Genomic DNA, 272,381 nt, shown 5'->3' on the forward strand with positions numbered 1-272,381 from the left:
AACGGACCACGGCTATTCACACAGACAGGCAGAGTTGTGTGGCCAGGAGAACTTTCATGAATCTAACGATTTAGTGTTGTATGAATATACAGAGCGGAATACCTAATGGTCTACTATGCGAAACAGTGTTTCTTGTGGAACTTTTCGAACTCTTTGTTTATCCTAGTCCGCTGGAGCGCCTTAAGCGATCTTTGCTTGCGCCACGTCATTTGCTTGATTGGTCTCAGTATAAATCGAATTAATTATAAAAGAATGAGTTGACCAAGTGAAGAGCTGATATAAGGCACCAGCAGCGAGTCTGCCGATATGCGTTTAGAGTGGGTGGATTGACCCTTTTTCACATATTAATGTACGCCATAACCATTATTTAGTTGACTGGAAGCCCTCAGTGGGATGTTGAGTTGAAGAGTTAGTCTAGTACCTATTCAGTAGCAACCAAGCGGCCCTGAAAACGCTGGTGCAGGAGCGAGAAGGATTTATCCAGTAATAGATGAAGATAATGTACGACTTATCTTTATAATTTCCGCACTTCCTACTTTTCAACGTTCAGAGGTAATCAAGATAGGTTAGTTATCATAGTGCTCACCGTCTATCCTAAAGTAAGTTTGCAATAGGGGTCGAAAGCAATCCGAATCTAATATGCTAAAGGGCACTAAGAATCAAACCCGAGAGAGATGAAGGGGTTTACCCAACAGAGTGCACACAATACCCACGAAACCATACCATAAGATCAAGGCTGCCTTGTGTGTCTCTCGGAGAGTGCTGGCCCTTATACATGTGGACGTATCATTTAACTTTTGGGTTGACTCCCATATTTGCTCCTTTCATGGACTGTGGGAGTTGCTTGGATAGTCATGCAATATTGGTAAAGTCTCGAATTATAAGCGCTCTAAGTTGCTCGTTCATCAATACATAACGGTCTAGAATGGATAGCCTTGGCGGCGGACACAAGAAGCTCAGACTGCAGGATGCTGGCGCTGAATCAATCCCTGGGCAAACTGAACCAAATAGGAGTGAGGCAATGGAAGGCTTCGAGTAGGCGAGACCAGCTGTCGGTTTACAGCCAAGGGCACAGTACCCCGAAGGAAATGTGGGAATGGGTAAAGCCTAAGTAGATGCAAGCGCAAGTCACTTTATAAAATTACCTGCGCTAAATCCACCGTGTGGTAGGATTCCAGATTCGTGGAACATTCCATTGACGTTTCCACTCTCGCTCTGCTCGTGCTTCCTGGACCCGAGAATTTTCTAAAGCTTCGCGTAAGGATTTGTTCGCCTGTAGAACTCGTGCATTTCCCACTGGACTGGTCTCTGGCTCAAAGAGATATTGCAGTGCCAGGCCGTCTGAAACATCAGCGGCAGCTTTAGATAGACTATGAAAGTTATCAAGGCATGAGCGATAAAATTGATTTTCGCTTTCTTGCAGTTCCCATTGGCGGAGCTTTTCCTGCCGTAATTCCGGTAGCGACAGTCTGCGTCTGACCTTAGATTCTTGCAGACGCTTGCGGGTAGTTTCTAAGGCCATAGTAGAGCCACGAGCTAATGCAATTTGATGGTCCAATGAGTTGATTTCCGGAAGGTCGTGTCCGGTCGGGAGGGGAAACGAGTCATCTGGCAAAATACCCTTTGGTGAGTTGGGAGATCGGCTGTAGATGCTGGAAGAAACGCCGCTAGAAAAGCGCTTCTCAGTCGCCTCCAAGGACATGGTGGGAATATGGAGGAAGATAGAACTTTCTTACAAGGGACACGTTTCCATTTAAACCCCGAAATTGCCAACATTCTTGCCGACCATGACGAGGTCGCCCGCCACTCTCAACCCCTCAAAAATACCTCTAGACTTTTGTAATATGTGTCAAAAAAAGGATGACAGGCTTTCCGCAGGATATGACACATCACGAAGTGCGCTCACAAAATATATGGGGGATTTCCCCCAAAGTGCTCACATAAGTGCTGCACCAGCACATGTGGCCTGGCTCATTTTCGGTAACGAAAAATGGGTAAAAAAGAACGACTGCTGCTATTTTCGAGCTCAAACTGATAATCCTTCCGGTACTCAAGCTGAGAGTATACAGGAAGTACCGTCGCGACCGTTATTGCCTTCCATGTCGGTGAACATAGAGTGGCTGCTTCAAACCCTAATCACATGATATGCCAGCCCTGAAATGGTTAGCCTAGTATTTGAAGATCTGTTCCTGCATTGAATGGTATAATACAGAACCTGTAAAAAGCTGATTAAGCAGTGCTTGACGCAATGCAGGTCTACGCCTGCGATTACTGCTGGGACCATAGATGCATTGACAGCCTTTTGCCGCACAGTTCGCGCATGGCGTCGTACCAGAACACTATATTTATTAACACTGTGATAGAATAAGTTCAGAAGTTTCTAACCTTCGTTTTCTTTTGGCGACACTTTGCACAAGCAAGAGAGACGTTCCGTCGCTTTCCACATGGTGGTTTCTGTGGTTTGGTGAAAGAGCCTTGCTCCATTGGTCGTAGTAACTGTAGAGCGGCTTTGCTTGCCATTGCTGGTATCTCACGGTCACTCACGTCGAAGAATATTGTTCAGTGTAAAGGTCTATGGTAAGGAGGTAGGTCGTGCGCCAGATTAAATATCCAATCCGCAGTGAACGTTCTATTTGTTTGCGAGACAAAGAATAAATTAGCTCCGTCAACAGAAAAAGACCGAAAGGCTGCGGCCATTATTGAGACCAGGCCCATGCACATTCCCCAACCGGGCCCAGAGACTGAAAAAATCTCCGTAGGAAACAAAGAAACTCGGCAGCACTACATTTTGATTAGGCCCCCCCCCCCCCACGGCTTGGCAGGGGTCCGTCACTTGATTGGACATAGTTACCCGCAACCCAATCGCATAACCTATTTCTTAAGGGTATCGTATAACAACCAGAATGCCGAATATCTTATGTCCAGGCCAGATGCAAAATAATTTGCGTTGCAAATATGAGCCAATCTTTAGGATATTGAAGGGTAGAGTTCAAGGGAAACTCATCGTTGGAACTTGCGTTTTCCTATCTGCACATGTGAAATGCAATTTCCCGCATTGCAGCCCTCTCACAAGTCGCTACTATGTATATAGATGTTACTCTGACTTAATATGTAGTATTCCGTAATGCGGCCAGTCGAGACCCGTCTCCTACATGAGAGGCCCAATCCATGGTCCTTCGAAATCCAAGGACGAGAGGAACAGTTCATAAAGCGTTTCACCTGCTCCTTTTTCCGAATCACGTCTGTCACTTTTGTGCCTAACAAAAATTGCCAACAATCTCATTTTTGCAGTCCTCGTTTGTGTCTTTCTGCCAGTATGGCCAGAGTGCGATCTCATCAGAACCCATCCCCTAAGGTATCTCTGATATGTATTCAAAGAATATACCACCCCCAAAGAATCAGATGAAAGGGACTTTTGATTTGTGAGGAATACCCAATTATCTACGAGTCCTTGGCTCAGGCGGGCGCTTTGCTATACCCAAGACGAAGCCTTCAAGGACCTCGAGCGATTTCATACCTCGAATATCGAGCAGTTGGATTCAATCCGCAGAATATCCAACATTGTAACACCTTGATGGTTTCTTGGCATTGGATTGAAACTGCTATGGAGAGTTCTATATAGAACAACTGGGCAGTTCAGGTCCTAGTCCCACAAGTTTATTGACAGCGTACTATTGTCGTCAGCGGGATCTGCATAATTTGAACTGCGGCAGTATGACGTATTTAGAGATATCATGTAACAAAACAAGGGGCGCATCACAGAATACTATACTAATCCCAAATGAAGACCCGACAAATTTCAAAACCAAAGACGACAGCGCGATTACATATCTGAAAGCCCATCGAGGATTATATGACGGACAAGCGCGCCAACATTCTGTGGGTTAGATCTACTAAAGGTGGAGGTTGTCTGGCTTGCCTGTATTTCCACGGCTATTCTGGACGCACGTAATAAACTTGCCAGCCGAGAAGCTTTCTCTGGGCCTCTGACAGGAGGGCGCTAAATTTGTATCAGCTTTTCCATGGCTCGCGCCGCTGACCCACCAGGTAAAAGGACCGTTGGGATCATCACCAATGTGATGCTCTACAAGCAGGGGACGAAGCCGGTGTAAGGTTCAGTCACACCGTATTAAAAGCCCTATATTAATTATGAAAAGGTTCTACGTATCGCCAAAAATGAAGTTGAACGTCTGATCTACGGTTGTTTTTATGTTATGAATACACGACCAGCCGGCCATTTTTTCCGGATGAAGTTGTAATATTGATTGGGAAGTACTTCATGAAGTTGGCGTCACCACCTAAAGTATTTCTCTGCCCAATATAACACTAGGCCAAACCCAGCTATAATAAAACCGATTTTAAGTGGCTTTGATCCTAACATATCAAAACATATTGTACCGCGAAGAATGGTACATGGAACCGTGTCAGCCGAGATGGGAGGTCAAGATCTGAATTAATATTAAAAGGGCAAGTGCGCCGTGTATTTTCTCTTGCCTTATCTGCAGGTGCTTGATCCAAAGTGCCTCCAAGTAACGACAGGCAGCCACTCGGCACGAAATTACTTCATAGCCAATTGATAGCTGCCAAGAATCCAGACTCTCAGCTCGCCCCCGTTGCGGGTGATTCCCCGCCGATCTTGTTCCGTTGTATAAATCTGCCTCAGTAAGGCGAATGGCTATGCTTAGTGCTCCGTGGCGGAAGAAACCGAAGAAGAAGTTAGAAGACGATATATCTCATCAAATAGCGATCTGTATCACTATTAGTATATGCCATAAATTCCTAAAACAAAGGCAATTCCTCACGCCACGATTCGTTGCAACTTAAAAGATGCAACAAAATAGCGAGTGTAAAGGTCGTGAAGGTTGTAATTTTCGTGCGCGTATGTCTTGACAGCTCTCAACATCCAAGTTAGTTTGATCATATGTCAATCTCGACTAGGCAATGTACAAAGTACCCCGCCAAGCAATTTCGGAGCACAGCCTGGCCCCTCACTCTGCTGCGACCCAATCATATTGTAGCTCTAAGCGCCCTTCCCAAAGTTCGACGACCTATAAAGATAGATCATATTCTACCTTTGAGCACTAAACTTGTCCGACTTTTCTTCGCTCCCCATGGTTAAAATATCTCTACAGACAGACGTGAATCTTCCATTTCCTGCTGGACTTTCGATCGAATCTTTGACCTAACAAGACAAAATAGAAGACCAAGATGATGGACCTCTACCAAGCAGCGGCTCTAGGAGACACCAAAGTCATATTGGCTGCAGCCGAGCAAGGATATGATATTGAAAAGCCTGATACTGACGGGAAAACGCCTCTCTGGTTTGCTGTCCAACACGACCAGTCAGATGCTTCTAGACTTCTCGTCACCCGAGGAGCAAATGTCGAGACACGAAACTTCAGTATCCTTGAAGTCGCAGTCCAAAGAGGCCATACAGATATTGTCGCCCTGCTGTGGCCGTATTGTAAGGCAGAAAAAGAACTGCGATCTCTAGAAAGCGCAATCTCACTGGGTTTTCATGAAATCGCAGACTTCTTGGTCAGGAGCGGCGAATTCGATTATCAGCACTCTCAAGCCTATGGAACCGATTTGCTCACGGGTAACGGATTTCCCAAACGAGACTGTGCAGCTTTCCAAGAATGGGAGAGCTTTATTTTCGCCCGACATGAAGGGCAGCTACATTTGAACCGTTTGTTTTTTGACTACGCACTCCTCCTCTCTACGAAGGCAGATCACAACGCTGGGCTTCGACTGGCAAAACTATTGCTTAAGGAACCAAATCCTAAGGCCGACGTAAACTGCGGGATAAAGATCAATGGGCGATTTGAGACGCCATTGACTGCAGCGGCCGAGGCAGGCAACTTGGAAATCCTCGCCGCTTTGATTAACTGCCCAACCACAAACTTGTCCATTCGTGGCAAATATAACTGGCCGGCTCTTCTCCACTTTCTAGTCAGTCCTCAGTCTATCACCACGGAGAAAGGTCGGGCGATTGCACAGAGATTGTCTGTCAAGACTCATGATGATGACCATCTTTGGTTTAGTACTTGGGAAACTGGCTCCGAAACTGGCTTCAAAACTGGACTGGAAGCTGCGTTCCAGACTGTGATTCAGTTCGGCGATGACACGCTTATGAAGCAGGTAATCGAGCTTACCAAAGGTGCCACAGGAATTTCTATAGTGCCACTTTTGATCAGAGCAAATGAGTCTAGTGGCCTGAGGTGGATCGTGAACCGCCCTAACATGCATGCGTCTGAGGTGCCACCAATTCTTTAGGCCTCGCTTTGCGATTATTTTCTTAGCGATCCGCATTCGGACGCCCTGATACTATTCATTCAAGTGGCAAAATCCCTAGTAGAGTATGACGTCTGGGACCGGAGCATACTGGAGTACCTTTATGCCCGTGACTTTTCTTTTCTCAAAAGATTTTTTTACTTTTTGCACGACAGGCAATCGACTGAAGAGTCAGTCGAGGAGCTTCCGCAAGCGTTTCTCGATCAATGCCTGCTCGAGAAAGGGGCTGATCAAGGAAAATCCAATCCAGCATCGAGGAGCGCCGTTCACCTTGGTATATGAAGGGTCTTCGCTTTCGAAAACAACCCTTCCTGATCCGGTATTGAGCCGTATTGGTCAGATCCGCATGGAGTGAGCTTAGAAAGGCCAGAACCATCAAGCCTACCCCAGACAGATTGGTGGAGACAAGTCGATTGACTTCCTCAGAAATAATACTTGCCTTGTTCATTCGTATCTGCCATTTCTCTTATAATCAATGTTTTCTTGGATACATATCACATAGTTCCCACTCCACGAGGTTTACTACTCTACTTCCTGTTGACCATTATCCCTGCGTAAACCGACCAATGCATTGTTGAATATTTTGTGTCCTCATTTTTAACACATGTTAAATTGTCATTGCGTATCATGTTTAGCTTCGAAAATTTCTTGCGCTATTCTGCCCCTTAGTTTAGCTAAATATGTCGTAGGCATTGCCATTAAAGCTACACACACACAAAATCTATTAACGCCCGGCGGCTAAGCCGAAAGGGCAACTATTACTGACCTACTATACATGTCATTATATATACAGTACTGTGTCTCCTTAGAGCCCATACATAAACCTTACAATATATGTCAATTCCAGCATGCAGTGCCGCAGCGGATCCTCGTGGGTTAGTAATTTTTTTAGTAGGCTGGCTTGAAGGCGCTTCTCCAAGTGTTCAACATCCTATTTTCGGCAGTTGAAGCGCGTCTACCATCTGTAACACGAGGTGGTTGGTGGGTTAGATCGGCGAAAGGGGGTGATTTATGTTCCTTGGCATGGTTAGGTGGTCTCGAGTCGGCCCGTGGCGATGGCGAATCGTATTGAGGCCCGTACCGCCTCTAAGTTCGGCGTCCACTTCTGATCATCGGAAGGCGACTTTCCTCCTAGGAAGAAGGATATATTTCCTCGGTGGGTGTTGGTACATTTTAGTAGTTCCGTCCGGTGCGCCGTCCATTTTTGACATCGAAATAGGAAATGCTCCACGGTCTCTCTCGCTTGTCCACACGCACACTGGTCCATGTCTGCTACGTTGATTCGATAGAGATATCCATTGGGTCTTGCCATGCCGGTTCGGAGTTGAGTCAGCACGCTCGCTTCTTTCCAAGATAATCGGTCATACAGCTGCCGGGTGTGTTTGCCTGGGAGTGCTGCATCAACTCGTTTTGCGTGTCTCCCTACGTTCACTGACAGCCCCAACAATCACTGAAGTAATTATCCACTGTTTATTTGCCAACTGTGAATCCGACCCTATTGATCAGGGCCATTCCTCTGTTATTATCAGTGTCAGACCCTGCAGCCATGCCCAATTATTCCACTTTTTAACCTTCACCAGTTCCAATTTGACACACTGTCTAAGCCGTGCTGGCCACCTGGAGGTTGGACCATCAGGACATTGGAAATGGATTAGTTTTTCCGCTTGAGTGGGCACCACAGCACTATTCGGGATGATAACAACTGCAAGGCTGCTGGGATATGCATATTAAACCACGCCCAAGATATCTTTCCTTCGCCCATTCAGCGATAATAACTACACAAGTTGCCATGTCACTCAGAACGATAAAAATGGGGCTCCTTCTATGGTCATGGACAGCTTCAGATTATCGACGACATCAAAGAACCCAAAAAAGAGCTTACGTCAACAGAAAGGATGGCGGTATCGTGGCCTTCTCAATATGGCTATCTGAGACCAAATGGCGCAAAGGTGGCTTTGAGGGGAAAATAACTATCGAAATCAACATCAATAAGGTGACGTGGGAGCAGGTTGAAAATTGTCAACCTGGGAGGGAGTGACTTGAACAGATACAGTAGCAGACAGACATTCTTAATCTATCTACCGACTGCGAATGGCCAGCCAAGATAGTAAAAGTCTTCTCAATAAAATGTAGATGCCAGTTAAGGCTACAATGAAATAGAAACTATACTATCAGAAAAACAAGGAAGCACCAAGTAACCGCTTTGATGGCCCAGGATCGGCAATTACATCCTCTGCGCTGTGTGTAGAGCTTGCATTTAGAGCACATACCTGATTCAATAGGGCAAGTAGCTAGCTTAGGATCAAGCATCCGTAACAATCCAATTTGTATAATGGTGCATGACTTCCAAACTCCAGCCAAACGTTGGAAGAGCTTCTCTACCCCCCTCTTGACTCTCCTTGAAACTTTGAGCAGACCCTATTTTTTATATGATCTTTGAGCGCTGTTGTGCGACTAAACCTTGTACCACAAGAAGTGCACACTGCATTGGCGCCTAGGCCTTCTTTTTCACGTCCATGTCGGTAAAGGTTGCTCAAAGTTGAGAAACGTTTGCCATTACACCCATGATCCCAGCACTGGATCTGTGCACCGGTATTGCGAGGCTCATCATTCGATTTCGAGACAGAAAATAGCTCTGCAGGGGTCTGCTCACGGCAGGGTTGGCGATTGAAAAAAATATCGTGTTTGTTGTAGGGATGCGCAACTGTCTTTGAAGAAAATTGGGTGGCAAGATCACCTTCGGAATCGTGAGAGAGCACAAGAGAGATATCCGAGGCAGCCGACGTGGAGTTCAAGGATGAGTAACCTTTTGTGGTCTGTGTAGAGGCTTGTGCGTCCAACGGCCTGGCTGAAGCTTGGTGCTTGGCCTCGGGGCTACATGCCGATTGCAAATAGTATGCCGGACTATCTACCAACAGAGCCGGCGTGCGAGAATCTCCGGACGAAGAGTCGCCCCTGTGGTTTTGTTAGGCAACATTATTCGCATCTGATATGACTCAACTCACGCATCGTATAACTTTCTAGATGATGATTGAGAGAGAGAGAGACAATGGGGCCGTGGACCCAGCCCTTGACAGTAAGCTGCTAACTGAGTTTGCTCGCTGTGACACTGTTCAGCTATATTTTTGTGGTAGCTGACGGATGAGGGACATTGAACTTGAGCCGCCTCGAGTGGAGAATCCCTGGATCCTGGAGGAAGCGACAAGTTCAGGCCTACGGATGTCAGCTGTAAGTCGAAATACTGCGGATAGACTCTTACGGGGCATTGAACTGAGCATTAGATGGGAATGGCTCTGGCTGGCCATCTGGATCCAACCTCCAAGGTTCTCTCGGTCGATCGAGGTGGATTCAAGTCGGCTTTCGGAACTGAAAACCCTAGTCTCACTAGCGACCGGGCAAAGACACGCTGAAAGAAATCCTTTGCATTCTGAACAGCAGCGCGGATCCATGTTGAAACTATAGCTCGCAGATCTCACGCAATGTTTTTCTCTGCCCGTAGAATAAATTACTGGGCCCTGGCAATGTCAGTATAATTCGTAGTATTACTTGATAAAGTCAAACAACGAACACAGAGCAGACGGACTTTCTAGCAGAATCGTGAGGATTGATTGGCCGATATGTGACTCTCAGACATGACAAACGGATGGAAAGGGAATATGAAAATGATTACTCCAAGTAGCGAGGCACTAGGAAGACCGGCTAACTTAACTACTGATCGAGCGTTGCCACTAAGTTAGTGGGATATACCATGACTGGGTCTGATCCACATCGATTTGACACAAGTACGTAAGTAATTTTGGTACTTCTACGGGAATGATACTGTGGAGCATCCTGTAATTATTTGTATGAGACTATACGTTCCTCTTGGAATGGATCTTGATGGGAGCACTGACCCTTCCATTTTTTATTAAAATGATTCGGTGTTGCACCATGTAGTGATGCCTCTGTCAGGTCACAATTTTGCAAAAGCTCTACTGGACCAGCAAGCTCTCTAAAGACCAGGAATCTCCTGTCCGACTCAGGCTCAGTTCTTGATTGATATGACGAGTTTGAGACCGCTACTGTGAGTTTCAACAGCGCCGGTCAAGAAGGAATGATACTAACGAGGTCTCAAAGAGAAAGGAGTTGCCTGGCCTGGATGATTATGCACAATTCCTTTCCGAAATAATCGTGCAATTTGCCGGAGCCGAAGGCAAGCTTACAACCTGTTTGCATGACCTGTGCAGAGGACTTCACGCGCCATGTAAATGGAATAACCCCATGCGGGGATATGAAAACATGGAACTTCGCCTATCCATATGGTGGTGACATCTATATCTTCAGAGCTTTCACCAATGCTCAAAGGAACATCTGCAGGAGATCATGGATCAAAGTAAGGTGGTGCAATCGACCGCGGTCATGACTGCAAAATTATTGATGTCTACAGAGCCAGCGATGAAGCCTCATCTCTACGAGAAAGTCATTACAATCTGGGGTATGGACGCGAAAAATGTTGTCGTTTTGCGAGACGCGCGCGACTGAGTTTGATATTCAGAAAAGGCATGGATGTTGTGATTCAATTTCGTGGGCTTATCGATATAAAAAGAAAGTATCCCTTCAGATACATAGTCTTCTCTCCCAACTCGCAAAATCGTCGGGCACGTTTGACTGATGTACAGCTCTTATTGAATCAGCATCAATCAATTGAGAATGAACTAGTATGGAGGTCCAAAGGATTGTAATAGTGCCCCTCTTATCTTTAGTCATGACTTAAGAATAACATAAGGCTTATATTGAGGTGTCGGTAGAGCGCTGGGGAGGGATTGTTGGGGAAGCGGGATGGTGCTTTCGAGGGGGGAGACGGAGGTATTGGAAGGCCATGACGTATCGCGCGTTCGGTGCTTCAGGTTATTGTGTCTGGACAAATATCTATGTTAAAAGGATGTCAGTTCAAAAGAGTATTAATTTTCCAGGCAGTTGAAGAATGGATGGTGGGAAATAAGATTGTGCCCAAGAATATCAGTGGGACATAGAAGCACGTACAATCATTCTGGATAGGTCATTTCCTTCAGGTCGACTCACTTCGTCCAGTGTGCTGAGTCCTCGAAGCTCCAGTGAGCACTCTCATTAAAGAAGGGATTGAGCGTAGCAGCCCTTGAGTTTCGATGTGGTGTGTCTCCAAGCAAGCAGTGCTTCCCCGATTGAGCCCAGTGACTTGGCAGTACTTTCTGCTGCTGTGTGTATGGTGACGATTCCACATGCCTTGGTCGGGTCGAGGCTTGATGCGAGGCATCAAAAAGCATCGATGGAGTGAGGTCTTCCGGGACGGCCGCTTTGGAGGGTCATTGTGTAATGTGCAAGGTCCATGCTGTGGGAAGGCCGATGCTTTTGTCAGATCCAGGTCTGTAGGGCAGAGAAAAGCTAGCTGAAATGACAAAGGATGAGAGTTAGTTTGGTCCAGACGACGAAAAACAGAGAACCGAGACTTTCCTGGATAAAGAAGATAAAGAGAGCAGTGCCCTTGTAAAGGGCGCTTCTCTTCCCTATAGTTATAGGCTTCAAGAGTTTTGGCCAAGTAGTATGGATTGAGTAGTCCGCGATCTGGTGCTGGAGGGGGCAGCCCGAGGTAGCCGGAACTCCTTTGTCCGTCCCGATCCAGACTTCTACCCGCACAATCAATTGCAGGGGTAGAACATTGACCCTCTTGACGGTGGGCCTGATATTATGGTCAGTGACCACAATACGTCGACAGAGGGACCGCTTTATAAAGTGCGAGAAGTCGTAAGCGATCATCGTTGTGGATGACTTGACCGAACAGATATGAAGTGTACAGCCCCGTCTCATTTTACTAACGCCCAGACGCAAAGCAGTTCGCTCAAAGGTTCTTCTTTTGTTCTCATAGTTTCCCCTTTCCCATCTATCTATAGGTTTAGACGGCGGAGCGAGAGGTGAGAAACAAACACGCCAGAGTCAATCACAACTACATGCAACGAATTTGAGTGAGAAATATCCCTCTTACCACCACAACAGCGTCCAAGCACTCCGCCTGTATAATTCTATGAAGTGTGGCAAATCTGCACCTCCGGTCAGCTGGAGGTAAATGCGGAAGCTGGGCGAGTCCAGCCTGTTTTTCTGATCACGGGAGACAGACGCCGCTCCTCTTTCCATAAGCAGCGGGGACCTGCCTATCATACTCTAACCACTTTTACGCTAGCTTTGGTAATTCTCTTATTAATCCCGCGCGAGACGCTTGTGGCTCTAGGCGCGCCATGACCGCCGGCTTCAATTTAGGAAGAGCGTAGACCAACCCCTGCATTACCGTCCCACTTAGCGCCAATACAAGTCTTCCAAAAAGTCAAACATTTGTTGTCTTGAAAGATAGTGCAATGATTCGCCACATATTGAGGGGGTAGCATGGCCGAAAAAGCGAGCTAATCTTAACTTAGTGATAGTGCTTCTTTTCAGAGCTACATTATAAAAGACGCCATTGACTAAATGCGTAGAATACTCATTTTCATCGCATGCATCATGCCCCAAAGATTACTACCGTCTTCCGCCGCTGCCTTTGCGCCGGGACAACCTCCATTGTGATGCTGGGTGCCAAAGTCCCGTGGCTGATGGCCACTCTGAGGCAATTGAGCCGGCCCAGGGTTTGCCCGAGCAGTATTACAAAGCAAGAACGCCGTCTGGTGGAGATAATGTCACCAGAAAACGCGGTCTGGACGCTATGCTCGGTGATTTTGACTGATGCCCCCGGACTCATGCAGCGGAAGGATGAGAGCCCGCTAGCAGAAGGCCGACTCAATATTCCGCTAATTCATGTCAAGGCATATGTCGTGTATGTTGACATGGTCTGGCAGAATGAGGTGGTATTCAAGTTAACGCCCGAGACGATCGATGCTCTGGTGGATCTCCATATGAAGCTTCAGTCAGCTGATACTGCATTGGACTCGAGTGAAAGGCAAGCTCAACTGGACAACCTACAAAAGGAATTCCTCCGAGCGGCCAATACGTTCATGTACCGGACCAACGCCATAGAGCTGGTGGGATTGAATATGGATGGCACTGGAGAGCTACCATTTGAGAGAAGCGAGGTTGTCAAAGCAGAAATCCTCCGCCTTTACGAGCCATCGATGCCTTCGCCACGCATGACACAAATGTTGAGTCCAGTGCTTCCATCGCCTGGTGTGGCCACACCATGGACGCCCGAACCTGTTTATCCTTCCGGGTTTGCCAACTCATGGAGTACTCAATCAGCCATCCCCACGTCAGGCACATCAAACCACTACAATCCAACACTTGGTGATGCTATGCATGTCGACCCTACCAGATATTTCTCAATGGATTTCGCCAGAAGTCAGGTTCCCATCCCCACACCATATCCGGAATCGGCTACCTACCTATCTTCTCAGTTGCCGATGTATCGTTAGATAAAGACGGTGGGAGCGCTTCTTTCGCCGATCAACTCGTGGGCTCAAGGTGCCGCATAGATACCGCTTCCACGATATGGATTTCATCGAACATCCGCGGTAGTCCCAATATATATCCCACGAGAATGGAAATGCCAATTTCACTATTTGGAGGTAACGGAGGCGAGCGGGAGGAGGTCAATCGGTTCGTGGGTTGTGGTGAGGTGGTATCATGTCTTTCTACAGACCTTTGCAAGTTCCTCGTTGTACTTAATATTTGCTCGCGTCAGAATCGTTCTTTTAATGTCTGTACCATGACAATCGCCTTCCAACCAAACAAATAGAAAACGATGCTCTCACGGAATGCCTTCGAGTTTCTCTGGTTGTGCAAAACAGGAGACGAGGTAGTCATACCGTGTTTGCAGAATATATCAAGTAGCTCGGTCTCTTTGGGCTAAAGTGACGCCGTGAATCACTTAAATGGGAGGCGTGTCAAAGGGCAACGCGCAAAACTGAGATCCTGATGACCATGGAGACAAACTTGTCTCAGAAGCCAATGGAAGCTCCAACAACGGTGGGCAGAAGGTAGGAAAACGAGGATGTTCGTGAGCGCATGGGCTAGAAACGTGAGAAGTAGAGTTAGCACTTGGTCATATTGACTGGGTGGATTCATTTTTCACAAGTTACTGTACCTAGTTCTGTATTATGCCATACCTGATGGCCTTCACATAGGGAATGAGGCCCAGCCGATGGATTCAGACCTAGCCCTCCCTCCCTGACAAGTTGCGCTTGGTTTTCAAGAGGATAGTGGCTAGCATTCGTGTCATTTGCTGTACGCCAATGGCGTTGTTTTGGGATGGAGAAACTTGAAGTGAGCTCAACAGGGATGGTGGTGCGGCTGGTGCGATGGAGGCGGACTGAGGTCAGCACGGGAACAAAATGGCGTTTGGTATCCAAGGAGTGTTTTGTGTCAGCGGAAGAAGTGTGATATTGGGCTTTCGAAGAACATACTTTGGTGATTTGTGCGGATTGATCATATCTTAGTCTTCTTTGGTTGGACTAGGTGTGCTGGGTGGTGGGAGCGAGCCGAATTGGGCTCAGTCTCCTGGCTCTGCTTCGCTTAAGCGCTCTACCACGAAGGGCTGGATTTCGAGTGATTTTCGAGGTCTTTGATACAGCAACACCGCGAATCGGCCGCTCTACTGATATTCTTCGTTTTCTGCATGCCAAAGCACGTAACGTACATTAATATACAATATGTCCGCAGTAGCCTCATTCGCAAAATCCGGCATCATATTTGCTTTCCTATGGTGTCGCGATTTGTGAGTGGAGAAAGGCTGGAACAATGGAAAAGGGCTGCAGGAAATTGATGTACACGCAATAATATTACAATCATTGATTATACCACAAGCATTATCCATTCTCGCCGTGAGGTTCTAAGCTAGGTAAATTGATCCAAATGGATGCGCGAACCCCTGTAAGTATATGATGGATTTCTACTGAGGGACCTTAGGGGCGTCTTATAGCCGAGTGTGCAATGCGACCTGCATAGGCTGAGGAACGCGCTGCAGCTCGGACGCTGGCATAATGGTTGTGAGTGACCCTCCTTGAAACATGGACCAAGGAGTCTAACCTCTACTGAAGTATTTCGCGTTCCTACACAATATGTTTGCTGGCGGTGGGAAGCAGAGTGGTTCGTGCAGATTGGTAGGACAATTGTGGGCACCTTCAATCTACTCCGTCGGTTGAATGAATCATATCTTCTTTAAGGCCCACAATCGGCATGGCACGTTCATGGATGGTAGAAAATGCCAACCGAAGGGCCATGGAGTAATATTACCAAAATTCCGAAGCATATCAGGGTGACAATACCTTGAATTTACTAGGGGTAATTTGCCACACAGAGCGATGACTCGTCTATCCATTCCCCCTCACATTCTGACTTCTTGGACTTCTTCTCAAGTCTCATTTCCCAAGTCATAGGCTTGAGGTTAGTTTTATTCCAGTATATTCACTCGACTTGCCGCTATCTAGCCTTCCATCAAGAAGAACGCCTTTCAAATGACCCTTACCTGGCTTGAAGACGTACCTCAAGGTGCAGAATCACAATGTAATCCTGATTCAACATCGGTGAACGGGGGCATCAAATCGCACACGCCTCAAAGCGCTACGGTATTAACCCAGAAGCCTGAGTACTGATGAGTCTTATTAGTACATGCTAATTCTATGAGGTTCAGCCCACACCTCTCGCAGCTGCTTCCACACAGCCAATATCAAACTTGCAAGAAGGAAACAAATTTATGAGTCAGGTATATCCCATCCAGTAGGGCTGCAGAACTCAGTTGGAACTATTCATATTCAAGTTCGTGTTGCTTATGATTATCCGCCCCCGCGTGACTAGCAGACACAGGACGGAAAAGCGCGATCCAGTCAATCCCCTCAATGTCATCAAAACAGCAAGACTGCAGCACCGGTACCCCATGTGAATCACGGGTCCAAGAATTGCAAGTTTGATGGCTGCCCAAGCATGATAATCAGCGGAACTGCTAGGATGGTCATTCGGAACCCGGACAGTGATCGAGTTATCTTGGCCAGCGGTGATTGGGATAAGGCTTGGTTCTTGGAGAACATGTGCGACAATCGAGAGTAGCTGCGTTGACCATAAATAAAGGATTATATCTGCAGTTCTCTCTATTTTTGCTATCCAAGTATTGTGCTGTTGTCCAAATCCTTGACAATTTGATCTGTAACGAGCTATATACCCGCTTGTTCCGTGCTGTGTCTCATGAGACTTCATGTCATGTTGGTATGTTCAATGCGCTTATTGGGAGACCGTAGTGCCCTCGGGTAGTCCTACGTCTTGTCAGCTGGTGTTCCATAAAATCCAGAGCCGATGGGCACCCACGTAACATTATATTGCCCTTGAAAGCTCTCCGAATACAGAAAGCCCATGATAGAGTCTTTTGTTCTATGTCTTTCATCCTGATGCCTCTCCCGGCGGTGTAGAATTCCCTAAGGGGAGCATAACCGTATTCTCCGTAGAATAGATGGAAGAGAACTACTTTGATCTCTTTGAGTTGTTAGTGAGTGTAATAATCAGGTTTCACGCGCACATACCAGGGCCATACAGCTCGCGAGGACTCGCGTATCTGACGTTCTCCGGCCACCAGATTGGTCTCTCTATATATAGCGATCTTTTAGCATCCCTCAAAATAGCCACCCACTTGTATAGAAGGTCTCGACACGTCCTTGCATTGAGGCCGTTGAAACCAGCTTGATAAAGCTCTTTCAATGTGCGGGGGGAAGGGGTTGAGGGCCCTCGTGTTCGCGAGCGCACTACGCGAAAGAGTGCCAGTATGGCCTGCTTTGCTATAATGACATGCTCCCCCTTGGCGTTGCGGAGTAGCTCTGAAGATACGATATCAGTATTGCTTCTGAGAACGCCTGATCTACATACCAGTTCCACGTTTCCTACCTTCCATAGGCTCTGCAGTATTTGGATCGGAAATTGCGAGGCTTTCGGTGCAATACGCCGCTCCCAAGGTAGTGGTTGAAAATGGATTGAGATTTAGAAGGGTATCAGGAATAAATTGCGAGAAATTGGCTTGAAGTGTAACCGGTGTTTTATCAAGACCAATTGTTGCTCCTGTTATCGAAAACGCCCTTTGCCTTATCAATAAATGCCAAACGTTCTAGAGGATGCAGACTCACACGCAGTTAACACTGGTGATGCCACAGTTAATGGGGATATCTAAAGCAATGGATTGAGGACATACTTGTTGAGGAAAACCACCCTTGGCCACCCAACAGTCGGGTTTTCGGTTAGGCGTTTGGCTACACAGGGCTGTTCCAGCAATCTGTGAATCTCTCCGGATTTTCGATGAAGTGTTTTTTCTGCCAGTTCAACAAGCGCAACGCGTTCCGGATACCATCTGTCTATAAGCAGGGTTCAAAACGGGGTAATCAAAGCCACGTACTTCCATATTCCGTCGACAAAACTGAATTGTTGCCACTCGATATAGAAAGGAAAACCATTCAAGTCCGCCCGGGGTCCGAAGTGTGTCGGGTTTACATCGATAATCGGACAGGGCATATGGTCACAAATACGGGACTGATCCACGGAGCAGGAATCTCCCTCGTTCGTTGTATTGGGGGCGCTGAGGAGTTGTTCGTGCGGGTGTGTGGCCCGTTCTTTATTGGTGGGGGTTTGCAGTCCTGGTGGTCTGGTCTGGTATGGGAGTGGTTTGAGGTTACTATGTTGTTCTTGGTTAGAGACCAATGGTGGGGATTGAGGTTGAGATTCCGAAGCCGAGGTAATAGGAATAGTTTGAGGCATGTAATATTCTTTCTGGGGTCTGCAAGAAAGGATATGTCAGCGGGTATGTATGAAGGAGGGCTGCAGTGAATGACATTTCACTCAGTTCTCTAATCCTGACTTGCCTGTCTCTTGGATTCAAGGCCTGCGAGCACTCGCTGTGTGCCTCTGGATCCTCACGGCATTGTCTCCTATTAATCTCGCTGACATCCGTGGGGGTTTGCTTAGACCTGACCAGGGTTCCTGCAATCGAATCACCGTCAAATTCGGAGGCCAGGTATGACTGCACACGCTGGGCTCGGAAATTGCTGCTGGAGCTCAAATTGCAAGCCTCCATTTGATTCATCCACGAGATTGAGGGATTGCAACTTGTACCTGCTCGAGAACATCGCAGACAAGGGCATTCTCCTGATATTTTAGAGCTGTGGCTCACAGCATTCCCTGTAGTAGTCAGAATAGCCTCAGAGAGTTTTGGTGGGAGGTTTCGAACCGGAGTTTTCTGCCTTATTATCGGATATATGTATTCCTCGAGGACTCACCTTGGCATCAACTAGAGTCCCATTCCTCTCATCATCCGCCAATTGGTTTCCATGGTAGGGAATGGACAATTTCAGACGGAGATCGTAGTTTTGATTATATAGACTTGTGGGAGACAGAGCGTTGATATTTGTGTTATCACTGAGGTCGCGCTGGTTCAAGGGTAGCTCGAAAGAGGTGGGAAGTGTCCAATTTTCTAGGTTATTCTCGAAGGGTCAGCAGTTTTTCTGTAATCGAAACGGAAGACTCATCGTACGCTGTTGGCGCTGGTCAGCCAGGGGGTCTACTAGATCGGGCCTTTGGTAGCTTCGCAGAGGGAGTTCGGTGAAGTTGACTGGCTGTTGAGAGTATAAAAAAGGGTTAGAAAGATGTGTATTTGGCGCATATTGAGAGTCGGCCCCCCCTGAGGTGGCCCGGTAGAGATGATGAGGCGTAGGCATGGTGGAAGTTGATGGGGGACTGTTAGTCTCCATATTTGAGCGGTAGGCCAGCGTGAAAGGTTTCCACACAGGAACGACGGGGTATTGGCCCCACCTTTAATACCAGTCAGAGATCAGTGGCAGGTGAGAATTAATAAGCCCTGAATCAAGAAATGGCTGCATGGTTGAGATACGACTACAGATGGGTTGACGCACAGGCGCTGTTCCCGCGACTACTCAATGCCACAGAAGCACTTGTCATTTGAGGAGGCCTATAGGCTTGCCCTTTTTGGGCATGTCTGCTCCACTTTCCAAGCTAGGAACTAGTTTTCATTCCCCGTTGTTCTTTGTCTATCTTTTCCGCATTAATGTCAGCTCTTACGTTTGTGTCGCGATTTTGCCTCGTTACAAGACAATGAGTTTGACGAAATAGTGTAAAATAACTTTAAATTAGATGGGCGAGTACTTCAGAGCAGGGATAAATAGCTCATGGGGGCTTCCAGCAGGAATAATAAATCGGAATCTTCCTTGCCAGGAGACCTTAAAACAACTTAAAACAACGTAGGAAAAAAAGAGTGTAGACTCGCAAATAAAGTACAATAAAAGCAATATAACTCAACGTCCGAAGCAAGCTGTAACAAAAAAAAAAAAGAATGACGATAGCCCTCAACATTGCGTTGATAGTCTTCAACATTGTAGCGCGCAAACCGACGAATCACCCCCTCTGCGAGCGTGAAATTTCCCCTGACAGCGGCACTGAGTGCAGGATAAAAGAAGTCCATTCCGGGTCTAGTGTTGGCTCGTCGCCGATACCTCTCATAATTATTCTCTGAATAGATGAGGTAGCCAAAGTCTCCCAATGCTTCTGTGTGAAGGCCACTTGCTTTGATGCCCTGGATGATGGCTGTTAGAGAATAATAGTTGCGAACACGATAGAGCTCCTGTAGTTCTGTCAGATTATATATCAATGGGGCATAGCGTCAGAACTACCTTGGCCAAATGATCAATTTTCCGAGGAACATCATCAACATTAGCAACCATACACTCTTCAACCGCAAGGCTGAGGTCGTTCCATCGTGTGTTGAGTATTCGCCGAGCATGATCGTCCTTTTTTACACAGAGGGCATCCTCAATGTACTGCGAAAAGAAAACTTGATCCTTCCTCGACAAAGCGTTGGCAAATTCGGACACGTCAATCCATTGAACTTGTCCAAAGAATGATGTATCGGTATTGAATGGCCCCCAACTGGCTTCAGGGGATCTGTAGAGCTTGTAGAACCGTTTCTCTAAGATCTCTAGTTGTTGTAATATATTCCGAGCGGTGTCGGGGGTCTGGAGCAGTCGCTGCAGTGGCTCGATGATCCATTGGAGTCGTTCGTCTGGCTCCGGCGTGCCATTCTCCAAGTTTTCATCAACTAATGGCACGTGTGGCTTTCTTTGGAGCACAACGCGTTGCAAAGCCTTCTTAATCGCAGCGTACAAAAATGGATCTGCATCTATTTCCTTCAAACTCTACATGTTGTCAGATGAATTATATGAAAAGAAGCTAAGAGACTCGTCGACTTACTTGTTTCAATTCAACCAAAAGCCCGAGATGCTGGAGGTTTCGAGTAAAGGTGCTGTAAATTTTCGACTCGATAGAGTCGTATACCTGAAGGAAACCCTCAATCGCTGGCGAGGGTAGTCCATAGGCCCGTCGAACAAGCTCTGTGAAAGGAATATGCGAGCATTTGTGAGAACTTTGTTCTGCAAGCTTGGCAGCTATAGTGTCAGAGCGTCCGGCAAGTGACTGAGACAAGCCCCAATCCCAGCACATCAACAATCTAGCACTTTCATCGTGAGAAGAAAATGGTTTAAGTCCCTTCGCCTTGGCGTAATCTTCGTCGTAAAGACCGAAGTGACAGAGACGACGGATAGATTCTTGATCCATCTGTCCAACTTCAAGCTGTCGCCAACATTTTGACTCGACCGAGGAATCTGCAACTTGTGTGGTTGCCGCACTCGAGAACGAAGAAATCGAATAGGCGTTTGACAATACTAAAAGCAAATGGTGGTTAACATACCGTCAACAACAAGGTGAAGGAGATAAGCTGCCAGGGAAAAAGCATACTCTTCGCACAGTTGGCGTGCATCCTGTACATATGGTAGATCTGCTTTAAGCAAGAATTGGGTCTCGATCGTTATATACTAGTGCGCAGCCAATTTGTTTCGCGGCAAGAAAGCGAGCATCGCTCGCATCAATCCTTGCACGTGCATCAGCCACAAAGTACTAGGTTCATGATCGGGTGGATCCATAAAAGGCCCAATCCTTTGGCGGATGAATCCCGGTTAAGCCATGCGGAGCATCTCTGGAGGACTTGTAATTAACACTGGGAGTCCGTGTCCTATAGATATCGGTCTAGAATCATAGGTACATGTATTTGTTTTTCCATACCGGCCATGATCGGCACCCCTTGTTTTGTGAAATATCCTTTCAATAGAGGATGTCACAATGCCTTGTGGGGCGGCCCAGGCCATCCAATAGACTCGCTCTGCGCCGCTGCCGGACCAATAGTATACCAGATACATCACCCTCAAACCCAAGCACTGTTCGTTTTGGGAATACGCATAAAAGTATCGCAGCCCTCAAATCCCGCATTGGCCATCAATATCTTCTTCTTCTACTTAGCTTTGTTCCTAGGACTTATTTTTGCTTTGTCAGAATGATGTCTTAGCAATAACAGCAGCGGCAACAGCGGTCTTACGTTTGCAGTAGATTTTACTCAGGGGCGAAGGACGAAACTATGCAGTGGTGCTAGTCCAATTTGTACTACCGTTACGGATGCCCTTATATAAGTTGAATCATTGCTCAAGAAGTCACTCGTTTTTCTCTTCCTCTTACACCATCCCGGCAGAGAAATATGTCTACCAACGGATTAACTGATCCGATGAGCCTTGTTTCGATGTTGAACCCTGATTCTCTCTCTCTGGGTTCCAACTAGCCGAGCAGCGCACGATGTCTCCTTTCGTTGCCGATTCTCACCCTGGAGATAGAGTAACACCGAATGGACCATCCGCTCCCTCTATGCAAGGAATTCCCCAACTGGGTATTAGTGGACATGGAATCTATAGCGCTGGCCGAGCACCCAAACCGAAACACGCTATTCCTCTAGAAGCTAGCATTTCCCAAGCTAACGTGATCATCCTTGTCATTCTAGCAAACTTCGCCGCACGTACCGATGTAACTGGAAAAACTGCACTGGCGTGTTCTCCCAAAAGGGAAGTTTCAATCGTCATAGGGAAAAGAACGAGAAATGGCGAAGCCTATACACCCGCCGAGGGCACAGGCCGGATTACCACCAGAGAGGTGTGGAAGCTCATCGATAACCTCAAGGATATCATCCATCGCCAAACCACGCTCATCGAATCCACCAAAGCCGACCTAGAAGAGGTCAAGCACGACCAGAACGTCCTCCGAGAGCAGAACGACAGGCTCCATGAAGGAGTCAGGGCTCTAAGAGCACAAATCGAAACCAGCCCACAACCAAACCCGCCCAGAACTTGGGCAGCGATAGCAGCCAGCGGTACCGGTGACCCGCAACCAAGCCTCCAACGACCCGAAAAGGACCGGAACTGCGTCCGCATTAGCACACAGAGATTATCGGTAGATCCGAGAGATAATGAGAGTAGAGAAGGGAACAGTTTCGGGCGATACCTCTCTACCGACTCGGCTAACACCTATATCCGTTCAGCGCTGTTAAGCGCACCTCCAACTCAAGATGCACAAGTTGCCGGCATTGGCACCACTAAAACGGGATACTTAGTTCGCTTCAAGGACCCAGGGTCGGCCGAAGCAGCCCGCAACAACACTGAATGGCTGAATGAGCTATGAAACAATACAAAGCTGGTCAAGCCGCGATTCGGCGTCGTAGTGCACCGCACTCCGACTGAAAACTTCGACCTAGAGAATGCGAACTCTCAAGCCATTCAAACAATTATGGAAGAAAACGACCTAGCCGAACAAGGCTTCCAAATCGAAGAGTTAGCATGGCTTAAGCGGAAAGATAAAGTTCTGGGGAAGTTCGCGTCGCTTGGTATCTGGTTTGACCCTGCAGAAGGAGCAGAATACATCCTCAACAATGGTCTCCTTGTTGGACAAAGATATATCGGTAGCGTGGAACGCCGCGAGATCAAGAAAAAGAGGTGCTTCCGGTGCCAACGTTTCGGTCATCTAGCGTGGTCGTGCAAGGAAACACCACGTTGTGGACATTGTGCGGGTCAACACGAGCGGCAACGATGCCCTCCAGGGATCAGGGCCAAATGCCTGGATTGTAGCGGTGAACACCCAACTGGTGACCGACAGTGTGCTACACCCGCAACGTCCAACCCCCATCAATGTTAGAAACGAACCTGCGCATACTACAGTTGAACATCATGAAATCGGGACCCAGGATGGAAGCACTCATCAATGACCACCAAACCCAAAACTTGGATGTACTTCTGATCCAAGAGCCCTCGATCACCACCTACCAAACACATGTCAATCACAGCGCCTGGCGGCTATACCGACCAACCCCCGAGACCGGCGCAGATCGATTCCGGAGTCTAATCTACGTCAACCAGCGAATCTCAACGTCTTCACACCGGCAGATTCTTTGCAACCACCCAGATATCGCCGCCGTCAAAATCTGGACAGCCGACACTCAACTCCTCCTCTTTTCTGTTTATATCCCATCTGTCCCGCTGGGCACGTCAGATAGTGCGTCGCCAGAACCAGCATTCACCGCCATCCAAAACACGATCACAGCTGCTCTACGCGATGGTCGACGGCCCACAAGTATCGTTCTCGCAGGAGACTTTAACCGCCATCACCCAACCTGGGGCGGTAACCACATTCAACCGCGACTTATCGAAGAAGCTAGCGACCTTATCACCTTCTTCCAAGCCAATGGTCTATGCAGCTGCCTCCCCGGGGGACAGCGACATACTGGGCTCTGAATGACCCCGGGAGGAACTCCACCATTGACCAGACGGTGACGAACCGACCAGACCTACTTATCAAATGCCATCTCTACCACGACAACTACGGGTCGGACCACCGTGCCACGTACTCGGAATGGAATCTCCAAGCTCAGTGTAAGCCCGCCACCAAAGCAAGGAAAGCGTACGACCGGGCGGAATGGAACAAGATCGGCGAGGAGGTGTTGCGGCAAATCGGTCCGTGGAAAGAAATCAAAACACGAGCAGCACTAGACGAGATGGTGCAGAAACTCATAGAAACAACAACCGCAGCCGTAGATCGGTATACGCCTGACGTACGACCGACTCCGTATTCCAAGCGATGGTTTACCCCGGACCTCAAGGTTCAACAAAACAAGGCCAACCAGCTTCGCCGAAAATGGCAGGAATCCTGTGCCCAACTTGGACGAGAACATTCTTCATCTTTTTCCCGCAATAGAGGAGATGTCTCGAGGGTTGCGCCGTTGCGATAGTCTTTTGATACTTTCTGTATTGGCCCACCGGTACAGCATGAAGCAGTTCATGGGCCGTGGAACCCTCCCTTTCTGTTCTGTCTCCTTCCGGCGCTCTTCAACCGGCCGTCGCACCCATGTGTCTATATCCAGGATTGGGGTATCGGTCATGTCTAGAGTCCACTTGCTCGGTTGGTCCGTCAGGTCCCAGGGTGTGTCTTGGGGCATATCACCCCACGACAAATCACGCCGTTTTCGAGTAGACCGCTTAGAATTTCCACCACTGGACATCGAGAGGGATTCGGAAGATGAAGTGAAAGATGACGAGATGGTTGGTCCAGGCCTGCTCGTATGATGGATGTCTGTCGGAGTAGACATACAACCCAACCGACTCCCGCAATATCTTGCTATCTGTTTTAGCATGAAGAACTCCAAGATAAAGTGTGTAGCTTCTACCGAGAATTGACTAATACTAGTCGATATTGTAAACAAAGCGAGAAGCAGCGAGACAAACACTATCCGTAACTGTAAAGGTCAGACTCTGTAGCATCAGCCAGAATATTGGGGAAGAAGTCACTGTTGGGTGAAAGTAAGAGATAATAGAAACTGCTCCCGAAAATCAGGGAGAGCAGACTGGGAATAGGAAATCGCATCTGGAATAAGACAGAGCGCACAACGAGGAGTGGTTTGACAATGTTTATGCAAATTCTCGAGTTTGGTTGAACCTGGTTTTGACCCCTGGTCTGCCTCACACTAACCCTTGACGCACAGGCGGTGCCCCGACAGATCGGGCGCCACAGACGGTCGTCGTTTGGAGTGGCTGCCCTTATTTTGGCTTGCTCTTCTCCACCCCCCTCTCTGGTGCAAATCAATAGTTGGTTTAAAATCGAAATTTTGGTTTATCTCTGGTGGCGCTTTTTTCTGTCCAGATGAATTTACTTTATACCAGGGAATATGGCTCCGTATATACATGACACAGAGTGCAACTATTTCCAATCATGCTTATTAACATGGTCGAATATCTAACTCCGACAGTCCGTCTGAATGATGATCCAATAGAGATGCGCGGTGTTTTGACCTTAGGCGCTCAGCAAATAAGATAAAAATGACTGCCATTCTATCCCCGACTCATGGAGTATGACGCCGCTACGCATTGGCGCAAAAAAATCTTTTTTTTTCTAATCCTTTTTTCCAATTTTTTTCCAATTTTTTTAAAACAAAAAATCAAAAAGGTGGAAATACCGACTTTCTGAAAGACAGTGTATGTTAGTAGAAGTGGGGACGGAACTAGTGTTTCTGATTGGTCAAGCAACCTTTTGCTTGTGTGTGATATGATTGAGGGCCTTGAGAGCATCCCAGCACATGAGGGCGACCAGCCCAAGAGCCCCAAAGCCATGCTCTATCGACAAACAATTTCCTCTCGTCATTACAGTGACCACGCTCAGGGCAGTAAAATATCAGAGCATGCAATCGGCTGGGGAAAGACGCCCTTTATGTACCTAAGACCAATAGTGACGACCTACTTAGCCCCGGCAGAAGCTGGTGCGATTGCAATTTCCTACGATTGCAATTTCCTACGTAGGATCGCATAATTGGACGGCAAGCTGTGGGAGTCCCCGCTGATCCCTCTATTAGCGGGAAGAAGTCCTAGTAAAGCCAGGGGAATTCGCAAACTAAACTTACATTATTCATTTACATCAATAATAATGCTTCCCCCCGACTCTGTTATCACGATGTGCCCCAGAAATTTCTCCTAGAGTGGTAAGCTCTAGCCGCAATTTTTGGAGAAGCCATATTTACGATCTTGTACAGATCGGTCCTGCAAATGCGCCTTTGAATGTCCTCACATGTACCAGCAGCGTCCAAGCTCATAATGACGGAGAACAGGGTGGTGGAGTAGTTCCAATCTGCGAAGTCTCGAGGCGCGAACCAGAGTTACGTCTTATGAACAACCCCAGCAAGTTGATACGATATGGAGAGAGGCAAAGCGTGGTTCGTACCCAAGGCTTTGGCTAAGCAGCTGAATGAATTGAGGTATACGTGATCCTCTCTCCATGGCGGCTCCAGAATGAGTTCTTCTGCAACCAGACATTCTTAGCAGTGGGGGAGTTGTTGACACATGTCTGCTCAAAGACCTCTATACCTTCCTTGGTTTGAATCGAACATTACAGCTAGTCCAGGGTCTGGTTCTAAACCATTTTGTCTTCCATACCGGTATTTCAAGCTTCTGGTATTTAATAGCAGGTAAGCTACAAAAAGAATAATTCATGAGCTATAAATTTCAGACGTGTCATGCGGCTGGACCCCATTGGTCGGTAAGCTTTTAGCTTTGCTCCAGGGGTTAGGTCCAAACGCTTCTATAAAAGATAAGCGCTAGCTTTACTGTGGTGATGCTGCAGCAGTATGAGATTTAAATACAGGACGTCAGTTCTTTTCACTCTATAATCCTTCTGTTGTTCTTGCTCATGGAGATCGCCATGACCACCGAAGGGTCATTCTCCCAACAGCCATCAACACTAGGTGACCCGATGAAGATTAGTTCGCTCTTGAACCATCAGACGCTGTCCTGGCACCACCATCCACCACCTAGCTGACATAAAGGGACCCAGGACCCTGGAAGTGCTCTGTTTATGGCAGTCAACCCATCGGCATCATCAGTTCATGATTGCGGCGCCCATACCGAGAGTTTGAATTTGCAATACCAAGAGCAGGTGCCATTCTCAGATATACATGCTCATTCTTCCAATCCTATCAAACGTGGAACAACCAAGAGCCAAAGCCCTTCCCACCGCCGTCCTTCTCGGAAAGTATACAACGAAGAAGAAGTGTACTTCATCTGGTACTACCGCGTCATTCTCAGACATAAATGGCCGGATGTCCTTGAGAGCTTCAATCGTCAATTTACAGGTCGCCCACGCCGCGGCTATCAAGGGCTTCAATGCAAGCTCCAAAGATTTATCCAACAGAAAAAGTCGCCAGCTGGCCCGAAGAAATGTCAGGACCGGGCTTACGGGGAAAAGGCTGGGGATAATCTGCGGTACCCGTGGATGTGGGAAGCTTCGAAGACACCCGGTTCCCAATTCAAAGCTCAAAGTCATCTCCGAAAGAACTGATAGTATATTGGATCATGTTGTTTGCTATGTGAGGAGGCATGCCAAGAACCAAGGATATATAGTCAACAAATCAATATCTATCATACTCATGAACGCACGAAGGTGGTATCTTACGTATATTCCTGTCACCTGCTGGCTGAACATAAAAGCTCTAGGTCAAGAACACGCATGTATTCGCATTTTTGTTCATTCGGACAAATACCCTGATAGTTTAACGCCTTCAATGTCCAACATCCATCTCTGGACCATCTCAGGGGCTTGGCTTTCAAAGACCGAAGGATGCTTCGCCATATAATCCTGCACAATGCTCAACGATTGCAGAACTTGCATCCTTTCAAGATTCTCCGCGAATCGAACGGAAGCTGCTCTCATGGGATCACGATCCTGGCTTAGCTCAAAGAAACGATTCGGCCATGAAACCTGGATATCTGACGGATCAAGAGAGCAGTGCACATTATGGTGATAGGCTGGTCGGTCGGCGAAAAGAGCATCGGAAGCACCGTTAGGCGAAAAAGGCAATCGGACTTCCGGGCCCGCAATGTTGTTCGACGGTGAGAATGGATAAGGTACGACGGAAGGCTCCTGGCTGCTCGAGAACTGGCCGGAATCCGCATATTGGCTGACGGGTACGGAACTGAAATTTTATGGTCCTTGAGTCAGCCTTAGGATTTGTGGAGGTATCAAACGATTTGGCAATTCGAACCTCTCGCTCCTGGTTCTAGCAAAAGAGACCATGTTGGCATCCGCCTCGAGTTGGACTGGCTTTGGCTCCCTATTTCTTCCTTGTGGCCGCCGTTGGCGGTTCTGGCGCGTTTTACCTCCTCGACACCTCGGAGGCTTCAATAGCAGTGTGTCATCGGGCGTTTTGGGATTGATGCCACATCCGCTGAGACGAGGTTGGATCTCGCGATATTTGGGGGGTATGGTTGTCGGAGATGAAGAGAGCGCAAGTGGTGTTGGGGGAGGTTGCTCGTAGACGAAGTCATTGTTTTCAGAGCCAGTCTCAACACATCTGTCGACCACTCCTATAGGATATCTCGAAGAATATTGCGGTAATTTTGTGTGACTCATTTGCTCAGAAGAGAACAGATCTCGTGTGCTCATGTTGATAAGGAGTGAGGCTTCTTTTGATGGACGCTCGAGCTTCAAGAATATCGGTGACAGGGCTGCTTCAAGGGATGCTCAGCATGCAGGGTGTTGATAGCGGGAAAGAACAAAGATGATGGTTGCTCATTGCCGGGGAGGAAAATAGAATAGCGGTGGGGGTTGGCGCTTTCTCGCTCTGGGGGCGTTGTATTAGTGAGGGCTAGCCTTATGCGAGGACTTCTATTCGGAGATAGCGTAGAACTAAAGTTTGACCTTGTCTGAAAGAGGTGGCCCGAGGTAGACGCGACTGGCCTAAGTGCCTTGGACTGGACCTTGACCTAGTTGTCGGTTGAGCAGGTCTTCTCAATGGTTGAACCTCGTTACCCGGGCCCACGTAGCAGGTTTACAGGTCGTTCCGCATTTGTTTCTAGTCTAGCTGCATGGCACGTTTGTGAATGGTAGACACTTTCATACAGGGACCCACGGAGCGTTATTATCGAATTTTAAGCACATAGATTATGAAGCCATACCTAGGCATTATTACTAGAGGAAATTTTCCCATGGCCGTGAGCCGATACATTCCCCCTCACATTCTGTCCTCTCTTCATCATCCCATTTGCCTAGTGATCAGTTCAAGGAGCCCTGTTTCCTAAGCACTTCTGACTTTTCTCTATTCAGTCTCACCTACTTTCAGGATGACCATTAAATGGCTAGAAGGCGGGCCTCAGAATGCGAAATTACAAGCCAACCTCGATCCAGGCAACGCCTCGATGGTGAAGGATCCAGTCACATCCAGAGAAGTTTGCTACGGTATGATACCCTCGTGCTTAGAACTGCTTCCTGAAGTCTACTGTTGCATATTCTTTTGCTAATCAATATACAAGGTCCATTCCAGGTCAACCCTAAGCCAATGTCGACATCAAGGGGAATGTTGGGAGCCAGGTACGTCTGGCCATAAGGTCCCAGCGAGAGCCCTTCCATCTCCAAATAACCTGTGGCTAATACATTACGCGTGACCCGCAGCTCTCACAGCACGAAACCCCATCTGCTTTCCAGTTCCGACGAATTGAGACACCCAGGTACCCATGACGCGCATCCTATATATGTGACTTGGATATTGACTTGCACCAGACACCATCGGCTGTCGCGGAAAGAGAAAGGCTGTCGATCGCAAGCCCCAGGCGACGTATACCTTTAAAGACTGCACATTTGGCGAAACAAGCATGTTGCTCGTCGGAAGTGCAGGTCCTACGAGCGAAACCGTGGTCTACCGTGATTACGGAAGTGGTCGACCATTTTTGGTCAATGGTGATATGGATAAAAATACATTCTTGAGAGATTTCTGTGGAAGGAGAGAGTATGGTTAATGGACAACAAAAATACACGTAGCTGTTTTTGTCTTGCTTTGGTCTACTTTATAATATCCCCAGGCATATAACAGAATGGTGGAATTGCGCCAATATCCTCGTCAACATTTGAAACTACATATTTCTGAATATAATCTTAATGTATACGGCCACGTTTCATTTTGTCAAAACCGTCACTGATAGGTAGCACCCATTCAGCTATACATGGTGAGATACAAATATACAGGAGCTCTCAGTAAAACGTAACTATCAAGCGAGCGCCGTAAAATGGTTACTGGTATAACTCTCTCCAAACTTCAATCTCACGCAGGAGTAAACGCGTTTCAACGTCCACTCTTCTCTTGCCTTCGATACTAACCAAGCGTAGTGTCTCCAGAAGCCGTTTAAAAGGGATTTCCTCTCCAGGGCATCCGCGCAATATATGACAGAGAACCTCTCGTGTATCTTCAATGGTCAGTCCGGGTAAGGGTAATGGGTTTTTGGAAGCACAAACCAGGATACGTCAGTTCCCTCGAATATGTGTGTTGGATCCCAACCAAGGCCTTTGGGCTCAAAGCTCTCATCCATAGATGCAAAATAGCTTCACATGTGTCCGGGTCCAACCCTTCGAAGGCAGATCGATAGAAGCTCTCCAGGAGAGCTGCGTCGCAACGCTTGAGATTTGACAGTATGTTTTCCAGGGCTGGATTGTTTCTAGCCACAAATTGGTCAATCAATGAGAAGTCAGGCTCAACGGGAAAGATTCTTTTGCAATGAGTAGAAGGCAGCGGGCTCTTAGTTGATAAAAGCCCTCGCGCCGTATTGTCGTTCGCGGGGAGGCTGCTGAATTGAAGGCGCACACAACTGTTGGGACCATTATGGTTTTGTGTCCTACACAAACTCATGTATCAGCATAAATATTCATCACGGAAAATAATAATATTTCCTCACTTCAAGCTCTGGTGCACAGCTTGGCTTGGTATGGCCACCCTCTTGTATGACTTCTGCATATTGCTAAATGCTTTCTGGCCATGGAACCCAATGGTATGGTTGATGAGGGCGTATTCGTCTATGTTCTGGGAAATTATTGCTTTGCCATGAGAATGAAAACCGACATGTGCTTCCGCCTGGGGCGAGGCTGGCTGTGGTTCAAAGCAGTTGGCCTGAACATAAGATTGATCAGCCATGCCCCTTCCTTATTGCAAATTAGCATCATTTATATCCTTGTAACTTGGGTTTGAGGAACTTGGACCCAGACAGTGCTGGACATACCTGTCCCGAAGGGATGTTTAATGATACTCCTACTAAGCGGATATGACGGGGGACTTGGTCCAGGGGCAAGGGAGTTGAAAGGTTGTGGATCCAGGCAGGGAAGCCAGTGGCCATTGTTAATCGCCATGGTCCAAAGAATTGAAGTTGAGATGATTCCGAGGCAACTGGGAATATAGAGATTCGGTCTTACCTGGCCGAAGATCGAGGACGCAGCGGCGATGGGGGGTTATATACGATGTAAAGGGGAACCCCCGCTCCCTTGCTTATGAGAGCCTTTCATGCTCCGCGGTGTTGGGCGGGGAAACTTGTGATGCTTGCCTACTGAGGGCTAGCTCGTTCTGGGACATTTATTAATTTGTAAATCCCATGGGAGTAGCTGGTAAAAATCCGCAAAAAAGGCAAGGGGCGTTATTACAAGGATGTTTAGACAAGGAATGGGTAGGATTGGCTGCTAGGACACTTCGCTACGTCGAGTGTGGAGCATTCATGAACTACTAAGTAGGGCACGTCCGTCTCAATACAAGCGCAGTCAAAAAATGAAAATTACCATTTAATTGAAAGGTATTGTAATATTCGCGTCCGTGCGCCGAGGTATATCACACCCACTCCAAAACCCTAATATACATGGGAGATCCCCATGCAAGTGGTTTGTCCCTTCGATTGTGCATACACCTGCCCAGTCCTCCACCGTCTGCCTTTATCACGGAAACTATGGTAAGGGCAAATGCCTTCGTTCTGTTCCCGTACTAAGATTGATTATTAATATAGATTATACAGATTTCCGAAGCCGACCTCAAGATATCAGCCCAAACATCATTAAAAGCGTTGCAAATCTGGTCGCTGGGTACCCCGGACCTGGCAAACGCAGCTGAACGGCAACACAAACTCGATCCTGAGATTGCATCGCTAGTGGTGGCCTGCCAGCATCTCAGGAAGAATGGATACAGGGAGGGACGGAAACGTTTAGCCCAGAACAGCATTTTGAATCGGCTTGTGCAAGCCATGGTGGAAGACCTCGCCGACGACTCTCTGAAAATATTCGCACTTCTCACCTGGCATTTCAATGCAGAATTTAGTGTGCCTCTTCCCCGTCAGCTTCTTCGATTCTTCGACGAGCCTTCGAAAATCTTCGAAGATGTTTGCACTGATATCCATCGCCGATACACGACAATGGCCGAACCGGAGTCTGTAAAGAGCTTCAAGAGAAGGTTTATCAGGCTACTAGGGCTTGTGGAACATTATGTGTTTAAGGGGAAATGGTCGTGTTTATTTAACTCGTCGGATTATGTTATCATCGTTGCAGCAACCTGTCAATAGCTGCTCAATGGAGTGTTTCTTTTCGTTCTTACTAGTATGAATATACACCTAATACTGCTCTACGTTAGCCACGATAGCAAATGTCACCCTGTTACCTCAATAATGTCATTCTCCATTCTCCTTCTCCATTACTTGACCTTGCCCAATCCGAACAAAAACATGCATTAGGATCACTGCTAATACATAACCAAGGCTTAATTCATACCTATCTCTGATCATAAAGACATTAGAATGTTAACTCATCTACTGACACTGACAAATGGAGAAAGCAAGTACACATGGGTGGTGTAGGTGTGCTATTTTAGCTGTCTCCAGAACTTCAAGCATGCAGCTAATAAAAAGATCATGCCTCTATACAAAAGCTCGCATCTATGCTGTGAGCACGCTCAAACCCATGTATATCAATTCTTAAATGTCCTGTCAATCGAGGACAAAATTTAACATAGAGGGCGAAATATCGAACACAAATCCTCAAGTGAACCTATCCGAGAGACTCTCGGCCGGAAGTCGGAAAAAGAGAACTCAATCACCCACGCTCCGATAGCCAGATCAGAGTCGAAGATAGGCTGAAACGTCTCCAGAATGGCTCTTTCGGCGAGGACAGTCCCCTCCACATTCCCGGCTACTGAGGTATAGCCGCGCATGTCATAGAATACATCACACCGAATAAGCACTTCTCTTTTGACCGCTAGAGTAACATGAATGAAACGACCCATATCAGTTTCTTTGAGCCACTCTTCTTGAAGATGATCATACAATAATCGCCGAAAAAGCTGACCCAATTCGCCGTTCATTGTATAGTATGTCGAATTTTCGATCATGACCAGGTAAATGTAGGCAGGTGAGATTGCGTCGGTTTCAAGCTGACCATATCTCTCTCTACATGCTGCCAGGATACTGGGGCAAGGTGTCATAGAATGCCCTCTTGGGTCATTCAAGACTATGACTTCAGGCCTATCAGTATCGAAGTTGTCCGGATGATAAGTTTACTCACTATGAGAAAAATGTTGGAAGAGTGGTCGAAAGTCCATTGCGGGTGACTGAAAGGGATGCAATGTATGCAATGGACGGTGCTGTACGAGGGAGTTGAAGAGCTGGAGTTTGGGGAATGCCCTGGCACAAATAAAACATCCTTTCTAAGCAATGAGCAATGCACTCGGGCACTCCGAGAGCCCCCACATGCAGGGACTAAGTACGAAAGGTCATTTCTTGGTAATTCGAAATGGCGCAAAAAAAATTCAATGGAGATTATCCCTATAAGTGAGATCGGCATGCAGCCATTGTGAGTTCTCGGGCACTCAGTCAGTTATCCAATGAAAGGTGCATGTAATTGGTCTCCACAGTGGCCCTGAACTAGCATCGATCCGCTCCAGGCGAACGCAGATAACACATGTTATGAAGGGCTAGAAGTATTCCGGCTGCGCAATGGCGCTAAGTTTACATTACTTTTCAGTAAAATGGAAATTTCAACTTTTAGAAAGGATCCGTATTTGGGAGTGGGCCAAAATACTTGCTTTTAATAGGTCGGGACAGCCTCCTGTTAGCGTCTGTGGTATGGCGATACTACTATTAGAAGACCAATGTCGCATCCAGGAAATAACCTTTTCTTATTCGTCCGGATTCTGGATCAAGGGACCCGGGAGCATCTCGAGCATAACACAAATACTGGACCAGCCCATCTTACACCGGAACCATGCTCCAGTATTCCAACGGTATCCCGAGCACCTGCTATCATGTCGCTAGTTGAAGACTTCTATGTAAGACAATCAATTCTGGATTATCTGCAGTGCAGTGATATGCTAAACTATGAAGTTTCCTTTCCCAAGGGCCAGTTTCCGAGCCGCCGAAACGACTTTAATTGTTCAACAAGTGTGGTTTCTGGGCTCGAAACACCTCAAGCGCGCAATCAAACGACAGCACAAGCTCAATGACAGGACCACATTCTTGATATCCTCTTGTCAGGCACTCAGAAAGTATCGCTACTTGCCCTGGGGAAAACGCAGAGCCTTGGCCAAGAACAGACTGCTGAGGAACTATGCCCACCGTATGGCAGGTGAACTCGCTGTTCGTGATTTGGCTATGCTTTCCCTCCTCGCCTGGCATTTTAGCTCGAAAATGGTGCCTCTACCCCAGAGGCTTCTTCAATTCTTCGCCAACCCTGACGAGCAATTTGACACAGTGTGCCAATCTATTTACCTCAGCTACACGAAAATGTGTGAACCGGACACGTTGGCAAACTTCAAGGAAAGATTGAGGGGACTATTAGGGCTATCAGAACAGCACGTGATCATAGACGACGGGGTCTTGTATACCTAGTTTTGACCATCTGTTGGCCTATCCGCATCATACTAGTCAATGGGAAATAATAAAGACAGGTATATATACAATTGCCTGTCCAATCCAACTTCAATCATTGAATCTTATACCACGCTTTTAACTGGCTTTTTGCCACTTCCATTTCCTTTGCTCTTCTCCTGATCCCCCCCTGTCAAAGATTGCCGTTGGATGAGCGGGTCAAATTGAAAGCTTTCTGTCAGTACCTTGATTGCGATGTTAGTTTGCCGTCGGTCGACCAGTTTCCTGCAACACACTACCATGACTTTATCTCACTCAGTGGGGTGTTGATTTAGATCTTAATCACGGCCAACCGCATTGCGTCGATTAATTCTCTTTTTGCGACTGTCTTATCGTCAGTCTCAACACATAGGGCTTGCGTTTGGTGAAAAGACTCACCACAATTGTCAAGTACAAACTCAACAGAGAAACATTTGTCGTATGAGCGGCGTCCTGGGCCCTCTCCCAAGGGAAGAACACTTTCTTTTATCTGAAACCCGATAGCAACCCGGTAGCATCGGAGGAATTCCGGAAAGTCTTTCTTCGTGATCAGACCAAGACCTCCGTGGATATCATCCCCTTCATCCCCTTCCTTTCGACAATGACTGTAGCAAGCATTTGAATCTGAAAAGAGCTTAAAACATCGCGGACAAATATATTCCAAGCCCGTTTTTACCAGAGCTTGCATCAAGATTGCGAGCCGCCTTTCCACGTCAGACATCATGAAGCAAAGTGAATAGAAGCTAATAAATGAAGCTAGTTTGTTCCGAACAGGAAACAGAAGGCTGTCAGTTCGACGAAGTCTCAGACTTTATAGGTGAGGATCGGCTTGCCAACGCATTTCCACAGATCCAAAGTCTACTAGATGCAATTGCTGGATAGAAATAGCGGTGGGGACGCAAGTAGAATTTAATCAAGATTATAATACCAAAGCCTTCAACCTCGACCGACGTGGCCCTTGGCTTAATTATCCTACCACCACAGGATCTATTTACAGCCGCTCTGATTCATCGGCCATATAATTCAGATTGTCTGCATGATGGCACTATCTAGGGTATGGAGAAGCTGGGCGAATCAGGAATAATCGAAAGCGTGATCTACAAGCAAGGGCTCGCTAACTCCTTTGGAGGCCTCGGCTTGCAGGAGACTACGTCCAATCGAAGATTTAATTAGCTCTGTATGTGAGGCCCAGTAGTGCTCAAACCACAACACCTGTATCAGATCCTTTGTGCCCGGGATCTCCTCCGTTTTCCTGATTTCGCGCTGCATATGGTAAATATTGGTACTTCTGCTATCTACCAGTTGTTCAAGTATGCGTATGCGCAGATTACCGACATTGAAGTCCCAACTAGATGGTTGTTTCTATTTACTATACGTTAGAGCCATGGATTGGAAGATGACTGAATGCAACAGTTCCGGGACACTCACTGCAAGCTCGTCCAGTTCTTCTGCAGAGATCAATTTGACGGAAGTTCCACGATGCGGTGCCAAACACTGATACGCCACTTCTGGATCAACGGTTATTATGTTGCAGTCTAACTTATCAAAAACGCATCCAAACCTTGAAGGCCTTCCTGTGACTGTTTCCTCGCCCTGCAGCATCCAAAGAGTTCGATAAAACGAGACCAGAAGGTATTTGATATACCCATATTTCGCACAAGTCTCTAGGTATTAAGATGCAAAGATATAGAACTGCGTGGGGAAAAAACACGGCACTGAATTGAAGGATATGCGACCCCGAGACCGTAAAGATATGCAAGATTATATACCATTCGTACCAATGTCACATACACTACGCACTATCGCTGTTCTCATCATTAGCTACGATCGTCCTTCAGGGGCTGGTTGCACCATCTTGTTTGTGGTATGGGGTCAGACTTTCAGAAGAATTTGTTTCTTGGAGGTCAATCAAAATTTCGAGATAGGATTAGCTGATACGTAGAAAGTCTAGACTTTAAAGATTATACTGCCATATTGGCGATCCTTGCGCGATTGTGATTGAATAGATCGGACTAGTGCTGGTCAATATTGTCATTAGCTATATAATTTTTGTTTGGCTACATGGACACAAATCAAGAACAGGTCAAAGCTGATCCTCCAGTCTCAGGTTCATTGCCACCAGATTGACCTTTACAAAGTGCAATTTGCTTGACTTATCCTAGTTGCATCGATTGCATGTGACACGTCATGATGTGCATCAACCGCACGGTGTGTAATTCCAGAGCATGGAGCCAGGAAAATCAGAAGCAGGCCATAATGTGATGATTCACAGCCACGATGACGGCCTATCCACTCCATCCACTCCATCCACTCCATCCACTCCATCCACTCCATCCACTCCATCCACTCCATCCACTCCATCCACTCCATCCACTCCATCCACTCCATCCACTCCATCCACTCCATCCACTCCATCCACTCCATCCACTCCATCCACTCCATCCACCCCTTCCACTCCATCCACTCCATCCACTCCATCCACTCCATCCACTCCATCCACTCCATCCACCCCTTCCACTCCATCCACTTCTCCCACTTCTTCTGCTCGTGCCCTGCAGTTTCCGTGTCGAAAAACTTTGTAGTTGCCGCACTATTAATTGCAATTTCGAGATATTCGTCGGTCCAATTAGGATATGGATCAGAATATGGGGTATGAACTATGGACACCCGTTGTTGACGCTCTATTTTCACATTCGGACCTTACTAGTTCACTTCTGCTACAAACCAATGTCAGGCCTACCTACTGCTAAAGGAAATCTCTCTTCAAGCCGGGGCAGAATTTGTGCAGTACATGTCCTCGGTTATCAATATCACAATCAAACTATGAAAGAGAGCTCATCTGCATTGTTTTGTTGAGGTGATTAGACATCTTGATCATGTCGCAGCAAAGCCTTCGCAGCAAAGACCGGTTTCCTATGAAGGTGGGTCGGAAGATTAGAATTGGCCGCAGTCCTAGGCTCTTGTAATATGACGTGGGGCAACCCCATCGGGCACCAACAGTTGTACCCCTCTGCGCGCCCGCGAAAATTTGCTTCGCGTCCATTTCAACAGCACCGTCAAACTTCGGCCACGAACTGATCCATTTGTATAGGGCTACACCCTGTTATATGGACACGACTGAATCTGTAAGCCTTCAAATCAGTTTTTACGATCAACGGCCCACCCTGGCATCTCGCGCCGACTTATCACCCGCACCAGAAGATTTCTTCAAATAGCCGATTCTTCTTTTTCTCGTCCGGTTTCGTTCAGGTATCCGAAAACTTTTTATCTGGATCGAAGAGTGAGAGGTGTTGAGCAATATTATCTCTCTGTCAGAGGTTGGGTTTTACATGCAACCAGGCTCGGTAACTCAGTACATATATAAGACAAACTGTGACCGTAAACTCACTCTAGACTCAACAGAAGTCAAAGAACCGGATCATGGCAGATGGCAGTATGGCAGATATTGTTGATGGAAAAATGAATCCTAACGAGCCAGTATGTGTTACACCTCCACGGTGGTGTCGCTGAGCTAATATGAACTAAACAGACTATTTACGATGTGTGGAAGACAGCAGATGGAATATTCGAAGGAGAGCCAGTTTCAAAGAAAATTACGTTTAAATTGAAACCCGGAGAAACAGAAGGATGGGTAAAAGTCACTGGTGGCGAGGAAGCATTCGCAACCAACAGCCCGAACACATTTTCTGTTCCCCCGAACCATCGTTGCGAAGTGTTGGGCTGCATAGTCAAGTTCACTCGAGCTTGAGTTTCGTCATGTTGAATTTGTGTATCGAGTGCACTAGTCTGTCACGGTTGACCCTTATGGTGCATGAAGCATCTTGGTGCTGATTTGATGGGATGAATATGGTCACGCAGCCGGTGGTATCGCCTCCCTGTGCTCCTTCTTTGGCCCATTGTTCACTAGTAACGGCTGCCTGTAGCATTTCGTTCATGAATATTTCGATGCTATCACGAGGAACAAGCGAGTAGGCTAATTGAATCTCTGTCATAGGTTAGTGGATATATTCTCCAGAAAGTATTGAGTATGCTCACGCCTGGCATCTGGTGCAGAAAACATGGATTTCATGAAACCCAGGTAACGTCGCTCGGTAGCAAAGCCCTGTTCAGCTGCGGTGGACTCGAAGAATCTTTGTGCTTTCGCGTTGAGCTGAAACTGAAAAGTGACGTAGGTTTCATGGCTCATCAATGAATTTAACACCAACTGGAACGCAGGCGAAATAATGACAGTGGGTGGGACAACCAGTACCACAGCAAGAAAGAGATGGTTGCTTATGTCCTGAATCATATTGTAGATGTATCGAGAACGAGATTGTCGGGACTTTGTTGCGGACGCCGCAGGAATGTTCTCGTGCGGTCGCCAAACGAAGGGTAGACGAGCTCTTAGAAGCTCCTGGTCTTCGAAAGTGAGTCCTTGTAACTGAAATTGCGTGATCTTATTGTTGATTTGTAGGCTGAGTTGCTGGGCCCGGTCCTCAGCATCCAGAGACGGTGGCATTTTGAACGAAGTGGAATGGATGGAATGGATGGAACGGATGGAATGGAGAGGATGGAGGGAATGGAGAAGATGGAGGGAATGGAGAGGATGGAGGGAATGGAGAGGATGGATGGAGGAAAAGGAGGGAAAATTCTTCCCATTGGCTGGCACATACTTTGGTAAGCGGTCCACGTCATAAGCCAAGGGTCCAGGGGACTTACCTTGGCGCTCTGTGTTTACTGGCTGCAAGTGAAGGGCGCATTAGCGTCCTAGTGCGGCGAGAACATTAGCTGAATATATCCCCAATCACGGGCTCGCTTTCTGGAGACACTGGTGCTCTTGTCGCATTAGAGCATGCAATTTCACATGTACTAGTTCACAGACTTTCTCTAGTAATCGCGAACAACTGGTACTTTGGTTTCCTCCGCGGGGCTGATCAAAGCCCTGGACCAATTATATTTGCTTGCGACCAACCTTGGGTGCTCTGATAATAGTACCTACGACTGACTCGTGAGAGACCAACTTATAGTCAAAGCGGACTGTGCACGTTTGGTAAAACATATAAGACGAACATGTTGGAAGGAATCAGGATATGAGAAAATCGCAAACAATCATCCTCCCAGTAGTACTCAATACCGTACGTATCCCTCGCCAGAAAGTTTTAATTATCGGAAAAGGTTGGGCCCCTTTCTATTGAATTTAACGTCCAATACTAACGGCTCTACATGCTGCAGATGTGCAAGTGGAACGAAATGTTGTTCCGATGCGGGCATCTCGATCGATATGCTTTAGTCCAAAGACATACCCCGAACGCGACCTGTCAACCATCTACTCAAAACCCGCGGCAGGAGATCACCCCAGTCATTGGCGAGAGCATCTGCCCTGCGTGTAATTATCCATCTCCAGCTAGTAGTGACATGGTCCCTTAGGTGAGTGATATTGCAGATTCTTCCCATTTGCTCCCCGGATCACGAGCTTACAATGTAGGTGTCTCAGTTGCGGTTATTAGTCCCCTCAGATCTGTGCTGAAGTTCGCCGTTGCCGCTGAAAACTCGATTGAAGATTGATGAGGAGCCAACGGTTCGCAACACCTGCGCATCAGAACTTTGGGAAGCTCAATTAAACAAGATTCCACGAGGAGGCAAGGTGTGTCGGTTATACTCATCTTTCTACTCATTTTCAGTGGGGGCATTATATGCGAGTGGATGTATAGCGGCTGTCGCACGCAGGGGGGTTATCACCGCTTCACGTTCGTTCAATAAACGTCTTTTTATATCTTTAGACTACTGCTGTAAATGTAGTGTACTGTAAATTTTCCCAATTTCCAAAACAAGGACGTTAAATATTTCGCAGATTGATACATCATACCGCTCGTACGGCAGGGTAAGAATTCTTCTAAGCTCAATGCATAAGTTGGTGCGTAAACAACAAACTTGACTAGTCTTCACCGCCTGCGTTGGTCCGTGCACAACGCCCTTCATTATAAATGCTCTTGAGACAGGGCAACACCTGAGACTTTTGTCAACTATTTCTTCCCACACATGATCTATCTGAAAGTGAAAGGCCGCCACTACGCTTCATGGAGAAAGTAAATCAGGCTGTGTCCGACGCTCTTGAAACGCATCGTTCAATCCGAATCCTGGGTGACCTGCCTACCGAAAAGCTGAACCACGAAGATTATCTGGCCTCGACTCGTGAATTAATCGAAAGCTTCGTCGATTCTTGGAAAGGAAAGGCGGATTTGCGGCTTTTGGCGGTGGAGGTTTGGTCACGACACACCTACTTTGCACTCGATTTCAACAATGACGAGTACAACTATGACAACGCCCATACTCAAGTGGTAGTCATACCTGTCTACCTGCTTCGGCTGTCCAGGAAAAGCCATACCTGGGCAATATTTCGGCACCAGCCCCAAGACTCATCGCTCGCCAAAAGAATTGCGGACCTACATGAAGGCAATGGACAGAATCCCATTCCCTTCCTAGAAGACCACATCAAAGGCGTGACGCATTATGCCCCTCGGAATAGCAAAAGCCCTGTCGTTGCATCAGAGAACCCTACGTGAAAAAAGGGCCCACTTCCCCACAATGATTTAGTATCTGAGATCCTCATTATCACTCGTAATGAGCTGATCAAAAGAATTGGATGACTATTATGGAGGGTTGAGAGAAAGACTCGATTATTTATCGCATATACGTGGATGTGTTTGTTTTGCCACTTGGATGGTTAGTTAGTTTTAGAGACTCACAAAGGAACTTGAAGGATTCATATAGATGATCTCATTCAAATGAATATCCAGTACCGAAACCCTGCAGAGATGGACTCAGCAAGTAGCCAGACACTATCGTCAGTCTATACAGATCAATTGAGCCATGTACATACATGTAATAGAGGGGAACATCTGACAAGCAATTAGGGGGTGTCCAAACTTTGGAGATGTCACTGTAGATTCAAACGGACGAGAGCTGCACATACAGTACTGTACCATATAAATAACTATACAATCCCTGCACCAAACGATCGTAGTGTTGACGTCATAGCACTTAAGACTTCTTAATGGCGGATATAATAAAATGATATATGGTAAATCGAGTTAAGCTTGCTATTCACTTACATGAAGCTACATCGATCATGGGGTTTCCAAAACTTCAGCCAATCTTGCAAAGCCTTCTGTTTCCAGGTACATCGTGTGATAGTCTGTTCCCAATCACTTTTTTTTGACGCTGCAGTCAAGGGAGGGTTCAAAGTAAATGCAATAGATATTTGTCGTGATCGCTGCATACGGCTAATGTTTCTATAAGGAAGCTTCTTTATCACAGGTTGATCTATGTACTGCTGGGCTGTGAACTTATAACTGTTCGCCCGTGTTTCAATTTTCCTGCCGTGGTGGTGATAACCCCACGCTCCACCCGATCATCGCACTTGCTACAGCGTCAGAGTTCGCTCTTGTCGCTTCTGAATACTGTGAGACCTATCATTTGTATGATACTCTACATTTGACCTTCGGAACTCGGCTAATGACGTGAATCAACGTGCGATAGTGTGTCGCTGGCTGGCGCCCTATCCTAAGAAGATGTTCCGCAAAATTGAAGCCTCAAGAGCCTCGACAAAGGGTGAGCTTCTCGATATTTGCAAGAAAGAGGCAAGCTACTGCAAACAAATACGTTTCGACTTGTCCTAGCTTCTGTCCAGCTCCACTGCATTGGATGCACCCTTGTTCCTGGCCCAACAACAGAAGTCGTATATCAGACCTCACCCCCTCCTGATACGATTGCCGTTATCGTTGATATATCCGCATCTGGTGGAGCCATGAAAGTTGGAGAAAAATCGGACAATGACCTCGGCGTTGCCGCTGTAGGTAAAGTCGGAACAGAGGACGCGGATGCCTTAGTGATAGTACCGTGGAATGTTGACTGGTGGTTCTATTCGATCGGGACTGTTGGGATACAGTATGTGGTGAGGATGTGATGATCATTCACATGATCTGGCGTCGCCGGGTACTGAAATAAAGTGATATTTCATCCGTAATGGGCATTGATATGAATGAAAATGATGCATTATCGTACGGATCCGTCATCCAAACTTGACCCGATATCTGATTTGAAATAGCGACTGCGCGAACATCTTCATGTGTCAGCGCAAATACGCGCCCATGGAGAGAGCCTGTAGTCGTTAGATTGTGGCCATCTCGTTGAAGGAAATTTAGCCCACTCTGTGCGACCTCCGGAGGTTTCTCTCCACCGGGCGAAAGGGTTTCGTTTTGTTGCTGTGGCTCTGATGCCGGCGACGAACCACTTAGAGGTAAATCAGTACCGGTAGATTGTAGTGGTGTCACCGAGAGCGGAGGTATTTCACTGGAGCTCAGAGGATCGTGATGCATCCGCATTTGTTCTTCTGAAGGAGATACACTGGTTCTTGCTACTTCTAAAATCGTATTACTTAGATTAATTCTTGTCAGGAGATTAAAATAACTGACCTGTCCTGGAGTAGACCGAAGCGAGACTTCCTAGAAATGATGATCCTAAGTCTTTCTTGCGTTGCTTCAATTTGACTGGAACGCGGAGTCTTGGTGCTTCCTTCATATCTCCAATAGCTGTTTGCCCGAGGCCAAGGGCACCAGCGACCACAAGGCCATCATCTTTCATTTGCATTAAGAAATGCCAATATTTATCTCGCCTCTCATCAGCTCTGGATAAAACTGGTTGTCGCGGCCCATGTAGAAGATCAAAGGCGTATTTGATCCGCTTGGCTTCGTGCGGCTTAATGGCCTGCTCGATGGGCAGTTCGTCGCTCACTCGCAACTGGACAGTTTGAATAGTTGACGAAAGTTTTGAAAAGGCTTCGTCAGCAATAGTGAGAGAGTCGGTTCCCCTTTTTCTTTCCGGCATTTTCTTTTTACTTCGGTGTGAGCAATGGAAGCCCGAGATAACAGGAAGAACGAGAGAACAGGCGGAAATGCGTTGGAATAATAATGTGTCTCATGTGGCGCCCCAGTGTTAGGCCACCAAAATGAGCGTCTTTAATCATTGGACACACTTTACTTTTGGGACACCAGATCCTTGCAATTTGAAGGCAGACATGACGAGCGCTGCATGTACATGATGCACAATAAGGTTCTAGGTGATTACAGCGTTTTGGCTGTGGACTCAATGGGTATCTGGTGTGTTTCTCATGTGCACGACTCAGCCATTGCGCTAATGCATGAACTTTCACATCGTTGTTCTGACCGGCGGTTACGTTGCTTGGCGAGGAACCCCAAGCTGCAGCTCTGCTTGGTTTGACCCTGGTCAGCCCAGCCTTTGTCCCTGACACAGCTGAGAGCCAGTAGCTTAGCAGCACGTGTTGCAACTGTGACCGAGAAGGCGGGGTAGCTATAGGTGTGCTGACTGAAAGTCCTATTTAGCAGACAATCTGGCGGGTAATATACTCTTTTCATAGGTGGTATACAGTTTCACTTCTGTTTCGGCCTTGGTATTGGTCAGCAACTAAGATGGTGATTTTGTATTTGTCTCACAGGATGACGACGCTTTTATCCCCCATAAGGCTGGAAAGAGAAATATAAAGCAATGAGCATCCTGGGTTTGACCTAGCAAATCAAAATCATCGTTTGCACACGGCATCTCGTGAAATTATTATCTTCCCGCCTTTAAACAGCCATGGCGGTTTATCTCTCCCTGCCTATCCTCAACGAACTCGTTCGATTTGTTGAAAATGACTCCACCTATGAAGACTCCGTGAAGGCAATGGCTTCTGGGATTCTCAACTACTACTTTCCGGCGGCCAATGGCTACACGGTTGCACCAGAACAAAACCGAAACAACAACTACACCGACTTCATCATTCTTCGTATCCAACGTCGGTTCCCTGGAGACAGAGGTGTCATTGATCATACATTTGCCGAAGCGAAACGCGCAAGTGATAGCCTACAGGCGTCGTTAGAACAACTTGAGAATGCCCTTGAGCATGCCAACACTCAATTTGGAAGATGTTGGGCGATTATGATTCATGGGATCAATTTCAAGTTCTACGAATATCATCGAAACCTACCTGAGCACGCACGTCTTATCCCGTGGGGCCCTCCCAACCAACGCCAACCACGGAACTCATTCCATGCGCGCAATGATAGTGTTGAAGTTGATTGGATGCTGAGACATATGGCACAAAATGATACTCCGCCCGCCCGTTAAAGACGTTTCAATGGATTAAATAGGCATGGTATAAAGGAGGTTGAGGGTTAAAGGGATATATATAATTCAGTTTCATGTCTGGGATGAAGTGGGAACCAAATTTCCGGCCCATTTAATGCAATTGAATTATTAACGACCGCGAGTTACGAACTATCTTCCAAGCCATAAGCCAGTCCAGAGAAGGAGTGGTTAAAAAGGATTGTATACTGTATGAGTGAAGGCGCAACTGAGTCAAGATTCCCCAGAAATTGTAGCTCTGGTCGTAAATGGGAAGGTTTGGAGAGCCGCAATTGAAGTGATTTAACAAGACCTTCGGCTCTAACCTGACATCCTTCCCTAATTTTCCGACGGCTGAACCTATTTATCCCGCCAGGATCAAGTACCATACAGGCTCTTTCCTGGCAGCCCATACAAACGTACCGATAGTCGGAAGAATAATTTTCCAGACCGACACATTCCAAGTGTTGCCAAGCATGGCATTCAGAACAACAAATACCGTGCGTCTCCAGTCCAGTGCGCTTGCCGCAGCAAGGTATAGAGGACTTAAAACTTCGCACGTCAATGTTCTTGAACTGGGATTCTGAAGCGTAGTAGCATTGCTCAGCAGCGAAGGATGCCTGCGAAAATGCTACGGCATCTCGCGGTTCCAGTTTATGAAGAATCATCTGAACAATCTCAGGCGGCACGTTGACAGGCCACTTCTCCCTATGGGCGCGAGGCTTCTTCCAGCAGTTTGATGTTAGAACCCGGGCTAGAGCGCGGAACCCAGATGAACATTGGGTTGCTGAATAGTTGGAAAGCAATACTAGGCTCCTAGAGGCCAGAACGACCTCGCAAGAAAGCTCCACGAAAACGAGATGACGTGGTGAAATGACAATTAAGCGAACGTCGTCATGCCTGAGTTGAGAGTTGCCAATATATGACTTAGCTTTTGAGACGGCTCCGTTTATCATGGCTATGGATTCAAGGTCATCCTGTAAAACAACAAGATATCCATGAAACCAATAGACGTCCGCGTCGGGGTAGCTCCAAAGAGGAATGGACGCGAAAGAGATCGGAAGCTCAACGTTGCAATCGAAAGACACCTCAAAATCCCAGGCTGCAAGACGCAGGAAAGCAAAACATAATACCCTGAATATAGGAGAATTGTATCTCCATGTCGAAGGGTCATCGACATAAAAGCGCCAGATAAAAACGAGGTCGGTAAAGAATCGCCCCTGTAGCTCGTTCATGGGTGTAGGGATGCCAAAGTCCATTTCAAACGTCTCGAATTGCTTTGTTTGTGCCTTGTTGCTCTCACAAATATATTCACTCAACATATATTGAGGTTTCCGCATCATATGATAATTTATGCTAGATATCTCATGGATATTGGCGAGATCCATCCGTACTGCCGAAGGTGCCAATAATCCGTCAAGCTCACTCCATAAAGAGATCGTGAAAGTACCTGCATCTATATCGACAGTGTATATGTAGTCCAGATTCGAGTGAATTGGGCTAGAAAACGGGACTGGTTCCCATCCTTCAAGATTGTCGGGCTTGTCGCATAGATGTTTGATTGTTCGCAATGTCGACTCATCGTCAGGGGGACTTATCCGCCCTCGAGGGCGATAGAAGCGGTACCATTTCCCTAAGAGAGTATGTTAGTGTTTGCAAGTCATATAGTACGGACCATCACCAACCATTGATGTGTAAGTTCCAGAGCCCTCTACACCCCATTCTCATTGATAAAGTCCTGGAGGGGAAATTGTTGTGGGATTTATGGATATGATGAGGTGCAGAGCTGTTATACGCAGTGGACTGCTGTGATCATCGCATGGACGGCAAGGTGAAGTTCCTCTGCGAAAGAAGGAAAGAAGTTCCAAAGGATTTTGTATTTATCTCGAAAAGCTCCTATGCATTTCGACGCGAAGAACGTCAGATTTTTAATGGAGAAATATTTAACCGGCCTTTGCACGGTCAGCTGACTTCATCACCCACTGTATTTGTTAGTGGCTGTTTCAAGCCATGTCTAGTTAGTTAACTAGTTTAGTCCTTCAATTGGCTTCTTATGTCATCATTATAATTATTGGCCACCTAACGTAACCGGTAAACGAGTCGCCATTGTAAACGAGTCGCCATTGTAAACGAGCCGCCACCCCACCTCCATGTATGAAAATTAAATGCATTTATCTCAACCAAAACGCCATTAAATTAAATATACTAAAATCATCTATCTAGCTGGGCATCTATTGAATTTATGCCCTATTGATCTGCACCCACTACACCTCGCTGGCGCCCGTACACGTGGTTCCAAAGCCGGCGAAGGGCTTCTTCGGGGAGGGGAGGGAGGTGTTTCATCAGTTTCCACCGGCTCAGTAATCAATTGAGAAGCTTCTTGAACTGAGAGGCCTTCTTCGGCGGGTATCTGCCTCCGGGATCTAGTACGCTTTTGCTTCTACTTCTCGTTAGCGGCGCGTAATTCCTTATTTTCTTTAGCGAGTAAGATAGCACCTTACATTGTAAGACGGAAGCCTTTTACAAGCTAGTTTAATACACGATCTGACGGGCTAGGCGGGCTCCGAGATCTTATACGAAGTAGAGCTTTGATTGATAAAGCCTATCGACGTAGTTCTTTCTCTATAAAGGGGGTTTTTAGGGTGAAATTCCGGCTCGATTCACTACCCCGGCTAGCTAGGGGGGTCGGGGTTCGAAGACGGATATTAAGCTTTAAAATCACTCGGTCGGGTCCAAATAGTACTAAACCGGCTACTACGAAGCTATTTTTAATAGTCTCCGATTTAAAAGCTTTAATTCGTACCCGGGGGTATACTTCGAGGAAGTCAAGTTTGTTAATATAGTTGATCCTAGTCCGTATTTTTAACTCAACTATCCGACCGTACGTACGTTTTAACACTACGAAATAACTAATATCAAGAGGTTGTAAAAGATAAGATAAATGCGCTAGCATATAGATTGGTATAACTTTATTTTGCTTACAAAGTTTATCAAATTTAGGTATTAAATGACTTCCGTAGCCGTCGAGTATTAAAAGCCGGTATACCCCCTTCGTACGCGTAGTACTAAGAATAAAGAGCTTTTCAAGCTAACGAAGTCCAATTTTATCGGAGGTCTAGCCGTTAGGACTAACTTCGAAGCGCTAATCCTCCGGGAGGCCGTCGAACCATGATTTAATAAAGACTTTGCCTTTAAAAATCATATACGGAGGAAGGGCCTAGCTAGAAGTATTCGTATACTCAATAACAGTTACCCACTCTCGGTTTCTAGGTTGTAAAAGTAAACGCCGACCGTAGTATTTACTCCTCGTAATAACCTTTATAGTTATAGTTAATCCTATCGCGAAACCAGTCTCGTCAAAGTTATAGATATCGTCGGGATCGATTCCAAATTGAAGTATCGTCTTTTGAACTAGATCAAACCACTCTATAATGATTTTAGGATATTCATATTTCGCACGCTCGTAGTTATATCGTTTCGAGAATCGGGAGGGGAGGAGAGGACGCCTTTCAACGAAATTATATACCTATTTTTCGCCGACCGAAAGGACCGGGGTAGTTCTACGCTTTTAAAGAAGAAGATCCGCCATTTCTCGTACCATAGAGGGCCGGGGAGGTGATCCGCGAGAATCCATAGAGAGAATCCATTTTTAAAGAGATTCCTCTTCAGTTTCTGTCAATTTCTACAAATTTGCGCGTATAGTATAACGTTTAGTACGGCCAGAGAGGCGGTCGCGTAAAGTTGTACGCGGGACATTAAAAGTGCGCGTAGCAAGAGCAATAGAGCTGATATCTCCATTTTTAAAAGCCTAGATAGCTAATAAAAGCCTACCCTCTTGCTCCGTTGAATTTTTAGAGGATCGAGGGCGAATTGGTGGCATGGTGGGTGGTTGAACTAACTAAGTGCTAATTCAAAGACGCGTTTTGGGTGGGGTGGCGGCTCGTTTACAATGGCGACTCGTTTACCGGTTACGTTAACCCCCTAGGCGCAATTATATAGCAGGTCCGGGTGGCGGAGCCGGCTGATGGAGCCCTGGGTTTACGGAGCCAAGCAGTGTGTGGGAAATCTGCTGAGCCCAGACTCATACCGAGTCACTCCTGGGGACGGTGGCCTTCCCTACAGACCATAATATACAAGCACGGCAATCAGAGGGGTGGCGGATGGCTATCGGAGGTGGCCCTCTGAACTGCTTGGCGACCAGGCGCAGGAGTGACGTGATCTGAAGTGTTACCGCCGTTGGCCTTTATGTGGATAATTATTATTCGGTCATTGAAAATAGCAGGTGGACGCTTATAAAATGCAGGCCGAGTACCATTCATCTGCTCCTCTAGCCAGACTTACACGGAGATCTCGGAGCCTCCGAACCAGCGGTAGCTAGAAGGGAAAGGATGGGCCTGGATTGAGGGAGCTTGCCAAAAGCTCAGTGCTGTAGATCAAAAATATAATATTCGTATTCGGGCCAAATAACAGGGACATTTTGTACTAGAACTAGTGGAAGGTAAATTTTTGATTGTGTTGGACTTCGACAGCCAGCCAGCCTAATTCAATCCTTCTGTCGATGTACAATATACTATAACGCTAAATGCGGCAGTATTCTCTTATACAGTTCCATATCTGTTCGCGTCGACCGAAATGAGCACATCGCCCCTTCGTCTGAAATTAAAGCAACAGACGTTTTGTAAAATCCGAAGCAATTCTAGCCTCTTCTATACCCCCGGTTAGGGAGGCTAGAGGGAGTACCTGATCATATGCTGCTCTCAGTCTCGGTCCTGAACATTTTCCATGGAGCTAAACTTACATTCGGTGCCAGTGTATAAGATTCCCTCCTGCTTTCCTTTTGAAGAAATGTGTCACCATCGAAGGCAGAAGGCAACAACGACCTCTTCGGTGATCTAGGCTTGGATATGTTCTCTTTCAACGGTTGGGAAGGCGGATGCCCTTCCAGCGCCATTTGTAACCTAAGAGTGAGCCTTTGCGCACGGCATAAGCACTTCTGATTTGCCATGTTCGGGTTGATGAGGTGAGTTTCTTGTGAGATGAAGATTTTAGACAGTGAAAAGATGAACAGAAGAACTGCTCTGAGAGATATGCCCATCTTATATCTTGTGAAAACTCAGACAGCATCATGGGAGATGATGATGCAAATGTAGCTATGAATAGGTATCTAAAGAGGCAGTGTAGGCACATCTCAGCAACCAATTATCTTCACCTCTTCCAATCTTCTTCATTGGCGGTAGCCATGCGAGGATGAGCGAGTATTCCACACCACAATTGACGTTCCCAGGAACGAAGCCTGCAGTCTCTCCTTGGCGAAAGCTGCTGGCTTAGGAAATCGGTCAACAATAAGGTACCCTTTTTGTCCAGGGCAAGAAAGGCAATGGCTCCCGTGATGTAGCACAGTAGAATGTCGAGGCGCTGGTGCTTTTGCGTGGGTCTGGCATAAAACAAACCGACGTTTGACTTTGGTGCAAGCCCACTCCAAACCACATGATAAACAGCCACGGTGGCCGGTCAGACACCAAGAGAGACTCGTAAATTGTACAGAATAGCGAGAGGAATGTTCTCTGCAAGGGCAAATGCCATGTTCTTCTCCAGCCTGGGGTGCGAAGGTGGCGGATAATGGAAGAGCACTGCTCGGAGGTGCCCCCATCTGCAGAGGGGACGAGTCTGGAATAACTGCCGTCAGACGGACTGGAGGAATTCCAGAAGTTGAACACGAACTGAGTGTGGTTTTGAAATGTTTTTTCGCCCCACTAAGGTGCGGACTAAGCTACTGTTTATCAATGTGGAGCTACCATGATCCGTCACCGGAGCTTAGAAGTAACAGGATGCTGAAAAAATGACCGCGGTAATTCCCAAGGAAGAATTAAACAGTCCAACTGACCGCCATTTGCTGGGTTTTTATCCTGTTGTCCCACAGCGCCATTATGTGTCTGGTTATTTGCTGGAATCTGTTACGTTTGATCTCTCTGGTTGTCCTCCACTCTTGAGCCGACCTCATCGATAGGGATAGATCGTTGGTTCGCTCTTACGACCGCGTACAGGAGCCGGATGACGGCCCCTGTCAGATCTGGCGACTCGATCCGCACTTGCTCCGCTTCCACATCCCTATTGACCCAAAGCATGCTTCGGATTGCGCATCTCCCTTCCCTCCAGGTGGAGGGCACCATCTTGGTCCATTTGTGATGTTCCATCGGGGTGGTCAAGAGCCGGCCTTGAATCCTCCTCGCCTGGGGTTCCTAGATCGCCAACGCCACTGCGTTTTGAGTATCTTCGTCGTTCATTAGGCTTTCGTGCACTGCTCCCTGTTTCCTCACATTCAGCTGGATTATCCGAAGTGACCTATTCATGACGTGACGGGTAGAGTTTCCGGCAGTTCTTGCTATACGATTCGTGTGGTCCACCGCATGGAACGCACTTCGGAACCGTGTGATCACAGCGACTGTGGTGATGGCCCTCCGTCGCGCATTTTGCGCACTTCTGGATCTTCTTGCATTGGAATGCCTTGTGACCAACCTCCTCGCAGTTGTAGCATTGCACCGGTCGTGGTCGATACTCAAAAACGCTAGTTGTCCCGGATTCTCCTCCGACATGGAAGTATCCATCTGCCAGGATCCTCCGTGCATCAGTCCCTTTGGTTAGGTACACGACCATCGATCCATAGGGCTTTGCGATTTCCTTGTTGCTCAGCCACGTCATCTTGGCGACAGTAGTTTCGTTCTCCTCACCCATGGCTTCCGGCGGTTCAGGGGTTCGCGTCTCGGCCCGTCCCGACATTTCTGATCTCTTGCGTCGAGTAACAATGGGTCTTCACTCTCCGAATCTGTAGTACTTTTCGAAATCAGCCAACTTAGTTCCGCAAAAAACTCTTCAATTGGATTTAGATCCGGAGAGAACGGAGGCAAATAGACCAGTTTGACCCCTGCATCAGCAGATATCTGCGAAATTCGTTCAGAATGGTGAAACGAGGCATCGTCCATGACCAGGACAGACTTCGGTTCCGGCCATCTTCCACAATGATGGAGGAGCTCGTCGATGAAGTCTTCGAACACAACGGCGTCCGTGGAGCCGCAAAGACGCGACTAAGGAAAAATACCATCTTACTTGGGCATACGCAGGCAAAATTTGATAACGCTCATCACTGTGGAATTGTGACACCTGTCGTGGTGCTACACCCAGTGGTGACCAGCCTGTCCGTCAGAACCCAATTCGTTTATCACACCCAGATTCATCAACATAAACAAGGTGACTCAAACTCGGAGAAGTTATGAAGACAAATTTCCCGCGAATCGGCACTCTGCTCTTTTGCTGTCTGTCGGGCCGTCTTCTTGGACCAGCCTTGGGACACCAGGCCCCTCCTAATGCTGGTCGTTGCTCGCAACTCGAATTCATCCCATAAAAAGACAGCCATCTCCTCAAGAAACATACCTGACTTTTCCAGCAAATGGTCAAGGAGCGCTTCCAGCACCGGTGGTGTTATGCTTCGTCTCCGACCGACACGGTTTGGGGGGGGGGGGGGGAGAAATGGACGTGTCCAAACTAGCCTAAAGAACAATAAACGATTTGCGCAATACAGCTCATTACACACTTGTCTATTCGCAGACATCTTGAGATTGACCGGTATGCACATAAACCCATTCGTAAGAAGCTTTTCTTCTGGTGCTAAATAGGATTTACTCAATCTATTCTGCTTGAAGCCCTCTCTCACTTCGCTCCTTCGTCCCTACCCCCTTCTCAGTTGTTCTAGTTCCAATCGCTGCAGAATGAGCTCAGGGAGCGCAAAGCCGATAGATGTGTCAAAAGCCACATACGGATTTGTTGAGAATTTTCGCAATATTTTCAGGCTGATGGGAGGAAAATATGCGCTTCCAGTAGGCGTTCGGCCCAAGAAGACCATTTGTCTCTACGTATGTCTTCGCTGGTCCACTGTGTAATGTAGTGAATGTGGATGACCGAAAGTGAGATGAGAGGTGGCTACCGACAGTCTCCTGCCGACCATTCTGTTTGTTTTGTTTGCGGGTGTGTTATTCTAGACAGGGTGTCATGATTTAATATCGTACTGAGATACTGTCAAGTGTGTGGGTTAGGGGTAAACCAAAGGCATGGCTTCATGTAAAATGGCGTTCAAGAAAGAATTGAAGAGAGTAAAGAGATGAAACTGATTTCGAGTGCGTCTGTACTTTTCATTCAAATGGCTTTCGCTATGGAATGTTTGAATTGCTAAAGGAGGATATTATCGTCATGATGCACCAAATTGGTTGACAAATGCGAATTGGCTACTGACTTGTGTACCGACCTCATTCTATAAAGCCCCGAGAGCATCAACAATGCTATCTCTGAATTCACCATTTCCCCATCTCAAAACTGCCCAAAGGTAGCGTAAGAGATTCAGAGTGTCGTCTTTCACGGTCGTCCTCCAGGCCCCGATGCAAACCATATAGAAGTCTTCTTCGCTTGGTCTTCGAAAATGAAGCCACAGTTCATGAATCGGGCCCTCCGTGGTAACAGAAAAGACCATGTGAGATATGAGGTCGGGTAAGGTCTCAATTGGCCCAATACTGGCCTGGGAACTTCCCTGACTTTCCCAATCCAAATTTTGAGCAGACTTCAGCTCTGAAAGGTTTCGCAAAATCTGAAGAGCTGTTGAGCCACCCACCGCAGCTTGGTTCTGTGCCTGGTAGAGGTTACCTCCAGTCGAACCAGCCTTTGCCTCGACTATCAAAAATGGGAAACGAAGGCCCAAGGGGGTGACGTGTGGATCGCTGACAAGACTAGTGGTATCTTGCAAGTCTAGTAGAAAGCTTCTGGCCGCACTGCGGCCCTTCTTGGGCTCGAGGTCATTGACCAAGCTCTCATCCGACAACCCAACGCATATATCTGGACGTGGGTTTTTTAATTTGAACACAGGAGTAGCTGGCAATGGGGGCCCTGATCCAGCTGCATGCGAAGAGTGTCTATCGCTGGCGGAGATTTCATGTACGAGGCAATGTGACTGACTTCGTTTCCGTGGGATGGTAGGTTGAGGGTTGTATACTGGTGGTTTCAGGTCTTCGCGCCAGTCTTGCTAAGAAGTTAGCACCAAAATAGTTCAATCCGGGATTCTTCCACCAGAAATATAATAGCTTGCCTCGATTACGCACAGCCTCAAGCCCCTTGAACTTGAACTCGTCAATTGTTGTATGTAAGGCTTCCGTCCATTCAGCTTCACCCGATGGTTTCTTGACAAGTTCCTTGGATTTGCTCCACAGCTTTTCGGCCATCTGGTGCAAATGAGCATCGTCCATCATATCACAAAATATTTTCTCATCTGCATAATCACAGATATCTGTAGGTATATCGTTATCTACGAAAATATTTGCGCGTCGAAGATGGCCGGCGCGATATTGTGCATCACTCGGTCGGGACGGACTGCTCGATCGCGATCGTTGTGAGGAGCGCGTGGAAGGAGGAGGTATGATTGGAACATCTGATAAACTGGCGGTCTGTTGAGGAAACATATCAAAGAGAGCGAATGGAGAAAGGGGCTGAATAGATTCGTCGTGCTCCTGGAGAGCATCAGAGGTAAGGCTAGCGATCGTACGAACGAACTTTTTATGATTCGGGGGCAGAGGGACTGGGGAGCAAGAGCGTGCCCGCTTCATATGGATTGATCGATGATTCCGCAGGCTTGATTGTGATATGAACGTCGAGTGCTCCTCAGTGGTGTGCTAGGGATAACACGAGATGATCTGTCAGATAAACATTGCCAAGACAAACACCACCGAAAATCCCCGCTAAGCAAATGAGTCAGCACAATTTTGCTTACCCCAATCGACGAACTACTAGGGACTATGAGTAAAGTTACTGTACAGAAGGTCTCGTACCAATGGATTGCAGATGAATATTTTTTGAAGGGGACGAAAGCAAAGACAAGGTGTCTCATCAACGGTGATTCGATAAATATACGGAAAAGGCTGACGACCTTAGTGACCCTGAAGACGAAGAAAAAACTGCCATGGCATTCGCCGCCAGCCAGATGCTATACGTCGCCGTAATCAACTCAATCACCGAAATCTCGAGCCGGAATCTAGGCTAGGCAGCATTTGGACCATAGCGCGGGATGCTTCGTCTGCGGATGATACGGATATAGATTTCGCTCGCGCTTGACGATCAGATGACGAACCTTGAATTATAGTAGGCGCCTCGAAACATTACTGAGAGGTGTGCAAGATGTCCGGTGATGTTTGATAGCGACCCGACCCTACTTATTCCGGCGTATTCCTAAAGGTTGGCTCATGAACCACAACACGAAAACACACAAATCACAGCCTCCCATCAGTTCTCGGGCTTGTGTGTTATATCTTACCAAGTTATCCTCTGACAGAGCCGCTTCGATGTCGCTGCATTGCCGGCCAGTTAATGGCTTTACGAATACCAAAATCGGATGGTCAACAGGCGATTAGATATATAATGCGAATCTGTTTCAGCTTCTATTTCTTTTACTCAAATTTCATGCGCAATCTCCCGCCGACCTTTGTATGCTCGACTAGGACTGTAGGATTGCCTTGGTAGCCGGGAACAGCGGTGACCAGGGAGTCGCCGTCACTCAACACACCGGTCTGTGTATTAGAGTTTGCGAGCATCGGAGGGTCACGCCTACGTATCTTTGACGAGGGGGAACGCGAACATGCTATGGATTAGACGAAGTAACATTTCATTATGGCTGGAGGGCGGAAAAGTAAGATTTGCGGAAAAAATAACGCTGGGGGTCGGTAATTAAATAGGTTTATTAACCAGAATGCATTGGCGAGAGAGGGGAGGGTTAGGTAACCTGGTCAAGTAATTTCTATGCAAAATTTATCATTCAAAGTTATTCAACCAGTCTGGCCTCAGAATCTGATTTATTTGGTCATAATGAGAGAGATCTTAGAAACTTGTGATGGTGTGCAAAACGAGTAACTACAAATAACTGTTTACCTCAAACCTCGGCTAAGCAGATTGTTCATTTCATCGAATCTACACCCCACTCTCCCTGCCATCACTTTTTGTCCCATAGTATGTACGCTTCGAGTTCGTGATGTCTTTGCCAAAACCGGAGAATCGCGGGGATTTAACAAGCACCCAATTCTTAGCAGCTATGATACAATGACGAGGCCAATTAATCAACATGATGATCTTTGGATGAGGACATAATTCTCTATGCAACCGCTTGGGCGACGTCACGGCTTAGTACCAACCAAGCCCACATAGGTAGGTCAGACAAAACGTATATTTTCTACGGCCACAAATCGTGCATCGCTTATTCAGTTCACACGTTTGCTACTATGATACTGTGAAGGTTTCAAATTCGCCATAAACTATAAATCGTAAAAATAGCGAAGTATTAAAAAGTGAGGATCTGGTTGTAAGAGTTTAAAGATTGAGGGCCTGGGTCTTCTTCTCACAAACCATGTGATCCAACATCCTTGATATAAAACTTCATTATGGCTGGAGGGCGGAAAAGTAAGATTTGCGGACAGAAAATGCAGGGGCCGGTAATTAAATAGGTTTATTAACCAGATTGCATGGGCGAGAGAGGGGAGGGTTGATTCGACGGGTTAGGTAACATGGCCAACTAATTTCTATGCAAATATGCAAACAATTATTTTTTAAAGTTGTTCAACCGATCTGGCCTCACAATCTGGTTTATTTGGTCATATGACAGATCTTAGAAAATTGTGATGCTGTGCAAAACGAGTAACTACAAACAACTGTTTACTTCAAGCCTCGGCTAAGCAGATTGTTCATTTCATCGAAGATTCGTCTCCCTGCCATCACTTTAATTGCCTGTTTATTACTATAGTTCAGTTCTCTCAACTAGTTGCTCCATGCAATTAAACTTTCAAGTTATGACCAGCTTATTCTGGCCGAACTTTAATCATGAAGAGATCTAAATAATGCGTAAAAAATCGCACATTTTTTTAACTCTCGTCTTACCCGAACTACCAGAAGTGATGCCTTCAATGATCTGTTCGCTTCGATAAGAAAGGGCCGTCAATAAACAAACAATTTGCGGGGCAGATGGCGTCCGGTGGAGTCCAGCCATTGAACAACTACTAACAACTACTGTTGTGATGTTCGAGATAATGTGGAAAGTCATAGGAATTCACGATTTCCACAGTCATTAGTATCTCTCCCTCCAATGGTTTGTGCATCCGCCTACACACGTATTCCTTTAATATTCATACAATATCCTCAGCGTTGGATTGTATTAATATGCAATACCGAACAATATTGCAACCAAAGGGAAATAGCTTGACAGCGGGAGGAATAACCCTCTTTTCTTTCGTTGTGCCCAGCCATTTTCCTTTACCCAGGAACCCAGTATCTGTTTAACTGTAAGAAACCACGGATTGGAGTTTCTCCAGGGCCAAGGATAAGCAGGATGGTCAACTGTTCATCTCGTTGCAGGCTTATTGCATATCTAGCTCAGGACTTGCTAAGGCCGGTGAAGTGAGCATCAGTAAGGCCTCACCAACCAGCTTCTGTGGAAAGAGATTGCAATCTTTCGTTGTTAGATCATGACCAAAATTGGTGTCTAATTGACCAAGCTCCTACCTTAGCATTGAACGCCGGCGAGATTGCCCACGAGTCTGTCAATTAGTTTCCATTAATTCCTAGACCGGTGCTCATAGCCCTTTTCTGTTCGACAATTGTGGGTAAGCTAGTCCAGATGTAGATTAAAGTGGGCCTGGCTACGTGTACACATTTGTATCTGACGAGTCAATACAATGCCAATATCCATTTTCCTGCCAAAAGGCTATAGGCTAGTAACTTGTAGCACAAGTCAAAGTGCGGCAAATAATCGTATATTTTGCCTCGCATCACTGCTGAACTTTCCTCTAGAGATTTTTATTCCAATATTATAAACCTACCTCCGAAGGCGATTTGCTTATACAGAGACTGAAAAACTGCTGGCTCGGTCCTGGCGGGAAACATGAGCTGCCTGAACGACTCAGACTTCCGTCACTTTCCAAGCCTGCCTGTGGAGATACGCCTGATGGTCTAGGAATATACCTGGCCAATACCTCGAGTCATCGAAGCCGTATCCTTCGAGGTCTTTGACGACGATGATTACGAAGAGTTTACGATATTACGCCCGGCGGGTTCCGTATCTAAGTTTTTGAACCACCGATTTGAGTGGAGGATTCTGGAAAGCAAGCCGTTTGCCGTTGAGCTAGTATAAACAAGCTCGGCACCATCTTGGTTTTGAAGTTCCAACAAACGGGCTGAGAGAATGTAGGACCAAGCAAGAGACAAGATCCCGATGTAGTTTGAAGAATTTGGCTTGGCAGTTCCCGTCGTCCGCCATTGACGGAAGGCGTCTCCAGAAAACTGACAGGTGGTTGGCGTCTGGATGCCGATCAGCAAGGTTGCTCTATTTTCTTTTGATTTGCCTCCGACTTCGCATCCCCCTGGCTCAACCACGCGCATTGTTGATGATGCAGCAGCCAAAACTGATTTCGTGGTGGTATCGGAGGAAAGTACCTCATTGACGGCCAGGGGCTGAGTAGGTATAGAAGGGACTCTGCAAAGCAGGTTCTGTAAAACACTTGATCCGAGAAGGACTCCACCTTCATGGTCTGCAATAACCTCCTCGGCAAGCTGATGCCAATAGGTTCGAGCTTGGTTTGTTGCGATATCCAGCTGCACATGGGTAGGCTGAAGCTGCTCGTTGTCTGAGAGCATTGTGTAAAGAGTGTAACTGAGGGAAGAGGAAATGCTCGATGCTGGGAGGGTGAGGTCACAGTTTACATTACGCGGAGTAACATAATGCTGTAAGAAATATTTCCCTGGATATAGTGCACGTGACCTCTTCTTATCCCTTGTGTGCTCCCGAGAGGTTTGCAGGGTTTGCTTACTCTCGGTGCCTGAGGCAGCCACTTGCTGGATGCCTCAGGACAATACTTCTTGGCACTCGGCCAAGTCATTGGTAGCGAGTGCCTATTACCAAGGGGTTTTCTCTGGGCCAAGCCCTTGCTTGGCGCTGATGTAATACATTCTGTATTTAGCTAGTAATTACTACTACCCAATGAAAACCATGCGATCCTAACAGAATCTCATCTGGTAGCATGTCTTGCTAAGGCCTTACCTCCTACGGTAAGCTGGGAGGAGGCAGTGGCATCCACGGAGGAAGCCATGCTTCCTCGCCGGTTCCTGGGACCAACAAGCATACCCAGGAAGCCAGGCAGCAGGTGAGGGCTTCGAACAAGCCCCTGCCGCGAGGAATTTTCGATCCAGGGACCATGAAACAGAGTGCGGTGGACCTCTCACCAAGCCGGTACCAAAGACTTGGTGATAGAGGTACACCAAGAAAAACTCTGCGAGAGGTCAAGGATCCGTATCCTTGGGGGCGAAGTGGGGGCCCCCAAGAAGCAGAAGCAGTTGGGAAAGGAACAGAGCAAGAAGCTCCTAAGACTAAGCACCAACTTGCCGAAACCCCAATTGAAGCCACTTGTTACAATGGAGAACCAACCCTTTGAAGAAGAGCAACAGTTCCAGCAAGCGGAGACGACCCCGCCGACGGACCAGGCCGTGACGCCCGGAATCTTTAGGGCTCACCTGCCAGCGAACATGCAGAGGGCCTTCGACCGCTTGCCGGAGCCGCTGCAAAGGCTGGCAATCTTCCAACAAGTGACCAACAGCCCGGAAATGATGGCCGTGCAATACGAGGCCATCGTTACGATGTCGACAACGTTCGACCCGGGACTGGCTCAGAACCCAAGGGCCATGGAGCCAAAAGTCGGCCCTCACCCAGCGGAGATCGCGGGCCGCCTAAAAGACTTAGGCCAACCGGCCAAGTACCAAGGCAACCAGAAAGGCAACGCTGCTAACCACTGGCTGTACGACGTCGACGACTACTTCCTGCGCCGCCAAATGGTGAGCGGCCGAAGCGACGACGAGACGTACAAACTAGCCTTTGCCTCGGGCTTGCTGGCCGGAGACGCCCATGTGAAATGGAGGACGGCCAACCAGCAAGTAGACGCAGGACTTGGCGAACGGATCACCACATGGGAGAACTTCAAGGCCTGGGTTCGGACCAAGTTCGAACCAAGAACGGCAGAGTCAGATCGCTTGCGCGAGTATACGCACAAGCAACAAGGAAATGACTCTCTATCCGCGTACCACGCCGCCCTGCTGGAACTCTCCCGTAACTTACTAGAGAGCCCCTCGGAAAGAGGATATATTCTGCAACTAGTATCGGGACTGAACCCGACCCTCCGTGCAGAGTGGTTCAGGCAGCAGGGCCGACCCGAGACCAACGTCGAGGAAGCGGTCAACCTCCTGCTGGAGCTTGAACGAAGCGCGCAGGAAGCAACCGCGTATGGCCGCCCAGCACGTTATGTTAGGAATGGGCGTACTGCCCCGCTTCCCGACGCCATGGACCTATCGGCCATGCAGGACACGAGGACTTGCTATAAGTGTGGCAAGCCAGGACACATCAAAAGAAACTGCAAGGTCAAGGGAAAAGGACAGGGTCAGCAAGCTTAGGCGAGCCTGCTGACCCGCTCACCAAGCCACGTCGCCCCGACAAGCAAAATGACGGGCTTAGCCAAAGCCGGAAAGGGCGGGACACCCAACGAGCCGTGATGAGACTAAATGCTCTCGGGGAAGACCTTAACTTCTTCGACGGCTCGCTCCATCGCCCCGCCGCAGCCGGAAACCCCATCGCTTGCCGTATGCTGCTAGATTGCGGAGCAAGCCATACATTTGTATCGTTGAAAACCGCTCGCCGCCTAGGTGGCAAGTGGGACAAGCGCAGATCGTTACCAGTGTCATTACCGAACGGCGAGACCCTGTATACCCAGGGTACGATGGAACTGGTGATTCGCCTGGGCAAGTGGACCGGTACGAAAGTGGTGTGGGCAGTCAACGTGGAAGGATACGATGTAGTACTCGGCAACGACTTCCTATGCGAGCACGACCCCCACGTTAGCTTCCCCACGAAAAGGATGTGGCTCACCGACCATAATGGAGATCACGAAGTGCAGGCAGCGGACGGCCGTGCACTTAGTGGGGAGGAGAAAGGGACGTTGAACTTACTGTCAAAGAGGGAGGTCCGCCGGTCCCTAAAAGATAAGAACACCGAGTACGCAGTCTTTTATGCCACGGCGAGCGAGGACCATGAACCAACGACCAACGACCCTCGCTTGGCCAAGCTGCTCAGGAAGTTCGCCGACGTCTTTCCCGACGACTTGCCGAAGGAGTTACCCCCCGAACGCAACTTCGTCCACCACATTGATACCGGTACCGCCGACCCGGTAAACATGAATGCTTACCCCCTGTCCCACGAGAAGCTCGAGGAGCTTAGGAAGCAAGTGAAGGACTTGCTGGATAGGGGATTGATCCAGGTGTCAGCCAGTCCCTGGGGATTCCCGGTGGTGTTCGTCAAGAAGCCCGAAGGAGCGTGGAGAATGTGTATCGACTACCGCGCCCTTAATGAACTCACCGCTAAGAATGGATACCCCATCCCGAGGATTCAGGACTTGCTGGACATCGTCGGCCAGGCCAAGTACTTGTCGAAGATCGACTTGGCGGCCGGATATTGGCAAGTACGGATGGCCAAGGAGGCAATACCAAAGACAGCCTTCAACACCATTTGGGGGAAGTACGAATGGAGAGCAATGCCATTTGGGCTTTGTAATGCGCCAGCCACCTTCCAGACATTAATGAACGAGACACTTCGCCCTTACCTAGGCAAGTCGGTCGTGGTGTACTTGGACGATATACTGGTATACTCAAGGACACTTGCAGAGCACTACACCCACTTGGAGGAAGTGCTGCAGTGCTTGCGCAAGCAGAAGCTCTATGCCAAACCGAAAAAGTGCGTGTTCGTCACCAAAGAGTTGGAATTCTGCGGCCATATCATCGGGGACGGCAAGATTCAAGCCGTCACGATGAAGCTAGATGTCATCAAGGAGTGGCCCCGGCCAACAAATGTCAATGAAGTTCGCCGCTTCCTAGGCTTGGCCACCTACTACCGACGCTTCGTCAAAGACTTCGCGAAAATAGCGGTGGCCTTGCACAACTTGACCAAGGAAGCCGACGAGAAACTGCGCAAGCAAAAGTTCCGGCCGATCACTTGGACCGAGCAATGCGAAGTGGCTTTCATACGCCTAAAGGAGGCACTTGTCAGCGCCCCAGTGCTTGTTCAACCTGACCGGGCCAAGCCTTTCACGATAGAAACCGATGCCTCCGAATGGGCGATCGGCTTTGTGCTCTGCCAAGTGGGTGACGACGGGAAGACGCACCCAGTCGCCTTCGACGGCCGCAAGCTAAAAGGCGCAGAGTTGAACTACCCAGTACATGAAAAGGAGCTCCTTGCGATCAAGGAAGCCCCCCGTACTTGGGACAGGTACCTGGAGAATGGAACAAGGACCACGGTCATCACGGACCACGAGGGTCTTCAATACCTGGCAACCACGAGAGCGTACAGCAAGCGACTTGCTCGCTGGATTGACGAGTTCCAGGCATATGACCTCGAGCTACGGTACCGGAAAGGAGAGGAAGCAATTATTCCCGACGCTATTAGCCGGCGCCCCGACTTTCTCGGAGAGGGACCAGCTAATATGGCCTGGGAAGCACCTGCTTGGGGAAAACTAAACATGATGACAAAAGTGGGCGGATTCGACGAAGCGGAATGGCTTGCCGCCACCATTCAATATATGTCGGCCGGTAGCTTGCCGGACGACAAGTCGCTTCGCCGAGAAGTCATGCGTTGGGCTGGCAAGCTCGCGATACACGAATCGCCCTTGCCGACAGCTGCAACGCAGGAAGAGAATACGAAGCTTACCTACCTATATGGGGACGGATCCTCCGCCCCATATCTAGAGCCGCCTTTCAGGAAGGACTTCCTGAAGCGGATGCACGAGGAATATGGACACTTGGGCCACCCAGGCCTGCGCGGAGTGCTCCGTACCCGCGCTTGGTGGCCCGGAATACGGCAGGACACCGAGGAAGTAGTGCGCCTTTGTCCGAATTGCCAAGTGTCGAAATCGAGAAATGAGAGTTTCGAGCGAGAAGCGTCCCAGTACTTAGCGAGCGCGGGCATCAAGCCTTTTGAACGATGGGGCATTGACCTTATCGGCTTGCTACCCACGACGCCAAGCGGCAACCGATGGATTATTACGGCGATCGATTACGCCACTGGCTGGCCACTTGCAAAAGCCTTGCCGGAGGCCACAGAGGAAGCTGTCGCCGAATTTCTCCACGACGACATCTTCACGGTGTATGGCGCACCTGCGGAGTTCTTGACGGATAATGGCGCCAACTTGCTCGCGGCCTCGGTACAGTACTTTATCAAGCTGGTAAATGCGAAACACCGGACAACGACGCCATACCACCCACGAACGAATGGGAAGGTAGAGAATCTCAACGGCTTGCTAGGACGAATGCTCACTAAGTATTGTATGGGCAAGCCCACCAGAGTATGGGATCTTTACTTGGCCCAAGCCCTGTTCGCCACAAGGGTTAGGGAACATGCAACGTCAGGCAAAAGTCCCTTTTACTTAGTATACGGGACGCATCCACGCTTGCCAGGGGATACCGAGCCAGTAACCTCGTCCCGGGACCCGGCGGAGCTGGATAGCAAGATCCTCGCTGTTAATCATGCAAGAGCCGAGGCCAATGAGAGATTGTTGCACAAGGCCATCCGGGCCCAGAAAATCCAGGATGAGAAAGTGACCACTTGCTCACTGCAGCCGGGCAAGTGGGTACTGGTTCGGAACGAGGCAAAACAGAAGTTCGAATCACAGTGGTTCGGGCCGTATAAGATCCTGAAAGCCCACCCGCTTGGCACGTATGCACTTGCTGAGCCCAATGGCCGGGTACTGAGGAACTTGGTGAACGGCCGCCGCCTTGTCGACGCCTTTGTCGATAACCCCAACCAGCTGTGGACGTCGTCAGGCGGCAAGCATCGGCTTCGACGGGAAGGTATGGATATTCGGCATCCGCTCGATGGCGGAGAAGTGGTTGATATGGACTCCGACGAACCGCCTAGTTACCACGAATTAGCCACTATTTCTCGAGCCGAGTGGGATGCAATGGAGCGTTCAGGGGTACGCTCACGCTTGGTGGGGAGGGAGGAAGTGCTTAGAAATATCGCAGCGAAAGCGAGGAAGCAACCACTACCCGCCAAGAGAACGAAAAAGACGGTACCTGCGCCGGAAGCAGAGGATATGGCGCACGCGCCGGATGAAACGTTGCCGCAAGCGGCTAGGGTCCCCACTCAGCAAGTGGGGGAGACCCGAAGGAAAGGTCTAGAAAGCACAGTCCCTGCCCAAGGAGAGGTAGAGGAAGTCCAACAAGTGGACTGGACAACCACCCAGGGAGAGGTAGAGGAGTCCCAGCGAATAGACCGGATATCCACCCAGGGAGAGGTGGAGGAGTCCCAACGAGAGGACTGGATACCTACCCGGACAGAGGTAGAAGAGTCCCAACAAGTGGACTGGATACCCGCCCAGGAAGAGGTGGAAGAGGTTCCACGAGAGAACCTAGTTGACGACAACGCCCCTGAAAAGGATGGCCAAGGAGATCAGCACATGGAGGACGCTCCGACGCTGCAGCAAGTATCTCCATACCTTTTCCGCAGGCCACGTCGCTATGCGATGGATTCGCAATAAGAAGGATTCCGCTGCCGCAGCAAGAAAGCGAGCAAGCGAAGACTTACGAAATACTACGAAGAGACAATCTACAAGGGACTACGAGGAAGTCATTGATAGAACCACAGTCTTTGTATTCGGCAAGTACAATTTAAAAGCTTCAACAAGTGCCCAGCAACCTAGATATCGTCAACATGATCAGCCCAAACAGAATCCACTTCTCCACTAACTACAGCTCGCTCCATTGCTTCCTGACCCCGAAGTGACTCCAAACCACGCAAATCCCGACGTACAAGACCAATATTAACCTGCATCTGAGCTATCTCCTCCGTTAAACGACGTTCCATCCGCAACCTAACATCTGGGGAGGCCTCAAAAAGTCCACGGGTAAGCACACTGCGCCACTTGGGGGTAATGGGGGCACCTTCCTCGGACACTTCCTCGCTTGATTCAACATGGGGGGAAGGGGATACATCGGCGGCGGAGGGGGAGATGCGGGGGCGTTTGCGAGACAGGCGGGTAGAAACCGAACTAAGGAAGCGGGAAGCAGCAGAGCGAGGGGGAGTAGAGGGGGTCGGGGGCTGGGTTGGGGGCTGGGTGGGGGACTTGTTAGTGGGAGTGACCGCCGGGAACTGGAACTCGGGGGAGTGCACACGAAGCGCGTCCAGAGCCCAGGCAGGGGCATCAACGCGCAAGGAGCAAGCGCGAGCCACACCTGCGAAGTGACAACACATGCAGGAACCCAGGCTGACCACAGTGCTCTTGACCGAGCTTTCACGGAAAGCTACGACTCGGCAAGAAGCAAAGCAGCCAGCACTGCGTCGGCACCGGGCACACTCCTCCCCGGAGGGAGCAGCGACACCGATGCACTGGCCAATGACGGCCACCTGATGGTTGTGGGACGTGACCGCACGAAGTTGGAAGGTATCATCAACTTGGGGCCAGTCCACATCACCTCCGATCCTCACCCACTCTTCCTGCAACGCAGCCAGCATACCACGCACTTCATCGGGAAGGACTGGTTGCAGGGCATCATCGAGGCCAGTTGGCAACTCGGTGGCATCCTCAGCGTCAAGATTGACGAAGCGAGGGGACGGAGACGGGTCGGCTACATAAGTCAGTCAGCAAGTGGGGGAGCCAATGTGGAGTAGGAAGTAAGACTTACCAGAAAGCTGCGAGGCTCCGACGGAGGAGGTCTCCATGTCAAGTGGGTTTTGCGACACCGACAAGGGAGACGAAGCACCAAGGGACCGGAGGTCAATGGCGTTTCCCTCTGAGTTCTCAACGGGGGCGGCGAGAGGGTCAGACGAGGGCCCGGCAGGAGAGTTTACTGCGGGGAACGACATGGTCACTACAGCAAGTGACGAGTTAGCACCTGGCGAGGTCGACATGGGGATGGATCACTTACCAACAAGTTGATCAATGTCGACAGAAAGTGGAGTGGGAGATGAGACTGAGGAATAAGAAGAGGAGAAGGTTTTCTCTAAGGGGAAAGATGGGGGTATTTATGCTTAGGCAGGCTTGTTTGCCATATTAACCGAGCAGGCAAGAACAAAGAGAACTGCTTGCTGGAGCACAAAGAAAGGGAAGCAATATGCACTTAGCAGTTCTCTCGCCTTCTAATGCCCCCAAACAAAGCACTTGTTGGCCCCTCATCCTACTGGGCCTACTATATTGCCTATTCGGGGAGTCTGTATGGCCTCATTTTTACAGCTTCCGGGGCGGTAAGCTAGATCTGGTGGGGAGGGATGTGCTCCCGAGAGGTTTGCAGGGTTTGCTTACTCTCGGTGCCTGAGGCAGCCACTTGCTGGATGCCTCAGGACAATACTTCTTGGCACTCGGCCAAGTCATTGGTAGCGAGTGCCTATTACCAAGGGGTTTTCTCTGGGCCAAGCCCTTGCTTGGCGCTGATGTAATACATTCTGTATTTAGCTAGTAATTACTACTACCCAATGAAAACCATGCGATCCTAACAGAATCTCACTTGCTAGACATTATGCAATAGTACAACGTCATTGCACAAACAATGCATATGATACATAAGTCAGGATTTATCATAGTAGCTTTGATATCGACGCCGAGACAGGGTGTTGGCCAATGACAGGCGCGCCTAATAGGAATATTGGCCCATCACACTGTCACACGCATAAGCGCCTAGGAGCCACGCTACGTCTTTCCCGTCTGTCCCGTCTGTCCCCTCTACACCTCTCCCCTCTACATCTGTCCCCTCTGTCCCATCCTTGCGGCCTATGAAACTAGTTTTCGTCGCCTTTTCTGCACCGTTCTCGGCTATAATCACACGAAATGCGATCGTCGTCCCCAGATTTCACTCGTATTTACACGAAGTTCAATGATATCAACGTGAGGCAGACTATTCCTGCAGCGGATATCCCAACCCTCGAACAACGCTTGCGACTTAACCATGAAATATTACAGGCAGTCATCTGGTGTTTTATGTCACAATGCATTCTGATCATGTCATACGATCAAGGCTCGTAAGAGCCTTGATCTATCTCTGATATGAGAGGCAATAGCGGTTGGCACCGCCCTATCAAATTGACCCCGGACTGACTCCCAAACAGCACTCGCCTATAGGAATGTAGTAACGCAACTGCGCGATACGGAGAGGGATAGCTGAGAGGATGCCTTTTAAAGATATCTGTCTATATTTGCCCAGTTTGCATCGAATCTTCCAGGCTGCCCAGGTGTCTAGTTCTAGATTGTTGTACCTTTCTTGCTGGTATTTCAAGCTTCTGGTGATGACTTACCTGAAAGATAGCGCGAGATATGAGATACGATGAACACAGGAGATGGCAGAATCATAGAAAACTCCGGGCCCAACTTGCGGGCATTGGCTAGACGAAGCAAACTTCGATAGCTCGCAGAGTTCCGACCTCACCAGACAGTATATAGCGAGGCTTGAGAAAACTATTGGAAAGTTATTGCAGTTTGCGCCTTCGGCAAGGGCATCAGCAAGACAGGTTTGACCCTTGGTTTAATGAGTAAATAGCCCACTACAAGCGGTCATCTTGTCGAGGGTCTGCGCGGGGAACTCGGTTTCAACCGAGACAGTACCTAGGGCCTTTCTGGGACTTCTTCGAACTTCAAGCCTGCGTGTCGAACATGAGCTTTTGCACTCTCTTCTTTTGCTCCGATAATAGCAATACACCACGCGAGGAAGGCATCAAATCCTTGATCAGGATAGCTTCACAGTAGCCCAGTTACGTTTAATGAAAGCTTTCAGCTCAGCGAAAGACTCATCAATCGGGTTCAATTCAGGCGAGTATGGCGGCAAATAAACCAATTTCACCCCGCGTCCGCACACATCTGCGCAATTCGCTCTGAGCGATGGAACAATGCATTGTCCATATCCACAACAGATTTAGGTTCGGGCCATTTGCCACAGTGCTGAAGAAGCTGGGCTATTAAGTCTTCAAACATAGTAGCATCCATTGAACCCCGAAAGACACGCGAAAGCACGATCTACCCGGAGATTTTGGCCTATAATAAAATGGTCAAAACTCTGCACGACCATCATCGCATGCTTTGCCATTTCAACTTTGTTCAGAGCTAAAATATCGTTGATTTGTTTGTGATTGGTTGATTGGTATTCTCCAGAGGCCAATTCATGAGGGGTGTTTAAAACGATATCTAATCGCGGATGACAAGTGGGGATGTTAAGAGGATCCATTCCTGAACTCAATTCCACGCATCTTTTACACCGGCTGTCCAGGGTAGCAATTGACCGGGCGGTGGGATCAAAATAAAAATCATCCAGTTACACACTGCTGTGTTGACCAATATTGTTTTTGTCCATCACCGATCAGAAACTAAATATTTCTAGTTTCATGGAAGCCCCCACAATTGCAAAGATATCATAGCCAGCAGTTGGTTGTGCTAGTATCACAAATTCATCTGTCCCATTCTACATGTTGAGGAAAAAACGCTTTCTAAAGAATCTTCCTGTCCATGTTGTAGACCGACCATGTGAGTTTTTCAATTGCCTTGGCCATTCTGAATTGGGATACCAATGACGTAAAGTGTTGACGGAAAAGCGCCGCCCTTTTCTGCACTGCTTACTGACCTGCGAGGACTTATACCTTCCCATGGTGGGAATCCCTCAAATAAAAATTGGAAAGTCCCAGGGGAGGCTACTTTTATACCCAAAAAGGTGCATAAACCTCAACAGACCCGATCTGTTCAAGTTATTTCTCACAACAGTGATCCCTAACTATACTTACGTAATACTGATTTGAAGAGTTTTACTCTCAAACGCAACTGTAGTGGCTCCTAGGAATTGATGTTTTGTGAGCATCAGGATCCTAGGGGCAGTTAAGTAAGCTCCTAGGAGTACTTGTGAAGTTCTAAAGTTCCCAGGAGCAAGAAGAACAAACTCGCTTGTTCCTAGGATACTCCCATGGGTCCCCAGATAAGTGATATCGACCTCTAAAAAGCCATAGCCCTCAGAAGCAAGGTTTAGTCCAAGACAATTTAATGATTCAGTATTCCTTGATGGAGCGCTTAAACGAAACCCCATGATTCATGAGATATCATAGGCCAAGAGGGTTGTAAGCCGCAACGGCACCATACAATAACAGTATCTTACAGAGTCATACCTGTTTCATGTAACTCTCAGATTACAGGTGATCCAAGTATTGTGGCTTGTCTGTCTTAAAGCGGTGGCTGTGCAGGCTGGATAAAGCCCCTGTAATTACCTTACATCGGTAAATAACAAGCGGCCTGTATCGAATACGGGCCCAGAACATCACCTACTAAGCCGATGACCGAAATGGCCCTGCTATTTATCAATCGAGTCTCAAGGCGTAATTGCACTTTCTGCGAAGTTTGATTTTCTAGGATTTAATGTGTTTCAGAGATAATCCAAGTATATGGGAGTAGGTTGTCGGGCCTTGTCCATGTATCCACCGTAAAGGGATACAAGTTGAAGTCCAACTGGTTTTCAATGAGCTCATTCATTCCTATGGATAGTGCAAAATTAATTTCGATGATATGGCTTGGGTCCTAGTCTGCAAGAGACTCAAGCCACAACATTCTAAACCTGTCATATGTAATCCAAAAGCACCGACCTGGCAAACATAGACAGTATAATAAGATAAACAAAAAAATCGTAGTCCAGATCTGCAATATGAAGCTGGAACGCCGAGGGCATAAGGTAGAATACGGCCTTTTGGTTGCCAAGTCCGAACAGGTTGAAATTGCCAGAGAATTTCGGTGTTAATTTTTTGTTGGTCATTATCAGGTGCGCTTCATGGCAGCGAAAGCAGAGACCAAATGGAGCGGATTGTCGTGAAGAGATTGAGGATCACTTTGTACGCATAAGAATTGAGTGTAGAAAGCTATTCAGTTGACGTTAGCTTTGCAAGATGCGCGTCTGCGCTCCAATAGATTAGCTCTTCCTGTTCTCTCGAATATCATGACTCGACTGAAAGTTCTCAAGTCCTACTGCCGGAGTAAGCATGGTCGAATAAGTAAGGTCCAGAGATGCCTTAAGTCAGAGTAGAATGCTACAGACTGAAGACTGGCAAGTGAGGCTGATTATCGTAGCATGGCCAATAGTCAGATTAGACACGTGCTCATTTGTAATGGAAGGGGCGAGGGCTCATTTTCATGCGTATTCGTGGCATTTTCAAACTTTCTCTTTCAGGTGTAATACTCCACCTGGGGCCTTCTGAGTTTCCGAAGTAGTACTATTGTGCCATATGAATCTCATCTAAATAAGTATCAGTTTAGGTCAATTTTGTCAAACGTTCAGTTGTCTCACTGCCATCGGTCTATGTCGATGTCTGACAAGATTGAGAAGAATGGGCATCATGGATCAAGCTCACTAGTGCGGGAGGGGCTATCGTTGGTCCAGCTCAATCTGGGGAAGCACGCCATACCCGATATACTATTTGCGTCCGGCTAACTGACAAAATGAGCATGCGTAAGTAAAATGGGTTTTAAGTGGTGTAATCAGACCTAGGAATCAAACCAACATCTGTTCTCTATCAGATCTCAGTGGATTCCATGCTCCTAAATTCAGTCAGCCACAGGGCACCCTGCAAATTCATATGCTCCCCCGGGTACAAGAGTGAAAGTTACGTGCATCTTCCAATTTAGGTCTTGACCATATATAACGAACTCAGAGCTTGGGCATATGCAGAAAACTGCTTTCAACTCTCATCGGATGTGAAATATTGGATATCGATCAGGTTGTCGGTTTTCTTTGTGGCATCACACAATCTGCACAATAGTTAGGCTTTTACTCTGGCCGTGGGGTTGAAAAGAGACAGACCTGATTTACTGACAGTTGCTAAACTTATGAGCATATTTCAGGAGGCCTTGAGGAGGGATCGATATTTCTTTATATACTTTGACTCTCAGCATTAGAGGTAACAGTTCTCGCGGTTGGAGTACCAGCGCTTGAGCTCCTAGGATCTATTTCTGTCTCGCCAATCACATTGGTGGCACGAAAGGTCTGAGAGCTCCTAGGAAGTCATATCAGACTTCATAGGACGAGGTATTTTCTGATTGCTAGTTAGAGTATGTTAGGCAAATGAGGGGCCACAATTCACGTCACGGGCGGCTAGATAATCCAATAGTCATGATCAATGAGTTTAGACTATTTTCGTGGACGTGGGATCGTCAGAGCTGAAGTCGTATTCCTAGGAGCAAGCGCAGGCAGCAAGAGCGATAATTCGTTGTTATTCAAGCGCAAAATAATTAAAAAAAGGAAAAGAAAAAGCAATCAATATCAAAAACTACATTGGGTTTGCAAACTATCCAGTTGGGCTTTTTTGAGATATGCTAGATATTGTAGAATCAAAAATTGAGGGTTGGATATTTTCCGCGACTGTGTTGAGACGGCATAGATGCGAGACGCGGCGAGTTGAATAGTGGAATAGCCGCAGAATGGTAAAACAAATGAAAGTGGTCCTACGACAGGTTTCGCCTCCCAGCTGGAGGTGGAACAACCAGGATCGACCACCAAATTGATGACGCCAGCCTTTCGTTGAGGGGACAACGGTCAAGAGTTGTGCTGACCAAGTGGATTTGGATGAGGTTAGCGTGGTGCATTTTATTGAGGTGAGCTGCTGACTTAGCTGCTCCCGCCCTCTGCTCAGGTCGTGCTCAGTGAGGAGGATCATGCTGCTCAGTGAGCAAATCAGAGCGCTCAGGTCATGCTCAGTGAGTGGGATCGCTCAGCTCAGTGAGCAAATCAGAGCGCTCAGGTCACGCTCAGTGAGTGGGATCGGATTGCTCACTGAGCGTGGCATGTGGCTTACATAACGATCAGGTGATACTCAGGGCGTGCTCAGTTCTACTCAGTGAGCAAAAAGCGGCAAGGGGTGAGCACTAAAACGGAAAGGGAAAGCCAAGACTTGTCAGACATTATCCTGTGTATATGCACTTTTATATAACGTATTTCACCCCATAGCTGGACACCCCAAAACACCATAGTAAATGCGATAAATTACAACTTGATATCTCAACAAAGGTACTCTATCTGGAAATTTCCTAATAGCTTAATACTTTTTAGGTGATATCTAGCCTCTTTAAAGACTTTGGAAATCTATACGACTTTATAATTGAGATATATATATTTCTAGCTTTAAACAACGTAATTTTTAATACCATGATAATATAACTTTTCGATTTACTTAGAACTGATATATAGTGTTTAAAAGACTTATCAATAGCTATCAATGAAATCAAATAGTAACGTGGTTGCTAAGATATAAGGTTGTAAAATATCGCATTTACTATGGTGTTTTGGGGTGTCTAGCTACGGGGTGTCCAGCTATGGGGTGAAATACGTTAACTAGTATGCTTAGTACCAAGTGTCAAATGATTCTCTGGGTAAAATACCCTATCCCTACGACATACTCGACTTTGTATTCGGCATTTTTCCTAGCCTCGCTTTAGTGTTGGTTGTGTCGCGCTGTGGACTCGCGAACCTCGTTGAACCTTGGCCCTACATTGACGTAATATTTTGAACTTGTAAACATTATTTAATTGTTCTTGTTGATTTATAGTTGTAACTTTTTGTTACTATAACTCCTGCAATATTTTGTCCGTTGGCTTCCACAGGACTTTGGCGAATGTGGAAGAAATATTTTTTTAAAATATATATCCTCAGGTCGGTACACCATATACATTTCGACCCCATAGTTTGTAATGAACGTAGCCACGCTTTGACTACGATTACACGGGAATTTAACAACCTTTGATTGGTGGCCAAATAGGCCCAAGTCCACAAAGGTTATAGACTCGAATAATAGGACCTGACCCTAAATGTCGTGAGGCTTGATCAACTTCCCCGACCAACTTGTTGATCACCATCACTATAATCAAATGGACTTAATAAACAGTCAAATTCTAGTCAAAATTTGACTTCGTCAATTGGCTGTTGTGGTGATCGTGAAACTGAGTACATAGTCACCTGCATCTGCATAGCCTAATAAGAGACACCAAGGACTGATGGAACCGCATTTCCCAGATCCTTGACATTTTCCTGAGGGCCAAATGGTTCTCTCAACCAGCTCGGAAGTCCAGGAAAAAAGAAGGGAGATCAGCAGCCCAGTGAATTGCTGACTCTTACACGATTGAGTCACACAATATACATTTCCTCCACTACTTCCCCAAGGAAAAACTTCACATATTCGGCTTTCTACAATATTTAACGTTGTATCTCACCCCATTCGCGCTATTTACACTCGATGTTTACCCAACGTAAGAAAGGCTCACGTAGTTACGTAACTATTTATAAGTTTTAACATCCTGGGCAAAAATCAAACTAAACAAGATAATAAAATTTCATGTAACTATCTATCATGTTTGATGGCATAAAGAGACATTTCTAATGCAAGAAATATATCTATAAATCAAGAGCATCACTGCGAGACACACCCTTAGGGTCTAGTGCAGGTGCCTCGCCGACAGCAACCACACGAAGGCAAACCCGAGGCTCATCGTAATCGTAAGTAGCAGTGTGGTAGACAGCACGGTTATCAAACACAGCCAGATCATCGACCTCCCACTTGACACGGGCCTAAAGATAATGAAGTTAGATATTGTCACATTAAGAATGCTGGAGTTGGGGGAATACATACCTGAAGATCATGATTGTCGGTAATCAATTTCATCAAATAACTCTTGATATGCTCGCTTTCATCTGGAGCCAGTCCATTCACAGTTTGCAGATGATGACCAACACCAAAGATGGATTTCCATCCGGTAACCGGGTTCGTTCTCACAATGGGATGCTCAGCAGTCAGCGACTGGTCAACATTCTTGGGATGGCCTCTTTCGACCTGGTAGAGGTGAGTGTGGTCAGGGTTAGGACTGTAGCCGACAGGGGAGAAAGTGCCGGTAAGAGTTTCCAGAAAGGCTCTCCAGGGGGGACTGATACGGTCGTAGACCTCATAGGCGCTGGCGAAAACAGTATCACCACCAGTTGAAGGGCGAACTTTGTTGACTAGAGTGGTGTAATCGGATGTGATGCGCTCAAAGGCGATATCTGAGTGCCAGCCATCGGCAACGCTTTGTTTCTTCAACGTCTTCTTGCCGGTCACCACGCCGCTCTGCTTGGACAGCATATTCTCTGGGTTGCGGGCAATTGTAGACATTTCCAGATCGGGCTTCTCGCCCTCTTTGTGGACGGTGTGGTTGCTGTTGTTGTTAGTTTGTGATATCATGGCTTGAATGGGGGGTAATACATGGGGTGGATATGAACACCAGACTCAGCAGGCTTGCCAGTCAATTGTCCAAGACGATGGGTGAAGAACTTTTGCTGGTCTGCAGTGAGGTTCTTCTGGTTGCGGAAGACGACAAGGCCACGGTGGGAGACTAGAAATAGTGAGTTTCCATTCTTAACTTGGAGCTATAGTTAATGGATGCTCACTGGTAATAGCTAAATCACGAAGGAGCTCGTCCGCATTGGGAGCGTTAAGGACCTCGGCCAAATCAATGTCACTATACACTCTGCCGAGGATTCGAGTGAGGTCCTCGTACTTCCAGTGGTCAATGGAATTACCCAAGGTAAGTGGAGGAGGGAAAGAAGTGATAAAGTCTTCGATAGGCATTTTGAAATAAGATGGAGTATTGAACACTATAGATTCAACGGGAAGATGGTGTGTAGGAGAGAGAGAATATGATGAGATGATCTGAGAGATTGGTGGGCTATCTGGGTGGCTTTATATGTTTTCCGTCGCCCTGTGAATCACTAACCAGTCTCCTTGAAATCCTCCTCTTCCGAAAAAAAGAAAGAAAAAAAAAACAAAAAAAAAACAAACCAAAGGAAATCAATCACCAACTCGAGTTTACCCCACCTCAGGTAATCGGAGGATGGCGATAGAGAGGGGAAGTATGTTTGAATATGACTGGAACTAGACATTGACGTTTCCTACCCGCGAGCCAGTAACCTGGCCGATATCCCTTCCTGCCGAAGGGACGGGATGAGACATTCTGCATGAAATCTGACTGGAAATAGACGTTGACGTTTCCTGCCCGCGGGCCAAGAAATCTGACCGATGTCCCTTCCTGCCGAGTGGACGAGATAAGACATTCTGCATAACATTTTAATATCTGAAGGTGTTGGAGTAGCACTCGAGATGTCCAGATATATTGGATACCCCGTATTCGGTTAGCGTTGGAAATGCGATGTATGTCTCATTACAATACCAATACTGTAACGCCGTTACTGGCGATCGCTCTTATATCCGATATCGGGAGATTACAGATGACGCTGAGATAAATTGCCAGTAAGGAGTACTATCGTGAACCCGTCAACCACAGTGGGTTCCACAGCAGATCATATAAGACTCTTCACCGTGGAGCAACCAAATTGGATGAAGACTGCACCTTTATCTTTTCTTCCAACAATTGACTTTATCCCTTTCTTTCACTTACACCGAACCCAAGGTGTTCTCTTTGATTATGGCCACCAGCACCGCCAAAGGGCCCCCGGTCATTGTGCATGATCAAACTAACCTGCTGCCCCGCACCCAGCTCCTGGTTGTGTTTGGTACTCTCGCCATCGCGTTTCTTATTGCTTATGCAGATCAGAATGGAGTGGCTGTTGCCTTACCCACTATCGCACAGGAGCTAAATGCCCGAGACACAATTAGCTGGGCAGGTACTTCCTCTATGATCGCAAATACAGTGTTTCAGGTACTTTATGGGCGCCTATCTGATATATTTGGCCGCAAGAAAGTGTATCTGTCTGCGGTACTGCTGCTTGCCATTGCGGACATTCTCTGCGCAACTGCGCAGACTGCGTGGGCCTTCTACCTGTTTCGTGGCTTAGCAGGTGTTGCCACCGGTGGAATCAACTCATTGACAATGATGATTGTATCCGATATCGTTACTTTGCAGGAACGTGGCCGATACCAGGGGATCTTGGGCAGTTGTATCGGACTAGGCAATACGATTGGTCCGTTTTTGTCCTCTGCCTTTGCGCAACACGCTACTTGGCGCGGGTTTTTCTATCTGATCAGCCCTCTAATGCTACTCTGTGCTGTGGGTTCATTTTTCCTGCTGCCTTCCACCATGCCCAAAGGGAATGGCCTCGCGAGAGCGAAATTGATCGACGTTTGGGGCTTACTATCTGGATCGATCGCAATCATGTGTATATTGATCCCCATTTCTGGCGGTGGGTCTTACTTCGCCTGGGACTCTGCTTTCGTTATCGCTATGCTTGCCATCGGTGGCGTGGCCACGATTGCATTCATCCTGGTGGAGTGGAAGGTTGCCAAGCTGCCAATGGTACCATGTAAGTTTTACGCCATTCATGCTGCAAACCCCTTTTCGGGTAGCGCGGGAGAACTAATTATAAGTTCAGTATCCATGTTTCGCACCCCTGCCGTGGGGGTCATCTTGCTGCAGAATCTCCTCTTCGGCTACTGCTACTACGCCGAGCTATATTTTCTACCGCTGTATTTTGAGAACGTGCGCGGGGTGACTCCACTGGTATCTGCAGCTCTCCTCGTACCATTGGTAATCGCACAAATGATATTCTCTGTTTGCTCCGGATTCTACATCTCGCATTACTCACGTTACGGGGAAGTGATCTGGTTTGGTTTCATCTGTTGGACAGTGTACGTGGCCTCAATTTCTGTTTCTTTTTTTTTCCCTCTACTTACATGTGATATACAGTGGAGCCAGTGTACTTTGCACCCTGAAGCAAGACACTTCTCTAGGAGTGATCATCGTCGCCCTCATCATTCTCGGTGTTGGCGTTGGCAATGTATTCCAACCCTGCCTAATCGCCATCCAAGCACATTCACCGAAGGATCTGAGAGCTGTGATCATCTCTAATCGCAACTTCTTCCGTGCACTTGGCGGTGCCGTCGGCTTGGCATGTTGCAGTCTTGTACTCCAGACGTCCTTTGCCAAGGCACTCCCAGACGATCTGAGCTATCTCAGTAAGAGCAGTTATGCGCTGCCCTCGCTCAGTGACTTCTCTACAGCGGACCAGAATTCCATCCGGGCCGCGTATGCCTATGCCAGTCGCACTGTGTTTATCTCCATGGCCCCTCTCATGGGCTTCTGTCTGGTCATCTGTGTATTCATTCGAGACCAGGGGTTGCAGCGAAAGGAGGAGACTGCGCCCCCACAGCCTGTACCGACTACGGAAGAGGACACATCTAGTGCGGAAAAGGGTGCCCTGAAGAATTGACCAAATACAAGGGCTTGTGAGGCTGTATAGATGGAGGAATAAAGGAGGGAGTCTCGGAAATGGCTGTATTTCGGAGCGGGTTACCACCGTAAGCCGGTAAATTTGATGAATTACTACTTTGGGCTCGCAACGCCACTATGCGAGAAGTTATTTAACCATATCCCCTTTTAATACAAATTTTAGACCATCAAATAACTTGTATGGGATTGGATATTGCAATCAGGCCTATCTTCGGGTGAAATTCAGGTGGATAAAATGTCAGCTTCACGTGGGAAAAAGAAAAAAATACGCCATTTTGCCACTCGGCCAGATCAAAAACCAGGGTCTCGAATTATGGCCAAGAGGGGTAGATTGATCCTTTATCCCCGGATGAAACGTCATGCACGGGCGGCCCCGCAACCCGTAACCACTAAATTTCATATTCTCCATACCCCCACGCCGAAGGATTTCTTATCGGGGTTGACAAACCGATTAGCGCATATTTTTGGTAACACGTTCATCATCCTTTAGCCTATAGCTTACCCAAGCTATACTATTCCTTGAAACACTATCTTACCAAAAATGAAGTCGAGCCAACTTCTCATTGTTGATATACAAGGATCTAACTGTATTTAGTTCGTATCAAGGTTTTACTGTCGTCTGTTTATCTTGAACTTGTGGAAAGGATCGCAAATATTGGAAACAGACCAAAAAATAAGCCAAAACAAACTAAAGATTTGCAGATAGATGGATAGACAGGGGCCAATCATGACCGTTTGCGCGCTAGGACCAAAGCGCTGCCCCATTCCACATCAACCTCGATGGCCTTCCAATCCACGCTGTTTCGGGATCCTTCTCCGCGTAATGCAGGCTCAGCCTCCCGAATAGCATCCATCATCCGGTCAATCACATCGCCATCACCACTTCCATACTCTTCGCGACGTTTCTGGTCCGGGAACTGCTGCTGCCACTTGTGGAATGAGCTCCACGTACGCATGTACTCCTCCATTGCGCCAAGAGTCATACGCGCACTCATGAAGCGTGTACCCTGGCCACTGCCGAGACCCTGCGTACTAGGTTCATATTCAACGCGCGTAATATCATACCATTCAGCAGCCGGGGGCACCACAGCTCGCAGCTTCTCCTGCACAATGCGTCGTCCAGGCTGCTGCCAGTAGCTTCCCAAGAGGGTTGGATCTTTCTGGTAGGCAAAGTGTTCGATGATATCACTCGCTTTGGGATGCGACACCAAGACGTGATCCTTGTACCCCCAAAATGCCAACGTACCCCCGGGCTGCATAATGCGCGCCAGCTCGGGCCATAGCTTTGGGTAGTGGAACCAATGAGACGCCTGGGCGGCAGTCACGAGGTTGACTTGTCGGTCATACACAAATGGGGAAGACTCTGCCGCGGCTTGATGGAAGCTCACGTTAGGATACGTTGCGGAGGAACCTGTTGAGATTTCACGGGCTTGGGCGATCATCCCCGCTGAAGGATCGGTGCCGATCACGCGGCCAAAGTGAGGGGACAACTCGCGAGCTACCAGACCGTGCCCGGTACCAAGGTCTAGAGCCAGCGAGCGCCCGGCATCTGGAGAGCCCTGGTGGAAAGACAGGACTGCTTTGTACAGTTCGGCTGGGTAGGTGGGCCGAAAAGCTGCGTAGCCTTTGTGCCCAAAGGACTTGCTTCTATTTCGAACTGGTTAGAACTGATACATGTGATATCTCAAAAAACCCAAAGAATTCAACCAGGAGATACACAGGCCAAGCCGAGAATGGCAGACTCACAAGAAAGACGCCATGACTGTGACGCAATCGTTGGCTTTTTTTTTTTTTTTTTTTTTTTCAAGCCAGTAAAGGAGGGCCAATTTAACAGGGAATTATTTGATGGGGGGAGAGCAGATGGCTGAGAAAGTCAGACAGGATGGGATGGGGAAAGACACGTATGAATACGGAGTGCCTCCGAGTTCTCTTCGCCGGCGATCCCGATCCTGATCCTTCGCGCCGTCTGCACGGATACTTGGATTGGACCGGCGGCCGAATCTAGCCCAGGGTTTATCGAGATCGACAACCTGACTCTTCACAGAGAGGTTCGTCTCCGACCCGGTTGCCTTCAACAAGGGGCGATACCGTGTGGGTCCGGGGCACATAACGTTACGTTGAGAACCCTGAAAAGTACTTTTGTCACGGGCTGACCCGTCCCGTCCTGCCCTACGCCGGAACTATCAAGATCTCCGACCACCGAGCCAATGACAGGTACACTTATTTTTAAGCAAGTGGAAGCCAAGAATCAGTCAAATATCCGGTAACGGACTGTATGTAATGAAATGTATGACCCGAAATTCAGAATACTCAGATGTTATAATACAAGGCCTGTGAGATCAGGGACACAATCGCACCATTGAGAAGAATTCCGGTGATTTTTTTAAAAAAAAAAGCCAAGTTGGTTGGAAGCCGACTTGATATTCTCGCTATATATAGCCTTGCATATTTTCTCGATAATACAACAAACTTCCTTTTGATTTACAACAATCTATCCGAATCAAATTGCTGATCGTCTTATTCCAAGGTCAGCTAAGTATACGAGCCCTAGATAATCTTGTATATACTAACCCCGGTTGAATAAAAGTTACGCGCTTGTGCTAGGGCATCTTGGATGTTTAAAATGCAAGTAGTATTTCTGCTTCTTTCAAAACACTCCGCTCATTCTGTAAAGTGCTTCGCCATCACTCGATCATAAAAAGAATCCATGATGGCTACTATGAAACAGCCGATGCCCGGCAAGACCATCTCAGCGGCACCTGGAAGCACGGCCGTCTATGGTATGAATCCAAAAATCATCATATAATGAGTCATGCTAAAGTCTAGCTTCCATATGTAGGCGCATTAGCAGGCATGATGGAGGCGTTAGTCTGTCACCCACTGGGTAATTGAGTGTTCTTGACAAAATAATGTGCTCCGTATCAATTAATGCTGACCAAGATCAGATACTATCAAAGTCAACATGCAAACCAAGAACACGACAGCAACCCTACTCCCACAGAAACCCGGAGGTATGAGACACCACCTTTACATATTTCTAGCGCAGTCAACTCTAACAGAAAATGAGCGGCGTTTCAGACCAAACGTTGGTGAGAACAATACAATCAATATATCATCAGTCTCCAACGGCATTCTATCGCGGCCTTGGAGCAGTTCTTCTAGGGATCGTGCCTAAAATGGCCATTCGATTCGCCAGTTTCGAAACATACAAGACTATCCTCAAAAGACCTGATGAGAAAGCTCTCACCTCGGGAAGGCTAATCCTTGGTAAGTTCAGCACAGGATCTTAAAATGAGAAAAAGTATCCTGATGTCGTTTATCAATTCAGCCGGTTTAGCTTCAGGAATTACAGAAGCAGTTCTTGTTGTAACTCCAACAGAGGTTCTCAAAATTCGCTTACAGACTACAAAGCCACGAGGTGGTGTACCTGGTGCCGTGGCTATGGGATACAGAAATACGCCGGAGGCGCTGTACACCATTGTACGGACAGAGGGTGTCAAGGTTTTATGGACCGGCATAGGATTAACAGCGGCTCGCCAAGGGACAAATCAAGCTGGTAAGTGTCAAATTTTGCCTTCCAAGCCACGTTGTTATAAGGGCTTTTATTCTGATGTTTATGCCTCTAGTGAATTTCTTCGCCTACACGAGAATCCGTCAGGCTCTGGTGGACAGCCAGCCGCAGTACCATTCTTCTGGTCTACCATCCTGGCAGACTGGCTTGAATGGCTTTCTAGCCGGATCCCTCGGTCCTTTGGCCAATGCTCCAATTGACACGTTAAGTATGTTATATCTATAACGTATAGAAAGCATCGCTGATGATTCTTTAGAAACTCGGATTCAGAAAAGTGGCAACAGCGGAAATGAATCGGGGCTGTCTCGTCTCATCCACACGTTCCAGGATATTGTGCGTCATGATGGTTACAGGGCTCTGTATAAAGGGATTCTGCCTCGCGTGTTGCGAGTGGGCATTGGTCAGGCTGTTACCTTTAGCACGTATGAGGCGTTGCGACGATGGTTGTAATAGATACGGGCGTTGAACCGGAATTATCATACAAGTAGCCGATAACGTCTTAACTTTAGGGAATAAGATGGAAGAATTCATGTGATATTAAGTTGTTCCGTAAATCGTATCAATTCCACCAATACACTTCGCCCATAAAGGGCCCTTTGGACGTTCTAAGGCGCGCTCGAACAAGCCGGGCTGATGAAACCCCGTGTTTGAAGAGCAATTTAATCCTCGGATTGCGAACAGTTATTCTATCAGACTTTGCCCATCTGGGAGATACCAGCAGGAGCCACTAGAACCAGGGCGAACGATGATAGGTACGGGCGAGTGAAACTAGCTCACAGAAAGAGGTTCGACGATCGGACAGCCTAAGCTAGGCTTAGGGCTTATTCATGGTGGATACTGACTAAAGTAGCGCAATCTTGGCATCTGGCATCGTAAGCAGGGCCCCGCTCTCAGGGGGGAACAGGAGTCCCTGACGAGTTCTTCACTACAGAGTTTGCGGATCCCTTCCGGTCTAGCTTAAAGCTTAGGATACGTAGACTAGAGTTTGTCCTGTAAGATGCTGTCGCCACCCCCTCCCGTTATAGTATGTGGACACGATAACCAGTTATTTATTTTTATATGTTTTAATACGATACCGAGTTCATTTGTACAATCATACATTCTTTCCCATGTTTGAGTGAGCGTTAATCGGCGTTTGCAATATCCGAGATCGGCAATTTCACTTTCTCCCTAAATGCATTCAACGGGTATTCTAAATAAATATAAGTACTCTGACATGACGCTTCTCATCGACGCTCTGCCCCAGCTCGCGTTACCAGGAGTACTCATTTTCAGAAACACACAAGAACTGGGTCCCGCTTTATCATGGATCTTACATTGCAGCCTGGCGACAGCTTCCCGGACAATGTCGTATTCCAGCAAGATTCCCATCTCCCTATCTCTAATAGTAAAGCTCATGTATGCTAACAACCGCTCCTCAAGCACAGATACATACCCTGGACAGAGGAAACGAGCTCTGTGACCTCGTGTGGGGTTGCGATCCCTTACAATGCTTCGAAGGAATGGTCTGATAAAAAGGTCATTTTGGTTTCTGTTCCTGGTATCCTCTTCTCTCACTTCCAGTTGTTCCTACGCTACATGCATGTAGAAAATTAATTGACCCATCTTCAATAGGCGCCTTTACCCGGACATGCTCCGGTCTTCACCTCCCCAATTACATTGACAACCTTCCCACACTTAAGGAAAAAGGTGTCGACTTGGTGGCGATTATTGCCTTCAACGATGCAAATGTTATGAGTGGCTGGGGGAAAGCAAATAATGTTACGAATAACGATATTGTATGGCTTATGAGACGATGGAAAATGATACGCAGCTAACGCACTTTACTTCAGATATTCCTCTCTGATCCCAATGTCGGGTTCTCAAAGAGTATTAATTGGGCAGACCCATCGGGTCATCGGGGACTTCGTTATGCCATTGTCATCGACCATGGAAAGGTTGTCTATGCACAGAAAGAGACCGAACGGGGCAGTATCCAGGTAATATCTTCCGTGTCATTTCTATCATTACTTCCGGCATGGAGCATAGAGCTAATTCAAGATGCCCTTTGTTTGCGCAGAACTCGGGAGTCGAATCCATTCTTCCGTATTTATAGATTCTGTGGTTGTCTAGTTTGTTGGCCCAGATTGATTTAAAGGAAATGAGAGTATAAGGGCCTGATTTGTGACCCTATTGATCATACTCGAGAGTTGACTTGAATTACCTGCCTAACAGAGAATCAAAGCTTTGAGTATACAAAGTCTAACTTTCGATTCCCATTATTACAAAATAAAGATCTGGCCAAAAAGGAGATAAAAATATACGGCCGCAAGGATATATTATTACCTCTCCAACATTATTACTTTAGGACTTAGGTTAAGACACCTTGCCTGTACAAAAGTCTAGGTACCATACATTGGAGCAGTGACTGAAACTAATATTCTTGAAGTCTAGGCCCAAGCCGGCTCTCTTACAGAAAGCATTTTATCGAATTCCCAGACAATTCATACGTTTGGACTCTGATCTAGATTAATGGGCGAGCTTGAGAGTACTTGCAGGCTTCAAGAAAGCTGGAAGATAGGAAGGGTGCACTTTGGGGCTTTCTATTCTCCTCGGTATCATCTATGCTGCATTCGGCCTGTCGTTTTGACAAGAATCTGGATGCCAGCCAGAGCGGATATGGCAGATTTCGCATATATCTTCATGTTCCTAGTGACTCTATTCATTAACTTACAAAATTCTGGCCATCAACTAGTGTGATCTTATCTATGTTTGTGGCGGCTACAAGCTTGACAGCTGACTATGTTTCATTCTCGTACCCACACAACCCGATATCTAAGTGTTGCCGGAAATTTTGCTATACAACCTCACTGGCAAAACAACTGCACTCGTTAGAACAAGCGGATCCAGCAAGAGTACCGTTATTCGCTTAATTGAGCAATGGTATAATCGATTACTAGGAGCAGTGAAACTTAACTGCTGCCAGTGTATCAGAATGGTCAACCTCGAATGGCCGCGCTAGCAAGTGAGAATTATTCAGCAGAAGTCCATTCTCTTCGCCGGCATAGTAATGGGAAATACTGCCAATAATCTAGTTAATACGCCGTAGGAGAATGAACTCTAGGCTAAGAAGCTAGCCCGGATATACGAAGCCACCAAAGTTGACTTTACTTATAACTTTATCACTAAGCTTCCTAATAGATATAACACCATCATTAGAGAGAGAGGAGGATTACTATCTAGAAGTCAAAAGCAATGTATAGCAATTGCTCGAAGCATTGCCTTATAGCCTCGAGTTCTTCTCCCCGATAAGGCAACCAGTGCCCTTGACCTCTATATCGAAGTCACTCAAAAAGCTCTTTACAACGCTTGCCAAGGGCACACAACCATTACCAAAATATACAAGCTGGCAACTATTCAGGATGCCGATAACATTGTTATTATAGAAAGTGGCCGAATTCTCGACACCAATTACTCTTTACTTAAAGCAAATAGCCGCCCTTATTCGAGATTTATTGGAGGCCAAGACCTATCTGTCGCCGAGGACTTGCCAGACGGCTCTTTAGACAGCAAGGATGAAATAGATAACTAAGCAGTATTATATCGAGCTTACTAACGAATTGCTCGATACTAGACATTTAGGAAACCGGACTTAGAGAGGTCTGGTCAAATCGACTCCGGAGGTCAAATGGATTTTCTTAATTCTGGCCTTGGCATGTCTAGTCTCTAGTAAGTGTTTTATGTATTAAAATCAAACTAGAGAGATTACGACTAACCAAGCACAGCTGCTGCATTCCCTGGACAGTCTATCTTAATGTCGAGATTTATTAATACTTTTGAGCTCACTAGTCTAGCAATATAGAAGAATGAAACTTTGTCGCTCTTAGGTTCTTTATCAAGAGACTCGGAGCACTAGTCGCCTACTTTGTTCTTCGATTATGCTCAAGCGTCGTGGTAAAGGTTCGCATCCTTATAACGCTTCCACCTGAGTATCGAGCTAACTAAACCCTTGAAAGGCAACGAACCACAAATACCGAAAACAAATTGTCAACGACATGCTCGGACAAGACTTGCGGTTCTTTGACAGACCTGAAAACCCCACGAGTGCCCTAACTAGCCGTACAGACTTTTTTCTATAGGCTGTGCTTGAGTTGATGACCTTCAACGTCGCTCTTATTATCATTTCTGGTATTGGTGTGCTGTCTTACTCGATCTGGCATTGGCTTATGCATAAAAATTAGGACTTGTCATTGTTCTAGCGTAATTTTCACCCATGCTTGTTTCCAGCTATTGCAAAATTTATATGGAAGCTGCGGTGGATGTCAAACTCTCTGGTGCTGAAATGCTGCTTTGGGGGCGGCAGCCTCCGGGCCATGGATATTGCCATGATTTTCTGCTAGAGTTATATTGCTAAACTGGAAGACACTGATAGTCTCTCTAGTATCGAATTTAGTCTACACCTGGACCCCTCTGAGACCTTGTTCGTCATTAATCGTAGTGGGAGCATGAAGTATAAAATCCTCACTATACGATCGACTCTGGAGTTGTTCCTCAATTTCTTTCCGTTAGGTGTACCTTTCAATTTTAACGGATCGTATGAAGTTCAAACTTAGAATATCAAATCATAATAGCTATATTAGTATATATTTCAATTCTAAACGAAATCTAACTGGCGGAAATCGAGATATCACGCGAAATATAAAAGTTAATATTTTGATATTAGATAACTATATATTTGGGGATTTGCATAGATGTACTATTACTTTCTAGCTAAACCTCTGTAATTTTCAAATTATCTAAATCAATATATTTTTTCGCGTTTTCAAGCGTAATATAAAAATATAACTAGTAACTGATTCTAGACCATTCAAATTATAAAATATTACCTTATATATAATAGTAAGAAACGGTGCTAGATATAGAGTAATTAAAAAAACTGAATTAGCATCTCGATTTCTCGGCATATTTGTATTGTTTGGGGCCCATTGAGCCCCCACAAAATCCAGGTGGGCCCCAAACCCGACCCCATTTGCGGGTTCGGCCCGGGATGGGCTTTTGGCTTTGTGGGCTCTGTGGAGGTCTAATCGGGCGAACCAAGATCATTCCGCGCCGTTCATAACTAAGAGAGCTGACCAGATAAAAAGCGATGGTGGACGACAAATATTCTCCCTAAGAATGCTGGACAGTTCGACACTGGTACTTGGGGCCTATAGACAGTTATCGCTAAGTCCTAGGTATTGAACTGAAGTTTCCAACCTGACTTGGGGTCAGTAGCAAAGCAGTGTTGGCCACGGTCACTCCCTCTGAGAGATAAAAGAAAGCCGGTGGGGAATAGTTTCGGAAGTGGAAATCCTAAACATCGGCCAGCATGCTCCAAAATGGGCTCTCGAAGAGGAGGAAGGGTCTTCAGGCTTCCATGGACTGAGAGGATCCAGTGTACCAAATCAGGTTCAGGGTAGGCTCATCATAGTGCAAAGGACCTAAGGTCAATTCAGTCCCAGTACTGCTAGCCCCGAGCTACTTGAGATATAAGTTTTTATTAGGCGCCAGGAAGGTCTTCCGACACTAGTATGGGAGCACCTGTGGAAGTATACAGGAAAGCTCATCACCTGGTTTTTCACCGCGTCCAACGATTTAGGATACCGCCCGAGACTAGAATACATAGGCCGGACTTAGTTGGTTACATATCATGGCTGCAGGCATTGATGGATTTAACTGTGCAGATGTAGGTACTGGGTTCTGGCGCTAAACTACTATTAATGTGTTGTGGCTGCTACAGATAGTAGAGGCCAGTGAGAGAGGAGGGAGAGAGTTGATTGCTAAAGAGAGCAATCTACCGACTATCTACCTAGGTGTTGATGTCTGAGGCACCAACCGGCTGTGGGCGTAAGGACATCGACATACAGGAGGATTCATTAATCCTCCATGGTTCTCTTTTGTCTTTGATTCGGGGGTTGACGATCGTATGATGTTTTTGTCGGATTTCTTAGCCTCCATAACCTAGCTTCAACAACAATTCAATCTCTATCTCACATTCCACCATGCACTTCGACGTGCACTATATAGTCCTCTCCTGACAGTTTTCTCGTCAATATTTTCAGATATGATATCTACAACGATGTTTCATACCTGCAGACTCTACTGGTTTTTGGCTGCAACCTCAGTGTAATAAAACTATAGGGAAGTGTAGATAGGTATTGCTACCAACGAAATTCCAACCCACTAGTCTGTCAGATACCTTATTAGATTTCCAACACAACTCTAAGTCAACTCCTAGTAACACTTTAAAATTGGAAGGTGTGCAAGCTGTGGTTCTTAAGCACTGTGGAGCTCCAAAAACAACCCATATTCCTTTATTCCAGTCACTCGGGTCCTTCCTTTCATAACTCACACCCTTATCTCAAAAATCAGGCGACATTTCCCCCGACACAATCAGTGCGACATTGTGAAAACCCGGGTTATCAGTGTTGTCACCCTGATCCCTGTCGACGCATGGCCCCCGGTGACATCATAAGGTGAGTGGGAAACCTTCACCGACTGGTTGGGCTCTTGGCCATCTCAGCCGCTACAATGCGGGGTAAAGAGGGATGACAGAACAAGCTTGATATTGTGTGCCTTATGCCAATGAGAGGCGTTTTTTTTCGATTTGATCTGATGGTCGCGGTCCTGAAATGGTAAATGATCGGTCGATCGGACTGGTTTTGCGAACTTTATGTCGCTATGTTTCTGGTTTCTTTGGATGAGTCCACAACATCGGGGATTACCTTCTAGAATGATGTTTTCTTCGAGATTCCTGTTTTCTGAGTTCTAACATTTGAAGCCTATGAGTTCAGATCATACAAATAATCCATGTAGGATTATGGAGCCATGTGTCCCCCGATGACCACGAGTGACAGCACATAAAAGCCATGCGCCTGTGACCCAACTTGGCCCCCTGGGGCCTGGTGTGACTTATTCTTTATTCTCCCAGCCTATCATCTTGGCAAAACATATATCGGCTAGGGGTAAATTGTCGGTGTCATTTCTGGGCTCCATATTTCCGGGTTATTTTCTTGTCTTGGGGTCGGGCTTTCCACTACTTTTTTTCACCCTTGCATAATGCCCTTTCTAGTTTTCTCTTTTCCCCAAGGTGAAATTTAGTAAAAATGCTAGATCCAAGGGACACCAGGTCATGTTACTAGTCTTTCGAAGTTTTGACCTTGATCAACAACCCTAAGCCCCTAGTCTGAAGTGCCTTGCCGCATCTGGCCCAGCTTGGCGATTTTATCCACATATTCTAGTCTCCGGTCACCCCTAGTCAACCACACATGAAGATTAACTCTGACCCGTGAAAGATCTTCCGGCTTAACATCTCTCTACGTTATGGATTTACAGCACAGCCGAGCTCTGGCTGACTGCAGCGATGGACCTATTACATATTACATGCCACCATACTTGGGACTTTTAATCGTCTAAAACTACGCCCAGCAACGGGGATACACTGGCATTCACCCAGTTATCGTGCAGTTATCTAGGGATACCCGGTCCTTTTGAGAATCAGAAGTCCAGACTCAAACAAAACAATGCCCCAACGCTGACCAAACTTAACATCCTTTGTGCCCTCGGGATCTATTCAGGGTCCTCGATGTTGGGGGATATTTGAAAGAAAGACATATTTCTACGGTTCTTGTTCTAGTCTGAGGTTTCTTCATATTGACTATTTTTGCTTCTTTTGTTTCCTTTCGTTTTTGTGGTCCCCTAGTGATCCAACCCTTCATTCACCTGCAAGCCATTAAAACGCCTTCCAGGTCCCTTTTAGCCTTCAAATACTCTATAACGCAGCCCTATAATTGGGCCCCACTAAAATGAATATACGAAACATAAAAGAAAAAAAGAAAAAAAGAAAAAAAAACACGAAGTGCCAGCACAAACTCGCACATGAGTGGATAGTCCAAATTACTTTTCGCCAAGTCCCGATGCCACCTGATGGACCCCCACATCAGGCGTTGCGGTTGATGCTTTTCTTCACTAACTCTCCTCTCTACTGCTCGGGATAATTATGCCCCTCGGAGCCAAGCAGATACCGGGCATGTGGTCTTACTTTCGTTCTCTTGGTACCCTCACTCCAATGCGGACCCTGTTCCCCTACCTTCAGACAATGGCGGTCAAATCTACATATAAGAAGGGCTTGCCTCCCCTGCCCTGGTTAATTTAGATCTACATAATCAGCGAGTCTATTCTTTCAGACTTTCACCCCCGGATCAATCATCCAATATGCGATCTTCTTTCTTCAAATCTACTTCCATCTGGGCTCTACTAACTCTATCCCTTCTTCCCGGCGTCCTGAGCTCGCCTCTATTCGAAAAGCGAGCAAAGGGGGCCTGGCTGGGCCTAAACACCAATTTCCCAGACCCCAGCTTCATGAGAGCGGCCGACAACAGATGGTACGCATTCGGCACCAACGGTAATGGAAAGCGGGTCCAAGTTGCCGTTTCGGATGACTTCAAAACATGGACACTTCTCGATGTGGAAGCCCTTCCCACATTATCAACATGGGAAACCGAGGATGATCACTGGGCTCCAGATGTTGTGATGAGAGTAAGTTTCCTCGGTTTCCGAAAAAAAAAATTTAGAAGAAAACAAACAACCAAACAAGGCTAGCCCTATCTCCAAAACAAATATCTAATTTCCTCACAGGACGACGGAAAATACGTTATGTATTACTCCGGCGAGGCAAAGTCAAACCTCAGACACCACTGCGTCGGCACGGCTATCGCAGACAAGCCAGCGGGACCCTACGTCCCAAGCAACACGCCCCTATCATGCCGTCTCGATCAAGGCGGGTCAATCGACCCAGCAGGATTCAAAGACAAAGACGGCAGTCGCTACGTCGTCTTCAAAGTCGACGGTAACAGCGTCGGCCACGGCGGCGATTGCAACAACGGCGTCGAGCCGCTGGTTTCCACGCCCATCTTGCTGCAGAAAGTTGGCGCCGATGGTGTCACGCCTATCGGGGATGCGGTGCAGATCCTCGATCGCAGCACTGCTGATGGGGATGGCCCGCTTGTCGAGGCGCCGAATCTGATTCTCCATGGTGATACGTACTTTTTGTTTTATTCTACTCATTGCTTTACCGACCCGGCTTATGATGTACGCTATGCTACGGCGAAGAGTATTACGGGGCCTTATACTAAGACGAATGTTCCTATGATTAATGCGCAGAATACTGGGCTTATTTCGCCTGGTGGGGGGAATGTTTGTGGTTGTGGGGATCGCATGTTATTCCATGGGTTCTGTACTCAGGAGAAGACTAATAGGTGTATGTATGTGGCTGATGTGATTATTGATGGGCAGACGGCATCGATTGCTTGAGGGTTTGGCTATTGTTTTATTTTTTTTATTTTTTTTTTCTTATTTTTTCAGTTGGCTTTTTGTTTGGGCTGCAGCTTTAGCTTTGCGTCCGACTTTCATGAAGTCCGGTCGCTTTGAATGATATATACCCCGGGTTTTGAGGGCTTGAATATTATATGTGATAGCAATAATTTACGCTTTTACAATTTCAAGAATATTAATACTCTTAGAATTGTCTAGAGCATAGTACCATGCTACTCTTTGAATATGTGACCAAAAGACTGTATCAGAAGGTGACACTTGAAAAAGCAAGTGAATACACACTAGGTACAAAGGTTTTGAGTAATCTTCAAACCAATCTTCAAGGAAGTAATATCTGATCTGCACATAAATATGCTCCAATTATATTATTTATAGATGAAATCCCGTATATCGTATCGTTCTAGGCATGCCTGCATGCACCTAAGCTTCATCCTTTCCTTCTCCCTCCGCCTCTCGCTCAGTAGCACGTTTCTTCTCCCGCGTCGTTTGCACCCACTCTGCTACACCCTTAATGGCTAGCTCGGGTGTCTCTTTATGATTGAGAAGATATCCCTGGATCTCCGCAGCAGTAAACTCGCCACTCGGAACAACAGCACCAAACTCAGACGCCAAGTCGGGGAGGCGGGATCGGAGGGATACAAGACGCTGCAGGTTTTCCTCTGTACCATTTTCCACTTTCCCATTACTCTCCTCGGAATTTTGAACACTCTTGCCGTTTGTCTTAACATTACCAACAATGGTAGTTGTGGGCAACTTGACTGAACCATTGGTACCATTGCTGTGGATTGCTGGAGCCCCGCGACGCGCAATATCGTTGTCCTTCGCCCCGTAGATCGAGGTGAAAAGCTCCTTGATATCTGCTTCGCTGGTGTACCCGAAACTGATCTTCATATCCACACGGCCAGGGCGGAGGAGAGCTGGGTCCAGCTTTTCCACGTGGTTGGTAGTCATAATGAGGATGCGGCCCTCACTGGCGGCAACACCATCAATCACATTCAGAAGTCCTGAAAGCGTGATTCCACCTTTCTTCGTATTTTCTTTTGCGCCTGTACTATCCGCTGCCGCGGTGGCATCCTTGGCGGTGGCATCATTCACGGGATTATCCGAAGTAGACGTAGATGCAGCTGCGGCGGTCCGAGCCTTCGTAATACCTGCTGAGTCGATATCTTCGAGTAGGATAATGCATCGGCGTGGTAGCTCCGAGAACAGTAACGACAGAGCCTCCTCGTCCAAGGCCGTGGAATTCAAATCAAGTAAGTAGAGCTTCAATCCAAGGATTCCAGCCGCTGCAAAGCACAGACTTGTCTTTCCAGTTCCCGGAGGACCGTGTAGAAGGTATCCGCGTCGATACGGGATTCCACGGTTGGTGTACCAGCGGCGCGTGCGAGGGTGCAAGTACTCCTTGATATCATCAAGGAAGTCTTGCTTTTGTTCTTGGTCAAGAATAACGGTAGAAAGAGGACGCGGTAAGCGTGCCATACAACGATACCAGTTGAAAGGTTGGCCAGCGCCAATCCGTGAACCGCGGTAGATTACCGTGCGGTTCCTGTCGCGCTCGACATACGCCTGCTGTGCCTCGGCTAGCAATGTTTTCAAAATCGCGGGATTCCGACCGAGACACGAGAGGAAGATCCGCTCGTTGTTCATTACATACCACATCCCCCCGTCCCGGTGTTCGCGTTCGAGCATGAGCGGACGGTTCTTGTACCAGAAGTAATGGGAGCCTTCCGAGGGAGTAAATTGCATCTTCTTATACTTGTCCCGGGTGGTAACCTTGGCCCAGTACGAATCGAAAGAGGCGTTTTTTTCATCGTTAAAGGTCTCTTCGTCGTCGTCCTCGTCTTGTTCGAGGTCCTCCTCGTCTGTTTCATCTTGGCTCCAGTAACTGTTGGTTTTGAGACCTGCGACGAATCGATTTGTATTTTTCATATGCGGCTGGCGGGAGATCCAGAACATTAGATAATGGAATATCTCGTCATCCAGGCGAATCTCGGCTTTTGACACGAAAAACTCATTGAAGTGCGCCCAAATGACAAAGAAAGTGTATCGAGCAGTTGCGCCAAAGACAGCAATGCTGACTAGGATTTGCAGGTAGGCGCTGACATCAAAATCAAGGTAGGACATCAATATGCGTGAGATGAAACCATAGCCGGGGACTAAGACCTCCAACATGGCCGTGTCCGTCGTGGACAGCGGGCCGGTTGAGGTGGGGATGGTTTGGTTGGCATCCATGATCGACAGACCAGAAACCCTCAGGTTTTCGTTCGGATTTTCAGGTAATAAGATTAGAGGGAAAGGGAGGACCCTGAAGATCAAAACCAAAGCACACTCCACTCTTTTATAGGTCCCGGTTAAACCTACCTGAAGAGCCTCATGTGTTGGCCTGTCCCGCTCGGACACAGGACGCACTGAGCTGAGCCTGAGTTGCGCCTGACCCACCTCCTGCGAACTTCGCCTCACAGGATGCAGCGGGGTTTGATTGGATTGGATTGGATTCAGTTGGGCTGCCTAGATTCGTCTGCCTGGACCTGACTCATTGTCGCTGTAGATCGCTGTAGATCGCTGTGGTGCCATTCCTCCCACGTTATGAAGCAACAAAAAATGGGACAACCTCTTGAGTACGGTTAGGCGCTAGATGCGCATCAAATTATAGATAATTAAGAAACATACCAGTAAAAAGTAATTATGAGCAAAAAAAATTCTCTCCCTCGGGGAATCGAACCCCGGTCTCCCGCGCTTATCGGTATTAATGACAAGCGGAAATCATCACCACTAGACCAAGGAAGATGCGATGGTCGAGTTACTGCTCGACCACTTGGCTGGTTGATGGAGATATCTGCGCATTTGGGCTACATAAGGCAAAACCATATAACATCCCAACTTAAAACAACACAACCCTAAGTTGAAGTCCATCTACAACACACAGCCCTCTATAAGTTCATGCAAGCTATATTGATTTATATATTGTCTGCTTTATTCATGTCCATCAATACTTCCACCATATTGTAGCAGCAAGTATGTGTTTACCTATGGTGGCCACAGCAATATATATTTCTCATTTCAAAGTCATGCTCTACGCTTCGACCTCACTTTCTCCGCCGTATACCCCCAGCATCTATCTAGTATTAAGGGAGGAAGTGATATCCAGCATAAATATGAAAAAAACTACCCAAAACGTGAGGGATTATACTAACACGCCAGACAATAGGGGTTTGTTTGCCTATGTTGGTGTTTCAACAGGCACAAATTCATCAAGTATATTTATCAATCTCTCACGTAGTATACTCTTCCCTTCCCTCCTCTTCATCCTCCATCTCCATCTGTTCCTGCTTCCCAAGCCACCCACCTGACCCATCAATCACTCAACTACTGTCTATCTACATCTTCATGTTGTTCATCTACGTCACTTATCCCCTTTATAAAAAAAAAACCAGCCGGAACGGAAATAATGTTAATGATGAAAAAAAGACGGCACAGATTGTCATGAGTCTTAACTATTTCTATTTTTTTTTTTTGGTTCTCCTTTGTAGAATTGCAGTGGTTTGCAATGTTGTTATATACCTTGATTCCCGATTCCCAGTTTGCACCCAACAGCCGCTTATTTAACGGTTCTGTTCACGTCTGATATTTCCGAACTGATTCTGATTCACAGAATCATCGGCGGGGGGCAACGGCAACTGGTGGCTTTTTGTGAAGAACTCGTCTCCAATCTGGACTGTCTCTGACATCCAGTCATACCCTCAGACGAATACAGGCATCGCGCTCCCTTAGGCCGTGACCACGTTCACGAGAGCCAGGGGTTCCTGGGACAAGGAACAGGTGGAAACGGTGTCCGAACTGGGCACCAAATTGAGCATCATTTCTCCTAACCATATGTCTGTGGAAAGAGATTCCAGAAGCAGCCATCTAGAATCTCAGACTTCTCGGATACTTCGTGCTGTATTCACTTCCGCCAGCCGGTATGGGTTTTCCTTTGGCAGGTGGGGAGTGTTGTAGGTGCTTGTGATGTAAAGAATGTCGTCGGTGAGTTCCGGTGTCTGAAGGTCCTGGTCGCCGGTGGGGTTGTATCGATCGTCCGCATACTTCCGCTGGATAGCCTTCAGCTTCGCAATTGCGCCAAAAAGCGGCAAAGGATATGAAAGTTAGCTATGAACCATGAAGCGTTTCCGGGGGTCATTAGCGGGTTGCTCATCGAACCGACCGACTCCTGGGCCTAGTAGAATCCTCAGCTTTGGGTCTAGCCAATAATGGGCATGACAACACCCTGAATATAGGTTTCATACTGGTCCATCTTGAGAGCCGTCGTATCTCTTTGCTGTTTGCTGCTCGAATTAGAGAACGTATATATAATGCTTTGCCAATTGTTACCCATATAGGTATATCTACTAACTTTACAATTGGTAATACGGCATATCTGATTTTACATTGTTAAGACCAGAACAAAGACAGTGTGAAAACAAGAGTTCTGAACATCTAACGTGACGACTATGGAAACTGGTATGCTTGGGGACAGCAGCATTATTGAATGGTCTTTGAATATATGAATCTTGATTTAAAATCTAGCATTCCAGAGCCTGATAGTCTGATCCATAGACCCAGATGCGACCAATCTACCATTGGGTGAGAATGCCACGGAAGTCACCCATCCAGAATGGCCCTCTAGTGTTTTGCGTAGAGCGCCCGTCATAGTATTCCAGAGTTTGACTGTGTTGTCATCAGATCCAGATGCCACCAATTTACCATTGGGTGAGAATGCCACGGAAGTCACCCCTGCAGAATGGCCCTCGAGTGTTTTATGTATAGCACCCGTCATGGTATTCCATAGTTTGACTGTGTTGTCCTGAGACCCAGATACTACCAATGTACCATCAGGTGAAAATGCCACAGAGTTAACATGATCAGAATGGCCTTCAAGCCTTTTATCTCTATGGCCCGTGAAAGTATCCCAAAGTTTAACTGTGTTGTCATCAGATCCAGATACCAACAACATCCCATCGGGTGAGAATGCGACGACATTAAAATAGCCACTAATCGTTCGGTGTATCTCGCCAGTGGTAGTATTCCAGAGTGTGATATCTTCAGCCGCAGATGCTAGAAATACACCATCGGGTGAGAATGCCGTAGAAGTGACCCATTGAGAATCGTTCTCAAGCGTATTGCCCCCACGCGCATTGCCCTCAAGCTTTCTATGGATATCGCCTGCTGAAATGTTCCAGACATTGACTGTAGTGTCACGGGATCCAGATGCCACGAATTTACTATCGGGTGAGAATGCCACAGAAGTCACCCATCTAGAATGGCCCTCGAGTGTTTTGTGTATAGCGCCCGTGATAGTATTCCAGACTTTGACCTTCTCGTCCGTAGATCCAGATGCCACCAATTTACCATCAGGTGAAAATGCCACAGAAGTCACTCGTCCATAGTGACCCTCAAGCGTCTTGGGAAGCATCGCTCGAGCAGTATTGGCACTTTTGCGTCTTTTGTGTTGCAATGGCCGAAAACTTATAGTTTCGGTGGTACCGGTATGGAGAGAAGGTGTTTTCAATTCCTCTGTTTTCGGAGTAAAAGTCTCGAATGCCTCTGGAGTTTGGGTAGCGTTCGACGACGCAAACTTTCCTGTCATTGAGTTAGGTGCTGATGTAGTAGGGGACTCTGGAGACTTGATAGTATTCCATGATGCAAATTGCTCTGTCACTAAGTCGAGCGATGATGTAGAATGTGTCTCTTTGTACGCAAGTGGAGCTGATTTGCGATTATAGGGGGATGGTTGAACAATCCAGCTGTGCTGTAAAGCATCTTTTGCAGATATTCTGCCTGCCGGGGTAGGGTGCATAAGAGACAAGACGAACTCAACCCCCGACTGACTGACCTCGTTGGCCAAAAGTTGATCGGAAGGAAATGTGTTAGGCGTTTGGACGTAGTTGAAGACCAAGCCAGGATGCTTGAATGTAGGTTGCTTGGTCAAAATCTGGAACATAATCTCTCCAGCCGCCCAAATGTCAACGGCATATGGAGTGCCTTTTGGAGCGAATCCGAAGAGTTCAGGAGCAATATATCCAAATGTGCCCTTCATGGTTGTTGATTTTCCAAGGCCATCCTCGATACGTTTGCTGATCCCAAAGTCTGCGATCTTTACCCACCAATCATTTGGTGGACATGATCTCAAAAGGATATTCTAAATATGGTTACTGTTCCCGATCAATTGAGTAGTTGATTTTCATTGTGCAACCGACTCACATTGGGTTTCAAATCACGATGTGCATAGCCATTCTCGTGCATTAAATCAAGGCCCTCGAGAATCTGGGACACGATGAGCTGCGCCTCAAATTCCGGCAGCGGCTGGCTCCGGTCGAGCACATAATCTTGTAGATCCCCCAGCTCAAGATATTCCATCGCAATAAATAAGCTAGCTTCGGTTTGGTACCACCCAAAAGACTTGACAAAACATCGCTCGTACTGCTGATCTGTTAGAAGTGTTCATTGCGCTGAATAGCTGGAAGACAAGCCTTTGTGCGCGAGAATTTCGCAATGGCCTCGAGCTCACGGCCGTAGTCTACCTGGCGGCGCACTTCCATCTGTTTTATTGCACGGACGTCGTGGCCATGACTGTTTCCCTTTGTGCATCTCTCTAGCCACACCTCTCCAAACCCACCATCGCCAATCTTCTTCTCGCGCTGCCAATGTACTGATTTCTTGGTTGGCCGCTGGGAAAGGGATTCCTGCTCATAGTAGGTATGCACTGTCTCGTATTTGCTACCAGGTGGGAAATGTGTCTCAAGCTTAAAATCGAGAACCCAGTCTGGAATTGTCGGCATCGGAAATAACAGAGGAAGGAGCGCGAAAAGAAGCGAAGATATATTGAGAGAATGACGTCGTCGAGGTTTTGTATATATACGTATAAAGTAGTAGATAAGTGAATTTGGAAATCCCTCGAGTCTCAGGGGAGGTTCGGAATGGAGATGGAGGGGTTGCTTTCTAACAGTAAGCGTGCCAAGCTAACACTAACTGGTTCCTAATCGCTAAAATTAGTATGTGAATTCGATACCAAGAGCTACGCGCAGGACCACTAGTGCCACGGAAAGGTGAAAATGTTTTAGACGGTGAGGCTGCAGTTGACAGGATTGTATAACACATCGCGGGTGTGGTATGTTAACTGAGTCAACACCGCAGAGAGTAAAAAGCATTTAAACATTAAATACGTGAGTATGGGTATCTATCGAAATGCAAGGCCAAATGGGACAAAATGGGGCAACATTATCAACTCTCAGACTCCGGGTGCTTGCCCTGAATAGCATCAGCAACTCCACCAGCCCAGTTCTTTAGGTCATCGAATTTGTGCCAAAGTGTGCCCCACCACGTCGAGCCCTTTTCGTCGTCACTTTGATGGTCTGTGGCGGGTGGTGCTTCAGCTGTTGGGGTGGGTTTGTTCGGTGCTGGCTGTGCTGGCTGTGCTGGCTGTAGTGGTTTTGGCTGTGGAGATGATGGCTGCGGTGGCGACGGCTGCGGTGGTGACGACTGCGGTGGTGACGACTGCGATGGCCCTGCTGTTGCTGAAGTTTGAGCTGGGGGATCCGGAGGTGTGTCCAAGACCGGTGTGTTCTCATCCGAGTGGAGCCCAACTGGCTTCAGCGGGAGTCGTAGTGTGCCATTGTTTGGAAGGGGATCGACACCTAAAGAGTCACAGACAATGTTATATACTTCGATGTTTTCTATACAAAGTCGTTAGGTTGAATCTCAATCAATACTTCGGAGTAGGCACTTACGGAAAACTTCGACCCGACTGTTTGGCTTATGCGGGAAGGCTGGGCCGCGCGCAATGAAGATTGCACGCATCAATGGATGCTCATGGTCATATCCGTGGATACCATTAGGATGGTATTGCTTCCCGGTCTTCAGGGCCTCTGAGACGTCGAACTCCGCCCGATTAACGATAGCCCACCCCGTCTTAGGGATGACCCACAACGGCGCAATGCGTTCGTTTTTCGAGAAGTGATACCGTTCAGGCATTGTCTCCAGTGTATAGAATTCAAACGAATGCTCGTAATCCGGAGCTACCTTTTCCAGCTGTTTCCGGAGGGTGTCCAGATCCTCGGGGCGCTTGGGGCGTAGACCTGCAGATGGCCACCCATCAATATGTGCAATCAAATCATAATCAATTAGATCGTCCAACTGGATTAACCTTTCTGTAGAGGTAGTGGCCATGCCGTGGTCTGAGACGACCACGATGTTAACTACCTCGGTAAGATTGCGTCGTTCAAGGCCAGTCATAATGCTGGCGATCATGTTATCCGCTTCGGAAATCGTCTTTCGAATCTCAGTGCTGTTAGGGCCAAATTTATGCCCGTCCTGATCGACGTCAGGAACGTAAGCCACGATAAACTGCGGCCGCTCAGGTGTTATCTGCGATTCATCCTCGAGACCTGGGAGATCCAAAAACTCAAGGACCCGATCCACCTTGCGAGACAAGACTTCGGTCCCGTTGTACTTGTCCAAAAAGGTTGGCTCCTTGTCACCAATGTGCGCCTCAGACCCCGGCCACATATGGATGGCGGTCTTCACACGCTGCTTTTCTGCTGTCACCCAGAGCGGTTCCGCCATCCACCACTTGGGTTGCATGCTCACAGTGGGATGGGTGTAGTAGAATTCCTCCTTCATATTCGGATCCCAAAATGTGTTGCCTACAATCCCATGACTCTCGGGGTAGAGTCCGGTCATAAGCGTGAAGTGATTTGGGAATGTGACGCTCGGGAAGCTGGGGTTCATGTATTGCGGGGAAACGCCATTGGCGACGAGGGAGTTCAGCGCAGGAGTCAGGCCACGGTCGAGAAAGTCGGCTCTGAAACCGTCGAGCGAGATAACGATAGTGGTTGGCGCAAAGAGAGCTGTGCCGTTCGAGAGCAAGGGTGGAGGGTGTGCCCGTGAAGCCCGGAAACCACCCGAGGCTTTATACGCCCCAAGAAGGAGGATGACGAAGAGAATGACGACCAGAGCAATTACAAACAATATTTTTCGCCATGAAGGCCGTGGAGGCTGACCAGCGGACGTGTTAGCAGAAGGCGTAGAAACCGGCCACGGTACGTCTTACCGGCTCATATGTGTATTCGCCTTTGCTGTCCAAATCTAATGATGATCCGCTCAAAAGAGATGCATTATCATCGCCAATCCCCTCTTCCATCTCATACATCAGCTCTCCATCCTCGCTGACTCTCTCACGACGTGACCCCCTCCGCTGTCGCCGCTGCTTTTTCGTCTTCCCAATCTTCACACTGCTACCATTCCCGCTGAAAATTCTCCGCAGACCTTGCCCAGTACCACGGCGTATCAAAAGATTCTCCAGCTCCTCTTCATCTTCTAGCACTGCCCGGTCGTGCTCTGCGATTTCCAGAGTACTGCGGTTCTGGTGGAGGAGGGCGTCATCGTCGGAATCAGAGTCCTGCTCGGAGGGTGACCGCAACGAAGATGCATCGTTGTCGTAATTTGCAGGAGAAAGAAGGGAATGACTAGTGTCTGGGCGGCGCATTGCTAGCCTGATGAAGACATGGAAAAAGAGCTGGGATGGAGAAAAGGGAGATCGCAGGATGCCAAGACCCGGCAATCATTTGCGATAAGCCCGATCTATGAGAATTGCTCGTTATTTCTTTTTTGTTTTTCGCTTCCAATGTTTGTATGGGCTGTTTATTTTGGGTATTTTGTTCATTTTGAAAATTCAATACAATGAGGTTATTTTTAGGAGTATCAAACTCGCCACGTCAAGTTAAAGCTATAATCCTTTGTGAGTTAGTGTGCAGCTTGCTGATTCCGGCTCAACACCTACATAATCGCCTAGGCTCGTTTTAATAGTTTAGAATCCTGCAGCTCTTCCGACGCTTCCATTTTGCCAGGTCGATCCGATTGTGCATTTTCGGTGAGCTAACCATGGATTAATAGCGCATTTTGGTATGAATGTAAGAATAGCTCAGCGGGTAGGACGAGACGGCGAGGAAGCATCTTGACTGTACGCATAACGTAGCCTGCGATGTTATTCCAGTAAGTCTGGTAAGTTCTCGACTTGTTTAGCTGAAATTGAAGTGCATCTCAAATCTCTCTATATCCTAAAGGGGCGATGTAAGCAAAGCCAGGTCCCGAGGTCAGGTGAATAGTGACAGGGGTCTGGGGCTGTTACTTAAAGAGGCCGCCCTCTAACTAATTACTTTCCCTTCAAACATTCATTGCCCTCCCAAACAATTTATGTTCGCTCTTGGGTGTATTCATCTCTACCATGTCCAAGGCTCTTGGACTTACTAGAGGTTTTTTATCAATTAATTTAAAGATTACCACGAAAAATCGTGCCCCGTTGGCCCGCCCTAATGTTCCTAACACCACCGTTGATAATGCCAATGCCGCTCCCGCGCGCGCACCCTCTAGGTCTGGCGAGCAGGCCACGGAGTCTCCTCGTCTGACCAGCGCCAACGTCGCCTGGACTATGATGTCGCTCTGTCTATCCGTGCTCCTCTCTGCCCTCGATTTAACAATCGTGACTCCCGCAATTCCCGCCATAGTCGGCTCGCTCAAGTCTGCTGCCGGTTATACTTGGGTGGGGAGCGCCTATACTCTAGCCTACGCAGCGATAACCCCGGTGTGGGGGTCCGTCTCCGATATCTGGGGCCGGAAGCCGATCATGCTGATCGCGGTAGCCGTTTTTTTGGTCGGAAGTCTTGTCTGCGCACTTGCACCGAGAATGGGCATTTTAATCGTCGGTCGTGCAATTCAGGGTCTAGGGGGCTCGGGTATAGGGATAATGGTCAATATTATTGTCAGTGACATGTTCTCGCTACGGGATCGGGGGCTATATCTCGCCATCACCTCACTTGTTTGGGCGGTTGGAAGTGCAATAGGACCGGTGTTGGGCGGTGTTTTTACAGAGAGGCTGAGGCAGGTGCTGCTTTATTTTGAATAACAACAAGGCTGACCGTTGTTTAGCTGGCGATGGTGTTTTTGGATCAACCGTGGGGCATTCCACTTCATGTGATAGCCCTAAGCTAACTCAACCTACAGTACCGGTCGGGGCTGCCTCCTTTCTCGTCTTACTATTCTTCTTGAGAGTCCAAAGCCCCCGAACCCCAATCGCCGCTGGTTTAAAAGTTATCGACTGGACAGGAAGCGTTCTAATCGTGGGGAGCGCTCTGATGGTCCTTCTAGCCCTCGAGTTTGGCGACGTCGTCTACTCCTGGTCTTCCGCAACAGTGATCTGTCTATTAATTTTCGGAGCAGCAGTGATGGCGCTGTTTGTCGTCAATGAGTGGAAGATTGCCAAGAATCCTATTTTCCCTCTTTACCTATTTTCCTCGCCGGCCAATGCAGCGCCTTACGTTGTCTTCGCGTGCAACTCATACGTCTTCATCGGGCAAGCATTTTACCTACCACTATACGCGCAGTCTGTCCTGAACGCATCATCCCTGATGTCAGGATTATACCTCCTTCCGCTAATCGTCTCATGTGCCCTGGCCGCAGCCGCAGCGGGGGTTTTCATGCAGCAAACGGGGAAATATCTGCCTGTGATGTATATCGCGCAGGGCTTTTTGGTCCTTGGCTCGGGACTGCTAATCAGTCTCAAATTTGAATCCAACATAACCAAACTTATCATCTTCCAGATTCTAGTCGGGATCGGTGTGGGCATGAACATCGAAGCCCCTATCTTGGCGGCTCAAGCTGCTACAAGTGTTCGCGATACGGCTACCGTGACTGCGACAATGGGGTTTGTCCGGTCGCTTTCCACCGCTATCTCAGTTGTTGTCGGTGGCGTGGTCTTTCAGAATGAGATGAATGCGAGGACCGGGGAGTTGGCAAGCCGGCTCGGTTCGAATTCATCTCTAGCCAGCATATTCAATGGCGACAATGCTGCGTCGAGTGTGATGGAAATTAGCACCGTTGGACTGAATGCAGATCAACGAGTCTTAGTAAGGAAGACGTACTTTGAGGCTTTGAGGACGGTGTGGGTCATGGTAGGTCTCAACATTACAACACGTTACATTACCATTTTACAATCCTGTTGAGGTATCTATGCTAATGGAATGCCCTGGTTGCTATTAGTATGTTGCCTTTGCTGGTCTAGCCACCATTCTCAATCTGTTTGTACGGGGTCGTAAGCTCCGAAGTGAGAATGAGGGCGCCGTGCTGGGAGTTGACCGGTCACGGCAAGAAGGGAGCCTTGCCAATGGGGCCGCGGAAATGGAGTTATAGAGTGATTAACATGATTGATGTTGTGCATGTTAACTCGAAAATTGTTTCCTTCTTATTATCACCCGAAGGTGCCGCATCGAAGATCTGTATAAAATTTCTACAACCACATCCCTTTATTAATCACATGAGTTGTAGGAGGAAAAATCGGGTACACATCAATATGTACACCCTACTCTAATCTTTAATATATTCAATCCATCATGTTACAATCCATGCATAGAGAAATTTATGATAATCTTAGGGAAAGAGGTTCAGAGGAGGTTTGCAGTCCTGCACGATAGTGGTAGTTTGGTTGCAAGTTATGCTGTTGTCTCATGCATCTGCACGAACATCACTCCCTATGTTACTCAAACACCAGTATCAACCTTCTTGCTTTTGCCTTCATTCCTACAGATTACATTGGCCTCCATGGCAGCGTGTGAACAAAGCCTCTCAGGGTACCATCAGTTCTGCAGGAACATACATTCCGCAGCTAGTGCGTGGTAGCCACATTCCTCAGGTTGCTCGCTAATGAGAGACCAGAGATTATGGACTTAAGGTGAACGCCGCTGACGTTTTCTCGGGCAGAGAATCGTGAGATTGTAACCGATAGGTGTTTGAGCACACTCAAAGTGAAATCTCTGATGCTCGGTGAGCTTTGTTGATGCAAATTTATTGGAGTTGCTAGGAGATCGACAAAGCGAGCAGCCCTACATGGGGATCAGCCTTAAGGATTTTTGGTGCGCGACTAGCTGTTGAAGGGTCCGATAGAGCTATGAGGGGAAAACCACAAGAGTTAATTCTCAACTAATCTTTTGTGGCCGATTCTAGAACCCAAGAGTGCTCTACCAGATATCAAGTGCGATCCACCTGGCCTACAGCTCGGGGAAGCAGCGATCTTTGCAGCCCAACAGTAATTAAGTAGAGTGCCACCGACGGTTGTCTACTACTCTACCAACTGCCCTCTTTAGATACTTCGCGGATCGAGAGAGCTATCCAGGCTCTCCACCCATTGTCTCCCCCATCCCTTCAGACAACGTATCTTCAGCGTAGGATCCTGAAAACAGGCCACCCCATAAAGACAATCCATTTGAGATTCATTGTGACAGACCTGAAGTGGATTTCTGTGGAATTCCACGGTGATGGAGTGTTCGGCATAGATGTCCGCTTGCGAAGCAGGACCTGCCCAATCGGGACACTGCATCACGTGATCAGGTCCAGCCGAGCCGTGTTCTCCACCGTTCGGACGAACAGCAAGTTTGGGAGATCATGACGAGATGGGCGTCGGGCTAAACCGCTTGTCCCAGGGTTTCAAGGTGGAGTCGAGATCTCAGCAGTGTGACATCCACTCCGGATGCGGAAATCACCAAATCTCACTTCCACTTTACCAAGGGTCCCATCGAGGGCAGAGAGGAACATCGAGGGCCAGAGGAACATCGAGAGGCACATATTCCAAATTGAAAATTTTTTCCTTCTGATTTTTCATGGCATCACCAATTAACCTTAATTATCTATATGCCGGATTTGGACAACTTGTCAGATCTATAAGAATGGCGTTTTCTTCGCTTCAAACTCCCGCTCGTTTTTTATCTCAATCGCATCGGCATTGCCACCCTAGGTAAGTCCTGGAGTAACTAAGTATCTGCTGGTGCTAGTACAAGGAACACATACTAACCCCAATCCCAGCTTCATCGCTCGTTAAGACAGCAAGCCACATCTCGTTTCTTAATCCAATCGTTTTTCATTTCCAATAAAAATGCATTTCACCGCCCCCTCCGTGGCCCTGCTTGCTCTAGCAGCCGGCGTCCAGGCCGGTGGTGCCAAAGAGCAGCATGAGCCTCCCATCCGCGGCGTAAATGGCATTGGCAAGCACCATGCCAGCGGTGCCACTGGCACCGGTGTTGCCCCTACTGGTGTCGTTCCTACCGGTGTTGTTCCTACCGGTACCCAGACTGGCACTCACCCCATTGGGACCGGCCACCACCACCACCACCACAACGGCACCAGTACCCACACTGGCAGTCACCCCATTGGGACCGGCCACCACCACCACAACGGCACCAGTACCCACACTGGCAGTCACCCCATCATGACCGGTACCCACAACAACGGTACCCACGGCGGTGGCAAGAACAGCACTATCATCGGCACTGGCACTATCATCGGCACTGGTACTGCCTCCCACTTCACCCACCACGGTAGCTCGACCATCCCGGTCGAGGTCCCTACCAAGACTCACACTGCCTCTGTCTCTGGTGGTGCTGGCGGCGTTGGCGGTGGCTCTGGCTCTGGATCTGGATCTGGATCTGGATCTGGTTCCGGCTCTGGTTCTGGCAGCAACGGCTCTGGCTCTGGCTCTGGCTCTGGATCCGACTCTGGCTCTGGCACTGGTAGCACCGGCTCTGGCACTGGCACTGGCACTGGCACTGGCTCTGGCACTGGCTCTGGCTCTGGCTCTGGCTCTGGCTCTGGCTCTGGCTCTGGCTCTGGCTCTGGCTCTGGCTCTGGCTCTGGCTCTGGCTCTGGCACTGGCACTGGCTCTGGCACTGGCACTGGCTCTGGCACTGGCTCTGGCACTGGCACTGGCACTGGCACTGGCACTGGCACTGGCTCTGGCTCTGGCTCTGGCTCTGGCTCTGGCTCTGGCTCTGGCTCTGGATCTGGATCTGGATCTGGATCTGGCTCCGGCTCTGGCACTGGATCTGACTCTGGCTCTGGATCTGGCTCTGGCTCTGGATCTGGCTCTGGCTCTGGCACTGGCTCTGACTCTGGCACTGGCTCTGGCTCTGGCTCTGGCTCTGGCTCTGGCTCTGGATCTGGATCTGGCTCCGGCTCTGGCACTGGATCTGACTCTGGCTCTGGCTCTGGTAGCAAGGGCTCTGCCTCCCCCAGCTCGACCGACTACAGCCCCTCCAGCCCCGGCTCCAAGGTCACCGCACCCCAGGTCGGAGTCCTCAGCGCTGTTATTGGCAGCATTGTCTACGGTGCCGTTATGCTTCTATAAACGTCTCGCAGTTACTTAATATTCGCAAGGCTGTCTCTTAATGTGGGTGTTTGTTAGATTGCTTGGTATCTCTTTGTTTCTTTCTGATATCTGATCTTGAAACTAGCTGTCGCTAGGGACTGGATTTGCTTGCAAGATGGGAGTACTGGGATGTCTAGACAGGCGTTGGAGGATATAATGTTTGCTTTTTTTTTTTTTCTTTCGATTTTTTGGAGTTTATTGGTGGGTTATTTGGTAATATATCAGTACTTAATTTAATTCTAATTCAAAGAAAAGAAAAGTGTTTTTAAAATAATATTGTCTCGGTGAATTTGCATATATGAACATACGAAGATGAAGACTAACAGATAGATTCAACAATATCCTCAACCGGGATATAATACTCCTGACAAAGCCAAAACCAACTCCTGCTATGCCTCCAAATACTCTATAGGAATAAAAATCAGACTCATTGACCAAAGTCGAATACCCCCCTAGTGGCAAAATGTAACCCTGCGTATACAGCTAATAATCGAAGCTTGGAACGCAGTCGAGTCGTCCCTGCAGGGTCGAGTGGCGAGCGTCTGCTAGCCGTTTACCACCCCTTGACTTTGCTTTCAGGTTTGTCTGTATAGGTGGACGGGGATTGGCTCGATTAAGGTTTCAGATTGACTTCTGTGTCCTTGATGCAACGTGAGCTCCGCCGTGTAGGGGTTGTGAGAGTCATCCATGGTTGTTACTTTCTTGATATTACGAGATATTAACGAATTCTGCGTGATCGTAGGGTCATGGGTTTGCTAGTTTACAGGATGATGGAGGATTTGGAATTTAAGAGTAACCAGATACATAATTGCTATGCTATAAAAGTGAAATGTATACATACACTCTTTTTCGAGATTCGTCATCATTCACCATTCGCAAGAAAATGAAGCCAAAGAACCACCCCCAAACACCAGAAAAATTACGCAATGCAACGCACATAACAAGAAAATCAAAGAAATACCACCCTTAAAGCAAAAACACCATCCATGAAGCTCAGTCCCCGTCTCGTCTCTACACACTCGATATCCAATTCACCCACTGACACCCACACCCACCATCACCACCATCAACCCCCCCGGCATCTTCAATCGTAGCATTCTTCGTCTCGCCAAGACCCTTAAAAAGCCCCGCAGCAGGATTAATAAGCTCACCACCAACAGCACGATCCTCAAGCTGCAGCTGCACGGCCGTGATATTGTAACGGCCGTCATCTTCGAGCGGGTAGCAGTAGACCATTTTCTTTTTCTCGGCGCCGCCGTGGCGGTCAACCGTTATTGTTACTGGGTATGGGAATGAGCCTGGGAACGTGAAGTCTGTTGCGGAGGATGACGATGTAGGTTCGTTTGTTGATGCTGTTGTTGTAGGCGAGGAGGTTGTGGTGCTTGTTGCTGTGTTGTTTGATTTTGGGAGGAGGTGACGGTTGATTTTGTCTGGTTGCGTCCAGATTTGGATTAGTAGACGGGTTTGGGACCATGTGCATCGGTATTTTGCGTTGGATTTTGAGGTTCCGCCGTTTGTGTCGGCGGTGGATGATTTGGTTTGGGAGGTTAGAAAGATGGATTTGTCAAAGTAGCTGTAGAAACCGTAGTGTTCGGTTGAGAGACCGCGGTTGTAGAGGCGGATTGGTTGGGATGAGGGGAGGGGGTAGAGCACTGCTGCGGATGGGGTTCCATCTGCGTTTTCTTCTGGCGCTGGGATTATGGATGAAATGTTGGGGTATGCGGTGCCGTTGGAGGTGTCAGAGCGGCGGTAAATGCTTGCCGAGGAGAGTGAGACTGGTGAGAGGAGGGACATATAGAAGGGTGTTTCTTCGCCGGCATACGGTGCAGTGTTGTTGTCTGTGTATTGGCCGAGGAAGCTCTGTTCTGCGTCTGTCGGGGCTGCAGGCGATGGGTTGAAAAGGTCGTCGCTCCTGATACGTAGTTTCGAGCTAGCAGTAGTGCTGTTACCGTACGTACCATTTCGGAAGCTGATGGCTACACGGAAACTGGGCTGGTTCGCGTTGTACGGCTCATTGGCAACCTGTTGGTCCTTGGGCAAAGCACAACTCCACATCGAAGAAGGAGTGATACAGGTTGATTTCTCAAGCTGCGGCTTCGTCCCAACAATTGTCGCGATGCCAGTCGGCATGGGCGGATAGCCTGTTAGGTTCAGCCACTGCGATTGAACCGGGGTATTGTGTCCTTTCCTTGTCAGTGTGATTGCTAGAATGGTGGCTAGCGTCACGATGATGAAGAAGAAAATGCAGATCACGAAATACCATCTTCGTCGAATACGACCCTCGCGTCCTGGTCGTCCGCTCTTCTTGCTGAATAGACCTCGGCCACGCCAGAGATTGCAGACTCTTCGGCCAGTGGCGTCTTCCTTTTCGAGTCTTCGGCGTCGGGCCTCATGAGGACCTATCGCGCCGCTTGGGTTGACACTCGAAACTCCAGCTGCAGGGTCATTATCATAATGTGGCTGGGTATCATAACGAGGTGGGAGAGGAGCTTGTCTAGGGCATTGTGTGTATGCAGGGGCCGGAGCCTGCATATCTGACATTGGGATCGAGCCAGGTCCACCAGCGGCACGGTGGAAACCGGGAGAGATAGGCTCAGAGGGTTGTAAATTCCCCTGAAGAGGCCCAACCTCAGACCTTTGAGGCAGCCCCCGTTCTGTTTGAGACTCCTCAGATCCAGGCTGCCGATCCTGAGTCACGGACACTTGGGATTGATCTTGCTGATGCTGAACCTCCGATTCAGTGGGCTGGGTTTGTGGCAGAGGCGGCACAGGCGGTGCATTTGAGTGAGGATGTGCGGTTAGACCAAATGGCCACCCAGAACCAGATTGCCGTCCCTGGATAACAAGTGGCCCTTGAGGCTGGGCTGCCCGACCATAAGTCACCTGTCGTGTCTGGGGAGCAGCCTGTCCATATGTGATTTGGGATTGTTGAGGTGATGTCTGTGTAACAGGAAGTCCTTGCAGTTGTCCACGTGGTTGTCCATGTGGTTGTCCTTGTGGTTCTTCTTGTTGGGTATAAGCCCACTCAAACCCGGAGAAAGGTCCTTGGGTAGCTGGCTGTTGAACCTTTGGTTGCCCTTGTGGCTGTCCCCATGGCCATTCTGACCTCGGTGTTGCTACTTGAGGGGCTGGTACTGGCTGGACCATCGGCGCTTCCGAGATTTCTCGTGGCAATTCCTGCGGTTGAGGTTGTTGAATTATCGGCTCCATTGGCTGTGCAGCCTGAGGAGCGAAGACTGGCACATATTGCACCGTCGGCTGCGGAGGTTGCATTTGAGGCTGCGGTGGAGGCGTAGTGTAATGGAAATTAGTAACCGGGGGCGAGATATTAGTGATTATCTGCGGAGCGGGAGGGTGAGTTGGCTCAGGCATTGGGATAGGAGCTGGCGCAGGAGCGGGAGCTGGCTCAGTAGCGGGAGCTGGCTCAGGCATTGGAATAGGAGCTGGTGCATGCGCCGACGGTTCCGAAACTTGTCTATCAACCACCTCTGCAGGTGGAGCAACAACAGGAACAGGAACAGGAGCTAGAGGTGGAGGCGAAGCAGCACGCTGAGAACGAGATTCCGAAACACCCCTAGTCCCATGCGTGGCTACCGAACCCTTATCCTTCTCATCCTCATCAACAACAGACGAATCCCACGTATGAGAACTGAACTCCGACGAAGGGGACAGAACCTGCATCTCCTTCGCACGAACTGCATACCCAACCGGAACCGACGACTTGGTTGTCTCAGGACGAGGCGAGTCGATATCAATAAGCAGTCCAGCATTCTTAGTCGACCTCGTTGACGGACCTGGATTCTGGATTTCATTTTCGCGCATCCCTTCAAGACCAGATACCCCAGGCTCCTCAACTCCAACAAGCGCAAGTCCCCGACCACTCTCTGCAGACGGATTTATAGCTCCTGCTGGCACAGCAATGGGATTGACAGGCGTAATCGAGCAGACGTGATTGACACACTCGAAATACGGCGTCTTACTGAATAACTCGTGCGCGCAGGCTTGGTAGTACTCAGCTGCTTCACCCTGGATTGTCTGGTTATTGCTGAACATGAATGACATGGTATTTTGTCTACTTGAGACGTTTGAGACGTATGCCGGTGGTGGGGATTGGTGGCGTTCGGGGCCTTGGTATTGGTCTGCTTCAAATGAGCGGGATATCTCGAATGCCTTTTCGCCGATTGGTGCTGCGGTCTCTGGTGTATCAGGTGAGAAACAGGAGATTTCTTTCTCGTGTGGTATCCATTCTTTTCGCTCAGGCGGGCGGGTTGTGGTTGTTGTTGTTGTTGATAAGGTGGATGGTGATTCTTGTGGGAAGGTTGGGCTTAGGGGGGATTTTATGGATCGGCCGAGCAGTGGGGAGAGGAGGTATGTCCACCAGCCTTGTGAATGGGGTCTGTCTGCGTCTGCCTGGGTGTTGACACTGAGACGGCCCTGTTCCTGACTTTTTGGGGTTGGGCGGACTGTCTCCGGTGACCGAGGTGGACTGTCGTCTTCCCAGATTGAGGCTGTTGAATTGGCGCGAACGTTCCTTTCTACGCCTATGTTCTGGTATCCGGTCTCTGAGGCGGGAGTTTTGGTAGCAGCTGAATGTTGTGCGGGAATGGCTGGCACGGGTGGGATATCTGCTTCATATTGCCAGAGACGGGGTGTTGGCTGCGAGTAGATACTTGACGTTGCTCTTGGACGGAGCATCTCCGTGCTCGAGTTTGAGTGTGCGTTCCATGGTGCCTCGCCTCTTGCTGGGGTGACGATAATTGATGGTGTGAGCGGGGTGCCTGCGCTGTCGAGCTCTTGTGATCTCTCTACTGACTCGCTGCGAGGCACAGTGAGTCCGATCATGACATGGCGGTCTGATGGCGAGAGCGTATTCTCGTGTCTATCGTGGAACGGATTTTCATCTCTCGCGGTTAGAAACGAGGTTCCACTTCCATTTTGGCTGTTTGTCTCGGGTAACCGCTGAAATCCCCGTGAAACCCTCCTCTTGAATGTATCCTTTGATTTCTGAGCAGTGCGTTCCTTCTCTCGCACTTTTGAAAGGAGCTTCAGATCATTCAGATCAACGAACGGCGCAGCTGCACTTGGTTCTGCTGGAATCGACGGTTTCCTCGGCGCTGGCGCTAAGGTGAAATCCGTAACTAGGTTCAGGCCGACTGGTTTCCCGACGCTTTTACGTTTCTTGGTGATGCGGATATTCAGTCTCGAGGATTCACGAGTGGAAATAGGCGAGCGATTCCTATCTTTGGTCTTCGCCTCGAGCTGTTGTCGTGTTGCCTTGGATAGAAATGCAAAGGGTCGGTCTCGTTCTTCCTGGTCATCCGAGGAGCATGAGGGACTTGAGATCTCTTCGCTGATAGGTGATGATAAAGGGAAGTTTGGTACTGGGACCTGGAGGTCTTGAGGCTTTCGTTTGAGCATGATGGTTTAGTAGACTTGACTGTCGAGATGTTAGTCTGCAGAGATGACAAGATTCGATAGATATGCATACCATGTGTCAGGAAAGCATGAAAGAAGGAAAAAGCAAGGAAGTGAAACAAAGCGTCGTCTATTAATATTATAGCAAGTAAAACAATGGGAGAAGGCAACAATAGACAACAGCGCTGAATAGAAGTTGATTGAGTCAAATGCAAGACGAGAGACAGAAGACAAGAAGACAGAAGACAGAAGACAAAAGACACAAAGAACTAAGAACTAAGAAAAGCCCCGAGATTTTAAATCAAGCTCTATTTCTGCATTTTCTGCATTTCTGCCGTTTCTGCATCATCACCGTGCAGATGCCAGAGAGTCCAGGCCGGTCACTGTACAGGACACAGCTCGAGCTATAAACAACCTGGCCAATAATCATCGTCGCTGGTGAATTTCTGCAGCGATCCCAGACAGCCCGCTGTAACTAGCTTCATGCTTCTTCTTGAAGGTCCGTTATTGGACGACTGGCAGAGAGATCACCAGGGGAAGCGGAAATGAAGGTGATGGATTGGATGCAAAGGTCAGACTGAGGCCGTTCACTACGCGCCGGACCGGGGGGGCGGGCGCTTCGAGGGGCCAATTAGTGGAGGGACAGAAATAGATCATATTATGATACTTATGATACTTATGATACTTATGATACTTATTATAATACTTATTTAAAGCAGGAATTTTCTTTCTGAAACAAAATGTGTTCGTGCTACTGTTTATATTATTTGAGATATGTCTATTTCCATGGGGAGATGTTGATACTCCACACACTATACTTCCTACTAGAAAGTGATGTTTTCGAATTGAAACATGAATATTCATATAATTCAGCTATTCCAGCTGTTCAATATTCCATATTCCCTCCTGTCGTATTCCATGTAGAGTGGCCCAAAAAAGAAAGAAAAAAAAAGGCAAAGCAATTGCGGGTATGAATAACAAAACATGAGAAAACAGACCACTCCAATAAGATAAAAAAAAAAGAATTTCAGTAGAAACCAATCCCCAAGTCGAAAAAAAATCGAACGGGAATCGTATCTATAAGAGGGATATATGATATCAAGAGAACAAAGTCCAAAACAAAGTCGTCGATGATAGGTTTTGCGTGACTAGTCATATCTCATACACAGCTTGAGCTCACACCAACCCGCTACCGCCGCTCATATTCAATACCCTGCATAGCTGCACTAGACCCATTCATAAGGGGCGGTAACGTGCGCGGCTGCTCCTGAGTCACGCCATTGCCGAACCCACCAAACACAGGGCCCTGGCCATTGACTTGGGTGGAGCTCATTTGGTGGTGCTCAAAGATGGATGGGGGCCGGGAAGCGTTGGCTTGCTGGTTGAGTTGGGCGCGCATCTCATCCATCTCGGACTGCATGACGGCCCGATCGCGCTGGGATTGTGCAACGGTTTTCTCCAACATCGCTATATAATCAATTGCCCGGGTGAGCGTTTCCCATTTGCTGGATTTGTTGGTTTGACCTGGTGGTAGACGCAGTCGGAGCGCTTCGAAACAGTCTTTCATTTCGCTGCGCCGTTTGCGCTCGGCGAGTTTGTGCGTTACGCGTAGTTCGGGCGTGCGGCTGTACGGGGTGCTGCCGGGCGGTCCGTCTTCTTCGCCGATCAACTCTCGCACGGCCTTGTGTTGGAGGGAGTGGTGGTGGTGTACATTTTGGGGTAAGTCTGAGAGATGGTTAGTATTTGCGCGTGCAGGTTGTGTTCCATTGTGGCGGAATCATACCGTGCTGTCCTCGTGGCATCCGTTCCGAGTACATGCTGTTCATAGACTCCGCCATGCTTCCTTTTCGGGAGAACGGAGGATTGGACTCTCCCTTCGAGGAGACGGAGCTTGAGCGCGCCATGTCCGGGTCGGGGAAGGCATATGCCATACCCGCCGTGGGTGCTTCGGCGTTGTAAATCTCCGACCGAGGATTCGAGGAAATGGCCGGAGCGGTGCGACCGGCTGCGAAACTCCGCTGTTGGTCGGTTGCGCGAGGGCCCAACGGAGAAAGTGGCTGGCTGCCTCCTGAGTACCGAGGTCCCCGGTATGAATTCATGTCGGTCGGAATGCCTCGTTCCCTTTGTAGACTTGAGACGATCGACGATTGGGACGCGTTGGTGCTGTGGTAGGGCGAGGCTGGGTTGATGGCGAGAGAACTGATTCCTTGGTTCATGCGACTGTCGACACTGCTGCGCCGGGATTCAGTCGTCTCGGCCACACTCGTTCGTTGGGAGGGGGCTTCGTAGTTCTGGTTGATGGAGGGGAGTGTGGAGTTTGGCTGGCTGAAGTTTGGAGAGGGCTGTTGGGTGCCAGCGGAGGAAGGCGTGGTGGATTGATCGTGGGGGTAAGGAGAGCGATCGATAGCCGGGTGTCCGCGATTCGGGGGAGGGTTGCGACGCGGATATGAAGCTGAGTGAGGGATAATTGTTGCCAGTGCCATTGGTCGCCGTGGAGTAGGTGGACGATCCTACATGGTCAGCACCGCGCCGCTCCCATTCCATACTAGGTGAGGGTCTCCTACTTGTGCTTTGCGGCATTGACCAATTCCCCGAGTCACGCTCGATCGTGTTCAGTGAGCCGTTCCCGGGGGATTTCTCCGCAGAGGCTCCGGTACCAGGCATATTCGCGGTGAGGGTCGAGATGGAAGGGAGGGTTTGCGTTGAGCCTGCAGTAGACTGAGGCCCTGAGACTGCCTCCCATGGGCGATGTGCGACAGAGGGATCCATGGTGGGAGAGTCTGAATCAGGCGGGGGGAACCAGTGAAGAAGAATCGAATATCAACCCGCTCTTTTTTTATCCCCCACACTATCGCATATTCCAAATCGAGAGGGTAGAGATATCAATTCGAGAAACGATTCACCGTGAAACCGTTTCGTTGTGGTTGTAAAGTTTCGAGGTTCGCGCAACTTCGAGGTCAAAAGGAAGGCTAGATCGAACGTTAGACGTAAAGAGGTCAAGGCAACACAGATCAAGCTTACCGAAAGGAACGTGGCACGGAAGTGTAAAAGTATTATATAGAGTATTATGAAGGAAGTAGAAGAGAGTTAAGAGAGAGTGTAGAGAGTGTAGTTGAGAGTGGAGTGAGAGTCGAGAGATTAAAGAATAGAAAATTGGAGAGTCCAAACCCTCAAGTCTCTGAAACTCCTCTTTTCTTTTTTTTCCTTTTTTTTCTTAACCTTCTTTTTTAGCATCCCCTTTCTTAAGATTAAAATTTAAAAAAAAAAATAGAAATAAAATATATAAAATATATATAAAAGAAAAGAAAAACAAAAAGGAAATTCAAAAGAATGTACTGGTATTACCGCCAAGGCCCTACTGCAACTGTGTGCCACGAGGCTGACCCTGGGGAGTAAGGACTATACTTATACCTATTAGGTACTATTACTCTATTAACACTATTAACCCTATTAATATTATTAACCTGGTGTTTTTCTCTCAATGATCACTATTCTCTATTGTATATTTCCATATCTATAAACTACATATTCAGACATATACATCACTACTAATAATAGTGACATTCCTGAAGAAAGATCCCTAGAAAAAGCAAGGAGAACACGTTTCGTTGCATTCAAGTCTTCACGTCATCTTTTTTTTTGTGGATTTCATTGAATTTGTATATATACTAGAATACTAGAATACTAGAATACTATTGTTACAATACACATTCACGTGGCTCTCTCTCCCTTGCAGTCTCTTCCTACTTATTGGAGTCTCCTTCTCTTTCTATCCAGTCAAGCTGCATTCGCGACCGGGGCTAACTGCACAATCCCGTTTAGGAGATTAAGTACTGTAAGTACGAGTACGGACAGTATAAACAATACACATAAAATAATAAAAAAGAACCATGTTAACGTTGGACACATGGCATGAGAATGCAGGGTTGATCGGTAGTCTCGGGGGCCAAATAGGTGCAAATACATCTTCTTTTCTGTTTGTTCGGGAGATTGGGCAGAGTCCCAAGTACCGAGTACAGAACTCCATCCCTGCTAGTTTAATCCTTGTCCTCCATGCGAATAAACATTTCTTTTCTTCAGTCCCACACATGGCATCTGTTGGGGTCTCCTTTACTCACCGAAGGTACGTTTGATCACCCACGTATATGTTGTATATATATTTCTTTATCTTCCCAGGTTATAACCTTTATATTATATTTCTCCCCAAGGTTAATTCTTAATTCTAGTATATTTATGTATATATTACCCTCTAGCTAAAACATGATCCACTTTCTCCCCTACATATTTTCTGTTTGTAACACCTCGGACACAGACAGAAAAGTGTGTCATGGATCACCCACGCTTCCATGAGCTTGAGCTTGATACCGCAAACCTGCAACCACCCGTCGCTGCCGCCCAAATCACATGTTGACCTGTCAGAGTCAGAGCCACGGGTAGGACAGAGTACTATGTCGCGCGGCTATTTTCACCTATTCACGGGGCTGTTGAGGGTAATGTCCCGGTTCCGAACAGCCCAGTGTGACCTTGGAGTCTTGGCGAATATGACCAAGCTTATCTTGTTCTAGTTGTTTTGGATCTGGATCTGCCCTATATGTTGATTCACCTACGTACATAATAGGCATCGGTTACTATTCTATAGTATTCCATAGTACAATATAGTTTCATATTCTATTTCTAGAAAGATAGTCATTGAGACAATGGGGATATTCAACCAAGGGGGTTTACGCCACTACAATCGCGGAACCGCGTTGCCTGAACCAGGTGGCTTTGGGGGTTGATGTGTCGATTTGATCTTTCCGTTTGATCGGGTGTTCGTCCAGAAATAGATCTACAACTGTAACATGTAAATATAAAATACATACATAAAATACATAAAATACACTAAACCCCAAAATTTAAACAAAAATGAAAATGAAAATGCAAAAATGAAATGCGTCGGCCAAACCGACGGTCTAGCCGACACCGCCACACTGTGGCTGCAATAATACGTCTTCCTTTATCCACCTGAGCACTCTCCACACTGCACCCAAGGCTATAGCAATCTAGGCAGAAATTCAATAAATTCAATATAACCATATGCATGTCAAGTACCGTCCATCATCTTCCCCTTCTAGCATGCCACATGGCACCATCGTCGCCTTACAGAATGTCTTGAAGATCGCCACCCGATCTACGGCACATTCCTCGAACCTCTGATACGGTAGCACTTCTCCATACTTGACGAAAGGACACTGCTTATCTGAGACTCCAAGCTCGATCTCTGCCAAACAGCTGCTCCCCCCGGGAAAAAAAAAACGATCCAAAAAAAAAACGGTCCACAACGGGAATTCTGAGTACCACTCCATCTCTACAACGTTGTGCATCCTCGCCAACCTGCCTAATCTCGATCAAGGGATGGGCATCATTAATTGTCGAGCTTAGAGTTTGTCATGTCAATAGTGCGTGGCGAATGCGAATCCCTCCTTTTCTCATGGCTCATGGCTCGCCCATGGCAATCACCCATGCTCTCCCATCTCCCATCATGGCAATACCGTGGCCCTTGCCCATTCCTGCATCCACGCCTCTTTTGAGGGTCGTGCTCGTGGACCGTGCCTTGCTGCCCTTTCTCAATAGTCTGTCTTGACACACGGATCGTACCGTCCAGGGATGTAGATACTTTTTTTCCCCTATCTCTTTTCTTTTTCCATTTGCCTCTTCAATTCCAATTCCAGCTCATGTTCCCTCACATGGAAGTAGCCCCTTCCTGCAAATAATGGTCTATAATATGACTTTGTTTAAATAGTGTCCTGATAGTCTTCAGAAAAAGTCTACAGAATTTAATCCGATCCCGTGCCTCTATGCGTTCTGCACTACTACCCACTACTTAGTTATATATATGTATGCAACATACGGAGAACATTGCACATAATTGCCTATTTGCATATGTATGTACGGTGTACTGGACGGAGTACCTCCCAACTCAAACTCCCCTGCCGACGATCCTCGCACCGGCTCCCGTCCCCCGAAGCTGGGGAGCGCACGGCCAAAGCTTAGAGGTTACATGCGAAAAAGGTTAGAAAATATCATACCGGGGGCTTTCAACTAGAATGTAAGCACGGATTCAATAATCAATTATCGTCGAAGATATCCAGTGAGGCTAGAAACCTCCTGTTTTGTCCATCCGTAACTTCCGCCGGCGTGTCGCCCCCAACCACCGCCGTAGCACAACTATTTTGTACCCACCCGGGCATCAAGTAGTTTCTTATACACCCCACTGAAACAATATTGGCGCTCGGCATTGAGATGATTTTGTTTCAGCTCCACCGATGAAAATAACACCAAAATGGCTTCCCACAATGTTCAACATTGGTGCCGTCTAATATCGCCCAACGTCGTTTGATCATATAAAATGCCCTCTCCCCTTCTCCCCCCTCCTTACACATGATACCACCATAGTCAACTTAAACTTTCCACATAACATGTAGAATCTCAAACCTGACTCCCACAGTTCCTCTCAACCGTCCGCCTCCCCAGGCTCTTATTCCGAAACGTGAGGTTTCTCGCCTCGGCTTCGATATCATACACACTGCTAGTGAGCATGATATACCCTTCGTCATCCAGCGCAAAGAGAGCTCCCTTGAGCCATACTCGGCAAGTGATTCTCTCGCGGAATCGCACCGAATCGAATATTGGGATCTGACGAAGACGTTCGAGAAAATACGCGTGCAGTACAGGGTCTAACACTCCTATCTTAAGGGCCCGGAGAAGCAATGGATCGTAGACAAACGTCTGTTTGGATAGATGTTCGAAGCACCAGATGGTTGAGTCGATGTCGTTTAGTAGATGGTAGATAGAGCCTGATGTTGTATTCTGGTGTAGATAGAGGCGCCAGTGGAATGTGCAGCTCTTATCACCAGTCACATAAGAGGATATAGAGGCCGTTTATTTCATAGGTGGGATGTGGTGCGTCTATGTCGGACTGATCGGTGTGCTCTACTACGCTTGTTCTACATCTAGCGCTTAATCCGAGTAGTTCATTGGTGTGGTTTAATCTTGGGTGTTTCGCGTTTAAGTTGAACTCCCAGGGTTCCAAATAGGACGACTAGATGAGCACCAGCCACAGTATAGAATATCCATTAGCCTAATAATGTAATACATAATAAGAGGAATTATTGGAACTAAAACACGACCCTGCTGGTACCTGGACCCGTGATCCCAGTCTATGTTGTAGTGTCTCAGACTCCCAGGTGTCGAAGGGATCCATCCATGGCCCCTCTTCGGACCACTTTTCTCCAACCTCGGCCCATCCCGTCGAACACAAGTCCATTCGACAAATCATCATCAAAAATAGAGAGAATAGAGAATAGAGATAACCCTCAAGATCGACGCGACGATCTGGCTTGAATCCACCCGGTCGCAACTGACCACTCCATTTACTGGCCTCCGGATGAGGTCACTAACCTGGAATATGGTACTATACTATTATAGGAAAGGATCGACTCCCCAACGGCTGCTCAGCACAAGTCCTGCAAGCCCTGTAAACCCTGCAAGCCCTGCGAGTTCAAACTCAGCCGAAGGCAAATTGTTCCCACCTAACCGCCATTCGAAGATGAGGTTACAGCTGCCTTTAGGTAACCACCATATCTGATACCCTAGTCAAGATCCGCAACAATCCACCGTACTTCATGTTATATCAGAAGCCTTCGGACATCCATCCGCCTCTGTCTGGATGATCCTACCATTAGTACTTCGCACCTTCGCCCCCGATAACCAGGTGTGATTGGCAGATCATTCCACGATCTCCCTCCCCTTAAATTCATCGTGGCATACCCCTTGCCTGCCAAAGCTCCACCCGGATCCATCCTGCTCTCGTTCTCGGTTTAGGTGCTGTCGCGTGTCGAATGTTAAACAGACCCTGTGCTCTGTAGGAAGGGGGGGGGGAACTTAATACCCCCGGTGGAGTAGAGTTGCCATACCGTCCCAATCATGTCTTGTCTTGCATCATGAGAATTCCACGGGGAATCGTCGCCGCTTCCCAGGTTACCTCCTTGCTGGATATGCGGATATGTGGATATTTTTTGCGCCATGTGTACCTCTCCCTTTTTTTTCTAGGTTGAGGTACGGAACACTACATGCATCCTACATGTGCACTACGACATAATGCAACATAATGTTGTATAGGGCTAAGAGCCTCCTCCACTTGTGTACATATTTTGTGGTTTTGCTTTAGATTTGCATTCATATACTTTTCGTCGCATCTCCCCCCACTGCTAAGATTGGCTGTAACATAATATTATGTTTTGTTTTTCCTGTATCGGAAATCATCGGAAATAGTCCTTAATAGTCCTTAATTAATATTCAATTATTCCTTCCTTGCTGTGTCTCGGATCTTTTCGCCTAAGGCCCATTTATTCCGCCATGTGCTTGTTTCAGTTCGCGCCAGGTGCGGGATCGTCCCGCGTGTCTTATGGGTTTCAATTGGCGCTTTGAGTGATGGCAGTGTTTATTTGTAGAATTCGCTTAGATTTCACCCTGTTGCTAGGCGATGGGAATTTGAATTCTTAATGTGCATCATCGTATATTGTGGCCTGGTTGTAGATTGAATGTTGAACTCAACGAATTGGTTGGAAATACAAATATATATCCGTGGAAATATTGGTCTAACCCCACTGCGGAAATCATGATGCAGCTGCTACGAGCCCTTTCTTGTCATTTTCGGGTTTACCTTTTCAGAAGGCTTACTTTGCAAATGAAAGAATTTAGCAATTCCTTATTCTTTTACCCCTTTTCCTATTTTTTTGTCTACTCGTTCACCCCCTCGTGGCTTGAGGACCTCATGAAATGTGAAGATGGAGTATGTACAATGTATATGACAATGGCTCGCTAGTCTCATTTAATCGCCCGACTCGAATTGCAACTTTGGTTCGCAATGTATTGAGAGAGCGTCAACGTTATCACACGACCTGACCGACAGAGTATTCCCACACGAACTCCCGCCCCTGTCTCGTATGTAGCGAATAATGATGGAACGGCCGGGCGATACTCCGAGGGAAGCCACATGAGCCTTTTCCCTCGATATGTTATCCAGGCGGTATCGTAACTCAGGCCATATCCAATTTGCTGTTCCACGGCAGGGGGTAGATTGAGAGGGGAGGTCGAAATGAGCATATCATTGATCAAATCGAATGTACCAGCGAGAGTATGCAGGCGATTCGGGGTGTTTTTATCAAATTCGAGAAATGTGGGCAGGTCTTCACCAGCAGACATTTCATCGAAAGATTGCACGACAGGTAATTGAACATCAATTGATGAGATGTATTGTCCAGTGGCTGAATCCCGAACCGTGATGGCTAGATCCCAGATTTTGAAATCCTCATCCCTGCGTCTGTGTGTCATAGCTGCGAGCCAACGTCCATCCAGAGACCAGGAAATAGATAGCACTTCACCGTCACTCTCACCTAGGTCTGCTGTACATTGTCTGGTCTCCGGGTTCCAGATTTTGATTGTCTGGTCATCTGACCCCGACGCTAGTCTTCCATCCTGCGACCAGCGCAAGTGGAAAACTGGTCTTTCATGGCCCTCGAGAGTTGATATGCGTTCTCTAGTGACTGGGTCCCAGACACACACTTCCCCACTGTATGACCCAGATGCGAGCTGCTGGCTATCATGGGACCAGCCAATTGACGTAACATAACGGCTATCGAGGAGCATTGATGCGCAGCTAGCTATCGGATCCCAGATTCTTACTCCATCAAAGTATTCCGACGATGCAAGCCAGGCTCCATTTGGCGACCAGGAGAAGGTTCCCCCGGATGTTCCCTCCATGAGTCCGTCAAACTTTTGGAACGTTGATCTCGGCTGTTTGATGCTTGGATCCCAGATCCTAATTGCTCTTCCAGCTAATGCGATATGTCTTCCATCCAGAGACCACGCAAGTGAGGATCCACCTGAGCGATGTAACTCAAAAAATGACAAACAATCTCCAGTGGCTGCATCCCAGATTCGAACTGTGTTATCATCCACACTTCCTGACCTTGTCGCAAGTCGATTCCCATCCGGTGACCAGGAAATTGATTCAACCACGTCGCCGTGTTTCTCAACCCCCGATACACAATCCCCAGTCGCTATGTCCCAGATTTTGATTGTCTTGTCAGCTGATGCCAGTCGGCGTCCATCTGGAGACCAGTCAGTCGGACGAACAGGACCGCTATGTCCGCTGAGGATTGACAGACAAGCCCCATTGCTTGGGTCCCAGACTCTCACGGTCTCATCGTTTGATGTTGAAGCGAGTCGACTCGCGTCACGCGACCAGGAAATGGACCACACTGTACTGCTGTGATCCTCGAGATCGAAAATACATTGGCAGCTGACTGTATCCCATATTCGGATATTAGCCTCTGACACTGAGGCAAGTCGCCGACTAGGCGGCAACCAAGCCACCGAGCTAACGTTATTTTTATGCCCCTCAAGGATAGCTAAGCATTGTCCTGTGTTTGGGTCCCAAACTCTAACTGTTTTATCAAATGACCCTGATGCAAGTTGCATGAAATCTGGCGACCAGGCAATTGTACGTATTTGATTGCCATGTCCGCGGAGAGTTGATATGCATTGGCCGGTGACTGGATTCCAAATTCGGATAGTCTTATCGTTTGATGCCGAGGCAAGTCGCTCATCATGTTGTATCCAGGCAATAGAGTCAATAGAGTGCAGTTCATCTTCGTGGCCTCGAAGAACCGATATGCATTGTCCTGTGGTTGAGTCCCAGATTCTCGCAGTTTTATCTTTTGATGCTGATGCGAGGCGCCGGCCATCTTGGGACCAAGCAATACATGGGACGTCCAAATCATGACCTTCGAGTGTTTGAATGCATGCGCTCCAGTCATCTTCGATTGATGGCCCGTGGACAATCCAGTCTACTCTCTCCTTTTGGTAGCAAAGTTTGGTCATGCTCTGGGTGGGGCTGAATATCAGAGACGAACTGTATACCTGTAACGGGCCGCTCTCAATTCCCACCTTGTGGTATCGGATAAATCGAGAAGCGTCATGGACTCGTTGAAAGAAAGGTGATGATTTCTGGCTTTCCTATTATATTATAGTGCATTTAGTAAGATAAGATGCTCAACTCCAACTCAAGGTGACCACGAACCTTAAATAAACCCTCAAGCTTAAGCATTGCCTCTATGCCTCTTGGGACGTTTCTTATTAGACAAAGCGCTTCAATCCAGTGGAGGTATCTCTGCTGTAGAAAGGTGTCCACGGACTGGAGATGGTGGGGTTCAATAACTGCGCTCTCACTGCAATATCCACCTTGAAGATGATGAGCCCAATACTGACAAGAGTAGCGTGCTGCTGCTAATGGGTCTGGAATAGGCTGTGTAACGTCATCGATTTGTAGCCCTGGGAATGCGATGTCATATATATTATGACGAAGTGACCTAGACATAACATGTATGGAGCGGGAAAAGATTTCGTGGTGCTCGGCGGGTACACCTCTTGGGAAGACTTCATCCAGGGCCTTAGTAGTCAGGAAATCCTTTGCGGATTGATGAACAAAGAAGACGGTATTTTCACGTAATGTGAGAAAGGAGCCACATAGTCTTATAATGTCCGAAAGAAAGTCGTCCGGTGGGACGTCGTCGTCATCTATCGAGACCCCGTCAGGCATATCGACCAAGCCCACTAGTTCATTCAATGTGATGGGTCGGTAGACGGTTGAAGCTACACCAAGTATTCTGTTGCAGAGCTCTGCATCTTCGGAGTCCCGAATCTGCTGCAGCATTCGCCCATAGAGGGAATCAAGTCCAGGCGGAAAGGAAGTCAGTAGCTTAGGAGTATTCCAAGGTCTGGCCTTGGCGAGCTCTTCATACACCAATGCTACCCAAAGGAAGGTGTCTTGGGAGTTCAACATAAGATGATTAGCGACAATGTCTCGCACGGCAGGCTTATACTTCTTTTTCTCTGCCAACTGCTGGACTTTAAACTGAATGTAGATAGCAACGGCCTCGGAGATAGAGGTTGCATTTAACTCCAGCGAAAGTCTTGCTTTCTGAGTTGCGACCTCAAAATACTCTTCGATGATCGGCCAGTTTCGACTAGAGACAATCCACTTCACGCGTGCATTACCAGAAGACGCTGCTTCAGCTATGAGATCAAGGAGGAGAGAAAGATCTGCGGTACATTCATCCAGTGCATCGATGATGAAATAGGTGTCTTTCAGAGTCGGGTCCTCCAGAATGTCTGACAAGATACCTGACAAAGCCTGCCACGCATTTGCATCCTCGAACAGTTGCTTTCCTGTCTGATCGTACCGTCTGCGTATATGGTGGATAACAGAAGGCTGCTCACAAGCAAGCATGAAGATCAAGCCGCGCAGAACCGCAATGGCATTATTGATGCGCTCATCAGTTGCTTGGCAGAAGAAGAACGATATATTCATTGAGGCGTTGTCAATCGTGTTTCTTAACTCATCGATAATGCCGCAGAGGAGCATAGTCTTTCCTTTTCCGGGATCACCCTGAATCCAGAGAAGACGGACCTCCTCGTCCAAGCGCCACTTTTGGAAATCATTGTTCTGCAACACCCAGCGATACGACTCGTTGAGGAGTCCTCCCTTGGTTTTCTCAATGCGAGTCTTATCATCGCGTGGGTTGGTCGTTTGTAGATCCCGTAGACAATCCTGATCTGCTGATGTTTCTGATTGTCCTTGTCCTATACGTAGTGGGAAGTGGAACAATAATTAGCTTGACCCTGAATTTATTGGACCTTTTATTCTTCACCAACCTTGGGGTAGATATATATTATTGGTGATATGGCCGCTATTATAGCCTATCTGAGCTCCAGAGTTTGGACCATTAAAATACGCCGCTGAAGCCATCATGGGCTCGCGGCCTTACGAATAAGAGTGGTTGTGATAATAAACATCCATGTGGCTGGACGAGCGCCATCAGCTCTACCCCTCATCAGGTGACTGCGTTGAACCCTGAGAGGGGTTAGACACTGTTCAAGCAGTCATTTTTGCTGTGCCAATACATGATCTGCATTTACCACATGGATTCAACCTGCATATGTCATGTTCCATAGAGTTCTTTCTCTTTTCCTTTGTTTGTTTATAGGAGAAGGTTAGAACTTCACGGCCCCCGGGTCTTGGTCGCCCATTTAGTCAACACATGCTTTCGTCCAACTTTTTAGCAAATAGCTTCAACTTCTCTTTAATACCACATTACTGCCAAGTAACTCGGCCCAGATATCTCTAGTCCTATTAATATCTTTCTTTCCTCGTCGCAATGCCTGCCCGATATATCAGCTGCCTAATAGCCGGAAAATGTATTTTACTTTCGCCTCTGCAGTTTCTACTAGCCTGGCGTCTTCATCTTCGTTGGCACGTTTAGTTGCTCCGCCGTGACTGGGACCATGGATAATGGCACTAGGATGATACTCTAGACTATCAACTTACTTGGTATCTTTATTATCATGCTAATCGACCCTCTATACATTTTCAAATAGCAAAATACTGATGAAAATGGCTGTTGTTTAACCGTACGCCGGCCGCTGATCGGGTTTCGCTCCTATGAGCACATCGTACCTCTGGAAGTCCTTGAGCGGGAACTCGATCCTATATAGCACAACGGCCAGCCTCGTTTCCGTGGTAGATATCGCTATAGGACCGCATTCTGATATTTAGTGATTTCAAATTCTCAGGGTAGATGTGAGCTCTCACAGGGTATCCCTCTTTAATAAATGGGGTTACCGCAGGGATTGACTCTAACTTGACGGCCTGAAGAATCCGTTCTGCTGGCGAAGGTTGTACTGATATATCGATGCAGACATGGTCGATTTATAATCTTCGTTCAAAGTGTAACTATCCATTCATTGACCGTGTGGTACCAGGGAACAGATCCACCAGAGTGTCAAAAGCCACCAAGAACTTTCGAGTCTTCCGCACAGCTCTTCATTCTGAATGTCACCCCCTGTAATTATCAAGGACTTTAAATTATTTAGACGTCCTGTCATGACTTTGAGATTCTCAGGCGAGATCGGCCCCTGGCCGATCTCAAGGGACGAAAGACTTGACCAATTGAAATGATCTTGCCAATCTTGCCACATTTGCCTACCAATATAGTATTGATGAAGGGCCAGATGTTTGAGAAACGGAAGGTACCCGGCTTGAATTGGGAGATAGTGTATATAGCTCCGTCATCTTTGAAATTGTGAAGATGAATAAAGGCGACGATTCCGAGGAAGAGCCCACAAGAACAACCACATTGGGAATAGCCAATTCGAAAGGCCTATTGCGACAATGCATATACGAAGACAGAGTGTCTGATATACATGCCCACGTCAACCTCTCTGGGCATAACGTATCTTTCACCATCAAAGGTAGTGCTCGGACGCAAAGTAATATATCATCAAGTCAATTCAAGTCGTATACGCGCCATATAAATATCTACAATCTTTTTTTAAAAAATATGCACTACAGTCATGCTGCCATCATGTTTAAGATTTACTCTTCATCCTCGTCCTCACCCTCACTCTCATCACCCTCTTCATCTGCATCATCCTCCTCAAACTCAACCCCAATCTCACCAGTGATATCCCACCGATCACCCTTCGCCGCAGCACTGACATACTTGACGAACTTGAGAGTGCCGCTATCCCGCAGCACAATGCTGAGCCGGTTCCATCCCGCTTGCGTGCTGAAGAGAATACCATCATCCTCGTCGGCCCCCGCAGACCGGTAGATAGCCGGATCAGCCTTAGTCTTCTTCCGACCCAGGACTTGGTCAGCGTTCTCAGCGTCCTCCTCATCATCTTCATCATCATCGCCAGCCATGTAGATTTCGTACCCGCCTAGAGCAGGACCTTCCACAGCGTCGTCGTCTGTCTTCTCCTTTGGCTTGGATGCCTTAGCAGATGAGCCATTGGCTTCTTTATCCTCGTTTTCTTCCTCATCATCATCTTCCTCCTCTTCCTGCTTCTCCCACCCCGTGCTCGGGGTAAGACAGAGTGAGAACTCGAGTCGAGGCTCCTCGCCTTCGTACGCACTAGCAAGAGTATAGTCTGCACCGCGGCGGAACCGTCTCGCAAGCAAATTGTGGCTCGTGAGGTGGTCCACGCCAGTAACAAGTCCAAGCCACTTCCGGAAAGGCTGCGACGGGAACAGCACGTTCAACAACTCCTGAATGGGGTTCTCGGTATCCGTCTCGCCGGAGGCATGCTGGTACAGGTATCGATGCTTGTGGGGAGGACGAGCAACCGTCCACCCGCGCTGTGCCTGGATCTCATCCGCAGAAGCCGGAAGAGCCTGTCTCTCCTGCTCCTCAATGTATGCGCTCACGCGCGAGCCAAACTTATCACTCAGGAACCGCTCCAGGCTGAGCGAGGACTCGGCTGAGAACGCGTCTGACATCTCCTCGGCGATATCAGGCGTCAGGTACGAAGGCGCAATATACTGAAGTAGGAAGGCTAGGTCGCTCTCTGTGAACTCGCCTTCATTCTGCTCTTCCACTTTCCCCTTGCCCTTGCCTTCGACTTCGGGCTCTTCCCAGGACACCGGCTGTGGCTGCGGCAGGTCGTAGATATCGCCGCGGCCTTGCAGCTGCGCGAGACTGCTGCGCTCGGCGAGCTTCTCTTCCAGTCCTTCCTCGTAGCCGTCTTCGCCTTCTTGCGGGATGTGGAACCAGCCGCTGATTGCCATACGTACGCGCTTCTTAGTCTTGTCTTCGTCTTCGCGTGGGTGGTACACTTCCTCGACATCGTGGAAGCTCTCGCCCGGTTGGACGGTGAAGAAGCTCAGCTGGTTGAAGGCAGGAGGGATGGAGAGGCTGTAATCCGGGCTGGGGATCTTGACGTCCTCGCCTTTAGCGTCTTTCTCGGTCGTTGTCGGGAACAGGCGCAGGGCACCGCCCCACTCGGCTTGCCAGGGTGTGTCGGGGTCGGTCAGGTAGAGGATGTAGCTGAGGCGACGGCTGCCGATGACATCGTCGTGACACAGGAGGTGGCAGCCCTCGGTGTAGACGTTAATGGCCATGTCGGTCTTCTGACCGCTCAGCTTGCCGGAGCCAGTCACGGAGGACAGGTACTCGCGGAACCGCGCCGAGTACATCGCGTCACGCAGCTTCAGTACGGAGGGCAGCTTCGAGAGGGAGGAGTCATCCAGTCCATCAAGGTTGGCGAGATCGCCAGACTGGAAGATCTTGTAGATATCAGTTTCCTTCTCGGTGAAAGACACTTGAGTTTCGATCTCGTCGCGGACGGAGCGGAGAAGAGTGGGCTCGATCAGAGGGTGAATGACGCCATGGAGGTAGCTATAGATTCAGACATGTTAGTATTCTGTCATTGGACTTTTTTCCTTTGTATACATACGGAGAAGACTTGGCGTATTCGTCGGTGTACTTCTGCTGCTCAGCGGTGTCGAATAGGCCGTCGCGGAAGCGGGCAGCAGCCTCCTCGCTGGAGAGAGCCCGTTTCTTGGACTGGGGCATGGCATTGCCATCGAGGGAGGCCCTTGCGTCTGTCTTGCGCTTCATTTTTGCTGTTTGTAGAGGAATGGGAGCTTCACCAGCGAGTGGTCTGATATTTCATAGATTTTTCCGGGCGGTGAGAGCGCACGATGAGGCGGTCAACTGTGCTTGTGTTACATCTTCAGCTCTAAGATAGAAGATCACAGTTCGTCTAAGATTTAGTATATTGTTATACAAATCTTAGATATATAGTCTAAATGTAATTTAGATTTCAATCAATGCTGCGTTTCAAACACTTGCATTATACGGGGGCTGTCTCTCTTCGTAGATCAGTGACGCGTAGCCGATACGCTCATCCCTATCCGAAGGCAAACTAATTCCTGCACATCTTTTGTTTATCTTTGAGATTTGAAATTGACAAAATTCCTTCAATATCGGCGTCAGTCTTTGTTTTGATCGAAGTCATCGGACGTTGCACATGTGATTGCGGCAAATCCAGGCACCGCTGTCGTCATATCCCGCATATCCCGCCTTATCACCGGAAAGACCTCGATTGTCCCCCCACTTAGGGACCTGCTTGATCCTCTTCCACTCCGTCGAATCTCATCATGCAGCAACAAGGGGCCGAAGCCCCAATTTCAGATCCGCCGGGAACTCCTCCTCGTCCGCCTTATTCCCCGGTGACGCCTGTGTTTGCCCATCTCGCGCCAGTCGCTTCCAACGAGCCATCAATCGTACCGCCACCTGCATCTCCCTCTCCACCATCACAACTCCCTCCACAGTCATATGCCAACTATTCACATGCCCCGCCTCCTCCGCCCAATCCTCCCGTATTCAAGCCCCGACCACCCCCTGTACCTATCTCTGAGAGTGAGAATCCGGATGCTATCGCGCTCCGTTCCGCCATCTCGATCCTGCAAATGCAGAAGCAACAAAGCTTGCGCGACATCCAGGCATTAGATCGCATGAAAGAGGCCGCCGCTGCTGATCCGGAGGGGTTTGCGCATGAGCTGGCGGCAGGTCGGTTGAAGACCGAGGACCACGGTACTGTGATCCAGTTCTCCGAGGATGACGCAAGGGACGACGATGAGGATGAAGAAGGTTCAAAACGCACGAATCCAGACGGCTCACCGGCTTCGAATTTCGGCCATATCCCCGTTCCGCAGAATATCGTCCGTATGCCCCCAATCAACTGGGCCAAGTATCAGGTTGTTGGAGAGCCACTTGATCGTATGCACGAGGAGCAATTACATCGCCCAAGCTCTGGGGAACCGAGACGAACGCGTGCGCCGGAGCATGTTTTGGCGTCGCCGTATCGACCATTGGTAGATCAGCTGGAGGGACCGCCGAAACTCGGTCGTCCCAGCAAGGCGAAAAAGACATGAGCTTGTAAAGTGGATTTGATGATTATGGGGTTATGGACTTTTACGAAGTTATGTACTTTATCACTTACGAACAGAGCCGGACTGGTGTGTTTCATTGACTATTTCGCATGGTTTCTTGGGTGGGTTGCCGCTGTGTTTTGCGTACTATACTGAATATAAAAAGAGAGAGAAAGGAAAGATTCCTCATTTATCCATACATTCAAGGTTCGAAATTTTATTATGATTCATCCCTTGTCCCCGTGAACCGAGACTCCCTTTCTAGAACAGAGACATTTTCTCCACGTATAATTAGGACATAGGTTTGATTTTTCTAACGTATTACAAGACATTGGGTCTCAGTCGGTTGACAGAGATAGAAAGGATAAAGAAAACCATGATTTATTTCATCTTAAGATGCTCCTGCAAATCTTCAGGTAAAACAAACGGAGTCTCCTCAGGTAAACAACCCCTGGCAGCTTCCACATCCCCAATCTTAAGATATCCATCGATCAGCCTCATAGTAGCAGTCACATCAGTAACTGAAACAATCCACTCATCAATATATCTCCCAACAGCATCCCCACTCAACCCAATTTGAATACTTCGGTAACTCAAAGACCGCAATGAAATATCCCGCTCGGGATCCCACTGAACGCGCACTGGACTAGCACGCAGCTTCTTCTGCCACTTCTCCTTGCTTGTCTCCTCGCCAGGCGTATAGTGACTCAAACAGGAATGACGCAATGCCCATTCGAATCCCTCGCGGGTAATCTCTATTGCCAGGACACGCTCCTGTCGGGGCTTTTTTGCCCAACCTGATCGGTATGCCATCCATAGGAAAGAGGGCTTGATCCAGGTCATTCTCTCCCGTGAAAATGGAGGGACGAACTTTTGGGCTTTGATTGCTGGTTCAGCTATCTCAGGGGAATAGGCTTGGTACACAGTGATTGTACTTGGGGTTTGTTTGGCTCGGATGGCTCTGTACGTATTTGAGGCCATTGTTGGATGTGTTGGATGTGTTGGATGTTGAAGAGCTGTGGAGGTTCGTATTGCAGGACACAGAATATTCATGTGCGGAGAATAGGAATTATGCGATGATGGAGTGAGAACTTGTAGTAAGTGTGAGAAATGGGACTTGGACCTTGAGATGTCTATAGAAATACCTTTGCTTTTAAACAAATAAATAAGTACCTACATATATATAGGTAGACTTCGTAGTACTGACTCATAAAATCAAGTCTACACCAAACTTAATCGGGACTCCGCAATATACGAGTAAAGCTTGTTGCGTCCATCACGAAGGACATTTGAGGCTCTATAAGGACCGTATGGTCCCTATTAGATAGTACTACCTAGGTGCATGTGTGTAGTTATTAGCATAATACAGTGCTGTAATTCTAATTTACATAACGGTATAGTCCCAGGATGAGTATGGACCTAAATCCTCTCAACCCAAATCTTTTCCTCTCCCCTTGCTCTCTCCCAGGTAGCCCCTAGGGTCCAGGGCTTTTTTTTCAATGCTAATTCAAAACTCAGGATCGTAGACCTTGGTACAGAAAACCCCCAAAATTCTCATTGTGTGTCGAAAGCACCAGGAAATGCTCCCCAGTTACATGCTGGAACCTGACCGTTTCTGGCCAGGTCATGTCCTTCCGGTCGGCGCGCAGAACATCTTCGTTGTCCAAATACACGGTGACATCATTGTAGCCTGCGTGAGTGTACGTACTAGTATATTTGGCCAATGGTAACATCGGTAGGAAAATGATCGGCGGACGATAGTTGCTGCTGCCTGGAGATCCCGAGCCGCTCGTCTAGAAGATGGAATACGAGGAGCTGGGCGGCATAATTGGAGGTCTGCACTGTATTCGCCAGAATAATCGCGCCAAATTGGGGTTTAGGGACTAGAAGGATTTGCGCGCCGAATGTATTCATACTCCAGTTATTTTCAAAAAATTTTATACCCAGGTATCACCCAGTCCTCCAGCCTAGGGCATAGGCTCTGGGACCCGCGAAAGGGGCCTCCGCAGCCATCAGGGTCCGCGGCTGCCATGGCTGGTGCACAGTCTCTGGGCTCCAGAAGATTTGTTCTCGACCAAGGTCTGCGATCGGAGTAAAGCATGCACCCACTTCGCGTAATCGAGGACGTTGGTGATGATCGCCCCAGCATCGGAGACCTCCTACACTGGCCTCCAATCTGCTTTGTGGTAGATGTTGTCATCGCGCGGGTCGCCACCACCATGGGCGGAGTAGTAGTACATAGCCCTGAGTCAAGGTTTTGGGGGCCGCCTGCGCATCGTCCAAGGCGAAGTAAGTGTCGATCATCCCAAGTGGTTGAGAGTGGGCCAGACAGTCGCCCAGCCATTGGCCTGTCACGGTCTTGATGATACGGGAGGCCACCACATACATAATATTGGAATATTGATACCGGGTATAGAGCTTAGCAGTCAGCGGAAGGTGAGCGAATCGACGGACATTCTTGCGGACGCTGGTGCGAGAGCTAGCGTGGTCGTGAGACGGGAGCCCGGCCCGATGCGATAGTGCATCTTCAGTAATCTGGCCCACCACGCATTTATCTGGTAATGCAAAGTCCCCGGGGAGCAATTGGCTGATGGGCGTGTCCCACTGGATCTTTGTCGCGGGATCCTCTGTAAGTTTGGCTAGCATAGCCGCGGTGAAGACATTAGGAATAAAAAGCCTGGACGCGAGTAATAAGCATAGGGAACAAAAATATGATTTATTAAATAGACAAAAGTCCAATGCAAAGACACGGGTTAAAGAGAGGCAAGATATTAATAAACGATAACATACAATGATTACTTAGGAGTTGATGAAACAATGCATCTTTAACAACGCTTTTCATGATATTAGTAGAATAAATAAGAGTTCAAAGGTTTATAGTAGCAGTTAGTGATTCGACAACTGGTTATCTTGCAAAACACCGATTAATGTGTTTATAGTGCGGCTCTGGATCTGCTACCGCCCACAGAACTATAAACGTTTAAATTCGAGAAGCAAACATCGAGACTACTGGCCAATTTTGTATAGGGTCTACAGGAATAAAAACATTAACTTGCGACAGATATACACGCCCATAATTTGTCAGAGAAACCGTCTACAAACTCTTCAGGAATGGCTTCTAATCAAAATATCATTGTCAGAGTCCAAAGAGCACGTTCGAAGAGCACCGAATGGGACGATGATCTTCGCCAACTTCACGAATAGAAAAAAGACAAGGCTTAAGCAAGATCATATGGCTAGACCACATCCGGGGGCAGTCTCACCATCCTCCCCAGGAGGAAAAATCCGCGGTTGGCAGAACAGAGCAGTTGGGCATTCGCGGCCCCTAAAGACTATTTTCAATGTCCTTGTCACTTCCTCTAAATGCCGACCAGAAGCGCATATGGGCCTCCCGGGCACGCTTTTTGTCAGTCTCGGCATTATCCTGGAGTGCTCCTGAAGTCTCGGTTCGCTCCAAGAGGGAGACTTCAAAGGTGCGGTCGATGCACAACTTGGTAACAACACCCGAATTGATCAGGCGCTCAGTGTTCTCCCTGACCCGTTCGTGGGCGATGGGGTCGTCTGGCTTGCATGCTATGAGGATGTGGTTTTCCCCAGCCGCGTTAACGGGCGGGTGGTCGAGGCGGGTCTAGGTTACCTGAGTCAGTAATGGACTGGGGAGATATGAGCTAGAATAAATAAATATCTTACGGTATGGGCACCGGATGGATGGAGGAGTGGTCTTTATGGTCAAGACACTCTCACCGAGGGGGATCTCGGTGCTGGTATTGGCTAAGGTGGTGGCATCTGACTGCTCATCAAGCTGCTGGTTGTATTGGACCACGGCTTGTCCCCAGGCCTCGTATTCGGCAAGGCTCTCAGAGCGTTGAAAGGCTATAAACTCCTCAAAGGAGAGTGGGAGATGATGATGCTGCTCCATTTTGTAAGTGTTGGGTTGGTGGGGTAACTTGATGATGTTAGCTCAGATGGATAAAGGTGAAGATGTTGGTATGGTCTGAAACATTGACAAGCCGATTTTGGGGGACTGAGATGAGAGACGTCTAAAGAGGTGCCATATCAAGGTTGATGACCAGTTGATTCTGTCTCAATCGCATTTTCAACTGACATAATACCAATCGATTCCTTCCATATGGAAGGAGTGACGGCCATATTTACTAGGCACTATACTTACAGCAGGAGCACACAGGGTTTACTACGACCTTAGAAGGAAACTATGACCAGCTATTTTTCTGATTGATATTGTATTATCTTGGTGGACAAGCCAACCGTTTAATGAGCGAAAGTAAATACAGGATTCAACATCCAGTGAACGAGATATCAAGACGTTATGAAGCGATTTCTTCCAGATGAGCCCGAGTACATCCTTTTTTCTACCAGCTTCTAATTGTCAATGTACAGTTCGTACCTAATTAGGAACTCCCGAGCGTGGCCCAAATCAACCAAAAAGCCATATTACATACGGATCGATTGATCAATATGAAAGTAGCCCTTCTTTAATTCAGATACATCGACCGACGCAAGAGGCCGGGTCATTGGTTTAAACGATTGAACCAAGGATAGGTATATATACACACTTCAGCATAATATCAACAAAATAATCCAATAATCTTTAAATCCCACGAACTTCAAAGCTTCGCTTTCCCATTCTTCTCAAGCTGTTGTACAGCCTCCAACCCTCTTTCCCGAACAACAATGTTCTTATCTTCAACCTTCTCCCGCCACTGCAAGTTTCCAGCATGATCATCCAATCCACTCAAAACCCGAGAATACATCTCCTCTTTCATGGTGCCGTAGATACCTGTCGCGGCTTTAGTCTGAAGCTTGCGGGTCTTAATAAGCGCAAGCGCTTCCTCGGCTCCACCAACGGCGTCAACAATACCAGCTTGGAGGGCATTGCGTCCACCAAAGCGATGAGCTTCTAGAACAACATTTCGGAAGGTGGCTGGCGTCAGCTTCTCGCGGAAGATAGCCATCATAGGCGTCTGAAGCGGGACGCCGAATTCTAGCTCGTTGACACAGAGGAAACCACGGTCCGGGTTCATGATTCGGTAGTCGTGGTACATGGCCAACATGAAGCCGCCAGCAAAAGCGTGTCCGTTTAGTAGGCACACGGTTGGCATGGGGTATCTGGAGCGGGTCAGTATTTCTTTTCCCCCCCCTTTTAGAAACTATGCGTGACTGGACTATATCCTCAAATTAATAGTGTGAAACAAGAACATACATCAAAAGTCGTCGGAACAAGCGCCACAGCCAGTTCTCAAGGAACCCTTCGGTTTTCGCGACAATATCGAGATCAAGCCCATTGCTGTAGAACTTGACAATTCCACTAGTAGTCACTACAACACCGTTGGGGTAACGGTGCTCGATAATATCGAGAGCGAGCAGTAGAGCATCAATGAAAATGGGTGTCAGTCGGTTGTCCGGGGGTGAAGTAAAGGTGAGCACATAGATGGTTTCATGCTCTTTCGCTGTACTAGGGTTTGTGCAGATGATCGAGCCTCCAGTAGAGCTTATCGGTACAGTGAAAAGAGTCGCCATGATGAGAATGTTTGGAAGAAGAAAGTTGTGGAGAAAACGCGAGAACTATCTTCAAATACGATCGGCTATTTGAATATTGAATACTAATCAGACCTCGGCGTCATCACATGCTACCGCCAATGATATCATCACGTGACGAACGAAGCCATTCAGATTAGTTGTTGAGGACAAAGGATTGCTGGTGATGTTTAGTATCTGGGAAGATTTTCCGGTTCAAGAACCACTGGAGACAATGTATTAGTGTCCAATCTTCCTTGATGGGGTTGGCTGCCAACTGGCATGCTGCACTAAGCTTTAACTAAATGTATAGCAGAACGTTCTACTATAGATCACAAAAAGAGATACAATTGAAAGCTTTTAATAGCGGAACTGATAGCGGAAAGGACCAGGAAGACTGGGTTCAGGTCTCGTAGGCTTTATCTTCGCAAAGGTACTCTACCGCGTACGTGCTAAACGGGTAAACTTGCAAAGTGATTGGGCATAGGGGAGTAAAGGTTAGACATAGATAGCCAATAGTGCAGGACGGTCTGAATTGGTCACTTATGGTAGTTATTATATATGCTCTTCGCTGAACAAGTACAAGATTGGTCAGCCGTATATGCGGCTTTTATATTTTAATGATCTTATTTATCTGGCTTGTGATGATACCAGGGAAGTTATATATATAGAATAACACCCCGGTGTCTTTTTAAAAATTCTTTTTAGATCTCTTTTCAAATGTCTGTTTTTCAGTTGTTTGTAACTAAAAAGATACGTAATCATAAGCTGTAGAAGTGCCACGAGGAATGGGAATAATATCACAAAGTAGTCGCCACCTACTTGCCGATATCCTGACCGAAGAGAATCAATTACCTCGGCAAACCGAACATCATTCTCTACTTGACCAAAATGCATCACAAACCAGGTCTAAACACCGCTGTTTTCTATGAAAAAAGAAAAAGGCGGGGTACAAGTGTAATAAACTATTGGGAATATCGACCACGTGGGATCTAACGCTCCTTAACACTAAGCGTCATCTGAGACCACTCGCATCAATGACAAATTCCACACCCACTCTACAACAAGCCGCCGTGGTGCAAAACCCAGGAGAAAATGCAACAATCACTCTTCAAAATGATATACCTGTCGCAAGTCCCGGACAAAATGAAGTTCTCATCAAATTAACCTGCACCGGTCTCTGGTAAGCGCTTCCTTTTGAAGATAAACACACCACCACAAATTAACTCAAATACGTACCGAAAAGCCGCTCAGAGCTCCGTGCAGTATTAGCCTGGGGCGCATACAACTCCATCATCGGCCACGAAGGAGTCGGAACTGTAGTGAAAGCCGGACCCGAAGTCTCGGAATCCTTCCTCGGCGAGCGCGTCGGCGTCAAATGGCTCTACAGCGCATGCAGCACATGCTCAGTCTGCAAACGAGGATTCCCACACAATTGTGCGCAACAGCTCAATACAAGTCGTCATGTGCCTGGAACATTGCAGCAATATGTTATTGCCGATGCACGGTTCCTGACACTGATCCCCGACCGTGTTGCTGATGAAGTTGCGGCGCCATTGCTATGTGCGGGACTTACGATGGTTGGTGCTTTGTCGAAACTTGATAATGAGCTGCAGGCTGGGGACTTTGTTGTTATTTCGGGGTCTGGTGGCGGGTTAGGGCATGTTGGGGTGCAAATTGCCGTGAGGATGAAAGGGTTGCGAGTTATTGCTGTTGATAGTGGGGATGATAAGAGAGCGTTGAGTTTGGAGTCTGGGGCGGAGGTTTTCTTTGATTATAAAACTGATGATGTTATTGCTCGAGTGCGTGAGTTCACTGGAGAGGGCGCGCATGCCACAGTCGTTGTGCCAGGTACGAAGGAAGCGTTGAAGATGGCACCTAACCTGGTGAGGAATATGGGGTTCGTTGTGAATGTTGGCTTGCCGCCGAATGACTTGGATATTCCCCTTTCGGCTACGCTCTGCACAGCAAGAGGTAAGATGAGGATGCGGTCTTACGGTCAAAATAGTGTACTAACCCTCGGAACAATAGGTCTCACCTTTATAGGGTCATCTGTGGGCACCGAAACTCAATTAGTAGACTTACTGCAAGCAGCGGCTGTTGGTACGATATCGCCATCGATTGAAGTTTTTGATTTCTCGGCTGTGCCGACTTTGATCGAGAAACTGAGGGAGGATGGTATTACGGGAAGAGCAGTGGTCACATTACCACAGTAGTTTGACATTCCATACTGCCATTTTAACCAAATGCTATTACTGAGACATGTGATTAAATGATGGTACGAATATAGAGGGGGACTTATTTGGAGGCGAATTAATTCCCTCCCATAACTAAAATAAGGCAAATCCCAAGCCTACCACCCAACTCTTCCAAATCATCAACAATACTCCACTAGCTATGGCTCAATCAATAAAACCCAAAAGGCTAGCTCCAAGCCCCGAGCTATCAGAAAAAAAAATACGCGCAGGAATTATCAAAGCTCTATCTACACGTCGGGCGATTCACTGCTTACAGCATGAAAACGCGTTTTGAAGAACGCAAAGATATGGCTTCAAAGCCCAGATCAGGCCGTCCCTTTAAGTTGAGTGACCAGACTACACGTTACATTGCACGCTTGGCGAGGAAAGATAATCGACTTCGCTGGGCTGCTATTGCTGCAAGTGTTGATATGGGACTCTCGAGGTCAACAGTGAGGCGTGTTGTATGCGGTAAATATGCCCCCCACCCCCAAAAAAGACTCAATGAAAGACCCAATAAAAGACTCCAAAAAAAGACATCAAGAAAGACCCAAGACAAACATTCAACACCTACGGTTAAGAAATTTACTAAGCAGGCAGTTCGTGGAAAGGGCGCGAAGACTGCAGAATGAGAGAATATCATCTGGTTTGCACTATTGATTGACTCATGCGAAACTTGAAAAACAGTTCATTGTTCATGCACATGTACTTGCGAGATTAATGAAGTCGAGGAACTATAACGAAGACAACCTCTTCCGAGATACCTCAAGTCCCTGTGCAATGCTCTCCTCCAACGAAGTCCACCCTTCCCGTCCACAGAATTCCCGCAAAAGCCTTTCTGCTTCCTTGGCGGGGATGACTTCGCTCAGATCACGTCCATCGTCAGCAGGAGGTTCAGGAATCAAAGTATTATTAGGTCGCAGCTTTCGAACGACCGAGATCATATCGGTGAGGTTCACGGGGGCAGCAAATCCGAAGAGTCGCCGAGATACGGTATTTGGGTCGAGGAGGCCCGCTACGTGGAGACGTGCAATGTCGATGACATCGCAGAAGTATTCTGTTTTTGCATGTCAGTTATGACCAACCACCAATCTAACACCAGTTGGTGTGCACTTACGCGGCACAAATGTCTTAAAAATATGTGTATCTCCCTTGGCTAGGCCGGAGACCCAACCGGATGTCGAGCCGGGGATTTCTTCGTGTAGGATTCTCCCGAGCTATTCCGAGTCAATATCGTACGTTTTGAATGGCAGGCCATCGGACTATAAAACTCACGGTAAAATCAGGTAACACGGTATTGAATTGGAAGCCCGGTTTGTTCTTCTCCACCCACTTCCATGCTGCTTTCTCTCCCTCGGTCTTGGAGGCAGCATAGCCGAACATACCCTTCATATGCTCTGGAGCATCTGGATTATAAGCTTGCTTGATAGCCTCGTCATTCCAGGAATCTAGATGCAGTGTCAGCCAACGCATCCTTCTCTTCCCTTCTCTAGGAATTGGTCTCTCACCCTCTCGAACAACAATACCCTCCTTATTCGGCTCTGCAAACAACGCCGCGACCGCAGAAGAGGTCATGACAACCCGTCTGATATCAGAATGTCTTGAGGCAGCCTCGAGTATATTATGAGTAGCTCTCAATACCCACGGCACGACCTCTTCCGGATTGGAGCTGAAGGTGACATCTGATGCCTATTCATCGCAACATCTCGTTAACACACTCTCTCATACTCGAATCCCATTTCCCCTAGCAAACACATACCACATGTGCCACCCCGGATACACCATCCATAACCCTAACCAGAGTATCCACATCCTCAAAGTTAGCTAGAACAACAGACTCATACGAGTCCCGCCCGAACTTATCCCGGAACATCTCATCGAGCCATGGTTTAGTCGAGCGGACAGTCCCGCGCACCCGGAACCCTAGTTCAAGCAGACTGTGGACGACATTACTCCCAATGAAGCCGTTGGCGCCGGTCACCAGGATCCGCGAACCGCGAGGCAGATAGTAGGTTTGTGAATCCATGGAGTAGATGTCGATGGGTGTTTCTGTTCACCCTGGGTGGAAAATAGGGAGAAGAACCATCGCGAGTAAGCGAGCGGGCAAACTGTGGAGTCGAATAAAGTTCCCCTAATTCACCCTCGGACGTTGAAATGGGTTAGGGGGTTGAGCGGGTTGGGTGACATACTCCCGGGCCCCGTTGGTCGGTTTGATTAGTTGGTTGACTGGAAATTGGTCCACATCCAAAAGAATGCGGTGCCACTAGGCCGGGGATAGACGGGATAGGGATATTGCTGTTGACGTTTAGGAGCCCCGGCAGTTCGGGTCAATACGACGATCTGTGCGGAACGAGGCGTTCGTTCGCCTGGAAAGTGGACATCGTAGCGTTGATGGGTCACATCTGTTGATTTAGTACGAAATAAAGAGTGATTTATCAGGCACATGAGGATATTCCATAGACCTTACCTAAAAGGTCAACATTGTACTTGGAAGTACGCCCGGGGACATTGCCATTGTTGTACTCCCCACTCTGCTCTCATTGGCCAAGATCCCTGACGTCATTAAGCAGGTATATACCTGTCACTTTCTTCAGCTGCTGAGTTACACAAAACATCTTGAACATATTCCCTTATAGTCCAAGTCTTGGAATACAAAATCTATTTCATCACGTCGTATCACCATGCAAACTCGCTCACAGACCAAAGACCAACCCTCCCAACCTCCCAAACAAGCCGCCTACGCCCAATCCTCGAATCCCGTCACACACACGCCACAAGAGCAACGAGCAAGCACCGAACCGGTTCGACACTACGGCGACACAATCGGGACAATTAAACGCACAGCGGAGTCAAAACCATCCAGCGATGAAGAACGCGCTCGACTGAGCGCACAACATCACCAACACGAACAAGAACTGCATAATGCACCCGACGTCGATCTAGAATACGGTGTAGAACAGCAGCCTGCTGAGGGGTATATTGCGGATACTGTTCAGCGTAAGGGGATGGGTATGCAGCGTGCGCAGGCTGGTGCGCATGCTGGTCCGGTTGGGAGTGCGGGTGGGCCTGGTCATCCTGGTCTTCGGGAGGCGGATGACCTGGCGGCGAATTTGGGGGCGAAGAGGGTTGAGCATGATCGAATTCTTGGTGATAGGGTTGGGAGGAGTCCGGCGGAGCCGGAGGGGGGGGGTTGCTGGAAGGGAGGCTGCTAGACGACATAAGTTGGAGCAGGATGAGAAGTTGGATGTGAAGGGGGCGGTTAAACAGGCTACTGGTGATCCTGTGGTGGGTAAATAAGCAATGAAAGTATCTCGGCGATAGATTTGGGTTTGATCCTGGAGTGGAACTGGCGGACTGTATCTTATGTAGTTGGGAGATTTGGACATAACCTTCATTAAGTATTTCGAGCTAGCTAAGCGCTGCTTGTGTCAACATGAAAACCGGACTCGCTCTCGGTCAAACAAACTGGGTATGATTATTGAAACGATAACGCCGAAAGAAATTCCACCATTGAACATAAAATGTGAAAGAAGGAGATCAGATATCGTCCCCAGCTGGCATGCCCATAGAAACCTTCTTCAGTTGCAGATCCTTCTTCAATTCCTGGATACGTCGGCCCATCTTGTTGCGCAGAATGTGATTTTGCACCTTCTCCCACTGTGCAGTTTCAGTTCGGATGAGAGCCTCTAGCTCGGCGACTTCCTCACGCTGTTGCTGAAGTTGTTGTTGCTGTTCGATTTGATCGTCATCTAGCTCATCATCTTCGTCCTCGTCGGATATGTTGCTCTCATCGGCAGAGGTGTCGCCGCGTTCGGTCGGTCCTCCAGCTGGCGTGAAAGGCTGCATGGATGGAGTATCCACCTGCTCTGGTCCTGGCCCGGGTGCCTCATCGTCGCCGGCAGCCAATGCGGCTTCCATCTCAGCGGCAAGGGCATCCTCGAAGTCATCCATCATCTCTTCTTCCGCTTCGCCGTATGCATCCTGCTCATCATCATATTCATCTTCATATTCTCCCGATTGCACCAAGCCCTCGACGCGATTCAGGGATGTGCTGTCCACCAATTCAAACTTGGGAGGGAAAATCGAAGTTTCGTCTTGGGCCATGAGTTCTTCCACAGCCTTTTCAACTTGTTCAATGGTGCGTGTGCTAACACGGTCGCGGAATCGCCGCTTGCGAACCCAGCGGAGCGGTGGTGCGATACCGTGTGCGTATTGAAGTGTCTTTTCATCGGGGGAGTCAACGCCCTGGGGAAGTGGGTATTCCAAAGCTTCTTGGTCACTGTTGACGCGTCCCAGCACCAGGAGCATTTGACAGATGTCTGCTGACTTGTACCAGCCTCGTCGGTCCCAACTCTTCATGCCCTCGACGATGCAGGGTAGATCCACTAGAGCTGCCGCATATTGGTGACCCCGAACATTCAAGATGGAACGCCGGCCCTCACGTGTGAGGGGTTTGAGCCCGACCTCGCCAGTCTTGAATGTCCTATCGCTGATTGACTTCCTCACAATATCACAGTCCTCTCCTGGGAGCATTCGTAGGATAAATTGTTCTTCGATGGCAGGATCATTTTCGGTGTCGGAGGCTTCGGAGTCATACCCAACGCCCACCGGTCGGTTGGGAACGATTCCCTTGTTTTTGATGCGGATTGACTGGAGGGCAGGTTTCTTAGATGGTATGAGCTTTATTCGCTTGGGGCCTTGTAGGCTCGTCTCGGGTTCCGGCTCCGGCTCGGGCAGCGCGACACTTTCGGCCGGTCGCTTCTTTGTTGATTTCTTTTTCTTTGGTTTCTCTTCACTCAGCTCGGGTTGTGATTTTCGCGCAATCTTAAGTGTGATCTTGCGTGGGGGTTGAGGAGTTTCGGCCACTGGGGGCGCAGGCGCAGGTACAAGCGCGGGTGGAGGTACGGGTGTTGGTTCTTCTGCTGGTGGGGGGTCTGGTCTCCTTGAGAATTTGATTTTTAATGGCATGATGACGATATAAGAGCCACCTGCCTATGTGAGAAGTAACAAGTGAATGAAGACTGAGAGGCGAAGGAGGGTGGAGGATGTGTGGAGAAAGTGAGGAAAACGTCGGAGAGCGGAAAGGTTTCTTCCGACCTCTAGGGACGGCCCTTAAACTGCGTATCCCACACCCTGAATGCTATAGATTCCATCTCCTGAGGGCCCAGCACAAAATCTGATCCGTTCTTTGGCTTTTTCCGGGTGTATATTTTTTCGTAGGGTACTCGAAAGCTCCCTGAAACTCTCGAGCATTTTGGGGCAGGATGACGGACAATTTCAATCTTTTGGCGAGGGACAGGAGCTCGATTTTGGCCTCTTGATCTCCATTCCTCAACAGATATTTTGCCCCTTCTGTGAACGGTTACTGTAACGGCAACATTGACTTGATCATTGGATTCAGTCAACCAGAACTTCACATCCTCCTCCACCTGCACTCTTCTCTCGGCCCAGGCGACTTCGACGGCTATAGTCGGCCAGTCCGTTGCTCTACCACCTGCAGAATATGCAGGGCGCCACCCTGAATCCGGGTGTTTGTTTTTGTTCGAGCTACCTCGAAAATTCGCAGCACGCGTAGCAACCAGGGGGTGATTCAAGTCGTTTCCAGCCCAAGCAATGAATAGTGCCTCAAAAGCTCCTGTTGCTGCCTCATGAATGGTGCTTACAGGCATTTCGATAAACAGGTGGTTAGTGGAAGGTTCATACAACTTCCATGATGTTCTGAGTAGGCGTTCTTCCCCATTATCAAAACAATCGAGGAAAGAACGATCATCAATAATAAAGATAATGTACGGGTTCATTATGCCCATATACTCCTCATATTGGTTGTATCGGCGCTCTAAAATCTGGAGACAATCTTGAATCCCCCTAAACTCGTATTTCGGAGTATCCGAAGGAAGAACATCTTCATACATGATACCGATAAACCAAGTGAGAAGAAATTTTAGGGTAGGCTATACGGAATCCACCTATAGATACATTGGCAAAACGTACAATATGTAGGCTTGAAGTTCTCGAGTGGCAAAAATATGACAAAATAAGATCATCATGTACCTAGCTCATCCCCTTAATGCCTGATATGTTCCAGGGTTGCTCAGGTGCTATGATTTGCTTATTTCTTCCGAAGGTACTAGTGTTATCTAAATACTTTGGAGTTAAAGTGCCAGTACTTTAACATATTCCTTACCTCGCTCTAACTTTCGAGGATAAACCTGGCTTTCATCTCATTAACAAACTCGCGTGCTTTTCATAATGTCAGGCCCAAACCTTCACAACACTCTCTTTCGCCCTCCGATTATCCAAATCGTCCGCGCTCGAGGCTCCCACTCGACACGCCCTTCAGACTTAGAATCTATTCAGGACCTGACTGGCCGGTATCTTATCATTCTCGCCGAGTATGTAGCTGAGTATGCCGCAAATGCCTACCCGTACGACCCAGAGGATGGAGGATGGAGGATGAAGGATGGCCCCGGGGAGTGAGGTTACATAATAGGCACGCCAGGCCGTCCACGTTGGAGGAACTAAGCAAAATGTACAACCTTGGAACATATGAGCTAAATGACGCTCTTACTTTGTCATTTTTGCCTCGAGAAATAAAAGCCTGCATTTTTCTATGTGTACACATATAGCGTACACTAGTCTAACTTGTTTTATCACCCGGCATCATGGCCTACGCAGACGTTCTTCCTTCCACAACGCCAAAATATGAGTTTAAGGGAATCCAGCATTGTCTCCAGATTGTGGAGGGGCCAGGGGAGGAAGATGAGCAATGTGAAGGGTATATGGATTCACGTAATCCGTATGTTATTTTTACTATTGATGAGCGTTCCTTCCTCGATTGTTTTGAGAATTCCGAAGAAAGCTCCCTCGGAAAATCTTGGGAGTGTTATGACCCTTCTATTAACGAGCTTCTCGTCAAAATTATGGAGACCGGACCTCATGCAGTAGGAACTACTGCTTTCACTCGTATGTTCCTTGCATGGAGCGAACCATACAACCCAAATTATCCGCTCGTCGGCACAGGAACGAACGTATATCGAGGTAGTTCAAACAAGAAGAAACGTGCCGATTGTTCATGGACGCCGACATATTCAGGGCGTGACAATAGATGGCCGACCATCGCAGTGGAAGTCGCGTGGTCAGAGCCCCGGGGGAAGATGATTAGGGATGTGAATTTCTGGTTGAATGAATCTTCTGGACAGGTCAACATCGCGCTTACAGTCAAAATATATGAGTGCGGAAGGATATCCATTGAACAATGGAAGATGGGCGCCCGCGCTCCAGTCCCCGTTCAGAAAATTGAGATCGCGAGGAACCCGGCACCAAAGTGTGAGAAGATCCAGGGAAGCATGCGACTCTCATTTGAGGATATCCACCTTAGACCCAAAGGGCCAAATGACACTGACTTTATCATAAGTCATCGTGATCTGGAGATTCTAGCGGATCAAGTCTGGTATCAACAGGACCAACCAACAGGACCAACAGGGCAACTCTAGATAAGAGCTTGTCCGCCTCCGCCTTTGGATCCCGCCCAAATGCCCGCTCTCTTCAACATTCATTTCACACTTCCTTCGCGACCTCGCTCCACCTTTCTTCACCTACATATTAATTGCCACTGCGTTCATCCCATTAACAAAATCGTGTGTTTCTTTTTATTTCTTTTATTTTTTTTTCTTTCTTATTCTTTTTTTGCCTCTGCTTCTCTGCCATAATGTCAGGCCCAAACCTACACAACGCTCTCCTCCGCCCTCCGATCATCCAAATCCTCCGCGCTCAAGGCTTCCACTCGACGCGCCCTTCAGTCTTGGAATCTATTCAGGACCTGACTGGCCGGTATCTGATCATTCTCGCATCATCTGCAGCTGAGCATGCCGCAAATTCACACCCATACGACCCAGTTCCGGATCTCGAAGACATCTACCAAGCTCTGCAGGATGCAGGAGCCATACGACCACAATTACGTGAATGGGAAGAGGAATGGCAGGGAGAAGAAGATATGCGTGGTCTTGATGCTTTCCTCAGCTGGATCACTGGCCCTGCCCACCGTGAAATTCGACGTGTTGCCGGCTTCGTGCCCAGCGAAGGTGACATGGTGGACCCTGACGCCGTTGAGAAGGAGGATTACTTGACCGCATTGAAGAAAAAACACAGCAAGACTGGCGAGGAGTCCCGATACGCTGGAACTGTCCTGGGGAAACATGCTGAGGAACACCCAGTCGTCATTGAGGGTGGTGCCCCCAGCATCGAAGACTGGGGTGCGCAGGTTCGCGCCCGGGCTTCAGTGGCAATGGATAGCGACAGTTCGGGTGTAAGCAGCGCACCGAGTCATCTCTCCGATGACGAAACGATGGGGGCGTGAAGCGCTTCACACGGCCTCATGAATTGTTTGGCTTTTGAAAGAGTCGCAAAGCTTAAATCTCTACTTCACCAATGTGCCCAGACCTGAGCCGACACGTCACACCCGGTTGTCCTTCCACTCGGATTGTCTTTCATCTCTACTACCCGATTTGAAACATAAACAGCCCACCACCATCTACCGGGACGGTCAAAACCAGTCCTCACCAGTGGTCGCCGACATTGTTCCGACTTGACTCGAACCATGATCATCGCCCCAACCTCACTGTTCAAAGGAGACAAACCTCATTGAATGGCTCAACCACAGAACGACACCTACATGACCCACGATATCTTGTGGGATGGGTATGAAAGCCCGATGTGTAGATTCAAGCGGATTCAGTCTGTTTAGCAGGTGCAAATTGCCAGGATTTCGTTTAATCGGCGATTAACATGGGATTTGATTCTTGTCTTCATCTGAGCATTCCAGCAGATGTATTTCTCTGCCTATCCTAGGAGCTCACGAGAAGCCCGTCATATGATCTACACGTTCCCTAGGTGTGTCTACCGGAAGAAGATGCTCTAAGAAATATCAAATATTCGGCGGCTTATACGGCCTTGCCATGGCTTTTTAGTAGTCCTTTCGGCAGTTGTTTTGGTAGTCTTTTAGGTAATCCTGTTGGTAGTTCACGGGTCCGCTTAGATAGCTTCTCGTACGAAGACGTATAGGTGCCAGGGTTCAAAACCCCCTGTAAGGGGATTTTGATGCCTGGATACCTGAAGTAGTACCGCTTTATACACCGCCTAATACAGAGTACTGTAAATTGCTAATACATCAACCTGCCTAGATGAAGCTTTTGGACCGCATACAAATTCAGGTATCTCCATTATTTCTGGCGGTTGCAAGTCCAAAAAATTAAAGCTTAATAATAGAGATACTTGAATTTGTATGCAGTCCAAAAGCTTCATTTTTTTAGACTGGCAACCGCCAGAAATAATGGAGATATTTGAATTTGTATGGAGGTAAAAAGCTTCATTTTTTTGGATTTGCAACCGCCAGCAGAATCAGGGTACTTTCACCAACAAGGTATATGTAATAGTAATTCAGGTATTTTAATTTTTCTGCCGTTCTAAATTAAGGCATTCTGGCATAAAATCCCCCTAGTTAAAAGGGGGTTTTGAACCCTGGCACCTATACGTCTTCGTACTTCTCGCCCTTCTCGGCTTTAGAGGCAGACAGCAGAAAAGGCCGACAAAAAGCCTTGAAAAATGTAGATTGATTAGAATATATGACCTTCAACATAGTATATACAAGAAGTGAAACAACAAATTATACATGACCGAAACATAGCACCCTAATGAAGCCGGTTAAGGAACTGGCTGGTAGCTTCCTTTGCTGCGCAATTCACTTTGCCTCCATCTCAACTTTGACTGCTCCAACGTCGTGAGCTCTGCGCTATATTGACCATCGTTTAACGCTTGTTGTAGACGGCCACTCCGGCGTTGCTTTAAACAAAAGAATAAAAATGCACCAACCAGAAGCGCGCCAGCAACAGCGGCACCGCAGTACACACCGATGTGAGCCCCCTGGCCCAGATCATCCCATTTCTCGGATAGCGTCTTGGCTGGTTTCTTGTTGATTTGCGCTATGGCGGTTGAGTTTCCACTGCGAATTGAAGTTAGTCACCGAAATCATTGAATCCTGGCTTCAAAACAAAACTCACCTGACCACTTCAATACTCTCACGGGTGCCGGTGGTCCCATTGTACTTGTACTCCTTTCCGGTGTGGAAATCCTGAACTCGGACCTTCGATACACTCATAGTGAACGGAACATCGGACCAGTTAACCAAACCACCACCCCAATCCAGATTGCCTTGTGACTGTCCCTTGACTCCAACCGGCCAATTGCTAATCTTGACCTGACACGGTGTTTGGGGGTAGTTTTTGCCGTACACAGTCAACGGCTCGGAGTAGTTCACCGTCCGCACCAAGTCGCCATCAATCCACCATTCAAGACGATCTTTATCCCAGTAAGAGGTGTAGTTGTGGAACTCGGTGTCTGCATTTGAAACCGCGTGATATCCGCCCCGATCACTGGTGGTTGTGTTTCCCTTGCCGAAGAAATCGGATTGCACTCCGCTCGTGTTGTATCCAACCCACTCCCAGTCGATCTCATCCAGGTCGTCGGATTGCAGGATGACACTGCTGATGATACCGGCTCCCTTTGCCATCTTAACGTGTGCTTCCATCACGCCGAAGAAAATGTAGAAGTTGGATACTAGGAGAGTTGACGAGTTTTCGGTTTTCATGGAGAAGTCGGCGCCTTCGGATGTGTAGTCCAGAGTTCCAGTTTTCATGGTCCAGAGGTCAGTGTCGAGAGTTGAGTTGAAGAGCCATGTGTGCTCGGTTCCAAGGGCAGGATCCGCACTACATGTCGTGTTCTTGAGGGGGTTGCAATCCGTTCCGGTGTATTCAGCAGTGGCATTTGCGATCCCGACAATGGTAATCAGGGGCAGAAGCAAGCACGAAACCCAGGATCTCATGATGTTGGAATTCTGTATCGACGCGGTATGCTCAATCCGATCCTATTACCCACGCGATACAGCTTTATATCGCAATTTCTGCAATGGGAGTATTACGATAGCTGGAGAGATGGATGTGAAAAAAATCAACATCTAAGAAATTCATCCACAAAAAGAGATGATGGAGTCCGTGGATGTGAGTTTAATAGCTGGAAAATCGCCATGACTGCTAGCAAAATCAAGATTAGGGAGGTCAATAAGCGAGATAGCAAAAGGCATTAACCATTGCTGTAATTAGAACGTTGCCCATACTTAGTCGAGCTTAGCGTCGAAAAGTGTCGCAGACGACTCATCCAGTTGAGACTGAAGTTATGGAGACTAATGTTATCGCCGAGTCCGAAAGGAAAGCTTTTTCGAAGCTTGACTCTGCGCTATGTACTAGTGAGCTCCTTAGCGTAAATTAACCAGCCTTATTGCGTTAGTCGCCAGTTAAAGGCCCACTGCCAGCGTAATTAACTGGTCGTTCTAACGGTGCCGATTGGCCACGCTATTTTGTTAAGCCCGCTAACATCCGCTCTCAGGAACAGATCAGGAACAATATCCGATCATTGGCTATTCTTGTCTATAAACAGAAGTTGAGGAAATTAAAAAGTGGAAAAGGAAAAGAAATGAAAATGACGCAGTGGATTACTATCAAAAGCCACGAAACAGCCCTGGAGAGTATTTAACAAACCGGCTCTCCTGTTCGGCTTCTGATCATTCGTGAGTTTGTCTTTTGCCAGGAAGCTTATAATAGGCTGATTTGGGCCTTTTCTTTTGTCGGAATGAAGGGAAAGGGATCTATACTTTACCTTTTCTGATAATATTCGCACAATATCAGCCCATCCTAGTACCAATGGGGAACCAACTTAGATCGAGGCCAACTACTTTGACAAGCACTTTATTTCCCTGGTCCATCTGCAGTTATGTCTATTGAAAGTATTCGCTTGCTTTATAACTAGCCCCAGGAAATGGCAGGCAAGTGATGTCCTTGCCAAAGTAGTTGGACTCGCTCTATATTGAGGCTCCGTTAGGCTTGGATAGAGACCGTCCCCCAAATCATATACAAGGCCAATCATATTTTTTCTGCTTATTATCTTGCATTCTCATAGTTATATCTAACTACATATTTAGTTCGCCAAACCGAACAAAAATACTGAAGACCTCAGTCCTTACGCATGAGCCCAGAATTTGCATCAGCGAGAGTTCGAGTTCGACCGGCTCTGATCCTTCAGCCCTTACCGATATTGAATCATCGAGTTCGTCTTCTTCTACTACGACTCCATCTTTTGCATCACAAACTGAGATTACTGCCTCTTCAACCGTCACTTGGAGTTCGGCCAAGCCAGAAACTTCAATGATCACCGTATTTCCATGTCCACTTTACTCTCAACCTCGGATTTTTCGGCGCGACCACCAATTCTTCTGGTCCTGCCAGCACTACCTCCACGACATCGTCCGTTGAGCCCAAGAGCACTGTCTTGCGTCCCGATTCAACCTCAGTAGCGAGCTCCACAACCACAGCCAGCTCGATTTTTAACTCGGGCGCTGGTGCTGTCGCCTCGGCTACTAGTTCTTTCAACTCCACCTGTGCCCTGAGACCAAGTTATCTCGCCCTGCTGACGTTGATCGTAGGTTTTTCCAGATGTGGACTTAGTTGTCTGTCTTTGCACTTAGTCCAAGGAAAATCCGGGGCAAGTGTTTCGCCATGGATCTCATATCTATAAATAGTTTGCAGTTACTAGAATCTGCCTGTGCCTCTATGAATCTCCGAATTCAACACCCACTGGGATTTCAAAGAGCTATAACACCGTCGAATTTCTTACCACGTAGACTAAAAATACAGCGGAGTGAGAACAAAGTACGCGAAATAGATCACTTAGTATTTACGAACATGCTTGATCCAGACGAATATGTCGGAAACACTCAGTAGTGAATTCAACTCTGCTAATATATCCTATAGAAATAAATCCTCCGAAGAGCGCTTGTCAAAGATACCAGTCAGTTGACTGTGCAGCGACAAGTGTCTCCTTAAGGATACAAGCCGCCGTATATTCAATCACATCCTCTCTTTCCCAGTCGAAGGCCCGGCTACTTATCTCATAACTAGTCCAGTCGCTCTCGAGGACGAGGATTGCCTCGGGTAAACAAAGTCTGAGTGTCATGCAGAAACGTTGGAATTGCGCATATCCAAGAAGATGACTGCGAGACTTGCGTTCATCACAAGTTGCTTGGAATACTAGCTCGCGACAAAGGGCTTCTAATTTCTCGATCACTTCGTGGCGTCGCCATACTTTGTATGTCAGCGTTTCAATCTGTGTCTCTACAATCTGGACTATCTTTGTGTAGTCCGCCTCAAGGCCTGGTCCAAACACGGGCATTCGGGACATTGCTATGGATATGATGTTAGTAATGCAAAGGTATGCAGTTTCCTAGAGTTGACTGTCCGCCCAGCTTAGAGTGAGTATTGGGGGTTAGATCGCCTAGCAAATCTTAATACTGAATTAGATAAAAAGGGCCCAAAAAGATGTGCGAGCAGGGATACTTATCACTATCTAACTATGCATGCTTTCAAAGATGTTACTTGGCTAGAAAGAGACAGTCAAAGTGATTGAAGTTCTTTGGTTTGGAATTTCTTTGTTATTTTCTTTGTTATTTCCACGTACTCGAGGTTTCGATCCTCAATGTACAAGATTGCCTCGTTGTTGCTCTTGTCTGTGACAAATATCGGAAAAGTGGCGAAGCAGAAGATATAATTTCCAAGTGAAAGAGAGTAACGACAGCAGGGGAGTTCAATAAAGGCTTATGACAAACTATCAAGTTACAGCATAATACCTACACTCCTTTTTCGATTCAATTTGTACGAACATTGATTACATGGCGGGGCATTCCTTATTACGGGTAGCATTGAACTTGGAGAGACTGTATGGCTTTATTTTCGTGGGTAGAAGACTGTCTATACATATCTCTCGTTCTTTTTCGACTTGGGGGAATACTACGTGAAAAGGAACAAACCGAAACGGACTATAGCTATTTCCATCGGAAATTGTAGATGTTTATCGTTAATAGTACATTGGAGACCAAGAATGGATTTCAGTCTGTTGGTAATACATCTCAGGCCCACAAAGACCGTACAAGGTCAGCTGGGATCTTACTTCGGATTGCAAGGCACGGATGAACTAGGGTGACATTCCCCTCATGAAGCTGAGCTAAATTGAAGACAAAGACATGAGTACTAGTGTGGAATTATCAGAATCGTCGGCTGCATATACGGCTTCTGTAAGACTTCAATAATTCGATCCATCTATTTGGCCTGAGATGATATTAGAGACATTATATGTAAGAACGCACGACCGTGTTTTTGCTTGGTCTTTTCTGATGCCTTTTAGATGGAGATTTGAAGTGCCCTTTTAGAAGGTCATTCTAGAATGCTTCTCTAGCGACGTCGCCGAATAAAACCACCGGTCTCTCACTTCTATCTCAAAAGTAACCTGAAAGGAAGGCCAAGGTGACCGGGATTCTCTCACATGAAATGCGAGGAACTAAAAAAAGATGTTGAAGCTCAAGTTCTTTGACACTCTATGGCTTAAAGAAATGTTGCAATTTCATCCTCTTTTACTTTGAAAGGTGTGGCTTTGGTTTCGAGTTGGAGCTCTTTGTTAGGAGTTAACTACCCGGACACGCTTTCTAGTTCGGCTGAATGGTCAGAGATCCCGAATTTCTCATGTTCTTTTATGTGAATCCAACTGTGCCCTCGAATGATTTCTTTGAGGTTCGAATTATTGCGCTTTTGAACTTGGGGGGGGCTTTTCTTCAACCTGGTCTTCTTTGTTTGTACTTGGTAGTCCAAAGTACAAATCTCCCTCACCCGACTTCAAACATTTCTCCATTATCTCATTCTACCCTTAGCTTTCGCACCTGCATCATCTCATACTGTTTCTATCATCTCGCTCTTCGAAATGGATCGTCCTCGGCGAGCCGCTGCTGCAAAGCCCCAGGGCCACTATGCCGCCGCAACCTCTCCCGTAAAAAAGAGGAAGTCTAGTGCCACTGCCAGTACTTCGTCCCGGAAAAAGGGCAAACAGAGGGAGCAGACCCAGGTTGACGCAATGGGCTTGCCTATCCCTACTGATGCCGCTGCCCCCATCCCTGTTATTACACCCAAACCTTTGGATCCGGCCGCACTTGCATTGGATTTGGACAAATCCTATGAAGGTCAAATTACACCACCGGCACCACCGACACGACCAAAACGGCAGCCAAGATGGCAACAGCCGGCAGCAAATCCCATTATGTTCCTCGAGGATACGCCAATCGGTTGGAATCCCGACGAACCCGATCTTGATCCTGAGTACGTCTTTCCCGCTATATCCACATCCATGGATACTGATATATGCTATATAGTGATTTAAATGCTCAGATTGCAAGGTGCCGTGAGCGTATCAGCGATAATATCATAACCCGGCAGTTTGATCTCAAGCTGAGGAACTTATTGCTAGAGCAGGAACGTCGCGAGTGAGTATTTCCGGGAAAGTTTCTCTTAACGGAGTTTAACTCAATTATTAGCGCAATGATGGCCTTAGAACCCGCTGGGTTGAGTTGGCCTGTCGTCCAGCGCTTGCAAACGCTCCAAGGGATTTGGGGATGGCTCCAGGGCCAGAATGACAAGTACGAGCTGGTTGCCAATGTGACGAACATCATGGCAGCATACCGATCAGGCCAATTGAGATGGAATCCAGGTCTTGTTACCTACTGGTCTAGAGGCACACAACTCTGCCATCCGAGACCATTCAGGTGGGATGAATTTGATATCATCAATGCCCAATATGCTGGTCACACAGGCTTTTGGGTAGAAGGGGTATGTTTCCTCCAACTCGGCCTAGTCAGAAACTAATATGCATAGCTTGAAGGACCAAGTCCAGGACTCCAAATGTCACAATGGATAGCTACGCCATATCCTGGAGGGGGAGTGTTTTCTTCTTACGTGAGTGAAGATGCCAACAAGCTTAAGGAAGTTCTTATCTCTAACATGGTATGAAGATGAACATGTGCATACAAATTCCAGATGCGATTTTTCAAGCTGGAGGGGGTGCATTTAACCCTCTATTGCCATCTATGGCGGTTGAGCTAGACTTCATGGATGATACTGGGGCTTCTGTCATGCAGATAAATCAAAGCGATCTACAGCACCTCATAAATTGCAATCGTGACCCCCAACAAAATGACCCCCCTATTCCACCACTCTTAGGTGTCATGCCCCTGGTAGTCGCGAATGGGACAACTGACTACTTAATCTGCAGGCGATTTGAGATTAACATGTGGGATCGTGTGACCAAGACCTACCTGTCCCACCTATGGAGTCCAGTCCAAGTGGTCATTTACGATGACACCAACAAGCAATCACAAACTCGATTGAATGGTCCGTGGGCACGACACAGGTTGTATTCAGCGTCGGCTCCGGATGGCTCAAGCTATACCTATTTTAGCGACGTACACCCAGCATCATCAATGATTGTGCCCGTGGTAAATCCGGCTCAAATTCCCGCCCTCTTACCAGACCTTCCAGTATGTCCACTACGAGGAAGCCCGACAGCGGGAGGAAAAGCAACAGCAGGAGGAAAAGCAGTCCCCTGATAGGCAAGGTCTTTTTTTCTTCAAGTGCAATGTGGCGAATATCTTGCGTTCGAATATATATTTTCTTTTACGTTGGTTTTGTTGGGTTGTTGATTTAAAATCTAGAATCGCTTGTTTTCTTAGTATATCTATTCTGTTGAAAGTTTCACTTTCCTGTCTAAACGTGTAAATCAGAACTGTTAAAGTGAGCCTTATATAGTACAAGAATAGTTGGCCGCTTATGCGTTGTCGTGTCTTTTTAGTAGTCTTGTTAGATGTTCTATTGGATGTTGCTTTTTTCGTTTTTTTTTTTTAGCATTCTCAGGCTTCATAATTAGTATCTAATAGAAAAAAAAAACGGATACAAATTCGAATTGTGCAATAACTTTCTTATATATGATGTTTATGTTGGATATATATCTGTTGTCCAAAGGTCTTGGCAGTGACATCAGCTTTGATTCCCACGTCGCTTCTCCAACTCCCCCAGTTCACCACTTCACCATGGTCTACGCATTTATCCTCCCAACCACCTCGCCTCTTTCATTTCAATCATTCATATCCTCTACCACTCACCCATCCCTCCCCCAATCAGCCTCAACAGCCCGCCATGCTCTCCGCCTCGCACTGAAGGCCCACAAGCGCTTACCCCGCGGCCCGCGCCAGGATGCCCACCTCCCCACCGTTCTGTCCGCCTTGAATGAATACATCCCCTTTCTATTCGCAATATCAAATGGACTGAATGGTCGCTCCGTTCCAACCGATACATATCCTTCTGCCTTCCAAGATGGCTATACGTCAGGGGGAACGAATCTTCGCACCGGCGAAATAGTCGACATCACGATCCGTGCGGAGATAGAGTCGGCATGGAGATATACGTTGTCAGCCTCAAGCGGATTGAATTTCGGGTCCGGTGGAAACAACACAAGTGGAAACAGTATCCGCACACGTAATGGACGAGTCTCCGGCCGGGGCATCCACTTCGAATTGGCGTTTACGCTCACAACCCTGGGGTATGTACTGAGTAGGATGGCGCGCGCAGGAGTCGTCGCTGCACTATACGCATCATCTACCCCATCTGCGGAGGTCCGTACTGCTGCTGTGCAGACCACAACGCGGTATCTACTACAGGCTAGCTCGGTGCATAATCTGCTCGCGTCCTCGCCGACTTTCACCGCAGCTACTGTGTCAACAGTACCGGATATCGAGGCTGCTACGCAGTCAGCTCTGTCATCTCTGGCCATGGCGGAGGCTACTTTACTGGCTGTTCTTAAAGATGATGCGTATTTGACGGCGTGTATCCAGTCGCGCAATCCGAATGATAAAGAGTGGATGGTCCATGCACCTTCGATCCCGAAAGTACGCACTCTGCTATTCGCAAGGCTCTGTGTTCGTGCTGCAGAGTACGCCGAACAAGCGGCTGCAGGTTTAGGTGCCGTTGGATCTACTTCTGGTCGTGCAGGCCGTGTGGATGAGGATTTGGTCCGCTATACAGGAGTTTTGGCTCGCGTTGCTAGGGCACGCGCCTGTCGATTTTTTGGTGTAGATGCTGAGATATCAGGCAAGGCGGGTGAGGGTATTGCATGGTTGCGAGCTGCACGCACTCCACTTGGGCTGCGTGGAGCCGGGTCTTCGCAAGAAGACGCTGCTGGGTCGGGAGGTTCTGCAAAGGGCGGTCTGTCCCGTTTAAAGCGCGAGTGGACAGAGCGGCGTGAAGATCGTCGAGTGGCCAAGGATGCTGGAGGTAGCCGCAGCGAAAAAGGTCCATTGGATGCGGGAGATGATGCTGGTCGTAATGAGGAGGGAAGAGTCCTTGCGATGCTTGAGACGAAGTGGGTGAAAATGAATGACACAGTGGGTTTGAATTCTCTATGTCCTCCATGATCCAGGCGGATGTCAATATGCATGGTTTACTGACTAGATGTAGATGAACACACAGCCCATTCCACCCTCTGCACCATTGCTGGCTAACCTCCCTTCTGGTCGAGATATTCACTCTCCCCCGGCACCATACCAACCCCCTTCTTTAGATGAGGACCAACTCATGCGGATGCGTGCTCCACCAGATGAGAGAGATGATGTTCTGTTTGGAACTGATGACGATAGTGAAGACGATGCAGGACAGTCTGATGGCCGTGGACCTCCGGGTACATTCCCGGACCGAAGTGCGACAGCTTCGAGCGTTTATTATTGAATGATACCGACATATAAGTACATATGTAGAACATGGGATGAGGTGATATATACCAAATGGAGCATTCAATTGCCTCTGGAAGGACAAGCACAAGGGCCCGGTAAAGACACGAGGACTGATGGAGTGTGGGTCACTACGATCTCTCCGAACAGCACTGCAACATCGTATAAAAAAAGGAATAGTGATCAAACAAAGTGATATTATGTACAGTACAAACGGACAAGGGCGCAAAGAAGGTAATCGGCAGACCCTCTTCTGCCATCTTTTCGTCTCCCTCCGACACGGACCCGATCTGGGTGGCTATAAGACCAAATATGGACAAGACGAATCAAAACCACGGGGTTTCAGTCCAAAGCCGATCATTTCATCTCGACATCAAAATTGTCCATTCCCCGCGGTATCGATATCAACTATCAAACCCGGGCCTCGAAACGCCCAATCGCATAGCTGAACACGCAAGAAAAGACGTAAACGCTTATGCCGACGCTCCACCAAAGCGGTTCTTCTCCTGTCCGAGGTAACCCTTAATCTTGCTGTCCTTAAGGAGCTCGAAATACTTCTCTGCAGGGAATACATAGGTCAGTATATCGCATTGTAATCAAAATCACAACCAATCCACATAGCCCTCAATCCATTCAAATCCACTCCTTTCAGAGAGAAATCCCCGCAGAACTTTCAATCTCCTGGATATAGACAGGAGAGAAAAACAAGGAAAACAACCTACCTCGGTAAACACCACACTTCTCAAGGTGGTTCACGCCCTCGCGCGCATAGCACTTGCCCAATTCCTCGCCAACCAGACGCGCCATCATGCTGCGAACCCACTGCTCGCGGATAATGGCGTCGCGGGCGTTGTGGACTGCGACGTTGTCCTCGAAGTCGACGCCGTCGTAGGTCGGGGCGACGGTGGGCTTTTTGGCGAGGAAGGCGGCGGACTCGGCGGTTGGCATTGTGGGTGGTTGGTTTGCGTGGTTTGGTGTGAGGTGAGGGTTTGGTGAGGTGGTTTGCTTGCTCGGGCGGAGGACAATGGCAGCAAAGGTTGTTGGCAGGGAGTCGGCTTTTGGAGACTGCTTGATGCGGTCGTCTGGATCGTTGATCTTGAAGGTTGGATTACCTGGCTTGTGATTGGGTGATACGAGGGCGGTCTAGGGTGGTTTGGTAAGGGAGACGGAAGGGCCCTTTTGTGCAGATCTGGGAGGTCACGTGGGTCTATACTAGCCGAAAACGGTAGGTCAGACAATGAGGGCAGTTTTGCTCACTCGAAGATTATATATTTTTATTTTATTTAGAGCGAGGTGAAATCATTTTGTTGAAGAAGAAATTCCTTTCAAAATATCATATTTTCAATGACCATGGTTCTTCACACGAGCTACCGTACGCCCCGATCAAGACAAAGCGAAAACCACTAAAGCGATATACATACGAAGCCAAACTTCCAACAAAAAAACTCTCATAATGAGAGGAATAATAACAACAATGTAGACATGCCGTAGACAAGCATAATCAACGTAAAAAGCATAAGACTGTATGGATCAATCATCCTCATCCTTAACTTTTGCGGTCATTCGGTCGTATATATCAGTGACACCATCCTTGAATCTCTCCCAGCCAGACCGACCGAGCCAATTGCTCAGCTCGCGGTAGTAGTAGATTTCAGACCAACAATCACGACCAAACATACACCCAGCCATGTTGACGACGAGATCATGTGCGTTCTGTTGATAGTGAACCACTGGATTATCTCCGTCGCCACATGCGCCAGGTGGGAAGGCATTGATGCTGCGTTGGGGTAAGAAGCCAACACTGCTCCGAACCCATGGTTGACTCTGATAAATGTACTCCAGGGCATCCTGTTCTTTATGTTCCCATTGCATATGCATCTGCTCGTACATGACGGGATCCCACCAGATATCGAGCAGGCGGTCTGTCCAATCAGATCGGCGCATAAAGAAAGATCCGAGATTAAATCCGGCGCAGTCTTGTGTCAGAAGCATATTCAATGAATCTGCCTCACCATCGCCCTCGAGGGAACGACCTAGCTCGTCAAGCCAGAACTCAGGCAGTGGATGGGTGATGTTGAGAGGGTTAAAGGCGGTGATATCGCGGTAAACGTGGGACTCGAGGTCATTGAATAGATGGTGTTGGAGGGATGTGCCGTATTCCATAACCCAGGTGTTCAAGTCAAGCCACCAAAACCACTGTGCGTCTGGATACTTGCGCATGGCTTCGCGGATCACATCGCCCTTCTCCCAGCTCTCGCGCCATTCATGTGAATATCGCTTCTTGGCCAGCAAATTAGCCAGTTCGAGCTCGTACCCCCACTTTTGTGCATATCTCTTCTTGTTCCATATGCTGTTGCGTTCAATGGCCCATTCGCGTGCACCCTTCCACTCCATGACGCCGCCCTCCACATTCGATCCAAGTATTATGACGAACTTGCCCCCACCGCCCATGGGTGATTGTCGGTATGTTTGGATAATGCCTGGAATATTGTTAGAGTAATACGTCAAAAAAATCATCGTAGTAGAAATCACTTACTCGTCCAGAAAAGTAGATACCCAACCCACACGAACAACAATGCCAACAGCAGCCGGAACCGGCCCCGGCGCACTGGTATCCGTACGGCACCTAACAGGCCACAACCACTGCCTGCACGCTTCCATTCTCGACCAAAATCATCCTTATCGATATATTCGCGTGAGGAATGCCTTCGAATGCTATGAAAGCGAGATGAGATCTTGTGTCGTTGACGAGAGAAGAAGCCGCCATTGCGTGTTGAGAATGATGGGTACCCGCGCACCTCGTCGCTTTTTGCCTTGGCTGCTGCCCATGATACGCCACCTGGTGTACCTGGGGATATCGAACTGGGCGATGGACCGTTCGGTGATACAGTGCCGCTACCCGGAACAAGTCCCGGGTTGGACCACCCCCCGCCCGGGTGGGGAGAGGGTGATCGCGATAAGGTCATCGCAGTGATTGGCGCTAAAAAGTGAATTGCTAGAGAGTGATTGTTGTGAATCTGGAGTATGTTGGCCGGAGGGAAAGTACGAGCGAAGGGATGAATTTGTTGTGAGGTCAGAGAGATGTAACGAGTGACGTGAAGTTAGGAAGAGAAGCAGTTAAGACACGCCAAACATCATTAAACGTGTGTTGCACATTATGTGCCGGATTCGAGATGCGAAGGAACTTGAGGCCGAATGCGGTACGTCCGATGCCACGGTCTTGGGAGTAGGTGCGATTTAGGTTTCGATCCTTCCCTTGGTTAAAGGGGAAATTGGATTTGGATCTCAAATTAGCCTCAATACTTTAAATCCTTGGTTTTCTATTTTTGATCACTACATACTGTATAGTTGACAATTAGTACAGTTGACATTAATCCATTTTAGCCCTAATGTAACCTATGAACTACTCAAGTATGATCGATTGGCGGAGATCGGCCCCACTTCTCTACATCTACTCATCTACTCGACTGCTTGCGGACAAAGACTATTGTGGAGTATAGAAAATATGTAACGAGTAATTCCCACCGGACCACGCACTTCCTATCAATCTACGTCCGAAGCGGAAAGACTAACAACACCAGATCCCAATCTAATCCCGATCCTTGCATTGGGGCTGAATCGGCATTCGGTTCGCCGCCCCGCCAGCCTTGGCCATGAGAGCCTGTCGCACCATGAACCCGGCTTCGTGTACGGGCCGAGACTGGGCGCTTTCGCCATGGGTAAAGTCGCATTGGAACTTGAGGAACTTCGTTCGGTCTTTGTTTTGGTACACAGTGATGATGTCGCCCGTGTAGAGCTTCCCAAATTGTAAAGCCTCGGGACCATCCTCGGTCATAGAGCCACGGCGCAGCAGTGTGTCGTTTACCCAGATGCCAGAACGTGCTTTGGTGGAGAGAATAGCCATCACACCTGGAATTTCGAGCCAGCTTTCACCTGCTGCGATCCTCGCTTCGATTCCTGGAGTCCAGAAGGTGACCTCCAGGGCATAGGCGGGGATCCTTGTGTCCATGCGGTCGGCATGCTTGACAGTCGCCAACGGGCCTCGACCCCATGAGGTGAGCCTATCCTCAAGGTAGATTGTCAAGTCGAATATCGAACCGGGGAGACTTTTCAACTTTCCATATCTCTTTGGTGGTTTGGCGAACTTGAGATTTGACAGCGTGGAGGGAATAGGCGGGGAGTTGGGTCGATGAACAATCGGTTCTGACGAGCTTGATTCCTCCACATTGATCTGATCCAAGATAGCTTGGCCTGTCTGCGCATCAAGGGTAGTAGCAAACTCGGCGTCGTACTGTGATTTTGAGGGGGGAGAGGGGTCGTTGGGAGCAATGTTACGGCGGCTGTTGCGGGCACTATTATCGCTAGATGCCTCGCTGGCTGTATCGGGGATTGCAAGAGCAAGGTCAATCCGACGTGTGAACTTTGCTTTTGGGGTTGGCTCTTGGGGACTCGAGACAGGTTGTTCCTTAGGACTCGAAGTCGGCGGCATAGAATCCCTGTTGAGGGTGCTAGCTGGCATCCCGTCCTTGATGTGCCCAGGAGTGGTCTGCCGCAAGGAGGATTTGTTAACTGGGCCACCCTTGAGTTGCAAAGCGGGGTTCAAGGAATTCATGTTGAGTTGCCCAACGAGCTTCTCTGCACCCATCAAACTAGGCGCAGTGCCACCGAAGGGAACCGCCGGGAGGGAAATAATCGACTCGTTGGGATCGTCGCTCATCATCGACTCACCGGAAGAGAGAAAGTCAACGTGGAAATTGTTTGCGTCGTATGCATCCATATTACCGAGTGCGTGGGAGCTGCGCAGAGCTGAGGCAGAAACTTCGCCAAATAAGCGTTTGGCATGATTGTCCACCACCGCTTGCCCATCTTGGAAGCTCTCAATATTGGGAAGACTGGGATAGCGAACATCGGTGGGAATGTACTCAATTCGAGGCCGTTTGGAGATTTCTTCACTGCTGCTACCTTCTTCACTGTCGGCTTCATGTACGTACCCCGGACCCTCAGCAATAGACAATTGCGAAGCGTCTAGCTCGTCCTCAGCATCCTCACCAATGATTGAAAGCCCATCTTGATGGTCATATAGCAAGTCGTCATCATCCTCATACTCATCCACATCAGGGACCTCCGCAATCCAAGGGTGCTGGAAACACTCCTTCTCTGTCGGACGAGAGAAAGGGTCCCGGTTGAGAAGCTGGGCGACAAAGTCAATGCCAGACTCGGACACGCCTGCCTGGCGCAAGGCATCGAAATCAGCATCACTTGTCATAATAGTACGAAGCATTTGGACACCTCGATCTTCTGCACGCCCTGAGTATGGTGGAACGCCAGACAGGATATGGAAAAGAACTGCCCCTAACGACCACATGTCAACCGATTGGCTGTACGGAGATGTTTTGGGCGGTCTTTGAATATCAGCAGAGGCTACCCAAGAGAAAAAGAAATTAGTGACTTACGGGTCTCCAACGCGACGCCTCTTTCGGAGCTCGCCACGGCGGTATTGATCATAGTCCGGGTACACCTCCGGCGCACAGTAGAGAAGTGTTCCACAAAAGGTTTTTAAAAAGGTTTCCTGCTCCACCACTTTCGACAACCCAAAGTCGGATAATTTGATTCTGAGCGGGTCCAACGAGGCAATCAGGATGTTGTCCGGTTTGATATCCCGATGGGTGATGCGGCGTTTATGCAAATAGTGAAGTGCTCGTAACGTTTGTCGCGCGATCGTTCTCACCATCTCCTCGGCAATTCTTCCCTGGGTCTGCAGGTATGTCGACAACTCGCCGCCTGGCACATACTCCATGATGATGTAGATCCAGCGATCATGCTCGTGGTGATTGATGTATTGAACGATGTTCGGCTGCAGCGTGTTAGTTGTATTGTTACTAGGAAAACCGAAAAACATCGCTTACATGTGTGAGATCTCTCATGATTTTCATCTCATTATCAACCTTTTGATCAAGGATACCGTTTTTCATGAAGCGGCGCTTGTCGAGTTCCTTTGCAGCATAGATGGCGCCATGTTGCTTGGTTGCAATCTTGTACACAGTAGCGAAAGCCCCCTTTCCGATCTGTCCAGTCACGTTGTACTCGGCACCACCTGTCCAATGCATGCCATATGCGTTGGCGGACGACCACGCCAAAGCCGACGGGCCAGGGCCCTGTCGTTCTTTATGCGCCGGGGCATGGGCATGGACTCTTTCGAAATACCGAAACAAGTTCTGGTGATATTGGACAGCGAATCCTTCTCGTGACGGAATTCGAACCACAAAGCGGACCTCGTCGGACGTTTGGGATCCGGTGATGACTTGAATGACGGATCCATTTGTGAGCATCCGACTGTTCCCATCCTTCTGAGATTTTCGCAGGCGGCAATTGTCCACAATGGTACCATTTGTCGACGTATCCTGAAGCATAAGAATGCCGTCCTCGGTTAGAAATATGCGAAAGTGAGTGTTCGACACTCGTTTAGCATCGTCATCAACACTCAGAAGAACATCACAGCGAGAACGATTGCGACCGAAGCAGAAACCAAGTCCCAGGTTGTGAACTTTTGATGAGAGCCTCAATGCCAAATCTAATGCCGCTGTGTGAGAGGATTCGTGTTCTAGAATGTCCCTTTGGAGTATGTGCTGGGCACATATTCCTCCAGTGGCACCGACAGCATCATGGGCAGCATGCGAATTTGGATGGAGGATACAAATGATGTCGGCCAAGTCTGAGTCTTGGATGCCAGAGTTATTCATTCCCATTCGGCGAGGATCAGCACACGGCTGGGTGGATTCCTGAGTGGCTTCCATTATGAGGATGAATGCAAGTGCAAATGAAGGTGCTAGGAGAATGAACAAAGAAATGAACTACAGGTATAGATCTGATGGGGTAGGGTATATCTGCTGCGAGGCCAGCAAAGGAAATGTGCATAAAAGGGTCATTAACGTCGTAGACTGGAAATATAATATATCAGTAAGGTTGCACCAAGAAGTAAGGGTAAGGGAGAGTTTGTATATATACCTCGAGGGGAATGGGTACTGGGTCCGAGGAACCGCACACCCGGGCAAATGTTGGGTAAGATAATGATGCGTATGCTTCAGCACCAATGACCCATTCACAAGGGTATGGGTCGCTTGATGAAAGGATGGTCGCGAATGTTTGGTTCAGTGATTGTAAGGAGCGGAATAGGCAATGGGTGAGCGATAAGTGAACCGTGTGCCTTGCAGAGTGGGGTGTGTGTCCCTCGTGAACTCTTCCTCAAAGGCAGTGTCGGTCAACAGAGATGATGATGCCGGCCATGAAATTAGAAATTGGTATATCCAGCCCCTGTCCTCAAGCTATAAGAATACAGGGCGCGGTTCCGGTGTTGAAGGTGTCTACCGGTGGAGGGATACCGGATCGTCAAGACGCCGTTCAATAAGATGCTACCCAATGGTCTTGCTGTATTAATAATGCTCGAATTAAGGAAGGACTGTATGCTGTGGTTTCGAGTGCGCCAGAAGGTATGTCTGTGAATTCCGTTATAATAAATCAGCAAATGTCTTTTGGAAGCTTGGAGAGGCTTTTGTGTTAGCATCGACTCGATATGGAGAATGAACTCACACAGCTTGAAAGATTCCCTATCGACCTGTCCACAGCTGGTAAATTCGAAACAGTAGACAGATAAAAATGGGGACGCCGGGACGCAAAATCGCACTCCTTGGAAGGTCGTCGTCCGAGGAACAAGACCAAGAACCAGCCGCAACAATCGTGACGAGGTACCTGAGGCAACGACGCGTTCCTAAGGCGCATAAACTCCTTACTCATCAGGCAGCAGGCGCGTTGATTGGTCAAGCGGGATATAGCGGGGGCTAACCGTGGAATCGTCTCGAGTTTGATCTATGAAAAAAGAAAAACATACGGATATCTCTACAAAGTAAACCAAAACTTTCATATCTTTACATCAGGATGTACACTAGATTCTGTTATTATTTGCTTCAACTACTTACTCCCATATGGCTTGCTAGCATCTTCACTCCGTTTAAAATCACCTTTCAGCGCAGTATCGAACACTTGTTCCAGTCGTGCAAGCGCTTCATCCGATACCTCTGTGACAGGTCAGATTTTGAGTCATGCATTCCCGACCCCAAGATAAATTAGGGAAGCACTTACGGTAATGGACCACGATGCGTCCACCCATCAATTTCAGCCCTTTCTGGTGTCCAATCTCTGCCAGGTCATTTGGCCCCACTCCTGATGCCTCGAGATCCAACCAAACCATGTTGGTGTGCAGGGGGTATTCCAGCTTCCCACCACGACTAGTCCACAGATCGGCTACGCGCTTCGCCTTTTTATGTGTTGCTGCAAGCTTTCCAGTCTGGCCTTTGGGGTCTGTGCCAAAAGTTTCAGTGAGTGCAACCCGGGCCGCAGCTGCAATCACGCCCGTTTGTCGAGCACCACCGCCGATGGATTTGCGGAACCAACGCGCTTTCTTGATAAACTCTTGGGAGCCCACAATGATACTTCCAATTGGTGCCCCCAGCCCCTTCGAGAAGCAAAGACTAACGCTATCAAACAGGCTTGTATATTCAGGCAAGCTCCCAGCCCCGGACACGACGGCCTCCCACAGCCGGGCACCATCCAAGTGGACCTTGATGTCATTAGCATGAGCCCATTCCACAATACGCTTCGCCTCAGCGAGCGGCATAATCATCCCATCCAGGGTATTCTCCAAACTGATCAGTTTAGTCGGACAATAATGAATATTATCGCCAAGAACTGCATGCTTTTTGACATCTTCCAACGTCAAATGCACCCCATTTTTGGGAATAACAGGGCTCACGGTGGCACCAGTCCAAGCGCTCACACCACCAGCTTCATAACAAATGATGTGTGATCTATGATCGCACAATACTGAATGAGGGGGCTGCGCGAGATGCGAGCGAATGGCTACCTGGTTTCCCATTGTCCCGGAAAGGACCAACAGACTTTCCTCGTGTTTGGTGATTTCGGCAACATAGCTTTGCAGCTCATTGGTGACTGGATCCTCCTCAAACACATCATCCAGAAGAGTTGTTTGGCAGATCGCTTCGAGCATCGACGGTGTAGGCTTTGTCATTGTATCGCCTGACTCAGATCAGCTTCAATTCCGTCATTCCCTTTCCCGGTTGAGTCATACTTCGGAGGTCGAACTCGGCAGCTCCAGCCCCATGCCAGGCTGTGGGCTTCGTGCCAGTGGTGCTAATGACTGCCGAGGCACGAGCCAGGGCATCAGTAGAGAGTTGTGCCATAGCGACTGGAAGGATTGTTCTTCGTCCGCGTGGGGCAGTTATTCGAAGTGCCGAGGAAGACCGACAGATCGGATGCAACAAGCGATTCATGGGTGAGTTTTGCGACAGCAAACGCAGATAACTCGAAGGAATTGGGGAAAGAGGGGAGCCGACACGTGATCCGGGGACAGAATGGATGCTACATTGTGGAACCGGGCAATATAGATATCGTCGATGTGCAGCAGATCACACTGGTGATCGGAGGCTAAGCACACAATTTATCCCAGTCCAGGTCCACAACCTAAACGTCGTGTTTCACCTATCAGAAGTGTATAATCCGTAACTTGATCACTCCACGGCTATGACGCACTACAAGGAGTCCTTATCGATAACCAAATTAGGACTAGTGCGTCCAATGGACGGCCTCGACCGCTGAGTCAGCTTTGGCTGGCCGCGGGCGGGCAATGCGCTTCAGTGGTTCAAGCCTGCACAATCTTACTGACTCTCCAACTCTTCACACTGGTCGCGCAAAGATGGATCTATCCCATCTCACACGGCCTGGCATTTTGTGTCAGTGTGCTCGGTGCTCCAGCTCGCTGGCTGCACTGGAGAATGAGTGGGCCAAACTATCTAATGCCTACTCAATTCCAACGGCATGGCTCAGTGTCGACCTCCATCGCATCTCCGTTTCTTCAGAGCGGAAGCAGATCCCTCAGACATCGGATATGACACTGTTACGTGGCCGTGTCATCCAAGAAGTGTCATGTAAACTCTGTCAGCAACGGATGGGGGTACTTTGTCCACTTGACAACGGGTAAGTGGCTGTGGACCAAGACTGGCGCTTCTCACTGCTAATATGTTCTTAGGATGAATATTCTGTGGAAAATGTCGAAAGTTGCTTTTAGGGAAATTGTTACCATGCGAACGGTGCAGCCGGCCTTCAAACAGGGGGCCCTTGAACGACTGATTTGTCCCCCAAAAGAACCTCCGCGCCGAAACCCCGACCTCGTCCAGGGCAGTGCACTAGTGCCAGCTGGCTGCACAGACCGCACCACCCTCGATCCCTCTATGCAAAACCAAATGCTCCATCAGGGTAGAAGCATTGATCAGATTTCCAACTCAGTGAACCACCTCCAAGACACAATGTCAGATCTCAAACATTCATTTACAGCACTTCGAATTGAGTTGAATGGACCCGGCCGAAATCTGGGCGAAGGTTCCATACTGCAGGGACAAGACTTTGACATGATTGCTATGGTGCTGAAGGAGTTAAAGTCCAAGTCTGACGAGATCGAGAAACTGAAATTGGAGATTGAAGCTCTGAAAATGAAGAATCGCTACATGGGAGTGACCCTGCCACAGCAGCAAGAGTCATTGTCGGTAATGAACATGAACGCTGCGCTCCCCGAAGTTCGGAGCCCCGGCTTGCTTCAAGCGGGCCGGAAACGTAACTGGCCTGACGCATTCCCGGGCGATCGCAGTCAGGCAATCGCGGACTCGTTCGACGAAGACGATATGGTTGACGAAATGTCACTATCAGATCCCCCGATTTATAGCTCCCGCGTTCCTCTCAATGACGAGCGCCAAACCGCAATTACCAACGGGCTGCCGGCACAAGAGCAACTTAGGTCCCTAGAGGTGCATATCCCTGCTGGAGAGCCCCAAAATACCTCTAACTCCCTTCAATGCCAATCATATACCCTACAGCAAACCATAGCCAAACGCCCACGTCTGGGTACGCCGGTTGAAAATAGCACCCAAACAGCCCCTTCAGAGTCCCAAGATGTTCCTCAGAAAAGACAGCCTGGCAGGCCGAGAAAATCGATCAGCCAACCCACCATCCCCGATTCCACCGAATCACCCACTACCGCTCCTTCTAGCACGCAAGAGGATGTCGAATCAAACGGCCAGCAAAACATAGTGCGACGTCGCGCATCTCGTCGCAGCCTGCGTGCACAATCCCTTGGCCCAAATATCAACCGTGAACTTAGTCAAGACGACCAGCAGAAGTCACAAGATTTGACCAAGGCCCCTCTTGAGACTCACACAGCACCCAACAAAAAGAGCAAGCGTAATACCGGCTCTCCCAATGGGAAACGAACTGGTGGTCCAGATGATAATGGAGACGAGGCCGCTATGAATGAGAAGCGGAAAGCTAAGGTCGCGGCGCGGGACGTCATGGCCAAGATGGCTTTACAGCATGAAGAGGCCTTGGAGGCCGAGAATGCACGATAAATTGTCGGGGATTATCATTCACATACTTGTACAATAGAAAATAAACAAGACATAACTGTATTATGACCAAAACTCCATCCGAAAACGATTGATAGCTGGACAACTATCGGTGAGACGTCCGACGCTTAGTTTCATCATCTTGCATCTACATCTTGCGGTGAAGTATCACTCGGTCTATCAGGCCCAGTCACAGTAGCTTGCATACAGTGCGGAGGTGGAAGCATCTAGTTTGTGCCAAATGCTGCGTGAGTATTAAATAGTTGTACCTTGGAAGGGATTGGCCTGGTACGATGAAACTGGCCATCAAAGACTAGCTTAGCGGGTGCGCCAGAAGACCCACCTGGACAAGAGAGAAAATGTGCGAGGCGTTTGGGAATCCGGAGAAAGGAGTTGTTTTGGGTCTTGATGGGATTGTCGTTATATTCGACCTTGTAGTCATCTGAGAACGAATCTCATCTTGCGCAATGATAAATCGCTTTTAGTACGGCACAAGACTAACCATCAAAGTGTGAAGGTATTTGAAATTATTGGAAATTGGATTCTTAAGCTATGTGCGAACATATCCTAACGGACTATCATATCTCATTAAAAATCATTATTTTCACTCTGTAATGTCCCCAAAGCAACTCTGCGAGAGTCACTAGCGAGTCGAGATGAATTTCTGCGAATCGGACTCCTGTTGGCCGAATGACTGAGGGAATGCCGCGATCCCACCAATGATGCCAATGGCCATAAAGGCAAGGGAGATGAGAGACCAGATGACTCCCCAGCACTGAGAAGATCCACCATACCTCTTTGCAAAGACGCTGGCATCAGAGCTGTTTACTTTGCGAAGGATGAGGTCGTCGCACTAGAGCACAGGTTATTGGCAACATAAACCAAGAGAGTGTGACTGGTACTTACAATATCCCAAACACTGTACAATGCAGACATGACACCAATAAACAGCTGTAGAGAAAAGTTGATTAGTATAAGTCCACAACGGAGGGAATCAAAGTATCAGACATACCACGACCCAGCGCAAGGCTTCACCATGGACAATGAACCAGCATGCCACTAACAACCCGACTGCAAGGAGAACAGTCACGATAGTCAACCAGTCTCTCCGTGCCCACCAAAGGGTGAGCAGAAAGCAGACACCGAGGATGATGCTGGCAACCTTGCTGGCGACGATATTAAATCCAGCGAAGATCAATAGAGCGCCGATGATCGATGATCCTAGGTACCCAGCAGGCAGAGTGATAGCACTCATACCGCCTTGCATGACAGTGACACCACCTTCATGTGGATCCAGCGAGATAGACTTGACTTTTCCGCCGGTACAGCAGGCAGTAATCGCATGGCCGAATTCATGGAAGGCAATCACCAGCATCTATCAAGGGGTTAGCCACAGTCTGTCAATATAGGGCTGGAAGATTATTACCTTAAAGGGCCATAGTACCCAGCGAACATATGGTAGATTCCATAGTAGTGCGATGATCACAACATATGCTGCCATCACGCCTAAGGTGACGCTTTGGGTGTGGTTGACACTCAAGCCACGCCGGGCCAGTTGGTGCGGGGCCGTTTCCACCGTGCTTTGGGCTAGCGCTGCATATAGGGCTGGCATGGTGTGCGATAGACAGGGTCGGAAAAGCGAAGAACGGAAAAATGCAAACGTGCGAAATGGCCGAGTGAGTGCAAGTGGAGTTTATTTAAACTCTTAGAGAGATCATCCACGCGTCCCTATAGGGACGCGCATGCCACTTGTTATTTTTCGTGGCACAGGTGGCTGATCTGCCGTGGCTATTTTTAGTGGCTTGGCCGGCTTGGCCCTTTAGGCTGAAGGGTTTCATACTCTTTTATACTACCGTCTATTCCTTCAGAGCTTCAGTATTTACTATAATGTTATCATACCTACCTAGAAGAATTGTACCTGCCAACTGGCTGGGGTTATATATATTGGAGATGTGAGAAAGTTGCGTTTGATACATAATTATCGATCTCCCATCTGGCCAAGTGGCAGGCATTTGAAACAAGCGAACTTCGCCATCTGTGCAGACATCACAACACCATTTTCACCCTGGTATCGCCACCGCTAGCATCTGTCAGCAATCTCGGATGCATTATCCGGGATTTTCGGACACATTCTGAGGGATATAACAACAATCTTGCCGAACAATGGATGGGTGGGATACTCGCCGATTCCGATCGCTTGCAAACTGTCATCGTGTTGGACGCCGACAAAACCTTGGCCCAGGAAGATAGCGGTGTGCTCTTCTGGGAGCAGGTCCGGGCTGCCTCAGCTGAGGACGAGATCAACAGCCCTTTGAAAGCGTTATTTAACAATCCCCTGGGATATTCTTACACTGCTTTCCGTCAGGCAACATTGTTGTATGAAGAGGCTCTTGGTGATGTGGAATCTGAGGCTTGTTGCGAGACTGTGTCATCATTGATCCATATGCATAGTGATATTAAGGACTCTTGCACTTGGTTGGCAGAACGAGACATGTCCACGCAGTCGTCGTTACCTGTGGAATCCGATCTGTGTGGGAGAAGGTCCTTGAAATAGTGGGCCTTTCAAAAACGGGTTCCAGCCGCGCCAGGCAGTCCTACTCCATCCAACACGCAACACCGCGCCTTGATACCACTCGGCTGCCTTCTGTACGGTTGACAGATCGACATTTCATTGATTCGGTCCTCGCTAGATACAAACGTCCGTATGTCCTTCACGCCACCGACCGACCTGTGGCCAAATTGCTCATGACATCAATGCGTAATGCAGATATTTCTGGACCTGCGCTACGAGAGGTTCATGGACGAGGTGGACACTCCGTTTTTCGGACAACCAACTCACCGGCAGAGGGGTTATTGATAGTGGTAATAGGTTGTTCTACACAGTGCATATGGATTGATCAGGTTGCTTTCTACAGCGAATGTTGTCTCCATGGTTTGTCATGGATGAAAGCGATGCTTTAATCTTTGTCTTTACTGTTTGAAATGTCTAAAATGTCTAAAATTCAAAATTTCCAAATGAAGATCAGGGTTGTTTACTATCTGCTTTAAAAATCCATGTCTTTTTTGATTGAGATTGTGCAACTCCCCAGGGCCTGAGTCGCCAAGTCACTGGTAAGACTGATTTTAAATAAAATGAGTATAGTACATCTATGAAGATGGTAAGGAATAGGTTCAAAAGTCTCCAATGATAAAGGAATGTTGCTACTACCTGCCAGTACTACCAAACCCCGCATTTCGGGAATTGGGATCAACTTCACCATCAGGTAAAAAAGTCAATTTTCGCGATTTGGATCTACAAAGTAGGATCCAGGTAATGCGGGGAAAACTTTTCTCCTACCAACGCTCCTCCATTACCATGATCGTCGTGCTTCCAGTCCTCCTAGCAGGACTTGCAGGCGGTGCATACCCCCGGCCAACTACAGAGACGAATACAGACGAAACCTACCACAACAATGCCGGTGTTCTCAAATTTGTCAATCCCCTCATCGGCACCTACGGAACAACACCAAATGGCAACGGCGGCATGATCCCCTCCGTCGCCCCTCCCTTCGGGATGACCCGCTGGACACCACAGACCCGCGAGAATTTTATCTCGCAAGTGCCTTACGGCAACAGTGACCGTCTCATCCATGGATTCCAGGCCACGCACCAACCCGCTATCTGGATGGGCGAGGCCGGTCAGGTTGTACTGACACCGGGAATCGGCGAAGTGCAGCCGCTATTTCAGAATCGAGGATTGCAGTTCCGGAAGAAGGATGAGAGGAGTACGCCGTATGTTTATGAGATCCTTGTTGATGCTGCTCAGCGCTTGGACCGTGACTGGAATGCCACGGCTGAGGCTGTAGGTGATGGGCCTGTTCCCGGTGGTGCGGGCTCCGTGCCGGATGAGGTGAAGGAGGGTGCCAATGGGCGGACGCGAAAACGGCAGATTGAGTCTGTGCTTCGTAGTACAGATGGTGATGAGTATGAGCGGTCAATTCAGGTATCGGTTTACTTTTCGTACTTGTCATGAATTTCTTCTGATGGGTCTCAGGTTGCCATGTCTGCAGATTCTCATATTGGGTATCTTCGGTTTGACTTCCAACACAGCTCTACCAAATTGAATGACGAAGCAGAACCCTGGGTATTTATTCAAGCTTCACGCCGGAACTGGACAGGAGAAATACATATTGTTGCCAACAGTCGGGAGATCTACGGCTATAACAGTGAACGTCAGGATTACCTCCTTGGACCGGACAAAGCCCCGTCATTCAAGGGATACTTTGTCTCCCAATTTTCTGAGCCATTCACTGAATTTGGTGTGACAAATGGAGGCTCGGTTATAAAGGATAAGAGCCATCGACGCGGGAATTTCACTGGTGCATATGTGAAATTTGCCAACTCGACATCCCGCGTCGAAGTGCGCACTGGTGTTTCGTACATCAGCGTCGCACAGGCACGGAAGAACCTTGAGATCCAGGCCCCAGATGAGTACACCTTCGAGGATACTGTTGAAAAGGTGAAGTCAGCCTGGCTTGAGAAGTTGGGCAGGGTATCCATCAAGGGCATCAACAAGACCCATCCGGATAACGACCCCCGCACTATTTGGTATACTGGCCTGTTCCATGCACTCCAGTATCCAAGTGACTTTTCCGAGCCAGCATCAAAGCAGGATGGTGCACCGCGTATTTTCTACTCGGGCTACACCGATAGTGTGCACACTGAAAACGACTCATACTACCAGTCCTGGTCAATTTGGGATACATACAGAGCCGAGCACTCACTGTTGACCCTTTTCGCGCCGGAACGTGTCAACGGAATGATGCGCTCCTTGCTACGCATCTTCGATTGGTCTGGTTGGTTGCCAATGTGGGCCAACCTGGTTGAGACAAATATCATGATCGCGACGAATGCAGACGTGGTCCTTGCCAACGCCCTAGAACGAGGATTTAGGGGCTTTGATATTGGCAAGGCTTGGCAAGCGGTCAAGAAGGATGCATACACCCCGCCTGATAAAGATACCGATATTTTGTACTATGACCGTGAGCCCGGCACTTCATATGAGGCCCGTGCTGGACTCACATCATACGTGAAGCAAGGCTGGGTGTCTAATGACGGTTGGTCCGAGGCCGGTAGCCGCACATTGGACTACGCATTCAATGATTATGCCTGCTCGGTTGTTGCCGCCCATGCGGGAGAGAACAACGCCACCGTGGAAGCCCTCAAGAAGCGAAGCGAAAATTATGCGTCTCTTTGGAACAACGAAACTGAGTTTATGCAAGCTCGCAACGCGAACGGGACTTGGGCTAATAACACCTTTGGTTGGACCGAAGGCGATGACTGGGTCTACACGTTTGATGTGATGCATGATGTGAAAGGACTGGCTGCCCTTTTTGGTGGTCGTGAAGCCTTCCGCGATAGGTTGAATGCGCATTTCCAGGGTGGCCACAATGATCATACCAACGAACCAAGTCACCATGTACCCTATTTGTATTCTGCTCTCGGTTATCCCAACCAAGCAGCAGAGACAATCAGAGAAATTGCTTGGGAGAACTACAATGCGACCAGTGGAGGGTTAGGCGGAAATGAAGACTTGGGACAGATGAGTGCTTGGTATGTCTTTTCCGCGTTGGGATTCTATCCAGTCAATCCTGCCAGTGAAGATTATATTGTCGGCACACCGTTCTTTGAGGAAGTGACTATCCGTCTTCCTAGTGGAGCGAGAACTGGTGGAGCCGTCGCCAATGGTAGAGAGAGGAGGCTTGAAATTAGCGCTCCGGGGGCATCCACGAAGCCATACATTGGTGGTTTGAAGGTTGATGGGAAACCGGTAATTACCCCGATTTTAAAGCACAGTCAGATTGTGTATGCAGCAAGAATCGAGTTTGAAATGAGTGCTATACCCACTCCCTGGGGAAGTCGCCCCTTATGGGAAACTTGATGCCGTGAGTATCTCCAAAAGGACCTGAGAAATCCAGACCGGAGATGGTGACTGGAGGTAGCTATCACCGCTTTTAAGAGTTGAAAGGTCGCTTCGTATTGTAACTGCCCTTGGTTGGGAATTTGTTCGTCGAGTACTTTTTTCTAAGACCCATTTCCCGCGTTCATCAATCGACTTCCTGCTCCGTTGGGATTCATCAATCGCCACATATTCCCTGCTAGTTTAATCCTTTAGCATACCCATGTCGTTTGCTTTTTATTCAATTGTATAATTGGATGTGACGATCATTTCCGGAACCCCTCATTGATTTTGTATCACCTCATTCTCATGATCTGTTGCAAACTATTGCGCCATAGTACATGCCGTCTCGCAACTGAACACATAATTCCTTGGCCATTGGTAAAGTTCTCCCCATCAAGTTTCTAACTGGTCGCCAGTTTATTCCTCCGCTTTTTCATTGCAGCCTGGCAATAGCATTTAACTATATCCGCTGGAAGCTACCATGCACGATACCAACCAAGACTAGAGCGCACATCAAGGCAATACTAACCGAAGCTAGAATTTAACATAAACGCCACAAGGGCCGAAATTCCTGTCGGTCATTCCGTCTTATCATGGGATTATAGTTTCTGGGCAGATGAGGCCAGCCGCTCCCCTGACCGCGCGCCCCAGTTATTGTGGAGGGTCCAAGTTGAACAAGAGTATATATACATCCCATGTCTCGCCGTCTATTTCACAAAGATCCTAGTTCTCCTCAATCTTCTTCCTGCCCGCAAATATGGGTATTACCTCTCCCTTACGGGAACATACAGAGCAGCTCCCCCAATATGACAGCAGCGACAATGATAGTCTGCAATTTACTACCGAAATGGGTGGGAACACATCCAAGGTCACATACCAGGAGGCATCGGGGGCGCCCGTTGAAGTTAATTCCCCGCTGGGGTATTCGGTCGGTTGGGTTACTGTGATTTTTTTGAATTTGAGTAAGATGATTGGAACGGGAGTATTTTCAACGCGTACGTACACCTCAACACTCTGAATTGTTTAACGATATGCTCACATATAATAGCATCGACGGTACTTAAAGGTGCCGGCTCTGTTGGCCTCACATTGTTCTATTGGGTGATCGGATATTTAATGGCATCTAGCTCTCTGTCGGTCTACATGGAATTTGCATCATCTTTCCCTAGTCGGTCCGGATCGGAGGTTGTCTACCTGGAACAGTCGTATCCCCGACCCAAGTACTTCTTCCCTACTGTCTTTGCGATGCAGACGGTACTTTTCTCGTTTAGTAGCAGTAATGCTGTTGGTATGATTGCATTTCTGGTGTATGAAGAAGTGACGAATACTGACTTTATCTAGTACTGGCCCAGTATCTCTTCAAACTGGCGGATTCGGAAGCTACTCCGTGGAAGTTGAAGGGAGTCGCTGTAGCCTGCTATACCGTCGCAGTACTGGGTGAGTGATAATTCTTCTATCTGTGTGATACGTGCTAATAATCTCGCCACAGTTCTCGCATTTCACACCAGATGGTCTTTGAGACTGGCGAATGCCATCGGGCTAGTCAAACTACTGACATTGCTATTGTACGTGTGAACCTGTAATATAGTTGCGAGGCAGATATATTTAGTCGGCAGAGCTGACCAAAATTAGCATCGCGGTAACTGGCTTAGTGGTTCTCGGAGGTCATACCTCAGTGAAAGACCCCAAGGCAAATTTTAGGAATGCCTTTGAGGGTACCAGCGGCGCCACAGCCTACGGAGCAACCAATGCATTGACCAAGGTTTGGTTCTCCTTTGCGGGCTATGAGAATGCTTTCAATGTTGTCAATGAAGTCAGGGTATGTCCTTCACATCTCAGTTTGACGACCTTTTTTTGTTTTTAACTCGCATTAGAATCCTACCAAAACCTTGAAGTGGAGTGCTCCACTCTCATTGGGAGTTACAGCAGTTCTATATGTGTTGGCCAACATTGCCTATTTTAGCGCTGCGACCAAGGAGGAAATTCTAAACTCGAAAGTAGTTGCGGCTGGTGTCTTTTTCGAGAAGGTGTTTGGAACTGGTGGCGCGTCTAAGGCGTTGAATTTCCTTATCTGCATGAGTGCTTTTGGAAATCTTCTTGCTGTGCTTATTGGACAGTCCCGTATGCTAAGGGAGTGTGGAAGGTTAGTGATGAAATAGTGTTTGCACTTTGGAAGTGATCTTAACCCGGTGTTTGGATATAGACAAGGCGTTTTACCTTTCACTTCATTCTGGACTTCGACGAGACCGTTTGGAACACCGCTCGGCCCCTACTTTGTGAAATGGAGCTTAACGGTGATAATGATTCTAGGGCCGCCTGCTGGTGATGCATTTAGTTTCGGTACGTCCTTGTCTCCTTTTTGACATGCTTTGTTATGACCACGCCGGAAATAACAAAAAGACCCTTTTACTAATGTTGGAAAATAGTTGTGGACCTCGGAGTCTACGCCTCAAGTTTCTTTGGCTCAATACTCACAATTGGCCTCGTGGTCACTCGAATTCGTCGTGCACGACTCAATCTCCCGCCCCCGGACTACAAGGCCTGGCACGTTACAGTGGCATTTGCAATTCTTTCTAACCTGTACATGGTCGTGATGCCGTGGTATCCTCCCAGTACTGGGGCCAATGGAGGTGATGTGAGCTTCTGGTATGCAACATATTGCGCGGTTGCTCTTGGAATGTAAGTTGTCGCTGTCCTTATTCACCGCTGGTATATATCGCTGACTTGGCCCATAAATACAGTATCGGGGTGTGCGGAGTTTACTATTATATCTGGATCAAGCTTCTCCCTAGAATCCAAGGATTCAAGTGGGAGCAAACGGTTCTGAAATTGGATGATGGTGCTTTGGCACATCGGCTTGTTAGGGTGCCTAAGAGGAATGCCTGAGAGATGTAACCAGGTGACCCCAGCAAGTGGCGCATATCATTAACATGTTAGCCAAATACTTCGTACATTTATACTATCACTATCCTACGGCAATGTCACCCTATCTACGGCGTACGTATATCACTATACATATCATTTTTTGTCAGCCAAAGGCCATATCGCGTATAGTAATTTCCCTTAGCTTATTTAGTATATATAGAATTCACTTATAGAGCCGCTTTATACGCATTCAGCGGGTATATGGCGAGCAACCTGCGGCTCTTTGAAATACATCCTCATTTTACCAATTTCTCTATATAGTAAGTTTTTGGTATGAAGTTATACTAGTTCTATTACCAGCCAGTTTTTCAAAAAGAATAGTACATTCTAACGATGATGATCATCAGCGGCTGGTCTAGAAAAGCTAGCTGAATGTTACAAACTAAATGCATGGCCCGCCTCGGAGATCCAGCAGTAGCAGGAGTTCCCTGGCCTTCACTAGCACCCATGCTGAAGTCCATGAGAATACTATTGTCGGCTGCTGCCTGTAATGCTCCATCGAATAGATTGCTGAAAGCCGGTGTTCCAAACCCAAATTTGTTCCAATCTGTAGGAGGCGGAGCATCTGAAGGGTTACCGTAGAAGTAGAAAGGAACGAATTCCAGGCCGCCTGCCCCCGCGCTGGCGAGGTCCGAGATGTCACGTTGAACCGCTTCAACCGCGACACTTGCATCGGGCAGCCTATTGATTATTTATCGGTTGGTTTAATTCTGATGTCTGGCACAATTTAAACAGTCGAGGTGTGCACCTACCAGTAACGGAACTTTGGTAAAGACTCAACTCGGGGGTTTTTGAACGTATCCGGCGATTCGTCCTGAAATTGCAGCACAGAAGAAGATGCCACCAGAGGAAGCAAGAGATACCACACAAGATAGGTCATTATTGGTTTCTACTGGGCAGATGAATGAGTGAAGGGATGCCTTAATAACAAAGAAAAAGAGAACGAAGAAAAAAAGTGTAGTAGCTTGAGAAAAGGGCAAAATAGATTCGCTAGTCCTGCTAAATAGCTTTATCTCATTCACAAAAAGCACGCATGGACAAACTAGTTGGTTCATCTTGGTGTCTTTCTAGGAAATAATCATCCACATTCATTGCCGCATTGTCCAATTGGATTGGTTGCGTATTATTAAACGATACGCTAGTAACTACCATCGTACACTAACTAACCTTTCCCCACATCAAGCAGATCCTCAATCGCTGGCTGACCAATCGCAATTACTCGTGTTAGAAGCACCACACCTGCTCCGTATTGCTTTTGTACGATTTCTCCTGCATATAGCCTTGGCATTGTAACCACGGCTTAGGCGCCTCTTGAATATCATCAGCTTCGTTCCAAGCTTTTCTGTTTAGGAGTCGATTTCAGGGCGACCGACTCTGCCAAAACGAAAAAGAATTAGTACACTTCGCGCCTCAATGAGGTACTTAGTCTATAAGGTGAAAGGCTTTGCTGAAAACGGATGACGAAAGGTCTACCTATAAGCCGAGAGATATCAGGGACGGGTTAATTGTCTATAGGTTTACACACTTTCAAAGCTAGAACGTCTTAGTATGTGAAAGTATGGCCTTGTGTCTAGATCTATGTACGGGGTTAAGAATAGTTTTTAAGGTTAGTTCTTCCTGGATCCCCTACTGCGGCATTGTCGTAGCACGATCGAACAAGTAAGTAGCGGGCCAAATATGTCGATTGTACTAATCCCAACCTTTACAATAGGAACTTCGTATCCGTTCTATATACGAGATCTTGTCGTAACCTAAATGAAATAGGCTTAGTGGCAATGTGCGGCGAACGAAAAAAAGAAACTCTCCTGCTTGAGATACGAGAGCTTGCCGTACACCTTACTACAATAGGCTTGGCTGTACTGTAGAGGTAAAACGAAAAACCTCCACAAGATGTAGCTGTTGGAGCCACCATTTTAAGTTGTAAAGTTTTACACATCAGTACAGTGCCACACCGCGAATTACCGACTCGTATAAAAATTAATTTAGCATAGTCAGAAGGATGAGTGAGCGGTCGTCCAGCTTGTCTCAGAGTCTGAAGTAAGCGAGACTAGGCTGGAAGACACGGCCTTGGCTGTTGATAGAGATTTTCTGCAATTTTATTTCAACTAATATCACATGGACATCAGCCTGATTGTCAATTACAAGTTTTCACATAAAGAGGCTATTATCTTGATTTGTTATTCGTTTTCTCTGCCACTCTGCTTTGTGTGCCCTTACTTCGTGCCTTTTCCTTGGTTGCTGGCATGTCACTTTTCAAAGCCCAGATTCAAGAATAAGGGAAGATTAAAAATGAGAAGAACAGAATTTTCGCAATGACGTTGGCCATTCGGGTCGACAATGGAGTTATTGATTCCGCCTTTTATTGCTCTGACCGGTCTATGGCTAGTACGATTGTCCTCATTGCTTTATCCATGGTGACCACATTCTACCACGCCTTCCAACTCTTGAAGACCCGTACCTGGATTTTTATTCCATTTGTGATAGGAGGGATTTGTGAGTGAAACTATTGAAGGACGATAGACCCTGCCTATCCTTCCTGACAAAAGGGATTTGACAAATGAAAGTCGCACCGACATGCGTGAGTACTTTACCAATTTCCCGAATTGCTGAACTACCGCCGTCGTTTCTGTAGGACAATATACTTCCTACGGCTCTACACAAATAGCCTCCTTGTTACTTCATGTATTTGACCTATGTAAATCTGTCTTTACTGCTTAATGAATAAACAACCTTAAGATATCAACGGGACTCACAATCCACCTTTCCACCCCTCTATCTGTGGCCAGTAAATTGTCAGGGCTTTTCCTTTTGGCAGGCTGCGATGGGTACATAGGAAATTGGGATTTCAGAGGCGGATCTTGAATCAAGGAGCCTGCCGTCTGTAAAGAAAGCTTCGGAATTTTCCAGAGAACATCTTATGATTTTGTCATTGTATAATTGTAGCTACGAAAAAAACCATGCTATTCTAGTAGGTATGATATTCGCCTTAATGGCTCCCGTAGCGCGTCACTTCCCTTTGGAGGCTTATCCATCGTCGTAAAAGCATTCTAAGTGTCGGAAAATAATATTCGTATAGTCAGCCCTCTTAAACTCCCTCTACCTCGTCGGCTTTATCGTTGGCCCGCTGTTCTCCGGTCTGGTAAGTGAGTATGTAAGTCGTCGACTAGTCCTTATCTGAATATATCTCGCCTATATATATTTCACCCTTTATAATAGATAACGATCCTTATAACTGATATATTAAGGAGGAGATCGGTAAGGTTTAGGGGCGTTATATAATATTTTTGGTACGGGGTTGGGTATATAATCGGAAGCCTAAATTTACCTATAGTTTATGACCCCCTATGTCCTTCTTAATTCTAGTAGAATTAGTCTTAATATCTTAAGATATTACAATTATGATTCTTCCTACCTATAGTATCCTACCCGGTTAATAGACCTTCTACCTAAAAACTGTATAATTTTTCATTTCTCCTATATAAGAGGTATCTTTTGTATGACATACCCATACAACAGGTACTTAGGCAGCCCATAGACATAATACACATTTTCCTAGCCTTCGAACTAGCTAAAGTAATAGAAAGTATACAAATAGATATTATGAGGCTTGCTTATTTAATTCAATGGTAGTATTGATTCTTGGTGTCTAATATGGAAGAAGAATACTAATTTAGAAATAATACTATATTCAAAGGTTATATGGAGAAATATATATGCCTTCTTCACTTCAGTATCCTTGATATTTCTTACCAAAGTTTGTTTAAATAATGTGGACTTTCTTCACATCATATACATGTGTCTTATATCTTCCCTAACAAGTTTGAGGGCTGAGAAAATGTATGTGGTGCATGCAGGCTGCCTAAGTACTCTGTGTACGGGTAAGCCATATGAAAGGTAGTTACTTACCTAGTTTGTAGATTTTTGCATCTAGTGACAATCTTGCATTTAGTGGGGCGCACAAATACCAGGTAATATGGTGTTGGGCGCTTGGCACGGTTAACGGGATTTTGTCATTTTAGTTAGAGTTCTCAACAACGGCCATTCATACCATACATTGTCATACAGTCAGGTTTCTGTCATTTCCCCATGATTATCAAGTTGTGGACGTAGACGGCGGCTAAGTTTCCGGATTTGATGTCTGTCGCCGACTCGTGGGGTTCCAATGGAGCGGGGGATTCACAATCAATTCCGGGTTTCACTTCTGACACAAGCTGCAGGGCGTAGGCCAGAGGGTGTATACGGGTGGAATGGACTATATAGCGAGTCTGTAAGCGAGATGGGTGCGATAAGTATGTTTACCGACGTCGGAAGCAGTGCCATTTGCAGTAATTATCGGGACGGTGACTGTTGGGGGACTTGATTTGCTGATTTCTTGGCACGAACTGGAGCAACTCGCCTCCTACCAAAGAGAAACAAGTAATGAACCATGATACCAAACAAGCTAGCTTCCTGACGGCCGAGGGGAGACTACTCCTTGGAGTTATTCCGCATCAACGATAAGCTCGGTAAACTGCTTGACTGGGCTCAGCCGTTGCCCACGGTGAGAAAATTGTCAAATTAGGCTAGGAACCCTTCCTTGGCGGCAACTATTGGTTCCATTCCATTGCCAATTGAAGTCTTCGGGATCAAGAATGAGAGTACATAAGTTCAAGATAGAAGACCTTTAGTACTCCAGATTCGACTGCTGTACGGATTGCCACATAACGCATCTCATCATGAACAGACTTATTTCACCGCAATGTGTCAAATGCCCTACCTTCCTTGCGGGAAGGTGCCCAGGAACAGCCAAGCGGCTCCTGGCAACTGAAGCATCACCACTCACTCGGAAAGAGAAACAGGAGGGCGATATTTCCTCTGTATTCTCAACTTTTTCTGGCAGAAAGAGCGCGCCACTGCCGGACCGTTTCCGGGAGTTGAAGCGCAACCTGACCATGGGGTTCGAAGAGGATATCCAAAAGTCGTGGGATGAACTGGTTGAGACTCTGAAAATCCGGACCGAAGAAGTCGCCTCCAAGCGGGAGTCTGTACGTTCATCGCATCTCCCTAGTTTGGAATCACATACTAAATGGTGCAGATCATTCCTCAATTGAAATTTTCCGACATTCAAGCTGGTAACGTATCTGCGGCGAGTGTTGAAGCCATCCGACGCACCGGTGTTGCTGTCATCAGAGGGGTTGTGCCGACAGATGTTGCTGAAGGGCTCCTCTCTGACGTTCGTCAATACTTCGATGCACACCCTTTCAAAGGCTTCCCATCTGATAATGAAAAAAAGGTAATGATTTGTTTTCACGTTGATCGAGCTTGTAGTGACTTGAACCAGGTTATTTACGAATCATATTGGAGTCCTTCTCAGGTGAAGGCGAGGTCGCACCCCAATATGCTCGCCACGCAATCGTGGATGAATCAACTATATTCTGCAGACGCAGATCAAAAGAGTAATCAACACTTTAAACCGAACGGACCCAGCTAACGTAATCTAGTTGATCTTTCGGTCCCGCTTACATACTGTGACCGTGTGCAAATTCGCCCACCTGGTGATAAACACTTTGGGCTTCCGCCTCACGTCGATGGCGGAGGAGTTGAGAGATGGGAGGATCGCTCTTACAACCATGTCTACCGCAAGATCTTTCAAGGAAAGGTAAGGTGTTTACTTTACTCCTTTATCTGCATAGACAGCTGATATCACGACAGTGGCAGGAGTACGACCCGTGGGATTTGACTGGCCGCCTTGATGCCAACATGAATATGTATGAAGGTCCAGGGGGTTGCTCGGTCTTCCGAACCTTCCAGAGCTGGCTTGGGTTATCTCGCCATGGACCTCAGCAAGGTAAGTTGGTCATAGATTTAAGACTCGCTCAACGCTGATCGCTCGTCATATCAGGTACTCTTGTTGTTCATCCCATCTTGCAGGCTACCACTGCTTACTGGATGCTTCGACCATTTTTCAAGCCTACTCGAAAGGGCTCATTGGACGGATGGAAGTTTTCCCTGGATGATGAAGAAGGCGATGTTTATCTGCATGGTGCCAATCCGGGAACTGCCCAAGAGCACACCCCCGACCACCATCCCCATCTAATGCTCAGCGAAACCATGATCCCGTATCCTACTGTTGAGCCAGGTGACACTGGTAAGGTTGTCATTTATTTACTAAGTCGAACCAAGCTGAATTTTATAGTGTTCTGGAGCGCTGATACCATTCACGGTACCGAGAGCGACAACACAGGAGACATTGATGCTAGTGTGTTTTACATTCCATCGGTTCCATTGACCCCTAACAATGCGGTGAGATAAAATTTCACAATCCTGCGTACGCCCACTTTGCACTAACATCACATAGAAATACGTCGCGCAGCAACGCGATGCTTTCCTGAAGGGTGTTCCTCCACCAGACTTCCCGGGTGGGTTTGGCGAGTCTCAATTCTCTGATAGAGCACAAGTTGGAGACATCCAGTCTGAAGTCGGCAGAATGGCTATGGGCCTCAGTCCTATCACAGTTACTGGAAAGAATGAGAAATCGACAAAGCTTGCGCACGAAGTCAACGCAATTTTAGGCTACTGAGGGCGGCTGGATCGGAATTGCGTCTTCGAGTAATGAAATATAGTACTTCTCTAGCTCAATACTTGACTACACTAGATCTATGAATCTCTCTTGCAACCTTAAACATCCGTAAACATTCGCCGTATGCCATTTCGTCTAGTAGCCATACATCCATAGACGGTAGCACAACAATCCCCCAGAGGATTCTAAAAGCTTGCACAGCCTTGGAATTGCCAGAAAACTTCGTAAAGAGGTAAGGTATAAACAAGAGGACGTTATAATTCTGGAGTATGGATTGTAAGGCGGGATGGAAATGGAATTTGCAGCCTTGCCCGGCGCGTACCTAGTTGCGTTTCCTTGTTTCTGCTTCCGGTGGCTTTCCAAGAGAGCCGAGGCCTCAGAGGTACAGCTCATGTTACTCCCTTCGGTAACATACTTGCAGCCCGCGTTAATAAGAACTTGTGCCTCCTTCAAACGCTCATTCTGAGTTGCACATGGCGGTGCGATTTTCACCCGAGGGACGTTCTTCCAAGGTCTCTGGCCGGGAACATACTTGATACCAGTATCATCGTCACTGACAAATTCCGCCAGCTGCCTCCGCTGAGCTTTGTGGCTAATAACTTTATCCAGAAATCCCATGTCAATTGCCCCATCCTGAGTCGCTATCACTGAGCCTTCGCTGTCAGAGAGAGAGGTGACAGACCCTCCAAGCTGGAGGACTTTGATGGCTGCATGCTGGGCAACATTTCCAGCTCCAGAAATAGCGACTGTCTTGCCAATGAGGGAGCCCTTCCCGTTCGTGCGGTATTTGATCATATCTTCCATTAAACAGGAATGATTAGACACACCTTCCAAACGTAAAGTGAGGGGGAATTACATAGGCAACACCGAAACTAGCTGCCTCCTTTCTGCCGAGAGAGCCTCCCCATGTCACTAAAATTCGCATTCACGTCAGTCCTAGGAGATAAAGAGCTACCTGGGATCTTCTAATGTTATCTTGCTCGGTAAAATCAAGAATAAGAGACCTGTTATATGCGTTGCCGTCCCTCAAATTCGAGGAAAGAAAGGATAGAAATAAAGGGGCGAGAAGCTGAGCTGCAAACTATTCACACTCGGTGCACTTAGGAATGCAGGGTATTTTCACACATCGTCAGTCCCACGTCATCAAGAGGATTGTCGCCCTGTCAGAGCTATTGCGATAACTTTGGGGCTTTTTTGTATTCGTCAAAGTGGATCGATTTGACATTTGTAGTGGCTGGTCTCTAGTATTTACATTGAACACGGCTATTTTCCGTCTCATTGGCGCCGTCGTCACATTCCATTTAGATGCTCTTCAATCTTGAGCCAGGCCGGGGGCAGCAGAGTCCCGGTCAGCCAGTAGTTGTCTCTATTGTCCTTGCCCAGCACCACGAACACGTTTCTGGCTGCCGGGCTCTGCCGCATGGATTGTGCGTGGTGGAACACTATGGTACCAGGCGGGTTGCTCCTCGATTGACTCGTCTCCCCGGCACGCACAACTGCCGGGCTAAAGTCGGCCACCCTGAAAAAGTCGGCTCTTGTCCAGTTGGTGAACGGTATTAGTACGGCGTTGGACTCACCGCACACCAACGCTGGGTCGCTACCGGACTTAGATTCCCGTCGCAGCTCACGCAGGTAAGCCAGCACCTGACCCTCCGTTGATTGCTCCATCAGATGGCGACGGTTTTCCAGAGCGATGCGTCCCAGATCTCCCGTCGCAACCTCTGAAGACAGGAACGTGAAGGCTGCCACCGCCATATTCTGGACGTAGACACCAGAGGCCTGAACCAAGTGCGTGAGTCGGAATCTCGCGTTGAGCGCATGAAGCACCGTCACTGGCCGTGGCTTCGGCAGGGATGATGCTAGTGCGCGTGTTGCCCATGCCGTCAGGACGTCACCCTCGCTGATAAAGGGCTTCTCGTTCCCGTTACCCTGAGCCGCCAGGTCGCTATGCGCCTGGCGACACAACTCGTTCACTACCTTTTTGGGCAAGAAGATGGTGCGCGTCTCGATAACGTGATTCCACAGCAGGTCCCAAGCAAATCGAAGCCCAAACATGAACATGCCCCATCCCCTCAGCTGCTTCTGTCCCACTCTAAACTCCTCCAGCTCCGTGGATGCATCTGCCGCTACACATATGGCGTCCTGTCGTGCTCCAAGCAGGGGCGGCACCTCCGACTCCCGGCCAGCGAGCACCAGAGACCAGCCACGTAGCAGGGCCTGTTGGCCCATGACATCCATAAGCGTGTGTGGCCATAAGAGAGCCACAAGCGTCGCATCATTAAATGAAGTTATGTGAAGCGATAGCTGGGGCATGTCCTGGTAGATGAAGTCTTCGAGCGTCGCGGGTGCAGCTTCCCGGGCCGCAAAAGCTCGAAAGTCCTGGGGCCCAGGCTGAATGGATGGGGCCTCAGTGGCTTTGGGGAGGGACTTCGCCAGCGGATGGTCTTCGATATTCATGGCAAGGACGTGGTGGGTGTAGTACACCGCTGGACGTTCAGCTGTAAAGGGCCGCGGTACATGAATCTCCAGCTCTCCATTCTGCTGGCTAGTCAGCTACTATTGAATAATCACAACACAATGATCAAAAAGAGACCTAACATTTAACCTCAGCCGACCCCCGACCTTCCTCCAGTCGCCAATCTCCAGTAGTTTTGACAATGAGTCGTGCAAGCTGTCCGCATCCAGCACGTCATTGAAGCGTAATGTCCAAGCGACGGCAATGTCCCGCAGCGTCTTGGTGTCGTCTAGCATATGAACGGGGTAGACGTCGTCGCTCTCAGCAAGCGGCGGTGGGGTTCTTACTAGAGACGCTTTGAGTAGGCGCCATAAAGCCGCCATCTTGTCGGTGTTGAGGAGCCTTGGCTGTTGATTCAGGTTAGATTTCGAACTTACAACTTGGAACCCTTATCACCCTCCTTAACTGCATGTGTACTGCGCATTTATAACTCTCCCTATCATGCATTTGTCCGTAGAGAAATAGGGGATCGATAGTGTACCGGAGAGTTACTAGTAGCCAATGAAAGAAGCCGTACGGGGGGGGACATACGGCACGCTTGTCTCGCAAATTACTAGTACGTATTATTCACTTCGCAATTTACGTATTGTTTCTTCGGTGGATGAGAAAATAGGGGAAACCATAATTAGGTCTGGACTCTGATTGGACTTGGTCCGGATGGCCCCTTAGAATAGTGCAGATCGATCTCATTTTCTGGAATGTCTCATTCTTGGCTCTGAAAATAGTGAATCGATTTGTGAGACACCAACCTCACCAACGGCAGTGCAGCAGGCTAGACATCCGTATTGCTCGCCTAGAGTGCTGCTGACCCCAGAAGCATATAAAAGCAAATGTTGCAGTCGATTGTGTTCATCACAATCACAACTTTTCAACATTCTCTCAATTAAATCAACTTACTACTCCTAATCCACTTCCCTTTATCTCAACCAGCCGAAATACAAATCAAAAATACCGTCCTCGTCGCTTCTACCGCCGCCGTTACTTCGGCCGCTCCTACTACCTAGTTCTCTTCCTCTCCTTACGCAATTCGGAGATTTTCAGTGTACTCTATTCTTCAGTAGTCCTGTGGCCTCATCTCTAACAAAGGGGTAGTACGCAATGTATTGGATCAAATCATCAGCTTTTAGATCTATCACCAAACCGCGAAGGGATATTTTGTAAATTAAAACGCGAAGCCCGTACGTCACGTGGAATGTTGTGACTGCACCGAAGCTGTTCCCATGTGGAGAGAGGCACGAATAGACATAAATGAATACCCGGTCAAGCAACTATATAAATCATAAATGAGAGGGATATGTCCAAAACTGAGCCCAGTATCTCAATAGCGAAAGCAATTGCATTAATTGCGTCCATGCAATGGGATGTAAGATTCCGAATCTCTGATCAGTCTTTCGCCTTGCTTGACAGCGATAGATTTGATGAGACTTGCAGGATGAACGACTGCAAGGCAAACAGCAACCAAAAAGAACAAAGATGCATCAAAAAGGTAGAGACACACCTCGCTGTTCACCATTATTGTACCAGCACCTGCTGCAAACTCGATAAATCGGTACAAGCTGCGAACAAAAACAAGTACACTAACAAGGTAGAGAGCCCACATATGATTTTTCCAACTTACAAAGAACCTTGCTGAGGGTTCAGTTGGAGAACTTTGAAGCCGTATTTGCAAAACTGCACTCATGGCAATGAAACATAAAAATGCAACCAATTGAAATCCAAGTCCACCAAGGACCAAATGGATGCCAGTCTCCATACCCTCTGCATTTCCACTTGCTTGGGCGGCAGATCCCATGATCTGACAGACGAAACTTATGATATCGATCGCAACGTAAATCTTTGTAAGCCATCGAGTGCGGATTATGGCGTGGTGTTCGGCGTCAAGGGCGCGGATATAACGACCCAGAGTCATGTATATACTAGCTGCCAGCAACGGAGCTGATCCAAGAATAAGCATCATTTGTATCAGGTAGGGAGTGCCATCACGAATATTGTTGTGGGACCATGCGCGGCCGTAATAACCAAAAGTCTCGCCTACGATATTGGAAGTTAGTTCCATGGGGGCTCGGTTCACTGGATTGGGCAGCTCGATGAATGACATACCAATGCAGCCAAGGACAAATGGGATGAAAAACCAAGCTCGGAGGCTGAAGATATAGAATAGATGTACCAGTGTGCAGATGCCAAACAGAGCAACAAAAATCCATCCAGCGGTAGCAGAGGGGTTGTACATATACAGATCGAAGTCTGCCTCACCACGCGTCATGATGTCTGCGTGAACCATTTTGGTATTTCAACTCCAAGAGAAAGCCGGGTTGGAAATGATATATGTCTTGGATGTGTTCAGTGTTCCTGAAAAAGGGAGTCCTGAGCATTCAACTAGAGCCTTGGACGGCTAATGGCTTTTATCTCAGTCATGACATGCTCTGAGATCAGGGGGTCTGAATATTGAAACCTAATTTGAGGATGTACTTATGGATCTATGGATCGAGGATAGTCAGTACATGCGTAGTTGTGGAACGTATATTAAACGATTGGTTGACCTAAATCACCATTTATCCACCATCTAGACATTAGCGTCCCAAACGTAAACTTAGTGTCTCAGAATCAAGTAACAGGTTCTGCCAATGAATAACTCTTGAGTAAAGGGCCATTTATTGTGTAGTGCTTTTGTGCTTTTTGTGTTTTGGGCTTTTTCAAGGCCCATTAAATAAGCCGCAAAGCGTTCGTGTTGAGATATACGATCTAGTAAATGCGGTCATGAAGGCACAATGTAATGTAATATATTGTGGTGTGTATGTGAATGATTATGTAAAATGCAGGAGGAAAGAGAGAGAGAGCTAATCTACTACTACAGACCATGCGATACTGGGAGTTCAGACAGTTTGAAAGACTTTCGCTAATTGATGGTCGCGTAAAGCCACAATATCACTTTCCCAGATAACAGTTAAGTCGGATATTACATACTAGGCATCATTATTTTTTAAAAAAAAAACACCAAGACTCAGCCTTTAAATCAAATACAATTACTGCAACGAGCTTTTGAAAACATTGGTAACCCTAACCACTGCTTTACTTCAACAAGAAAGTGTACTCTATGCCCACTGCCTTCATGGACCACTGCATCCAGACTCGATAATCACGTTCCAGTAAATGATAAATCCCAAGCAAAATATGCTTAGCCCAACCACGAAGAAACCAACAGTCGTTCAAATCATACAGGTTGATCAGCACTGCAAAGTTAGCGACAATGAGAAGCGCGTGGGGCTTCTTTTGTTGCATTCAGTCAACAAATTCATCCTCCATGACATATAGCCATTGAAAGATTATCTGGTGGATAACACTGCCGTTGTATGATCCTTTTTCATCGTCCCCGTAGGTTGCCTCGTAGTTCTGGGCTAGTCTGGCATGTGCAGTCAAGTAGATTCCAATAGAATCTGCCGGCGCGGTTGCAGAGATGAATTCCTCCAATTCCCGGAAGTATTTCTGCCAGCTTATTCTTGGCAAATTCAATTTAATTGCAGTTGGTGTATCGGCATTTGGAAACTCATCAACACCATTCGATGAAACGACGTCATTAAAACCTCTATCATAGACTTTTGTTTCCCTGATCGTACGGACGCCATGAAGCAGAGGCAGCCACATCGGTCGACTATGGTTGCTGAAAACGAGATATTCACCTGGGCTAGGACCCCTCGAGAACATATACCAACATATGAGGAGCGAAGAAATGTAGATCACTTGACAATTCTGATCGCTCAGACAAGACAAAGCCTGTGTCACATGTGGGAGAGCTATGGAAAAATGATTTTCAGCGAGATCTGCGTAGTGAATCTTCTTGTTTCCTTCTGAAGCCAGAGATTGAATATGGCGGCTTGCCAATGCTAAAAGCAGGTGCATGACAAATGGATGCTCGAGACCCATCTGCGGTATATGAATACGGAACATAGTCCTTGCAAACTCGCCTGACAAGGTGTCGCACGTTGAAATTGAATAGTGATGAAGAAGCTCGAGATGACTCAAGTTCAAAGAGGCATCCTCAGATCCTGCTTGGGTTGTAGGGCGACTGCCTTGGTGTGGTAATGAGTGCAGCGAGGCAGGCGTAATGCCTCTGAGTTTTCGTGGTCGCCCAGGTGCCTTCCTGGACCGGAACTGGGCTGGTAATGAGCTCGATGTTTCTTTGGGATTATGATGAGAGATGGTAGAAGGATTATGAGAGCCAGTCGGAGAGACATATGAGTAATGACAGTCCACCGAGAAGTTTATGCAATTTTGACAACTCGGCCTGCTTTCATCACACTAGTACATAGATCAGCTTTGTGCTGCTGTGGATAAAAGATGCCGTATGGTTACCTTGATCCGTCGACTTTTGCATACAACACAGCCATTCCGAGATTTCGTGTGCGACTTACGCCCGTTGATAGGAATTAGTCCTCGAACAAGGAATGGCTTCATTAATACTAAGTTGGGTGTCTTGATAGGTATTGCTTGATTGACCTGAGTTTCGTGAAGAAAGATTCGATGATATCACTATGACAGGTGACAAAAGTGATGATCTGAGAAAGAAATGAAACCCATTCGATAGGCTAAGACCCCGGAAAATAGAACCAGCATCGCCCGGTTGAAGTATATAAATATATTTTTGAATGCCAAGCTGTTCCGTTTACGGTTCAGACAATCACGAATACGAGAATATTACGATATTAGGTTACCGGGCCGCGCCCATTGTAGATCGATGAATGAATCGGCTGTGTTACCAAATGGGGAAAGTGGCCCTTGTATCCAGTTACACGAGCTTGGGTTCCAACTCATGGATACTCCAAAAAAGGTTTTGCGATAGTTACCCAAAATATTTGCTTATATATCCACTGTAATGAATGGATAACGTACTTCATATACGAGCCGCCCACCTTAAGACACCATAGTAAATGTATTATATCATGATATTTCAACAATCAGCGCTTATATTTAATTTTATTACTTGCCGATAGTAATTGATAAGTATATTTAGTATTATATACCAATTTTAGATACATTGAGAACTTACATTATTAGGGTATCGAAAAAATATGGCTAAACTTCAGAAGGATATACAACATATATCTTAATCAATGATATACTCTCTAAACTCTAATAAGTGGCTAGATATCATATAAAAAGCCTATACGGGAAAGCTAATATAAACAACCGTTATTAAAATATCCTATTGTAACTATTGCCTTTACTATATATTCTCGGGTACGCCACCTAGGGGTATATACTACTCTGAGGTGAAATATGTTATCGTTGAGATATCAAGTTGTAATTTATGGCATTTACCATAGTGTTTTAAGTAGGCGGCTCGCATATGAAATACCGAGGGATGCTCGAAATTAGCTGGTTATATAAGCGAAAATCAGGGTATCCCCGAGGTATTGTCTCAATATCCCCGAGCTGGTGGCTCTCAGAAGCTCAATTTTTATTGAGCGGAGAATATAGAGTGGCAATGTTGTCGTGTTCGTACTCCGAATCTCCCCAATTGGTTGAAACACGAACGTTGGGAACCCTTCGGCTCGATGGTCCGTGAAGATTTAAATGTTACCCGTTGTCACATCCAATTGATTTCCTCTCTATCTTTTTTTCTTCTCTACAATCAAGATGCATTACAGTCATCTTTGGTTTGCATCACTTATTCTCGGCACCTCCCTTGCTGCTAATAACCTGGCGAGTAACATTGTGGATCTGAAATATGCATCCTATAAAGGTCTTAAAGACCATACACAAGGGTTAGCATTTATGGTCTTTGCGTACAGTCCGCCGCTAACTGAGCGGTCTTGACAGAGTCATTCAGTATTATGGCATACGGTATGCCGAGCCCCCTACGTTCGATCATCGTTGGAAAGCACCGATTCCAGTCGCGAAGTTTCCTTCGAGCAACCCTCCCATGCTGAACGCTACTTCACCTGGACCACAATGCATGCAAGTCATTCCTCCCTGGCAGACCGCTGGCATTGCATCAATTGGCATGGATCCCAGTAGCTATTCTGCCAGCAAGAATTTACACTCCAGCGAAGATTGCTTGTTTCTAGACGTACTTGTGCCTGAGTCACGCAAATCTTCTAGCCTGCCTGTTGTGGTAATGATACACGGTGGGGGTAAGTAACTAATTATATGTATTTACATTTAGGTGCTGACTGAATATGAACAGGGTATGTTATCGGAAAAAAAACCGAATCTGACGGAACTGGATTCGTCTCGGCTTCGAATGGAAGCGTAATTTGGGTTCAAATTCAATACAGGCTGGGGCCATATGGATTCTTGGCAGGCGGCGAAATCCAGAGCGAAGGAAGCTCAAATGTTGGTTTACTGGATCAAAGAGCTGCACTGTTGTGGGTGCAGGAGAATATCCATCACTTTGGTGGTGACCCTTCGAAGGTAACGATCTGGGGGACAAGCGCCGGAGGAGGATCTGTGACAATGCAGATGATGTTGAATGGAGGCGACCCGAACCCTCCTTTTCGAGCAGCAATCTCTGGTAAGATATTCATAACGTCAATATCATCTTTCGGTCATGAATAATGCTGATTTGGAAACACTTGCCTGTTTTGTTCGGATTAGAATATCCTTGGTGGCAGTCCTTCCATGGAGAAGAGACCATAGAAAATCAGTATCGCAGTCTGCTACAAGCGGCCGGCTGTCAAAGTCTTTCCTGCTTGAGAAATATATCATCCGAATCCCTGCTGAATGCCAGTCTCTCCTCATACGGTTCGGCCTACATGAACGGTGATTTTGGATATGGCGATTACTTTTTCGGACCAACAGTCGATGGTACCATCATTCACGGTCTGCCGTCAGAAGAGTTCAGCTCAGGGCGATTTTCCAAGGTACCACTACTAGTGGACCATAATTCTTTGGAAGGTAAGGGACTGTCTTGCCTTGAACACCTGGGGCCATTCGTTGACCACTAGTTTTCGACAATTCAGGTCTGCTTTTTTCTAACTTCTCCATTACCTCGCAATTTGAAAGCTCGTTCAATCTCCAGAGGCTTTGGCCCAAATGGACACCCTCATTTATCAGCAGACTACTAGAGCTTTATCCCGACAGGAAATACACCGGCTCCTACTATGATGACCGGGCTCTGCAGTCGTACTCACGGTTGCTCCCAACACTCAAAAACAACACTGCCTTTTTCAAAACTCAGGACATTTTCGGCGACTTCGTCATAAACTGTCCAACATATTATGTGGCTGCAGCCGTCAGTGATGCTGGGGTTCCTGTCTGGAAGCTTCGTTTCGGTGCCGGCACAGAAGTTCATGGAGCGACCGATCCTTACCTCCGAAAGGCCTCTAATTCGACGGACAATCCAACCTTGAGTCGGCAGATGAAGGAATATTTTCTATCGTTCATCCTTTATCTAAACCCCAATCACCTCACCGCGGTCTCAAAGCCGCAGTGGCCAAACTATTTCGACAAAAATAACACTTTTGCCACGCTCCACATCAATCAGACTTCAATCTGGGCTGGACAAGATTGGGACGTTTCTGCAAACTGTGACTTCTTCAAGGGACAAACAAGCGTTTTGCTAAATCGAGGTACTGCTTTTGTCAACTGGGTAGCACATTGAACACGTTCGCCATAGCTTTGGAGGATTAAGGTTTCCTAAAGTTGGGAGGGGCGCGAGACCAGGGTCGTTGATAGGGTGGGATGGACGCAGAGCTTTGAAAATACAACACAGTCCCTAAATTTACTCCGTTGGAAAATAGACCGCTCGATATCTGTCAGGCAACTACGGGATGTCACTGGCCAATTAAAGCTCTCTGAAGTACACAAGAATATCCAGACAGAAGACGTCCCCAATCGAATAGCTTGCGGCAATGCTATATCATCAGGCTTCGTGATCGCCATGTTTGGCGCAAATCGCGTTGGAGCAAGGCAGATCTCTACCTATTACTGGGATCAAAGTGGCGGTCGTTGCCTTTTTTGGGCGCAGTACCCAGGATCATGCGATCAACCATGTTCTGCTACTGAGAACACGGTTGAAGTCCGATTAGGGCCTAGGATAATACATCTGAATACAGACGTAGTAAAGACGTCTCCCCCGTCATAGTTTAAGACTAGGATCCATGAGATTATATCCACACGGGTGTGCTCTAGTTCGCTTTTAGTCGCAGCAGGTATGCGTTTGAACTATTCTTCGGAGATAAAACATGACATGGGCATTGATCAGGAGTAGGAAGTTGAGTATAAGAAGTAGAATACAGCCGAGAGGTCCTACAGCCGGACGGCACTTCGTGATATTGTTAAAGACGATAAACTAAGCCTGTGTCGTCTAGAGCGTGGTGAGTTTGATAGATAAAGTTAATACTGAAGCGGCAATCGATTTTCTTGCAAGAGCTTCTTGCATTCCTAATGGCAATAGGTTCGGCGGTAGTCTCAACGCACAAAAGTTCACACAGGCAGCTTTACTAATCTGCAGCTGTGGTGTTCTCCATAGACTTTGCCTAAATATTTGTGGATATGCATAAGCCTCTTATTTCCGTTATTCATATTCGCGAAATTCATCAATACATGAATAATTCGTATTTATACATATATTGTTACCGTCACCTGACTTGGTCATGTGATGCCCCTCCTTTTTAGCTAGCTTAGAGACTAGGATAATATATCATCTCTTACCATATATACAACTTATACTAGAATGGTAGTATGTCTTAAGATCTACCTCAGCGGGAACCCCTAAACTAAGAAAAATTTTTTATAATAAAATTGACCTTAGAGAACCCTCCTCGGAACTTAGAGGCCGGTCTCTAGGGCCTATATATTATAGGCTTAAGCTAAATATATTAGTAATAAAGCTATTAAAGCTAACTAACTTTAGCTTAATTCTATTAAGCGAATAGACCGGTAGTTATATATAGCTATCCGCCTCGCTAGACAACTTAATAATTATATTTAGCTTAATTAACCTTATATAAGCGAATTCGACTTAGATACCTAGTCAAGAATCGAGTTCTTACTAACTTAATAAACCGAGAGCCCCGCTCTCTCTAAAGCTAAGGACCTATACCTACCTAACTAGTCAATTTATAGGCTAAGCCTATATAAAGTAGCTACTAACTTTATTAAAGCCTCTTTCTTTATATCCCTAGCGGTATAACCTAGTAACTCGGAGCTATTAAAACCGCTTAGTAAAAAAGCCCCTCGTAAACCTAAGCGGAAAAGTAGGGCGCTACCTAACCCCGAGCCTATAGAACCTATCGAACTCTAGGACTTAAGCCTTTCCGAGCTCGGACCTATACTATTAGATACTCTATCCGAAGGATACTAACCCCTATAGATAGAGTTAGAACCTATACCGAAGGGTAATCCTAAAGCTTAATAGGTAGAGTTAGAGCCTACGCTAAGAGGTAATCCTAAAGCTTAGGACCTAAAAATAAGCCTAGGACTAGCTACCCTAATAAGGGCTATACTACTTACCTATAGATTTTACTATTAGAGGCTAGCGTACTAGAGGGTATAAAGTCGACTAATTAGATAACCTATATTCAAAAGGCCTATTATAGCCTTATAAGAGAATTAAACTCTAAGCTACCTAACTATATCGAATAACGATAGCCTAGCGCTAACCCCTAGCGGTTTTACTTTAGAGTAAAGGGAAGTTATAATCGAAATAATCTAGTAGGTAGTCGTACGCTCTATCCCCTAAGTAATATCTAGTATAATATCTAATCTACCTATAGCTAACGGATTATAGCCTAGACTACTAGGCCTACTAGGACTACTAGGGCCCCCCGGACTAAACAAGTAACTTATAACCCTAGATATAATATAGAAGGTATCTAAGATCGGTTATTTCGACCTAGACTATAAAGCTATAACTACTATTTATTTAGTAAACTACGTAAACTACTATACAAACGTCTACTCCTAGATAGACTATATAAGGGATATATGTTACGGACCTATCCGTCACCAATCAGTGGTGACCCACCAGGCATACCAATAGGCCATCGAGAGCCAACCAGCAGACCTATCAGCAGATCACGTGCAAGCTCACTAAGTAAGAGCATGATCCGCCCTAAGCGGATCTACCACGTAGAGGATTTCCGTTATATAGGTTACTCTACGTACCAGATAACCGCTAACTAATATCACGTGATCCTATAGGTAGTAGAAGGGTAGTAGGTAGATTAGTAGAATCCGCTAAGGCGATTCTACTATTCTACTATCTACTATTCTATATAGGAAGAACTTAGGGATATATAAGGACACTTATTTATATATCTAGTTTAGTTCTTCGTCTTTAATTATATATTATTACTTATATTTACCTTTTAGATTATTATAACTCTTTACTTAATTATAACTTAATAATACTTACGAGTAGACTAATACTCTGGTATAGATCTACTCGGCGCTCTACCTAGTATTAGTTCCTTAATCGCTTAAAAGGACTTAGGCTACTATAAGGCCTTACGTAGCGTTAGCTTAGTTAAGACCCGATTATTAACGTTAGACTATTCGAGGAGTATTAAGGTAAGTATACCCTAAACCTATCTAACCTAACTATAATTAGTTAGCTAGTACGTAATATATTAAAGACCGTCTCGAATTAAGTTTCGAGTTATAATAAGATAATATAGTTAACGAATCGACTACTAGTAGCGGTACTTCTATATAAAGTAACGTACCTAGCCTTTAATAAATAGCTAAGATAATCTAGTAACTATAGGAGTAAATCTTAACCCTAGAGAGCTAACGTTCGGTCTCTATAGTTAAGATTCTATAGCCTAAGTTCTTTAATAGAATACGATCTAAGCTTCGATCGTTTCTTACTTAATTAGATACGAACTAATAGATTAACCGATCTAAGCTACCTATAGAAGCTAATAAGATTATCTATATATCGACCTTTCTCTAAGGACTAGCCTTCGATTAGTTCGAACTATTCCTACGCGAGTTTTAAGAAGAAACCGACTAAGAAGTCTAGAGCGACTTTATCTAGGAAGTATTTAATAGCTACGATAAATTTAAAGAACGAATTAAACTTACGTTTAGTAATATCGACGCGAAACGAACGGCTAAATAACGCCTTCGACGCCTATAATAGACTACCTCGATTAGCGTATACGCCGCTAAATTTTAATAAATTATCTTATACTTAAGTTAGGATAAGGATTACTTCGTTTTAGTCTTTAAGGATAGACTAAAGGAATATATTAAAGACGAGCTAGTATATAATAATCGACTAGATACGCTAGATAAGATTATCGGTATTATAGTTAAAATCGATAATCGAATCTACGATCGTAAGATATAGCGTCGCGAAATAAGATAGTAGAGGACGGGCGGATAGTAACTATCTATCTAATATCGCTAGAACGATAGGCGACCTAGGTAGTCTACGCTATAACTAGCGAGATATATAGACTTATATAGCTTAATACTAATAGACCTCGATACGATATATAAAGAATAAGATAAGCGTCGATAGAAGAATCTTTACTTTACCTATAGGAAACTAGGATACTATACGAAGGAATATAAATAGAAGAAACTATATAAGAAACGGTAATATATATAAACGATACGCGAAGTACTATAAGCGACCTAAGAGGGAAAAGCTACTACTAGTATAGGTACTAGCGCCGAAAGAATAAGCGCTAGTTAAGAATACTAGGAGGAAATATACTCTAATAAGTAATAGGGTAATTTAAGAGGGTAGGTTAGGACCCTTATCGATAGCCTTAGATAGAAAAGACGAGTTACTATAGACCTAAGAGACGAACTCTTAGAAGATCTCTTAGTAAGATAGACTAACCTAAGCCTAGAAGAGATAGTAACGGGTAACCTATATATTAAAGGGTTAGCCGACGAGCTAGAACTCGATTATCTAGAAATCGATTAGGATATAGTAGAAAGTTAAGGGTAGATATAATATATACCCTAGGTACTAATCTAGGACCTAATAGGACTTATAGCTAGAGAGGACCTTAGTTAGCGGTCGTAAGACCTACTAGGACTAGAAACTATAGTTATAGGAATAAAGAAGTCTTAGGACCCTAAGTATTTTACGACTAACGATATAGGGCTCGTAGAGATATAGGACCCGATCCCCGAAGTTAATAGTAATCTAGGGACGCTAGATACGCTTCTAGGAATAGATTAAACTATCCTAAAGATACTAATAGAAAGCTTTACGAACTATTACGACAATAAAGAAGCTAAAGAGCTTATAAGATATCTTAAAGGAAAGATATAGCCTAATAAACTAGACTAGTACCTTATTAATATAATTAAAGAAGGCGATAACCTAGTAGGATACCCTTACGAAAATTCTACTTACGTATATAAAGGATATACGCGATACCTAGGATATAATAAGATAGCTAGTATTATATACTACGACGAAACGTATACTATTTATAGGTTAGTAAAGTTAGATTATAGTATCGAACTAAGACTATTATAGTAGATAAAAAAGCTATAATAGACGAAAGAATACTAAGGAATTTAGTATAATAGACGCTAGATATATAATTACGAGGACCGACTAATAATATATCTAGCGATAATACTATTAGGAATATATATTAAACTATATATAAACCTACTAATAGGGATAGTATAGACTCTTATCGACTCGGGAGCTACTAATAACTTTATAAACCTAAGGTTTAAGGAAGATCGATAAGTTATAACTAAACCCCTACTATATATAATATTAGTCGTAGGACTCGATAGAGAAGTACTTTTAGGAGGAGTTAGCGAGGAAACTATTATATTACCTATATCTATCTATAAGTATCTAGAATTAATATAGTTTAATATCTTAAAGATAGGAGACTATAATATTATTCTAGATATTCTATAGCTTAAGAAGTATAACCTAAGTATCGATTAGTAATCGGGACGAATTACCTTCGATAGGTATAAGTATATATAAGAATACGATAAGTATAAGATATATCGATAGAAGTCTACTTAATAAAACGAGCGTAATAAGTAGTCCCGAAGTAAGAGGACTAGAGTATTAATTATAGGCGTCGCCCTAGATACTATAGAATAATCACTAGATATATCTAACTAAGAGTTAAAGGACTATATAATAATTAAATATAAGAAGCTATATATAACTAGTAATAAATCTAGGATTCCGAAGGAATACTAGAAGTTTATAGATATTTTTATAGTACCGGCCGATAGAGTATTACCGAAATATAGATCCTTTAATTATAAGATTAATACTATAGAAGGTACTAAACTAACTTTTATATTTATCTATTAGTTATTATAAAAGGAGTCCGATATACTTAAGGAATATATCTAGGAGAACCTACGAAAAGGATATATCCGAGTCTCGAAATTAGCGGCTAGATATCTTATTATCTTTATACTAAAGAAGGATAGGAGTCTTCGACTTTATATAGATTACTAATATTTAAATTCGATTACTATTAAAGATCGATACCCGCTATCTTTAATTAACGAAATATAAGATAGGATTAGATATACTAAGTACTTTTCGAAGTATAATATTACTAATACCTATTATTATATTAGGATTAAGCTAGGCTATAAATAGAAAACGGTATTTAGAACTAAATTCGGATATTACGAATATAAGATTATATCTTTCGGCCTTACTAACGTACTAGTAATATTCTAACGCTTTATCTTTAAAGCGATTAAGGAATACCTAGATATCTTCGTTATTATATATCTAGATAATATTTTAGTCTTTTTAGAGATACTCGAAGATTATATTAAATATAATAGACTTATATTATAGAAGCTAAGAGAAGTAGAAGTTATTTTTAAATTAAAGAAGTATAAATTTTACGTTTAGGAAACGACTTTCCTTAGATACTATATTACCCCTAAAGGACTAGGGATAAAAAAAGATAAGGTTAAAAGTATTATAAAATAGCCGATATCTAAAAATATAAAGAAAGTATAATAATTTCTTAGTTTAGCTAATTATTACCGAAAGATTATCGATAGATATATCGGAGTTATATTAGGACTCTACTATCTTACTAAGAAAGATTAGAAATTTATATAGAATAAGGTAGTAGATAAATCGTTCTAAGATCTTAAAGAACTTTTTAATAAAGGAATAATCGTAGCTATATTTAATTACGACCGACTAATTATTATAGAAATCGATATATTAGACTACGCTCTAGGAGTAAGACTAACGTAGCCGGGAACTAATAGTAAATACCGACTAGTTATATTTTAGTCGAGGAAGATAGTTCTAGTAGAACTTAATTATAATATATATAATAAAGAACTATTAGCTATAGTATTAGCGTTCTAAGTCTAAAGAGTATATCTAAAGGGAGTAAAGTATATAGTAATAGTTAAGACCGATTATAAGAATCTTATATTCTTTACTATAATAAAGAAGTTAATAAAATAATAAGCGCGATAGGCTAAAACCCTTATATAATATAATTTTAAAATCGAATACTATAAAGAGATAGAGAACGGATAAGCCGACGCTTTAAATAGACGACTAGACTACGAATTAGAAACTAAAGTAGTAGATCCTACTATATTAAGATAAAACTTAGATAGTACTATCTCGTATAATAAGTAGTTACTAGCTATAACGATAGAAGTTAAGGATAACGACTTCTTATAAAAAATTAAAGACGTATTAAAGGAAGATATAATTAACTAACTTATTAAGAAGGGTAGAAAACTTACTAAGGACGACTAAAGATTACTCTATATATATAGATTAATATATATCCTAAGTAAGCTAAGAGACGAGGTTATACGTCGATACTACGATAATATCTTATATAAATATATAGGAGTAGAAAAAACTATCGAATATATTATACGAAATTACTATTTTCTAAATATATAGCGAAAGGTTCGGTTTTATATCCGCGTTTATAATATATACTAACGGAATAAACCTATATAATATATACCTTATAGAGAATTATAATTATCTAAGATACTAACCTAGCTATAAAAATAGATTATAATAGACTTTATTACGAAGTTACTAATCTTAGATAGATATAATATAATTATAATTATAGTCGATAGGCTTATTAAGTACGCCTATATAATCCCGACTATAGAAACTATTAATACTAATTAAATAGCGAATATTATACTTCGATATATAGTTATAAACTATAGGATACTAAGTAAGATTATATTAGATAGAGATAAGCTATTTATATCGAATATATAGAAGTCTTTTATAGACTAGATAGGTATTAAGCTTAGACTCTCTACTATATACTACCTATAAACTAATAATTAGATAGAAAGAGTAAACTAGATAGTAAAATAGTACCTATAATACTATATAAACTACTAATAAAATAACTAGATAGGACTACTACTAATAGTATAGCTAGTATATAATAATATAGCGTACTCTACGACTAACGAAATACTATTCTTTATAAATTATAGATATAACCTAATAATATTCGGAGAACTAATTAATAAGATAGCTATAACGGAATTAGCGAGACTAAAGGCTAGCGGACTAAGAAAGTTATATACGTAACTAGCTAAAGATATCGATTTCGTTAATCTACGTATAAAGAAATACTACGACGACTACTATAGAGAGGGACCTAACCTTAAGAAGGGAGAAAAGATTTACCTATTATAACGTAATATTAAAACTAAGCGATCTAGTAATAAATTAGACTACTTATAACTAGGACCGTTTAAGATTAAAGAAAAATTAGGACTAGTAAATTATTGTTTAAAACTACCTAAAAGTATATAAAAACTCTATATAGTATTTTATATCTTATTACTCGAACTAGTACTAGATAATACCGAAGTTATAATTAATATAGAAATCGAGGAAACTAAAGATAAATATAAAGTTAAATAAATCTTATCGGATAGATAGTATAATAATTAGTAATAACTTTTAGTTTAGTAGAAAGGGTATCCTATCTTAGAAAATATATAGGAACCTATCTAGAACCTAAAGGGCTACTACTAGTTTAATTTAATAGTATTATTAATAGGTAAAAAGGACCTCTATATAATAGAAAGTAAGGAGGGTATAAAACCGGATTTATCTTAGAAAGAAATAGGAAGATTAGTAATCTCCGCTAATATCTAATTAAAGTTCGGATAGTTAGTAGTAGTAGTAAGCTACTTAAGATTAAGAGTAGAAGGGGAAGCCTACTCTAGGGACGTTTACTTTTTATCGAGAATTTTTAAGAGTTTAGTATTATAATAAGATATCTTAAAACTATACTTCTTTAAGAACTTTTATTATTTTCGTAACTATATATAACGCGCTAGTAGTTTATTAATTTTTTATTAAACTTTAACTAAGCGGTCTTAGATAAGTCTTAACTCGGGCTCTAATAGCTTTAGCTTATTATCGGCCTCGGAGAGATCGGCTATAATTTTTAGTTCCGCGGATTTTAATAAATCCTATTTACTATTAGTATAGAACTCTTATTTATATAAACGATCTATATAAGTATAGGAGATATATTTCGAATATTTATCCGACTAATCTATTATATAATTAATACTAGCGTTACGATAATAATTATAAAGCGTCGAAGTTATAAAACTATATAGTTCGATATAATTAGCCTAACGGTTATAGATTATAGTCGATAGGTAAGTAGATTTCGAAGGATACTCCGGACGAAAATCAGCCTTATATTTAGATATAATAAGGAAATATTATTTTAAGAAAAAGAAATCTATTACCTACCTAAGGGGGGGATACCGTAGCTTTATAAGTCTTAAGGACGAAACTCCTAGAAAGAGGGGAGGTAATATTATAGACCTATCTATTACTAATTAGTAGTAACCTACTAGATATATTAATAGGCTATCGAGAGCTAACTAGAATATCTATTAATAGATTACGTATAAGCTTACTAAGTAAGAGTATAATCCGCCCTAAGCGAATCTACCCTATAGAGGATTTCCGTTATATAGGTTACTCTATAAACTAGATAACCGCTATATAGAAGGAGACGGCTAGTTAGTAAATACGTAATTATATAGATAGTAGAAGGGTAGTAAGTAGATCGGTAGAATCCGCTAAAGCGATTCTACTATTCTACTATCTACTATTTGTTACGGACCTATCCGTCACCAATCAGTGGTGACCCACAGGCACACCAATGGGCCATCGAGAGCCAATAGATCGAGATCACGTACGACGTATCCGGCAGAAAAGGGTTCTGCTAGAAGGTAGCTATTACCGGCCCTCGCGGGGCAAATAGCAATTCTACCTTATAATAATATCGATTACCTATAACCGCCTAGACTACGTAACCGTGACTCCTACGTCGACTCTAGGAGTATACGTAGAAGTATACGGTGACTCCTAGATATACTCTAGGAGTATATTAGGGAGTAGGAAACGAAGGATATATAAGGATACTCCCTTATATACTTAGTTTAGTTCTTCGTCTTTAATTATATATTATTACTTATATTTACCTTTTAGATTACTATAACTCTTTACTTAATTATAACTTAATAATACTTACGAGTAGACTAATACCCCGGTATAGATCTACTCGGCGCTCTACCTAGTATTAGTTCCTTAATCGCTTAAAAGGACTTAGGCTATAGTAAGGCCCTACGCGGTAATAGCTTAGTTAAGACCCGATTATTAACGTTAGACTATTCGAGGAGTATTAAGATAAGTATACCCTAAACCTATCTAACCTAACTATGACTAGTTAGCTAGTATGTAATATATTAAAGACCGTCTCGAATTAAGTTTCGAGTTACGATAAGATAATATAATTAACGATTCGACTACCGGTAGCGGTACTTCTACGCGAAGTAACGCGCCTAGTTCTTAGTAGATAGTTAAGATAATCTAGTAACTATAGGAGTAAATCTTAACCCTAGAGAGCTAACGTCCGGTCTCTACTATTAAGATTCCGTAACCTAAGTTCTTTAATAGAATATAATCTAAGCTTCGATCGTTCCTTACTTAACTAGATACGAACTAACGGGTTAACCGATCTAAGCTACCTATAGAAGCCGATAAGATTATCTACGTATCGACCTTTCTCCGAGGACTAGCCTTCGATTAGTTCGAACTATTCCTACGCGAGTTTTAAAAGGAAACCGACTAAGAAGTCTAGAGCGACTTTACCTAGGAAGTATTTAATAGCTACGATAAGTTTAAAGAATAAATTAAACTTACGTTCGGTAATATCGACGCGAAACGAACGGCTAAACGACGCCTTCGACGCCTACGATAAACTACCTCGGTTAGCGTATACGCCGCTAAATTTTAATAAATTATCTTATACTTAAGTTAGGATAAGGACTACTTTATTTTAGTCTTCGAAGATAGACTAAAGGAGTATATTAAAGATAAACTAGTACGCGATAATCGACTAGATATACTAGATAAGATTATCGGTATCGTAGTTAAAATCGACAATCGAATCTACGATCGCGAGACGTAATATCGAGAAATAAGATAGTAGAGGACGGGCGGATAGCGACTACCTATCTAGTATTATTAGAACGATAGGCGACCTAGGTAGTCTACGCTACGACCGGTAAGATATAACCTATATAGCTTAATACCGATAGACCTCGACGCGATATATAAAGAATAAAACGAGCGTCGATAGAAGAATCTTTACTTTACCTATAGGAAACTAGGACACTATATAAGGGAATATAAATAGAAGAAACTATATAAGAAACGGTAATATATATAGGCGATACGCGAAGTACTACGAGCGACCTAAGAGAGAGAAGCTACTACTAGTATAGGTACTAGCGCCGAAGGAATAAGCGCTAGTTAGGAATACTAGGAGGAAATATACCCTAACGAGCAATAGGGCGATCTAAAAGGGTAGGTCGGGACCCTTATCAATAGCCTTAGATAGAAAAGGCGAGTCGCTATAGACCTAAGGGATAAACTTTTAGAAGATCTCTTAGTAAGATAGACTAACCTAAGCCTAGAAGAGATATCGGCGGGTAACCTATATACTAAAGGGTTAGCCGACGAGCTAGAACTCGATTATCTAGAAATCGATTAGGATACGGTAGAAAGTTAAGGATAGATATAGTACGTACCCTAGGTACTAATCTAGGATCTAATAGGACTTACGGCTAGGGAGGACCTTAATTAGTAGTCGTAAGACCTACTAAGACTAGAGACTATAGATATAGGAATAAAGAAGTCCTAGGACCCTAAGTATCTTACGACTAATAATATAGGGCCCGCGGAGACGTAAAACCCGATCCCCGAAGCTAATAGTAATCTAGGAATACTAGGTAAGCTTCCCGGAATAGATTAAACTATCCTAGAGATACTAATAGAAAGCCCTACGAACTATTACGATAATAAAGAAGCTAAAGAGCTTATAGGATATCTCGAAGGAAAGATATAGCCTAGTAGACTAGACTAGTACTTTATTAACGTAATTAAGGAAGGCGACGACCTAGTAGGATACCCTTACGAAAATTCTACTTACGCGTATAAAGGATATACATAATACCTAGGATATAGTAAGATAGCTAGTGTTATATACTATAACGAAATATATACTATTTATAGGTTAGTAAAGTTAGATTATAGTATCGAACCGAAACTACTATAGTAGATAAAGAAGCTATAATAGACGAAGGGATACTAAGGAATTTAGTATAATAGACGCTAGATATACGACTATAAGGGTCGACTAATAATATATCTAGCGGTAATAACGTTAGGAATATATATTAAGTTATACGTAATCCTACCTATAGGGAAGGTATAGACTCTTATCGACTCGGGAGCTACTAATAACTTTATAAACCTAAGGTTTAAGGAAGATCGATAAGTTATAACCGAGCCCCTACTATATATAATACTAGTCGTAGGACTCGACGGAGGAGTACTCTTAGGAGGAGTTAGCGAGGAAACTATTATATTACCTATATCTATCTATAGGTACCCGGAATTAATACGATTTAATATCCTAGAGATAGGAGACTACGATATTGTTTTAGGTATTCTATAGCTTAAAAAGTATAACCCGAATATCGATTAGTAGTTAGGATATATCTTATTTAATAGATATATATATATAGAAATATACGACGAATATAAGATACGTCGATAGAAGTCTACCTAACGAAACGAGCGTAGTAAGTAGTCCTAAAGTAAGAGGACTAGAGTATTAGTTATAGGCGTTGCCCTAGATACTATAGAACAATCACTAGATATATCCGACTAGGAATTAAAGGACTATATAATAATTAAATATAAGAAGCTATATATAACTAGCGATAAACCTAGGATTCCGGAAGAATACTAGGAGTTTATAGATATTTTTATAATACTAGCCGATAGAGTATTACTAAAATATAGACCCTTTAATTATAAGATTAATACTATAGAAGGTACTAAACTAACTTTTATACCTATCTATTAGTTGTTATAAAAGGAGTCCGATATACTTAAGGAATATATTAAGGAAAATCTACGAAAAGGATATATCTAAGTCTCGAAGTTAGCGGCTAGATATCCTATTATCTTTATACTAAAGAAGGATAGGAGTCTTCGACTTTATATAGATTACCGATATTTAAATTTAATTACTATTAAAGATCGATACCTACTACCTTTAATTAACGAAATATAAGATAGGATTAGATATACTAAGTACTTTTCGAAGTATAATATTATTAATACCTATTACCGTATTAGGATTAAACTAGGCTATAAATAGAAAACGGTATTTAGAACTAAGTTCGGATATTACGAATATAAGGTTATACCTTTCGGTCTTACTAACGTACTAGTAATATTCTAACGCTTTATCTTTAAAACGATTAAGGAATATTTAGATATCTTCGTTATCGTATATTTAGATAATATTTTAGTCTTCTCGGAGATACTCGAAGATTATATTAAATATAATAGACTTATATTATAGAAGCTAAGAGAAGTAGAAGTTACTCTTAAACTAAAGAAATACGAATTCTATATTTAGGAAATAACTTTCCTCGGATACCGTATTACCCCTAAAGGACTAGGGATAGAAGAAGATAAGATTAAAAGTATTATAGAATAGCCGATACCTAAAAATATAAAGGAAGTATAACAATTTCTTAGTCTAGCTAATTATTACCGAAAGATTATCGATAGATACGTTAAAGTCGTATTAGGACTCTACTATCTTACTAAGAAAGATTAGAAGTTTATATAGGATAAGGTAGTAGACAAATCGTTCTAGGATCTTAAGAAACTCTTTAATAAAGGAATAATCGTAGCTACGTTTAGCTACGACCGACTAATTATTATAGAAACCGATATATTAGACTACGCTTTAGGAGTAAGACTAACGTAACTAGGAACTAACGGTAAGTACCGACTAGTTATATTTTAGTCGAGGAAAATAGTTCTAGTAGAACTTAATTATAATATATATAATAAGGAATTATTAGCTATAGTATTAGTATTCTAAGTCTAGAGAGTATATCTAGAAGGAGTAAAGTATATAGTAACGGTTAAGACCGATTATAAGAATCTTATATTCTTTACTATAACGAAGAAGTTGACGAGACGATAAGCGCGATAGGCCGAAACCCTTATATAATACGATTTTAAAATCGAATACTATAAAGGAATAGAGAATAGATAAGCCGACGCTTTAAGTAGACGACTAGACTACGAATTAGGAACTAAGGTAGCGGATCCTACTATATTAAAATAAAACCCTAATAGTACTATTTCGTATAATAAGTAGTTACTAGCCGCGACGATAGAAGTTAAGGATAACGACTTCTTATAGAAAATCAAAGATATATTAGAAGAAGATATAATTAATTAACTCGTTAAGAAGGGTAGAAAACTTACTAAGGACGACTAAAGATTACTCTATATATATAGATTGATATATATCCTAAGTAAGCTAAGGGAAGAGGTTATACGTCGATACTACGATAATATCTCGTATAGATATATAGGAGTAGAAAAAACTATTAAATATATTATACGAAATTATTATTTTCTAAATATATAGCGAAAGGTTCGATTCTATATCCGCGTTTACGATACGTACTAACGAAACAAACCTATACGATATATACCTTACGAAGAATTATAGTTATCTAAGACGCTAACCTAGCCGTAGGAATAGATTACGATAGACTTTATTACAAAGTTACTAGTTTTAGATAGATACGATATAATTATAGTTATAGTCGATAGGCTTACTAAGTACGCCTATATGATTCCGACTATAGAAACTATTAATACTAATTAAATAGCGAATATTATACTTCGATATATAGTTATAAACCACGGAATACCGAGTAAGATTATATTAGATAGAGATAAGCTATTTATATCGAATATATAGAAGTCTTTTATAGACTAGATAGGTATTAAGCTTAGACTCTCTACTATATACTACCCGTAAACTAACGGTTAAACGGAAAGAGTGAACTAGATAGTAAAATAGTACCTACGATACTATATAAACTACTAGTAAGACAACTAGGTAGGACTACTACTAATAGTATAGCTAGTATATAATAATATAGTGTACTCTACGACTAACGAAACACTATTCTTTACGAATTATAGATATAATCTAATAGTATTTAGAGAACTAATTAATAAGATAGCCGTAGTAGAATTAGCGAGGCTAAAGGCTAGCGGACTAAGAAAGTTATATATATAACTAGCTAGAGATATTAACTTTGTTAATCTATATATAAAGAAATACTACGACGACTACTATAGAGAGGGACCTAACCTTAAGAAGGGAGAAAAGGTTTACCTATTACGATATAATATTAAAACTAAGCGACCTAGTAACAAATTAGACTACCTACGACTAGGACCGTTTAAGATTAAGGAAAAATTAGGACTAGTAAATTATCGCTTAAAGCTACCCGAAAGTATATAAAAACTCTATATAGTATTTTATATCTTGTTACTCGAACTAGTACTAGATAACGCCGAAATTATAACTAATATAGAAATCGAGGAAACCGAAGATAAATATAAAGTCGAACGAATCCTATCGGATAGATAGTATAATAGTTAGTAATAACTCTTAGTTTAGTAGAAAGGGTATCCTACCTTAGAAAATATATAGGAACCTATCTAGAATCTAAGGGGCTACTACTAGCTTATTTAGTAGTATTACTAATAGGCGAAAAGGACCCCTATATAGCGGAAGGTACGGAAGAATCGCTAATAAGGAAAGACAAGTCTATCCCCTCTAGGACGGAAGGGGATAAGGGACTAAATATCTAAGTTAGAGTAGGATTCTCTAACGTAGCGGTAAGAACCTAAGTATCATACTTATCGGCGAGACGATCTAGCTTAGCGAGGTCTTTAGTACTAGGAGGATCCTTAGTATCTAACTACTCTATTATAAAGGAGTTATAATTTAATATCTTACTACTCCGATTTTTGAATATTTAACGTTACTTCTTAAGACGAAGCATTTTTACTATTAACTTTATTTACTACTTCTCGATCTCTTTAATCTCTATATCGATTTTCGTAGACTCGCGAAGAACGCGCTGCTATTTCTTATCGCTATAGAACTATCGTACGTAATAACGACCGCGACGAGTATACTCGGTATAATTACGACTCTTCGGGTCTATTATATAATTAATAGAGCGAGAGGAATAGAATTTATAAGAGATATTAGCGACCGAACTGTTTTATAATATTTTATTATATTAAGTAAGTCTATTCTTTTATAGGTTTCGTTATTAACTAGTATAATATAACGGGTATATAGCTAAAAAAAAGAAAATAAAAAGAAAAATAAACGGTATTACTTACTAGAGGGGGAACTATAGCTTTATAAGTCTTAGGGACGAAACTCCTAGGAAAAGGGGAGGTAATATTACGGACCTATCCGTTACTAATTAGTAGTGACCTATAGGTATACTAATAGGCTATCGAGAGCTAATAGATCGAGATTACGTACGACGTATCCGGTAGAAAAGGGTTCTACTAGAAGGTAGCTATTACTAGCCCTTGCGGGGCAAATAGCAATTCTACCTTATAATAATATCGATTACCTATAACCGCCTAGACTACGTAACTATAACTCCTACGTCGACTCTAGGAGTATACGTAGAAGTATACGGTGACTCCTAGATATACTCTAGGAGTATATTAGGGAGTAGGAAACGAAGGATATATAAGGATACTCCCTTATATACTTAGTTTAGTTCTTCGTCTTCAATCATATATTGTTACTTATATTTACCTTTTGGATTACTATAACTCTTTACTTGATTATAACTTGATAATACTTACGAGTAGACTAATACCCCGGTATAGATCTACTCGGCGCTCTACCTAGTATTAGTTCCTTAATCGCTTAAAAGGACTTAGGCTATAGTAAGGCCCTGCGCGGCAATAGCTTAGTTGAGACCCGATCATTAACGTTAGACCATTCGAGGAGTATTAAGGCAAGTATACCCTGAACCCATCTAACCTAACTGTGACCAGTTAGCTAGTGCGTAACACAATTCTATATAGGAAGAACTTAGGGATATATAAAGATACTTATTTATATATCTAGTTTAGTTCTTCGCCTTTAATTATATATTATTACTTATATTTACCTTTTAGATTACTATAACTCTTTACTTGATTATAACTTGATAATACTTACGAGCAGACTAATACTACGGTATAGATCTACTCGGCGCTCTACCTAGTATTAGTTCCCTAATCGCTTAAAAGGACTTAGGCTACTATAAGGCCCTACGCGGTATTAGCTTAGTTACAATCCGATTATTAACGTTAGACTATTCGAGGAGTATTAAGGCAAGTATACCCTGAACCTATCTAACCTAACTATGACCAGTTAGCTAGTACGTAATACTAGGCCCCGTTATCGCCCCTAAATCCTTTATTAATATAAAAAGAATAGTTAAGCGATAATACCGAATACTCTACGCCGACCGAGAATATAAAATAGAACTTATTCTAGACTTAGCTAACGATATAATCGGGAGCGACTACTAAGATATAGCTATCCTACTTAGCGATACTAAGGAAGATACCCTAAGCCGGCTAGTTTATTTAACCGACTTTAAAGGTTACTATATCGAGTATACGGATAAAGCTAATAAGGAGAATAGTAATATTTATATTATCCTATAAAGCTTCTTTAAAAAATACTCTATTCCCTTCGACTATAATATAGAAAAGTATAAGCTATATAAAAATAATAGGGACCTAAAGCTAAAGACTAATAACGCTTAAGTTAAAGTTAATAATAATATATCTAAGCTACTACCGCTACTACTTAAAAAAGAACCTAAGCCTATTAAAACTATTATAAACGTAGAACTCCTTATTAACCTTAACGCTATATAATAGCTTAACCTAGTCGGCGTTAATATCGTAGCTAAGATATATACCCTAAGAGAAATTAATAAAGAAGACGTATAATAATATATAGACGAGGCCTATAAGAGATATATAGAATATATAGCCTAGATACTAAAATATTAAAAAGCGTAAACCTTAATAGCAAACCGATACGTTAAAGCTAAAACTCTACTCGCTAAAATTAATAGTTATAACTTCTAATTTTCGAAAGATATCCTAAAATAACTACTCTAATATTATATACTAGAGCTCGGATAGGATACTATACCTAAGAACGAAAATAGGCAAGCTAATAATAACAACGGCTAAGCTAAAGAAAGCGAGGAGTAAGCTTATAACGGCCTAAATAGCGTATAGCTTTCCTCCCTATATATCGACGGTAAAGCCGGTTATATTCTTACAATTCTCGAAGATATCGATAGCAAAGCCGGTTACATTTCTTACAAACCCCGAATAAATATAAGGCCTCGGGACGAGACCTTATCGCGAGCGGGCACCTATTACCGTCACCTAACTTAGTTATGTGATGCCCCTCCTTTTTAGCTAGCTTAGAGACTAGGATAATATATCATCTCTTACCATATATACAACTTGTACCATATATGAAGGAAGATTGATTATATGGTTAGGACACTTAGTACCAGGCATACCATACCAAAGTGCATAATAAAGTTAATTGACGGAAAGCTGGTGTACGAACAATGTATGGTATAAATGACCAATGTTGACAACTCTAACTAACTAAAATGACAAAACCCGCTATTTCAACAATCTGTGCGGACCATGATGACTAACTGTAATATGCACTTTTGTATGGTATGCCTGGTACCCAATGTCACATGATGTTTCCGGTATATTACCTGGTTTCTACCATGTATTCGGACTTGGTATTCGACATTAATCATCGATATCCGCCCAGATTGTTAAAATTGCGGGTTTAGTATTTTTAGAGATTTGTATCTCCGCCAGCCATACCATACATCGCCATACGGTCAGATTTCTGTCGATATGTATTGCCGAAATTTACTATATGGGTTGTTGCAGTACTGATATCTGTCAACATAGAGAAAACAACCGACCCGGATCTACTTGTGACCTTATCATGGTGTTTGGATCCATATTCCCTCAGTCCACCTAAATATAGGCTCGGCAAACACGGGTCAGCGAAGACCATGTTTTATAATCCCCTAGCGCAAAATTCCACAAATGGGATGCAAACCGTGGCAAATGTAATAATTGTTCGAGGAAGTGCACGACTCCTTGGGCGAGGGTCTGGCATCTAGGTGGCTTGTTACGATCGAGGTATTCCTGGTCCGGGATAAGTACCTCTAGAAAAGAGCATAGTTGCTCTTAGGCTAGCCTATCTTCGAGCGTAATGTTTAGCCAAAGAGGCAATTCAAGGGTTGTCCCTATGATTTCTAAGCGGATCGGATGCAAATAAAACATTCCGGTCATTGTCGTGTGGGGTTCATTAAACTAGGAGACCTTCCAGGGACCCGACATATCCGCTTGATAACGCTGCAGATGAGCTTATATAAAGAGTAGATTACCCTTCAATGAAATTATTCCGACAACGAAAAGATCCAGGTTTTCAAAGCTTAAATCACACAATGCCTCTCAAAGTTGTCGTAGTTGGTGCTGGCCTGGCGGGGTTGGGCGCGGCCATTGCACTGAATCGCTCAGGACATGAAGTCCAGGTAGGTCTCGAAGATAGCCATAGCGAAATATCTCTCTGAAGCCCTTCTAGGTGATTGAACAGTCAAGCTTTCTGAACGAAGTTGGCGCAGCCATCCACGTCCCGCCCAACGCAACCCGCATCCTACGTGAGTGGGGCTGCGACTTCGAGAAGCTTCAGCCGGTTCACTGTACCAAGTTTCAGATCTGGACTTCTGCAGGCAACCTGATTTCGACTCCTATGGTGAGTAGCTTCTGGCTGAGTTCCTCTTAAATTAGCTAACATTTTCAAGGTGACTGAGGATATCCAAAAGCGCCTCCAAGTAACCGACGATTTCATCCTCACCCACCGCGTCGATTTACATAATACCCTGCGGGATACAGCAGCGACAGAAATTGAAGGGAGCCGGGTGCATATTCGACTGTCGTCTCGTGTTGCCTCTGTGGTTCGTCTTCCCTGCTTTTTTTCATGTGGTGTTATTTGTTAACACGTCTTAGGACGCCGAAGCGGGGCGTGTTACTCTTGAGGACGGAACTGTTTATACCGGTGACCTGATCATCGGTGCCGATGGTATACATGTAAGAAAGATCGAACGTGCGCACATTGCAATTTCTCACAATTATCCCAGTCTCGAGCCGTGAGCGGTATCACCGGCGAAGAAGAGCGCAAAGAAAACACCGGGCAAAACTGTTTCCGGTTCCTGGTTCCAACCTCCAAGATGCGGGCCAACCCCTTGACTGCCTCTCTTCTAGAAAAGATTGGATTAGATGGCGTGCACGGATTTGTATCTGAAGATCGACGAATGATACTTTACCCCTGTCGGGGTGGAGACCTACTCAACGTTGTGGGTTTCTATCCCTCAAACCCGGAGACGGCGGTGAAAGATTCATCTTGGCTAGATTCAGCCAGTCATGACGCACTTCTCCGGACATTCAAGACGTTTAGTCCCGAACTTCAAGAAATTTGCCGCATCGCTGAAGATGTCAAACTGTGGAGTCTGGGGTCTCGACAGCCTCCAAGGACATTCGTAAAGGGAAAGCTTGCACTTGCTGGTGATGCGGCGCATCCTACTCTTCCTCGTACGATACCCATTATTCGCTTATTCATCACATACAACTTCTAACTATTGATACAGACCAAGGCCAAGGAGGCGCACAGTCATTTGAAGACGGTGCCGCACTCGGAGCATTATTTACTCCTGAAACGACCCCGGACCAGGTTCCCCAACGCTTACAATTGTACAACCAAGTACGGTATGGCCACTCATTGACTGTAATGATGATGTCGAAACTTCCCGACGATCGCCGCGCAGAGATGTATGACGAGCTACGGTCGTATGTGCCCGCAGCTGAGTTTCCAAAAGACATGTTTTCGTTTACGTGGACTTCGTATCCCACCCAAGAGGCTCAGAGAGCTTTAAATGCCGAGTTAAAGGTCTAGATGTGGGCTATTGGGGCCTTTTCCCGCGCAGTAGGGGCGAAGATCGGACGGGCGAGGCGAATACTTTTACGAGGGGATGGAGGATGGTGCCCGGCACCGTCTTCCAATAGAGGTGTATGTGGGAAAAATACAGCCTATCTTACCACTAGACTATAACAAAAACCTCGGTTCCTGTTTAGGGCGTAGGGGGGCCATATCCCAGTCTGACAGTGTATCGGGTTGGAATTACAATTGCCACAGTACGTTATTTATTAACCTGAAAGGTGTATTTCAATGTACTGAGAATTTCATTGCGTGACCCATGCTCCAATGTTCATGTAGTTATAAGGCCGTGAGTAATTAGAATTAATTTTGCACTGTCAGTCGCTGAGCGTCGGCCTCGAGTCGGCTCGTCCCAAAGCGGCAACCATCCCGCCTGGCATTCTTAAATTCTCTCTTTGCCCTCTTCTTCCTTTCTTACCATCGATCTCCTTCAAATTTTCGAGGTTTTCACACTCGTCCATTTGTCAGAATGGCCGAAGGTGGAGCAAAGAGGAGTGTCCTCCCTCAAGCTATTCCTTTACCCCCGCTAAGCCGCATGGTCGACCCAACCGTTACAAGTAAGTTGCGACTTAGCCATCAATATTAAAACTACTAACGGAAAAGCCCCGGAAACAGAGAAACGGGTCGTTAAAGCCTTCGTCCCGGCCTTACAAAACAAACCAGAACCCATCACCTGGCGTATGATTGGGGCGAGTGTCATTACTGTCAAGCTAGTCATCTTCTGTGGCATCCTGGATGTTAGAAAATCCACTCTCTACCGGACTCATCTCTAACCCCTCGATTATAAACAAGTTAACCAGGGTCTTCTCAAGACAGTATGCACTCTAGTATAATCGCCCTGAAACAAACCCATATTTTAACATGTACCAGCGCTATAACTGCCTTAACGTTGCTCTCGACCACCTCGAAGCCGGCAAGTCGGTGGCAGTCTGTATGTGGCTTTCTACGAAAACTTGTTCTAGCTAATTAACCGTGGCTAACACGAGTAAAGACAACTCTAACGTAGACTCCGAAACAAAAAGCCCACTGGACTAGTCTTGCGAAAGAACTAAATGTGCCTATCCGCTGTGTCTAATTTATATTAACACCAGACTTGTGCAAATACAGTAACGCCATCTGAGTATCTATCAAAAACCAGTACGCACCCAGATCGCCGGGCAATGTCTCAGTCGGAGAGACATCCGACTATACTAATTGCCTGGCCGTGAGCGAATCAGAGAGCTTAAGTGACGTTCAGTGAGCGACTTTGTTGATTATGTAATACTAAGGGGCGTACTCAGTTCTACCTAGGTAGTCAGTGAGCAAAAATCGGAAAGGTGTGAGCACTAAAGGGAATACTAAGAAGTGGCAGAGAAATCAGGGACGTAGGTAGGTATGACGTGACCTCGCAAGCATGTGTGGAGTCGGCCCCACTTCCCCTCGACGGCCGGGTATCCCGCCGTTCCCTTTCCAGCCACATTAGGGACCTCGGTAGTACCAATCTTGGAATATTACACCTCACAGCATACAGATTCAAGACTATATGTATTGGCGTGACCTATCAAGGGGCTGAGGTTAATACAAGCCTAGTATTATATGTGACTACGAGGTTAAAGAGGGTAAGGTCCCTTGCCGAAGGGATGCTGCGCGATGAGCCGACGGGCTGTCGGCTGTGGAGCCTATTTCTCCGTGAGCTTTTCCCATGGCCAACCCAGGTTATGAAATTAGCTTATCATCATTAGAAAAATGAAAGGTATCATATTGATTGGCTCAGGGCTACATAATGTTGGCCGACAATAATTTCTACAATTGCACCAAGTGGGACAGGCATCTCCTCGGATGTCATCGAAGGACTTTGCAGACCCTAGTATGGAGACCGTACAAGTTTATAAGTTGGACAATCACACCATGCACCCCGCTTAGTCTGGTTGCAGTCTCATTCCAAGATGCACGCCCCTAGTCTCTGGTTCTGGGCCACGCTCGCAGCTCCGTGTGTTGCGGTTCAGGCTCCATGGCCGCTAGGAAATGAGTTCGAACTCATGGTTGATGAGAGTGTCAACCATTTGGCTATCACCCACCGTGGTCGGTCTATTTGGGAGACTGTGCTAGGCCAGCCATTTCTTAGTGCCAGCGCAGGAGGTGATGAGGTGATAGCCGCCAATGGTAACTTGAAGATCAACGAAGTGGACCAAAACAAGTGTACCGACCAGCAAGTTAACGATGTTGCTCTTCGACCATGGCACGGAAGTTCAAATGACCACGCTGCTGTTATTCAGGGTCAGCTCACCGGATGCGGGGATGCCACTCCTAATTTCTCTATTGCCTTCTGGGTCCCATCTCAGTTCCCCGATCGCATTGCTTTCAGCGTGAATGTCGACGCTTGGAAATTATCGGAGGTAGCAACGAAGGTATTCCTAACATACCAGTCGTCATCATCGGAAGACTTCTACGGACTCGGTGCCCAGGGATCCTTCGGCTCCTTCAAAAACCTAACAGTCCCCATAATCTCACGCGAGCAAGGTGTCGGCCGTGGTGACCAGCCCACGACTCAACTTGAAAACGAGGACAGCTTCTTCGCTGGCGGAGATCACTTCACAACGTACACTGAGATCCCGCAGTATATCAGCTCCAAGTCACGGGTGTTCCACCTGACACAGGAGAGCTCAGCCTACACCACATTCAATTTCACCGATCCTAATGCTGTTACTGTGCGATATGATGGCTTGACCTTGGACGGCTACTTCATGCAAGCCGAAAACATGCTTAACAGTATTTCCATGCTCACAGATTATACCGGCGAGATGGTTGCGTTACCGGAGTGGGTTGATACCGGTGCAGTGCTTGCTATTCAGGGTGGGGAGAGCAAGGTAAACCGGATAGTCAACCAAGGACTTGAACTTGAATGTCCAATTGGTGCAGTTTGGCTTCAAGATTGGTCCGGAACACACTCACAAAGCGTATCGTACATGTCGTTGAATGTATCTCGTCTTTGGTGGAACTGGGAATCTGATACCACACTCTACCCGACATGGAAGGAGTTCGTGCAATCTCTGAGGGATCAACACAATGTCCGTACTCTGGCATACGTGAACCCCTTCCTGGCGAATGTTAGCACAAAACCTGATGGCTACCGCGCCAATTTATACCACGAGGCCAGCAAAGGTAGTTACATGATCGCAAACTCCACTACTAATAGTACATCCGTTATCTCCAGTGGTCCGGGCCTTGAGGCCGGTATTCTAGATCTCACCAACCCTGCCGGACGATCCTGGTTTAAGGAGGTCATGCTCGATCAAGTCTGGAGTGCAAATATCTCTGGATTTATGACTGATTTCGGCGAATACACCCCTATCTACGCAGACACTCAGTTTGCTAACAGGAGCATTGACCCCTTCGTCTACCACAATGCCTATCCCCGCGAGTGGGCTGCTCTCCACCAGTGGATTGGAAAGAATGTGTCTTCATTCTCCGACGCCATCCTGTTCCACCGCTCATCATCTATGGCGGCAAATCGGCACATGAATCTATACTGGGCAGGTGACCAGAACACCAACTGGGGTGTCAACGACGGTATCAAGGCTGCTGTTACCGTCATTGGTCACATGGGTCTGTCAGGCTATGCTCACGGCCACATGGAGATTGGAGGATACACCACCACTTGGGACAGCAACGGTGTTGTGAACCGCTCTTCCGAATTGCTTGGTCGATGGGGTGAACTTGCTGCGGTCTCGAGCGTAGTCTTTCGTACCCACGAGGGAAACGTCCCTCAGGTCAATGCCCAGTTCTATACCAACTCCACCACGTACTCTTGGTTCGGTTATAACGCACGCTTGTTTGCAAGTCTTGCGAAGTATCGCCGTCACATCTTGGAAACCGAAAGCAAGAACCTGGGCTGGCCCTTGCTCCGCATGCCCGTCATCTACCACCCGGAGGACCCAGTCGCCAAGGGAATCAGCTACCAGAGCTTCTATCTCGGCTCGGATCTGTACGTCGCACCAGTACTGGATCCTGGTCGTACTAGCGTGAAGGTCTACTTTCCTGGCAAGAATCAAACTTTCACTCACGTTTGGTCTGGAAAGAACTACTACGCTGGTCAGACTGCACGTATTTCCGCGCCATACGGGAAACCCGCAGTTTTTGTCGTTGGCACGCCGAACAACAGTAATTTGGATGACTTCCTGCAATTTGTCCACCGGGAGGATAATACCCTTATCCACTTATAACGTCCGCAGTAGCTGTCTATGAGAATTCTTGATGAACAAAAGCCCCAACCCCAGTTTGTTGGAACGTCCCAACCAAGCAGGGTATGTAGTTGGAAACTCTTCGTGTCAATTTCCTTCCTTCACAGGCGAAGGCCCAACAGGCCCTCCGATTTCAGACCTCTGATGGTGCTCGTATTACACATGGAGATAGTACACATATATCTCGTGATACAACATCCTCGAGCTGTAGTCAAACTGGTTGGACTTGGTACTGTCGAAGGGGGAATCGTATCCTCTAAGAGCGGACGCTGGTATTTTCTAGGCTTGACCAACCACATCGATTTTAATAGACAGACGGTTACAGACCTATAACACGACCTCGATGATTCTCGATGCCATGTCCCGTTTGAATGAATTCTTGCAACTGGATGCTGAAGGCCAATGATAGTTGAGGCGACTCTGGTACATCATAGAGCTTCATACTAGTAATACTATTGCCTATGGCGATCAAAAGCAGTTTACCCACAGCATGCCCCAGTCCTAGTGGCATATGCGGTATCGCGGGCACGAACACGGGGGACCTCCACAAATTTGTTTGTTGGCCCCGCACTTTCTGACCTTTCATTTCTCACTTCCTCACCCTTTTTCCACCCAACACAACACAGCTCTTGAACCCATTTTTCCGTGAGCGTTATCAATATATCTTGAGAACGAGGTTTTTGAATAGCTAACATCGGGACATGTCCTAGGGACCCCTGCCTCAACCCTACAAGCCAACTGAAAACTCTCATCCACCACCAAAATGCCAGTAACTGATGCACTTCGTATATACACCCCCTCCCCCCCCCTGTGACGTCCAATACAATGCCGAATCTATGGCTGATCTTTCTACGACAGAACCCCCTCTCAGCCCCGCCGAGCGGGCGATTGTGAAATCCTATGGCGGCTGGACATCCTTCATGCAATGCTTCGGGCTTAAGCCATGGGAAAGCGATGACGCTGAAGAAGGAAAGAAAATCCTGGAGGCCTTTGTTCGATCTGACGAAAACTCCGAATGAGAAACTTACGACTGGTCTCTGGATGGAACAGAAGGATTGAGACACAGGGCATGGATGTCGACCATATGTTATTGAGATCCTCCTTCTGACTTTCACGATGTGATATGATCAATAATTTTTATTATCCCTTATTACCTGTTCCGATCGTGTAGGGTATGCTTGTAATTGCCGTTTCCCGCCCAGGAGCCCACAAAATGTCATTGACCACGACATAGAACCTGTGGATAAAGTTGTAGTTACAACAGATAGCATTTGGTACTTTACAATACCCCCAAAACCATTTTATTGAAAGTCCAAGGTGGATCATATGTGCGGACCCTCTACGTACGGATCCAGTATCACAGTGATAAACCTTTGTATACTCCACTAGGATTTTATACGGCAGTCAAACTGACTATTTCCTTACATATTGAAGAGGGAGACGCTCAAGAAAGTTTGCTCTAAGATAAGCGGGTGAATTCAGCACACCTAGCTCGGCTTCATACCCAACTTTGCATACAAAGGAACCTAAGTACACTGCCCAGGAAGTGGGTTCAGAGAGGTGTAGGAGTATGTATTCTCGATATGTCTCTATCTGCTACTTGTAACCTAGTAACTCAACGCTTACATAACGAACTCATATAAAATAAGAAAGAGAAGGCGATGGCAATGCGTAGTGGACAGCTTGTCTCCCCACTGCATTATCTACTATCGAGGGGACGGATACCTCGGATTAAAATCGGAATGCCGATATTGTCATGACTTACGTGATCACATGCTTTGTAACTAATGTTTGCTTGCTGTCTTTGTCCTACAGATTGCTACTAGTTCTAAGCGGGAAAGAGAGTATGTTTGTTACGTTGGAGGCTCTACTATTTAAACCCCAGAGAACCCACCTGCTCTCTCTCTTTCTCTCTCTTTGTTATTCTAGTTGGAATTCGCTGTCTCTTCATTGATCGACCTGGCACGTAACAAATATCTCGTTATTTGTTAAATTCTACTTCATATATAGAAGTGAGAGACTAGAGATAGGCAAGCCGCGAAGACGAATCTTCATGTCGAAAGGCATTAAAGGGAGGTTATAGGATATACCGACCATTACATCGACTTGACAAAAGCCTCATTTGAGCAAAATTTAAAAGCTAATATGACTATAAGTACGTGGTCAGCGAGAATATTGGAGCCAAAAACAAACAAATGAGAAGACATGGCAGTATCAGGCTCGAAGGCAGCGTAGTAGCTTAACTTTTCACCTGATATGAGATGTCTTCTGCAATGTCAGGCGGTCTTTGGCAACAACAAACAACCTTCTATGGGAGTTACAGGCCTTGGACAAAAACAACTTGACAAAGTGGCAGCTTACCCTATTCTCCAATCTCTTTCGTCTCCCCGGCATCCACTTTTTCTCTCCTCCTTATCCACACTTCTCTTCGACGTCCTTCGTCTCCTTGAACCCTACCCCTCAGTGGTTACCTGTGAGTTCACAATGTCTCGACCTTTCCCCTTTCTCCAGCCATTTACCCTGTCTTCATCCCAACGTACGACGACCCCAGGTCCCTGACAGTACTATGTGTAGACAGAACTGTCACCCACGAGTGAATTCCCAGTCTCGCGTTTATTTGTTTTGGTTGCATGTCACTACCCAGTGTTATCCTCTAGCGCGTGACAACCCTGTGTTCATGGAACCAGAACGAGTTTGTTTCAACCCCAAAACAAGTGCACTGCCGCTTCCTCGGCATCTGATACTCCACCCTCAGAGAAGGTGAGAACACTGACGTATAAGCCACATTGACAGCACATTGTGATATTTATCATTATTTATAGGCACATGTGGTCCCGAAATCACTGATCCCTGCAGGACCAACCAAGGCTACCAATTTCCAGCCTGTCAAACTTAATGGGAAGAATTGGGCGAAATTGGATGACCATGAGACTCAGTTGGCAGCATATCTCGGATTTCAGAATACCTCAGACCTTCGAGAATTCGCTATCTCGTTGCCCACCTTGCTTGCCGAAAAGTACTTCGCACCAGCGGCTCATAAGATGACAAAGCATGGTGCATTCAAATCCATATCCAATTTAGGATCTAGAAAATTGTGGCTGTGAAGTCATCTCCTGAGTTAGTTTGGACCTGGCAGTCAAGAGATCATCCAAGCTACCAAACCATCCAGAAACAGAAAATTGTGGCTTGGATTTTGTGGAAGATGGTATTGAACGTCAAGCAATACAAGGATACAAGCGTTGCAGAGAATCTGTAACGAACCCAGATTGAACGGGCGGAGTTTTTGAAACGCTATGCATCTAATAAACTCGGGTTTGCCTTATCCTTCCCAGAAACTACGGACAACTTCCCATGCCCTGAGCTTGGTTCCATAACGGATACGGGAGAGAGCGAACTTGAAAGCTACAATCGTTGCTGGGAATCGCTCCGATATCTAGGCAGTGGGTTTCACAAGGGAAATTTGAAGCATCGGTTTGCAAATATGAAGGTCATGAAAAGAGGCCGCACGCCCCGTCGTGGATGCAGATGGTGACTCAGACGGTGACCCTGACTGTACTCCCTGACCCATATAGTGTGCGCAAATCATCTGAAGGTGACCAATCACCACCAATTGAGCTCGAGGTACATTGGGTACACAACGAAAAAGTCGCGATGTACCACGAAACGGCGCTTGCTATTGAGCAAGCTGGGAGCAGACAAGTAGTTGTGCCAGATTCACAATTCACATTCCCCTGGGATCCTCCAATTTTCGTCAATGCCCAGCAGTTCCGTGAAAATATTCGGCGTTACCTAAACTGCGAAGCATTAGGTTTAAATTTACAAAGCATTAGCGTCTACTGTTACGATGGAGACGAAGATCGTGCTGAACAAACGGATGCTTTCAACTAAGATTGGACGTCTTTAAAAGCTTTCTTTGACAATCCCCTTCATTCGGAATTTGTTCTTTCGGTTCGCCTAGAACGTTTCGATATCGATGATCCAGCATTGTCGCTTTATGAGGATGGCAATATTTCAATTGACCCGCTCCTCTACCTTGCCACTCCGAATTCACAAATCATCGTCGCAAAGGAAACTCCCGATGAACGCCAAGGAAAAGATTAGGAGTCTGGTTCCATTCCAGGGATATCAGCTGAGCTTTGGGAGATGTCAGCGGAGAAGGAGGCTTGTGGTATCGCTAGATGACGTTTTATCCGCTCCTCTACCTTTGTCATTATGATCTTGTAACTTTCAACAAAGCCGAACATTTCGCTTTACCTAAGGAGCTTTTTTATCTGCCACTGTAGGGAGGGTTACCCCCCCACCCAAATAGAATTTGTAATCACGATTGAATTTGTATCGATGCAAAATAATGTCATCATCTGTATAGCCTTGAGATGTCACATATATACTATGTGTGGATATAACAAGTCCCACAAACCCAATAGCTGCACGTAAAAGAAACTTGATTGTCATACTGACCGGTTGTAAATAGGAAAAGTCGGCTAATGTGAAGATGGATAAAAGTAATTGTTGACATTTCCCACGGGACTAGCCATCGATATATTTAGTCCAACAGTGCCGTGCTAAACCAAAAGAAAGAGGCAGAAATAGGGATTGGAAATACTTTAGGATTACCCAATAACAGGAGTTTGTTAAAGCCAGTCAAGCTTACAACATAGGCCGTATATATCTAGATCTCGGTCTTCCTCGAGCGGTGTAGTATGTACTTTTGAGTTTAATCAGGTAGGGATGAGCGTGCTATGTATGTCTAAAACATCGAACCAGTTTTCCTGTTTTGGGCTTCCGTAGATTTACTGCAGGTTAGATGAACCGTAGGTTACCAATTATGCCTGAGGATATGCATATCATACCTGTGGAATAGATAGCCTGCGTTCGATTGGCGTCGACTATCGTAATGTACTCCCCGATCGATATGTCTCGTCCTCATTGTCCACGCCACGCTGAACATCCCCTATTGTCTTTGGAAAGGAACGCCAGGCAGTTCATTTTTGGGAGCACATTTTCATATTTATTCTATTGTTTCTACTTGAGCATCTAAAGGACATTTGTGCAAACATTACAGTAGTAGAACCTCGCCCTCGGCACGAGCCTTGGACCCTATTAAAGAGGTCAGGTTTGTGGTTTGTTCTAAGAATCCGGTATATATCGGCTCCATAGTCTGACCTCGCACACTTCTATCACACTTCAAGGTATCGTCTATGGTTAGACTTCCTTTCAATACACGGTAGTGTGTTGGGCGCTTGGCACGGTTGCCGTGGCCCTTCAAATAAACACCGGATGCCAAACCACGAAGGGGCCTAGGATTGAATAACCCCTTCAAAAAGTCGAGGCGTTGGCTACCAAGCTTTGCAATAGTGTACATACCTCTGATTTCCTACCATTGACCTTGGTGGAGACTTGGAATTCCATGACTAGGGTGTCCAGCAAACAATGCCATATATCTTTTATTCTCAGGCAAATTATTGAACATCTGTTTATCGTCCGCGTGCAACTTCATCGTTATACCGTTGTGTAATGTATTCAATGACCTGATATTTCCCCATTTATCTGCAAACCTTCCAATCCGGCTACCAAGCTAGGTAAATGGCAATTAGATGGTATCTCTGATAGGATCCTTCTCAGCATCTTCGATCTTTTTCAAAAATTCCCGCGCAGCCTTCGCATCGCCGGGGAATATATTCTCAGCAATCATTCGGCGCGGTGAGCTACCAAGCCATTGGAACAGAGAGAAATCCCGGAATCGATCTGACCGGAAGATTTCCAAAACCTCCAGGGGTTCATCGTCACTCAGGTTCTCAACGAAGTGGCCCATATTCCGAGGGACGATGCCGACGTCACCGGCCATGTAGTTGAATGTTCTGGCATTTCCTTCCGCGGCGAAGATCGTAACTCGTGCACGACCTTTCTTGAAATATGTCCATTCGTCGGCGTTGGGGTGCCAGTGCATCTCGCGTAGTGCGCCCGGGGCGATCTCTAGATGGGCGGCTGCTACGGTTTTGGAAATTGGGAAGTTAGAGGAGTCGGTAATACGCACACGACCCCCGCTCGATTCAAGGGGTTCTTGGGCATGCATGTGATGGGTGAAGTTTATCTTTGACTTCTTGAATGTGCGTGGTTTTTCCTGGTCAATGCTTCCGGGGTTTGAGCCTTGGAATATATACTTCTCGGACGTAGGGATATTGTCGAATTGTTCTGGGGACATCCGGAAGTTCTCTGCTAGAACAGCTTTGGAGGTGTGCGCTGCAGACAGCGTTAGTATATATATTTCATTGAATGAGACAGGTAAGTTAACATACCCAACCAATCAGTCAAGACGAAAGTGGACTCTTCGGAGAAGTTCCCATCATCGAAGATTAAAAGAAATTCCGTGCCATTTTCACCGAGGCCCTGGAGTGAGTGTGGATGTCCAGCCGGGAAATACCACAGATCTCCTGCCTCTAAGTCATCCATAAAAGTGGCACCTTCCAAGTCTAGCGCAGTGACCCGTACTTTTCCAGCAAGAACATAGGCCCATTCAGCTTCCGTGTGCCAATGGAGTTCACGGATGACCCCTCGATCCAGGCGCATGTTCACACCTGCCAGTTCACGGCTAGTGGGTAGCTCGCGGATAGTTGTTTGTCGAGTCCATCCACCTTCCTATACAGACATATTTAGACAATGATGGACTACATCTCATATTACAATGACCATACCTCAATCCGAATATGTGAATCCGCAAAACTCCATCGCATATTAGGCATACTGCCATGGTCGGTACTCGGCGGACGAACAATATCAGGGTTCTGGCGCTCGCGATCTCGATTCCGCGGTCCCATTACCGTAGCACCATCTCCATTGCGGAACGGCAGTGGCTGTCGCTCATCGCCAACAGAGTCGACCTTGTGATCATACGGATCTCGGTTTCCCCGAGAGAAAGGTGGTTGTCGTGAAATAGGCTGTTGACCGAACCATTCTGCGGGATGGCCAGCTGGTACTTGGAGTAGCTTCTGTAGGCTGTGATCCGGGGCAGGGATAGCCCATGCAGCCTGGAGACATGCCAGATTTAACAACACGTGTCTAATTTGCATCGTGAGCTTGAAAATGAATTGGTTACATAAAGGAGAAAATAGGAGAAAAGAGGAAATTCTAAGAAGGTAAATGCGCAGTTTGTAAACTCAGAAAATGTTTTCCGCATCGACGTCATGACATTGCGCATATCCCGGTCGCATATCGCGTCTCCAACTGTTTACTCCAAAAGATTTGCCGAATATATGTCGGTGCACTCTGACGATCTCCTGAGGTGGGACGACGCAGTTTCATTCTTTGCCGAGATCGAGTTCCTACACCGCGTGGCTCCACATCAAACAACTTCCCTTCACTTCAATCTGTTCACCACCTCACCTCGCCATCAATGGCTAGCGAAACAGACGCCCTACTGGGCAATCACAGACGCTCCAAGCCATCTCAGCTATCCCGGGTATCCAAACACCTGCGCAGCGACCTCGACCCTACGTACGGTGACCTGGTCCTAATATTCTGTTACGTCATCACCGGCCTCCTCGACAGCTCCGCGGTCCTCATATGGGGCTCCTTCGTGAGCATGCAAACCGGAAACACTGTATATTTCGGCCTAGGTCTCGTTGGCACCGAAGACGATCGCTGGATCAAGTCCGGAGTCTCTATTGCGGGATTTTGCCTGGGCTCGCTGTGCTTCGCCACCTTCCACCGTGTCTTCCCGGCGAGACGGAGATGGGTGCTCTGTGTGTCGTTCCTTGCTCAAACCTTGTGTGTCTGTCTTGCCGCTTTGATCGTTACGATTTATCGGCCGACTCGCGATGCGCCCTTGAGTTGGTTGGTCCTCGTCCCCGTGACGCTCATCGCATTCCAGAGTAGTGGGCAGGCTGTGACGAGCCGTGTGTTGAACTTCGGTGGCTTGACTAGTGTTGTTCTTACTAGTACTTATTGCGATTTGTTTTCACATCCTGATTTCCTATGGAGGAAGGTGGTCGGTCATGCGGAGGATATGCGGCGGATTGGCGCCGTCTTGTGTTTGTTGTTGGGGGTGGTCTTGGGCGGTCTCTGGGCCCATAGCTCCGTTGGTATGATGGGTGCTTTGTGGACCGCGGCAGGTTTGAAGTTATTGATTGTCGGTGCTTGGTTGGCCTGGAATGGAAAGAATGAGGATGATACAGAATGAGTCTTCCAAGAAAGGTCGACGACCACGGTACTAGATAGATTGTGTACTGGTGTTGATGTTGGGTTGATACAGATGATACTAGAATATACTATCTCAGCTGTATGTAATGGTGCTCGTTGCCACTACGATGAAATTGGTTGGACCTTCTTTTCTAGTGTGTTGAATGATCACGTTAATAGATTTGGCCCTCAATATATATCCATTGATAACCCCAGCCCATTCTAATTCAGAGGAGATGCGGGGTGCCGAGGTCGATATCTCCAGGGCCGTGTTTGGAACCTGTCTCTACATGGTGATATATCATGTTGGAGAAATTGGAGAAATTGGGGTAGAGTTATCAACATCGGTCATCTATACCATGCATTGTTCGTACACCAGCTTTCTGTCAGATTATGTTATCACAACATACGCATCTCAAGAATTAGTTTGAATCGAACCAGTACTCTGGCAGTTGTTCGTGCATTCTTCTACCAGGGGAAGCCAAGATCTGTCTAATAAGGAGGGACGGAGGTGAAATGGTGTTGTCGTGGTTGAACCTCATCCACTCAACCCGTACCCCTTTTCCTCCAACGGTTATCCACACTCACAGCGGTTGACAAGATTAAGGAATAGCTGAGGACTGCGTCATCCCTCATCGCACTATATCACAGTAGAGGCAGCTGGCTGCGAGGAGAGAGTTGTTTGGCCGATGTACTGCAAAGACCTTTTCTCGCCCGGGTGTAACGCAGCGTTTACCAAAGTGACTCTCGGTGCTACGGATACCATTTTCTGAGAACACTACCACCTGAGAACAAAGGAATTGCTGCCTGGGAATACTATCTGTTGTCTGGGGATACTGCTTGTCGTCTGGGGATACTGTCGTCTTACGTATCTATTAATGCCGTGTACATACTGAACGTTGCAGCGCACACTAGCTAGGGGGCTACATACGACCCAAGGTCGTAAAATGCCTGAGGAATAAATCAAATCAAATCAATCTTTGACTGGATGGGCATTAGGGGGTATGATCCAAAGCCCCTAACGGAGAATTGGGTTTAGCGTATACGAGCCACGAAGATAACCTACCTGGGAAAGTCCTTCCACACGCTAGACCCGCTCTTATAAACTCACTGCAGAACCAACAAAATCCGCTAACTTGGCAGAGGAATACTCAAACAATTGGGGTCGCTAGAAATAGCTGGAGTGCATATTTATAGTCTGTGAACTTGTAGAAACAAGGTAATGTGAAATACCAAGCCAGAACCTCACGTAGTAGGTAGGCTCAAGGTGAAGAGTTCGAAGAAACTGAAGACGTCGAGGGAACCTTTGAACTTGAGGGGACATATGTACCAAGCAGAAAGTCTACTGGTAGGTTGACCAGCCTTCAATGCCTAACTAAACTTATAGCACGGAAGGAGACGAAGACCGGGAGGTGGTAGTGAAGGAGGAGGTAGATGAAGAAGATGAAACAGATTTGCTTCCACCTCCAATAACGCAATTGGGGGACATCAGTTAGAAGAGATCCTCTGATAGGGCCACGATGCCCTTAAGTCGACTGCGTGGATACAAGCTATACTAGTCTTGTTCATAAGACAATCTCATTTTTCTTTGTGTGTAGTATTGGTTCCCAACCTCCTAGCAGTAGACAAAATTACCCAGACAATTGACTATATCATTATATAATCAAAAGTTACTCCACAATTTGATGGAAAACGATATGTCAACTTTCTTTTTTTGTCTTTTTTCTGGCTTTTTTTCGGTTATACATACCTATTTGGGTTTTGGGTTGGGTGTTTTCCGGATAAGAGAGTATCGGCGCTTCAGCCTTTGTCGATTGTTTCTCGGTGTTCAGTCACAACAACCATCACATTGGAACCCCTCATTTTCATGGTTTCCGTTTCTCAATCTTATATTTTCTTTAAATCATCTCTCTGCGAACTACAAGTGCTGTCTCAAGCGGCTTTATCCAGAAATCTAGAACTTCGATTTAATGACAGACACTTGGGTAGTAGTTGGTGCCTCCAGAGGCATTGGCCTCGAATTTGTCCGCCAACTTCTGAAAGACTGCCAGCATGTCATTGCTGGAGTTCGTGACCTTTCTAAGGCAGACCAGCTCTCTGATCTAGTTGCTCGCCACCCACCACTGAGCAACTGCCTGATCTATGAGTGCGATATTACGAACGAAAAAAGCATTAAAGTGAGATGATATACGCCTCAAACTCACTCCATGTTTGTAAGTTGCTAATGGTGATAGGGCTTTGTTGAAAGCACTGAAGAAGCAGTCAAAGGTGGGCTTAGGATCAAAAATATCATTGTCAATGCTGGTATTCTTAGATACCCCAACCGTGCGACTGAAATGTTTGTTACTTGCCGATGAGCTCAATTGAAGATGGCAGTCCTAACTCGTCTGATAGCTCATTTTCCGATTTTGCCCTTCACCTGCACACCAACACTATCGGGCCTATCATTTGTGCACAGAAACTCGTGAACATCGATTCGGAATGGCCCCCTTCCAAGGTTGTGTTCATTTCATCTGACTCCGGGTCGGCTACTGTTTTCCGAGACCACGAAGATGGTTTTGGGGCCTATGGCGCAAGCAAGGCCGCTCTCAACCAAATGCTTAGACATATGGCTGCAGAGCTATCAAGAAGAGGTGGAAAGTGGGACAATACATGCGTCCTTGCCATGCATCCAGGTGAAGTTAAAACGTACACAAAAGAAATACCTGCGCCGGTCAGTGGTTTGCTTACTAACGAAACGTTCAGCGACATGGCCGATATTCATGTCGACTGGGAAGTCGAAGGCTCTATCGAGGCCGATGAAAGCGTCTCTGGGATGCTCAAGGTCATTGGAGAGAAGAATGAGAGTGGCAGTTTCTGGTGCTGGGATGGTAGAGTAAGTGTTTTTTTCCCTTCCAGTACGCAATTAACATTATAACTAACGTCATATAGCGACACCCTTGGTAGGAACCATGACAAAATTCCGACTTTGTTATGTAGTAGAATGGAGTGCTCAGTCTTGTTCTAAGCAAAATGCTAAACAAAATGAACATATTGAGTCTGCATGAGGTGAAGGAAACCACGACAACGGAGAAACCAATAAGATCCACAAAACTTTCGAGGTGCATTTTTTTCAGTCTATAAGATAGAGATACAGGATGGGTGGATGGATGATTTCATTTGCCCTGACCCCTCGCTTTTAGTTGATTTCCCAGCTAGACCAAAATACGACTCCGTACCCAGCCTAGTGGGAAATGGTTTAGAATCCAACTCTTTTGGCGATATACAGGCTACAACAATTATAAATATCCATGTACACACAAGTAGGGTGATCTACCTCCTGAAAACTAACTTAGAGCCTCTTGTTTCTTATATTCGAGTGTATATCGACTCAATTTATCTGAAGGTTAACAGCGATATGCATGATCGTATCCGGATACTGCTATTGATGATGTTGATTTACTGTCTATACGAACGGAGGCAGAAAATGTGCATATTGTAAGCAAGGAAAAGCTCACTTCTCCTAGACTTCAGAGGGAAAAGTATCAAGTCCATGCAAATTGACATTAGACTCAGTATAGCTAGTATATGTGGCTTCCCCTTATTTCTGGACGCAGGAATAAGACGGCCTCTGTCTGTACAGCAATTGGAGTGAATGCGAATCCAGAGACAAGACTCCCTGCTAGTCCTATTAATTGCTAACGCCCGAGTATGTCAACGCACACAATACTGAGACAGTCTCTTGTTGATTTGGAAGGAATGTTTTCATCCTAACTTAGGTCAATATAATAATATATTAATACAACATTTGTGGCCCTAAGTTTCAACCCCCCGGGGGCCGCAAAAAAAAGCACCATGGAAGATCTCGTAAGTGGCGCAGGGTTGAATGTATTCTCTCCGCCCTAAAGTTCTGTCTATGCACTAGAGTGTAGACTGGTCGCTTTCAACGCTACTGTTTTCATCTCTTAGCCTAGGTGGAACCAAACGGGTTAGTCAAGTTGCAAATTTAGGATATGATCGGGAATAAAGAGCTTCTTAAGCTAACGAAGGCTAATTTCGAAGCGCTAATCCTCCGGGAGGCCGTTAAACTATGATTTAATAAAGCCTGTGCCTTCAAAATCGTAGATAGAGGAAGCACCCTACCAAGAAATATTCTTATACTTAATTATGGTTATAGTATGCTTTGTCATGCTACGACCGAAAATGGAATATGCTCAGGTTTACGGCATTGGCGCAAGGGTTGAAATTACTGTGGGGACATATGGAAGGGACCCACTCAACTACGTAGCGACTGTAAACTTTAATCGGTTTCGTAGAAAGCTACTCCATACACTGAGAGCCTCGCGTGACGCTGCCGGTACCATTCATCTGCTCCAAGATGCGCTAGAGCAAGCAAGTTAGTTAGTGCACGCCGTCACCCGACAAAGCTGCTGCATCAGGCTCCATTCTACAGTGGGTATTACCACTGGCCTAGCGCACTGCAAACTCAATCACGATCAATCGACAGTATCTCCCGCCGGAGACAATGGCGTGAACTAGTCGAGATTCCCTCTTTGACGCGCGTGTCGGGACGAGAATTAGAGGAATGCCACGTTGTTCTATCCAAGCTTCTGGTAAGTCGTCTAGCTTCCAATGTACCTCAATGATGATCCGTCGTCAATGGCAACATGGCAACATAATTTGTCTGAACGTGTAATTAGGAAAACGCCACCTTAAACACCCTATACCTCTCCCCCAGTCAGCATTTGCCACCTCCCCCCCCGCCCCGGGGGCCTTGCAGATGACATTTTCATGAAAATTAATTAAAAAAAGTTTTCTCCACACACTCTATTTGCCCATATCTTTATATCACTATGGGTGGCGAATATCAAAGAAAAGTCGCGATTCAGGCCGTGGCGGCGGTTTTTCTACCTATCACCGCTGTTTCAGTGATACTGCGCTGTTATGTGAGAGGATGGATTGTGAAAGCATTTGGATGGGATGATATTGCAATGGTTATTGCAATGGTATGTTCCGGAAATTCTTGGCAAGGATAGCTGGCAAGGTCAATGACGCTCTACTAATATCCTACTCACAGTTGTTCTTCGCCATGTTCTGTGGAAGTATGATCGGGGGTTCACTATATGGATCAGGTTACAGACTCGAGCACCTCGAACCTCATAATAGAGTCACAGCCGTGGAATACTTTTGGCTTTGTGAGATTTCATTTTGTCTCGCCTCCCTCTTCGGCAGAATCTCCATTTGTCTATTTTTATTGCGTATAACCATCCAGCGCCTGCATAACTGGATCCTTTATACGGTCATGGTCTTGACTGTAATTTCTGGAGTGATCTTCTTGTTCTTGTTGCTGTTCCAATGCCAGCCGATCTCATACTTCTGGACTCGAGTTCTTTTAGACCCGAGTATTACCGGATCCTGCATTGACATTAATATCCTCGTCGTCATGATGTATGTCCACAGTGGCTTTTCTGCTTTATGCGATTTTACGGTCGGAATTCTGCCTGTTTTCATCGTGTACACGTTGCAAATGAAGAAGCGGACTAAGGTTGGGGTAATTTGCATCTTGGGGATGGCGTGTATGTGCGTTTTCGCCATCCAGCCTTAGGTCTCTTCACAACTAACAATATTTTATAGTGCCTCATCTGCGGTTCTTGTTCGCATTCCCTTTGTCCAAACCTTGGTTGAAGATAGCTTCCTCTGTACGTCCAGCGAAAATAACCAATTTCAACCCCCAGCTAACGGAATCCTAGACGCAAATGTTCAGGTCGCCATTTGGTCCAATATTGAAGTAGGCCTGGGAATCACAGCCGGAAGTCTAGCAACACTCCGCCCTCTCTTACGCATCTGGACACATTCTCGGTCCGATCCGAATAACCCAGACTACTCACACAGATTCCCCGGCGCACGTCCCCGCTCCAGATTCCACAATCTAGATGAAAATGACCACGTATACCATCTGGGCTCGGTTGATCAAACCGTCCACTGTCGGCTGAGACCAGATGACCAGGATAGCTGTTACGGTGATGACTATCAATGGCCAGCGCGACCATAATGTCACGTCTGCCGGGTTGATGAATCTTAATGTAGCGCGAAGAGACTAACTGAAGATACGCCCTCGTCTCATTTGATCGAAAAACTGCGCTCGGGATTCGTCGCACGCTCGACGCTACGCTGACGTCTGGAAAGAGCGAGGAGATTGAGCGGAGGGCTAGGGCACATATATAATCCAATATTGATGATTACTATTAATTACATTTGTTCTTACTGGAGTCTACGCGGCCTATAGAGTAGTAGGGTCACTTAATTAATCAGACAATTCAAGTTCTATTAACCTGATGCAATATGTTCCACCCTCTTCAGCCCTTGATGTATGCGCCGTAGCAAGGTCAAACCACGTCCTCGACATTCACTTCCTTGTCTATCTATTTAAAAAAAAACTGGCTGGAGCTATCTCCTTCCTCGACCGTGATATTCAGGAGTGAGCACCAGCGCTTTCAGAACTTCAATCAATCAATCAATCAAAGTTCAATTAACCTGTTGCAGTCTAACTAGTTGCGTATGACTATGCAGGCGCTTCATCCAACTGAAGCAAGAACTCGAAGCCAAACGCCGAGCTGGAACCACATAGTGCATCCCATAGAGTATACAGATACTGATCGTAAAGAGTGCGGAATCAGCCCATTCCTGTAACCCGTAGCCCCATAAATCCAAACCCATCCCATCCCATACATAAGAAATTAATATATAATGATAGTTGTGGAGTGCACCCTCCACCTTCCAACCCCCACTTCGCCTCTCTCTCTCTCTCTCTCTCTCTCTCTCTCTGTACCCTCCCCTGCCTCAGTTTCAATTGATGGTGATGTTGTTCTGGCCATTCAACTGGCATGCTTGTCGACTCTGGCTGAGTTCTCGTTTCACAGCATCATTTGTCGTCATTGGCTAGTACCCATCGTCTTCCACACCTAGATCCATTGCCGCGAGGCCTGTCGGTTCGTCGTCGTCGTCCTCCTCGATCCCAACGTGTTGAAACTGCTGGAGGAGACCTGTTCGGTGCATGAAGTTGACCACGTAGCGGATGGCCTGCGGGTTCGCTTTCAGAACTTCCATACGGCCGTCAAGTTCGACATCGGTATCTTCAAGCACGACATATTGAGATCGAGCGATTAAACAGGGTTGGTGTATAACCTTGGCGACAACAGGCATCCAGCGGATGTAATACGATGGTGTCGTCGGTGGTTTTTACCCCGATTGTCCTATAGAGTCGGGCAGCCCATCCTCGTGTATTATTTCAAAATATATATCTCATAAACTGTAGACTATTGACCCCATCAGAAATTGAATTTAATTCAACTATCAACAATTCTACCTTTTACTACAACTACTTGAATATTCATGAATGGGGTACTATTACTATAAACTCTACCTATAAGTTTATCCATAGAATTTCTACTAAACATTACTTCGAAGGTTATCGAAAAGATAGGGTTAATTGAATTTCATGAGAATCCCATAGGATTCTAGTAAGGGATAGCAATACTTTACAATAGAGACTAAGATCAAAAAGACCCACCAAAGGAGTCTTCAGGGTAAAGATTGTCTGACTGTGAGTCTTAGGGGGTCGAGGTTGGTGCAACTTGTCCATCTACCTAAATCCAATGAGATTCCCACAGGATTTCTGAGATAAGTGGACCTATGGATCAATCATGCTTCTTATCAAGCCAATCAAACAAATATCTACATCACCGAACACCGAGAAGCGCTAGCCCTGATTCCCGAGATCCGAAGCGGCAATTATTTCGACCCTCTTTTATCCCTACAATACAAGCCGCTCCACTCGACGGCAACAGAGTGTGGTCCCCGTATCACTTCTCTATTCTTCCTCTCAAGGTATCGTTGACACCATATCGTCCGAGATACTCGGCTACTCCATTCTCTCAAAAGGAAAACTTCATTGGGAGCTTGGATCCGTTCACCATTTTGGAATCCTGTCATGAAGTATAAATACGTCGGAAATAACCGCATCTTTATGTTTGCTGCTCATCGATCATATATCTCTTGGCATTATGGCAACTCTTTTCAAAAATGGGCGTTTCTTCGTGCCCTTAGCCTCAGATAAAGGCAATGACTTTGTCGAAGCATGATCATTGAGGACGGAAAAATCTTACATGTCGGCCCTTTAGATGAGAGAACCGTTCCAAAAGAGACGACAGTCATTGATCTACAGAACAAAATGCGAGGTTACCATGTTACAGCATCGATCTATTGTACTTTTGCCATACAAAACTGATCCACGCTCAATTGACAGCTGTGATATAGCAATATCTTACGCTAACTGCTTACTTTTAAATGCTTGTACAGGCAACGAATAAATGATAAAATATTGCAATATCATTAGCAGGTAGACTCGGATATGACTCTCGATTGCACAAACCCTGCCACAAAGTCTTTACCCACTCGCCATTTCCGCTCCAAAACTGACCAACTTTGAAACTAATTCTCTCAATGAATTTATGTAGCAATAAAATTTTAGATAATTCTTAATGGAATATTAGAGTCAGATTAACAAAACTTTTCGTTTTGGATGATTTAATATATATAGCTGTTAAGTGGTAACTGATCGAAGTACGAATATTAAGGTGAATCTCCATTATATAGAAATAGCGGCTCCTATACTAAACACGCGATTAGAATCTTTCGTCAAGCTTTGAAAATTGACCACCCTTGATCTAAAATATTTTCTGAGATAATTTATATATATTTTACAATAGGCTTCCAACGATGATGAACATGAAGATAAGTAGAAAATATGTTACTTTATATATTTATTAAGAGAATAAGGTTCAAACTTGGTCAGTTTTGGTGCGGAAATATCGTGTGGGTAAAGACGATAACCCCTGGGATGTTCCAACTTTCGGTGTGGTTGTTGTCTACACCACGAATGGAGGTTTGGGACATCATACTTTCTAATGGGGTGTACGCCTTTGGGGTCTATCAATTGACGAATTGTGACAGGAATATTCTGGATATGCTATGAATTACCGAGAATTTAATAGCCTATGAGGGCAACGGAATGAAAAAGGTAATGCAATTCAAAAAATGAAAGAGGCGTCGACTCTGATTCCTTAAACTAATGGACTGCATGGGGGTTGAAATACCCATGAGAACAGCCAAGCTTCGGTTTTTACATTCCGAGGGGGTGCCATGACTACGGCAACGGTATCACGTAAAACAAAGAAGAGGTAGTTACTGCAAACCCCAGGTTCCTCAAGGAGCATTTGACTAGTCAATACAGTGCATCTCTCCATTTTTCTGACATTTAGATACAAGCCTGCCCTCAGGATCAATAGATTCATTACTGCTTGTACACAGCCAAATCCTTAAAAATCCCCGAGAGACCATTAGGCTGGTCCGGACCAGCCAGTAAAGGGATTCCATCGCGAGTGATCATGGATTCCACTGCATTGGAATTAAAGCTATATATAATGATTCCAGTGCTCTTGGTATCGATTTGGAAGCTCTCGGCGGAGCACGTAATGTTACTTGACATGCAGTCTAGAAGGATTAAGGTTCAGCAGGGCTCCATATTGAAGCATATTGTAGTGGATATCACGGATGATAGCAGACGGGAAAGGAAACTTGCTTACCCTGATTCCAGTCGTTGAAGTACTCAAAATAAGAAGCACCATACACAGTGATGTTATGCGAGTCCAAAAAGCGATGCGCCCAAGCCATACGACGAGGAGCACCGCTTGGTCCGTTAACTGGTCCATCGAAAGCTGGGTCACCCAGCCGCTTTTGATACGGGTAAGGAAGAGAAGCTTCAGGGTTGGGCTGGTAATAAGGAACCTCAGTCTGCGCCTGAGACATGTACGCGTTCCGGGTGTTCCTAAAGGTGTATTGGTATTTCGAGTGGTGTTCAACGGGCGTATGAATTAGCCAGTTGTTACCCAGCCGGCTCTCAACCAGTATTCCTCGCCCTGTATAGATCTGAATTTGCGTGACATTGAAGTCGTCGATGTCATGGTCAGCGGCCCACAGCCAGCAATTCTCCATGTATATCCCGCTGGAGCTCTTGGTGGCGTGCATGGACATGAACGCAGCCATACAGTTCATGTCCACTGGGGGCTTCGGCACGCCTGGCATCTTGGGGCAGTTGGCGGCTTGCAATTCGGAGCCCGTCCATCCACCTATCCGGGTGTGTACATCCCAATAGCCACCGACTTCCGGGAAGGAAGAGGCAAGGTTGTGTTCAATAAGAATAGCCCCCAGGGTGCCGCCTTGCGTGCCCAGAACCAGATCCGACAGTTCAATCGGACCAGTCTCGCCAGGTCGGCCAACTTGGAGCAAAGGTCGAGGGTGATGTAAACTCTTGAAGTAGTCCCCGGCAGCGAAAATGTTCGGATAGGCCTCACCAACAACCTTGGTATGGGCAGGGATGTAGAGCGTCTTGGTGACTTTGTAGCTTCCGTGGTCGAGAAAGAGGACTTTTGATTGAGCCCAGGCGGCCCAAATGGCTCTTTGCAGAGCGTACGTGTCGTCAGCTCTCCCGTCTCCTCTCGCACCCGCCGATCGGGCGCTAATGAACGATGTTACAGATAAAGAATCGTAACCGGGCTTAGCCTGAGAGTACCATTTCAAAGACCCCGGGTTTAGCAGCCCTTGAGGTCGTTTCATGGGGAGAATCGGGCCCTGTACGGTAGAGAATGTTGTCTCTTGGAATGACCTTCCTTGAGCCCACCCCACGATAGTGCCGCAGCCTCCTGAAAGAGCAGTGGTGTTACCAGCGGTGTGCACGAGGGTGCTCACGTTGTCAAACTCAAGATTGTCGAAGACCAAGCCATTACTATGTGCTGAGGGGCTGCCGTAGTGTGAAGCAACCCCAACCCCAACATCCTTCATCAGGCTATCAACCAAGATAACGTTTCCACTTCTGACGGTTGTTTTGACGGCTGTGGAACAGTTGCTAAAAGTGCCATCTTGAAGTACGATCGTGGAGATAGCATCAAGACTGAGCCCGTTGACGCAGTGGTTAAACGTAACGTTGCGTAGTGTATGCTGCCCCCCTGGGATAATGAACCCATCATGACCCCCATTGAAAACCAAGTCAGTGAAGAACACCTCCCCTCCTGTATCTTTATATTAGAACACTTAAACCAGAAACAGAAAACCCGCAGCTACTCCTTTAAGTAGATCAGAAGAGGAGCGCCTCACCTCCACCAACCAGGCCAACATGTTGTACTGTATCATCGATAGGCATATTGAAGATGACATTCTGAATACTCGTGGCTTGTGCAGATGGCCATCTAATTCCAGTCATATTAGCATCGATAGGTAGCAGAGTCGTATCGATGACGAAGTTGCGTAGTTGTCTGAAAAAGATATTGACGTCTACGGTGTAAGTCGACCTACCTCCCGTTAGCTGTGGTGACTTTTCAAGCTTGACAATTGAGGGAGTCACATACGGATTGCCATCAATCATGCCCATTGCGCCATCACCATTTGCGAAGCTCGGAAACGCCTTGATTGTAGGCAAACAGTTGGGGTTGCCATGCAATGAAACCCCATAATTCTGGATAATAGTGGAGTTGATCATGTAGGTACCTGGGGGAAAGTACACCAGTGCTTGAGAGGTCTACAAGGCGTCAGAAGGTTCACCGTGAGCGTTGGGTTGGCGGGCGTTCCAACTGACCGTGCTGGAGAAACATGACCCCGGTGCACAAGTATTATCGGAACCTATTGCATAGTTGATAGCGGAAGTGTCATCTGTAACTCCATCGCCTTTGGCACCGAAATCCTTGACATTGCGAAACACTCGAAAATTAGCTGGGTAATCGTTGAATGCGGCTGTTCCTTGGTGCGAGATGTCCTCAAGCCAGTAACTACAGCGCTGAGCATGCGAGCCACCTTGGTCCACTTTGCCTGCGGTGGAAGACGAGGCCATCCCACGAGGCAGAGAAATTGCCAGGATGGAAAAATAGTGTATCAGCCTCATAATAGAGAAGATATATGAGAGATGTTAGAATAGGAAACAGAATAACAAGGAGATGAGCGGACAGACATAGACTGGTTATCTCTCAGCGCTCTAGCAGTTTGGGGTGTCACTGAGTACTGTTCATGCATTCAGGATACTTATTGAATTTTGCGTTGGTTATTGGGTGGAAGGAGGGAGGCAATTGGCAGCATTACAATAATGTGGCCCCGGTGCTGTATCGGAGAATGTCCGGGGTATGCAAAGCTTACGACGTACTCTGTAGGTGTACATCAATTATTTCTCCCTTCGGCAGTCAATTAGCCCTTGACAACAGAGCTTCTCTGACAAGCCTGTTTCTTTTCTTCCCTTTCTAATTATCTAATAATGTGGAAAGTATACAGCTACACGCTCGTTATAACGTGTTTTAGCCAGAAATTTGGCAACCATTATTGCCTGAAATGAATTTGGTCTTTATCATTTGGGCGTTGCAGCGATCCGTACTTTGCCGGCGACAATACGCTAAAGGTAGGAGTCCACCACACCTTCAGAGAGCGAAATCAGGATAGGTAGGATGGATTATAACGGTATTGCTCCTTTTTAGCCTCTTTCTAGGCTTCATAACCTACGCTAAGCAAGCAGGAAAAATGATTCCTTGTAGTTCTTGCCGAACACACCGGACTGTACGAATACGTCGTATTTGAACTAAATTTCCTTTGCTGAAGTTCTTGCTGAACACACTGGACTGTACGAATACGTCGTATAAAGCGCGATCCGAGCCCCTCATCTCCAATTTCTGTCGCATGTCTTCAGGGCAAGTTCAAGGAAATGACCGTTCTCCAATTGGTCCTTCTTCCCCATTTTCTGCATTTGACTCATTCGGCTAGAATAAGCCACTTTTGCCCCCTAACGCTCTTCCCCGCAACTCCACTTCACCAATCGAGACCTTGTCACTCCGTGCATCTCCCACCGGTTGCTTATGTTGGCTCAGGTCTGCGTCGTTTGTATTTATCCACGCCGGGCATCACCGACGTCATGTTCTCCCTGCTGCAGTGTCACTGCCTTTCAAAGCTTGCTACGCCGTATATAATGCTTGCCTCAACGTTGCACTCCTCTCCCGGCAGTCTTCCGTATGCACTTCGCCCTCTTTTCTGTCAAGATGAAATTTTCAATCTTCGCCTTGCTGCAAGTAGTAGGGGCCGTCTCACAAGACAGTCGCTCTCGTTCTCCTCCCGGAGCTTCCATCTTTCCAACTCCGACAGCCTCTACAAGTATCAACGGCCCCAATGGCACTACCACCGCCCCGAATCCAACATATTTCTCTTCCCCCATGGTGGTCAGTTGGGACAATCTTTGGGATCTCTTCGTTGGTCCAGTTTTGATGGCGTCAATGAACACAACCATGGCAGCGACTCCCATTCCAACGAACGAGCTCATTCCGCCTCCGGGTCTTTATATTCCCTCATTTCCTACTGGCCAGCAGAGCGCAATGACATCCAAGAACAGGAGTTGGAGTTTCCCCAAGGGTTTTTGGTGGGGTGTTGCCAGTGCTGCTTACCAGGTTGAGGGAGCCGTGAAAGCGGAAGGCAGGGGACCATCGATATGGGATGTGCTCCTACATCGGGTTCCAGGCTACTCGCTAGCAAACCAGACTGGCGACATTGCTGATAATCACTATTATATGTACAAGCAAGGTTCGTATCTCTGCACAACGAACGGGCCATGAAGCTAATTTATCTCCAGACATTGCTCGTATCGCGGCTCTTGGAGTGAAAACATACTCTTTTTCGATCAGTTGGTCGCGCATATTCCCCTTTGGAAATGGCCAAGTCAACATTCAAGCTCTTCAACACTATGACGATGTTATCAACACTTGCATAGAATATGGAGTTGAGCCTGCTGTGACTCTCTTCCACTGGGACGTCCCTCTCAATCTTCAAAATCTCTACGGTGGATTTCTTTCGGACCAAATTGTCAATGATTTCGTCAACTATGCCCAGGTAGTCTTCTCATACTACGGCAACAAAGTTCCGCATTGGTTCACCATCAATGAGCCAACTGCCTTTTGGTGAGTCCTTGTCTCTCCAAAGGCTTACAACAATGCTTACAACAATCTGCTTACGTGACAGCAATTACTATCCTCTCCCCGACAATTACTTCACCAATACATCAATTCCCAAATACCAACAGCCATATTGGTGTGGCCACCATGTACTACAAGCTCATAGCAAGGCTTATCACTTAGGGCGTTCTCTAGGACTCAACGGAACGATAACATTCAAAAGCAACGGCGGGTATAAGATTCCCCTCACCAACTCCAGTGCAGACGCAGTGGCAGTTCAGAGAGCGTGGGACTTTAACGAAGGATGGTTCGCCAACCCAACGTTTATCAATGGCGATTATCCAAAATATTTGAAAGAGTTTGTATCAGACTTCCTCCCGGAGTTCACTGATGCCGAGAAGAAAATGCTCAATGGAAGTGTTGATCTTTTCGCCCATGATGCTTATACTTCTCAGTTTTACTTTGGTTAGCGTCTTCCCCATAAGAGAAATAGCCCTAGCTGATATAATAATCGCAGCTCCCGACGCAGGAATAGACTCATGTGTACAGAACAAGTCTAACCCACTTTACCCTTCCTGCGCCAACACAACCTACACCTACCCTTCTACGGACGGCGGCTGGAACATCGGCCCCGCTGCAGACCCAAGATCGCCGTGGTTACATAAGGCAACAGACTGGGTTCCCGCATTCCTGCGCTACATTACAGACACCTGGAAACCCGCTGGGGGTATTGCCATCACAGAATTCGGCATCTCAGAGCCCTTCGAGACCTTGAAACCCCTCAAAGAAGATATCAAGTTCGATACCATAAGGAGATTGTACTACAAGGATTACATGGAAGCGATCTTGATTGCCATTAATGACGGTGTGGACGTGGTTGGATGTTTAGCATGGAGTATTCTGGATAATTTAGAGTGGGCTAGTGGCTACGAAGTTACATTTGGCTTACAGTAAGCAATACCCCTTTGATTAACGGAACGTTGAGCATGGCTAACCGTGTATTAGATATGTCAACTTCACTACTCAGGAAAGAGCTTATAAAGCTAGTTTCTTTGAGTATGTTAATGCGTTTATAACTTACGGCGAAGATGAGGTAGTTCCGCATTATGTACCTAGCTAGGCGCGTTATGTAACTAGCTACGGATAAGATAACGAAGTTATACTTGCCTTGATAGACATCGATTCTTACTTAAAAGAAAGAATCAGGAGAGGAAATTACGGCTTAGGTTAGATTACCTTACTTCTATTCTAGCTACTGTGGCGTTCTGGCTTCAGCTACAGGGTAACTGAAGGGTGTTGGTCGTTGATATTGGTAAGCAATCAAGGCGCCTCTGAGCAATGGTGTATCACAGTTAGACCACGAAAAGATCTGTTCTGATAGAAGGCAGGGGACTTTCTTAATCAAGAGTAAGCACGATATATTTATTCTTCTTCTGAGCTTCACTCCGGCTCTCAGTTTCTGCCCATTCCATTTCCTCTCGGTCATTCTTTGGACTGCTTCCGCCCGACCAAGGAGCTCGGTCAAACTGAGCTGGATAACATGTGCTATGGAAGTTATTCGAACAACAAGGGTGCCACCCGGTAACGTGAGCGAATCAAGAACTTTCATGATAATATCATGGAGCACATGTTATTTTGAGACATTGTCTGTGGTCATAGTCAAGTCCTGATCTTCGATCTGATATTCTTTTTTATTTATTTTTGTTTGTTTTTTATCAGAAGATCCAAGAGAATAATAACAATAAGGTCGACACCTTTGTGGCTTCCATGAAGTGGCTCGAAACCATGCAAGTTTCCACAGTAGTGCCAGTCCATATTAATGCGATACCCCGAAATAGCCATAAAGAGTTGGCGGAAAGGCAAGGTCCAGCAGTCTAATGCAAGAGAAAGCTTTGCATCTGGCGGAAGCATCTGTATATGGCTTCTTTGGCGTTCTAACTCTTTCGCCTGAATTTTCTGCCGTACTAGATATGCAGACAAATCCGAGGCGGGGATGGAGCGAGACTCTACCTTTCCTAGTTTGTGAATTTCCTACCTCAACACCAACAATAATCCAGCATATTTACAACCTCACACCTATCTCGGTGATCCACCTCCATTACATGAGTCAACAAGTCAATTCGCCAAATCCAACACTCGAAGGAGGCTTTGCTACCGTTAGGCAGAAATTCATGTTGCACTCAGTGTTATTGTGCTCACGGCGCCATTAATGAAACCATTCATCGCGGCCTACGTTTGACGAGAACGGGCTCGCCTATACCGACGACGCGTCCAACTCACGAACCAATCACCAAGTCATACGACACTCTGACTGATCGAACGAAGCATATCCTGGGTCCCGGATGAGTAATTCTCCAGCCAAAACCAGAATTATGAAGAGTATTGAAATATCAGTGGATCGCGATGATGTGGAGCCTTTGGAGAGACAATGACGCCCTCAACGGGAGGCCCGGAATCCTATACACTTCATGAACACATCTAATAAGAAACACTCGCCCCGCATAACTCTCAATATGAGCCACCGAGATGGTCGGAATATTTCACCTGCAAATTTGGCTGTTGTGGTCATGAACTGTACGTGTAGAGTTGAATTAAACCCCATTTCAGAACAGTGGCAAGCAGATATATATCCACTTCAGAAGTGCTTAGTCCAACTTCGGATACAATCGGACAATATCGCATGTGGAAGTCAGCAATACTACGGATCTAGATATATCATTGGTGACACTGAGGGCGGATCATCTTTTCAAACACGAGGCTGTACCACCAAAGCCACCACACAGGACATGATCTTCATATCGGGGCTATTAGGTGGCGCAAAGAAGCGATCACTTGCGATACACTTGGGAAGATGTTAGCGCACCCAGTTCGTCTGAGCGCTCATTTCAGCTATGGATAGGTCTTCACCTGACAAATTAAAGAAGTTCATTCCCCAACACTTATCCTGTGGATGCCGTAAAGCTTTCCCCACACTATGACATCATCAATTTACAGCTAAAATCGACCTTATTGACCAAAATATTTTGTTTTGGCATTGCCACCCATTTTCTTTGTATTTCTTGACCTAACAATCACCGAACGTGATCGCGATTGCTACAGAGCTCTCAACAGCGACCTCAGTCACTGCCATGGCAGATTATCACCATCTCGCTACTTCAAGTCGTGATATTGACAGAAGAAGTTACTCAATAGAAAAAGAACAGAGAAAACGATTGGAAGATGATCACATCTCTCATATTGCAGACCCATTTGGGGATGAGGAACTTGCCCAAGTCAAGTATCGGACATTACAATGGTGGCAATGCGGCATGATCATGATCGCAGAAACCATCTCCCTTGGTATTTTGTCCCTTCCATCGGCTATGGCAGTCATAGGCCTTGTCCCGTACGTTTGTGACTACTTCCTGTTAACTCTCCGCCTAACAATATTCTCACTGATTTCTAGCGCACTCATTCTCATTGTCGGACTTGGTATACTCTCAACCTATACTGGATATGTGATCGGCCAATTCAAACTCCGATACCCGCAAGTACATAGTATGGGAGATGCTGGGGAGGTGATGTTCCATCCCATGGGCCTAGCTCGTTTTGGTAGGGAGTTTTTGGGCACGGCTCAGCTGCTTTTCCTTATCTTCGTCATGGGTAGTCATATATTGACCTTTAGTGTCATGATGGATACAATCACAGATCATGGGACTTGCTCAATTGTATTTGGGATCGTTGGCCTGATCGTCTCGTTTATATTTGCCGTGCCTCGAACTCTTCGCAAGGTCTCCTGGTTCTCGTTTGCTTGTGGGTACATGGATACCTATTCCACAGTGGACTCCTTGCTAATAACCATAGCCTTCGCAAGTATCCTCGGCGCACTCTTGATTACTATAATTGCCATTACTATCCAGCGCCCGGGTGATGGCAAGATAGATGTGACTACAACAGTCAGTCTTTCAAAGGGCTTTCTAGCGGTCACAAATATCGTATTTGCTTATGGTGAGTGCCACACTGATCGCCTATCCGAAGCCTTCCAATTAATTTGTACCTAGCTGGCCATGTGGCTTTCTTCGGCTTTATTTCCGAGATGGAGACTCCGACGGACTATCCCAAAACGCTATACCTACTTCAGATGACCGATACAAGTATGTATGTGATAGCCGCTGTTGTTATATACATCTACGGTGGGAAAGACGTGGCTTCACCCGCTCTAAGTTCGACAAAGCCGATAACAGCAAAGCTTGCATATGGAATTGCTATTCCTACGGTGCGATATATCTGGTAAATTCCTCTACTTTATATAAAAGGTTCCTAATTTCGTGTTGTAGATTGTCGTGTCTGGTGTCATCAACGGGCATGTTGCGGCAAAATATATCTATGTCCGCCTTTTCCGGGGCACTGATCACATGAAGAAGCGCACATTCTTCTCCATCGGATCCTGGATTGGGATCACTTTTGTGTTGTGGGTGATAGCCTGGATTATTTCCGAGGCAATCCCTGTGTTCAATACTTTACTCAGTCTGATCGTGAGTGTGGCTGGGAATTGCAAGGGAGACAACTACTGACACAGATTCGCTGAGTAGACTTCGCTTTTTGCTAGTTGGTTTACCTGTGAGTGATATTTCGTTCACGCCAAACGTTGATAGTGCTGATCTGAATGAAAGATGGCCTGAGCGGTATATTCTGGTTGTTCCTGAACCGAGGCCAGTATGTGGCTTCCTGGAAAAAGATGGCTCTAACTGCTATCAACCTGGTGATAGTCGCGATTGGTGCTTGCTTGGTATGTCAAAGCTTCTAATACTAGGCCATTTGTCAGAAAGCTAATATTGATAAAGTGTGGCATGGGTCTCTGGGTGTCTGGTAAGGCAATTCATGATGATAAAAGTGGTGCCAGCTTTTCATGTGGTGCCAGAAGTGGATGAAGCCCGGGGCCAGAGTGTGCAAAATCCCGTATATGTGTTTGCAACTATCTGAACAGACATAGTTCGGCTTTCTTTCTAGTGAATTTATATCAGCAATTCCAACATCTGGGATTATTCTTTGGTTGCTTTAGGTTCGAACTGCCCTCAATATCCTGAACCTCCGTGGGGAAATACGTAACGATGTCGTCGTTATACCACGTATGACTTAGCCCATGGCCGATGGATGAATCGGTATATCGATGCTATGACGTGTTGCAAGATCACCCGTCGTTTTGGATTCAGCAAAAAAACACAAATGGCCTTGAGTAATCTATTTCTACAGGGTTACAACAAGAATGAACAACCCACCCTTACTTATCATTCCCCACTGGTGGTCTGTATAATGGCGAACAAAGAGACCCAAACGTCACCGTCTCCGCGCAGTACCTGGGATGTAGCGCATGGTTCAGCTAGCTTACGGTCCATATTCGACGATGGCGACACATACGATGTGCCCAATGAGTTAGAAAGCAACGTGGGCTCTGCAGGAGACAAACCCGATAAAAAGAAACAAGCCCTAATCGTGGACTGGGGTGGTCCAAATGATCCGGCATGGCATCTGGCTTCCTTCTTTGGTGTATGAACAGGTCTAACATAATTCTAGGAGATGCCGAAGAATTTCCCGCCATGGAGGAAGTGGGTGATTACCATAATGCTAGCACTCATGACAATCTGTGTTACCTTCGGCTCGTCAGTCTTCAGCACAGCAACAAAACAAACAGCGAGAAAGTTCGGTGTCTCCCAAGACGTAATGGTGTTAGGTGTCAGTTTGTTTGTGCTTGGCTTCGCCTTTGGCCCTATTATGTTCGGCCCCCTGTCTGAGCTGTACGGTCGGAAGCGTCCGCTGTTTCTGGGAATGTTTGTCTTTGCAATCTTCCAAATCCCCGTCGCCGTAGCCCAGAACTTGCAGACTATCTTCATATGTCGCTTTCTAGGGGGACTATTTGCGAGTGCACCGCTTGCCATTGTGAGTCTGCTGCATCCATTCCAACTCCGCATTGACCCTCGCTCATTGGAATTTGTTCCCTGCTTAGGTATCCGGTATCTTGGCCGATATGTTCGAGCCGGTAGAGAGGGGCATTGCAATGTCGATCTTCGCCGCGGCAACCTTCATCGGCCCGGTAGCAGGACCAATCGTCGGCGGGTTCGTAACAATATCCTACCTGGGCTGGCGTTGGACTGAGTATATTACAGCTATTTGGGCGTTTTCTATGGCGGGAATCGGGGTCCTAGTAATCCCCGAGACCTTCGAGGGGACATTACTCAAGCAACGCGCTAGACGACTGCGCACCAAAACCAAGAACTGGGCACTCCATGCAAAGGCAGAAGAGAAGGTAGTGAGTCCTCGAGATATTACGGTACGATACCTTCTACGCCCTTTTCAAATGCTCATGCAGGAACCGATTCTTCTGCTTATTACTGTTTACATCGGCTTCATCTATGGGTTTCTGTATCTATGTTTCGTGGCCTATCCGATCACCTTCCAAGAACAGCGTGGCTGGAATGATGGCGTTGGGGCATTACCGTTCGTCGCTGTCATCTGTGGTGCTTTTTGCGCTTGTCTGATTATAGTTGTATTTTCATTGACGAGGTATCGCACGTTCATTATCCGGAATGGTCGAGTTCAACCAGAGGAGCGATTGCTTCCTATGATCATTGGAGGTATCATTTTGCCTGTGGGCATGTTTTGGTTCGGCTGGACGTCAAATGCCCACATAACCTGGGTACCTCAGGTGATATCTGGGGCTTTCTTGGGCTCAGGAGTACTATTAATCTTCTTGCAGGTATCGTTATCCCCAACGGAGAATCCCGGCAATTTCACAAATACTGACGATTATTCACAGGGCCTCAACTATATAGTGGATGTTTATCCCACGTATTCAAATTCTGCGATAGCAGCTAATTCCTTTTTCCGTTCTTGGCTGGGCGCTGGGTTTCCCGTGTTCGCGTCGGCAATGGTGAGCTTTGCATTTTGCCCTGGCACTGCAAGGATTAGGCTGATCACCATCCAACATAGTTCCACAACCTTGGCGTCAATTGGGCGATGACTTTGCTAGGTTGTCTAACCGCCGCATTGTTCCCTGTGCCCATTGTGTTTTTCATTTATGGGCCGAAGATACGGTCATGGAGTAGGTTTACTGTGAAGGACGAATGAAGGCTGAGCTGTGAAAAGGGTCCGTGTAACAGAAGCCAAGCGAAATCATGGTATAATTTCATCCGATGTAGTGATATCAGTAATTTTGACCGAAATGGTATATTGGTATGAACTGATCTAGTATTATCAAGTGGAATATGCATATTGTACGACATCTTGGTATTAATAGCACTAACCCGTTGTTGTAGACCGAGGCCTGGGGAAATACCACTCCCTCGATGTTTATCATACAGTTTTTATGCAATTTCGATGACCACAGGTATGGAGCCGTTATACCCGTTCTCGGCTAGTAGTTCGAAAATCCACCAAAAGACAAATATCAATGACACGTAGTTCGTCTTATCGTGGCCGAGGCACAAATTGTCGCCAAATTTTCCATCGGCCAGGTCCGATGTGGAGCAAACCGTCATGTATGAAAAGCCAGCATGTCTGCTCCACGGCCTAGCCAATCCCCCAGTAGAGTGCAGCTTACCCCAGCTTTTCATCACTACCCGGGGTGTCAGCTAAGCTTCCCGGGGTAACGCATGTCGCTTGAATCAGTCATCATCACGTCCCGCGATGGAGGAATCTGGGGAAACCAAGACTTTTAGCTAATATTATCTTACCGTTTGATGGCTCTCGAGCATTTCTACTCCACTTCTTCTCGAAGACTGGTCCGCATATGTCTTCGGTTCCACACCCTCGCCAATGGGAGCTGCGCTTCATCCCTCCGGGGTACGCCGCCCCACGTACTGCTCGGCTCCACCAGTATCAAGATCGTCCGGTAGGCGGCGTTCGCCGTCTAACACCCAGATGAGTGCATATATGATCTTTATATCCAACTTCATGTCGATTTGGCGGGGCACTAGGTGTGGCATGATCTCGAAATTCTAGATCTTGAATTTGCCTCTATTCAATACCAATACTGCACCATGGCGCCGTACTTTGGCCTTCGTGGCCCTTCCCTAAATAGGGCTATCATGTGGCTGGTCGTGTGTCCGGCCTTTGTGACTTATGGATACAATCAAGGTGTGATGGGAGGTCTATTGACCTTGGAATCCTTCGCCAAGACCTTCCCACAAATGAACACTCTGACTGCAACCGATGCAGAGAAGACCTACAATTCAACCATTCAAGGTAAGCTCAATCACTATGTTCGGGGCGTACATTGATCCTAGATGCTTTGTATCTCCACCACTTTACTCATTTCTCACACCATATTCCTTCAGGCACGGTCGTCGCACTATATACCGTTGGCGGAATATTCGGTTCGCTATCATGTATTCAATTCGGTGACAGGCTCGGCCGCCGGAAGGTCATCCTGTTCACCTCCTTCATCTCAATGATTGGTGCAATCTTGATGGCAACATCCTTCTCCCTTCCACAATTTATCGTTGCACGTCTCGTCCTCGGCTATGGCACCGGCGGTTATGTCGCTACCGTACCCGTCTGGCAGTCTGAGATCTCGAAGCCCAACAAGCGTGGAGCGCACGTAGTAACAGACGGTATCTTCATCGGCGCCGGTATCACCTTCTCTCTTTGGGTCGACTTCGGCTTCTACTTTGTGAAGACCAACTCGGTTTCATGGCGATTTCCCTTGGTCTTCCAGGTCCTACTATCACTGATGGTTATGAGCTTCGTGATGCTCTTCCCTGAATCGCCCCGGTGGCTAGTAAAAAGAGGTCGCACCGAGGAGGCACGGGAGATTCTGGCGGCGCTGGACGACGTCGACCCTCAGTCGGAACAAATCACCCTCGACATTCGCGATATTGAGACCTCCCTAGCCCTATCTGGGACTGGTTCCTGGAAGGATATGTTGAAGATGGGCGAGCAGCGACTGTTCCACCGCACTGTCCTCGCCTGTATGGGTCAGATGTTCCAGCAGATGTGTGGAATCAATCTGATCACTTTCTATGCCACGACCATCTTCGAACAATATCTCAAGCTGGATCCCGTCCAGTCTCGTGTCCTCGCTGCGTCCATGTGCCTAACACAGCCGCTGGGCGGCCTCCTGGCGTATTTCACTATCGACCGTCTCGGTCGTCGCGTGCTTATGTTGTGGAGTGCTGTTGGGATGTCAATCTCGATGGCCATCCTAGCTGGCACAACTTCCCTGCAAAATAATACCGGTAGCTTGGTCTGCGCCGTGGTGTTCCTTTTCGTCTTCGAATTCATTTTCACGGTCGGATACTCCGGCTTGACCTTCCTATACGCCACAGAGGTCGCTCCCCTCCAATGCCGAGCATCTATCAGCGCCATCTCCGCTGCCGCCGTGTGGACGTTCAACTTCCTCCTTGCTGAGGTCACGCCCGTCGGTTTCGCTACCATCGACTGGCAGTACTATATTATCTTCGCCGTACTAAACGCTGCGATTGTGCCGACTGTTTACTTCCTCTTCCCGGAGACGAATGGCCGCACTCTCGAGGAGATCGATGAGATCTTCTTGCAGTCGCGTAGTATCTTCGATCCGCCCCGTATTGCTCGCTCGCTTCCACGCATGCACGTGGCCGAGGCTCATGGTGTGGATATCGATGCCAAGGAGGTTGGAAGTGGAGATGAGGCCGTGGGCGAGAAGCCCAAGGTGTAAATCATTCACAAAGATATGAAATAAGGGTCCTGCTGGTTTATCGGGATATGTAAATAGGATTCCCAACCGTGTCCCTTGAGCGACCGGTTATTATGAATTTATGGAACAAGGCATTGTTTTGGTTGCAGATTATTTTTCTGTTTCAATTGAAATTGAGGGGTTAATTGATAGGTTGGGGTGCTGTGTCGGTCCGATGATGCCACGAAATGTCTCACTTATACTTGGCGCCGTTTCAGTCTATGCTGCAGAGTTTCATCGTGCCAAGCATCCTTAATTCCTTGACTTATTTGGAGAGGCGCCTGTCGATCACTTGCGGGATGGCGATTTCCCCTATCAGGGTATGACGTTGAAGAAAGTGAAGAAAGTGAAGACATTGCACCAGCGCCCGTCATGTTTACTCTTCGGTCGCGGAATTACCATGAACCGGGGCCGTTCAGAGCGGCTGAAGTGATTCCCGAAGGAATATCTCTAGATGACAATGTCTTACTTCAGACAATCCTAGGTTTCATTGTCTCCATAAGCAGTCTCCGTGTTATATCCGGCGCAGCCGATCTTACCTAGGGGTACATGTATATATAACAGCCTTCGGGAGGCAGGCATCGCAGCTTGGAAAGAACCCGACCACACCTCTGAACTGCCGAATATTAAAACAAACTCACAGTCAACTGACCAAAATGCGCTCTCTTGCATGGCTCGTCTCCCTTCCCATGGTGGTCGAAGCGGGTGAAGTCCTATGGAGTGGGCGATTCAATGCCTCCGCAACCGTTGCTGATATCGACAAATGTAAGTGACTCTCAGGAGTTGCGGTTGATCAGTACTGACATACGAGAAGGGTCGTGGTCTAACCAAGTCGGCGCTTGGCAGTGGTATATTCACGGGTCTGCATCAACGGATAAGTACCTCGGTCTGTCGCCCGATCACAAGAACCCGGCCGATACCAGTGATGCACAGGGGATTCGAATTACAATTGTAAGTTATATCCCAAGCTCAAGAGAACTGGAAGCTGATAATAGTCAGGACGGCACATCGTTCTGGCATGGACAAGACATGGAACGATCCGAGCTCATCCCCCAAACCAAAGCGGACCTTGGGAGCGGGCATCTTTTCTACCACTTTTCGCTGAAGACAGAAGACACTAACGCACCGAACCCGAGTTTCGAGCACCAGATCGCGTTCTTCGAGGTAACAATCCCCTGCCCAATGTATCGAAGAAAGCAACACCTAACATGTATATCCACCACAGAGCCATTTCACAGAGCTCAAGTACGGCACAGCGAGCGGCGCTTCGGGCAAAGACAACACCCTCCGCTGGTGCGTTGGTGGAGACTCCCACTGGGAAACTCAGTTGAAAGCAGGACATTGGTACAACTTCGCCTATGACATCGATTTCGACGCGAAAACTGTTGGATTGTGGGCATCGAATGGTTCCGATAACCTGAAGCAGGTTGTATCGGCTGTCAATGCGTCGACCAAGACGGACTCGGCGGATTGGCATATCGGCGAGTTGCGACTCCCTAATGGGGGCGTGAATGCGGCTGCGGAGGATTGGTTCTGGTCTGGCGTCTTCGTAGAGAAGGCTCCGATCACGGCGGCTATTGGGGGTCGTGTTTGAGACATCACTTCAGTGTTGTTAGTAGTCCGCTTGGGGTTTGATAAATAGGATCAGGCCTCGTGTTAGAATCAAGACAAGTAGCTTGCAAACTTGACAAACCTCAATCCACTCTAGACCCGCTTATGACGTCACATGTCAAGCGGGGTATACTGATCAGGTCTTGGAAGAGCTTAAGAAATAGCTCAGAAATAGCCCAGGAACAAAGAATTCGACGAATAATATTTAACATTCGAAACTATATAGTTATTTAAATTCGTGTAATAGTACCAAGAGAATCGTTTACCGCACGGTGTAACCGCCGTCAATGAGCAAATCGTTGCCCGTCATGTAAGTGCTGGCATCGCTCACCAGGTAAACATAAGCACCCTTAAGTTCCTTCGCATCACCGTTGCGACCCATGGGGATCATAGAGTTCCAAAGGTCCTGAACATCCTTCGCAACGAAATCAGACAACCCAGTGTCAATGTAACCAGGGGAAATGCTGTTCACGCGAGCAAAGTCGCGCCATTCGTTGGCCAGCGACCGGGCAAGATGGATCGTGCCGGCCTTAGCAACGTTGTACGAGGTCTGCTCCTGCGGGAAGTTGGCAATGTGGCCGGACATCGAGGCGGTAATGACAAAGCTGCCCGTTCCCCGCTCCTTGAAGTGCGCGCCGACAGCCTTGGCGCAGTGGAAGGTACCGGTCAAATCGGTGTTGATGACTTCGTTCCAGTCGTCGACAGACCCGTCAAGGATGCCGCTGTTGGCTGTGCGTCCAGCGTTCGCAATGAAGGCATCGATCTTGCCGAAGTCTTTGATCACGTCTTTCACGAGAGTGTCCACACTCTCCCAGTTCCCTACATCGCACTTGTAGGGCAGGACTTTCACGCCGTATTCTTCTGAGAGTTCCTTGGCGTTCTTCTCGCCACCCTCACGGCGAGAGGAGTATGTGATGGCCAGGTCGGCGCCCATCTCGGCACAGCCGCGAGCGGCTTCGATTCCCATACCACGGGATCCGGAGGCTCCGGTTACAATGACAACCTTGCCCTTGAGGCTAAGGAGGTCGAGGAGGCGTTCGGCTTTAGGGACAGGAATAGGCATTATGGTCGAGGTTTCGTTCGGTGGTTTGGGAGTTAAGAGAGGGTAGGTTTGATCGAGGGCTTGAGGGTATAGATGAGAAGAGCTTTATTATTTGATTATGTTCCTCCAACTTCAGGACAGGAAGGTGGTTTATATATGTCGATACCCCTCATATGACTTCATGGTTGGCTCCACGAATCATCCTAGCGCTGACATCAGAGCCCTAGGTAGGTATAGCTAGCTGTGGATCTGCTGCGCCCGGCTTGATCAGGTTATGGCCTCTGTTGTTCCAGCCAACTTGGCATGTCCAGTAATAACATCCAATAGCTTGAGTTATGTCAATCTCAGTGGAGACGGATGCCGGTGGGGCAGTGACATCATGACCTAAACTGGAATCTTCCAAGCCGGAATCAGTTCATCCAACTTCTTTGATATTTGTTTTTGAGATCGATAATGACCTCGGACCCTTGAAGGTAGTTACCAGATGATTTTAGAAGGTTCCTACATTGGTATGGCATGTTCTCTCCATCAGATGATGTCCAAGCCATCAGCTCTAGACGCGGGGATCGCCCCACTTTGACACGCTAAGAAGTATAGAATGTTTGGAGCCTTTCTCACCCATTTTTTTCTTGTAATACAATACTTGGGAGCGCTGTGGGGTATTATAGCTTAAAGGGGTGGGGACGGAAAGGTAGGACTAAAGTCTCCCGAAAGAACCCTAAAAAGTGATGACGGAAACGACAAGGCCCAGAGAATTGAAACGTCGAGTCATTGACTCTGTATCAGGAACAAAAGAAATCCCCCGGCCACTTCTAGCACGGCCATGTATCCAATAACATATTATCTTCGTTCCAAATATGACAGATCAAGCCGAAGGAATCCCTCCTACTCAGCCAATCCGACAAGGCGGACATACACGTCGATCGTCCACCGCGAGTTCCCTACACCATAACCAATTCAAAGATTCATTTTTCTCAAGGTTGGGACAAGGGATTTACCTAAACAAATTTGTACTCAACTGATAATGTTGTAGAACCCACTCCTTCTTCAAGCGAGACAGTCATATAGGTTATGTCGGGCGACACCCATTGCGTGGTAGCCAGGAGATCGAGCTACATACCTGGGATGGTCCGGACGATCCGGAGAACCCGTAAGACATGAGAAAAGGATGAACAGCGGATTTTCACTGACAACCCAGATTCAATTGGAGCAACACATATAAATGGGTGCTTACTCTAACTATTTGCTTCATGTCAGTGCCCAATCGTTTCCCATTTGGCTGAAACAATACTAAATGATTATAGTTCAATCCTAACGGGCCTTCCGGCTGGATCATACGGTGCGGGAAACAAATACATGGAGCAACAATTCCATGTCCAAAATGAGCCATTTCCTAACCTTGCATGGGCCACGGCGTCTTGGAATATGGGCGCTGCATTCTGGCCCCTGATCTTTGTTCCATTAACCGAATCCTCCGGGCGTATGCCTGGGTACTTTATTGCATATTTTATTCTGGTCGTATCACTATTTCCTTCGGCCTTTGCGCAAAATTTTGCTACATTGGTTGTTACCCGATTCTTTGGCGGAGGTGCGTCTTCAGTGTCGATAAACATTGTCGGAGGCAGCATCAGTGATGTCTGGTATGGCCCCAGAGCTAGGAGCTTACCGATGTCTCTGTTTGGATTCACGAGTGTGGTAGGGATAGCATTGGGTCCATTCATCGGAGCAGCGATTCAACAGATCCATAAAAGCAGCCCATGGAGATGGTAAGTTTTGCATTCAAATATTCCAATTGATGTGTGGAACACTGCTGATAAAAATCCAGGATCTTCTATATTCAAATTATCTATAATGCTGGATTAATCCCCGTCTTCTGGTTCATTCTTCGCGAGACCCGTGCAGATGTGATATTAAAAAGACGTGCCAAAAAGCTCCGCTATGAGACCGGCCGCTCTATCTACGCTGAAGCCGATTTGGACACCACCAGCGTCTTGAAGCTTGTGCAGATTTCCTTCGAGCGCCCTACACGAATGCTCCTCACCGAACCTGTGGTCATCTTTTTTACCCTGTGGGTCAGCTTCGCGTGGGGAATTCTCTTCCTTTTCTTCTCGAGTGTCGCCCAGACCTTCAGTTCAAACTATGGCTGGGGAACGTTCCAGACCGGTCTAGTTCAGCTAGCCATATCGGTTGGAGCTGTGATTGGGACAGTTCTCAACCCTATCCAAGATTGGATCTACCTCAAATCCGCAACCCGAAATCGTGAGCATCCGGGTAAACCTATCCCAGAAGCCCGGTTGTATACTTCTATACCTGGCAGTCTGTTGTTCGCGGGTGGGCTCTTCTGGTACGGCTGGGCCAGTGTTGGGGATGGCTCTGTCCATTGGATTGTACCAACGCTGGGAATTGGCTGTACTGGTGTGGGGATCTACTCCATCTATATGGCGGTGGTCAACTATTTGACTGATGCATATGAGAAGTACGCTGCTTCGGCATTGTCGGCTGCTTCAATGGGTCGCAATACCTTCGGCGCTTTTCTGCCTCTCGCCTCTTTCCAGCTTTTTCAGAATCTGGGCTATGGTTGGGCTGGGTCGTTACTCGGTTTTGTCGGAGTCGCCCTATCGGTTGTGCCTGTCGTGCTCGTACTCAAGGGGCCGGCTATTCGTCGGCAAAGTCCATTCATGCGTGAGGCTATGTTTGAGCCCGATGATGACAGTGAAATGGACGGTGTCTCACAAAAGACGGAAGTGGGGTAGGCCACTTCCTTGTACTAGACTAGTTGGTGGACACGCGTCACCACTGAATGCCGGTGCATGAAACAAAAAGTGTAGGGGAATGAGATAGATGTTATCTATTTGTGCTAGAGGCTTGGTTAAGCCTATTGACCGACACGGAAAGCATGTTATGTTACAATTCAAGAGCAGAGAGTACTCCGTAGGCCGACCAGATTGGCCACAGGAGCTATAGGTATATAAATATGAACATTTTCGAGCACTATGATATAAAGTAAGTTCATATATCTATATTGTTGCTTCCAATAGCATGTACTCTATTGGTCATATGCTAAATTTGGCAACTGCAGCTCGTACATCTATTTGGTGGACATTATTGGTGCCAACTGCAAATTTAAGCTCGATATGCGAAGGATCGTCTTAGCCCCACAAGCTTCGTACGTTGCGCCAAGGCAACTACATATTGCTTTGGACGTGATAGCACTTTCTTGGTGCGCAGTCACGGCACTCAATATATATCCCACTGGTAGGTTTCCCCCTTCAACAGGATACAGCATGTACCTAACTAAACCCGAGCAATGCTTAAGATCCCAACCGAAAAGATGGGTCTTATTTGGGGACTCCCTCACGCACGTGGTGGAGGGCTCGGGGCCTGACGCTCCGCTTAATCAGCCATCAGCCTGACCCGCGGGCAATTTCTAGGTCCAGTAGGGTTATATTGGGAAGGACGAGGGCTTGTTTCCAATTAATGGACGGTCATTCGTCAAGCCTGGTTGATCTTTCCTAAGTGGAATAAGCTCGTGGAGTACAGATTGTCCGCCATCAGTTTTCGTGAAGTGTTGACGCGGCGCCAAGCAAGCTTGTGTAGGAGATGCCCCAGACTTGCTGCCACTCAGGGCTAAGCTATTGAACATTCCGATAGGCCGGTAATCCAGCTCGTTCAAAATACTGCTTTCATTCCAGAAGAACACGCGTCCGCGCAAAAAAACGCTTATTGCGATGAGATATAAATCCAGGCTCTCGCAGCCACGAGGTCCAGTCATCCGAAAACTTCCTATACAATTCTACCTCATTCAGAATGGTCCAGGTTTCTAAATTCCTTGCCGTTGCAGCTGCATGCCTGGTGGCTCCTGCCATCGCGCATCCAGGAGAGAAACACGACCCCCACGTCCTGAAGCGTGAGATCCATACCCGGGATGCCATGGCCGCCCACGCTAGGCGGGCCCTCAATGCTTGCGAGAGCACTCCCGCTGCGCGCCAGTTGAACAAGCGTAGTATCGCCCGTCGCTCGAATACTGTGCAAAAGCTCCGCCAAAAACGCGGAATCACTGCTAGTAAGCTATATACTTGATCGTATAACAAATCAAACACGAGCTGATGTGCATCAAGGTTCCCAGAAATGGCGCCGTGACCTCGCTGCTCTCGAGAAGTGGGAGGCTCTCGACCACAACCGCACTAGCATTCTCGATTACAATCCTGCGACTCCGGAATCAGTCGTCTTTGGCGCTAACACCAGCTTTGTTCTGACGCCCACTGTCACTGACGGTCCCTACTATGTCTGGGGTGAAGTCGTGCGTCAGAATGTCAAGGAGGAGCAGTACTCAGAGGGTGTGGATGTCTTTCTCGAGGTTCAGTACATCGACGTCAACACCTGCAAGCCCGTCCCTGGAGCCCTGGTCGATATTTGGCAAGCCAATGCCACCGGTGTCTACAGGTAAGTTCCCAATCCCCGTCGATGTGGCTAAGCATTGTCATTGAAGCCAAATCACGTATCTAACCATCGTTGCCATAAATAGCGGAATCTCAGTGTCAGGTAACTACGCCGCAGACGGCTGGGACTCAACCTACCTGCGCGGCATCCAGCAGACGGACCACGACGGCGTCGCAACCTTCGAAAGCATCTTCCCAGGCCACTACGATGGCCGTGCCACCCACACCCACCTCCTCACCCACCTGAACGCAACCCTCCTCCCTAACAAGACCCTCAAGGCCGACACCGGAAGCGTCGCACATATCGGACAGCTGTTCTGGAATGAGGTGCTCCGCACTGCCGTCGAGGACACTTCCCCCTACAACACAAATACTCAGGCTGTCACCTCCAACGCCGAGGATATGTGGAGTATCTTGCAGGCGGATAGCGCTTACGATCCCTTCCCGGAGTACATTTACCTCGGTGAGGACATCGACGATGGATTGTTCGCTTGGATTCAGATTGGAATCAACACCACCGCCGATTACACCGATGACTCGTACTATAGCATTGCCGCTTACCACAATGCTGATGGTGGCTACCAAAACTCTGATAGCTCATTTGGTGGCGGTAGCGGTGGTGGTGCCTCTGGTTCTGCCCCTAGTGGGACCGCTATGCCTAGTGCATCTGCCTCGTTTTCTTGAGAAATTGGACGAATTAGGGAATTTGCTCAGTGATCTGAAGAGCTTGATAGCAGGTTGCTCTAGGGGGCAGTGAAGACCTGCGGGAAAGTCGGCAGTGCATCTGTTTGCTAGACAGTGTATATAAACATTATCCTGTTAAGTACAAACAAATAGATATTGTATACAGGGTCATTGAGCACATTCCATACCGACATTTTTATGTGTAATGACAGAAATCTAGTGTACGAACACAAACAATAGTTATATGGTATGGATGACCGATGTGTTTCCAACCATGTACTCGACTTAGTATTTGACATGTAACTTCCTCTTCTAATTCCTGCTTTAAAGAAGTACTCTATGATCTCTAGGAGCGTAACCAAACTCCGGCACGTGAGTTAGGGCTCGACGGAAACGTGCCGAACACGAACAATTGGCCCGTTGTGGAGTTAGGGCTCGACAGAAACGTGCCGAACACGAACAACTCACCCCACAACGGGCCAAAAAGTGGTTGTGGTGGGATTAGTGTGCAAGTAGCTGCGCACGGACAGCATGATTTTGGAGATAGTGGAAATCATCGAACTTTGGAGGACAGCAAATGTTTCGTTTTTTTTTTATTGAGCCAAGCCTCTGCAATTGAGGTAGATCATTGGTGTCACGCTCACAGTTTTCCAAGATGGGGCAGGTTTTTTTTCCCTCGTAGTGATAGTACTCTAGCCCCCGAGCCTTGTGTTCTACGTCTAGATAAATCGGCATCATTCCCTCCCGGGTATTGTGCAGAAGTGCCTCGGCTTCAATGTCGCCGCATATGACAAACGATTGAGTTTAACATCCAATTGCAGAAACCTGAAATCCAGTACAGACCAAGGTTCAAGGTTGTACAGTATACTGTTCCACGGTTGGAAGGGGTTTGAGGAAAGGCAATTAGAGTTCAAGCCATGGAATCGGCACGCCCACGTTTCATATACTGCATGTACTGGGATCAATAGGGTTGGTAAAATGTCGAATCATCAACCTTAGAAATCTCCGGTTTACAAATGGTGGAACCCTGCATCGCGACCAATCCGGCTACCTATCCCCGGTTCCAGGGTTATGTTCAGCTGTTACAGCACGGGCGGCAGAGTCCTGAAGAGGAGGGAAGCCGGACGAAACTCCACTGCACGTCGTGCCATGGGAATTTCCCCATAATCTCCAATTCTTGGAGCCTGGAAACCGTAAATATTAGAATATCCGTTGTAACCGTGGCAAATGCCTAGGTGTGCGAACACTAGTACCCAATGTTGGTGCGGCTCAATAAAGACAAATTAAGTCATACAAAGGATACCTATCCCCACAATTTGTGTTTGGTGAGAACCCTGGAATTTGTTGTGTCCATTCAATAGCACCACGCTCGACACGAGTAATAACTCAAATTTTAGTCTACTGCACTAAGGTTATGTCGATCAATACCGTATCGTAGAAATAGGAGGTCCAATGAATGATGTTCAACCCTCTATATTTCTGTATCGGCTCTGCTTACAATTTATATGGAGCCTTGATTACAGAGCATAAGTTACAAAACATGTAGGATTAATAACTAAATTGTCCGGTATGCCTATGTGCTTACGCTACACAGGTTATTCCAAACTTGCCGGTCGTTCGGGATGGTCTCGTGTGGCGATCCATTGAAAATAGACTTATCAGAAGATCCAGTACCCATATTGCCCCCACTAGCGAGGTATGATTCACTGGTTGATCCCTCTAGTGTCCTTTCTAGGACTGATGCCCACTTTTTGGAGTGCTTTGTTGAAAATAAAAAGATTAAGGGTCTAGAGCCTACAACAAAGAAGTCAAGGTGCAGGGTCTTCGAATATAACCATGAGGAGTTTCCCCATTTTGTTTGTCTGTTTCTTTTTGGAATTTTCTGTCTATGCGCGGAGGGGATCCTCATCCCCTCTACTTATTCATGATGGATGCTAAAATTGAGCCGGTTGAGGGGGTCGACCTTGATGACAGCCACAACAAGGCCATTTTGATCGTTACTTCTGTCTTCTTCGGTATTTCGCTGGTGAGCGTTATCCTGAGATGCTTCGTTCGTACACAAGTCGTTCGTGCTTGGGGCTGGGATGATGGAACCATGGTAATAGCTATGGTGAGCTATCCTGCACCTTCCACATAACGAACAACTACTAATACAACCCCTTCCCATACAGGCCTTCAACACGGCTTTCGCCATCTGCGGGATCATCGGATGTAAATACGGCCTCGGGAGGGAACTATCTTATTTTACCCTACACCCAGACGACCTCCAACGTGCAATGCTGGTACGATCCCAGCCCTAGTATCCCGAACTCAAGCTCACATTCTCTCAACAGTGCTGGTGGGTAGGCCAACTCTTCTACGTATTAACCTGTGTCGTCGCAAAGCTCTCCATCATCATTGCCCTCCTCCGAATCACTATCTCTCGCATCCACGCCTACATCCTCTACGCCGCCATGGGTCTTGCCACTGCCATTGGCCTCATCTTCTTCTTTTTCACCGTGTTCCAATGCTCACCCGTCGACTATTTCTGGCACCGCGTGCAGCCTAACACTCATGGCTCGTGCATCAATAAAACCACCCTTATCGGTGTCGCGTACTTGTATAGTGTCGGCGCCGCTATAACCGACCTGACTATTGGATTGCTTCCGGTCGCATTAATCTGGAATTTGCGTATGAATCGCCGCACTAAGGTTGCCATTAACGCTATTTTGGGTATCGGTTGCATGTTAGTGACTCCAAAGCACTTGGCTTTAATTTATTTGCTGGCAAATGCTAACATCCCTGCAGTGCGAGTGCTGCGGTTATTATTCGCATCCCCTACATGCCCACCTACAAAGATCCAGACTTCCTATGTACGCACGAACCCTTCTTTTTTCTCCATCTCGACCCCTCCAATTTCAATATAGGTGCTTCCACTAACACCCAACAGACGCCACTTACCAACTCTCTATATGGTCCAACGTCGAAGCAGGAATTGGCATCACGGCGGGCTGTCTCACAACCTTCCGACCCTTAGTCCGCTTTTTCCGCGATGGTTCATCTGTTACCACACCAAATTCATTCTCTCTATCTCACAACATTGCCGGTGGTTTCCACCGCTCTGCACCATCAAAGCAGGTGTCCCGTGATGACGCGCACCAGCTCTGGACTGGCAGAGGGAGTGACGAATACCACGGCGTTACCACCACTATCTCCGGATCTCGCCAAAAACAACATAGTTCCAGTGAGGAGCAACTGGCTCCATATAGTAACGAGTCCGATGCTCCAGGGTGGATGGTGGAGAGGTCTGTTCGCGTGTCCGTGCACAATTCATGATATCCATGGATCGGGGTTTGCCCCGGGTCTACAGTAGGCCCTCCAGAGGGCTCTGTATATAATTTACTTCATAATCTCACGTATAAGTTTACGACAATTCAGTATTTCTGTTCAACATTTGTGCATTCATTGTCCTTTCTCCCAAAAGCTAACATCAGAATGTGCTGGTTTCTTATGCAGGGGCAGGCAGCCCATTTCTCCGGCTATTGCGGGATCAACAGCCGATAGCGATGTGCCGCTCAAACGAGCCGATCTTTCCTCAGTTCGGGTAAAGGCACCAAGCTAACCAGCCGAGGCTGTACGATATGTTTCACTTCCATCATTAGATGGTCCAGACCACTATATTGCCACTACCACTAGCATGTCTGAGAGTTACCCATTCGAAGGGAACATACTAATTGCTCCGGAATGAGAATTCGAATATCTACAACATAGAGGCTAATAATTACTGGCGGGAAAAGAGGCAAAAATAGAAACCAGGTAACGAGCTTGCCTATTCTCCCCATTTTTGTTCTCGAAGTATGTACGCGGAGATCTACCACCCTTCCCTATATTATTTTTTCAATAGGTAACTGTTAGGACCTCAGTAGTTCCTATTGGTGTTGATGCCTAAGGTATCAGCCTTCCCACGTGGCATTATAGTCTGAGGATCATCCATGGTAACAATGAAACTTGGAAAGTTTTCTTGTTTACTAAGAATTAAGGGTTAACTAGTTATAAAGTTATAAACCTATTGATAGAAGGCCGGTGTACGGACAATGTATGGTATAGATGACCGATATTGAGAACTCCAGTTACTACGCAAGTGTTAACACCCAAAGTTCTGCCGGTTAAACATACACCAATAAAAGGCCAAGAGTAATAGGCGGCATATTACTTCAAGAAGGCGGTATAATAAATTAGGAAGGTGGTAGTAGAAAGGGTGCTAACACTTTTTGTGAACTCACTGCAGAGTTCTCAACATCGGTCATCTATACCATACATTATTCGTACACCAGCTTTATATCAGTTATGAGCCCGGAATCGTTCTATGGAACCCTCGTTGTCGTCGAAATTGAGGCTGAAGTGACGCTGTATCGTTAACTTCTCTCGCCGAAACAACCCCTGAACCAACCTCTGGAATCAAGAATCGGAATTATGTCCACAAAGGACAACGAACATATACTAAATATTACTAAATAACTCTCCGCGGGTACATCCTCTCGCGTTATACTAAAGGATACAACGATAACGTATTTCACTACGGAGCTAGACATGCCTCCGAGCTGGACACCCTAGAAAACCATAGTAAATTACGACACAGTATCACAACAACGTTAGGCTATAGGGACTTTTCCTTAAGAAATAATGCTTTTTAGGTGCTATCTAGCCTTTAAGAGGAGTTTAAAGAACTTCTATGAATTGGTATTTGAGATATATATATATTTCGGACGCCTAGTAACGTAGTTGTCGATACCATAACAATATAGGTTGTAGGATTCTTTAAAATCAATATATAGTGTTTTAAAAGGTTTTAGCTATCGGCAGACAGCAAAATAAAATAAAAAATGACGTGGTCGTTGAGATATCAGTGTAGAATATACCGTATTTACTATGGTGTTCTGGGGTGTGTAGCTCGGGGGTGTGTCGAGCTCGGCAGTGAAATACGTTAACTATAGGATATATAGTTAGCTAATATCAAATCAATTGCCGTACAATTTAACGTATAGGAGCTATATAATCCTAGTAATAATAAGAAAGTGGAGCCGCCCGTAGTATTAAAGAAAGTTCTCTCAATTAAAGAAGTATAAGAAAAGTACCTAGATAAATAGCTCATGTTTTCTGTTACAACCTGCCCCTGGACTGGCGAGTTACAAACTAGGCCAAAAAGACCACTATATCTGAGCGTTATGCTCAGATGGACCAGGCTCCGATATATACAGTGCGTGACATGACATTTTCATTTTCACTACCTCTTGCTTACCGATTTCTGTCTGTTTCGATGGAGAATGTTGGTATAGCTCTAAACGTAGGAATTAAAGCGAAGTAGAATAAAATTACTGCTATAGTGGTTACAGGACAGAAATGCCACCGTACCTGATAGGTCCAAATAGTGAAATTGGGGACAAGCATCACCTACAGAATCGTACCCGCTAGGCCGATTAGGCGAGACCGTCGCATCGCGAGTTGATGCCGTCACTGCCACATGGTGGCTTTCCAACAACCCAATTGACAGCACAAACTACCATCTGCCAGTACCATAACTGGCTCAAATCTGATGACCACGAACAGTATGTTGTGACGCAAGAACCACGTTCTCAGTTTAGAGTGGTAGGTACCCTTCGTGCAGGGAAATTAGCCTCGTAGGCAGATATAGCATGGATAACAGTGCCCTCATCGTAGCGTTGTCCAACAAACGCCAATCCGAAAGGCAGCTGGATATCATCGTATTCGAGGGGCACGTTACCAACGGGAAGGCGGCCAACGGCACCGAGGCGGGCGGAATTATATTCCAAATTGGCTAGGATCAGTGGATTAGATGTAAGCGGTTATAAGGCGAATGATGCAAGCCGACCCTAGGGGCCAAAGCTAGACCCGCGATACGGTGTACCTAGAAAGAATATCTCCCTTATATTACGTGCTAGCTCTTTAAAGGAAAGAGTGTATTTTAACTAGAATATTAAGTATAGAAGAGAAAGGAAAAGAGAGAAAGTAATCCCTAAGATAGGATCCTTTAACTATAGGGTCCGATATAGGTAAGCAATCAAATAATATAAACTCCTAATCTAGTTTCTAGTCTCTAAATCTAAATACTGTTGATAAGCCCTAAGTAACACTCTCACACTCTGCATGTGTACCACCCACCTAGCCAGCGGATGCAATATCACCAGATAATAGAGATAAAATATGTGAGAAAAGCAATATAAAAAGGATATGTAAGAGGACTTCCGAAAAAGGCATGACAAGGCCGCATGAGCCGCCGACTATTGTTCTACTAAATAGTAACATTAGAAGTCAACTGTTCATTAAATTCACTATTTGCTAAAACGTACAAATTCATTTCACACGTGGCATCATATACAACCGCCCCGGCAGTATCCCCAATGTTTATTAATTATCTCACTGGTTGGTATCCTGCGTCTTCTCACGAACAAGGCCCTCCTGCGACTCAGCAGGCCGAACCGCATAGGGATCGACAACTGTCGACGAAAACTTGCTCGCCTTGATCTTGCTAGCAAACAGGATATCCAGCTCGGCGTAGGTGCGGTCCTTGGCCTCGGGAAGACGGAAGAATGCCCAGACAAAGGCAACGAGTGCCGTGGCACCCCAGAAGAATCCAGTCTTGCCGGACGCGTTCCATGCGGTGGGGTTCATGAAGTACGGCTCCAGAACTTGTGACACCACGTTGATGATCTGGTATGCTGTGCGTGCGATACAGACTGTCAGCGGGCGCAGACGCACAGATGATGTCTCCGAAACAATAGCGTAGGCGATTGGGCCGACCGTCAGGGAATAGGTTAAGAGCCAGAAGAAGCAGAGTCCGGCTTGTGCCCACATGATGCCTTTTGCGGAGGAGGATACGTCCAGGATGCCGATTATGAAGAGTGTCGCGCAGAGCATTCCCTGGCCCACAACGTATAGCGTGCGCCGGCCGAATCCGGTGATCAGCCACCAGGAGAAACAGGTTCCAACAAAGGCAATGGCAGTGCATCCAACGCCGAGTTGGAAGGACCGAGTGACCGGAAGGCCGGCTTGGGTGAAGAAATAGGTAGGCGAGTAGGCGAATGTGCTGCCGGATAGAATCTGGCCGACGAAGGCCATGGAGCAGATCTCGGTGCGGCGAAGGTCAACTCCCTTGAAGCAGTCGTAGTAGGTGGTGCCGGCTTCGATTTCGGATTCGAGCTTGATCGTGTGTACCATCATCGCCAGTTGTCCATTGATCTGTTCTTCGGTCTTGCTGCCGCCCAGTCGGCGAATGCTGCGCTTAGCATCTTCCAAACGATCGTGGCGGACGAGCCACCATGGACTCTCGGGTGCGAGCCAGCATATCACCATCAGAGGAAGCGGCCAGATCCACTGTAGGCCGAAGGGGATACGGTAGCCCCATTGGTCCTTTCGGTCGACGAGTCCGTAGAGAACGCCGGAGGCGATCAGCTGGCCGATTGCCCAGCACAAATTTACATAGATGGTTAGGTAACCGCGCAGCACGGTGGGGCATACTTCGGATGCGTACGCCGGTCCGATGGTGGCAAACACTCCCCATGAGAGTCCACAAAGGACCTGGCCGGTGAGAAGGACTGCTGCGGAGTTGGCGAAGAATGTGATGAAGATCAAAGCAGTGAGAAACCCAAGGGCGACGAACATCACAAGTCGGTAACCGTACTTAGACGCACAGTATCCGTTCAAGATACCGCCTGTGATGATATAAGTTTTTATCCCGTTGTAGTGACGGTCGGTAGTGAAACTCACCGAAGATACATCCAACTGTACTAGCCATATTTAAACCCGTTTGCCAAGGTGCAGACACTTGATATCCGATATCACCACCATAATCCTGTCCGTACTTCTGATTGAACGTGGGGTAGGCGAAGAAGTTTCCCATCAGGATAGTATCATATCCCTCCATGATAATAGACATGGAGATCAAAACAGACCACATGACAGCCTTGTGGTTTTCCCGCAGGGCTTGCATCAGCGTCTGTGAGTGCTCGTCGTCGGTAGCCTGCTTGGCCTCGCTGATCGCGCCGTGACCCAGGGTATCTTCGACATGGTTGGCGGCAGACTTTTCCACCGCACGTACAGTATCAACAGCAGTCGCCATGGTGAATAAGGGAACTGATGTTGACTATTGTGATACGGGATCCCGCCGAATCCTAGACCTGAGGGGGGAAACCGTCGCCTATATACGTTAATTATCGCGACATTCAAAGTACTAGGATCCACTCTGCATTAGCGTGTATCCGGGGTTGTGGAGAAAGAGAAAAGACGATTTGGCACCGAACCCCCAGATTGCAATCAGCCCATCATGGTATTCAGGCTAATTGTCGTGCTGCGTAGAGTGTGGGAAGAGGACATTGAGTCGTACAAGATCTTTGTCACCAAGTCTAGACCAATTCCGGAATGTCGGACATGATGATCTGAAATATCCACCTATCGGTATGGAGAATATCGATAGGTGGGAATTGCAAGAATCAATTCGGCCGCCAGTAGTGTTAGTGTCTGGGGAAGCGAGGTTGGGGAAATGTGGGGAGGCGATGTGATTGGAGCTGGCTGGGTAGCGACAACGCCCCCGGAATGTTGAAAATGAAACTACCCCCTTTCTGTGGCGGGAAGCAGACCGCGCTTCAATTAGGAATAGGTGCCCAGAACAAAATTGCGCAGTCAGTCAAGAATTCTTTTCACCTATTGGAACAATAACATGTCAGGTGCCTTCGAAGAGATCTGTAACGGCGTTTCGGGCCGGCCTGGGGAATGTGGCCCTGGATTCCCAACATCCGATGTTAGAACGACTTTTTTCTCTCCAATGGGATCTAGGGGCAACATCTGGGGTTTTTCGCACTTTCTGGGGTTCTTGTCTTGCTTTGGATAGGGCTCTGTGATGTGCTGTCAACTTAAAACTCGTTGCCTGCGTCTCGTGCGATCGCCAAGAGGCAATCCATGCATGTGTCTTCCTTATAACGGCCGTCACTCTTGAAATGAATCTTCAATCCTCTTGATCTGCCTCACGAGGAATATATCGGGATATTACAGCCAATCACGTCACTTTGGTGGTCGAAAACCAGGTGGGCTTTCCGGATAATACCGGTATAGATGCATAGAAGTGGTTTGTCCAGGAACACACCCGGGCTCCTATGACAGGATTTCCGGCAAGCCGCGGAAATAGGCTGAATTCGAGGGCTGCACAGAGTATGTAGAGACATGACATTTGATAAACAGTAGTGAGCTGGCAATTGGCTTAGGTGATGAATGACTCTGCTCAGTTGCCTAAGACTTCCAACATGGGGCAGGGAAAGCACGATGGGCAAGAACATCCGTCCCTCGGCCCTCTACACTCTCTGTTGAGATTTTGTAGCAGGACTTCTTCCTATATCTCCTATTCAAATACAAGCCTGCGCATGGGGTTCCACCGATCTGTGTCGCACATGGCGTGGTTTCCCTTACCGGTCCCCATCACGCATTATGGGCAACCTCAGGCATAAAGGGGAAGCTGACCGACGGCCAAGCCATAGTATGGCCAACTAGCGGTGTCAACCACTTTCTACGACAGATCACGAATTTCCTAGACTGTGTTCTCCAACCGATCTTAGGGTCGGCTCATTCGGCCATTATCAAGAAAGCTGGCCTCTCTGACTCCTCAATCCCGTTAAACTCTTGGCATCATGCAGGCCATTTCGTTCTGCCGCTTGATGTGATTATCCTCGCCGGCCCTTCCCTCCTGAGCCTTCACATAGCCCCTCGGCATCCTCGAAGAAAGGCCCCCGATATCCCCAAGCCCGATGCATTGACCATGGCCTCTTCAGAAGCTTCTATGACCCGACAGATATTTTCTACGCGTGATGGAAAGGATTTCTCATCATTCTCTGCAGGCTGGATATAATGTTGTGCTCAGTCCACGACACGAACAAGTGATTGAAGGCTTCGTGTGTTTTGTAGCGGGTTATCTGATGTACATGGGCCTCCATATGTAGTTAAGGCATTTGGTGGATCAACAATTAGGTCATCCCTTAATCCTCCTTTTCTTTGAGGCTTTATTAACATTCTACCCTTTCTACCAGTGTCAGTCCACGCATTTACGGGTGACCGGCTGTTGTGTTAAACGGGATTCTTCAAATCTTCATGGAGTCCAACAGGCAGAACAGCCCATACGCAGAGCATCATACCCAATCATGATGTGATATAGGTAACGAATTGTCGTTGGGAAGGCTATTATATTTTCTCTGATCGGAGAATGGGTCGAATCAAGAAGGCATCCGGCATACTATATTCCTCGGCCAGAAGGTTAAGGGCCCGAACGAGGGTTGCAAGGAGGGAAACTCTACTACAACCGTGGCGGATTTACTTCGAGCCACCTTTCGATCAATTCTTATAGTCGTTGGCCATAGCACCACGGATTAATGGAATCCAAAAAGGCTTCCAAGGCGAATCAAGATCCTTTATCGCAATCGTTCGACACACGGACTACCTACAATCTACGTCCCTTGCGCTCACGCAGAACGCTAGGAAATTCCACCCTATAGACCAACGTAGTGGTCAACGGCACTTCGATCGTGTTCAGTGTGTGGACAATGGTCGCGTCCGCCTCGCTCATCAACACGAACCGCACCATAACTCGGCAGTACTTTACACACAAGTCTCTTTCTGCCACGAGGTCAAGTGCAATGGCCAAGTCGAGAAATAAGGTGATCGATACCACTCGCTCTTACTACAATGAATTCTTCGATTACCAAATCACAGGCGCGGTCGAGAGATGCTCCTCAAGTTCGTTGGCACAACTAAGGTCGGGCTACTATTTCCCGCCACTGGGTTCAATCCCGACGATCTGCGAGCAAAGCGAATGTCATCCGTCAAACGGGCTCTTGCTTCGGTGGGTTGGACAATGGTGGCTCGACAGAGACCAAAGAGACATAATGCGGATTTACGAGACTTTTATACAGTGAACTTCAATCGTGCTCTCGGGTTTTCCTTCACTCCTAGTTTTCTTTACTTTAATCATATTACCCCTTGGCCTCATATAGTATCTACTTCTACCCTATTCTTACTTTCGAATACCACCAATGCCGCTAGCAGCACTTCCAACGACTCATAGTAAGACCGCGTAGTAAGAACTATACATTCCATAATGTTACTTCTTTGCTGTTATTAGCTAAAGCATAGGTATGTGTATTGTTTATTCAAGCGGTGTTCTCGACAGCGACTGTGAATGCGACGATAAATAACCTTCAGGCCGATAGCCGCCACTGCGAAACAAGGACGACTCTCCCGCGACCTGTTTTTTTCATTTGTCGACGCCTCTTAACCCGTCTTCGAAATTCAAAACGCAGACAATGGCGCAAGAAAACGTAGACAGAGTCGATACTAAAGTCCCAAACGCAAAAAGTAGCACCATGTCCTTTCCAGCGATATTTGCCCAGCATGTCTGGCCGCATAGAAGTACTATGTGGCTGACGAGGTATGCGATCAGGCCTAAGTGGCATAGCTTTTTTGTTTTTGCGAAGCTATTAGTACTTCGTGTAATTATAGGGCCTGAATAAGGAGCTTATTAGGATAGGAATCGTGGGGTATGTCTTCTCATGTTTCACAAAATACCAAGCATAATCATAAGGAATGCAGCCAGTATCAAAGCCATCGCCAGGCTATGCTCAAATTCATTAAAATGATTAATCAGGTTGTATTAGAGAATGAAGCTAGTCAGAAAGAAAGAGATGAGCTTGATCAGGACAATATATATCTATATTCATATGGCAAGTCAGATGAGACAATAAAAATACCCGTCCAGGAAGAATCTAACAGATGCTGTAAGCCCTATGACGCTTTCTAGTTTAGAGACTGCCATGCACACTTGTAAATCGTCCATGAAAGCTCTTTCTGTAGGAAATATGCACAGCGCCACAAGCTCAGACTGCTGACACCCACGATGACTGATAGGATGGTCTCAGCCAGCTGAATTCGAGACTAGAGAATTCTAGAGACAACCACCAAAATTGACTTCCTATAACGAGTCGAATAGAAGGCCTTGTGTTGTCCCTCGTATCGACATATAACGCATAATAGAGGAGACCAGGGTGCACGTGTTACAGATGCAGATGGCGATCAGGAGAGGATTGTTTGAGTGGTGAATTGCATCCAGCGAAAGAATGAGGGTGAATAGAACGGCGAATATAACAATCCCAAGACCGATTGGGACGGTGTAGGAAACGGTAACTTGGGCCATAGGTGGTGTAACCCATGATTGCCATTCAATGAGAATATATCTGGTTTGATATTAGAGAACGATCTCGTAAAGATACGATTGAGCTGTATAATAAATATACATTGCAACTGCGAGGATTAGAATAACCTGTGCGAAAAGCTGGCAGAATCACCACTAATTTCTCGTTGGTCTATACATCGCAAATCATAAATCTTGTTGCATATGTCGATGGACGGAAAGAGGGCTATGGCTATCTTCATCTTTTTTACTTCAGGCGCCAGTATATTTTCTTTTTTAGCAATACTTATTTATAGGATGAGAAATCTTTTCCGAAACAAAACCGTACATGGGAAAATCTAGAAATATTGTCGATAGTCCAAGTGAAAAACCCCGAAGATGTTCCGAATGTTGATCTTTCCCGTAGGAAAAGAAACCCCCGAGCCTTGGCTCTACGCGTTCCACTAGGACCCTCCAAAGGTATGGAATTCGATAACAAAATTTGGTGGGTAAGGACTAGCTACTCAGAAAGGCACTACGAATGACACTAAGAAATAGTTCACCCAAAAGATTTTGTTTAGGTCGCTCGAATATGACAATGGCATTCTGATGAGTCTCTGTTGTCCACAATTAAAATATGTACATCTACAATATCAGAGATCACTCATCCATGGGTCAATTCTGATTGTCTTACAAATTCCTACTCATTTACATCTTTCAGCGCATGGTGTGAAAATGAACAGTGCTAGAAAATTTGGCTATGTAGTGTACAGGATCACAGCACCACCAGTATGCATAGACGGGGGTATAATAATAGGAAACAAAACAGCAAGACGAATGCAACGAGTCAAAGAAACAGCAAAGTCAGCTCCCATCAATCCGCATCAACGTCCTAAACTCATTATCCCGAATACTCGTCTCGGGAATCATCAATCGTGGCACCCAATACGGCTTCATATCCATGATGCTCACATCCCTCCCAGCCGAATGAATGGACCAATTCGTCTCATTATCCGATCCGAGGAAGAGACCTTCAACGGGTACATTGTGACGGTAGTGTCTGTACACTTGTACAGGTTGAGCGTCGGGTTTACCCCAAACGAGTCGCCCTGTGCTGGGGTGGTGGTCTATACCGACAGCGTGCCAGTCCAAGGCGCCAGCGCCGGGACCCGATAGGACGTATGCTTCGATTGTGTTGAGGATACCATTGCAGCGGAGCTGGGTTTTGATGTTGTTGTTGTCGCTTACGATCGTAATCTAAGTATCTGTTAGTCATCTTGGTCTTCGTGGGTGGACAAAGAGGGTAAGAACTTACAAATCCATGCTCGATCGTGTTAGGTCTGTCGTCTCGCTGCCGTGTGATATCACTGCTAGACTCGAAGCCCTCGATGCTGCATAACCCTTGAGGCCCGGTTCCATTGTAACAACTGTCGACTTTGATCGTCCAGGGCCCGGCGATCTTTGTGTCATTGTTGTACGATGGAAGCTGGGAACAGTCTGTGACGGGCTCAATAAAGCGACCTTGTTTCCCTGACTTCGCACTAGCGAGTAGGAACAGAGATGCAAAGACAACACTGGTGAGCATAATGAAGATTGTGGTGGTGGAGAATACGAAAGAACGCTCAGGTTTTGCCATCTTTTCGAACGGAGAACGCATGAATCTTTATATTTCTGCCGTTGGACCCGGTGGGCATGTTTCATACAATCCTAACTTTGCCTTTAAAGCCTCTTTTTTTTCCTTTTTTTTTTTCTTTTCTTTTTCATTTTTTTTTTTCAGGGTCCTTTCAAAGAAATTGGGGGTCCTCTCTTTCTAGGCTCCAACAAACCAAGCACCGCTTAGTTGCCAAGCTAGAGGGATTTAGTGCTTTTGTCATTGGTGGAGACATAAGCTAGGCTTGCGAGCATGTTTCATTGGACATATTTATCACCTCCCCACATAGTGTAGCCTGCACTACTGACTAAAAGGCTTGACTTAGAGCCAAACATGTGGAAAAGACCCTGCCGTGTCTTTGATCTATTTTAGACCCTGAAATTGAGGCAATTTTGAAAGGTGAAATTAGTTAAAATACCCGTGGAGTGCTTACAGTTTTGCGAAATGCTTGGCGAGAGAACCTTTTTTTCATGTCTCACTTTGGCCCCCGACTAAACTCGTATATATTCATCGATCTCGTCATAATTATCTCACGCTATGTACTAGTATCTAGTATATTCTGGCCTAGTGATCTACTAGCGAGCAAGAAGTCCTTCGGCTTCTTCGGCGTATTCCGCAGGCCCACCATGTGACTTGTCCAGGGTCTCAGCCATAGCCAAACCTTCACGGCGACCCTTGTCCGCATTAACCATCCACACCAGCGGAATAGGCAGAATGATTATTACCGCGATGAAAAAAAATCCACTCCGCACTTGACCGGTCGCATCAACAAGGGCACCCACAATAGCCGGTCCAATGAATGAACTCCCCTTGTCCGTAGCGGCATAAAGAGCGTAGAACGCAGCCTCACTACCGGGCGGAATTAACAGTCCAAAAAACGATCGGCAGTATGATGCCAGTCCCCCAGATACGGCCCCATGCACAATGGCTAGCGGGAATATCTCCCACGGCTGTTGTAACCCGAACACCCCCCAGTTTTTGATGAAGGGGATGTAAGCAAGCAAACCGTAGAGGGGGATTAACTCAAAAAGGACAATGCACAGGATGATGGTGTGATTCGGTTGTAGGCCGAAATACCGAGACACGTGTGGCCATAGGAATGCGCCCGTCATGCCCGACACTGTGGCGGTGATGGAGAGGAGTCCGATTAGCGGCGTGCTCAGTTTGAGTTCCGTTCGGGCAAACAGGATCGCTGTTCCTGAAACAGTGGCCATTGCATCGGAGAGTAGGAACCATGCTACGAGGAAGATGAGCACTTCGCGCAGTTTGCTGGCTACTTTGACGGTCTCCCACAGTGATTTCCACGCAAAACCGATCAGTCGCAGCCAGGCCCGCCACCTTCCAGTGCCCTCGGTGGAGACAGTATCCAGAGGTGGGCCTGGCCGAGTCTTGAGCAAATCACGCGTGACCAAGGTGAATGCGCCCCACCAGATGCCGACCAGGAGTAATACAAAGCGCATCGGGAGAGTGGCAGACACTTTGGTAAGGGAGGTCTTGGACAATGTGATGAGCATGATAATGCTGATGATTTGGACAAAAACAGC

General features: G+C 46.6%; 97 protein-coding genes across 97 annotated transcripts in view; 47 read left to right on the forward strand and 50 right to left on the reverse strand.

The window, feature by feature from the left end:
• Positions 1-1,150: 1,150 nt before the first annotated feature.
• N7537_010512 (uncharacterized protein) lies at positions 1,151-1,702 on the reverse strand (the record flags this gene model as incomplete). The annotated part of the gene is made up of 1 exon (XM_056901566.1): positions 1,151-1,702. One exon carries the CDS (start codon positions 1,700-1,702, stop codon positions 1,151-1,153), a length of 552 nt encoding a protein of 183 aa, XP_056750234.1.
• Positions 1,703-5,208: 3,506 nt separating this feature from the next.
• N7537_010513 (ankyrin repeat domain-containing protein) lies at positions 5,209-6,276 on the forward strand (the record flags this gene model as incomplete). Its single annotated transcript, XM_056901567.1, has 1 exon — positions 5,209-6,276. The coding sequence occupies one exon, from the start codon at positions 5,209-5,211 to the stop codon at positions 6,274-6,276; it is 1,068 nt and encodes a 355-aa protein (XP_056750235.1).
• Positions 6,277-11,036: 4,760 nt separating this feature from the next.
• N7537_010514 (uncharacterized protein) lies at positions 11,037-11,576 on the reverse strand (the record flags this gene model as incomplete). The annotated part of the gene is made up of 2 exons (XM_056901568.1): positions 11,037-11,190; positions 11,356-11,576. The coding sequence occupies 2 exons, from the start codon at positions 11,574-11,576 to the stop codon at positions 11,037-11,039; spliced, it is 375 nt and encodes a 124-aa protein (XP_056750236.1).
• Positions 11,577-12,794: 1,218 nt separating this feature from the next.
• N7537_010515 (uncharacterized protein) lies at positions 12,795-13,703 on the forward strand (the record flags this gene model as incomplete). The annotated part of the gene is made up of 1 exon (XM_056901569.1): positions 12,795-13,703. The coding sequence occupies one exon, from the start codon at positions 12,795-12,797 to the stop codon at positions 13,701-13,703; it is 909 nt and encodes a 302-aa protein (XP_056750237.1).
• Positions 13,704-16,503: 2,800 nt separating this feature from the next.
• N7537_010516 (uncharacterized protein) lies at positions 16,504-18,334 on the reverse strand (the record flags this gene model as incomplete). The annotated part of the gene is made up of 8 exons (XM_056901570.1): positions 16,504-16,535; positions 16,588-16,752; positions 16,800-17,090; positions 17,140-17,345; positions 17,394-17,405; positions 17,459-17,614; positions 17,660-18,037; positions 18,123-18,334. The coding sequence occupies 8 exons, from the start codon at positions 18,332-18,334 to the stop codon at positions 16,504-16,506; spliced, it is 1,452 nt and encodes a 483-aa protein (XP_056750238.1).
• Positions 18,335-18,426: 92 nt separating this feature from the next.
• N7537_010517 (uncharacterized protein) lies at positions 18,427-20,883 on the reverse strand (the record flags this gene model as incomplete). Its single annotated transcript, XM_056901571.1, has 6 exons — positions 18,427-18,438; positions 18,537-18,730; positions 18,791-19,068; positions 19,662-19,894; positions 19,944-20,465; positions 20,521-20,883. The coding sequence occupies 6 exons, from the start codon at positions 20,881-20,883 to the stop codon at positions 18,427-18,429; spliced, it is 1,602 nt and encodes a 533-aa protein (XP_056750239.1).
• Positions 20,884-21,948: 1,065 nt separating this feature from the next.
• On the forward strand, positions 21,949-24,424 carry N7537_010518 (endonuclease/exonuclease/phosphatase family protein; the record flags this gene model as incomplete). The annotated part of the gene is made up of 5 exons (XM_056901572.1): positions 21,949-22,755; positions 22,837-23,135; positions 23,182-23,284; positions 23,358-23,817; positions 23,913-24,424. 5 exons carry the CDS (start codon positions 21,949-21,951, stop codon positions 24,422-24,424), a joined length of 2,181 nt encoding a protein of 726 aa, XP_056750240.1.
• A 3,278-nt stretch (positions 24,425-27,702) lies between these two features.
• N7537_010519 (uncharacterized protein) lies at positions 27,703-28,620 on the reverse strand (the record flags this gene model as incomplete). Its single annotated transcript, XM_056901573.1, has 2 exons — positions 27,703-28,150; positions 28,220-28,620. The coding sequence occupies 2 exons, from the start codon at positions 28,618-28,620 to the stop codon at positions 27,703-27,705; spliced, it is 849 nt and encodes a 282-aa protein (XP_056750241.1).
• A 677-nt stretch (positions 28,621-29,297) lies between these two features.
• N7537_010520 (uncharacterized protein) lies at positions 29,298-29,969 on the forward strand (the record flags this gene model as incomplete). Its single annotated transcript, XM_056901574.1, has 2 exons — positions 29,298-29,412; positions 29,734-29,969. The coding sequence occupies 2 exons, from the start codon at positions 29,298-29,300 to the stop codon at positions 29,967-29,969; spliced, it is 351 nt and encodes a 116-aa protein (XP_056750242.1).
• A 926-nt stretch (positions 29,970-30,895) lies between these two features.
• N7537_010521 (uncharacterized protein) lies at positions 30,896-31,334 on the reverse strand (the record flags this gene model as incomplete). The annotated part of the gene is made up of 2 exons (XM_056901575.1): positions 30,896-31,111; positions 31,221-31,334. 2 exons carry the CDS (start codon positions 31,332-31,334, stop codon positions 30,896-30,898), a joined length of 330 nt encoding a protein of 109 aa, XP_056750243.1.
• A 597-nt stretch (positions 31,335-31,931) lies between these two features.
• On the forward strand, positions 31,932-32,537 carry N7537_010522 (uncharacterized protein; the record flags this gene model as incomplete). Its single annotated transcript, XM_056901576.1, has 2 exons — positions 31,932-31,934; positions 31,989-32,537. 2 exons carry the CDS (start codon positions 31,932-31,934, stop codon positions 32,535-32,537), a joined length of 552 nt encoding a protein of 183 aa, XP_056750244.1.
• A 1,733-nt stretch (positions 32,538-34,270) lies between these two features.
• On the forward strand, positions 34,271-34,853 carry N7537_010523 (uncharacterized protein; the record flags this gene model as incomplete). Its single annotated transcript, XM_056901577.1, has 2 exons — positions 34,271-34,294; positions 34,350-34,853. The coding sequence occupies 2 exons, from the start codon at positions 34,271-34,273 to the stop codon at positions 34,851-34,853; spliced, it is 528 nt and encodes a 175-aa protein (XP_056750245.1).
• Positions 34,854-37,001: 2,148 nt separating this feature from the next.
• N7537_010524 (uncharacterized protein) lies at positions 37,002-37,740 on the reverse strand (the record flags this gene model as incomplete). The annotated part of the gene is made up of 2 exons (XM_056901578.1): positions 37,002-37,461; positions 37,694-37,740. 2 exons carry the CDS (start codon positions 37,738-37,740, stop codon positions 37,002-37,004), a joined length of 507 nt encoding a protein of 168 aa, XP_056750246.1.
• Positions 37,741-38,605: 865 nt separating this feature from the next.
• Positions 38,606-39,369, reverse strand: N7537_010525 (uncharacterized protein; the record flags this gene model as incomplete). Its single annotated transcript, XM_056901579.1, has 2 exons — positions 38,606-38,856; positions 38,907-39,369. 2 exons carry the CDS (start codon positions 39,367-39,369, stop codon positions 38,606-38,608), a joined length of 714 nt encoding a protein of 237 aa, XP_056750247.1.
• Positions 39,370-40,927: 1,558 nt separating this feature from the next.
• Positions 40,928-41,413, forward strand: N7537_010526 (uncharacterized protein; the record flags this gene model as incomplete). Its single annotated transcript, XM_056901580.1, has 1 exon — positions 40,928-41,413. One exon carries the CDS (start codon positions 40,928-40,930, stop codon positions 41,411-41,413), a length of 486 nt encoding a protein of 161 aa, XP_056750248.1.
• Positions 41,414-42,421: 1,008 nt separating this feature from the next.
• N7537_010527 (uncharacterized protein) lies at positions 42,422-42,816 on the forward strand (the record flags this gene model as incomplete). Its single annotated transcript, XM_056901581.1, has 2 exons — positions 42,422-42,461; positions 42,530-42,816. 2 exons carry the CDS (start codon positions 42,422-42,424, stop codon positions 42,814-42,816), a joined length of 327 nt encoding a protein of 108 aa, XP_056750249.1.
• A 7-nt stretch (positions 42,817-42,823) lies between these two features.
• Positions 42,824-43,736, reverse strand: N7537_010528 (uncharacterized protein; the record flags this gene model as incomplete). Its single annotated transcript, XM_056901582.1, has 2 exons — positions 42,824-43,272; positions 43,325-43,736. 2 exons carry the CDS (start codon positions 43,734-43,736, stop codon positions 42,824-42,826), a joined length of 861 nt encoding a protein of 286 aa, XP_056750250.1.
• A 768-nt stretch (positions 43,737-44,504) lies between these two features.
• On the forward strand, positions 44,505-45,035 carry N7537_010529 (uncharacterized protein; the record flags this gene model as incomplete). Its single annotated transcript, XM_056901583.1, has 1 exon — positions 44,505-45,035. One exon carries the CDS (start codon positions 44,505-44,507, stop codon positions 45,033-45,035), a length of 531 nt encoding a protein of 176 aa, XP_056750251.1.
• A 361-nt stretch (positions 45,036-45,396) lies between these two features.
• N7537_010530 (uncharacterized protein) lies at positions 45,397-46,754 on the reverse strand (the record flags this gene model as incomplete). Its single annotated transcript, XM_056901584.1, has 3 exons — positions 45,397-45,433; positions 45,456-46,665; positions 46,718-46,754. 3 exons carry the CDS (start codon positions 46,752-46,754, stop codon positions 45,397-45,399), a joined length of 1,284 nt encoding a protein of 427 aa, XP_056750252.1.
• A 4,232-nt stretch (positions 46,755-50,986) lies between these two features.
• On the reverse strand, positions 50,987-51,226 carry N7537_010531 (reverse transcriptase; the record flags this gene model as incomplete). The annotated part of the gene is made up of 1 exon (XM_056901585.1): positions 50,987-51,226. The coding sequence occupies one exon, from the start codon at positions 51,224-51,226 to the stop codon at positions 50,987-50,989; it is 240 nt and encodes a 79-aa protein (XP_056750253.1).
• Positions 51,227-51,374: 148 nt separating this feature from the next.
• N7537_010532 (uncharacterized protein) lies at positions 51,375-51,809 on the reverse strand (the record flags this gene model as incomplete). Its single annotated transcript, XM_056901586.1, has 1 exon — positions 51,375-51,809. The coding sequence occupies one exon, from the start codon at positions 51,807-51,809 to the stop codon at positions 51,375-51,377; it is 435 nt and encodes a 144-aa protein (XP_056750254.1).
• A 1,525-nt stretch (positions 51,810-53,334) lies between these two features.
• Positions 53,335-55,654, reverse strand: N7537_010533 (uncharacterized protein; the record flags this gene model as incomplete). The annotated part of the gene is made up of 3 exons (XM_056901587.1): positions 53,335-54,096; positions 54,173-54,577; positions 55,544-55,654. 3 exons carry the CDS (start codon positions 55,652-55,654, stop codon positions 53,335-53,337), a joined length of 1,278 nt encoding a protein of 425 aa, XP_056750255.1.
• A 2,470-nt stretch (positions 55,655-58,124) lies between these two features.
• N7537_010534 (uncharacterized protein) lies at positions 58,125-58,739 on the reverse strand (the record flags this gene model as incomplete). Its single annotated transcript, XM_056901588.1, has 1 exon — positions 58,125-58,739. The coding sequence occupies one exon, from the start codon at positions 58,737-58,739 to the stop codon at positions 58,125-58,127; it is 615 nt and encodes a 204-aa protein (XP_056750256.1).
• Positions 58,740-59,513: 774 nt separating this feature from the next.
• Positions 59,514-64,672, forward strand: N7537_010535 (uncharacterized protein; the record flags this gene model as incomplete). Its single annotated transcript, XM_056901589.1, has 2 exons — positions 59,514-60,509; positions 60,569-64,672. The coding sequence occupies 2 exons, from the start codon at positions 59,514-59,516 to the stop codon at positions 64,670-64,672; spliced, it is 5,100 nt and encodes a 1,699-aa protein (XP_056750257.1).
• A 158-nt stretch (positions 64,673-64,830) lies between these two features.
• On the reverse strand, positions 64,831-66,042 carry N7537_010536 (DUF3716 domain-containing protein; the record flags this gene model as incomplete). Its single annotated transcript, XM_056901590.1, has 2 exons — positions 64,831-65,759; positions 65,817-66,042. 2 exons carry the CDS (start codon positions 66,040-66,042, stop codon positions 64,831-64,833), a joined length of 1,155 nt encoding a protein of 384 aa, XP_056750258.1.
• A 7,487-nt stretch (positions 66,043-73,529) lies between these two features.
• N7537_010537 (TauD/TfdA dioxygenase family protein) lies at positions 73,530-74,736 on the reverse strand (the record flags this gene model as incomplete). The annotated part of the gene is made up of 4 exons (XM_056901591.1): positions 73,530-73,703; positions 73,765-74,323; positions 74,371-74,500; positions 74,556-74,736. 4 exons carry the CDS (start codon positions 74,734-74,736, stop codon positions 73,530-73,532), a joined length of 1,044 nt encoding a protein of 347 aa, XP_056750259.1.
• An 853-nt stretch (positions 74,737-75,589) lies between these two features.
• On the forward strand, positions 75,590-77,330 carry N7537_010538 (uncharacterized protein; the record flags this gene model as incomplete). The annotated part of the gene is made up of 3 exons (XM_056901592.1): positions 75,590-76,424; positions 76,494-76,749; positions 76,808-77,330. The coding sequence occupies 3 exons, from the start codon at positions 75,590-75,592 to the stop codon at positions 77,328-77,330; spliced, it is 1,614 nt and encodes a 537-aa protein (XP_056750260.1).
• A 745-nt stretch (positions 77,331-78,075) lies between these two features.
• N7537_010539 (putative S-adenosylmethionine-dependent methyltransferase) lies at positions 78,076-79,110 on the reverse strand (the record flags this gene model as incomplete). The annotated part of the gene is made up of 2 exons (XM_056901593.1): positions 78,076-78,997; positions 79,097-79,110. 2 exons carry the CDS (start codon positions 79,108-79,110, stop codon positions 78,076-78,078), a joined length of 936 nt encoding a protein of 311 aa, XP_056750261.1.
• A 950-nt stretch (positions 79,111-80,060) lies between these two features.
• N7537_010540 (uncharacterized protein) lies at positions 80,061-81,371 on the forward strand (the record flags this gene model as incomplete). The annotated part of the gene is made up of 7 exons (XM_056901594.1): positions 80,061-80,130; positions 80,190-80,234; positions 80,296-80,361; positions 80,429-80,617; positions 80,679-80,906; positions 80,977-81,129; positions 81,178-81,371. 7 exons carry the CDS (start codon positions 80,061-80,063, stop codon positions 81,369-81,371), a joined length of 945 nt encoding a protein of 314 aa, XP_056750262.1.
• Positions 81,372-82,226: 855 nt separating this feature from the next.
• On the forward strand, positions 82,227-83,016 carry N7537_010541 (peroxiredoxin family protein; the record flags this gene model as incomplete). Its single annotated transcript, XM_056901595.1, has 5 exons — positions 82,227-82,319; positions 82,344-82,461; positions 82,536-82,699; positions 82,754-82,900; positions 82,981-83,016. 5 exons carry the CDS (start codon positions 82,227-82,229, stop codon positions 83,014-83,016), a joined length of 558 nt encoding a protein of 185 aa, XP_056750263.1.
• A 954-nt stretch (positions 83,017-83,970) lies between these two features.
• N7537_010542 (ABC transporter integral membrane type 1) lies at positions 83,971-84,492 on the forward strand (the record flags this gene model as incomplete). The annotated part of the gene is made up of 3 exons (XM_056901596.1): positions 83,971-83,994; positions 84,038-84,157; positions 84,190-84,492. The coding sequence occupies 3 exons, from the start codon at positions 83,971-83,973 to the stop codon at positions 84,490-84,492; spliced, it is 447 nt and encodes a 148-aa protein (XP_056750264.1).
• A 96-nt stretch (positions 84,493-84,588) lies between these two features.
• On the forward strand, positions 84,589-85,039 carry N7537_010543 (ABC transporter; the record flags this gene model as incomplete). The annotated part of the gene is made up of 4 exons (XM_056901597.1): positions 84,589-84,629; positions 84,681-84,704; positions 84,788-84,860; positions 84,917-85,039. 4 exons carry the CDS (start codon positions 84,589-84,591, stop codon positions 85,037-85,039), a joined length of 261 nt encoding a protein of 86 aa, XP_056750265.1.
• Positions 85,040-89,153: 4,114 nt separating this feature from the next.
• On the forward strand, positions 89,154-90,251 carry N7537_010544 (glycoside hydrolase family 43 protein; the record flags this gene model as incomplete). Its single annotated transcript, XM_056901598.1, has 2 exons — positions 89,154-89,477; positions 89,577-90,251. The coding sequence occupies 2 exons, from the start codon at positions 89,154-89,156 to the stop codon at positions 90,249-90,251; spliced, it is 999 nt and encodes a 332-aa protein (XP_056750266.1).
• A 441-nt stretch (positions 90,252-90,692) lies between these two features.
• Positions 90,693-92,504, reverse strand: N7537_010545 (BCS1 and AAA domain-containing protein; the record flags this gene model as incomplete). The annotated part of the gene is made up of 1 exon (XM_056901599.1): positions 90,693-92,504. One exon carries the CDS (start codon positions 92,502-92,504, stop codon positions 90,693-90,695), a length of 1,812 nt encoding a protein of 603 aa, XP_056750267.1.
• A 1,370-nt stretch (positions 92,505-93,874) lies between these two features.
• N7537_010546 (uncharacterized protein) lies at positions 93,875-94,178 on the reverse strand (the record flags this gene model as incomplete). The annotated part of the gene is made up of 2 exons (XM_056901600.1): positions 93,875-93,982; positions 94,011-94,178. The coding sequence occupies 2 exons, from the start codon at positions 94,176-94,178 to the stop codon at positions 93,875-93,877; spliced, it is 276 nt and encodes a 91-aa protein (XP_056750268.1).
• An 8-nt stretch (positions 94,179-94,186) lies between these two features.
• On the reverse strand, positions 94,187-97,087 carry N7537_010547 (uncharacterized protein; the record flags this gene model as incomplete). Its single annotated transcript, XM_056901601.1, has 5 exons — positions 94,187-94,375; positions 94,427-94,485; positions 94,887-96,447; positions 96,510-96,736; positions 96,817-97,087. The coding sequence occupies 5 exons, from the start codon at positions 97,085-97,087 to the stop codon at positions 94,187-94,189; spliced, it is 2,307 nt and encodes a 768-aa protein (XP_056750269.1).
• Positions 97,088-97,529: 442 nt separating this feature from the next.
• N7537_010548 (nucleotide pyrophosphatase/phosphodiesterase family protein) lies at positions 97,530-99,792 on the reverse strand (the record flags this gene model as incomplete). The annotated part of the gene is made up of 3 exons (XM_056901602.1): positions 97,530-97,981; positions 98,036-99,302; positions 99,358-99,792. 3 exons carry the CDS (start codon positions 99,790-99,792, stop codon positions 97,530-97,532), a joined length of 2,154 nt encoding a protein of 717 aa, XP_056750270.1.
• Positions 99,793-100,530: 738 nt separating this feature from the next.
• Positions 100,531-102,491, forward strand: N7537_010549 (uncharacterized protein; the record flags this gene model as incomplete). Its single annotated transcript, XM_056901603.1, has 3 exons — positions 100,531-101,161; positions 101,307-102,253; positions 102,342-102,491. The coding sequence occupies 3 exons, from the start codon at positions 100,531-100,533 to the stop codon at positions 102,489-102,491; spliced, it is 1,728 nt and encodes a 575-aa protein (XP_056750271.1).
• A 1,735-nt stretch (positions 102,492-104,226) lies between these two features.
• On the forward strand, positions 104,227-105,474 carry N7537_010550 (uncharacterized protein; the record flags this gene model as incomplete). Its single annotated transcript, XM_056901604.1, has 2 exons — positions 104,227-104,739; positions 105,346-105,474. 2 exons carry the CDS (start codon positions 104,227-104,229, stop codon positions 105,472-105,474), a joined length of 642 nt encoding a protein of 213 aa, XP_056750272.1.
• A 1,032-nt stretch (positions 105,475-106,506) lies between these two features.
• On the reverse strand, positions 106,507-110,913 carry N7537_010551 (uncharacterized protein; the record flags this gene model as incomplete). The annotated part of the gene is made up of 1 exon (XM_056901605.1): positions 106,507-110,913. The coding sequence occupies one exon, from the start codon at positions 110,911-110,913 to the stop codon at positions 106,507-106,509; it is 4,407 nt and encodes a 1,468-aa protein (XP_056750273.1).
• A 1,186-nt stretch (positions 110,914-112,099) lies between these two features.
• N7537_010552 (uncharacterized protein) lies at positions 112,100-113,679 on the reverse strand (the record flags this gene model as incomplete). Its single annotated transcript, XM_056901606.1, has 3 exons — positions 112,100-112,635; positions 112,694-113,362; positions 113,475-113,679. 3 exons carry the CDS (start codon positions 113,677-113,679, stop codon positions 112,100-112,102), a joined length of 1,410 nt encoding a protein of 469 aa, XP_056750274.1.
• A 3,699-nt stretch (positions 113,680-117,378) lies between these two features.
• On the reverse strand, positions 117,379-117,895 carry N7537_010553 (uncharacterized protein; the record flags this gene model as incomplete). Its single annotated transcript, XM_056901607.1, has 2 exons — positions 117,379-117,746; positions 117,811-117,895. Coding segments are annotated over 2 exons (453 nt in total), but the record flags the coding sequence as incomplete, so codon positions are not given.
• Positions 117,896-119,778: 1,883 nt separating this feature from the next.
• On the reverse strand, positions 119,779-123,763 carry N7537_010554 (uncharacterized protein; the record flags this gene model as incomplete). The annotated part of the gene is made up of 3 exons (XM_056901608.1): positions 119,779-121,971; positions 122,036-123,597; positions 123,670-123,763. The coding sequence occupies 3 exons, from the start codon at positions 123,761-123,763 to the stop codon at positions 119,779-119,781; spliced, it is 3,849 nt and encodes a 1,282-aa protein (XP_056750276.1).
• A 1,626-nt stretch (positions 123,764-125,389) lies between these two features.
• N7537_010555 (oxidative DNA demethylase) lies at positions 125,390-127,533 on the reverse strand (the record flags this gene model as incomplete). Its single annotated transcript, XM_056901609.1, has 2 exons — positions 127,252-127,533; positions 125,390-127,193 (listed from the first exon to the last, which is right to left on the reverse strand). The coding sequence occupies exons 1-2, from the start codon at positions 127,413-127,415 to the stop codon at positions 125,390-125,392; spliced, it is 1,968 nt and encodes a 655-aa protein (XP_056750277.1). The 5' UTR covers positions 127,416-127,533.
• Positions 127,534-127,957: 424 nt separating this feature from the next.
• On the forward strand, positions 127,958-128,734 carry N7537_010556 (uncharacterized protein; the record flags this gene model as incomplete). Its single annotated transcript, XM_056901610.1, has 1 exon — positions 127,958-128,734. The coding sequence occupies one exon, from the start codon at positions 127,958-127,960 to the stop codon at positions 128,732-128,734; it is 777 nt and encodes a 258-aa protein (XP_056750278.1).
• Positions 128,735-129,112: 378 nt separating this feature from the next.
• N7537_010557 (DUF4291 domain-containing protein) lies at positions 129,113-129,712 on the reverse strand (the record flags this gene model as incomplete). The annotated part of the gene is made up of 1 exon (XM_056901611.1): positions 129,113-129,712. The coding sequence occupies one exon, from the start codon at positions 129,710-129,712 to the stop codon at positions 129,113-129,115; it is 600 nt and encodes a 199-aa protein (XP_056750279.1).
• Positions 129,713-130,927: 1,215 nt separating this feature from the next.
• On the reverse strand, positions 130,928-131,377 carry N7537_010558 (serine hydrolase domain-containing protein; the record flags this gene model as incomplete). Its single annotated transcript, XM_056901612.1, has 1 exon — positions 130,928-131,377. The coding sequence occupies one exon, from the start codon at positions 131,375-131,377 to the stop codon at positions 130,928-130,930; it is 450 nt and encodes a 149-aa protein (XP_056750280.1).
• Positions 131,378-132,056: 679 nt separating this feature from the next.
• N7537_010559 (uncharacterized protein) lies at positions 132,057-132,650 on the reverse strand (the record flags this gene model as incomplete). The annotated part of the gene is made up of 2 exons (XM_056901613.1): positions 132,057-132,359; positions 132,468-132,650. 2 exons carry the CDS (start codon positions 132,648-132,650, stop codon positions 132,057-132,059), a joined length of 486 nt encoding a protein of 161 aa, XP_056750281.1.
• Positions 132,651-133,356: 706 nt separating this feature from the next.
• On the reverse strand, positions 133,357-134,269 carry N7537_010560 (enoyl-CoA hydratase/isomerase family protein; the record flags this gene model as incomplete). The annotated part of the gene is made up of 2 exons (XM_056901614.1): positions 133,357-133,858; positions 133,953-134,269. 2 exons carry the CDS (start codon positions 134,267-134,269, stop codon positions 133,357-133,359), a joined length of 819 nt encoding a protein of 272 aa, XP_056750282.1.
• A 1,034-nt stretch (positions 134,270-135,303) lies between these two features.
• On the forward strand, positions 135,304-136,482 carry N7537_010561 (zinc-dependent alcohol dehydrogenase; the record flags this gene model as incomplete). Its single annotated transcript, XM_056901615.1, has 3 exons — positions 135,304-135,449; positions 135,513-136,240; positions 136,298-136,482. The coding sequence occupies 3 exons, from the start codon at positions 135,304-135,306 to the stop codon at positions 136,480-136,482; spliced, it is 1,059 nt and encodes a 352-aa protein (XP_056750283.1).
• Positions 136,483-137,237: 755 nt separating this feature from the next.
• On the reverse strand, positions 137,238-138,529 carry N7537_010562 (uncharacterized protein; the record flags this gene model as incomplete). The annotated part of the gene is made up of 5 exons (XM_056901616.1): positions 137,238-137,560; positions 137,621-137,720; positions 137,779-137,951; positions 138,012-138,192; positions 138,263-138,529. The coding sequence occupies 5 exons, from the start codon at positions 138,527-138,529 to the stop codon at positions 137,238-137,240; spliced, it is 1,044 nt and encodes a 347-aa protein (XP_056750284.1).
• Positions 138,530-139,184: 655 nt separating this feature from the next.
• On the forward strand, positions 139,185-139,715 carry N7537_010563 (uncharacterized protein; the record flags this gene model as incomplete). The annotated part of the gene is made up of 1 exon (XM_056901617.1): positions 139,185-139,715. One exon carries the CDS (start codon positions 139,185-139,187, stop codon positions 139,713-139,715), a length of 531 nt encoding a protein of 176 aa, XP_056750285.1.
• A 325-nt stretch (positions 139,716-140,040) lies between these two features.
• Positions 140,041-141,471, reverse strand: N7537_010564 (transcription initiation factor TFIID subunit 7 family protein; the record flags this gene model as incomplete). The annotated part of the gene is made up of 1 exon (XM_056901618.1): positions 140,041-141,471. One exon carries the CDS (start codon positions 141,469-141,471, stop codon positions 140,041-140,043), a length of 1,431 nt encoding a protein of 476 aa, XP_056750286.1.
• Positions 141,472-141,602: 131 nt separating this feature from the next.
• N7537_010565 (uncharacterized protein) lies at positions 141,603-142,172 on the reverse strand (the record flags this gene model as incomplete). Its single annotated transcript, XM_056901619.1, has 1 exon — positions 141,603-142,172. The coding sequence occupies one exon, from the start codon at positions 142,170-142,172 to the stop codon at positions 141,603-141,605; it is 570 nt and encodes a 189-aa protein (XP_056750287.1).
• A 580-nt stretch (positions 142,173-142,752) lies between these two features.
• On the forward strand, positions 142,753-142,980 carry N7537_010566 (uncharacterized protein; the record flags this gene model as incomplete). The annotated part of the gene is made up of 1 exon (XM_056901620.1): positions 142,753-142,980. One exon carries the CDS (start codon positions 142,753-142,755, stop codon positions 142,978-142,980), a length of 228 nt encoding a protein of 75 aa, XP_056750288.1.
• Positions 142,981-143,165: 185 nt separating this feature from the next.
• On the forward strand, positions 143,166-143,996 carry N7537_010567 (uncharacterized protein; the record flags this gene model as incomplete). Its single annotated transcript, XM_056901621.1, has 1 exon — positions 143,166-143,996. One exon carries the CDS (start codon positions 143,166-143,168, stop codon positions 143,994-143,996), a length of 831 nt encoding a protein of 276 aa, XP_056750289.1.
• Positions 143,997-144,211: 215 nt separating this feature from the next.
• N7537_010568 (uncharacterized protein) lies at positions 144,212-144,859 on the forward strand (the record flags this gene model as incomplete). The annotated part of the gene is made up of 1 exon (XM_056901622.1): positions 144,212-144,859. The coding sequence occupies one exon, from the start codon at positions 144,212-144,214 to the stop codon at positions 144,857-144,859; it is 648 nt and encodes a 215-aa protein (XP_056750290.1).
• Positions 144,860-146,202: 1,343 nt separating this feature from the next.
• On the reverse strand, positions 146,203-147,379 carry N7537_010569 (glycoside hydrolase family 16 protein; the record flags this gene model as incomplete). Its single annotated transcript, XM_056901623.1, has 2 exons — positions 146,203-146,500; positions 146,559-147,379. The coding sequence occupies 2 exons, from the start codon at positions 147,377-147,379 to the stop codon at positions 146,203-146,205; spliced, it is 1,119 nt and encodes a 372-aa protein (XP_056750291.1).
• Positions 147,380-149,385: 2,006 nt separating this feature from the next.
• On the reverse strand, positions 149,386-149,787 carry N7537_010570 (uncharacterized protein; the record flags this gene model as incomplete). The annotated part of the gene is made up of 1 exon (XM_056901624.1): positions 149,386-149,787. The coding sequence occupies one exon, from the start codon at positions 149,785-149,787 to the stop codon at positions 149,386-149,388; it is 402 nt and encodes a 133-aa protein (XP_056750292.1).
• Positions 149,788-151,356: 1,569 nt separating this feature from the next.
• On the forward strand, positions 151,357-153,031 carry N7537_010571 (uncharacterized protein; the record flags this gene model as incomplete). Its single annotated transcript, XM_056901625.1, has 5 exons — positions 151,357-151,748; positions 151,802-151,912; positions 151,964-152,255; positions 152,301-152,381; positions 152,438-153,031. The coding sequence occupies 5 exons, from the start codon at positions 151,357-151,359 to the stop codon at positions 153,029-153,031; spliced, it is 1,470 nt and encodes a 489-aa protein (XP_056750293.1).
• Positions 153,032-153,511: 480 nt separating this feature from the next.
• Positions 153,512-155,201, forward strand: N7537_010572 (pH-signaling protein PalC; the record flags this gene model as incomplete). The annotated part of the gene is made up of 2 exons (XM_056901626.1): positions 153,512-154,861; positions 154,935-155,201. The coding sequence occupies 2 exons, from the start codon at positions 153,512-153,514 to the stop codon at positions 155,199-155,201; spliced, it is 1,617 nt and encodes a 538-aa protein (XP_056750294.1).
• A 475-nt stretch (positions 155,202-155,676) lies between these two features.
• Positions 155,677-156,151, reverse strand: N7537_010573 (putative NADH-ubiquinone oxidoreductase 12 kda subunit; the record flags this gene model as incomplete). Its single annotated transcript, XM_056901627.1, has 2 exons — positions 155,677-155,762; positions 155,926-156,151. The coding sequence occupies 2 exons, from the start codon at positions 156,149-156,151 to the stop codon at positions 155,677-155,679; spliced, it is 312 nt and encodes a 103-aa protein (XP_056750295.1).
• A 582-nt stretch (positions 156,152-156,733) lies between these two features.
• N7537_010574 (putative alpha-1,6-mannosyltransferase subunit) lies at positions 156,734-158,169 on the reverse strand (the record flags this gene model as incomplete). The annotated part of the gene is made up of 2 exons (XM_056901628.1): positions 156,734-157,683; positions 157,740-158,169. The coding sequence occupies 2 exons, from the start codon at positions 158,167-158,169 to the stop codon at positions 156,734-156,736; spliced, it is 1,380 nt and encodes a 459-aa protein (XP_056750296.1).
• Positions 158,170-158,792: 623 nt separating this feature from the next.
• On the reverse strand, positions 158,793-161,997 carry N7537_010575 (serine/threonine-protein kinase; the record flags this gene model as incomplete). The annotated part of the gene is made up of 3 exons (XM_056901629.1): positions 158,793-160,605; positions 160,657-161,057; positions 161,110-161,997. 3 exons carry the CDS (start codon positions 161,995-161,997, stop codon positions 158,793-158,795), a joined length of 3,102 nt encoding a protein of 1,033 aa, XP_056750297.1.
• A 1,171-nt stretch (positions 161,998-163,168) lies between these two features.
• On the reverse strand, positions 163,169-164,457 carry N7537_010576 (threonine aldolase GLY1; the record flags this gene model as incomplete). Its single annotated transcript, XM_056901630.1, has 3 exons — positions 163,169-163,275; positions 163,340-164,293; positions 164,346-164,457. 3 exons carry the CDS (start codon positions 164,455-164,457, stop codon positions 163,169-163,171), a joined length of 1,173 nt encoding a protein of 390 aa, XP_056750298.1.
• Positions 164,458-164,969: 512 nt separating this feature from the next.
• Positions 164,970-166,671, forward strand: N7537_010577 (uncharacterized protein; the record flags this gene model as incomplete). The annotated part of the gene is made up of 2 exons (XM_056901631.1): positions 164,970-165,250; positions 165,303-166,671. The coding sequence occupies 2 exons, from the start codon at positions 164,970-164,972 to the stop codon at positions 166,669-166,671; spliced, it is 1,650 nt and encodes a 549-aa protein (XP_056750299.1).
• Positions 166,672-167,311: 640 nt separating this feature from the next.
• On the reverse strand, positions 167,312-168,280 carry N7537_010578 (M50 family metallopeptidase; the record flags this gene model as incomplete). The annotated part of the gene is made up of 4 exons (XM_056901632.1): positions 167,312-167,521; positions 167,575-167,619; positions 167,681-168,043; positions 168,095-168,280. The coding sequence occupies 4 exons, from the start codon at positions 168,278-168,280 to the stop codon at positions 167,312-167,314; spliced, it is 804 nt and encodes a 267-aa protein (XP_056750300.1).
• Positions 168,281-168,835: 555 nt separating this feature from the next.
• On the forward strand, positions 168,836-169,222 carry N7537_010579 (uncharacterized protein; the record flags this gene model as incomplete). Its single annotated transcript, XM_056901633.1, has 1 exon — positions 168,836-169,222. One exon carries the CDS (start codon positions 168,836-168,838, stop codon positions 169,220-169,222), a length of 387 nt encoding a protein of 128 aa, XP_056750301.1.
• Positions 169,223-170,023: 801 nt separating this feature from the next.
• Positions 170,024-172,588, forward strand: N7537_010580 (GH92 family glycosyl hydrolase; the record flags this gene model as incomplete). The annotated part of the gene is made up of 2 exons (XM_056901634.1): positions 170,024-170,650; positions 170,702-172,588. 2 exons carry the CDS (start codon positions 170,024-170,026, stop codon positions 172,586-172,588), a joined length of 2,514 nt encoding a protein of 837 aa, XP_056750302.1.
• A 778-nt stretch (positions 172,589-173,366) lies between these two features.
• N7537_010581 (uncharacterized protein) lies at positions 173,367-175,495 on the forward strand (the record flags this gene model as incomplete). The annotated part of the gene is made up of 9 exons (XM_056901635.1): positions 173,367-173,604; positions 173,658-173,897; positions 173,951-174,046; positions 174,099-174,174; positions 174,242-174,428; positions 174,484-174,752; positions 174,813-174,949; positions 175,036-175,288; positions 175,351-175,495. The coding sequence occupies 9 exons, from the start codon at positions 173,367-173,369 to the stop codon at positions 175,493-175,495; spliced, it is 1,641 nt and encodes a 546-aa protein (XP_056750303.1).
• A 347-nt stretch (positions 175,496-175,842) lies between these two features.
• Positions 175,843-176,414, reverse strand: N7537_010582 (uncharacterized protein; the record flags this gene model as incomplete). Its single annotated transcript, XM_056901636.1, has 2 exons — positions 175,843-176,215; positions 176,287-176,414. The coding sequence occupies 2 exons, from the start codon at positions 176,412-176,414 to the stop codon at positions 175,843-175,845; spliced, it is 501 nt and encodes a 166-aa protein (XP_056750304.1).
• Positions 176,415-180,249: 3,835 nt separating this feature from the next.
• N7537_010583 (DUF1479 domain-containing protein) lies at positions 180,250-182,093 on the forward strand (the record flags this gene model as incomplete). The annotated part of the gene is made up of 8 exons (XM_056901637.1): positions 180,250-180,558; positions 180,609-180,806; positions 180,855-180,969; positions 181,015-181,172; positions 181,226-181,361; positions 181,416-181,661; positions 181,710-181,816; positions 181,872-182,093. 8 exons carry the CDS (start codon positions 180,250-180,252, stop codon positions 182,091-182,093), a joined length of 1,491 nt encoding a protein of 496 aa, XP_056750305.1.
• A 135-nt stretch (positions 182,094-182,228) lies between these two features.
• Positions 182,229-182,888, reverse strand: N7537_010584 (NADP-specific glutamate dehydrogenase; the record flags this gene model as incomplete). Its single annotated transcript, XM_056901638.1, has 1 exon — positions 182,229-182,888. The coding sequence occupies one exon, from the start codon at positions 182,886-182,888 to the stop codon at positions 182,229-182,231; it is 660 nt and encodes a 219-aa protein (XP_056750306.1).
• A 495-nt stretch (positions 182,889-183,383) lies between these two features.
• Positions 183,384-184,931, reverse strand: N7537_010585 (uncharacterized protein; the record flags this gene model as incomplete). Its single annotated transcript, XM_056901639.1, has 2 exons — positions 183,384-184,638; positions 184,699-184,931. 2 exons carry the CDS (start codon positions 184,929-184,931, stop codon positions 183,384-183,386), a joined length of 1,488 nt encoding a protein of 495 aa, XP_056750307.1.
• Positions 184,932-185,947: 1,016 nt separating this feature from the next.
• On the reverse strand, positions 185,948-186,889 carry N7537_010586 (RTA1 domain-containing protein; the record flags this gene model as incomplete). Its single annotated transcript, XM_056901640.1, has 1 exon — positions 185,948-186,889. The coding sequence occupies one exon, from the start codon at positions 186,887-186,889 to the stop codon at positions 185,948-185,950; it is 942 nt and encodes a 313-aa protein (XP_056750308.1).
• Positions 186,890-190,242: 3,353 nt separating this feature from the next.
• On the forward strand, positions 190,243-192,208 carry N7537_010587 (carboxylesterase type B; the record flags this gene model as incomplete). The annotated part of the gene is made up of 5 exons (XM_056901641.1): positions 190,243-190,370; positions 190,426-190,739; positions 190,793-191,119; positions 191,203-191,502; positions 191,568-192,208. The coding sequence occupies 5 exons, from the start codon at positions 190,243-190,245 to the stop codon at positions 192,206-192,208; spliced, it is 1,710 nt and encodes a 569-aa protein (XP_056750309.1).
• Positions 192,209-211,569: 19,361 nt separating this feature from the next.
• N7537_010588 (putative salicylate hydroxylase) lies at positions 211,570-213,074 on the forward strand (the record flags this gene model as incomplete). The annotated part of the gene is made up of 6 exons (XM_056901642.1): positions 211,570-211,656; positions 211,707-211,877; positions 211,927-212,079; positions 212,132-212,212; positions 212,263-212,713; positions 212,770-213,074. The coding sequence occupies 6 exons, from the start codon at positions 211,570-211,572 to the stop codon at positions 213,072-213,074; spliced, it is 1,248 nt and encodes a 415-aa protein (XP_056750310.1).
• Positions 213,075-213,585: 511 nt separating this feature from the next.
• Positions 213,586-214,151, forward strand: N7537_010589 (uncharacterized protein; the record flags this gene model as incomplete). Its single annotated transcript, XM_056901643.1, has 5 exons — positions 213,586-213,673; positions 213,720-213,853; positions 213,917-213,931; positions 213,987-214,047; positions 214,108-214,151. The coding sequence occupies 5 exons, from the start codon at positions 213,586-213,588 to the stop codon at positions 214,149-214,151; spliced, it is 342 nt and encodes a 113-aa protein (XP_056750311.1).
• An 890-nt stretch (positions 214,152-215,041) lies between these two features.
• N7537_010590 (uncharacterized protein) lies at positions 215,042-217,318 on the forward strand (the record flags this gene model as incomplete). Its single annotated transcript, XM_056901644.1, has 1 exon — positions 215,042-217,318. The coding sequence occupies one exon, from the start codon at positions 215,042-215,044 to the stop codon at positions 217,316-217,318; it is 2,277 nt and encodes a 758-aa protein (XP_056750312.1).
• Positions 217,319-218,172: 854 nt separating this feature from the next.
• On the forward strand, positions 218,173-218,355 carry N7537_010591 (uncharacterized protein; the record flags this gene model as incomplete). Its single annotated transcript, XM_056901645.1, has 1 exon — positions 218,173-218,355. The coding sequence occupies one exon, from the start codon at positions 218,173-218,175 to the stop codon at positions 218,353-218,355; it is 183 nt and encodes a 60-aa protein (XP_056750313.1).
• Positions 218,356-219,820: 1,465 nt separating this feature from the next.
• On the forward strand, positions 219,821-221,437 carry N7537_010592 (uncharacterized protein; the record flags this gene model as incomplete). Its single annotated transcript, XM_056901646.1, is given in 8 exon segments — positions 219,821-219,872; positions 219,994-220,028; positions 220,052-220,096; positions 220,159-220,430; positions 220,459-220,588; positions 220,602-220,823; positions 220,835-221,195; positions 221,226-221,437. 8 exon segments carry the CDS (start codon positions 219,821-219,823, stop codon positions 221,435-221,437), a joined length of 1,329 nt encoding a protein of 442 aa, XP_056750314.1.
• Positions 221,438-222,926: 1,489 nt separating this feature from the next.
• Positions 222,927-224,403, reverse strand: N7537_010593 (uncharacterized protein; the record flags this gene model as incomplete). Its single annotated transcript, XM_056901647.1, has 3 exons — positions 222,927-223,576; positions 223,633-223,972; positions 224,029-224,403. The coding sequence occupies 3 exons, from the start codon at positions 224,401-224,403 to the stop codon at positions 222,927-222,929; spliced, it is 1,365 nt and encodes a 454-aa protein (XP_056750315.1).
• Positions 224,404-224,726: 323 nt separating this feature from the next.
• N7537_010594 (YoaK family protein) lies at positions 224,727-225,512 on the forward strand (the record flags this gene model as incomplete). Its single annotated transcript, XM_056901648.1, has 1 exon — positions 224,727-225,512. One exon carries the CDS (start codon positions 224,727-224,729, stop codon positions 225,510-225,512), a length of 786 nt encoding a protein of 261 aa, XP_056750316.1.
• A 1,969-nt stretch (positions 225,513-227,481) lies between these two features.
• N7537_010595 (uncharacterized protein) lies at positions 227,482-228,457 on the forward strand (the record flags this gene model as incomplete). The annotated part of the gene is made up of 4 exons (XM_056901649.1): positions 227,482-227,688; positions 227,746-227,849; positions 227,906-228,386; positions 228,443-228,457. 4 exons carry the CDS (start codon positions 227,482-227,484, stop codon positions 228,455-228,457), a joined length of 807 nt encoding a protein of 268 aa, XP_056750317.1.
• A 1,886-nt stretch (positions 228,458-230,343) lies between these two features.
• Positions 230,344-231,542, forward strand: N7537_010596 (uncharacterized protein; the record flags this gene model as incomplete). Its single annotated transcript, XM_056901650.1, has 4 exons — positions 230,344-230,496; positions 230,568-231,070; positions 231,125-231,189; positions 231,241-231,542. The coding sequence occupies 4 exons, from the start codon at positions 230,344-230,346 to the stop codon at positions 231,540-231,542; spliced, it is 1,023 nt and encodes a 340-aa protein (XP_056750318.1).
• A 3,300-nt stretch (positions 231,543-234,842) lies between these two features.
• N7537_010597 (glycoside hydrolase family 55 protein) lies at positions 234,843-237,431 on the reverse strand (the record flags this gene model as incomplete). The annotated part of the gene is made up of 5 exons (XM_056901651.1): positions 234,843-235,042; positions 235,135-236,616; positions 236,702-236,895; positions 236,953-237,122; positions 237,180-237,431. 5 exons carry the CDS (start codon positions 237,429-237,431, stop codon positions 234,843-234,845), a joined length of 2,298 nt encoding a protein of 765 aa, XP_056750319.1.
• A 1,159-nt stretch (positions 237,432-238,590) lies between these two features.
• Positions 238,591-240,640, forward strand: N7537_010598 (glycoside hydrolase family 1 protein; the record flags this gene model as incomplete). Its single annotated transcript, XM_056901652.1, has 5 exons — positions 238,591-239,152; positions 239,202-239,526; positions 239,588-239,985; positions 240,038-240,470; positions 240,526-240,640. 5 exons carry the CDS (start codon positions 238,591-238,593, stop codon positions 240,638-240,640), a joined length of 1,833 nt encoding a protein of 610 aa, XP_056750320.1.
• A 2,008-nt stretch (positions 240,641-242,648) lies between these two features.
• N7537_010599 (Major facilitator superfamily domain general substrate transporter) lies at positions 242,649-246,300 on the forward strand (the record flags this gene model as incomplete). The annotated part of the gene is made up of 13 exons (XM_056901653.1): positions 242,649-242,905; positions 242,966-243,312; positions 243,364-243,507; positions 243,561-243,775; positions 243,837-244,034; positions 244,109-244,119; positions 244,173-244,215; positions 244,269-244,288; positions 244,344-244,368; positions 245,074-245,436; positions 245,504-245,806; positions 245,867-246,014; positions 246,254-246,300. 13 exons carry the CDS (start codon positions 242,649-242,651, stop codon positions 246,298-246,300), a joined length of 2,121 nt encoding a protein of 706 aa, XP_056750321.1.
• A 1,235-nt stretch (positions 246,301-247,535) lies between these two features.
• N7537_010600 (putative MFS sugar transporter) lies at positions 247,536-249,190 on the forward strand (the record flags this gene model as incomplete). Its single annotated transcript, XM_056901654.1, has 2 exons — positions 247,536-247,740; positions 247,833-249,190. 2 exons carry the CDS (start codon positions 247,536-247,538, stop codon positions 249,188-249,190), a joined length of 1,563 nt encoding a protein of 520 aa, XP_056750322.1.
• A 674-nt stretch (positions 249,191-249,864) lies between these two features.
• N7537_010601 (uncharacterized protein) lies at positions 249,865-250,802 on the forward strand (the record flags this gene model as incomplete). The annotated part of the gene is made up of 4 exons (XM_056901655.1): positions 249,865-249,973; positions 250,023-250,159; positions 250,208-250,372; positions 250,434-250,802. The coding sequence occupies 4 exons, from the start codon at positions 249,865-249,867 to the stop codon at positions 250,800-250,802; spliced, it is 780 nt and encodes a 259-aa protein (XP_056750323.1).
• A 279-nt stretch (positions 250,803-251,081) lies between these two features.
• N7537_010602 (SDR family oxidoreductase) lies at positions 251,082-251,882 on the reverse strand (the record flags this gene model as incomplete). The annotated part of the gene is made up of 1 exon (XM_056901656.1): positions 251,082-251,882. One exon carries the CDS (start codon positions 251,880-251,882, stop codon positions 251,082-251,084), a length of 801 nt encoding a protein of 266 aa, XP_056750324.1.
• Positions 251,883-252,718: 836 nt separating this feature from the next.
• Positions 252,719-254,614, forward strand: N7537_010603 (uncharacterized protein; the record flags this gene model as incomplete). The annotated part of the gene is made up of 4 exons (XM_056901657.1): positions 252,719-252,840; positions 252,895-253,011; positions 253,166-253,627; positions 253,687-254,614. 4 exons carry the CDS (start codon positions 252,719-252,721, stop codon positions 254,612-254,614), a joined length of 1,629 nt encoding a protein of 542 aa, XP_056750325.1.
• A 1,054-nt stretch (positions 254,615-255,668) lies between these two features.
• Positions 255,669-256,984, forward strand: N7537_010604 (intradiol ring-cleavage dioxygenase; the record flags this gene model as incomplete). The annotated part of the gene is made up of 3 exons (XM_056901658.1): positions 255,669-255,924; positions 255,980-256,304; positions 256,387-256,984. 3 exons carry the CDS (start codon positions 255,669-255,671, stop codon positions 256,982-256,984), a joined length of 1,179 nt encoding a protein of 392 aa, XP_056750326.1.
• A 1,927-nt stretch (positions 256,985-258,911) lies between these two features.
• On the forward strand, positions 258,912-260,299 carry N7537_010605 (putative integral membrane protein; the record flags this gene model as incomplete). Its single annotated transcript, XM_056901659.1, has 5 exons — positions 258,912-259,094; positions 259,156-259,266; positions 259,318-259,709; positions 259,772-259,836; positions 259,914-260,299. The coding sequence occupies 5 exons, from the start codon at positions 258,912-258,914 to the stop codon at positions 260,297-260,299; spliced, it is 1,137 nt and encodes a 378-aa protein (XP_056750327.1).
• Positions 260,300-263,398: 3,099 nt separating this feature from the next.
• N7537_010606 (uncharacterized protein) lies at positions 263,399-265,100 on the reverse strand (the record flags this gene model as incomplete). Its single annotated transcript, XM_056901660.1, has 2 exons — positions 263,399-264,693; positions 264,749-265,100. 2 exons carry the CDS (start codon positions 265,098-265,100, stop codon positions 263,399-263,401), a joined length of 1,647 nt encoding a protein of 548 aa, XP_056750328.1.
• A 4,950-nt stretch (positions 265,101-270,050) lies between these two features.
• Positions 270,051-270,822, reverse strand: N7537_010607 (uncharacterized protein; the record flags this gene model as incomplete). The annotated part of the gene is made up of 2 exons (XM_056901661.1): positions 270,051-270,443; positions 270,502-270,822. 2 exons carry the CDS (start codon positions 270,820-270,822, stop codon positions 270,051-270,053), a joined length of 714 nt encoding a protein of 237 aa, XP_056750329.1.
• A 590-nt stretch (positions 270,823-271,412) lies between these two features.
• Positions 271,413-272,381, reverse strand: part of N7537_010608 (uncharacterized protein) — a gene marked incomplete at both ends in the record, with an annotated part of 2,072 nt that continues 1,103 nt past the window's right edge. Inside the window, one exon of the mRNA XM_056901662.1 lies at positions 271,413-272,381. This exon is cut by the window's right edge and continues 440 nt beyond it. Coding sequence (XP_056750330.1) covers positions 271,413-272,381 — 969 coding nt within the window.

Source organism: Penicillium hordei, assembly GCF_028827395.1.
Source record: "Penicillium hordei strain IBT 12815 chromosome Unknown utg000005l_segment0_segment0, whole genome shotgun sequence".
NCBI classification, from domain to species: Eukaryota; Fungi; Ascomycota; class Eurotiomycetes; order Eurotiales; family Aspergillaceae; genus Penicillium; species Penicillium hordei.